The sequence below is a fragment of the Hippoglossus hippoglossus genome, chromosome 6, assembly GCF_009819705.1.
Source record: "Hippoglossus hippoglossus isolate fHipHip1 chromosome 6, fHipHip1.pri, whole genome shotgun sequence".
NCBI classification, from domain to species: domain Eukaryota; kingdom Metazoa; phylum Chordata; class Actinopteri; order Pleuronectiformes; family Pleuronectidae; genus Hippoglossus; species Hippoglossus hippoglossus.
This window is the reverse complement of record NC_047156.1, coordinates 15,452,446-15,666,260: the sequence shown is the minus strand read 5'-3', so window position 1 is coordinate 15,666,260 and position 213,815 is coordinate 15,452,446. Positions and strand designations below refer to the sequence as shown.

At 41.1% G+C, this 213,815-nt stretch overlaps 17 protein-coding genes across 31 annotated transcripts; 8 read left to right on the top strand and 9 right to left on the bottom strand.

Annotated features, from left to right (window-relative positions):
* Positions 1-2,857: 2,857 nt before the first annotated feature.
* On the top strand, positions 2,858-16,329 carry LOC117762597 (anoctamin-9). The gene is made up of 24 exons (XM_034587020.1): positions 2,858-3,164; positions 3,831-3,905; positions 3,997-4,119; positions 4,223-4,359; positions 4,646-4,695; positions 4,791-4,849; positions 5,840-5,919; positions 6,989-7,123; positions 7,422-7,515; positions 7,597-7,657; positions 9,783-9,865; positions 9,966-10,070; positions 10,595-10,759; positions 10,839-10,875; positions 11,910-12,021; positions 13,209-13,266; positions 13,390-13,487; positions 13,600-13,796; positions 13,877-14,029; positions 14,426-14,573; positions 14,666-14,788; positions 15,012-15,105; positions 15,329-15,441; positions 15,770-16,329. The coding sequence occupies exons 1-24, from the start codon at positions 3,144-3,146 to the stop codon at positions 15,783-15,785; spliced, it is 2,337 nt and encodes a 778-aa protein (XP_034442911.1). The 5' UTR covers positions 2,858-3,143; the 3' UTR covers positions 15,786-16,329.
* Positions 16,330-17,318: 989 nt separating this feature from the next.
* On the top strand, positions 17,319-25,769 carry sigirr (single immunoglobulin and toll-interleukin 1 receptor (TIR) domain). Its single transcript, XM_034587034.1, has 10 exons — positions 17,319-17,570; positions 19,362-19,622; positions 19,894-20,101; positions 20,185-20,312; positions 21,494-21,634; positions 21,724-21,867; positions 22,503-22,605; positions 22,765-22,915; positions 23,500-23,677; positions 24,644-25,769. Exons 1-10 carry the CDS (start codon positions 17,507-17,509, stop codon positions 24,811-24,813), a joined length of 1,548 nt encoding a protein of 515 aa, XP_034442925.1. The 5' UTR covers positions 17,319-17,506; the 3' UTR covers positions 24,814-25,769.
* pkp3a (plakophilin 3a) lies at positions 25,539-40,032 on the bottom strand. 2 transcript variants are annotated; one of them, XM_034587018.1, is made up of 13 exons: positions 39,718-40,032; positions 35,812-35,903; positions 34,577-35,325; positions 32,976-33,099; positions 31,881-32,085; positions 30,611-30,785; positions 29,998-30,115; positions 29,739-29,903; positions 29,465-29,647; positions 29,213-29,366; positions 28,205-28,400; positions 27,941-28,028; positions 25,539-26,613 (listed from the first exon to the last, which is right to left on the bottom strand). In XM_034587018.1, the coding sequence occupies exons 1-13, from the start codon at positions 39,938-39,940 to the stop codon at positions 26,572-26,574; spliced, it is 2,514 nt and encodes an 837-aa protein (XP_034442909.1). In that variant the 5' UTR covers positions 39,941-40,032; the 3' UTR covers positions 25,539-26,571. The 2 variants fall into 2 exon arrangements, with proteins under 2 accessions (XP_034442909.1, XP_034442910.1); XM_034587019.1 differs by having other exon boundaries at positions 34,577-35,319.
* Positions 40,033-47,208: 7,176 nt separating this feature from the next.
* On the bottom strand, positions 47,209-58,226 carry LOC117762616 (CD81 antigen-like). Its single transcript, XM_034587049.1, has 8 exons — positions 57,958-58,226; positions 56,220-56,334; positions 50,412-50,509; positions 50,191-50,265; positions 49,820-49,933; positions 49,615-49,713; positions 48,200-48,283; positions 47,209-48,040 (listed from the first exon to the last, which is right to left on the bottom strand). The coding sequence occupies exons 1-8, from the start codon at positions 58,021-58,023 to the stop codon at positions 47,975-47,977; spliced, it is 717 nt and encodes a 238-aa protein (XP_034442940.1). The 5' UTR covers positions 58,024-58,226; the 3' UTR covers positions 47,209-47,974.
* A 765-nt stretch (positions 58,227-58,991) lies between these two features.
* kcnc1b (potassium voltage-gated channel, Shaw-related subfamily, member 1b) lies at positions 58,992-82,144 on the top strand. Of its 4 annotated transcripts, none has more exons than XM_034587028.1 (4): positions 58,992-60,489; positions 65,165-66,074; positions 66,638-66,811; positions 82,047-82,144. In XM_034587028.1, exons 1-4 carry the CDS (start codon positions 59,926-59,928, stop codon positions 82,136-82,138), a joined length of 1,740 nt encoding a protein of 579 aa, XP_034442919.1. In that variant the 5' UTR covers positions 58,992-59,925; the 3' UTR covers positions 82,139-82,144. The 4 variants fall into 4 exon arrangements, with proteins under 4 accessions (XP_034442919.1, XP_034442920.1, XP_034442918.1 ...); XM_034587029.1 differs by lacking the exon at positions 82,047-82,144 and adding an exon at positions 75,026-75,774; XM_034587027.1 differs by lacking the exon at positions 82,047-82,144 and adding an exon at positions 71,066-72,483.
* On the bottom strand, positions 72,779-82,581 carry sergef (secretion regulating guanine nucleotide exchange factor). 2 transcript variants are annotated; one of them, XM_034587041.1, is made up of 11 exons: positions 82,506-82,581; positions 82,119-82,257; positions 81,476-81,628; positions 80,478-80,572; positions 80,214-80,274; positions 80,021-80,134; positions 79,876-79,938; positions 78,511-78,669; positions 78,237-78,403; positions 76,407-76,443; positions 72,779-73,785 (listed from the first exon to the last, which is right to left on the bottom strand). In XM_034587041.1, the coding sequence occupies exons 1-11, from the start codon at positions 82,545-82,547 to the stop codon at positions 73,619-73,621; spliced, it is 1,197 nt and encodes a 398-aa protein (XP_034442932.1). In that variant the 5' UTR covers positions 82,548-82,581; the 3' UTR covers positions 72,779-73,618. The 2 variants fall into 2 exon arrangements, with proteins under 2 accessions (XP_034442932.1, XP_034442931.1); XM_034587040.1 differs by having other exon boundaries at positions 72,792-73,818; positions 82,506-82,574.
* A 1,085-nt stretch (positions 82,582-83,666) lies between these two features.
* On the bottom strand, positions 83,667-89,887 carry tph1a (tryptophan hydroxylase 1 (tryptophan 5-monooxygenase) a). The gene is made up of 11 exons (XM_034587038.1): positions 89,689-89,887; positions 87,235-87,369; positions 86,938-87,118; positions 86,746-86,846; positions 86,582-86,649; positions 86,245-86,441; positions 86,015-86,150; positions 85,796-85,922; positions 85,606-85,701; positions 84,737-84,870; positions 83,667-84,582 (listed from the first exon to the last, which is right to left on the bottom strand). Exons 1-11 carry the CDS (start codon positions 89,776-89,778, stop codon positions 84,408-84,410), a joined length of 1,440 nt encoding a protein of 479 aa, XP_034442929.1. The 5' UTR covers positions 89,779-89,887; the 3' UTR covers positions 83,667-84,407.
* A 9,295-nt stretch (positions 89,888-99,182) lies between these two features.
* saal1 (serum amyloid A-like 1) lies at positions 99,183-106,365 on the bottom strand. Its single transcript, XM_034587039.1, has 13 exons — positions 106,231-106,365; positions 104,351-104,574; positions 103,898-103,999; positions 103,137-103,220; positions 102,946-103,025; positions 102,318-102,377; positions 102,122-102,237; positions 101,784-101,946; positions 100,934-101,016; positions 100,652-100,843; positions 100,069-100,217; positions 99,862-99,954; positions 99,183-99,468 (listed from the first exon to the last, which is right to left on the bottom strand). The coding sequence occupies exons 1-13, from the start codon at positions 106,232-106,234 to the stop codon at positions 99,391-99,393; spliced, it is 1,428 nt and encodes a 475-aa protein (XP_034442930.1). The 5' UTR covers positions 106,235-106,365; the 3' UTR covers positions 99,183-99,390.
* Positions 106,366-108,365: 2,000 nt separating this feature from the next.
* LOC117763211 (mucin-5B-like) lies at positions 108,366-132,703 on the top strand. Its single transcript, XM_034588172.1, has 47 exons — positions 108,366-108,456; positions 108,653-108,691; positions 108,830-109,091; positions 109,184-109,298; positions 109,935-110,025; positions 110,112-110,194; positions 110,279-110,492; positions 110,588-110,713; positions 111,406-111,523; positions 111,611-111,749; positions 111,865-111,969; positions 112,055-112,127; positions 112,203-112,340; positions 112,455-112,619; positions 112,703-112,797; positions 112,941-113,067; positions 113,153-113,408; positions 114,373-114,422; positions 114,522-114,622; positions 114,720-114,871; positions 114,965-115,103; positions 115,176-115,283; positions 115,379-115,558; positions 115,635-115,874; positions 117,862-118,018; positions 118,164-118,292; positions 118,532-118,682; positions 119,888-119,931; positions 120,280-120,462; positions 120,564-120,601; positions 122,096-122,110; positions 122,453-122,767; positions 122,828-122,869; positions 123,212-123,568; positions 126,740-126,824; positions 127,372-127,601; positions 128,438-128,612; positions 128,723-128,967; positions 129,089-129,272; positions 129,385-129,577; positions 129,659-129,837; positions 129,921-129,990; positions 130,652-130,791; positions 130,880-130,911; positions 131,001-131,163; positions 132,266-132,389; positions 132,495-132,703. Exons 1-47 carry the CDS (start codon positions 108,378-108,380, stop codon positions 132,670-132,672), a joined length of 6,624 nt encoding a protein of 2,207 aa, XP_034444063.1. The 5' UTR covers positions 108,366-108,377; the 3' UTR covers positions 132,673-132,703.
* Positions 132,704-135,901: 3,198 nt separating this feature from the next.
* On the top strand, positions 135,902-141,631 carry gtf2h1 (general transcription factor IIH, polypeptide 1). 2 transcript variants are annotated; one of them, XM_034587033.1, is made up of 15 exons: positions 135,902-136,099; positions 136,487-136,655; positions 136,751-136,943; positions 137,402-137,567; positions 137,696-137,789; positions 138,017-138,166; positions 138,266-138,345; positions 138,456-138,589; positions 138,689-138,776; positions 138,866-138,954; positions 139,411-139,528; positions 139,736-139,826; positions 140,128-140,243; positions 140,610-140,702; positions 140,789-141,631. In XM_034587033.1, the coding sequence occupies exons 2-15, from the start codon at positions 136,502-136,504 to the stop codon at positions 140,873-140,875; spliced, it is 1,653 nt and encodes a 550-aa protein (XP_034442924.1). In that variant the 5' UTR covers positions 135,902-136,099; positions 136,487-136,501; the 3' UTR covers positions 140,876-141,631. The 2 variants fall into 2 exon arrangements, with proteins under 2 accessions (XP_034442924.1, XP_034442922.1); XM_034587031.1 differs by having other exon boundaries at positions 135,903-136,094.
* Positions 141,632-142,305: 674 nt separating this feature from the next.
* Positions 142,306-154,719, top strand: hps5 (HPS5 biogenesis of lysosomal organelles complex 2 subunit 2). Its single transcript, XM_034587006.1, has 23 exons — positions 142,306-142,530; positions 144,375-144,504; positions 145,417-145,527; positions 145,649-145,713; positions 145,844-146,036; positions 146,861-146,991; positions 147,353-147,571; positions 147,653-147,724; positions 147,863-147,951; positions 148,195-148,373; positions 149,094-149,252; positions 149,770-149,929; positions 150,356-150,473; positions 150,737-150,883; positions 151,055-151,123; positions 151,231-151,793; positions 151,995-152,115; positions 152,201-152,350; positions 152,439-152,558; positions 152,873-152,986; positions 153,084-153,190; positions 153,407-153,698; positions 154,377-154,719. The coding sequence occupies exons 2-23, from the start codon at positions 144,397-144,399 to the stop codon at positions 154,435-154,437; spliced, it is 3,348 nt and encodes a 1,115-aa protein (XP_034442897.1). The 5' UTR covers positions 142,306-142,530; positions 144,375-144,396; the 3' UTR covers positions 154,438-154,719.
* Positions 154,720-156,657: 1,938 nt separating this feature from the next.
* On the top strand, positions 156,658-163,467 carry epx (eosinophil peroxidase). Its single transcript, XM_034587056.1, has 15 exons — positions 156,658-156,732; positions 156,811-156,986; positions 157,773-157,908; positions 158,087-158,216; positions 158,296-158,502; positions 158,848-159,214; positions 159,289-159,449; positions 159,525-159,783; positions 159,862-160,032; positions 161,344-161,581; positions 161,666-161,877; positions 161,948-162,112; positions 162,681-162,764; positions 162,974-163,070; positions 163,363-163,467. Exons 1-15 carry the CDS (start codon positions 156,692-156,694, stop codon positions 163,418-163,420), a joined length of 2,502 nt encoding a protein of 833 aa, XP_034442947.1. The 5' UTR covers positions 156,658-156,691; the 3' UTR covers positions 163,421-163,467.
* An 899-nt stretch (positions 163,468-164,366) lies between these two features.
* Positions 164,367-180,515, bottom strand: rab3il1 (RAB3A interacting protein (rabin3)-like 1). Its single transcript, XM_034587670.1, has 13 exons — positions 180,504-180,515; positions 176,965-177,202; positions 169,995-170,178; positions 169,774-169,869; positions 169,085-169,162; positions 168,613-168,834; positions 168,274-168,393; positions 166,853-166,981; positions 166,635-166,747; positions 166,410-166,433; positions 165,969-166,068; positions 165,817-165,883; positions 164,367-165,689 (listed from the first exon to the last, which is right to left on the bottom strand). The coding sequence occupies exons 2-13, from the start codon at positions 177,177-177,179 to the stop codon at positions 165,604-165,606; spliced, it is 1,434 nt and encodes a 477-aa protein (XP_034443561.1). The 5' UTR covers positions 177,180-177,202; positions 180,504-180,515; the 3' UTR covers positions 164,367-165,603.
* On the top strand, positions 178,464-184,324 carry best1 (bestrophin 1). The gene is made up of 10 exons (XM_034587666.1): positions 178,464-178,526; positions 178,860-179,113; positions 179,996-180,090; positions 180,196-180,429; positions 180,993-181,147; positions 181,275-181,352; positions 181,838-181,990; positions 182,090-182,170; positions 182,714-182,865; positions 182,947-184,324. The coding sequence occupies exons 2-10, from the start codon at positions 178,962-178,964 to the stop codon at positions 184,016-184,018; spliced, it is 2,172 nt and encodes a 723-aa protein (XP_034443557.1). The 5' UTR covers positions 178,464-178,526; positions 178,860-178,961; the 3' UTR covers positions 184,019-184,324.
* A 778-nt stretch (positions 184,325-185,102) lies between these two features.
* fth1b (ferritin, heavy polypeptide 1b) lies at positions 185,103-188,253 on the bottom strand. The gene is made up of 5 exons (XM_034587669.1): positions 188,122-188,253; positions 186,934-187,037; positions 186,582-186,728; positions 186,205-186,330; positions 185,103-185,474 (listed from the first exon to the last, which is right to left on the bottom strand). The coding sequence occupies exons 2-5, from the start codon at positions 187,033-187,035 to the stop codon at positions 185,316-185,318; spliced, it is 534 nt and encodes a 177-aa protein (XP_034443560.1). The 5' UTR covers positions 187,036-187,037; positions 188,122-188,253; the 3' UTR covers positions 185,103-185,315.
* A 2,484-nt stretch (positions 188,254-190,737) lies between these two features.
* incenp (inner centromere protein) lies at positions 190,738-202,943 on the bottom strand. Of its 8 annotated transcripts, none has more exons than XM_034587657.1 (21): positions 202,754-202,943; positions 201,169-201,317; positions 200,913-201,023; positions 200,209-200,828; positions 200,064-200,106; positions 199,837-199,906; positions 199,611-199,737; positions 199,423-199,462; positions 199,178-199,265; positions 198,923-199,063; positions 198,067-198,084; positions 196,763-196,872; positions 196,509-196,632; positions 196,292-196,402; positions 195,453-195,610; positions 195,147-195,267; positions 194,409-194,507; positions 192,509-192,550; positions 192,176-192,238; positions 191,923-192,076; positions 190,738-191,287 (listed from the first exon to the last, which is right to left on the bottom strand). In XM_034587657.1, exons 2-21 carry the CDS (start codon positions 201,306-201,308, stop codon positions 191,115-191,117), a joined length of 2,553 nt encoding a protein of 850 aa, XP_034443548.1. In that variant the 5' UTR covers positions 201,309-201,317; positions 202,754-202,943; the 3' UTR covers positions 190,738-191,114. The 8 variants fall into 8 exon arrangements, 7 of the variants coding, with proteins under 7 accessions (XP_034443548.1, XP_034443549.1, XP_034443552.1 ...); XM_034587658.1 differs by having other exon boundaries at positions 199,611-199,734; XM_034587661.1 differs by having other exon boundaries at positions 199,611-199,728.
* A 2,033-nt stretch (positions 202,944-204,976) lies between these two features.
* Positions 204,977-211,591, bottom strand: pgghg (protein-glucosylgalactosylhydroxylysine glucosidase). Of its 2 annotated transcripts, XM_034587668.1 has the most exons (14): positions 211,385-211,591; positions 210,558-210,897; positions 210,255-210,465; positions 209,728-210,163; positions 209,520-209,639; positions 208,432-208,563; positions 208,243-208,354; positions 207,756-207,828; positions 207,540-207,676; positions 207,314-207,447; positions 206,515-206,610; positions 206,309-206,406; positions 206,004-206,227; positions 205,090-205,166 (listed from the first exon to the last, which is right to left on the bottom strand). In XM_034587668.1, exons 2-14 carry the CDS (start codon positions 210,799-210,801, stop codon positions 205,090-205,092), a joined length of 2,094 nt encoding a protein of 697 aa, XP_034443559.1. In that variant the 5' UTR covers positions 210,802-210,897; positions 211,385-211,591. The 2 variants fall into 2 exon arrangements, with proteins under 2 accessions (XP_034443558.1, XP_034443559.1); XM_034587667.1 differs by lacking the exon at positions 211,385-211,591 and having other exon boundaries at positions 204,977-205,166; positions 210,558-210,801.
* Positions 211,592-213,815: the final 2,224 nt, after the last annotated feature.

Here is a 213,815-nt window from a genome sequence, read left to right as displayed (position 1 = left end):
CTCTCAAGGCCGCAAACTGTGTGACTCTACTGTATCTCTCAGTAATCTTGGTTTTGAAGATCGGTGTTTCGCTTTGTTCAAGCCAACTTGTTACTTTTAGTGTCGTTCATTCACACATCTGTACGCCTGTTCCTCCATGACAGGGAGTCTTCTAACAGAAGCTTTTCCTTGCTCCTCCCAACCACCTCCTCTACTCTGTACTTCCATGGCAGCAGCGGCCCCCTCTGTCGCCCTTCATGTGGTTTACGCAGTCCTGCACTGGTGTAATTATGATGACCTCCTCTGTGGGGTGTGGCCATGTACAGAAATACAGGCGCTTATTTTCGCGACCACTTTTTTGTCAGTCTCATATCGCCTCTTCTCCCTGACATGTGGGTCTTCCTGGGTGTGCACTCCTTTCCAAGGTTCCTCTGGCTAATGGTAGAAATCAGGTTTAATAACAGGGCAGGGTGGGCCACCCGCTTGACATGTTAGTTTTTCTTTTCTCTACTGTCAATGAGAAAGGATGAGTAACAGAAATAGGTCTGCAATGGGTTTCACATGTTAGTTATTCTTTAAATAAATCTAATCACAAGCTCACAAAAGAAGAAAGTATCGGCCTAATTTATAGAGATGGCTCCTACAGCAAGTGTCAGTATCACTGAGAGGATTAGAGGTATGAGTTGGAAATCAGATAAAGTAGCCTACATTAAGAATACAGCTCTCAATGAATGTTTAAATGATTTTTAATTGATTGAGCATGTTTTCTGGTCAGTTTTGGTGCTTAGCAACCGGAGTATAGCAGCAGACAGTATTTCATTTCTAAACCCCTAAAGAATGAAGAGTTGTTCTGTTAATGAAGTACAATTAGTCATGCTTATTCTAAACTTGACTAAAAGGAACTTGACAGTTGAACTGAAGGAAGTAAAACTGCTGAAGGTGCATTTTTATAAAGCTATGTGTAACACCAACACCAAATGTTTATAATGTGGTCTGTCTATTTTCAGCTTGTATAGATATTGATTGAATTATAATTGTGGTATAAGCTATTTGCATCTATTTTTTATTAATTTTCTTTTACAATGTATGCTTTCATTTTGTTTATGTTTATGTTGAATTGTTCACTCAAGAATAATCCCATCAATGACCAATGATCACATTTTGTGGCTAAGTTAAAGTGTTTGATTTCACATATTTTTCATGATCTATTCAATAGAAACATTTTAGTTTTTATAAAAACTTATAAAAAAGAGTTAAAAAAAATATAATTTATCATGCCTAATGTCAAATGTATTCTAGAAACTCCTTGACAGTCAACCACATTAGCTTATCACCTCAACTGTGTCATACGTAGGATTCCACAATAATGATTTAACAAAACGCAATTGGAAATATTTGTTCCAATAATAACATTAAACACTTATGCACTTAGTAACCGGATATGTAGTAAAAATGTATTATTTAAATAAATCATTGCACTTTGAGGGGGAATGTAGCTTCATTACCATGAATTTATTTTAAGACTGTAATCTGATTCACTAATGACCTCATGACCACCCCCCCCCCCCCCCCCCCCCACACACACACACACACACACTCATTGATATTAGCATTCCCATGTCCCATAACCTAAAAACGATTCTAACCTGAACTCTCAAACAGGTAGTTGATTTGAAGTTGTGAAGATCAGCCACACAGTCTCCACTTCCTCCAAATATCCTCACTCCAGAGGCTTTGTTCAGACTGCAGGCCAAACTGATTTGTTTCTCAAAGCAGATCTCTCTGACTGACTTTCTGACTGTTATTTCCAAGTGAGCAGATTGGAATTGTGAGTCCAGACAACCAATCTACATGGGTTGCTGTAGTAACGATGTAGGCATCAGTAGCGTAGCAACCGTCACTCTGGATTTGACTTTGTTGTTTTCTGAGTGACACTCAAAAGACACTCGAAATCTAAGCATTGAAGCAGCCAGAGCATATACAGCCTGACAAATGTCTGTAGAGATTAATTTCGATTTGCATTCTTAACCGCCGACAAACCTCCATATCCTCTTTTTGTCAATACTTTCTAAAATCAACCTGGATACAATCTGGATATGCCAAAAACTGATCTGGACTGGCAATCTGAACAAGGCCCTAAACTCAAATTGGTCCTCACAAAGATTGAATTATAAAATACCTTTGGATATTTAAGTCAGATATTTATAAACCCCAAAAGAAATGCATTGAGACTTATGCCTATCCGTCCATCTATGCATCTATCTATCTATCTATCTATCTATACACCCATCACCCATATAAAAAAGGACTGTAAACCCATACTTTGACTGATTATAAAAAAATCTATGAATTTATTTTGAACAAATGTTTTCACTTTACGAGCAGTGAGGGGAATAAATTAATAATGACATACCTAATAATTACAATAATAACAACAATGATAAGAATAACAATAAGAAGAAATGAAATAAAACCTCAAAATATATATATTCTTCTATAAAACAGATGTCACGTGTATCTGATGTGACTGGTGTGTGTGTGTGTGTGTGTGTGTGTGTGTGTGTGTGTGCGTGTGCGTGTGCGTGTATGTGTGTGTGTGTGTGTGTGTGTGTGTGTGCGGGATGATACAGTGCATGAGGAGGATTCAGTCCCACAGCGCAGGGGCTGAAATCAGAGAGTTTGCTGCCACCTAGGGGCGGACGGCTGTCACTCCTCACCAGTGAGGAGGAGGAGGAGGAGGAGGAGCAGGAGGCAGCATGTTGGAGAACATGTCAATCCACTGCACCTGACACACCATCTCTATGTTGTCCCTGTCTGCACACAGCTGCTGAAACCCACCACGCACACACTGTCTGTGTGTGCGTGTGTTCACCGCATCGCTTAGATAGGTGGGGGCTGCAGGTGGAGCCTCACACACACACACACACACACACACACGCACACACGCTGACACCAGCAACAGGTGGAGTCGCTTTCACATTCCTCAGCTTGTGAAACGACAACACGCTCGTGCCCGGAGGAAGTGCGGAAGTCCACCAGAGCCATCATGTCATTTTACAGTGTGGCACATCGCTGACCTGACAGTGAATGGTTGGCTGAAGCTTCTCTCTTTCATTTTCCTTTCCTCTTTCTCCGAGAAGTGGCCTCTATCTGCATTTCTCGCCATGCCCACCCACAAGAGGCAGGTAGGTGATCGCACTCACACACAACATACAACAGGTGTCGGTCACATACGTGGAGCTGCTCTGAGGCCAGCTACCTGTGGAGCTGCTGTGTTAAGTTGCTTGTCATGTTTTCACATGAGCTGCCAAACCCCCCCCCCCCTCCACAAAGCAGAACTGCATGTTTCCATCTGATCTGTGGGATTGAATGTGATGTTTAGGATGAGTGAGGCTCCTTCACTGTCTGGGTTTCTACATGTGTGCCACACCTTCAGTGTTTGGGGCCTACATGTAACAATGTGCCGACTCTTCTGCATGTGAGAATAACAGGGCTCATTGTTTCAGTCAGGTTAGATCGAAGCCTCCTCGCTGCCAGTGAGTCAGGATCACCACAGGTTTCTCTCTCCTGTCAGCACTGTGGCATTCATCGACACACCCCCCATGTCATAGCTGCTCAGCATTCTTTCTGGAGATAATAACCTTTAGGCACACGTTCACGAGTGGGTGATTCCAAACTGATGTAACCTAATTGTTTTGTTTTTTTAATGATGATCATGTAAGTTATGCGTCAGCCAGGCTGTGACTATTTCAATTTTAAACATTTAGTCATGACGTAGGCGCTTTCTAGCATTGTGTGATTTCCTCCTTGTATTTTTCTGAACATTATTATGATTTTATCTTATTATACAGCCCAGTATTGAACTACTGGAACTAATGGGAGTGGTGAAAGAGAATGGCAGCGAACAGACTTCACTCCCTCCGGTGGTAAGTTGACTTCATGTGTCCACTGTGAGTCTGTGCTTTGCCCACTCTGATTTATAGAAGTCCATAAAATCATATCGTCTGTGTCTCTAAGCACACCCCACTGTCCTACGATTACGTCCTGGTTGCCAAGACGATTGAAAACCAGGAGAGAGCGGTTTTCAAGAAGCAAACTGAATTCATTGAAGAATTGAAAAAAAAGAAGATGAGAGTCACAGTGAGTCTTTGTCAACGAGGAGAAAAGTATATATAGTAGAGTATTTTTCCTCTTGCAAATGTGACATGATTCGTTCATTCATCCCGTTTGTGTTTTCTGTCAGAAAATCGTAGACGACGATCGCGTCTTCTACGGGATTCAAGCGCCAAAAGAGATTTTTGAGAAGTACCGGTACCTGCTCAAAGTGTCGGACGCTTGTAACTGGAGCTCGGGTCAGAGCATTGTGCCTCTGAGCACCAGGTGAAATATGTTGCTGTTGCTATTTCTGGCATTTCAAACAATCACATAGGCTATTTAAAGCATTCGTTATTGTTTATGTTTCATTTGATCCTGTCATCACAAAGGACAATACACCTCTGTTTTATAACTATGTGGAGCGAGCCTCCCCAGCGTAAGAACTGTATAGGCCTCTATGAACTCTCAGCCAACCTGTTCTCGCTCAAATGACTGAGTAACTCTTTGTTTTTTTTACTGTCTCTTGCTACAAGTAAAACTTAATTTTGTGATGCTTATGTCCTATTTTCAGGATAAGGATCGTCCACTTCATTTTGAATCACACCCCTATCCGTTCCGGAGGTGAGAAAGACTTATCCGATGTATTTGTAAGAGGCTTTGCTTTGAACCGGGCTCCTAACGTTGTATATCATTCTTCTTGTCTATTAATCTTCCAGAGTGTCTGCATCAGCTCATGAAGACGAAGGTTTTTGAGGCGAAGTTCTGCTTACATGAGGTAAAACTTATTGAACTTTTTATTATCTCAACCTTTTACAGGTGCGGTACTGTCACTATATCTTTTTACATCAAGTTAATAAACATAGTCACTCAATGAGACTTGAATAATAGTTACTTCAACATGAATAATTCAATTAAACCAGTGTCTGCCTTTATTTTCTCCCCTGGGATCCACATACTCTTTTGTTAAAGCAACTTTATGTAACTTGTCTATGTGTAGATAAATCTACAATTGCATACATATATCTGTGAATGTATAAATATATATATAAATGCCTACATGTAGATTAGTGGACTAAAAACATTGTTTTGCTCTAAAAAGCTGGAAATTACGATTATTAGTTATTAGTCACAACTCAAATGAAACTCACGTTTGTCGTTATACGCGTAATCTTTCCTGCATTTCAGCCATGTCAGATCAGCAAATGCGTTAATGTCGTTAATGTGTTAATTTTTCCGTATCCACAAAGTCATTACTCTTGAATTAGCTGGGCCTGATTCTGGGACTTCAAGCTGCGACTATCTATCAGTTAGACGATTCCTACAGGAGATCATCCCCTCACCAGAGTTACATAAAGCCAGAACAGACGTTCGGGGCGAGAAGTGGGAATAAAAGCCATTCTCTCTATTCTAAGTCAGCGAACCATCAAACTAACGTTGAAGCTTCTATTGTTTCACATGTTGCTGAAGTGTTTTGCTGCCCTGAGAAGCTTCTAAAATCATGAAGTCAAACTTGGCAGGGTCCTTCCAAAACAATACGGTGCTGCCAAAAAAGTATTTATTGACGGAGATCTTATGCGAGACATATTAATGCAGTGACTCATCTGCTGCTGGGAATGAGTGGACATACGTGTGTGTGTGTGTGTGAATATAATGCTACATGTGCACTCATGTAAACACTGTGTTTACTGTATGTTATGTTTACCAGTTTGTACACAGCTCCTCATGTTTGTGTTTTTCTTTCATTTCTCTGTGCTCCTGCTTCCAGAAAAAGAAACAGAAAGAGCTGAAGGAGAACTGGGCACGATGGACAGCCTGTATCCAAGGGCAACCCATAACTGCTGTCAGGTTTGGACTGCAACACAACAGCCTATTCATTATCCTGCTTTGTATACAGTTGCGGATATTGCAGCTTTATTGTTTTCCATGTCATCTTACTGAGAAGCAGGTTCAAGGATTAGAAAGGCAACAACAAACATGTCAAAGCCACCCCCTCCACACACACACACACACACACACACACACACACACACTATGCAGCCATTGTGTGGACTCATAATTCAGAAATATGTTCAGTCGAATACTGAGTAAACAGCAGGACACAATGCTAACATGCTCTAGTCTTTAGGTAAAACAATGAATATATGTAACCATTCGCGTCAGTGTGCTATCTGTGAGACAGAGACACGATTAGAGCTAATAACACATTTGTGACCAGATACATAATCACTTCACCAGTCAGGTTTTGTCAAAATCAGTCCAGTAGTTGTTGCCCCCACGTGTTATTGTTTTAAAAAGGCGACCAGAACATGGCCTTATTAAATACAATCTATTACATTTATGTTCTAAAATTCTAAATGTACAAAGACATTATTTTTGTTTGTGTGTTTTGTGACAAAAAGCTATTTCATACATTAACATTGATAGTATGATTTTACCAACATTGGTATAGTATCACATTCTGTGCTTGAACTTATTACATATAAAGCATGACATACTCTACATCATGTATGCCAGACGTGCTAAAATATATGGATACATTATGTAAAAATGTAAATTTTCAAGAATAAAGTCATAATATTACAAGAATAAAGTTGTAATTTAAGGCTATGTGTCATGTTAGAGAGGGAATATTTTTAAAATGAGGAATGTGGAGCATCTTGTTAAGTTATACTTAAAAGTATACGTTTTACAAATAACAAAGCACTTTATATTTTGGCTCATCAGCACCACTTTAGGACAAGGACTTTGAAAAGATTGTACAAGTAACTGAGTCTGTTCTGAAGAAAAAACTCGGTCAAGCTCTGGTTCTCCTTTCTCCTTATTTCCTGCAATATTATGATGAATATCATTCATGTTCATTTACAATTTCGTGAGTGCATGTGTGTGTCTCTGTGTGTGTCCGTGCTCATGTCAGGAACTACTTTGGGGAGAAGGTGGCCCTGTACTACCTGTGGTTGGGCTGGTACACGTACCTGCTCATCCCTCCTGCCATCATTGGGGTGATCGTCTTCCTCTATGGCCTCGCCTACTTCAACAGCTCCCCCCTCATGTAAGTTTCTTCACACCCCCACGGTATCTGTGTTAATAAAGAGGGTTTGGAGGCGGTTGTGGCCCAGAATGTGGAGCGGGTCGTCCAATAACCTATAGGCCGGTGGTTAGATCTCCTCCAGTCTGCATGCTGAAGGGGCGAGACATTGAAGTGACACCTTAATTGTATGAATGTGAACATGTGATAGAAAAGCGCAGCATATATTTGCGCTGTGTGAATGTGTGTGTAATAATAGTGGTCGCTAAGACTAGAAAAGTGCTATAAATGCAGTTTATTTACCGTTTACACTGTGTTGTAGAAAAGAGGTGTGCGAGGCTGACACCATCATGTGTCCACTTTGTGACAAGAGATGCCAAGTTTGGCTGCTCTCCGACACCTGCACATACGCCAAGGTACATCAGTGCATTTCCAGTAAGACAGCTGAATGGTGCACGTGTCTGTCGGTGCTCACTGCTTCTCACGTTTCTCTGCAGGTGAGCCAGCTCTTCGATAATAACGGCACCGTGCTCTTTGCGATGTTCATGGCTGTGTGGGGTGAGTTTTGTGTTTCTGTATTTCTGTACTTTATGTTTGTATTTTTATACTGTATTGTCTGCATCCAGATCCTTGCTGAAAAGAGTATAATGGATTTCATCTCAGCCTTTAAAATCTGTGTGAAGGGCACATTTGACAAAGATAACAGAAAATCAGGCTGCAGAACTCCTCTCTAATACAGATTTTTGGCTACACAGGACAACTTGCACAAATAAGTCTATTATCTGCCTTAAATGTATCTTATCCAACTGCCTGGATTTTTTCTGATCACTGAGGAAAGTGCTGCCAAGGAGATGCCACATCACTGACAGCACCTACTTGTCCTGGCCACTCATATATTAATCAGCCATGGCCATCTGGCGGTGGGTGGGGGTGGCTGAGCAGTCGTCAATAAGAACACATTATAATAATAATATTAATAATATTAATAATAATAATAATAATAACTTTATTTGTATAGCACTTATCTAAACAAGGTTACAAAGTGCTTCACAAAAAAAATCTAATATTACCTCTATGCCTTTTTTTTTAAACTTAACTAAATACCTAATGTCATAGGCAGCAGAGTCAAAAGCTGTACTATTTAAGAAACTACATAAAATGTGGTTGCAATAAAAGTAAGATGAGGAATAAAAGGAGTAATAATACAATAGTACCAGAGTTACAAATCACATGTTAACCCTTTAACTGAAGGAAGTTGAGTATCATCCATTCCTTAATGGCAGTTAGGCACTCTTGTTAGGACACTCACGCCGCTGACTGGCTTAAAAGACAGGTAGATTTGGGTGTCATCGGCATAGGAATGATAGGATATCCCATTTAAATGGCTGGGGACCTTTCCTTATGGGAGCATGTGCAGCGAAAATAGGATGGGACCAAGAATCAAACCTTGTGGCACCCCGCACATTAGTGGAGCCAAGGATGAGATTTTATTTCCAATGAAAACAGAAATTTCTCTTTCCGAGAGATAAAACTTGAACCAGCTAAGGGCAATTCCAGATATGCTGACGCAATGTGTTAGTCTATTGATGAGAATGTTATGATCAATGGCGTCACATTACTCCCCTGAGCGTTTGGTGGAGTTTGAAATGTTAACGGCCTGTTTTCAGACGTATTCTCATGAAAATTCATGAAAAAAAAGGGATTTAGGCAATGATGATTTACTTGAGCAGAGTGGATTTGCATTGGAGGAGTACAGCCCCTGGCACATTCAAAGAAAAGTGATGAAGAAGAAAAGAGATTAGATTAGAATTTGTGAGACATAAAAAAAAAAAGAGAGAGAATTCACCAGGGACAGAAATGTGGAACATTTATATTACAGGAAAGAATGTGGGCAACTAAATAGAAGCCCCCTGAAATATATGAGGTGTTTCTGATATTGAACTTACCCTCACTCGGTGGTGGAGGAAGTAAATGTACAAATAAAAGACAAAAGTGTACTCAAGTACCACATTTACTAAGTATTTGCTTTTTAATATACTAAAGTATGAACAGTAAAAGTACTTGCTCAGTGTTTCCTAGTCCCTAGTGCTGCAGCATAATACTTCCCTGTGGCTGAGGCTGGCCTCTTCTGAATCCATTTCATGTGTTTCTTCACCACTAAGTGCTGCTCCTGCAGGCGTTGAAGGGGGCGGAGTCTAAAGTTACCTGCCTGCTCTGAGTGAATCAGTGAACCAATTCCCCTCTCGTTATTAATTACTTTCAAAAACATAAAAAACAACGTGAACATGTAGCGCAATGCTTTGTATACATGTAATGGAGTAGAAAGTACAGTGGAGTTAAACTAAAAGGTACCAGCAAATAAATCTACTTAGGTTTAGATACATGGAAAATGTACTTAAGTACAGTAACAGAGTAAATTAATTTATATACATTCCCATCATTCCCCTCACTGATGTAAATGGGGTGTGTATCCTAATGTAATACAATTCAACATCACCAACTAAATGACCATAAAGTTAAAATTTATAACTTTCTAAAGCAACAAATAAAACCGGAACATTATAGACTTTATGTAGGTTATTGAGGAGCTGCTGTGTTAAACTGTATTAGTTTTATCTTGGTGTAGCCTATAATCTGGTAACTCAGTGTACATTTTGTTATTTTGTTTTAATGTTTTTCACAGCAACACTGTTTTTGGAATTTTGGAAGAGACATCGAGCTTCCTATGTGTGTGAATGGAAAGTGTCTGACTGGTGTGAGGAGGAGGTATGATCACTTTAATATATTAAGCTCATTTCAGTAAATCCTGGTCAGTACTCACTCTGGAATTCAAGGCGTGTTTCTTCTCTGTTGATTTAAATTATAGGAGGAACTAATCCTGGAAATTTTGAACAACGCAACCTGTGAACCCAAGAAGTACAAGCACTCCTACCTGCGCACCACCTTGGTTTTGATCTGTGTCACAGCCATGGTGGGTGACTTGTCGTTTTGACTTTGACGCTCTTCACATATTTTATGCTGGCACAGTGTCAGAACCCTTGTTTTTTACTAAGTTTATGATAACATTTAACTGATGTTAAGATAAGAATCAGGTTACAGTATGGTTCAAGTTTCAGGTAAAACAAGATTGGCTGTAGTTTAACTCTGCCAAGGCCCTACAGTCCTTTTTAAATTCAATCAAGCTGCACCAAGTTTCACCCACTCTGTCCTCTAAATAAACCAAATTTCTGTCATCAAGATCCATAAATTATTCAGTAGGAAAACAATGAAAATGTTGAAAAATCTTGCAAAGTTAACGTTAGCAATTTAATGGTTTCTTCCTCGGCCAATGCCACATCTTTCCACCAAGTTTCATACAAATCCGTTTGGTTGTTTTAATGCAATCTTGCTCACAAATAAATAAATATACAAACCAACTAACACACAAATGCATTGTTGTTAATGGAAGCCAACACAAGTATAGTACGACCAATGCGTGTTACTGTGTTTCCACAGATACTGGTGATCATTGGCCTGACACACGCCTTGGTGGTGTTCAGGGTGATTGCAGCCGTACTCTTGGCTGAGGGATCATGGGAGTTCCTGAGCACCCACTCCAACAGTGGAGCGATGATGCTGGGCGCCGTCCTCCATTACCTCATCATCACCGTCATGACTCGGGTACACAGGTCTCTTAATGTGCGTTTGTGCCGTAGCGGTAACACTCGCTCTGACTCTGACCTCGTCTTTGTCTTTGCAGATAAACAGGATTGTGGCCATGAAGCTGTGTGAAATAGGTTTGTTCACGTTTATTTTCATATTTCAAATGGATGCTGATGAACTGTGCTGTGAATGTTTAAACATTAGCTCTAAAACATCCTGTGTCGTACAGCTTTTAATATAGAAGGATGTTAAACGTTAAATGAGAAATTCAACACCAGTAACAGTTGTCAGTGGGTGGGGATTGAAAATATGAAAACAAATATTAGAGTGCTGCAGCAGTACGGCAGGTAATCAGGCTGAAAGCAGGTCTGACAAAGATAACACACAGCCTAGCAACAGGTTTACACAGGAAAATATCTTCCAGCACACGGCAGCAGCTTGACAACATAAATGATGAGGCTGAGAGAGACTGAAAGCTGTTGTCTGTTCAGTCCCTCAACTCAAAATCCTTGAAATATACACTCAAGAAAGAGCTGCAGGTAACAAGTTAACATACACAGTGACTTTATTGTGCATTATGAAGGCGTGGTTCATGGCGTAGGGTGGACATTGGAACTGGGCCCCCATATCAGAGTAGTTGTAAAGATGCATAATAGGTCAGGTGATAGTCAGAGCAGGGAAACGGACTTAGGACAGCTACAGGTCAGACGATGCATGAGAGGACAAAAGTCATTCCAGATATACATCTGAAGAAAGAGTCTGAGTCAAAAGACCATAGAAGCCCAGGGCTCTGTATTATTTTACAGAGCCCACATACACTGTGCTGTACCTTCTATAACATGGCAGTTCAAGCTCTTATATTTTTATTATATGGCTTTATTATATATGTATTTTTAAATAACCTCAGATTTTACTTTTTATTTCTTAAAAAGATCATTAGATTTGAAAACTCAAACATCTTATCATATTACAATAATGTATTCACCAAATATGGGTGGGTAAATATTTAAGATAAATAAGATGTTAACTGAGGAACGAACATGATTTAGGTGAGTTTGAAACTCTTTGTAATAGGGTTTCTGTTTAGTATGTGATATTGTGCCCTCTACTGGACAAATAGTGAAATGCAGGCATGCTAACACACTGACCTGAGGTCTGTCTTCACCAGAGGAAACCAGATCATTCACTACCACAGAGAAGAGTTTCACTGTCAAGATGTTCACCTTCCAGTTCTTCACCTACTTCTCCTCGCTCTTCTACGTGGCCTTTTTCCTCGGCAGGTGAGAACTTCAATACTTCACTATCAGTGTTTGTTGACTGTAAGAGGTTGAAATGCACACATCAGCCACAACATTAAAACAACTGACCAATGGCATCATCTATATGTTAGGCATCAAGTGAACAATCAGTTTTAGAAGTTGATATGTCGAGAAAAATGTGTAGTCATGAGGAACTGAGTGACCTTGAAAGGGGCTAAATGGAACAACTGGGTCAGAGCATTTCTGAAACAGCAGGTCTTGAGGAATGTTCCTGGTATGCAGTGGTCAGTACCAACCAGTAATCACAACCGATGAATGGGCAACATCAAGGTATGCCCAAGGCTTGTTGACTCGTGTGGGAACATGAGCATCAGAACAAGATAATGGAGCATTGGTAGAAGGTGTGGAAACAGGATGCACTACAGCAAGGTGGAGGCAGTGTGATGCTTGGGAAACCTAAAGATTATTACAGACTCCCATCTTGAATCCTTGACGGCAGTGGCCTCTCTCAGCAGGATAACGTGCCCTCCCACACTACAGGTAGCGGCTGTCTACTATGATCCAAGCTCCTGAAGGCCACTTAAAACTGCAGAGTATCTTGTTTTGTCTTGTGTTCCAATAAACTTAAGTGGACCTTAATGTGAAAACCCAATGTAGTCACACAAGGAAAACTTGAGAAGGGTTTATTTGAACATATACCTCCAGCTCATCCAACGTAACATTACATTTCAGCACGGCCCATTACCGACTAAATGCTCCACGACCTGGTGCTATAAAATTGTGTCGAGCCACACCTCTGCTTTCCACTAAACGTTTTCCGCACCAAACTACATTGCGGCCCATCATCTGTCATAAGCTATAACATTATAAATGTATTTTAACACATTAAAACAACAATAGAAACGTAACTCTGTTTTCCTCTATTCAAACACTAAGATTGTCATAGAAACACATTTTACCAAACAACTGAACTCTTACATTGTTTAAGGAACATGACTAAAAGTCTAAATTCCTCAGATTTCAGTCCAATTGAGCATCTGTAGGAGAAACAGGTCTTATCCATGGAGGCCCCACCTGCCACTTACAGGAGTTAAAGGATCTGATGCTCACATCTTGGTGCCTGCAGGTTTCAATGTCGTGGTTCATACTGTGTCACTGTGTTACAAGAGCAGCATAATAATCACTTGTTTTTGTGACTCCCGTGACAGGATCAATGGTCATCCTGGTGGTTATGTACGAATCGCAGGGCAATGGAGACTTGAGGAAGTGAGCGAACGTCTCTATCGCACTTAAAAACTGCATTTCATGACTAAAATGTTCACGTGCACCTTTAGACCCAATGATTTTGCATCTGATTTAATTCCAAACATTTCACTCTCTTTTGTGCAGTGTCACCCGAGTGGGTGTCTCACGGACTTGTTCATCCAAATGGCAATTATAATGGTACTCAAGCAAACCATTAGCAACGTGTTCGAGTTCACTGGCCCGTGAGTATAAAGCATATTTTTGATAAATAATGTACTGTACATGTCCAATGTAAGATTTACTTTCCTAATGTTACGTTCCACGCTGGTGACAGTTGTCTGTTTTGTGTATCAGCTGGTTCTGCAGGTGGTTCAAAAGGAGAAGAACCCGGAAGCTGCAGAGGACATGTGCTCACTGTTACCTGAAGAGCGAATTGGAGGACAGCCACGGAGCTGAGCTGTGTGATAATTGCAAGCTTCGAGACTGGGTCAGCAACTACCGCCTCAATGATGTCGACTCCTTCAGTCTGTTCGACGAGTTCCTGGAAATAGGTCTGTACTCTGCAGAAAGCTTTAACCACAAAAACCGTAGATGTACTAAACAATAATATTTACTTTTGCTCTCTCCTCAGTGATCCAGTTCAGCTTTACCACCATATTTGTGGCAGCGTTTCCTCTCGCTCCTCTTCTAGCCCTGATTAATAATGTCATTGAGATACGCTTGGACGCCATTAAGATGGTCACTCTGGAGCGGAGACTGGTCCCCAAGAAAACCAACGATATTGGTGAGGATATAATATATAATATAATAACAATATTTCAATCATGTTGAATTGAAGCATATCTGTAAAAGTTGTTGAAATCCATCTTCCAATGTTCTCCAGAGTCTTTCTAAATTTCTCACAATACCAAAAGTGTGAGTGCCACATTTTAAACCTCAACCTGTATCTTTGTAAGTCCTGAATTACAAAGATACAGGACTTAGTATCTTTGTAATTCAACTACACTAATATAGCAACCAAGGTATTTAATATTCCTTGTTTATACTTTTAGATTTTGCAATATGTAGATCACGTCAGTTTTTCCTAAATTCATCGTACAACGTGAAAGCTTCAGAACGTCTGATAATGTCAATAACCTTAATGTTTCCATGTTCACATATGAATATTGTTTTCCCTCAGGTGTGTGGATAGACGTGTTGGAGGCTATCGGTGTCTTAGCCGTCATTGCTAATGGGTTGGTCATCGGCGTGTCCTCGAACTTCGTCCCTCGACTGGTGTACCGTTACTACTTTGGCCCATGTGCTAATAGCACAGCGACAGATATTGAGTGAGATATGTGTATTCTTATAGAAGATGTTTGTTTTCTCATTTTGTGAGCAACACATTCTTTAAATACACTCTTCTTGTCTTCTTTTCAAGCTGCATGGCTGGCTACATCAACAACACTCTCTCCATTGCACGAATGGATGACCAGATCATACGCAATGAGTTTTCACCCTATCAGATGACCACTCCTGATGGTTTAAATGTCTCCTCCTGCAGGTTCGTTCTGTTTTAATTGTATTTGTTAGTTTGCAAAAAGCCAAAGTCAAAACATATAACTTATAACTAACAAAAGATTTGAAAGCAGTGATTCTTCTCACCTCCAGTGTTACCTGTCCACTCTCTCTGGATGGCCATCACTGCATCTTGTCCACACTGTGTGTGTTAATATTTTAAAGAAGGTGGAGATAACATCAGCTTTCTTGTCTTTTTCTCTTCACAGCTATAAAGACTACAGGAGTAACGAGGACTACAGTTTAACCCCACAGTTCTGGCTAATACTAGCCGTGCGCTTTGCATTTGTCATCCTCTTTGAAGTAAGCCACTTTCCATTGAGATAATTAGTAAAGAACTGATGATTTTCTTTTTTAAATGTTTTTATGACACCAAACGAAACCCCCACAATAGACCAGCTTTGTCTTATTTCAAACTCAGATGGTCAGAGTTGAGTTTCAAATATGTCAAAACCGTGAGACGGACCATAACAGTGTTACCTTTAATGAAAGACTACATGTCTAACCTTTACGTCTCTGCTTGCAGCATGTTGTCGTCATATGCAAGTTCATTGCAGCCTGGTTTGTGCCGAGCGCTCCCATTCAGGTCAAGAACGACAGACTCTTTGATAAACTCAACAGACTGAAGGAGGAACTCAGGTTAGTGTCACGTAGTATGTGGTTGGACTGCCGTGGCAGCCGTTTGCCACTGGTTATCAAACTGACGTCACGTAATGTAACATGTGCTTCTTGTGATTTTGCTAAAATGGTACAATCCTCTACTAAGGCCGAACAGTCCCGTTAAATTTTACTATGCTGCACAACATTGCACAAACATAAGTATTAGTCCCCTAAATATGCCGCATTTTTTCATTAACATCCATGAATTATTCTCCTCAATTCTGAAAATTCTGTTTGCTTTTATTGGGTCTTGGGTTCTTTGACAAAGATGGTACAACTAACCAATGTTTGTGTTTGTTCCTTGCAGGTCATTTGTAGTGTGACGGCATGCAGCAACTTAAATGGACCATGTTTTTCCTTGAGAACAGGAATCCAGTGTTGCCTCGTGCATTAAAGTGTCCAGACTATCAGTGTTGAGTCAATTTCAAAGCCATTTATCATCTCTGTGAAGAGTTCAGACGGAGGCCTCTCTCTTTCCCTTATCGTTTGCATTGAGATGTTAAGCTGCTGGGTTTCTCATCCATGAAATGGACTTTGAATGGAGACAAATTTTTGTGTACAGAAGGAAACAGATTTTACTGACCTTACGTGAGATTATTCCTATTCTAGGAATGTACTGACAGCTTTCTGTTGGATCGCTATATCTGTGAGTTGTATGTCAGTGTTTTTATTGAAAGCCTACAGATAATTTATACTGCTACTGTGAATACAGTACCGATCGTGTGTTAACATGTTGCCTTATATTGTAAGAAGCGCTGTGATGATTGTTGCATTACTGCAGATCTGATGGTGTCTTTTGTAAATCAAACATGACAATGTTTGCCTTATAATATTTTTTATTAACCAATAAAGGAAACGTTTGTCCTTTAAAAATTGCTAATATACATATTTTCTCCTGGCAGTGTGGAAATACACGCACACACACACACACACACATTTATACACATATATGCATGTGTATAAAGAGTAAAGTATAGTGTGTATATATATTTACATATAAAATAAATACATACACACATTTATATATACATACATATATGATATATATAATGTATGTGTATTAATGTATATATGTATATACAATATATAAACATATACACATATAAATACACTACATTGTACTGTAAAGTATAGTCTGTGTATATATACAATTTGTACAGGTAACACTACCATTTAAGAAGGGCTTGTAACAAATGTCTTTATTAATGGTAAATAACTTACTAATACTTCATAGATAAGTTCATAGATCATTCATAATGCTACTATTTATCAACAAGTTAAGACTTAGTGATTAAACCCCTTTATTAATGACTTATACCTGCATTATTGATTAGTTAGTAAAACAAAGTGAGAAACTCATGAAGAGGCCATTAACTACAATTAATCCAAAGTTAAATATAAAATGTCGCCAGCTTCCCTCGCCTCATTTGGTGTGGTAACATGGAGATCCTTGACATTGTGTTGACATTTTCCAGGGACCCTCTTGTACTTGTACTTATCTTTGTGTACAGTATATCAGTCCCGTGGATAATAGCGTATAATGTTAAAGAACCCGAACAATTTATTATCACATACCCGTTTATAACCACTTTTTTTCTTTCTCTTAACTTATGATTATGATTATGATTATTTATTGATCTACTTTTTTGTGCCCTCTGGTTGTTGTTGTGAGTGGGGGCAGGGGGGGGGGGGGAGATTTCCATTTGGTCAAGCGTGTAGATAAACAGTGAATTTACAGAGTTTTGTAACTAAAATCCATAAATAAACCTCGTTCAGGATAAAGTGAAATCTTTAAAACGTTACAGGAGAAAAGTTTCACCGCAGCGCAGGTGGAAGTCAGCGCTGACGCCACGTGGCCACGGGGGAGCCAATGGGAGGCTGAGTTTCAGGTCCGTCCAGGTGCAGCTCAGCTCTGCTCCATGTCACTAAACTGTCAGTAACTATCACTGGGTCTCAGAGGATGTGATGTAGAGACAAGAAACACACACACGTGTCGGTTCATCTCTCAGCGGAGGACGGAGCTGGAGGAGCAGAGCTGCGGCTCATGGCGGCGATTGTAGCCGCTCTCCTGTTGCTGAGCACCGGCTCATGGAGCCTCCTCAGTCAGGGTGAGTTCACTTTATTTTTATTCCATCAGACAGGACAGGTGTAGTTAAATATCTATAATGTGAATGTGTTCATAGCTGTAAACTATATTCTGGGCATAAATATCTGTTATTACCTTTATTTATATTATAGTGAGTGAGTCCGCCTGGGTGAATAAACAGAAGGGTCACATGCTGTCGCTTGGCAACACGAGGACCTGACCTGTCCTTTGGACCCGGAAGTGTCCGTGTGTTTAGGAAACTGCTTTAAAAAGTCAAAAGTCAAAAGTAAAGGCAGAGAAAACCAGAGAGAGCAGTTGTGCAGGTTGTGGGTTTTGGTCACGTGATTCACGAGGTGCGCATGCGCTGAATATATGTCGAAGAACAGGTCCATATTTATTGGGGCGTTAGTTTGATGCATAACTTTCTATTGTGTCCTGTTGTTTGCAGTGAACGTGACTTTCCAACTGATAAGATTTTGGTTTTTTTTGTCTAACTCAGCTAAACACACATTAGCTCAGAGGGTGAGAGAGTAAACAAGATCACCTGCATGCTCCATTACCCACTCACTGTGTCCTTAGCTGCACTGAAGCTAAACACAGTCTGATGTAGAGTCTGTGCAAAATGTTTATCTCCACAGGCGGTTGTGTTTTCTCTGAAAGAAACAAAGCCATTCACAGGAATTTGAACATTGCAAGTATTTATTCGCGTAAAGTAGAAGTGCATTTGCCTCAATACTTTCCTTAAAGGGATAGTTCACCAAAAAATGCAAATTCACGCATTATCCACTCACCACTGTGACGGTGGAGGGGTGGGTGAAGTGTTTGAGCCCACGAAACACTTTTGGAGTTTCAGGGGTAAACAGCGTTGGAGCCAAATCCAATACAAGTCAAGTAACGGGTGACTACTTCTTCAAACATAAAAAAAACCTAAACGGCCTCCATACTGCTCCTGTGGTGTCATCCAAGTGTCCATTATCCCCGACATTTAAATATGACTCGAAACGGCGTCATTTACACTGTGTTTGTCTGCTACCAGAAGTAGTGATGCAGCCGTGCACCCTTGGGCAGAAGCGTGTGTGCGAACATGAGCGTGGTTCCAGAGGAGGACGTCAGAGGACAGAATCAGGTTCTAATTGTATTGGATTTGGCCGCATCGCTGTTTACCCCTGAATCTCCAGGGTTAGTGTTTTAGTGGACTTGTGAACACTTCACCCCCCCCTCCATCGGCATTGTGGTGGGAAAATAATCAGTGATTTTATATTTGTCAGTGAACTATCCATTTATACTTAGATCGAGTATTGGCCATGTTGCAGCTCCATCCATCCATCCATCCATTATCTTTACCACTTAGCGTCTCGAGGGCCGTGGGGGGAGCTGCAGCCAATCCCAGCCGATGTTGGGCGAGAGGCGGGATTCACCCTGGACCAGAGTCAATTTAGAGTCTCCAATCAACCTAACCCCCAATCTGCATGTCTTTAGACTGTGGGAGGAAGCCACACCCACAAAAAAACCACGCAGACACAGGAAGAACATGCAAACTCCTCAAAGAAAGATCCCCACCAAACTTGGATTAGAACTGTGCTGCAACTGGTCCATATTCAATATAGTTAAAAAATGTGTTTTCTATCTATTAGTTGCATTTATTTTGAAACAGTGGGTCGCTGACACAGTTCTGGTTCTGGGAATAAGGGAGCACTGGTGCGGGGTTGATACTTATTTCCCTGGGTAGAGGGATGAGAATCCTTTTCGGAACAGAAAACCTTGCATTGTTTCATCCCTAACATAAAGACCCCCTCTGTTTTTGTATTTGTAGCTCAGACGTGTGTGGATGAGAGCAGGTTTAAGGAACAGGTGATGTACACGGGGCAGCAGGGGCCTCCATATCGGCTGAACTGCCCCCTGGAGCCTCCTCAGCCGCGGCTCACCTGGCAGAAGGACTGTCAGCAGCTCCACCATCAGGAGGGGAACGCCTACCTGGAGTTTACCCACCTCTCCTTGGAAGACCAAGGGAATTACACGTGTATGCAACAGGGCAACAGCACAGCCTCATTCACCGTGCGTCTCGTAGTTAAGGGTAAGTATTGCTTATAGTTTCATGAAGTCACCAAAAACCCTGATACTGTAATTGTGCTGCTCTCCTGCTAAGCTATTATTTGTCTCTGCAGTAAACTTAGAGTTCATATGGAGAGTACAGGGCCTACTTAAATCCACTGTCTGCACCTGCATGGCGGCATTTTGTTTCAGCGAGCCCTGCAGCAGCAGTCTTATTAGGCTGTGTGATGAAGGCCTCTATTGTTTGCAGCTCCAGCAGTGAACACAGATAACAGTGGTATGTCTTTACACAGAGCCGCAGTGTTCCAGAGCACCTGCATTTGAACCTAATGGAGGCCTGAACAGACTGTGGGGGAATGTGGGAACCTCTGTGACACTGAACTGCACTGCTCTCCTCCTCTGGGACCAAAGTGCGGAGCAATGTGACAACTCGCTGCAGTGGAGTAAAGATGGTCGATCGCTCTCCAACCTCACTCGTTACACCCAGAACACCTCCTCATGGTGGTTTTAAGAGTTTTACAGCATTGTTATCATGATGTGTTTGAGGGTGATGGTAAAACTGAGTTGTCTGTCCTGCTTATCAGGTCTCCTGCTGCCGGCCAGCTGATGGTGAACAGTGTGTTGGTGATAACCATCAAGGAGCTGGAGGATTTTGGGCTCTACAGCTGCACAGTGAGGAATGTCTCGTCTGATTTCAGCCTGCAAAATACAAGTAAGAAAACCCAGGTCACAGTAAAAGCTGGGTTTCTAATGTTTTGCATCTTGTGTCATAATTGTGTAAAAATGTACACACCAATAAAATAAAATAAAAATGAAAAACAAACAAACAAAAAGACACACACAAACTTGACAAAGCAGATCAGAGAGATTGTGGGGACAGAAGATTCCATAGATAGAATGTGGCACAGAATATGTCCTGTAGTTTATCTATGACAAAAATCATATGAAACTGTACTTTTTATCAGTGTATTTAAAGTATAGTCTGTATGTAAAAATGGACGACAGGTCTACACTTCCTCACGCTATCCAGAAATGAAGCCATAATGTACTGGGTATAAACACTGCCATCTTGTGCATTTGGAGCCAGAGTCTGCGATTGGGGATGGAGCAGCGATATGGAGGCACACACTGTCAATCATGAGGTCACACCCTGTTTTCAAATTCAAAACAACTTGATTCGTCCCCGGAGTCCGAGGGCAATTCTAAGGCACATAGAGCCATGTGAAGACAACAAGTAACAAGTGCAGTATACTAAAATTATATAGTTGGAGAAGTGTATATGAATGTAAAAAGACGGTAAACAGGATAACGGCTGCCAAAACTGATTGTAAGAACGTAGATAAACACTGAATGATGAAAGTGGTTGAGGTAAGTAATAAAGACATAAATTATGTACAGTATGTTCATAGCATCAAAAAACAAATACAAAAAAATTTAAACCAAGAAAAATGAACACTCGAACAAACACCAGTGTCGTAAAAACTAAGTTTGTTTGTTTGGTTCATGTCTTATCAATTAACATGGGGGAGGGAATTAGGACCTATACTGCAGCCAGCCACCAGGGGGCAATCGAAACGTTCACTTTTGGGAAGCTGACATGTTGCACATCTTTATGCAGTCTATGATTTAAACCGGCCAGCTCCACACAAGGCACCTACTGTCTCACAGCATATAAACCTCTCGCAAGGACCCTGGCCCAGCATTTAATATGTCAGCACCAGTGTTACCAGTTCAATATCCTTGTGATTTTCAACATGGATTCATTTGAAATAATATCACTCATCTGTGAATCGATTATGCATCAATAATGTGACTATTCAGTTACACTCTACAAACAGAACTCATCTATTCTTTGCTTATTTTATTCCTATTATTATTTGTGTTTGTGTTCAGACAGACCCAGCCACACAGCTGCTGTTATTGCAGCCGTCTTCCTCCTCCTCCTCCTGGCTGTAGCTGCTGTCGTGTACTCCAGGTGTCACCTGAACATCAAGCTGTGGTACAGGAACTCCTACGGAGACTATGAGCTCAATGGTGAGACTGATGCTGAGGTGCCATTAAATACCAAAGATGATGCAGCAGTAAAGTCACACTTCTATGTTTGTGTTTCTCTGTGTCATCAGACGGGAAATTATATGATGCCTACATCTCCTATGTGAGCAACGACTATGACAGGAAGTTTGTCAACTTTATTCTCAAACCTCACCTGGAAAAAAAAAGTGGCTACAAAGTGCACCTCAATGACAATGACATCCTACCTGGTGGAGGTCAGTTTAAACTGCATAAATATCCTGTCTTGCAACTTTCTGGCTGTTATTTTTCTCTTGTTTTTAACTGTTACGGCAACATTTAGCAAAATATGAACTCTCAGGAGTCTCATATCATAGCAGCATGATCCAACCACATGACTGTCCCAGCATATAGAACAAAGCCACATGCAGTACTCTTCTCAACTCCAGTCAAAAGTGCTGACTTGAAACTCTATGCTAGTTTTTTTATGGTGTTTATAGGCCAAGTAAAAATGGAAATATGATGAAATAGATTTGATATGAATATTTATACGTGCCTACAAGTATCCAAGATTGAGCAGGTGTCATTTTTCATCATATTGAGAAACACTTGATGATGCTCTATCAGTTTTACAATTATATCTTCGCATTTGCAACTTTGAAAGTGCTTTATTCTAGTCATCATAGGAACAATTTAGCTGAAAAAAGATTACAATGAATTTAGAGGCAAAATGAAAAGTGTTAAACTGCCAAAATGGTCCAGGACTCTTAAGGGTTAATGCGTGTTTTCATCTTTTTTATGTTGCTTAATGATCCAAGATACTGGATTCTGGGTTGATGTGGTTTGCCACTTGAAGATTTGCTTCTTTAAACAATACACATTGTGTCTCCAGAACCTTCTGCAGAGCTGTTGATGAACGTGAGTCGTTCTCGGCGTCTCATCGTGTTGCTCTCTCATGCTTACCTTGAGCAGGACTGGTGCTACAGTAACTTCAGGTCAGACTCACAAACAGCACACACACACACACACACACACACACGCCCGAGTTCAATTAATATGGTGTCATTACAATGTACTGCTCAACGTAAGTGTTGTTGTGTTGTACCTCAGTGTCTATGTATACGTGACACTGTTGCTGTGTGTGTGTTTTTTAGACAGGGCCTTCTGCACTTGTTGGAGATATGTCAGCGGCCCGTCTTCATCATGTTGGAGGGTCAGTCCAAACGCATGAGGCCTGAGGTGAAGGAGCAGCTGAGTGAGCAGCAGCACCGCATCACTGTCCTCACCTGGAGACACAACTCTGTGGTGAGATCCACTGTAAAAATGCAACTGGGGGGGGTTTTAAACACCGTTATTATGATTCTGTATTGAGTAGTATTTACTGTAAGTCAACTCGTGGACAGAATATATTACTCTTCACGCAGAATACCTTATAAATGTTATATCTGACATCTAGGTTTTGCCCTGCGTCTCTCTGCCCTTCGTTTGAAGGGATTAATAGGATAAGATGATATTGAATGATTTGAGTATTAAACAACAGTTTTGTAGATGCCTTAAATCTCCTGAAAACTTGGTTTTAATTTCCTCCAAAACATTAAATATTAATGATTAAATAAGTAAATAAGTCTACACTGCAAATCAGAATAAAAACAGACAAGGCAGTCTGGACAGTACTGATACTGTTAAATCATTTACCAACAACATATTATGCTATTTTAATTTAATTTTAGTCAAATGTGTCATTGTAATGGATATGAATACATATGCACAGTATATACAGTACTATATAATATGATATAAGCGAGCAAGGCTATTTATGGTTCAAGAATAATTAATGTCACAGTCTGACTCTAACAGCACGGTGTTATGTTTGGTCCCTGTGTTCACAGACTCCTTCCTCAGTCTTCTGGAAGGAGCTGGACTTATCGATGCCTCGCCAGGTCCCCTTCCACGCTGAGTACGCAGGCGACCCACAGACTATGCTTCAAGACGACAAAGACCCCATGCTGACCCTCGAACCCGACTACCTAAACTGCAACTCAGATATTGACCCGGCTGGAGATCTGGGTAAGAGCAGCAGTCACTAATATAACATTCACTCCTGACTCTTAATATGACAATGCAAATACCTTTGCATATACTAAAAAAAACAAATTCTTTTTACATATGCAAATGAAAGAAACATATTATAAAGTTGCTATGTAAAAGTTTAAAATTCAATACCATTCATTTTAAACAACCTGACCATGACTCATCCATAGAAGTAAATGTTTGTCAGCGGAGTGACTTTTATTCTACTTTCAACCACATGAGGATTAGAATATAAAAGTTACAACCTTTTTATACAAGTTTCAACAGAGTGAACCTGGACCTGCATTTACTTGACTTAGTCTGAATCAACACAGATTTGACTCTAGTTAATCTTTTACTTCAATACTAGGCAATCACATCACTTGATCAACTTGTACATATCTGCTGTATTGGCTTGTCTGTGATGGTAATACGTGTATTTACTTTGTTGGAACAAGTTGGTCTGACTTCTTCCAAAGATAAATCATCCTATCAACCCCTATAGAGTTGCCCAGCATAAAACAGCAGGTTGTTTGTATGGGATTTGGTGCTGGCATTTAAAAAAATACACCGTTTTGAAACCTTGTGTCAAGGTGAGGTCGATCAGAGACAAGTTATTGTTCATCAGTGAGCGTCAGATGTGCCAGTAGGTGGACTTTATAACTTATTTTATTACCAGACTAGCTCTCTATCTGTTTATATTGAGCTAATATCAGTGTATCGTGGCGGCCGTTGGCACGTTATCAAACTTCTCAGCAGGAAATGCTATAATCATATGACATGTTATCTCAATTAGTCAAGCTCTGTATGAAGGAGTGGTGTCATGTCGCTGAACAATAAGTTTGAGTGAGTTACATAAAAATAACGACACAGCTTAAGCACCACAAAAAGGTAGAAAACCCCCCCACATTTTCATTGATTTTTGAATTTGGATTTTCCCACCTTTTTCTCTTTCCGTTGCAGGGCTCCGCCTCCCCGTATACAAGGCTCTGGCCGGGAAAGCTCCCGTCCTCCCTGCTGCCCCCATCCCAGCCACCGAGCCCAGACCCTCGGACATCGACGTGTCCGACTTGGGCTCTCGCAACTACGGAGCCCGCTCAGACTTCTACTGCCTGGTCTCTGAGGACATATGAGCCGCACCACCCTCATCTCTGAAACTGACCACCTATATGAAGATCTCCATCAGCGTGACTTTATATTTATCCCTGTTATGTAGCTAAATCTTTTACTTTTCTGTATGATGTGTTGTTAAAAATCTAAATATAACCGTTTTATATTTCCTTTCACCAATGACTGATCTTTGATGTTTTTGTATTTTGTACTGTTGGGAAAAAATATTTGAGGATCTGAAGTTTGTGTCAATCAGGGAAAGAATCAGCTTAATGCAAACACTTAGAAATTGTTTTAATCCATGAGGTTTGATATAGTCGTCCAGCAGAGGGCAGAGTAGTGTGTGTGTTTGTGTGTGTATATGTGTGTGTACCTGCAGTGAAAAAAACGAGCTGAAATAAGGGTGCGGCAGGGGAAGGTCTGGTATTGTTCCTGTCTGAGCAGGATCAAATATGTAAACAGGGAGTGGCCAACATTTCACCATGTTAATGTCGGGACTTTTACAGCTACACAGCAACAAACGCTGCGGCGCTCACAAGCATGAAAAAATGCTGACAAGACATTTCATTTCCATGTTTCTTTATTAGCTGAAAAAGATCCAGATGATACACATGCCTGAATACAACACAAAAGCAAATATGAGAACTGTGTTTTTTTTCAAAACGCCAACACAGAAACATACACACTTTAGTTAAGATTATTTTCTTTAAATGACCTTGCACAAGTCAATTCATATAAATTCAACTTGCCATTCTAAATAAATTCAATCTGAAAAGTGTTACATTTTGCAATTGGTCTCATACACTAAACAAATATGGTATTTGTTCTGTCAACAAAGGTAAGACTGTATCCTTCCACCCCTGTGATTCACACTCACACCATTTATTACATTAGACAAACAGCAGTTATATAAAACAAGAAGACAGATTTAATGTTACCTTATGAGTTATCTTTAAAACTGATCACACAGCATTTTATACGACAAGACAGATTTTGCAACTTGAAAAAGCCCACAGCTAAATACAAAGGTCCACTTAGGAGGCACAATCTTTATCCCCAGATTTCTGAATCAAATCTATTTACATCTCTGCAAACTGTATATCTAAATATCTCTTCTGACATACATTCACTTATAACTACACGTTATAATTTTGACACTAATACACACATTTGTCCAAAAAAACAAAGTACAAGGCTACACTTATTCAAACATGTGATTTCTGTGTAAAAGAGGAAGCATTATTTACAAGAAGAATGCCACGTTAGTACCGACTGTTGCATTTAATGCTGTGAATTAAGTGCAATGAGAAGAAAAAGGCACAAGTGTCCAGCATGTTGTCATTTAAGAGTTTGACAAAAGTTTTAAAAAAGCGCAGATACACAAACAGCTGTTTGCATTTTATCTGGATACACGTAGCCCTTTAAAAAAAAAAAAAAAAATCCCTGATTCTGCACTAAACACACACACACAAACACACACACACACACAGCTCCAACAAAGAGAGTTTAAGGTGCACACATTTGTATCAGAGTCCATCGATAGTCCGTCATAGCTGGACCACATTTCTTACAAAAGTCCAGTGACTTTTAAAAGAGACAGAAACTCTTTTCTTCCAGCGGGTAGATCCTCTATCACCGGTGTGTTCTTATTATAAAAAAATCTGTTATCTTTGGATTGGATGAAGAGTTTATTTACTGCTCTCCCATAGGGTGCTGGTAGAGTGCAGGACTGGTGGGTGGTTTAGAAGTGGACGTGCACCACATCACCTGTCGGACTTGTTTTAATTCAGCAAATCAGCAAAATCCGTCCGTGTGAACCCTTTCTGTAAAGCAAAGAAGAAAAACAGACATGAAACACAAAGAGATGATTGTGTAGGATTGTTTTAAATATTTCTCCAAGTAGTTATTATACTTCACACCACAGTGTTGTGGTGTGAACTACAGCTCATTGGAATGTTGGAAGTTGACCTGGATTGATCTCTGAGCTGGCAATGCAGTGTAATCCAGGGTCCAATAATTCAATGTTTAAATATAAACATACATTTTGGCAAGTGTACATATATTGTTTTGTTAAAGTATATATAATATTATAAAAATATATATATACAAAGTGCGAAACGAACATTAACGATTTTTTTGTTCTGTCGTGACTTGTTCATTAGGAAACTCAGCACCGCACCCTTGGGTGGGGCAAGTTGTGATCTGCAGAAGGCAGTAAACCTGGACCTGCCTTACTGGGTGTGAGTGTGAGTGTGAGTGTGTGTGTGTGTGTGTGTGTGTGTGTGTGTGTGTGTGTGTGTGTGTGTGTGTGTGTGTGTGTGTGTGTGCATTTTGAAAGAGCAGCAGTTGTGAAGGGAAAGATACAAGTTTTGAACATGTGCTACCCAAATGATACGGGAATCGCAGAGAGTGAGGAATGTCGTCCAGCTCGTAAACACACACACACACACACACACACACACAAAATCTCTTCGACTTTCACTCGTTTTCATGCTTCAACACACAAGGCAAACAAGCTCACACCACACACACAGATATCGGAATGAGGGTGGGGCCCTGTACATAGAAAATGTTCTACTGATCATTGTCAACACACACACTGTTCCTGCCAGTGTTTTGTACTAAACTGAAAACGTTGTGCACAAAAGTCACAAAATACACTAATGATAAAAAAGTACTTGTGTAATTTTAAATGTTCAATATGTTTTTCTTTTTGTCTGCATTTATAAAGCACTTTTCAAGACTTGATGACCACTCAAAGCGCTTTACTGTACAGTTTTCCATTCACACACACATTCATACAGTGCATCTATAAGCAGCTCTTCCTCGACGTGAAGGGGGCAATTTTGGGGTTCGGTATCTTGCCCAAGGACACTTCGGCATGCGGAATGGGGAAGACTGGGATCGAACCGCCAACCTTATAATATATTCTATCTGAGCAATCACTGAGTTTAAACAGATATTTATGACCTATATCATGGTTCAGTAATACTCAATACTTGTACATTCATAATTTGAGATCTTCTGTGTGGATGTGATCAGTAAGTGAGTCACTCCTTTCATCAGACTTGTGAAAAATGATTCAGAAAAAAGAACTATTAATTTTGGATTTTTCTGGCGGGCGATATTGTCATTTCCACGTTGTCTCACGTTTTTGTAATCTTTATGCAGTTTCTTGTACTGGAACATGTTGCTGAGGACTGTGGCTGCTGCTTTGGCTGATTTCATCTTCCCAGTGCTGGAAAAAAACAAAGGTTCGTCAGAAATGACCTCGTGTGAGACGACAGGCTGCAACATTCTGTGCAACATTCGGTATCAAATGTCATGTAAATGTTTAGATATGTGTAACAGGACTCGTGTTAACTCTTGACTAATACAGAATGTTTTAACGATCGCCACGTTAAGACCACTCACCTGCTGCCAGTTGAGTTCTTGAGGGCGACCAGTTTGGGCAGGCCGTCGAAGAAGGCGATGTCTCTGGCTGCTAAATTGCTGCCCGTCACCAGGTTGTTGAGAATACCACAGATGTTCACCACTACATCGCTGGACGGCTCCTTCTGGTGCCCATCGTCCGGCAGCTTGGTCACCAGGTGGTTTACAACCTTCGTTGCTGAATATTAAAATATGTATTGTTAGGATAACACTGCATTTCTTAAGACCTCGAAAACCATCAGCTATTTACTATTTCCAATGATATCCTCTATGAACATGTACAGGTTCCTGCCAAAAAGTTGACATGCTGCTTATCTACAGACTGCTGTCAATCAACTCCTACACTGTCCTGATTGAACAGAACAACTGAATTTCTGATTGACAGATGCTTAAATCTTGATTGCTGCACCTCCAGTATTAAATATTTTAGATAATTATTAATGAATGATTAATTCCATTATTCTTGGTATCCTGGATGTTCTAGTTTGAATTTCTCATCCTTAACGTTTCAGAATCTAGTTTGAGCTAAACAGATTTCAATTATTCATCCAGAAATTATCCACACAATAATTTGTAATTTGAATTTATACAACTCAAAAAATTGGAGATTCCTCAGAGGGGAATGTAATAACACAAACAAAATAAAATACAACATTTCAATGCCATGAATTGGGTGCAATTTTAAATATGATTTATAAAATGTGTGTAAAATTTCACAATTAGATTATCAGTAGCTTTGAAGGTTCAAATGATCAGAGCTAATTTTGCTTCCCGACAAAAAAGTGAGGGGAATCACACAGACAAGCTACAAGGGGCTAAACACATGTGAATTTAACACATGGTGAAGTTTGCCTTCATCCAATGTGCCAAACTTGTCTCACATGTGATACAACAAATACTTTAAAATGGATAATACTGTTTTGAATGAGCCTTTATCTCTAGGCATCATTTTTTTAATTTGTAACATGAAGGAAAAAATGGAAGACTAACCCATGTCGCCCTTGTCCCTGGCATGGCGGGACAGATTTCGGAGGAGGCCTGTGAGGGAACGCAGCTCCAGGTCCTTGTTGGTACGTAGCAGGTCCATCAGCATTGGCAGCATGCGCTCCTGCTCCAGAGCCCACCGGCTCATTACTGACGCCCACTGCAGGACAAAGAGGAAAATAACTCATGAATGAGACAAACTAACATTATAGCATTCGAGTCTCCTCACAGGTGAACTGACAAAGATATGCTTCTTACCCTCTTGTCTCCGGCTGTGATGTTCTGCAGAGCTCCGGCAGCTGCCTCGCGGGTGGTGGAGTTGATCTCGCACTGATGCAGCACGCGGTTGTACACCCCAACTATCTGAGGGTGCCACAGCCACTCCACGCCCTTGGGCACCCGTGCCACCTCGGTGAAAGTGGAGAGATCCTGGTGCTTGCTCTGTTGGAGGAAGGAACACATAAGGAGACAGAGTTGAGATGGAGGGTCTGGTTCCTGGACACAAAAAGCCACAAGTCCAACATGTACGTACGTCTTTAGCTTTCCTGCTCTGAGGTGTAAAGCAACCAATGGCCTCGCCCTTCGCTGAGTCCTGATCCCTGGTTGGTCCTTCCAGTCGAAACATGGCAGATGGAGGCATCTCACTGTAGAGCTGGTAGGAGAGGTTCCGCAGGACACACACTGCGTTTTCCACCCCCTAAGAACACACACGCAAAGATACACACAGTAAAGGTAAGACGTGGGTTGAAGAGACGCTGTTTAGATGAGGCCCAGTCTCCAAGTGGTCTCACCTTGTCTTCTGCCTTGTTCTGATCAAGGGAGGACTTGATGTAGCCGACCAAAGAGTCCACCAGTCCGTGGGTCTCTCTCATCTGCTGACGGGTCTTCTCGTTCACAGAGCTCAGATTCCTGGGTTAGGGTTACAGATAAAAGTCAGTCAGGACTCATGTGTTTCATTAGATGCAAATGGGGCACAGCACAGTTTGGCTTGGGTGGGTTTTTCCACTTTTGGCACAATGCTTCAGCTTTCAATTTTTTTTAAATTAAATCAATAATTTAATTTAAGAGTAGATACATATTTTGCAGAAAGCTTTGCAGATATTCCCCACATGCAAAGGTATTCATCAAAGCCCTCAGGTGTGCACACAAACAGAGCAGGACAAAAGCGACTGGAGGCTGGAGCGGTGCAGGCTTCTGCAAACAACAGTGAAGAGTAATGGGTGTGGTAAAAGCTCCAGTGGCTTTCAGCTGACACACAAGATCGAGCGGCCTGACGGAACTGGTTTGCCCACACAAGTGTGGTCATGGGAGAAGGAGCAGGCGCAGAGGAAGCCAGAACAAAAAACCCTAGTTCAGTGACACTTTGCAGCTGCAGGGATGGGACGCAAAAAAATCGAGGCGCACCTGAGGCAACCCGTGGTGTTGTAGTAGATGTCGGCCTCGGAGGAGGACTGATAGATGTCCTCAGAGTCTCCCCCACCGGACAGAGGGATGAGGATCTTCTCGGTCAACTCAGGAAGCGCCTCCCGGGCCAGTTTCTCCTTCAGGTTGTCTTTGGATGAAAGGTTCCACAGAATACCTGCATACACACACACACACACCAGGGACAGGTCAGCAACAAATTCAGGCATGATTGTCCATTTTCCACATTACTGCCGATTTTTTTACATTTTATTTCTCATGTAGGATGTCAGAAGTCTTTAAATTTTCATTTGAATCATGGTGATTTGTATCCTTTGCCGTTTAAAAACACACTTATTGTCTTTCTTGTCGAGAGTTAGGTGAGAAGATGGATGTAGCTTCATGTTCATAAAAATCGAATTGGTCCTGAACTCCTTATTTCAGGATGACCTGTCTTTATACGAGACAGTTAAACCTACAAATCTGGAAAAGGCACATCTGCTTTGTTATTTATCACTTTCCCAAAGATTCTTCTTTCTTTACAAGCGCCATCGACACAAGCTATAGCAGTCCAGTAGATATAAATCACTGTGGCTCAAAGGTCACAGAGACAGGGCCTCAGCTCATCAAGGGCAGGAGCAGATACACTGTTAGTTATCCTCCTCTTCACACACCCTATAGAAAAGATAGCAGCTCCACCTCCTGCTCTTTGAGTGCTCAATACACACTGCATTCCTCTTACATCTCCACCCTGGAGTCGGGGTTTGAACATCCTTCTTTTTCTTTAATTTTCAAGAAGTCATTGAGTGAGAAAGTGCGATCGCTTCTGCTGACAACAGACGATGATGGCATTTGGAGACCAGACAAGAGGAAACTAAACTTGTTCAGACTCGGGCTGTTATTGGCCCGACAGACGTAAATGTCAAATAAAGAGGAAATGAAAGCACAACCACTGAAAGAAAGAATGCTGATATAATGAAAAGAGTGTCCACTCCCTCTTTAAAAAAATAAAACGAACTGAGACTTTATTTACAGTAAATACAGACTATCTGGATTCTCCTGCCATCCTTCCTGGGTGTGATATAATATCACTTTCAAACGCTAGTCTTTGCTCAAAGTATTTCAAGGACACCACAGCCAAGATCACGTTGCATCCAAACACCAACTAATCAGCATTCAAGTCTGCTGGAGGCGAATGTCCACGGCAAGCTGTGAGAATTCTGCTCCTCTCGTCATGTCTTACTTTTGTCTGAAATCTTTTTTTTTTTCCTACCTGTGATGTTTTTGTGGAGCTCGTCGTCGTTCTCCTTGAGCGCCTCGACCAGCTGCGGGATGCCGCCCTCATCGATCAGCGCCACTTTATTTTCCATGCTCTCGTAGATGAGGTTGCGCGCGGCGCCAGTGGCGTAGCGCTGCACTTCCTGGTTGTCACTGTTGAAGAGCCTCACCAGCTCAGTGATGCCCTTCAAACGACGCACCTGGAGAAACAAGATCATTTTGCTTAGGATTTTACATTTAATGCTTTTTTTTATACTTTCTCCTATTATTTGGTGGGTTTTTTTGTTTGCTTTTAAGAGAAACTAAGCATAAAGAGTGTTCTGATGGATTTAAATCTTGATAACAGCCTCTTTCACATTCAGTTTCATCTCATGCAATGTATCATTGTGTCTGGACTGTATCCATGGCAGTGATTAAGAGTTGCCAAATTCTTTGAACTATTCCGCAAACAGTTAGACAAAAAGATTCAGAAATTATGCATGTTTCTGTTAATAAATATTTTTGAGCTGCTGAGATGATTTTGCCACATTTAGCTCTCCCCCCCCGTTTTTAAATTGCAAATAAAATCCAGATCTTGTGAATTTAACTGTGGTTTCATGAGGGGACTGTTGTGTTTATGCGAAGCTAAGATAGCTTTAGCTGCTGGCTGAACCTTCATATTTACTGTACAGATATGAGAGTAGATAATCTTCATTCTCTAACTCTGAGTAAGAGACTGAATATGTTAAATGTATTCCCAGACTGTCCGACCATTCTTTTTAAATATAAAAGAACATTTCTTTTTTAGAGGAATAGTTACACACTGACCACAAGTGTCTGCCTGTCCTCAACAGGCTAAAAGCACTGAGGCCACAGCAGATAAGAGGTGTAACCTTTACTATATATCTGCCAATCAACATGTTTCAGGGCAGAGTCCACATTAGTTTACTGCATGTTTTTAAAAAAAACAGAAGCAAAGCTGTCACTGCCTCCTGTCACCAGATCATCCATCATGACGCCTACAGAGTATATAACGGAGAGTCTCAGTGCGGATTGCAGAGAGGAGAGACCTGGAGGAATTGGAACCACAAGTTTAAATTGTTTTAAGTACCTCGTGTTTGGCGTCGCTGTCGTTGTAACACTCATGTTGAATGTAGGCGGCACCCAGGACCTGTAAATCATGGTCGGGCTCCCTCAGGTGTTGCACAGCTGTGGCCATGTCCAAGGAGGTGATCCTAGCAAAGAAGCAAAAAACACATTCAAACCAAGAATGTAAAACATTTTAGTGATGTCGTTACGCTGCTGTACTGCAAGATAGCACAAATTCTGCATGACCTCTGGATGTTTGAGTGAAAACCAACAGAGTGGCCGCAATAATTACTGCAATCAATCATGGATGATTTGTGTCATGTCTGAAAAACTGTTGTATTTCTTCCAAATCAGACACTGGCCTGTGAATCGACTCGGCTAACCACTCGCTGCGGGATGTGTGAAATGCAAGGACAGAAACTCAGCTGCCACACCCAAAACCAGTTCCACCGCCATGGCGCCACCTCCCGATCCACAGCTCTGAGTAAATACACACACACATACACACACATGCACACACTCCCTCACTAAGACCTCCTGACACATGATGGTTGTGACACCATCATACTGGTGCATATAGCTTCACTCTGCTGCCGCTGACGTCTCAGACACATTCAACAAGCTGAGTCACCAGAATGAGTCCAGCCGTCATTTCTGTCATCGAGTATTATGAACTAATTAAAGGATACAGGATGATTATATTGGCGTTTACTGACAAAACATATAGAATAATAATGTTCTTACAATCAATAACTCCCAATTAAAATAATTTATTAGTCCATAGCTCTCTAATCTAAACCCCATTCCCAAGTTTCATTTACAAAAAAGTTAAATAAACACCATGGCATTGTGGGTTTATCAATCGAACTGAAGCAAATGGAGCCTTCACTGGGAACTATTTTCAGCAGTGGAGTAATACACATATGGTGCGTTAATGTTTGCACCATCAGGCTGGTGCTGGGTGGTGATCAGGATGTGGCCCAGACAAAGATAAACCCAAATGGCCCGTGTTTGTCATAATAAAGGAACATGTTGTGAGTGGTTTTAGGGCAATAGAGGCACAGAGGTTTAAGGTACAGTAAATAAACATTTGGCTGCACAGACAATATGAGTTAGTCGCCGCTTCACTCTTGGTTCTGGCCTTTTCTTACGACTTGATCAGACGTGTGGGGCAAAGTGCCAGAGAACTATTATTACTGATGTAGTAGGTTTTAATTAAGCAAAAAAGGTGAATGAACACAAGTAAATTGTGTTTTATAGGATTTCATTTGACCCTACATGTCAATTTGGAAACTTCGACATTCCATTTGTTTTATTCTATTTCCGTACTTTGATGAAAGCGTCTTCACGCTGCACTACACCTATGGACGTGATTACGGAATGAAAATCATAGAATATTTATTCATGATACCAGATTTTAAACCTCCTCATATGAGTCAGCATCAGCGTGTTGGTCATTAGGCGGATGCAGTTGGTGAAATCTAACCAGTCGAATGTGGACCTTTTGCTGACACTGATATGTTCAACCTACCATTACACACGCAGGGTCTGTCAATAATAGTGTGAGAACATGAAATGCACCGTCTGTTTCAAATGGAAACACTGAACGTGTGAGTGTCTCACCCGCTGAGGTTGCCCATGCTGGCTCCCATCTCCATCTGCCCATTGAAGATGTCCATGCCCCGGCCAACACTCTGAATGCTCTTGGTTGACATGGCGCGGGACAGGGTGCCCTGACGCTGCATCATCAGGCTCCCCTGGGAAGCCGAGCCCACTCCAGAAGCGATGTAGCCCCTGTCCACCACGTCCCCTCCTCTACCGTAGGTGCTCCCAGACATGGAGCCCATGCTCAAGCGGTTTCGGTTTGTAATCCTGCTGATGGTACGGTGGGCGGGGCCTTTGAAAGACTGCTGGTGGACGATCTCCGCCTCCCCTCCTGTCATCCCTCCGCCACGTTGAAGAGTGCCACTGAGGGATCGCTGCATGCTTGGCATGCAGGTCATGGTGCCTCCTCCTTGCCTCTTCTGGCTGCTATAGCCGTTTACCGTGCCCTGGCTGTACTGGCGGTTGAAGGTGGCATCCCGGTCCGAGACTATGCTTCCGGCATCGCTGGCATCGACCATCCAGGGATTTATAGGCAGGGATTGCTGCCGCATTGTGTGCATAGAGAGGGTCTCTGAGTCCATTCGGGGCTGGGGTCTGGTGTTGCCGTGGTAGCTGCTGCCCATGCGCATGTCCTCTCTGTAAAAACCACCACCACCACCAGCTCCAGCTCCACCACCTCCAACACTGATCCTGTGGAACTGGGCCAGATCTGGGCCGGCGGACTGGCAGCTGAAGCCCGGCTTCTGGGATACACGAGGGCCCTGAGGATGAAAAGAGGAGTAACTGTTACTATCAAATGTGAGCAGAGTTATTCTCTGTGTTGTATTGAACTGTATGTGTGGGTGAATTTGCGATGAGTCACCGGTTTCTAAATGTGATCACCAACATGTCAGGAAACAAAGGTCATGGCTTCAGCATTCACCGTTTAGGCGTGGAGGTTTTTTAAACTAATTAAAATGTGACGTATCAGAGAGCTATTAGAAATCTACAAGTTAACACAAGGTCACGCTTAGGTTCAGAGCTCAAACATTAGTGGAATAACGCCAGCGTTTTCCTGTTGAATCCCAAAAATAGAGGAATCTAGAGGGTGGACATGAAAACCCTGAGCTGATCTCATCACAGCCTCCTGTGAAATACCACACGTGCTGAGCGCTGTTCATGACCCGCTGTGACACCAGCAGAGGGCCGGAACTGGTGATGTTTGATATGTGTGAAGAAATGTTTGAGCAGTGAGATAATCTGGCCGCACTCACCATCGTTCTGGAGCCGGAGTGCATGTAGGAGGACTTTGAGCTGAAGCTTGGGTTGTAGGTGTGATATTTCACTGATGAAGAGCCACCGTATTCTGAAATAAAGCAACAAAATGGAAAAACACATGATTACTAAATATAATACATACATTTACAAAAGTCGAGAAACATTTTCTGAAAAGACGAAAAACCAGTTACAATCCTCTTACTTTTACAAGCTCATGTTTTAACATGGATATCTAATTGGTTGTTATTATAACATTATACATGAACATAACAGACTTTGAAATTTCAATTGAAAAAAAAAAGATCAAATAAAACAGGCAAAACTTTCAATGATCAAATGAAGTGAAGATTGAACCACGTGTAGGTGTCTCGCCTCTTTAATTTGCAACAATGATTTGCATGATGAATAGCAGGTGTTGTGTTGCAGTTGGAGACTGAGGACGAGACTGTAACAGGAGGAGGAGGAGTCCAGTCACCAGGTCTCTGGTTACCGTTCACCTGGGAGAATACTTCTCGACTGACACACACAATCATCTCTCAGCACGTAGAGCGTGTGAATGTTTCGCTCTCATCTACAGATCAGTGTGACTCGACAGGAGAGCGGTGAGGCTGACGGCGGCAAAACGTTCACTACGGTCCGAGCCTCGAGAGGCTGATCGCTGAGTCAAATATCTGGGTCAACTGAAACCAGAAAAGTTCAGTGACAACACCCAGTTTATTATACTCAGTGTGTGTACATGTCAACTAATAATTCTGTCAAGATTATTATTGAAAACTTCTGAGAATGAATCTGTTGTTCCAGGTATGATACAGTCGTCATTCAAACAGCCGTGCAGCTGTGTGAGCCTGTACTAACTATAACTGTACTAAAATAGTGTACTAATGATACAGTACTAATGATAAGTAATGATGTACTAATGATAACATTAGCTAAGTAGAGGGGCCCTCAGTACATACCTCCACCAAGACTGATTGGCCTCTTTATCTCCATATTGCACACACATTGAGATCAGACATCTTCTACAAACTGCTTATGATATCACCTGTTCATAGATATGAGCTTTCTACACAAGCCTGGTTTCTTTTGATTAAGATCGCTGGATTATCTTCTTCTTCTTCCCAAACCTGTCAAATCTTGCCCTGTTACAGAAAGTGAAATAAAAAAATTGCTAGATCTGTTTCCTTAAATCAAATCTGCTCTGAAAGGGAATATGTTCTTTCTTGGCCCATGTCCCAATTTCCCACGTCTCAATAACATCTGTTCAGTAGTTTATTGCGTAACCCTGACAACAGACAGACAAACAGTAATGAGAAGGTGTCAGCTGAGGTAGAGTGCCATTAGATTTTCAGGTAGACTATTTGAATTTGATTTACAGTTGACCAACATTGTGCCACACTGTTACTAACAAGTTACCTGTAGCCAGTGTCTGATAGTCTTTAGCATCATCTCACAGATTATGATTCAAAACTAACTGATCTCTTGACTTGAGGAAACATGTCTGTGCGTTGAGCCTGAACAGATTTCCCACTTGTGAGCAGAGTGGAGATTTGCCGACACTCTTGACTTCTACTGAGCACGAATACACACCGGCACAGTTGGTGTTGTGGAGAGTGGCCGACATCTCTTGGCCTGGATTCAACACAACCCTGGCAACGCCCGACACACCTGAGAGCAGTTTTTACAACACGCAGCAAACACACCCTGAAAACTCCTTCATCGGGAAACTTTTTTTTCTCCTTCCTATTGTTTTTTAAAAACTTCGGTCACTGAATCAACAAACACACAAAGGTTTGCACAGTTAACCATTTGCATTGACTTCCATTCATTGTGGACCAGAACTTTATTGCTAACCTAATCCATGACCATTTCATACGTAACCCTAACCTTAACTTAACCATATTGCATATCTTACAACTGGAATTACATTTTTGCCTCATTGGGACGGGGCTTTGGTTCCCATGAGGTCTCCTGGTCCTGATAAGGTAAGAGTTTATGCTGGAAAACATCCTAAAGAGGTAACAAAAATGAGTACACGCACGCACAATTGCGAGCACACACACACACTTTTCCCACTCGTACTTTCTGCTGAGGCTTGTCCACATATGAACAGCAGTTATTGTCATAGAGAGAAACTTGTTGCAGGGTGAACATTTAGATTCAGAGGAAGGGGCGATCCATGCCGAACCATCAGCATGTTTTCCTCATGTGTAAACACATCCGTTCACAATGAACCTCTCTAGAGCCACACAACCACTGAAATGGCAGCCTTCCCTGCTGTGTCATTATGTATTCTTCCTCTCCTTCTTGAACAGGTTTCAAGACATGATAGAGATGACGTGACAGTATTTTATGTTTGCCTCTGTAAAGCCGCTAGCGTTGGCACCTCGAGGGGAAAGAGCGGAAAACTAGTAGGGTGAGAAAAAGATTCTGCCTCAGCCACAGCCCAGAATTTTAGATGTTGATTACGGAAGGCTCTGACGTGGACCTGCTTGGCATGCTCACTGGGTTTTGACAGATCCAATCATGGGAAGAGAAGGAATGTCCTTACGCTTTAGGGGACAGGTAAACAAGTTTTAGCCTCCATGACTTCTACATCAACTCAACCTGCATCCACGACTCATTTAGCTCTTACTGCATGAAATGTGTCGCAACACCAGAGTACACTGCAGGAAACCTTTCATACACCCTGATGCTTACACAACAATCCCACCTCCACTTTGTCTGACGACGCAGACACCTTTTTACAACTTCAAGTCTCTGAACAGAAGACGACGACACTCCAGTCTTCTTCCAGGTATCTCTTGAACTGTCGGCCCCTTTCAGCTGAGCAAGGCCTGAAACCCAATCCCACAGAGGGAGGCTTTCACTTTACTCTGCTATCAGGGAGGATCATGAAAGCAGCTCTTGTTTGGACCTGTTACACATTAACCCTTTCTCATGCCATTTGCAGGTACACACACACACACACACACACACACACACACACACACACACACACACACACACACACACACACACACACACACAGAACACTGTACGATCGCTGCTGCGTTCAGTGCAGAGCAGCTGAATGGACAGATTTCCCCTGATGAGAAACAAACCCACAGGAATGCAGCAGCAACGACACACACACACACACACACACACACACACACACACACACACACACACACACACACACACACACACACACACACACACACACACACACACACACACACATTCATACATGTATAAACTGGAAGTTAAATTAAAAGCTTCCAATGATATGAGTCATAGCCTACTGGAGAAATGTGAATAATGTTACTTTTGGTAAATTATTAAGCTTATAATCAATGAATCAACCAACAGAAAACATATTAATCAAACTAAATTAGGTGGTTTGATTCTTTTTTACAAGAAAAACTGGAAACAATCCACAGATTCAACCCTCTTAAATGAGAATATGTCTGGTTTTCTTATACACAGATATTGAAAAGAATCAATAATCGTCCATTTTCACAAATGAATGAATATGGTGGAGAAGCAAAGACAATTTTTGAAAATATAAACTAGATGCAAGCACATTTGCCACATGTGGTGTCCGGTATCACACGTCCTCACTGGGGTCCCATCCAAATAAAAGAGTCAGAGTCATTTCAGCTCTTTGGAGTAAAGCAGAAGGAAACACGGTCATAAGAGTGACTGGTCAGACTGTCACACGAAGCCACCTGCACCTCCTCGTGAACCTGGGTGGACACTGAGTGCTTCTGCCCTGAATTCCCAGACTGCTCTAAACTGAACCTAGATCCGCTCAGCGCGCGCAGCCTAGCGGAATCATCCAGAGACACATAGAGGAACATGCATCCAGGGCAGATCCAGAGCAGTTCCCCTGTGAAAGGTGAGTTAAGAGACCTCTTTACCTGACGTGGCGTAATGCGAGGCGGATCCATTCTGACGCGGAAGTGTGGACTTCTCCGCCAGTCTCATCTGGACCTGCTGCTGGACCCGCCGCGATCTGGACACCTCGTCCGACGCGGAGCTCCCATTCCCGAGGCGGACCTCAGACGGGAGCCCGTAGGTGGTCACCGATTTGTTGGGCTGCAGGGCGGACATAAAGACGTTCTCAGTGCCCATGATACTCATGGTGGAAAGGTTCAGAGGAGAGACGCTGGCGTCCGGTCAGAGCGCAGCTGCGAACAGGTTGTTGTGCGTCCGCTGAACGTGGAGGAGGCGACTGAGAGGCGCACCAGCAGGGGGCGGGGCCTCGGGGGGCAGAGGACACCTGACGTACAGGTGAGTGAGCTGCGTGTGTGTGTGCGTGTGTGTGTCTGCGATACACACTGCTGTGTTAGTACTGCCATTATTAACAGACTGATCCAAATTCACTGAATAAACCATTAAACTGTTCAAACCAAATCATGTGCTATGCTATGCTATGCTATGCTATGCTATGTCATGTAATTTTATGTTTTGTTGTTTTATGTTGTGTTGTATTGTTTTTTATTGTGTTGTGTGTGCTATGCTATGCTATGTTATGTTATGTTATGTAATTTTTGTGTTGTGTTGTATTGTTTTATATTGTGTTGTGCTATGCTATGCTATGCTATGCTATGCTATGCTATGTAATTTTATGTTGTGTTGTGCTATGCTTTACTACGGTATGTTATGTAATGTTATGTTGTGTTAAGACCAGGCAGTTTAATGTATGACAATATAATATTAAACTGATTGTATGTTTTATAAAGACAATACTTTTGCATTTGATACGTTACCCATTTTCAAAGCAGGAGTATTTGAATATTGCAGTATTACCACTTTTAATTGAGTAAAGGATCTGTGTATTTTTGTAACACATCTTTAAGATTATGTTAATTGTTATTTGAAAAGTTCCCAAGAGAAACTCCACATTTCTTTTTAGTTGTACTGTGTTCTGATCACGATCACAGCTACATTTCTGTTCTGTTACAAAGAGTGGATTCGGTGGACTGTTTATTCACTCCATCGAATTATATTTTAATATATTAAAATATAATATATATATATATATAAACAAAGTGAAAAAACCAGGTTAAACAACAGATGATTGTTAAACAACAACGACAGTCCTGTCTAGCAGCCCCTAACCCCTAATCCTTAAATGAACACTGGGGGTAAATGTGATGGCGTTGAAGAATTAAGACAAAAAGCTCTAATTCATTAACATTACCACACTCCATGCTGGATGTGTTGCACAAGTGGATGATTTATCATATATGTATATGCAGGTCCAAATATATATTTTAACTATACTTCAAGTTGGAATTTAAAGTAGAATTTTCATCGAGATCACATGCATTAACGTCTATCCTGCTCCAATTTTGCATTGTCTTGTAAAAACATCTACATTTATCGAAAATGTGCTGTATGTGAATTATTAAATTTTGTTAAATTATTCTTAGTTTTATTAGTCTGTATGATTTAAGGTTCAGTGTGTAGAATTTAGTGGCATCTAGTGGTGAAGTTGCATGTTGCAGCTGAATACCCCTCCCCTCACCCTCTCCCTCCAAACATGATAGAGAACCTGTGGCATCCTTCAGTCGTCTAAAAACTCAAAAGGTGTTTAGTTTGTCCAGTTTGGGCTTCCATAAAAAAAAAAAACTCCATACAGAGGACCCACTCCCGATGTAAATATAAAGTATTTAAATATAAAGGGCCCATTCTGGGGTAAAGAAAACAATTCGTACAATTTAGATGAAACACACTAGTGAAAACAACACTTGGATTATTGTATGTTCAATTTCTGCCAATAGATCAATTTCACCTAAAGACTGGACCTTTAATTCATTATACATCTGTTCGTTTTGTATGTGTAATGATTAGTTGACTTTTTGTCAGAACAGTGTAAGAGCTCTGTGTAGGGGATGCATCAAATCAAGTTGAGTCTTGTAAAGGAGCCTCAGCGTGACTGCAGGTCTGTTACAAGGTGTGGCTCACTCTCACTCTGTTACGTCAGAGACACACCTGTTCCATCTGGTTTGTTTTATTTCAGCCTAGCAACCGTGAGTCACCATGGCCATAGATACAAAGGTGATATTAAGCGTGGGAGTGACGCATGCTACATGCGGTACAGCTGTAGTATCTACCTGTCTGGAGGTGAAGTGAAGTGAAGTGAAGTATTGAAAAATTCACATCCGGTGCAGAACAAACATGTTAAATTAAACTGGTTTAAATAATTTTAAACAAATATCTAGTGCAATCATTTGTTTTCTGGATTCTTTTCTTCCTTGGGATATAAGAAAACAAGAAAAACAGAAGATGAATTTAATCCTGTCTTAAGGTTTTTCAATTAGCCAATCATTTCCCTTATTGAAAGCCCAATATTTTATTTCTCCGTAGATGATTGAAGTAAATAGATTTACACAATGAACCAGATTTAGTAAAAGATCTATAGAGATATAACCTCCTTCCTGAGTTTATAACAAAAACTTAATGTTTTACCATATGTACTATGTATATATATCATATATTTCTTGTCTATTTTTTAATTATCAATAATCTTTTCTATTTATTATATTTATTGCAATGCTTTGGAGATTCGCAGCAAAATGTTTTGGTACGTGCAATGACAAAAGGGCATTCTATTCTATTCTATTCTATTCGATCCTATTTCGTCAGAGAATATTTGTGCTTAGAAATAATCCCTCACAGCTTTTACACATTTCAGTAAATGCATCTATACAATTGAGGTAAAATTGAATGTTCTCAGTGGAAATTAGTTTCCCTCCATAACATAAACCGCAGTGGAATTAATTAAATCTTGTTTAAATGTCTTTTTAAAAATAAGTTGACACTTACCATAACCATTGAGTTGATGGTGGATGCGCTTTCTCTCTCTGAAGTGTTGAACCTGCTCGTTAGGGCGTCTGATCTGCTGAGGTATTAGACGGCATTGGAGCTTATAGAGTATTTCTATAGCCACCACCCTAATAATTACCATCGTCTCTTTTTCAGTGTAGGTACACGTGGGGCCTCCGCCAAACAAAAGAGATGTGTCATAGCGTTGGGTGTGTTACAGGAGGGGGGACAGTTTATTAACTCTTCACTACACGCCAAGTGATTTGATGATGTTGGGTCAGATTTTTTTCTTTTTAAGATGTTGCAACATTTCATTGTTGAATCAGTCAGCACAGCAGATTATCAGAGCAGGTGTTTTCACTGGATTCTCAGACTGCTTTCGGAGAACTGAATGACAAGAACGGTTACTGACTCAGAGCAGTGTGTGTGTGTGTCAGAGAAAGTTGCGCATGAGAGAGTGACACCCATGTTCTGTCTGCCGCCTGATGCGTCACACGTTTCGTCTGTCTTTGCACTGCACTACATGGCCAAAAATATGTCAAACATTATGAGAACATGAAACCTGATGTTGGTTTAGTATTCAGTCATCAGATGAAAATTAGTTATCTAACTAATTAATTTTTAAGCCAAAATGTCAAAAATATGTTAGTTGCAATTTTTCGCTTGTGACAACTTGCTGCTCTTTTTCAATGTTATCTGATTGTGAACTAAACATCTGTTTGATATTTGAATATGTTACTTTGGGCTTAAAGAAACTGTGATGAGTATCTTTAAAAAAACATTGATTTGACATTTACAGACCAAATAATTCATTGATTTATCAAGTAAATAATCTTTAGATTAATCAAAAAAAATGTATCTTCAGATTAATCAATAATGACAATTATTGTAAGTAGTGTTGTGATAAAATAATACGTTGTATCAGACAATGGCAGAAGAAACTTTGACTTTTCCCACTCTGACTGCATTTAGGCTAACTTCATTTCTGTTCTTTTACTGAAGTAGGATTTTAAAAGCAAACCATTAGCTTGTAATGGAGTATTTTACACTGTGGTATTATTCCTTCACTGCACGATTGGTTTGGATTTCAGATATCGGATCAGGAGTTCTCTTAAAAAAAAAGACATTTAACACACCATAAACAAACAGCAGGATGATAAAACAAATTCTATGATTTATAATAATAAAATGAATGTGTTAGGTTACAGTGATAATTATAAGGAGGGAAGAATAAGAGAAATGAGGTTCCTGCTCTCTGACATTCTTAACCTGCCACTTTCTTCACATTTACTTTCCTTCCTTATTACCTGGGATCTGCCAGCCCCACTGCTCATGCTTTGTAAACATTTAATAAAGTGGTAACCCTCCACAACCTGGTCCTGCATATTTCACAAAAGTGACAAAATATAGAACTGACCATAAAGCATCATTTTAACATCAAGAGACTCATGTTTCATATTTGATATACAGTACAGGCTACACATGAGCTAATATGCTCCTTTTGTAAAGTAATTCATTAACACAGAAATGTAAAAATATAATCATTTTGGATCCAAACTTATATTTGGACTTATGAAATGACAAAAATAGCCATTAAGTATCAACCTGATAAAACCAGGCTATGTATTTTTTTTTATACTTTTAACCGGGGCCGGGAGTCTCCAGCTCACCAAACAGAACATGTGGGTGAAGAGCTCGCTGCAGAACTCATGACGAGTTGGAGACAAGATTTTAAAAAGTGTGACTAATGCCTAAATATAAATAGGTGAATCAATCTAAGCAGGTGGATGTGAAGGTGTGAAGCTGGAGACTGAATCGGGATCTGAGGATTTATGTGTTTGCCGAACTTCAGCGCCGAATCGAACTCGACTCCAAGATTCTCAGCCCATGTGTGACCGATGATTGTTGATTACACTCATATGTCAGTGTGGGACATTTCATGGGTATTAATACGCTGCTATTACAGTCGGCACTCGTGTGGGAAGACGCCGCACCAGATCTTCCTTTCAGCCTCATGAGTGTTTAGGTTGAACACTGATGTCAGCTGATTAAACCACTGGTTCTTCCAGTTCATCACAGAGATGTCTGACCGGGCTGAGGTCACGATTCTGAGCAGGGAACCGGTGAGAAAACCTTTAACATTAACACAGGACAGGGGCTTATTTATTGTCTGTGCATGACTCCACGGTTACATTTCCCTTAACTGGAGATTAGAGGAAAAACTGAATTAATCGTCCTTTATTTTAACATGTGAATACATTGAGGAGGCGACCTCATTTACACTACAGCCAAGTAAACACGAAACATTCCAAGACCCCAAGAAAACATTAAAAAAAAACTGCCAAATAGCAGAAACAAGGGCAATAGTTACAACATGAATTTGAATTTGAAGCAGTTTAAACAATAACAACTAGAGGTAAAATGGCGTGAGGTTAAATACTTATATTGCCCTGAGGATATAAACCTGTTGAGCTTTAGGTTGTTCTGTATGTTGTTCCAGGTTGTAGGTGCATGAGGAGAAAAACTGGATTCAGTCATGCAGTCATTTGAGTGTGTTCAATGGGAGCTCACATTAACAGACAGAGGTGATGCAACACATTCAACTGGTGCCTTTTAAACCAACCAATCTTTAGCGATGAGATGGTTTCGGGTTTAAAAAAAATAGCTTCACCACTTATACACGCAAGCACCACTAGAAAAACTATACAAACTATAATGCTGTTTATTTACTTACCGTGGTGTAAAACATCTCCTTTCTGTGCCAATTTTTGAAAAGAACATCTGTAAATCTGCAACAATATTAATGATTGAAAACAGGTTTAAAAATAAGTTTCGAAAATCTTTCGACATGAATGAGATGCTGAGTGGGAGCGCCACATCAGCACTTTCTCTGCGTGTCTCTACATGATGTAGAAACCTAATTAATGAACCACTGTTTGTTTGTCCTTAGAAGGTTCCACCACATAAAGTAAACTCTACTCAAAACTCAGATTCACATCTGCACTCAGTTATTGAAAAGGCTACACCGAACTAAAACTAGTCCAACAGCCCTATGAATGTCAACCTCATGTAAAAGGTTGTATTGTTCAGTTTTTTAAGGTGTTGATTGAGTTGCATGGCGGTTTTTTGGAGGCTACTGAGTTTCACTGCATTAGACTGAGAGGTGTTTTCTGTTTGGATACAAGAATGGAAGACAAAGAGATCACCATGTGAAAGAGAAAAGGCCTCGTGTGTGTGTGTGTGTGTGTGTGTGTGTGTGTGTGTGTGTGTGTGTGTGTGTGTGTGTGTGTGTGTGTGTGTGTGTGTGTGTGTGTGTGTGTGTGTGTGTGTGTGTGTGTGTCGTGTGGCATTTGGTTTGTTGTCTCACACGATCACTGTGCTGGAGTTTGATTTAACACATCTTTTTTTTCTGAACATCTGTCCAGTAGACAGGGATCATAAAACATGTCAGCGAATGTGTCTGAGCTTGTGGGGCACCGTGAACGAAACCTGCACCCTGACGTCGTTAAAGAGGAGACGATGTGTCCTGTGATGAGGAGATGAACGCCAGGGCGGTTCAAACACGTGTGTGCCGGGTGTGTCTGCTGCCACTGTGCCAGAAATACAAGTCAGTTCAGTTTTTAATGTGTTCAGCTGAGCTTTTCGAATAGATGGCGCTGATTGGGCAAGAGAGGCGCTGATGTCACACTGCCCCCCTGTGGGGACACGAGCTACATACTGCAGCTTTGATTCTGTTTAAAATGAGTGAAGCTGAAGGAGGTTGACAAAACACATGACACTAATACTGTACTGTACAGATCAAGTAGCTCAAAGGGATAGTTCACCCAGAAATGAAAATTCACTCATTATATACTCACTACTATGCTGATGGAGGGGCGGATGAAGTGTTTGAGTCCACAAAACACTTCACCCACCCCTCCATCTACATAGTGGTGAGTATATAATGAGTGATTTTTTTCTTTTTGGGTGAACTATCCCTTTAATTTTAAACAGAGTACTGATAAAGTTTGTGTGTCAGATCCACACACGCTCCCCTCTGGTGACATGAGGCAAATACTGCAGGTTTGATTCTGTTTGGAATAAGTAAACTGAGGTAGAGTGATAAACAGATAACTGAACCTCGTCGTGATTCTCAAACAATCTCCCCGCGAAACTTTGCAATCAAGATTTGCACATTTACCTCAGGGGCCTACAAGGGATCACAGGATGAAGCTAATGCAGAGCTTCTCAAACTTGTTCTAGCGTGTCCCCCCTTTAGAAGCCCAAACAAGTTTAAACCTCCAACCACACAAATCTTTTGACAGGGAAGGTAATTAAAAAAGAATGATCTAAATTGAGTTGTAGTGAGGTAAAGGTGAACACGACAGCCTCAATAAACCTTTTTTTTAATTTATTTTTCCTACATTAATATAAATAATGCAGCTTGGTGACACTATATATTTTCTTTGTTCATCCATGACCCCCATGCAATGGACCCATGGCCCCTCAGAGGGGCCCGTCCCCCAGTTTGAGAAGCAGTGAGCTGGTGAGACATGAAATAATCGTCTCGGTAACAAATACAAAAACTAAACAATGTATTGATACTCAAAACATCTTTATTTTCCAGACTTATCTCTGTTATTTGCTACTCTTTTACAAAATACTGTAGTTTTGCCTCTTCAGGCCTCTAGAAATAATCAACTGAAAAGTCAGAATTCCTCTACTACTCAAAACTTATAGACATGATACTTATGATAAGAAATTACTTAATCTGAATGGATCAGGAGAGAAAAGGGTGGAAAATCAATAGTACAAAGGAGGTGACATCATTTCTTAGCATTACTAAAACAGGATAAGTAACTTGTTTTGTGCTAATAAAGACAAAACACACATAGCAGAAACATAAAGCTGACTAAAGGACATACAGGCGAGAGTAGGACAGAAGCTTAGTCCATGAAACCCTGCTAAATCATATCGTTACACTAACACTGCAGCCACAAACAACCAGGGAATACATGGACTCTCCTAAGTGTTATTAACATATACAAAGTTTATGTATATATATACAATTTATACATCCAACAGCAATAAGTTTAATGACTTGAGAGAAACCTTTCACAAAAATACTGTAAATAATATAAAAGATTCATATGAAGTGTTGTATGATAAATAATAAAGAACATTCGACACACAGAAGCTAAAATAACAGCAATGATAGATGAGCAGTATCAAAATCAATTCATTGTTTCTAATCTAAAATAAAAAGGGGAGATATCCATCTAGTGTTATAATCAAAAGGAAAAGGAGCTGAAACATAATAAAAATAATCCCATTATACACTGATGCTGCCTGTTGGCTGGAGTCCTAATACGCTCCAGGGCTGTTGCGGATCCCACAGCAGAGCACCATGGTGAAGATCATCTCAAAGATCTAAACGGGAAGAACAACAGAGCAGTTTAATTCAATATGTCTCGAATCCAGCCTCTGCGTTCTTATCACAGCTGATAAAAGCTGGAGTTCGGAAAAAACTGCAGAGAGCCTTGTCCACGCCGCCGCTGTGGGAAAGATACGTCTTTAATCTAAACTCACCATGATGACAGCCACCACCAGCGCGGCCAGACCAATCAGGTGGAGCTTCTCGGAGAACAGCTCGATCAGTTTCTGGTGACAGCTCTGCTAGGAGACAGGAGAGAAGATGTTGTTCACACACTGCTGCTGAAACAAGAGGCTGAATCTCAGCTGTTCCTGTCCCACACTTCTGGATTATTAATGATGTTATACGTTATCACATCATTATATCGTTATGACTTGTTGAAGTAGTTTGGGTCGTGATGGTATTATACACAAGAGTATGTGAACTGAACCCAGCAGCCACGGGTTATAAAACCTTATAGACAATGTTGTGTTATTTCTTTTGCCTCAGCGACAGCCAGTGGCCGGAGGTATTTTGTTTTCAGGTTGTTTGTCCGTCCCATCACAAGAACGCTATGAGGACATTTCTTCAGATATGGTACAAACATTCAGTCAGACACAGGGATGACCTGGTTAGATTCTCAAGGTCACAGTGACCTTACAGATCATGTCTTTGGTCTCTTGAAAACAATACCTCAAGTATGTCTGTCTTTCAGGAATTTTTAGAATGAAATTCCTGGATGTTATTAAATTGCTTAAATTCAAGGCCTTCACCACATATATCAGGTCATATGAGTCTAGACAGACGGGGATGTAAACTAACAACTTAACTGGTTGTCTTAACGGAGGCATAAAGCCACTAGTTGCATTACTGTCAGGTTTATTAATTAATTATTGTATTACAGTTTGTCATACGCACAGTGTTTTGGATTTCTGATAGTGACCTTTTGACTGTTCAATGGTCAAATTTCAGGATTGACCCTAATTGGCTCAGTTTTAAGTGATTTTTAGAGTTTAGTTACATTTTTAAAAAAGGATTGAGAAATTAATTAAATTATTGGACAGGAATGACATTTCTAGGGAATTAATAATCATACAAATAACGTCACATTAGCATATTTATGTAAAAAAAATTATATATCGTAAGATATACATAGCCTACACGTCATCTAATAATGAACATTTTTTCTTTAAAGTCCCCTCTCTTAACAGCACTGTTGAATTAGTTTCACATTCAGCTGTGTTTGTTAAATATTACTGTTTGTAGTGAGTGTGTTTAATCACTGCAACTACTTCTAAAAGGATAAGACTGATGCTCATTACAATTTTTAATTTTGTAAAAACTGTCATTTATGTGTCCATTTTTCTAAAGAAGCAAATTAAAAGTCTCAGCTCCTGAAATATATTGAAAGTTATATAGCAGCAGTTTTATACAAGAAATCAACCAGTGTATTCAAGAATTTCCAAAAAACGTGACACAGTTGTCGCTGCACTTCTTCAGGTCCTCGGGAAAGAATCTCACTAAGTTTGAAGACAATTCAGACAAGTGGTTGTTTTTGATTTGTGGATTTATTAGTAGGATTAATGTTTACCTGAGATTTCAGAAATTCCACTGCAGACTGCCTTGGACACAAGGTGCTGGACACTTGTTTGAAGAGCGCTGTGTCATCACCTTTACCACAGCAGTCGAGCTGAAGAGGAAAGAAGAAGAGGTCACTCACTCAATAAAAAAGATCACTCAGGTATATTATCACTTATATGGACACAAAAAAGTGAAGGTTTCCCATGGTGACGTACCGTAGTGTGGAAAACATCCAGGACCTTGATGGCAGCGTCTTTACTGGGAGACCCGGAGACGTCCACAGCTTTGATGTATGCAGAGTCGTAGAAGTTGATCAGCTCTTTGGAGATCTGTGGACGGCAGGGAGTCAGAGACACAAATACAAACAGACAGAGTCGGTGCACTGGAGCAGAGGAGGAAAATCAATACAAGGATCAAACAACAGGCAGGGCTGCTGCTGCTGTGTGTGTGTGTGTGTGTGTGTGTGTGTGTGTGTGTGTGTGTGTGTGTGTGTGTGTGTGTGTGTGTGTGTGTGTGTGTGTGTGTGTGTGTGTGTGTGTGTGTGTGTGTGTGTGTGTGTGTGTGTGTGTGTGCTTGCATCACTTACTGTGTCCCTGTTCATGAAACCCCAGATTGCTGCAGCCACTTCACAGGCAAACAGGATGACCAAGAAGAAGAAGAACTTAAGAGAGAGGAGAAATACGTGTTTGAATCTGAACGTCTGTCACAGATTAAAATACATGATGTCATTCTAATTCAAGAAAAGAGCTCCTGCTGGATAAAGTTCGAAGGTGGGAGCTGCAAAGTCAAAAGAGATGTGACACTCACTGTGCCCAGCAGACACTGAGACTCCTGAATGGCACCGTAACATCCCAGGAAGCCAACGAGCATCATCACCGCTCCCACAGCGATCAGTATGTACACGCCTGTAAACACAGAGACAGCACAAAAGTGAACGATCAAGTTTTCAAGAGGATGCGGTCTACCCTGTGCACCACTAGAGAGCAGCAGTGTCAGAGCGGCCTGTGCCCGCTGCACATTCATCAATCCACACATTGTTTGGAAAAGAGCCTTGATGTTTCTCCAGCCTTCCCTGATGGATGACACAACATTATTGACATCCTGAACAGCGCCCAGATCATGTGAGAGAGAGAGAGAGAGAGAGAGAGAGAGAGAGAGAGAGAGAGAGAGAGAGAGGGAGGTGGGGCAGACCCTGGGCAGCTGCCAGGCCAGGAAATGCCTTCCAGACACTCCCAACCCCCCACAAACCCCCCTGCACTGACCTCTGACCCCGAGCATTATCCTTCCCCAGGAAACAGGTAACCATGTGAATACACAAACACACACACACAGACACACACTGTTTTGTGTCATTTGAAGAAAAGATAAGACTTGTTTATATTGAAAAAGCTCAAGTAATATATATACTTGAGAAAAGTAATTTTGGCCCGGTATCCATGGTGATGACAAAATACACAGTTTCACAAGAGTTTCAGTGGGAGTGAGCAACAGGCGCCTGAAGAGCAGTGAAGCTCCACGCACAGAAGAAGTCTGGATTAGGTTTTATTCATCTCAAAAGAAAAGCACTGAGCACAGTAGAAATATAAAAAGTTATATAGACTACATGTAAATGTCTGTTGCACGAGTTGTATGGTGAGTTGGGTTTAGAAGACAAAGAGGAAGCTGTTGTCATAAAGACCTTCATTCATAGATTATAAAAAGTATTGTAACATGCCACCGATCTGCTGGAGCCTCTTCTTAATGAGTCTGTTTAATGGCCTTAAAACATGAAACTGTTACAGCTGAGACAGCATAGTTTGAATTATTTTTTGATTAGTAGTGGAGGAAGAAATTATAAGGTACTTAAAAACTAAAAAGGGCAAATCTGCAAAGTCCTGCATTCAAACTTCTAGTTATGTTAAAGTATAAACACATAATCATTATCAGAAGAAATGTGGTATAAAAGTAAAATGGATTGTATCTTATTCTGTTTACTATTATATTATTCAGTTACTGATAAGTGATAATAATATAGTAAAATAACCTCTAAACTGTAGTTAAGTACAGCAACTGCGTGAGCAAATTTACTGTCTAGCACTAATTAGAAACATAAAAAAATTGGAAACCTATAGAACATATGACAAACTTGTTTCTTTTCTTTTTAATTGATCTTTTTACTTTGACTATTTTAGGGATCTCCCTAATGGCAGTCGAAACGACATCACAATTGCATACACTGGCAGAGGAAATGAAGGAACACACAACAGGAAATAATAAGCAGGTCTCCTCAAGTTTAGTCTATTTATATACGTGTATTTGAGTCGGCTGTTGTTTTCAGGTCTAAAGTTGAACACCGAAACTCATCAGAGTGATGACTTGAGATATTTTGGGCAGACAAGTTTGGGGCTCAGCTTTAAAAGAATCATTTAAAATAAAAAAATAGTTTGAGATGAATCTCTTGACATCATTCAATCCCTCAAACAGTCCAACTTTCTCTAAAGAAGTATTTATACTTTGATGCTACATTTGAAAGGGAAATATACTTTTTTACTGCACTAGAATTATCTAACAGCTGTGTAGACATTTCCCTCTCAACCTCTCATATGGTTTCTTTCAAACAACTTTTTCATGCCCAAAGAGGTAAAATTTGTTGTTTTTCCACCTCAGATGTATCTCACGATCCTTTGCAGGGGTGGTACTTATACATAAATAAAGGATGTGAATACTTCGAACCGCTGCTTTTAGCGAGAAGGTCTGGGAGCAGTCTGTTTCTGGGTTTTTTCTATTCTTACACACACGCAAACACAAGCCTCTAATCTGGGCTGACAGCGCGGACTGAGACGGACAGACAGTGGGAAACCTTGCTGCTGTAGCGGCTGCAGGTCTCTAAAACCTCACACCCTGAATCAAACATCACGCACAACCCTTCCTAATACTTACATCTACACCCTCTTTTCTCTCTCTCTGTTTCTACTCAACTCCCTCCTCCTTTACCCCCCCCCCCCCCCCCCCCCCCCCTCCCCCCCAGCTCTGTCTCTCTCTTTTCTTTTAGCCCTTTTTGTTGTAGTGAGAAACGGCTACCAGTGCCAGTAACCCGGCAATGCAGCAAGGCAGGCATTACTTCCACTGCCTTCCATTACTATGACAACACCCTTTAAGCTTTGAAGGCTATTGAGACTTTCAGGGTGACAGGCAATTTTATGCCACCGGGGAAGTTCATTTATTTCTTGTCTGGCTGTGTAATCTCCAGAGGGGCAAAAAGAGGGAGGTGAAGAGCAGTTAAAAGCCCCACTTGGACTTCTTGCTCTCCTCATCCATTATTAATAAACAAGCCCCAAACAGGCAGGAGCTGTGAAGCCATGTCCACACAGCCAGAGCCTGACACCAATAAACTCAGATGAACCTGTATATGTCAGTCAGGATAAAGGATCATAAAATAACTCGATAGCAGTTTTACACAATTGTTTGATATGATGGTGGAATACACTTTTTTCAATCTCACCAAATGTTAGACGAGAGGGTTGATACCACTTTAATTTCTGAACACTTAAAACCTCCACTCACAGTAATTGGACAGAACTGTGTTTGACACATTTAATGACATAAGTGCTAAAAAAATGTCACTACTGCTGATATACGGAGGGGCCATCTTGGACTTGGAAGTCGGGGGTTGGTGAGGTTCCTCCCACCTTCTGAAACTCTGACTTGAGGGGGCGTTCCAGTTGCAACTTCCAGCTCTTGGGTCAGGAATTCTGTGCTCTGAGGTTTAATGGAACTCGGCACAAGCTAACCTAACCAGCAGCTCCCATCTTAATACTACTTTGGTAAATAAAAAGCTGGATTCTGCTCAGCTCAGCAATAAATAGAGAAGCAGACATAATATATTATTTCGTGAGCTTTAAGGTGATGGTGGGCAGGTTTTATAAACTTTGTACAGAGGCAGGACAGCATTTACCTGGGTTACAGTCTTAAAGGTTGAGTGTGTAAGATTTAGGTGAAAGGGATCTATTGGCAGAAATTGAATATTAAATAATCCTAGAGATGTTTTCACTCATGTATAATCATCGAATTGTTGTTTTCTTTACCCTAGAATTGGCCCTTTATATTTAAATACTTTATATTTACATCGGAAGCAGGTCCTCTCTATGGAGGACGCCATGTTTTTGACAGTAGTCCAAACTGGGCATAATTGAGTCTGAGGTGAGGGGTATTCAGCTGCAACATCCAACTTCACCACTAGATGTCACTAAATTCTACACACTGAACCCTACTGTTGAGCTAAGCTAAACTAAGCTAAGCTAACCCTCTCTGTTGGTGTTATCATAGCAGTGGCAGTGACAACTCTATTATTTACACACAGTCATTAAGAAATAATTAGAGTGGCTGGTGTCCCAATGTAAGATTTTGGTTTGCACTTCCGTATAAAGCTTTAGAACTAAATATCACAGCAAATTGAGATAAATATTAGACTTTAAACCCAGGAGATCTTTGTTTGTTGCCATTTTCATGAGGACGATGTTAGAAAATGTCCTGTTTAGACAAACTAGTGAAAGTCAGACCAGGTTTCAGTAGCTGGGAGGCTTCAGATAATGATTTTCCAGTTGTGTACAGTGATGAAAGCATGCAATTTCATATCAACATTGATTTTGCCTGCGTTCCCAGAGTGCAACCTTTTTTTTTCAGTAATGAAACAGTGCAAAAAAAGCTCCAGTATTCAGGCTGGGACTTTTGCATTAATCATACAGTGTAAAGCAGCAGAAATGTCCTGTCTACTTGTGTAATGAATTCTGTCACACTTACTGTATGTCCTACAGAGAGCATGCAGCACTTACCAAACCAGACTGCCGACAACTGCCGACAACTGCCACCAGTGATGATTTCAGGCCCTGGGTAAGAGGCAGGAGACTGCGTATTTCCAGCCTTACATAAATACCACTTTGGTGTGCCAGCATGCTAAAAACATCCACTCTAAACTCTAATTTGTAGGGGTAATGTGCACATGTAAAAGGTTATTTGCATTATGCAAGGGCGTATGTTCAAGGCAGGGTAAAAAAAAAAGATACATTCCCCTTGATCTTGCCTGGGTGGGCCTATCCGCCCTGCCTTTAAAATCACAAGTGAGCCTATCCTCTATAAAAAGCATGAGCCTGCCATCGCTCTGTATACTTACAGAGGAGTAAGTATGGGAGAGGATCAGGAGCCCAGATCTAAATTAATGGGCTCACTGGAGTTCACCACCACAACACACCGAGATGATGGACCTTTGAAAAGTTTCAAACATATCATGTATTGTAGGTTTTTGTGCCAATCTCAGGACGTCTGAGGGCAGAAACATGATGATGATTTATGACCCAAGTTCATGCAGTGAACACAACCTGAGCTACATACTCCCCATTCTGGGATTCAGTTTAAGCTTCAAGACTTTGGTAAATGTACAGAACATGATGTGCTGCATTCACACAAAACCAAAGATTCCTGAGGATCGAATGCTTTAAAGCGACATAAGGCACATGGTGGCTTTACTTTTTCTCACAGCCCATTAGTTTGCTCAGAGCCCACAACATCTGCCTGCAGCATCTGTTCTCTCCCTCTTGAAAGCACCTCAGGGCTGAAGGCTGGGACTAAAGTTCATCAACGTATTTTTATGATATAGAGATATCATCAGCTGTGTGTTGCAGAATGACTGAGGTGCAGACGCTGGCTGTGGCGCTCTTAAGTCATGCTGCGGATTTACGTGCGTCCTGTTTCCTGCTCTTTTCTTAGAGGTCACGCCGCTCCTACTATTTCTGGACGCTGAGTGTGAAAGACAGGTATTTCTGTGAGTTAGTTCACTTCCAGCGATGTGTTAACTGTGAGTTTCCTGTCATGTGTTCACCAGAAGAACTGAAGTGTATGTTTAGAAGTGGACAACTTAACAAGAACATGTATATACAACCTAAATAAATAGTTTTAGTGAGGGTTCCCTTGTCAGACTTTAATGTTATTTATCTTTGTTGCTTACGCCAAGGAGGTTATGTTTCCACCCCTTTGTTTGTTGGTCTGCATGTTTGCTTGTTTGTAAGCAAGATTAAGGCAAAAACTAGAGGAGGGATTTCAATGAAACTTGGTGGAAGGATGTCTTATGAGTCAGGGAAGAAGCCTTTAAAGTTTGGTGCGAGGTGCAGGTCAGGGGGCAGGTCCAGGAATTTTTCTCATCACTTTCTTTAACATTTTTTAAATATTTTTACTGACACTCCAGAGCGCATACCTCCTTGACGAAGGTATGCGCTCTCAAGTGCCATTCTAGTTGAGACTGTGACAGTGAGGAGGTGATTCACTTTCATGGCATGCGTCCAAAGTTTACTGTATTGTTTTAGTTGACTGATTGTTTTAGTTTATTGTAAGTTAGTGCACTCAGTGGACATGTAGCGTGTTGTGTGAAATGGCATTCCCATCCTGTCATGCAATGATTCAAATATTCCCGAATTGTTTTTGAGACCAATTTTAGGTTTTATATATCTAAACCTTATCACAGAGTGATGATGAACCACAGAAACGCTTATATTTTTAATTGACCGACTCAGAGGGCATTATTTACATCATCTGCATCAGTTTTAGTGCGATTGGGAAGCTGTAATGGTAAAGGTGTATACTCACTGATATAGAAAGTGCCCGGTGCCTGGTGGCCCTCAAACTGCAGTATGAGGAGGTTGCTGGTTTGACTGTCATGGCGCAGCCACAGGGCCACTCCTAAGATCACACCTCCGGCCAGCTGTGCAAAGAGAAAAAGGTTTTAATTATTCTCTCTCATGTGTTTCTACTTTGGTTAAACCTTGAGGAGGGTCAGAGCTTTTTTAAAATGTTTGATAGTCAAGAGAGATGTTGTCATGAATATTAAAACAAAACTGTAGTTATCAATTTTTAAGATTTTTTTAACAACCCATAACAGTGTCGTCAGAGGGTCGTGACATCGTGGAGACAGCTCAAAGCTCGACTCTGCAAAGATCTTATCAGTGTCCAAACCTTCCTGCTAATATTTCTTGACCTGTGTCCTCAGCTCTGCCGCGAGGCAGCGAACTGTCCGCTGCGATGAGAGGATATCCTGACACCTCAGTGACCTACGGCACGGTGTCCTCACAGCATTGTTTCAAGCCAACTCAACAACTTTGTTTATCAACTTTATCTCCCTGGATCTCTACTGTGTTCTATATCTAACAACACAGAAATAACATAATGAAAGTGATAAAACATAAATACTGAAGAATCCCACCCACAGCAGTATTTTGCTCCACTTGCTGACTCACTATCTCTTTAGGCCAATGTTTAAATCGAGATATTTGCACATTTATGACTGAACCCCATTGTTCTCCAAGAAACAGGAAACGGGATTCTCCACATGAAAGATAGCTAAAAGAGGAAGAGAGGGCTCAGAGTTTTCACAACGATAGGCACAGCAGCATAACCAACAGAGGAAACACTCCATCAAGTGCAGAGGCCGCAGGATATGGTGACTGTGCTTACTTTAACAAAAGAGCGATGGCTGTTCTGTACAGACAAACCAACCGACAATTCACAAACAAGTGAACTCAGTCCTCATTGTGTGCAAGGCCATGACATAAAATAGAAGACACATCTGGAGGAAGTGTGATGTGATGTAATAAAGCATAAAAAGTCAGACAGCTGCATGAGGCTATACAGTGGCAAGTCCCTTATTAATGAAATAACCTTCCAGAAAAACAAAATGCACTGGAGGAGAGTTTTCATGGGGAAATGGACTATAAATGATGAATGAAACTGCACCATCTCACAAGGTGTTTGCTGAACTCTTGCAGCCTGGTGCTACAGTGCGGTGACCAGGTAAGAACAAAGAAAACCCCAGGGGGAAACGTCTCCCCCCTCCCCCAGATGTTCAATTGCTCCCTTTATGTGTTTTTAATTTGGGGGGGCCCAGACTCCCCTACAACAGCAAGAAACCCCCCAGAGCTCAACTACATTTTCAGAGTTCTCTCCAAAACCAGCTGCAGGGCTCAGACTTTCCTGTTTATCATTAGTAAGTAGATTCAGTGAAATGATCTGAGGCAGAGTTAATGTGACGCATGAAGAAGCTCGGCCATGCATTTAAAAAATACTGTTGATGTAACAGCAGATCTAACTCGGGCCTGGACAAGGTTTAGTGTGATGTGTCCCCTGCACTGATGATGCTCTCCTCTCTGGCACAGAACAGCATCTCCTCCAGGATTGATCATCAGTGAATCTAAAGCCCTGAGCTACACAGATGTGGACATGGAAAGCTGTTAGGCAAGTGAAAGAGAGAAAGTTCTAGGAAAACAGAGGTAACAACGAAAGGATGAAAAAAATGAAAAGCTACTTAAAATGTAAAATGTCTTCAACTCACCCAGAAAATAAAATTAAAGAAGAATAACATATATTTTATGCATTTCGTGCAGCCCGCCACAGCCATGATGCCAGTGTGTTTATCAGCTCCTTCTTGTGTTGGACAAAAAAAACAAACACTGTGTGAGCCCAGTCCACGGTCCGGTAACAGGCACGTCTCTGCCACAGGACTCAGGTTTATTCAGGCTTCAACGCTGGAAACTCCTCCTTTATAATCCAGAGTGAAAACCGAGACGAGGAACTGCCCACCACAGTGGAGAGGAGAGGACAGGAGGAGAGAGAGGGAGAGGACAGGAGGAGAGAGAGGGAGAGGACAGAAGGAGAGAGAGGGAGACGACAAGATATGCATCAGCAAGAGGGGAAGGAAGACAGAAAGAAGGAAGATAGAAAGAAAGAAAGAAAGAAAGAAAGAAAGAATATATAAACAATGTAAAACATATAAAAAAATGTAAATGCATCACTGTGTTAAAACATCATGGTTTAGGTCTACATGTTTGGTATTGGCTCATCTGTTGTTATTCCGTGTTTCATTGGAAAATGTATTAAATTAACCACAGAAGTGTTAATGTAAAGGGATCCTTTATTATCCGCCCCAAAGCTGCACTTGTTCTTTTAGTTTATGGCTTGAATGTCATTGTTTAGTTTACTTTTATTGTTTTTGAAATGTCAGGATAATTAACAAACTTGATCAAACACATAAGAAGACCCAAAAGTTGTTTTTTGTTTATTTTGCTGTGAACAATGGCGCCCTCTGCTGACATGTTAAACACAGGCAGGGGACCTATTGGCTAATTATTACACAGCTCAAGTGCAGCACATTGAGTTGCACAACAAATGAAATGATCTCAGCCCTTTCTAAGTTTTAAGTTTAAGTTTTAAATATGCTGTGTGTCTGTGCAGTGACAGGTGCAGACTGTCACATTGGCCTATAGATCACAGGCTGACGTCTCCCACCCATAAATCCCGAAGCTGTCTGTGTGATCACACTCTTTGTGATGTTATGGGCGGATCTTTTCACGGCTCCAGGGTCACACCTTCTCCTCCAGCTGCGCCTCCTCTCGCTGTGACTGAGGGATGACCATTACAACAACAGCCGTAATTGGAGAAGTTGCCAGATGCAGCCTCCTCCACTGGGCATGCTCACCGTGATGTGATGAGACTGAGAGAGAAGGAGATGGTGTGAATAACGGGCAGTTTTTGGCGTTTTTTTTAGGAGGATCTCATCTTTGATTGTGTTCGTTTGGATCAGAGAGAGCAACATTTTCCTCCTGCAAGAGGAGGTGGAGGTTTTTCTGCACGGTGCGTGACAGGGAGTGGGCAGGGGAGCAGCCTGCAGACAAAGACCTGCTGTGAGGTGGTGGTGGCGGGTGTCGGTGAGCTTGAGCGTCGGTGTGAAAGGAGGTGAGTCTGTGGGCAGCAGCAGCGGAGGAGGAGGAGGAGAAGGAGGAGGAGAGTCTCCATCGCAGCGCCCAGTCTCCAGCAGGAGCAGCCGGACAGGCGCTGTCCGCTCAGCACCACCACCGCAGTCACCTTGAAAGTCACAAAGCTGCTGTGTGACCGATCCGATCCATCACTGCAACCCAAAGAGCCGGATCTACTCTGCTAACAGGCGGAGACATCACCAGCGTCTGTGCTGCTATCACGACATCTTGGAATACTGACGATGTGACGTCCCTTCTTAATGTGATGCCATTGGCTGCCATCGTTTTTTGGGATCTTGATTCTGCCCCCTCCAGTGAGCCCGAGCCCCTCTGAGTCCCCAGCTGCCTGGCAGGTGTGAGGAGCATGAAGCCTGGTCCAGCATCAGCCCTGATTCCTGTCTCATAGCTGGTGAGAAACGACCGGTTGCTCTGCGCGCTGCCTCCCTCCTGTCAACACTTTCAGTTTGATCCCCGGTGTGCACGGTGGCACGGTGCGCGTGCACCTCTGCGATGAAGGGAACTTATTGGAGAAATGCCTAAGGGACGCAATGGGCCTGAGCGACGACAAGGATCGCATTGTGATAAACGTGGGAGGGATCAGACATCAGACATACCGCAGCACTCTGCGCACCCTGCCCGGAACCCGCTTGTCCTGGCTGGCCGAGCCTGATGCGGCCAACCACTTTGACTATGATGCCAAGATCGAGGAGTTTTTCTTCGACCGCCACCCTGGCGTGTTTGCGCACATCCTCAACTACTACAGGACAGGTAAGCTGCACTGCCCCGCTGATGTCTGCGGGCCCCTCTACGAGGAGGAGCTGGCCTTCTGGGGCATCGACGAGACGGACGTGGAGCCATGCTGCTGGATGACATATCGCCAGCACCGGGAGGCAGAGGAGGCCCTTGATAGTTTCGGCGGGGGTGGGCTGTTGGACCTGGGGAGCGAAGATCCTGAGCCGGAGCAGGAGCACGCTGAGGATGATGTGGATGAGATGACAAGGAGGCTGGCGCAGGGGGACACTCATCACACCAGGAGTGGGAGCCTATGGAGCCGGTGGCAGAAACACGTCTGGGCCCTGTTTGAGGACCCTTACTCCTCTAAATATGCAAGGGTGAGTATCCCATTCAGATGTTTGCCTGTGCCGAGCCATCGCTGTGTTCTTACTATTCCCATAATGAGTTATTATGAACTCAAATGTGGGTAATTTGTTTGAAACTGTCAGAGCTGCATGAGGAGGGCTGAATAGGGAATTTGTCAATGTGCCTTGATGGAGAGTCAATGACTGATGGAGCTGACAGGCTTTAGAGAGGCTTTTGATGACCTTGAAATTACTCTCTCAGGGATTTCCACAGGATGTGATTGTTCAGAGGAAGGAGGAGGGACACAAATCAACCAAAGACCCCATCCATCAAAATCCTTTACATGCAAATCATTTCTCCCTACCTCCCCTGTCTCTGAGAGGAAGATAAAGAAAGTCATTTGGACTCACACAGGTCTTTGGGTTGATATTTCCATGACACGAGGATCCCTGGGCAGGCCGCGGCTGGCTCTGTGGTTAAATAGGTCAGCGGCACATTAGGAAACCAGATCTTTGGCACCACCAGAAATGCCGCGGCACACCTCCACATGAACCAAAAGGGTTTTTGTGAGAGGTGACACTTTTGGTTTTGGTCATGGGCACTTCTCCATCTGGGCACCATGCCTCTCAATGGTGAGATGATCATTCTTTCTCTTGGGTTTTTTGACCTGTCTGCAACAAAGACCGCTGCACTGCACGCTGCTTTAACAGCCTCTGCAGCCTGATTGGTATAATTAGTTGCCATGCCACATCCAGCAAGTGTAAACTGTATTGACATGTCCTCATTCTTAACACCTAGCATCGGTGAAAGTGGTTTAACCTATAATATGCAGACACTTCTCTCAGATTCCCCCTTTTGCATGCAGGAAGTTTCCCAAAGCATAAAACTCCTTATACGTGTCCGACAGTTACACAACGAGTGAGACGAAAAGCCGAGCGAGGACCGACAGAGCTCCACCAAGAGGCTGCCGAGAAGATTAATTAGAAGTGAGCCTCAGAGTTAATAACAGACTCTATTCACAGTGGATACATCAGTGGAAAACCCACCGCATATCACTGCAGGCCCTGTGGTTTGCCGGCAACAGTGAGAATTAGGCAATAAGGAGCAAACAATGGTCACCCTCCCCTCCAGGCCACACTGTTCCTATCGGACACAAACACACACAATTTAGGAGGCAGGGTGATGAGAGGCAGCGTTTGTTTAACTGTGTGGAGGCTTGGATGCTCCGAGGGCCGAGCGATCGAGATGTCAGGAGGCACTAGCGCTGGACATGAATGTAGCTTATAACAATGAGGGGTTTGTGAGTTTGGAGGATGCTGGCAGTGCTGGTGATGTTGGTTTTTCATCTCTCTGGCTAAAATGATGCACAAGAGCAGAAAAAGAAATAACAAGAGAATCTGCCACTTAGAGCTGCAACTATAAGCTAATTCTTTTGGCATCCAGTGGTAATTATTTTGATTAATAGAATAATAATTTTGGCCATAAAAATGTGTCATATTCGAAGAGTTTTTTTTTCTCCACCCGAGGGTCCAGAGAGATAAATCATGTGGAAGAATAATCAAACTGGCAATAATTTTCAGTTTAGAAAAAAGAGAAACAGCATTTTTTTCTGCTTCAAACACCTCAGTCCCTTTATGAAACCACATTTAGATTTACTAGATCTGGATTTTTATTTGGATTTGCACCAAATTGCACCCACTCCTAAACATGCCAGATTTCTTTCATCAAGATCCATGAATTATTCTCTGAGAAATGTTGAAAGACTCTTAAATGCCAAAAATGTAACTGGTTCTTCAATGAACCGTAACACATCCTTCCAACAAGTCTCCTTCTAATCCGTCCAGTCGTTTTTGTGTAATCCTGCCAGCTAACAGACGGACAAACAAAGAGCTGAGACGAAAACATATCCCCCTTGAAGAAGATAATAACACCAGGATCTGTTAGAGCTGCAACTCAGGATCTTTTTTCTTGCCTCATGTGGTTATTTTTGGGACTGACTGAATAATAATGGGGCCCAATTATGGCCACCACCATTTCCTAAAGTCGTGGTTGCCATAGAGCCTTGATGTCCAACCAGGAGTTCAAAAGTGGAGAATAAGAAAAGCAGCAATAATGATCATTTTCATAAAATGTTTTGCTATTTTCTGTTGACCAACTTGTTGATGTAGTTTAGAACCTTGGCTATAAACATGTCAGTTTACACTGCATCTGTGATGTGTAGACAGTGACAGATACAGTCACCAGGGTTCCCCGGGCAAACATAAACCTTTTTCTGTGACAATTTAGTTCAATCTGAACACATAATGAATCAAAATTGTCCGTAGGTGTGAATGTGAGCATGAATGGTTGTTTGTCTCTGTCTGTTGCCCTGGTGATGGCCTGGCAACCTGTCCAGCCTGTGCCCCACCTTTTCCCCAATGGCAGCTGGGATTGGCTTCAGCTCCCCTGCCACCCTTATAGCATACGTGAATGGATAATGGATAGATGGAGGAACTTATAAATCAAAGCATTGTGTAAATTTAGACACAGGTAGACCGGAGATTCTCATCTGCATTTATAACCCAATCAAACCCACTGATAATGAATCTATACCTTTTTTTTTGTCCCTGAAAGTCTGGGACCCCCAGTTTGGGGGTAATCCAGTTTGTGCTGTTGATTCCATCCAGTGTTATTTATGTAGGTCACGGTTTGTAGTGCAGATTTATTGGTCTGTATTAAAGCGTAGGGCGTACTTGTTATTTTGCACCTAACATACTGTGGAGGGGGTGGACAAAACAACATTATGCAATGGGATAAAACACCACCACATACTACTGACTGAAGAACTGGATCAGCGCACACTGAACAAGCTGCATTTTTAATGTCCGTTTCTATTTGGTTGTATTAAAATGTCAAGTTTCCTCTTGTCTAGACTCTTTTGTAGTCTATTGAAAACCCCCCAAAACCTTGACAAGTTATATTAGTGTGTAAATTGTAGTAACAATTGAGCTCTCATATTCATCTCTGTGAATGTAGAGCGGAGGACGTCAATGTGCTGGAGAGTCACTACTGAGACAGTTTCCCTCTGTGCCATCATACGAACATTGGAAGCGAAGCAGCAGCACAGTGCAATGAATTGCGAGTGATGAGATGTTACGATGGAGGAGCCTGTTTTCCATCTCATGCAGGGCGCTCGCCTCCCTGACACACTGTGAAGGGAAGTGACCGGCTGAGTTTCCTTTGCTCAGTGGAATATATGTGGCTTCCTCGTGCCCAGACATGTCCCACTCTAACTTACCGTCTCCCTCATGTCATGTCTACTGTCATGTCCCAGCTACTTAACAATACTATGCATTAATGCATTAGCATCTATTGCACTTCTGTCCATCCTGGGAGAAGGATCCCTCACATGTGGCTCTCTGAGGTTTCTACGTTTTATTCCCCCTGTTAAAAGGGTTTTTGATAGTTTTCCCTGACTCTTGTTGAGGGTTAAAGACAGAGGATGTCGCACCTTGTTAAGCCCTATGAGACAAATTGTGATTATGAGCTGTACAAATATAATTTGATTTGATTGACTGATTAGTCGTGAGAAGTGTTACAGAGCCCAGATCACTATCATAAAGCAGTGGCGGGTCGAGGATATTTCTAAATCGGGCGCCATAAAGGGGCCACAATTTACACAGAGGGGCCGATTATACGTCCAACATCCATGCACACATTCATAATTCCTGATTCAGTAAGGTCAAACATTTAGGTCATTCCTGGTTCACTGTTAGCTCTATAGCTTTGATATTATATATAATATATATTTTTGTCAAGACTACTGACAGGACAGGGGTACTTCAGGAGCCCATCAGATTTCAGCTGGGCCCAGTGCCCCGCCCCTTGATCCGCCCATGTCATAAAGACATCTTCATGCATGAACAGATTTCTATTGATCTAATTTTTCCAAGTCATGGGATGATTGAGTAGATATCCGCTTTCATTGAAGATACAGCTGTTTTTTATATATTCAAACTACAGTAAGTCACACGAGGGGTAACACATGCTGTAAATCAGTGATCGGAGGATAACAGGAGCACAGCACTGCAATCAATACCCGGGAGAGGAAACTGGATCTGTTACACCCATGTAGTATGAACCAGAAATATCAGGACCTAAATGTGATGAAATGTGATCATCTGATCGATCCATGATGAAGGCCAAGGTATTCTTTTCTCATACAACTCTGTGAGCAGCTCGGCTCCGAACGATTCCCAGGAGCTGATCATCTGGAGAGTCTGACCTTGTGTTGGGAAAATCTACTGTACCAGTGCAGCTGAAGGGAAGAGCCCAAGTTAATTTTAGTCATGGGGGTTGATTCCAACGTTCCCTCTGCTGTCTCTTTGTAATTCAGCATGTAGCTTACCCTTGAGAAATCCCATGACCTTGAGATACAGCAGAGGGAAGGGAAGGAAGAGCGGCATTGATTGTCCCTTTTTACAATGAATCAGGATGCACAGGGAGCCAGGGAGCAGGGTGGGGGTGTGGGGAGCGGTAGGAGCGAGTGTCTCAATGCCACTGTCACTGTCAGAGCAGTTGCCTTTGTCTGAGATTGAACTGTTGTGCTAAGAATGGCTGCTGAGCTGTCAAGCTTTATTATATTGCCTGTGTTACTGTGCTCATTATCCTCTCTGTCCTTCTTCCTTCCAATTCTTCTCCTTCACCCTGCACACGTTTCCTGCCCAGTGGGTAGCTCTGGCCTCGCTGTTCTTTATCCTGGTGTCCATCACCACCTTCTGTCTGGAGACCCACGAGGCCTTCAACCCCATTATCAACCGCACTGAGCTGGAGCTGGTGAACAACATCACCGTGGTGCACACCTACCAGGAGACGGAGACTGCCGCCTACCTCACCTACATAGAGGGTGTTTGTGTGGTGTGGTTCACTTTCGAGTTTCTAATGCGAATAACTTTCTGTCCAAATAAGTTTGATTTCATTCGGAACGCCCTGAACATCATCGACTTTGTGGCCATCCTGCCCTTCTACCTGGAGGTGGGCCTCAGCGGGCTCTCCTCCAAGGCAGCTAAGGACGTGTTGGGTTTCCTGAGAGTAGTCCGCTTCGTGCGGATCCTGCGTATCTTCAAGCTGACACGTCACTTTGTGGGGCTGAGGGTGCTGGGCCACACACTGAGAGCCAGCACCAACGAGTTCCTGCTCCTCATCATCTTCCTCGCCCTTGGTGTTCTCATCTTTGCGACCATGATCTACTACGCTGAACGGATAGGAGCCAACCCCAACGACCCTCGAGCCAGTGACCACACACACTTCAAGAACATCCCAATTGGATTCTGGTGGGCTGTGGTGACCATGACGACCCTCGGCTACGGAGACATGTTCCCTCAGACGACCTCCGGTATGCTGGTGGGAGCCCTGTGTGCCCTGGCGGGCGTGCTGACCATCGCCATGCCCGTCCCTGTGATTGTCAACAACTTTGGAATGTATTACTCGCTGGCCATGGCAAAACAGAAACTACCAAAGAAAAAAAATAGGCATATCCCACGAGCTCCCCAACCAGGTTCTCCTAACTTCTGTAAGTCAAGCATCAGCTCCCAGCCCCAGAGCCCCATCGCCCATGACGACGATTTCAAGTTTCAAGGTAAGAAACAAAGACGATACATATTCTCCTCACTTCTCTGTGCTCAAGACCCAGACACACCACTGTTCAGCTGCTTCACTCTTTGTCTGTTTTCACACTTCAATCAGCCGATGAGTTCCCACAGAAAGTAATCAATAAAATATGTAATGAAAGGCACATTTGACTCTTGATAGAAGAAAATAGAGGCTGAGGCAGACCGTGAGCAATCTTGCTATTGATTTAGCAGTTAATAATGCAGTAATTCAGACTTCCTCTGTGTATTTGTAATATTAAGAACATATAAATACAGGCTTTAGTCAGTTGATCCCTCTGGTTGCCGACGTGTTGACCTTTGATCAAGTTTGTGCTCAAAAACATGGGAGGAACAAGGGACGGTCCAAGGCAAATATTGACAGCAGCTATACATACAGTGGTTATAAAAGAGAATCCCAATGTGCTTTCAGCATATAGAGCGTGGAAATAGCAGATAAATGAAAAGGCATTGTACCGTGCTGGTGTATGAAACCAGATTTGTTTTGTTTGTGTGTGTTTTGCTTTCCTTTTCTTTATTGTTTTCTTATTAGACTCCAAGCTGAACGGTGAGGCGGCTAACGCAGCGCTGGCCAACGAAGACTGCCCCCACATTGACCAGGCGATATCTCCGGAGGAAATCTTCAGCCCCAGCGAGCGAGAGCGGCCCTGCTTCCTGGTCACGACTGCTGAACGCCCCAACCACACAGGGGGCAGAGTGAGGAGGGGTACGTACAGTAACAGCCAATCACAGGCCCCCGTAAGACACTGACACACCGTAGACCCTAGACAGGACACGCTCCTTTATCCCTCTCTGCTGAGTGTATTAAACACACACGTCAACACACACACACACACACAACAACAAACCTCTTATTGCAACCTCCACACACTTTCACAGTAGCTGCTTCGTCCCGATGGGAATTGTACATATTCATATATATGTATATAGAGTCACAATAGCATTTGTTAAGGCCAAGCACAAGCACCGAAAATGTCAATAATACATGTCCGCATCTACATAATATATTTTTTGATACCATTCATAATGTAATACCCCTATTTATTTAGAAGAAGAAAGCTATTTTCGAGATTTATATGATCTAGAATGTGTTGTCTTACAAAGAAAGTATTATGTGCTATGCGTGTACCATGTATGTATATGTGCTTTAATGGTAAATACCACCCGGGTTCCTGACTTTTCTAGTCCATTGACCATAACGGTGCATGAAGTGTCTTGCCGATGGGTGCTATCAGTATGGTGAAGGAGCACAACACAAATGGAGGAAGGCTAATGTCAATTATTGTTATTATAAGAGCCAAATTCAACCGTAGTAATTTTTACACTTTAATACCAGGGTTAAGCCCTTTTAATTTATTTCAATTAAATCTAATAATAATGTGCGAAACATTCCTGAGAAGATCAAGTTAGACTTCAGCTGTGTGTGCAGCCAGCACATCCACAGGAAAAATGGCGAACAGCATGAAATTCTACCTGTAGCTGAGAGAAACATTCCCTGCCTGAGGTGCCTGCCTTTTTCTTTTCCGAGTCTCGTACAGTGTTATACTCCGAAACCATTCCAGTACCACCCGGTGCATGCTGTTGTACTCCTGATGCACTCAATGCATGGAGAAGAAAAAATCTGTCTCAAGTCTGTGTTGACCTGTTTCTTGGGAGACAAAAACAAGAAAGCAACAGGTGTAGTATTTACCAGTTGAGGAACGGCAAAAAAAAAACAAAACCCAACAACGTTTTGTCGTGGATTCAGTGCTGCAGTGTACTCAGAACGTTCTCTGTTTTTCAACTGAAGGTTATGAAAAGCCTTGGAGCCTTAACAGCATGTCTGGCATGAGCGGGGATGCCTCTGGAGTGTCCTCAGTGTCTGCCCTGCCCTGCAGCCCACCCTGTCTAATGCAGCACTCACATTCTCCCATCCCATCCATTATGTAGCATGGTTGAGTAGCAGACACAATGCCATTGGAAGGCCAGTCCACACTCCTCCTTCTTATCCTTCCTGTTTTTGGTTTTGTTTTTACACTTGGCTTTGCGCCTGCTTTCTTTCATTTATTTTATAATTTCTTTTATTTTCCTGGAAAACTGTATCTTACCTGTGCTAGTACTCAAGCTTCCCAAGTGTTCTCCTTGGGTGTGTCATCATATCCTAGACTAGACAACATTGGCACATGCCACTCTGCATGGGTCACCTCAGTTGCAGACAAAGCACTGTTCTACTTCTACCACAGGCTAACCCCACTCTCTCCCTGTGTGTACATCATTGCCTGTTGCTCTGTTGCTTTTGATCTCGCATACTCTCCTGCCAGCAACTTTTCTTATCTCATCTGCTTTTACAATTTTGTGAAAGAAATTTTCATAAGATGTAACCCCTGCTAACGGCCCAATATGCTGGATATTGACAACATATGGCTTTGAAACATATCCAAATGGTACCATTGCCAGCTGTTAAGGGAACTCCTCTAAAGTGCTTTGTGACGTTGCAAAGTAGAGACGTTACCTTTCTGAAAGTACAATCCAGGCGAGGCTTTATGTTATCTGAGTGGCCATTAGAAAAAATATTATTATAAGATGATGTTCATGATGTCCAATGCAACATGGAGATGGTGACAATTCACATACGAGTGATGATTACATCCAATGTCAAAAGAACTAAAACTGTTTGTTCATTTGCATGAACTGCATGAGAAATTATGTTCAACGAGAAGCTAACTGTATCGTAGTACCTGTAAGAAAAAAAACTAACTTTTTTCTTTCAAAAGCTTCTAAAGCTTTGTCATGTTTTTATGCATTTTGAGACAGCTTTACAAGAGACTCAGTCATAGCAGAGGTTTTATGTAGCTGCCATTCTTTGCCTTTCCCCAAATTCATACATTCATTTGATTTATTCGACAGGGGCCTCCAGCTAAAATAGTGTGATTTGACTTGAACAATCTGCCATAAAGCCAACTAATGCTGTTATGAGCATAGCCAGTTTTTATACTAATAGTTACGTAGTTACGAGTTTTTAAAGTGCCGTTAGTCTGCAGCAATTTCAGTGACTGCTGTGATGCCTAAAATTAATGCGAGACTCATGAATTATTAAACAACGGTGCCTTCGTACCTGGTGAGGCAAAAGCTGTGTCTCAATTCAGGGTCTGCATCCCTCGGAGGATGCTTTTAAAGGCCACTTTAAACTGGCTTGACTAGGCTGTCACGTTTCAAAGGCTCATTCAAAAGCTGACGCCAATGCACTCTGCCATCCCCGAGAAACGTTGGCTCCAACCAATAGATCCTTCTCGTCCCAACCTATCCCAGGATTCATTGCGCTTTGGTGACGAATGGTCTTTCAAAGAGGTGATAATGCCAGCAAGCAACGAGACATTCAGCGCTTCAACTCAACCGAACAGCTAACTATGCACACGTTAAAAAAAAAACTAAGGGGGATTAAAAATGTCTCGGCGAGCCCAACCTCAGCTCCGGTGACACTCGTGACACCGAATCACGGAAAACCTCTGTAGACCAGACCGTCTAATTTCATTTCGGCCCTCGCGGTCTACGCAGCCCACGAAGGAGGCGCTCTCCGTGGATGGGGTAGATAGTGTCAGTGACAGTGATGCAGCCCCTGAATTAAGAGACAGGTAAAGCAAAAGAGAGAATAAATTGAAATGATATTACATAAGTGCTCCCGGTGTAGCATTGACTCACTTTATATACCATGCTCATAACAGTGTGACGAAAAGCTTTATATTACATGGTGCACCTTGTACTTTTTGCACCTCCCTACGTATCCTTCACCATAGTAATAGAACGTGTATTGTTACACCACACAATCCACAGTAGAACTTAACCTCTAGTGAGACACATAACTCCAGCAAAAAACACCAGAAAATACTTTCTTAATAGTCCCTAACTCAAGAAAGATTTTTGTATTGTAAAGCACAAAATGTTATTAAAGGGGACCAGGTAGGTTATGATGACTCCTGCAGTATATACGTCTATTGATTTAAAAGCATCAATACTGATACTGGTACATGTATTGATACTGGCCCAATACTTATGCACAATTCTTTCAGGGCACTTTAACAAATTTTATGTTGATCAATCGATAAAAAGAAAAAAGAAGATACCTTTTTAGAAGAAGATATTAAGTACAGCATCTCATCTAAGTTTTGTTCTTATTCTGAATGAGCAGAGTTTTACTTTTCCAGTCTTGTCTCTTGTGGTAATTAATGGGCGTTATATTTATTTCAAAAGAGAAAAAAAAAACTTGTGAAGATTTGATGTGAAGAGATGCAGGTGAATTATATGCTCATGCAATTCAAGTGAAAAGAAAAAAAAGAACACAACACGTTATGTGGGTCTATACTTGGGGAAAGGTAAATGCATGTATTTTACATTTATGCAACAGAAAAGTATTCAAATAAAAGATGTAAATACGAGTCCTTGCATGAAATAAATTTTATACACAACGAGCGTTTAGACTCCGTTTTTATTCAGCAGCACACGCATACATACAACCTTGTTTGACCGCTAGCATACGGCTAGTGGTACCTACTGCTGTTTGACCCTCGGCCCACCTGTGTTCGGGTCAAAGAGAGGACTTTAAAAAAAGGAAAAACGAGGTGACTGAGAGAGCATGATGAGAAGTATACAAACGCATGACAGTGACTGATCTACTGTTCATAAACCCGTAAGGCGCCGCATGATCGGGCATGTTTATTAACCGACTCAGCGTCCAACCTCTGCACACAGACACGACACCGTTGTCTGATGCCTTGGCTACGCATGGGAAACACATGGTAAACCTGTCGTTTACCATGAAAAAACTAACGGAGCACATTTTCTTTACTCTCCAAGCTAGTGTCATTTCTTCACCTCTGTCGCCCGCACCTCAGACCTCTCCATCACCGCCATCATTTCCACCATTATACATAATTTGTGTAATAATTTATTTTTGTTATTGTTGTTTTTTTTTATATGTTTATAGAGACCCAGCGACAGCACCGGAGCAGACAACCAACAGAGTCAGTTTGTGTTATGAACCATGGTGTACCAACCACTATGTGTATGACCCATAACGGCCCATCACCCACCTGATAGTGCTGTAGCTATGTTGTGTGTATTACTTAGTATTTTTAAATGGGTGTGACAGTGACAACCTGTACATCACAAACTCAGCATAGATGTAGCACTGAGGAAAGTTTTGTTGTCAAGCCTTATATAGCTCAGTATCTGGTTACTGTGTTGTAATTTTGTGTGCCTAATTTGTTTGTGCCAGTGCTGTAAATACGCTTTTTTTGTGTGCTGAAGCTGTGTGTACCAATGTTTTTGAGTGATCATCCGATATCTGTGTGCTTCTTCTTCTGTTGAAAGAAAAAAAAATGTTGCTCCGATTCAAACCCCACCCTCTCCCTCACCACACAAACACAAACACAAACACCAACACACACACACACACACACACACGCACACTGTCCCAAACAACCTGTCACTTGTCACGTCAGCCAGACTAAACTGCTGAGAAAATATTAACTTTGCACTGTCATGGTCATGATCTTTGTAGACTTTTTTGACTGTTTTGCACCAGTGACCTTTTCTTAACAGTCCTTTTCTAAGTTTTCAGGCATCAGAGAGATAACTTCCACAAAACAAATGTAAAGAATAACATCATATTTTCAACAACAACAAAAATCCCCTCTCTTACATTGTATTAATGAGGCGTTTATACGACGGAGTGCCGTTAAGAATTGGTTAAGACTTTTGTTGGCTAAGCAAATGACCAATACATATTCAGCTTTCATTGCATGTTGAAGAATGTCCGTTTATTGCTGTACTACAATTAACAAAGCCATTTCACAGCTCACAATTATTCTGCAGTACGTTTTAATTGACAATCATGCAGAATTGGACTTTTATTCTTTTTCTGCACACATGCAAATTGGTGTATTAGTGTGTAACTAATGCCAACACCTCATACGCCTCTCACCCTGGACAAGTGCCTCTGTTATGCAAATGTTTCTCACCATTCAGGAGTTACTCCACCAACATGATGAACCTAAATGTGCGTTTTATTTCAAACTAACCATACTGTCACCAGCCATTCAAACCAGTTCAGTACTCAAAAAGTACACGGGATATAATGGGAGTCCCCGTGTGGATCAGTTTCTAAAGGCAAAGCAGTGAGCATACCCAAATAAAAGAATCGGGTACAGATTCATTGTCTGTGTGGAAAAGTTGAGAGTGATGAGGGACCAACTTTTTACCAAACCACTGCGGAAACACTGCCAACTATTTGCTGAGACCTGCGTGCAGTCAGGTTACAGCAGATCTGGAGCTGAACACAAATGGGAGGGGGGGGGGGGCAGTGTGCTGATTATTGTCCAACAGAATAAAAAAAAGAAAGAAAAGAAAACAGCAGCTGTTGTCATTAATGGAATTAATCACTCAACTAAGAGGCAACTAATGAGTGCCGTTTAGTGAGACTTCAGAGTGTGTGTTTTGAACACCATGCATTTTGTGGTTGGTTATTTCGAGAAGGTGTTCATTGATCGTTTGGATTGGTTTGCTGTTGACGGATTTTTTTTTTTGTGTGTGTGTTTTTTTTTTTAAACAGTTCAGGCTTGTACAATAAATAGTGATAAATAAAAAAAACACAGAATGATATTTTTCAGCGAGTGTTGATTATTTTTTTCTAACCAACTCAGCTAAATTTAATTTTCATTGATGCATGAGGTCAGTGACAGCGATGGTTTCCACATTTAATTTCCATAAACGCTCATTCTAAAGTGGAACCGTTAAAATTCAATAGTAAATACATGTAAGCATGTCATCCCTGAGCCACGCGGAGTGCTGCTGCCCTTGAAGGAGGCACCGGCTTAAGACCAGCAGCTGATCCACAGGTGCTGCATTGCGGTCGCCCACAGCTTATAAATATGTAGGTTGGGTTAAATGTTTCTCCCACGAGAGATGACTGAAGGATACAAGTGGTGCAAATTAGACAATCATAACTGACAAAGATAATAAATGAATGATGCACAGTTGGAAAAGGAAAAAAAAGCCTACGTATGAGCAGTAAATCATGTGATATTCACTATGAACTGCCGAGATTGACGACCTCCTGACAATCAAGATGACTGCAATAAACCCACTGACATGGGAAGATGGAGGTATAGCAGCAGTGTAGCCCATTCCTCACACGATCCGTAACGGCAGGAGGACCAGGAGCCACAGACACGCCCATGTCCTGCAGAGCCGTCCCGGTCATGTCAATCAAAGTGACAGGTTGGCCTCTGTCCACATAAAACATACCTCAGCCCACCTACGTCCACATGAAGGTGTTAATGACGACATTCTAAAGTATGACCTGCTCAGGTAGCTTTTGAAAGGTGGAGGTTAATTAACCTTTGAGGGCTCTGCAAAGCACCAATGCATCACTAAATCAGTCAGAAATGAGTTAATTCACAAAGTCCCTCTGTTTTTCTCATCTGTGATTGTCACATGCTGAATGAATGAATGTCCCTGATGGAGTCGGTGCAGAGTTTTATCTCGAGCCAGTCGTCGTGGCGCACACAGCCATTGAGTGTCCAGCTCCGCAGCCGATGAGAAGAGGTCGGAGACCAGATATGAGCTGAGGCTCAGAGACGTCCGTCTGTGAGCCGTCGCCGCACATTCCGTGTTCGTTCCAGCCCCAGGAAAGGAGACATCCCCCTGGAAGGGAGAGGGGGTCATGGGTCAGTGGAGCTGACAGGGGAGAGACAGGGATGTAGCACAGTAGCATGTAGGATAAAATTAGCAGCCTGGTGTGCAAAAAACTAAAAAGAGTGAACGTGATCTTTCACTTACACACACTGAACGTGACTTCAGAGGACATTGCATTGATTTCCTTTAACTACCTGGAAACCCTGGAGACCCTCCCCCCTAACCTTCACCCTGACCTTAACCTACCACTAACCTTAAAACATGTCTTCCCCTTACAATCTAAGGATTTACATTACGAGGACTTGCTTCTTGTCCACATAAGGAAGGCAAGTCTCCATAATGTGACTGTGTAAACACATCAAGGTCCCCACAACATGAGCAATAACTAGACCACGCGCGCGGTCTCGGTTCCCAGCGCTGACACTCGGACAGTAATGAAGCCTCCCTGCTCTTCACAGCTGGTGAGCTTGTTGGTGGGTGTGGTCAGGTCTGTATCACAGAGGAGACACGTGCCATGGCAACATAGTTACCTAATAGGCTCCATTGCCATGGCAACAGAAGCGAGCTTGCTTTCTCAAGGGTAACACATCGTCAAGCTTTCCCCGTCCTGCAGTTGTGTGTCTCTCATGCCATTTACTTCATCAAGAGTCTTTGTCTTTCTGCATTTTTATCTCCCTCTGAAAATTAGGAGCGTCGAAGATTTGGATTTCTCAACAGACATCTATGTTTTTGCCAGTTTTCGGAGCACAATCTCATGCCAGCAGCTTATGTCAGTGTGGCAGTCTGCCAGGCATGGCTCATGCATTACAAAGGTGCATGTAGCCACGTCTTTGAGACACGTTTATAACTGCACTGCATCGTGGTTGTCATCTATCAGTGAAGTTAATGTGTCGAAACGTTTTGTTCTTTGGAGGAAATAAAAAGCGATATTTTGGCGCTGCGCTTAATTCATGAACTCACTGACGGGAATACAGCACATCAGTGTTTCCATGGCAACAAAGTGCCTGCACAATATCCTGCACAACAAAAGGATAAAAATCAAGAAACTCGAACCAAAAAGCCATTTCCTTGTACGCAAGTCCACGCCTTCAGTTTTATATTCAACAGTTTAAATTAACACCACTGACACAATCTGCTGGCGGTGCATTCTTTTTTATGGCTCGATACTTCAGATACACACGTGGAAGCAGATGTTTGCCCTTCCTCATTCATGCGAAGTTCAACATGTTTAACAAAGATCTTTCCTCAGATTGGATGAGCCTGACCCACAGTGACTTCAGCCCGTCTCCCTCCTCTGAACACCGCTGATGAGTTTCATACATGACGAGCACTTCCTCAGGTGCAAACGGGCGAGGGCTGAGCAGGCAACAGATATCATGAGCAGCATGCAGTGCTCTCCGTTCCTTTCTGCCTGACCTACTTCAGCACCAGAAATAGCAGCACTCAGGTCTCTGCTTCCAATCCTGTTTTTTGCTATTTCATGGCTCCTGCCACCGCGCTGGACACAGGAGGAGAAAAAGAAAGACAAGGGGAGAGCGCGGCAGAGGAGCGAAGTGCAGGAGGTTCACATGAGCTCACCCTGCACCTCTTCTGCTTTCTCATCACATAACTGACCTTCTGAGAGCGGTGCTCTATGAGAACTGTCATTATGACTAACAGTCTACATTAAAACTCTCCTAATTCTAATGGCACATCCAGTTAACAGGTTGAATTGGTCTGAACATTAATAGCGGAAGGCTATTTGCTATTTAGCATTTCCTCTCTAATGGAAGGCTCGGCTTGTGTTTCAGTGTTCTTCTGCAGTATTTATATTCATGCTGATATAAAAAAAAAAAAATGGGTCAGTGTTCAAATTTTAATGTACAAGATTTTACTTCCAAAATGTTTTATAGTGCACGGTGGTGAATACAGGAAAGCCGGCATGGAATTAATAAAGTACAGTGCATTTTGTAAGACAAGTACTGTATGTTTACTGTGTGTGATTGCAGTGTCTGTATTCTCTTCTTATGCAGATAAAGGGAGATTGCTCTCCAAACGCTCGACTGGAAAAACATACCTGTAAATGTGCGTGTGTGGTTAATTCAGCTCCTTTACAGGCCTGTTGGGGTAATTGCTCCTGTCAGTGATGCCCATGTATCCATGCTGTAATTACTTCCTGATGTAAAAGTCACAGAGCAACGAGCCGACCTCAGAAATCCTCTGCAGCATTACCGGAAGGATAATTATAATGTTTCATACTGATGTTCCAATTGTAACATATTAGACAGTTCTCTTACTAATGCTTTGGTCCAGAGAAGAGGATTATCTGAAATAGTTCCTCCTCACCTGTGTGTGTATTCTGTGTTCTTTTATGTGGTAGGAGCATGAGTAGGAGTAGGAGTCGTGTCAGGTCAGGAATTACGTCTCTTGTTTCAGCTTCTTGCACTTACTGAACAAAAATCCGGTTTCTGCTCAAGTTCTCAGACACCTGTCTTCTTGCATGTACATTTCTAGTGCAGTTGTGTAAGGCTGTCGGATGTTTATGCCCTTCCGTTTTTCTGCAATATATTATACTGGCAGAAGTGGAAGTTTAAGACAACTATATGGTAAAAAGAAAATCGGTAGAGCGTGTGAGGACTAAATTCACTCACCGACAATGGCGAGGTTATGTTCAGATCCACACGCAATCTGTAGAGAGAAAGACAAAAAGAGGTGAAAGGGTTTTTCTGCTTACAATGCATATTTGCATGTTGAAAGCAGACAAGACAGTTTTAGGACTGTTATATCAGAGAATTGTTATGCCAACATGGACATAAAGATTACAGCCGGACCGATATTCATTTTTGGGGGGCCCGAGGCCGATATTAAGGAGTGAAGAAATGGGGGGTGATTTAATTTCAGTATAAAATCACCAAGTAAACAATGTATCATCAGAAAGCAGAGTAGACAAATGCAATAGAAATGGCAGCTCATTCATAAAAGCTAAAGCCCAGAGGAGTTAATGCCACAGTTTCAGGATGGCTTCCTCTGCAGATTTTTTAATTTTATTAAGTCAATCTGTATTTCCACTTCACAACTACAGGAATTGAGAAGACCGAGTGAAATGCTGATCATATCATCGGGAACACATACTACAGTTCAACTGCTTTGATGAAGTCATGTTTTTGATGAAGCATACAGCCTGTGTCACATCTTAAATAGAAGCTCCCACAATGATTCCTGAAGCATTGACAGATTGTAATTTGTTACTGCAGTAGCGTTCATAGGCCTCATAAAGATATGACAGTTTACTAAATATTGACTGAGTGGGTGTACAGTTATAGCCGGACTAACGTGGTCGGGTAGGCTGAGAGATTCATAGTCCACTCAGCAAATTCATCTCACTTTTAGCTTTACACACATGAGGTGACTACACTTTGACATACGCCAGTGCGGCCGCAATGATCTACGCGTGGAGAGGGAGCGATCCGGAGCTTGGCCTTGTCGGTCCGTGACATCCACTTAACTGGCAACACTCTCCTAACATATAGCTGCCATTCAGAGGGCAGGTTAACTGCTGCAATCCCATGATCCTCACACATAACTGGCCTTATGGGAGAAGGGACCTCTGCCTTGGCTAAATGTGAAAGGTTGGCTCCCATGTGGAAGATAATGGATGTGAGTGAGTGGGAGTGAGTAAGTGTGTGTGTGTGTGTGTGTGTGTGTGTGTGTGTGTGTGTGTGTGTGTGTGTGTGTGTGTGTGTGTGTGTGTGGTCTTTACTGGATAAATATTATGAAGCCAATCATTAAGAGGTTTCTCTCTCTGGACCTGCCTCTCATGCAGTAGCACTGGCTTCCACCAAACAGTAAATCATCTTCAGATGCCTGTATTGTTAGTTGGGGTCTGCTGCCCCCTTCTGGATTGACACAGACATTTTTAGAAAACATGAGGTCGACAACCACTATAGTTTAGTTTTTAAATGGGCCTGTGTTTTAATCATGGGGTTGTTGTAGTTTGGATGATATGCATCATGCACATTAATTATCTATATTGCAACTATACAAGATAGTAGAAACTTGGCCTATACAGCTAACTCTGGCTCAAGACACATCAATGAGAACTGTCCCTATTAAATAAATAAATAAAATAAAATAATGAGTCAATTTAATATATCATCAATAATTACTATTTATCTAAAGCCTTGTTCTCAAGACCATTCAGTCAGCAGAAGTGCCCAACACCGACATGTTTACCCAATTTTTTTAAAACTTGGGTAAACGCGGTTAAAAAAGGCAATAGACTCCTTTACCGTTGCCAGTAGAGGAGTTTGCCTTTCTGTTTTTTTTTCCCCCGAGCCACTCTTTCAACTCGTCTTGCCAAATTACCATATTTACCCAGTTGTCTCATTTCTATTGCTGCCGATCAGAGCAAGAGCGAATAAAAATCTGTGTCTACGAATGATAATGGGTGTTAGTGAGTTTTTGACAGATGGATGCCTCACCTGTGTTGCTCCCCTGAGGTCTTTAACCTCTGTAGGGAGGCAAACCTCCTGGTTTTCACTTCCTGTTGAAGGACCAGCTGACTGCTGCTCTGCGTTCTGAGTGGTTGATGCTTGTCGGCCCAGCTGTCCATAATCTCCTCTGCCCCACGTGAACACTCTTCCACTCTCTGAAATGAAGTAAGGCCTGATTCAGATATGGCAAATGTCTGTAAAATCCTGTTAAAACTGTTGAGTACCATAGATGCAATATGCTGTATAAGTGACTTTGTTTCACCTGTTTGAGCAACAATGTGAGTCCAGCCGCTCCACACATTGATTACTTTCTCTCCACCCAGCAGCGAGCGCTTCAGAGGAGTTGGAGAGGACAGGAAGGGCTCAGAGGTGGTCAGCTGACCGTGCTTGTTGCTTCCCCACAGGAACAAATCACCGTCTCCTGCACACGAGACAGAAGCAACATCACTCGTCATCCAGAAGAGGCAGCAGCACACAGGCAGAGCAGTGATTACGTGGAACTGGTCAACAAATTACAAGACAGCAGGGAGCCCTGTCATAATGATGTATGGACATTTAGTGGAAGACAACCCAAGGGTCCAACCTGGATGCATAAATGCTCCCTGAGGAGGACCAGCATGAAAGTCAAGACATATCTGCTTTTAAATGATGTCTTATGTTTGTATTCTGCTCCTTACTTTGTGAAATCAGGTGACTTTACACATTTCTAAGGATTCAATGAAAATGTCTATTTTTACAAAGCAAGAACCTTTACAACATTTCCTGTTTCTGCAAATAACTTGCTTGAATGCTTACATCTGAACATACGTCTACCAAGACTCAACAATCCTGTATGTTTAGTTCTTATAGCAGAAATATAAAAGAAAAAGAAGTGGTCTGATATCCTGAAAGATTTATTTGTCATAGAAAAAACACCATCCTGGATTCGCCCCTTAATCTTCATCTACACCAAAATTGTATGGGTTCTCCCAGACCCTATTGCTCCACCAGGTTTTGGTAGTTTTTGTTTATTCCTGCTAACTAATAAACAACAAACCAACTTGAGGGGTGCTCAGAGAGCTCATACTTCAGCCAAGCTAATGCCCAATCACGCTTTGTTAAACAAAAGTGGAAAAGAAATCCTGGATCCACCGTCCAGATCTACTAAAACATTTAATGGGTTTTTCCTTGGTTCATGCCCCACCCCCGCCCACAAAAATGTAAGCAGTTTTTGCTTAATACTGCAAACTAACTAAAAAACAGACAAATAAATGGTGATGAAAACCTAATCTCGATGGTGGAGATATAAAGCATAAGGAATTTGGAATTTATAAACTGAACCTTCCAAATCTAACACAGTGACTGGTATTTAAAACTTGAAGGGCAATCGCAGAGCACATGCCCACTTTATGAACATTTTACATGGACATGTATTGGGACCAGATACATATAACATGCACACACATTTTATATGCAAACTGTTTACATTAAACATCTGATATGGCTGCCAGGATATCCATGCAGTAGTTTGTATGCAATGCTGCTAACTATCAGACAAACAACTGCAGATGAAAACATAACCATATTGGGGGAGGGGATAAACAAACCAAACACAGGGTAACAGCTGATATTTATGCTGTTGTCATACCTGTGAGGCACACAGAGTGCGCTGAGCCCGCAGCTACCAGGTGTGATATTTTCTGATCCAGACCTGCAACATGAATATCTGGTGACATTTATCAACCATCAGTGAATCGGTAAATGTTTTCTGTGTTTGTGCTCAGTGCATGTACCTGGTACCAGACAGGGCAGCTGAGAGCAGAGGTGTGGTGGGACAGGGTGCGGATTGAGTGCTCTCTTGGCGTGACTGAAAAGGCCAGTTCCCCATTGATACACAGCACCCGAGCCTGACGGCCAAACACAATATTAGGATCTGTTGATTGACTTCTCAGGGAAAACATACTGAGGACTGTTTACAATTCTTACCAGTAACAGCGAGGGAGTGTCTCAGTCCTGCTGCTACACTCACTACTGGATCCTTCAGACACTGAGAACAAACAGCACAGTCACATGTGTCAATGAAACTGATCAAACCAACCATGACATGACGTTGGTTTGGAGCAGAAAATGATATATATATATATATATATATATATTACACAAAAGGTATGACAAGCATTACAGAGGCTTCCAAAGTTGTGGCTATGTTGTATTATTACAGTCAGTAAAACACACACGTGTTGTGCTCACCTTAACAAACAGTAAATCTGCAGAGTGTGTGACTTTCGGTCCAACACCCAGCTGTCCAAATGCATTGGAGCCACAGGCCATTACCTGACCACAATCTGTAGGTACAATATGAAAGAAAGATCTCACACTGAAATATTCAACTTCTGTAAAGGTGGGAGGTGGTTCAGGGACTTTTCTGTGATTTCCTTTATTCCTTTAGGTTTATTTTATAAATTGTATTGGTTTTATGCATCTTATTATCCTAGTGTTATTTTATTCAATCATACTTAATTTCTAACTTTTTTATTTGTGTGTTTACCTCTGTGTTTAATGTTTATCTTTCCACTTTCCACAGTTAAGTGTTCACAACTTTCACCGTATCTCATACTTTGTGCAGCCCATACTGCATCCACCTAGAAATGTTCTAGATATATAAAGGTTTGCTTGCTTGTTTGCTTGTTATGAATTTTGGGTAATTCCATCAGAGCAGAGTCTGTTTGCAGCCTCACAGGAAGTTGGAAAAGATTCTCACATGCAAGGGTTTGTGTCATTAGACTTTCTCACACAGGATTTTTCAGAAACTTCTGTATCATCAGAAATTTAGTTTACAGATGTATGTACGAAGTGGACATTGACACAAATACAATTTACAAGTCAGATCTGGTTATTACAGTAACCTACATATGACATGAATGTGGCATCTGTCTGTGAGGACTGCTCTTGTTGTTACTTCCTGTTATCTTATATGATGTGGTTGCAGCTAACCCTACCTTTCTTTTACTAACTTCTTACTAACTTAAAACTGTGTAGGCTGCATTTTCTTTTCTTCTATATTTCCATTCACGTTCTGTCTAATTTTAGGCTGCTGTGACATCCAAATTATTCCCTAATAACTAAATAAAAATAAATATTATTCTCCCTTTTCGATCATTCCTGCCAAGAACTACTTGAGATAAATGCTTATTCTAATCTCGTGAAAATGTCAGATCAAGTGTAAGTAAAAAAACAGTAGTGCTCACCGGTGAGAAGAAGAGTAAAATCCCAGCCACAAGCAACATTCTTGACAGTTTGTTTGAGGCTGGGACAGAGCTGAGGAGTTGGGATGTTCGCATGTTGCCCGAGTCCCAGCTGACCTCTGTGATTCTGTCCACACACAAACACTTCTCCATTCTCTGTCGGAGACAAAATACTAAATAAACACATGGAAACCAAGCAAGAGGTTACTGAGTTTAAAAACATAAGCGCACTAACTATATAAATTGAATTGCTGTTGATGTCCAGTAGTCTCACATACACATTACATAAGCATAACATTGCACATTGACTTGAAGAAAAAATCTTATTTGTCAGAATAAAAAATACTACAGATTATTTGGATTGTTATTTTGAATTTAGATATATTATGTATATTTTTATAATCTCACGGGAAACTGGCTACACCCCGGGTGGAGGTGGGAGGGGAGTGGGATCTAACGGGGTTTGGGGACAGAAGGAGAGGGAATGAATTACTTGTTTTAAAAGCCACAGGGCTGACAGGTGGAATTTGAGGATAGTTGTTAAGTGACACGATGTTACACACTCTTTGTGCAGAAAGTGGTTTGCACCCGAAGTTGTTTGCCAGTAAACCGAGAGAAGGAGAAGAAGGAACAGGGCGGGACGTACCGGTGACGAACACGGAGTGACCGCCGCCTCCACACACACACCGGAGCGCCTGGTCCTGGAGAGCCGCGGTGTCAGAGAGCCGGGGCTCGGACTGGTCCTCCGCATGTCCCTGTCCCAGCTGTCCGTGACTGTTGGCCCCCTGAGCCCAAACACATCCGTCCCTTACTGTGGTGTTCAGGACTGACACTTTTTTACAGCCGCTGGTTTTAGCTGCACTTGTAGTTTCATGGCTCCAATGCTAACGTTAGCCAAAGGTGCTACATTGAGGCTGCCGAGACAAGTGTGTCTCTGCCGGTGGTGAGTGTTTAAATCTGATAAACTCCATGACCACACACACACACACACAAGTTTAACACAAGCGTGAAACAGTGAAGACAACAAACTTACCCAAGACCGTAAACAAAACTCCAGCCGCGAGCTCGTTTCCATGGAGCACTCCAGCTGCCAGCGAGCGAGTCCAGATGGATTTGCGACACTGTCGTAAAGCCAACTATTATTCTGTTTGGCTGTCTCAAAGACTTTATATACACAATAAATATACTGTAGATATACAATGTCGTACTATGTTTTAAGTACTTATTATGTTCTCTGATTATATGTTTACACAGGGATCAGAGCGAAACAGCATTTCAATCCTGTCTACGTCCTGTACATATGGCAGAATAGACAATAAAGTTGACTTTGATTTATAAATGAGATTCTACTTGAAATAGAGTCAACTTTAAACAGAGCAAAATCCCAAATCACTTGGGTTTTACCATCTGCACAACATGCGCCACACTCTGTTTTAAGAACTTGTAATGAATACATTTATCAACCTTCTAATATTCACTTCAATCATTTACTAATGCTTAATACATAAATGACAATCCATTAAAACAGCTTTTGGGTTGCCAGGTTTTGGGGAATCCTCTATAAAAATGAGTTGCCAGTTTAGCACACTCACCTAACTTGCTAGAACAAAGTCTTCTCTGATAGACATGAATCAGAGTCAGTTAGTATAACACAACACAGCTCAACACCACAAACTACAACCCCCAGCCTTTGTGATTGGAAGATTTATTAAGACCAGATTACTTTTAGCTTGTTGACAAAGTTATAAACTAGCAATTTAGTGTATAAATAATTCATTTATATTAGTGACACAATGTGAGATATTGTTCTGGAGTTGGGACAGAGAGGATCCATGGACTGGACATTAAAGTTTTCTGACAGCCCTGCATTTAAATAAAACTATTTGGGATGACAAAAATTATATAAACTATATATAAACTCCATAAAAAGTCCACACAGCCAGCCAATAACTCAACAATGAACCAGCTTCAGGTGTCACCATTAGTCAAGTCTTTATGGTGGATTTAATTATGTGGCCCCCAGAACAAAGACATCATTATACTTACAGAATAGAATTACACAATCTCCAAACTCCCAACTTTTACCATAACTTTAAGGATCTTTGCTGTCATCATTCTCCATCTTTAGGATCATAACCAACATCTCTCTCAACAGGTAACAAACCACTGAGACACTGTGAAGACACAATGAGCTTTTCTCTTTATTATATTTTTTCAATAGTTTGATACATAGCCTATACTCATAATTTCTATATTTCTTTACAGTAGAAAAATAATGTTTTGATTTCAGGATCACTACAATTATATTCACTTGAGGAGAAGGTTCTCAAAATCAACACTGTAAAATAAAATGGGTCGGGGTACATGGGCCAAATTTGCCATAATCAGTCAGGAAAACATTCTTATAACACAGTGTTTTCGCTTTTATAATTTCCCTCAACAACGCACAGAAAAACCAGCATGATACATACACACCAAAATAATACAAACAAGGTACATTTGTATACATATCACTGGAGTGAGGAAGATTAAATGTGAAGAAGAGTTAGATTAATTACCAAAAAAAATCACATGATCATATACAACAGCAGAGTTAACAAAAGGGAGACCGAAACCACATCCGTGTATGCAACAGCTGAGGACGCTTTAAAATACCATGATGACGTATCAACTGTTTGTTATACAGAAGCCAAGCACACCTGAAGCACTACAGTTAAGCAGCTCTTTGGGTTTGGGTAAAGTACTGATATCAATGGCAGTATATTGTATTTGCCATACACCATGCAGTGGGGACAACAGAGCAGTTAGCCAACGGCAGTGCACACATTCCTGTACCGACAAAGTACAATTCACAACCAGTGTACAGCTGTACAGCGATGCTGAGGGGGGGGGGGGGGTGGACAGCGAGCACTGGTGTAAGGTGGTTATCTCGGACTCAGACACCCAGCTGCTTGTTGAGCCGGATGAGGGCGTCGCCCACGATGTCGAGCTCGTGTCGAAGCTCCTCCACGACGCTGTTGATGCTGGGCGTGTCTTTTAGCACGTCCACACTCTGGGTGTAAGGGTTGTATCGGACTGTGAAGGGACGCTTGATGGTCTTGGCGAACTCCCTGAAATGAAAATAATATCATCACTGAATAATACGCAGTAGAAATTTCATTACACGTAAAACAACAGTGTAGTTTGTGGATCATTTTGAATCTTGCCATGCAAGGTGTGTCATCATGGAGATATTATGTTAGATGACTGAGGAGCCAAGCTCACCTCATCTTGACTTTGGCCTCCTCGAAGCTGTCTGACACAAAGTACACATCCTGAAATGTTGTGATGATGCATTCTTGTTTGGACGTGACTTTGGGGTCAAAAGGCATAATCCTTGCATTACCAGAGAGTGCATGCTGAAAGAGAGAAACATGAGAAAGATGCTCATGTAAAGATATTTCATGTTTACATGAGCCCACGTCTGGATCAAGTAATTCAATGGGAATCAGTCTGTATTTTAAGTCTGTTTACAGAACAAATTTCAGTTGTCTTCCAATTAATTTATCACAACAAAGAAAATCTGAATAGTACAATTATCACCTAATAACAATAATATACAAAAATATGGTAATTATTTTTGTATTATTTGCAAAGCATTTTTTTCTAAACAACCTTTCTTGGTGCTTCACACATGGATAAAAGAACAATATAATTAAATTTAATAAGATTTAAAATAAACAAAACAATGAAATAAAGGTTTTTAAAAAAAACAAGAAATGAAAGCTTTGTTTTTCAAGAATCTTTTAAGAAGGGATTTAAAAGCATTAACAGATGTAACATTTCTGATCCCAGCGGATAAGTCCTTCCAGAGTTTGGGGGCCTGTTCTGCCAAAGTACAGTGGCCTTTAGACAACAATGTATTTAGCATCAACTCTGTCTGTTCAATAAAATGATTTGAACAAATGAACAGGTTTAATAAGAGGATTATTTTGGTTCCAGACAGCTCTTCAGATATTCTTTTAATATACACTGCACATATGCTTATATTTAATTTAATGTAGCTGTATATTTAATTTCATGTCAGGAAATAAGACTGTGTTAAAACGTCCCATGTACAGTGTGGACATCTCGCTCAATTACACTGCCTTTACCTTAAGCTCACTAATAGATGACAGCAGTCCTGCTCCATATGCTCGCAGCTGCCCTTCTTGTTTGCATAGGCCAAACTCCACTGTGAAGAAATAGCACTGTAACAGACAAAAGAGAAACTATTAATTACAGTTTTTCTGGCTTCACTCAAACTTTGCTTCGAGTCATTTGAACTGAATCAGTGTCACTCACTGTGGCCAGTTTCTGAACAGCATCATCTGAGGCCCCAAGTGAGGCGAGACCGATCTCCTGAGAGAACTGGGCAAAGCTGGGCTCAGCAAGCAGAGGCACGTGACCCAGCAGCTCATGGCATGTGTCCCTGGGAAATAGAAGACCACAGAATATTAGCTCCAGTGGCCTTATATGTGCATTAATGCCACTTTTCTTAATATAGCAGTGGGTATTACTCACGGCTCTGGGGTGTATAAGGGGTCGGAGCTGTGACGCACATACTGGGTACAATGGAAAACGCGGAAGGCCAAACCAGCAAGGAAGTCACGTGGGGACAGGTAGCCTGCCACAGGCCTGATGGTAAATCCAGTACGTTCTGAGGAGATGATTGCAGCATATGTGAGTAATTTACCAAACTGAAATTAAAAAAGGTTTTATTTCCAATTTTTAAGCAAAAGAATCCATCCTACCCCTGAGGAAGCGCGAGACGTCCTCCAGCTGAGGGATGTTGTCCTCCCGACATTCACAGTATTTGGACAGCAGCGGCAGGTTCTTCAAGTATTCGCGGCACGCGTGCGTCGGGTACAACTTGATGAGCTCCCTGTACACAACGCCCCAGGTCTTCACTTCCTCCTCTGTGAACTCAATACGAGGAATGGGATCCCCACTGGAAGAAGAAGTCATAACTTAACAGATTTCCACAGTCAATTCTCATTGTATTGCTTGAGTGCCGTGTTTCCACAGAGGCCTATCGTGGCTTTTAATGTCTAAAAACCAGATAAAGTGTTAATCATAAATATAACGTACTGTTTGTAGGCCATGGCGAGATCTGCAAAGTACTTTCTCCTTTTCCGGTAAACGTTGTCCTTAAAACCCTGATGGAGAAAAGGATGCAAAGATAAGAGAGTGCTTCACATTAAAGAAATGTATCATTTCAAATCAATCCTACAGGTGCATACGGGCAAACTTACAGGATGATCAGCATCCAGCTCAGAGCCGTACATCAGGACACGGTTGGCGCACTTGTCCAGGTCTGAAATTTTCTTTGGGAACCAGGGAACATTGTACATTTCTGACAAGTGAAGGAGAGAAAAACAGTTAAGTGTTATAATCAGGTTGAATTGGCTCCAGTATATGTCTGCATCATTTCAATACTGTCCCACCTTCTTGTAGACAGGAGTTATCTGGAGGCTCCATATCCACCACGTTCACATGCTTCCTCAGCAGCTGGATAATTTCATTCAGTTGCTCGTGGTTGCTGTCGCAGTCCACGAATATCTCGAACTCAGAGTTGCGTCTTTTAGACTTTCTGGACTCTATATGTACGAGGTTGACGTGGTTTTCCTGCAACAAAGGATGCGAATAATTCTGTTATCCCCTGAGATTTAAGACATGAAGAAAAACGTATATGGATCGATAATGATAGATAGATTGTGTTAACATTATAAGTTTGAGCATACTTGGAACAGTTTGAGTGCCTTTACAAGTCCCCCCACTTCATTCTTCAGGGAAAAGATGATAGTTGCTCTCCCTTTCTCTGATGTATTCTTCTTTTCAGTGTTTTCTTCGATTTTGGTGAAGGTTGATTTGTTTATCTGTAAATAGCAAGAAAAGATAGATGGAGGTAAACTTGTGTAACAGCAGGAAATCATCATCATCATCATCATCATCATACAACACCCAACAGTGGTTCTCTTCTGATAGTCATTTAAAGCAATATATAACTTTGATTAACTTTTTTTTAAATATGTGATGATTTAATTTCACTTGAGTATATGTGTACAGATTCTATCACTGTTGTTGTTCTATCAATCCTAAAAGTAAATGTGATGCAAACAGAGAAATAAACGAATTCTAAGATTGTCGCACCTACATGTACAGTATGTTGGACGTTTCTATTCTATTGACAATAGTGGGGAGACAGCACTTAATTGAAATGTGTCATGTTCTGTTGTCTTAGTTAGGCCTCAACTATCTAAGTTCCCCCTTATAATAATATTACTAATAATAATGTATTTATATAGCACTTCCGATAAATTAAATACACAGTGATAAAGAATAAAAACACTAAAGGTATGACAGAAAGTTAAGCATCCATAATAATAATAAAAACTAGAACTTGGTCAAATTGGAGGAATGCTCTTAATCACTGAAGAGCATCGTTCAAAGCAGCTTCTCCTATGAACCTGCATCACTCCAAACAACTCCTGCAAACCCTGACAGCGTGTAGCCAACATTACACCCTGAAAATAAAAAAACAACAACGCAGTGTCGATGCTGGGATTAGTGCGCGCCAGCCCGCTTGTCCATTTCAGCACATTGGACAGCGCTCTCGCGGCGTGTGCGCGCTGCTGCGCACGCCCGGGGAAAGATCCAGGCAGCTAATCCTGCATCAGATTTGACATGTATGGCAATAACATGCACACACCACAGAATAACTAATCTCCTTACAATCACTGTAACGTTTTCTCCTTCACTATAGTTGCATTCCTGTCACACGAGGTTATACTTCACTACTGAACAAGGTGATTTATGGAGGGGGGGGGGGGGGGGTCTCACAAGCGTCAGTTAAAGTCAGCTCAGTTGCTTTCCTACCCTGTTCAGACCCTCCAGCATTGTGTACACCGCGCGACAGACCAGGTTTCGGTGGAGCCGTGTCGGTAGTATCCCTGACAGCATTAGTGCATGGATGGAGACTGGATCAGCACGGCTCCCCAGGGTCAACTCTTTGCGTCTCGGTTTAACGAAGATGAACTCGTGTCTGTGTCGAAGAATCGCCTTAATGCAATCCCATTTAGATCGCAGGGAAGCCTATTATTAGCTCCGTGCGTGTGGAGGTGTGAGCCTTCGGTCTGTGCAGCGCGCAGGTTGAGGTCTGCAGGGCGCACGGGACGGTTTCACGCATCAGACCTGACCCTCATCAGATTGCGTGTTTTTTCTTCCTTTATGTCATTAATGCAACATGCACTGCTATTATTGTCTGTTTATATACATATTAAAAACTTAGCTCTAGCTGTGAGATCATTTACCATTAAGCATGATTAAATCATTTATTTGTTCTTTTCTTTGGTGATAAAAATCATTTTCAGTTTTCTGCATTTGTGCAACAATTATTTTGTGTGTCCTCATTAGAAAATGCCTAAAATATTTTGTTCAAAGCTCACAGACACATTGGCTCCTAAAGTCACACGAATGTAGTCACATCTTATTTCACATTTTCCTCCTCCATATGTGGTTTATTTCTTATTTCTTATTCTTTTGTCGTTTTTCTGCTTGTTTGAGCCACATTTAGATGGATCCATGCAGAGAAAACTTGCAAAAATGATATATTGATGCAAACTTTGTCTAAATTTCTTAATTAAAAATACATTAGATTAATAACGTGTGCTATTATATCATCACCCTCAGATCACCCTCTCTCCTGTCAGTGTGCTTTTAATGGAGACATCACAGACTCTGCAGGTCCATCGGTTTATCTTTTATCTTCTATGTAAATCAGGATGTGCATGCACAAACAGCACCCACGCAAGCATTTTGGTGAATTCACATTCAACTTCTCCTAATTAATAGAAATAATATTATTCTAAAATAATGAGTTGCTTATGAGTTGAAATTGGGAGGTATGCTAATTTAAATCTCTTAACCCTTTGACGTAAATTACACTATAACAGAACGGCTTAAATGAATCTGCGCTGACAGTGAGGTAAAGGCTTATTCATTAGGATAACTGCACCGATCCCACATAACCACTGTCAAAAAATGAAGCATAGTCTTAAAATATCACATAAAAGAAAACCTCTGCACATCAGCCAACACTCATGATCTTTCCACAGTAGGAAAAAACGCGGAGGGACAGGACAAAACAAACCTGAAGGTGAAAACAGTCATAAAGATTATTTGTTCGGATTTCTTACCTCATTATTTAGAAGCTTTTCTTCAAAACCGATGTTCATGGAGTCAAAAGATCTTCCTCTACGTGGTCCTTCGATTTTGTTTGAGTACATGTTAAAGTTCAATTGTGTTGTTTTTTTGTTTTTTTTATGTAGCCTATGTATACAATAGCTCTTTACAGGTGATTTGTCTCAATAACCTCCTCTATGTAAAGTAGGCTGTCTACCCCAGGAGGCAGCGCGCTTTGCTATTTAACCACAGTGAGAAATAGGAGGGGGCAATAATCTGAGCCACAGCAGCAAATGGAAAAAGAGCAGCACCGCCCACGTCATTAGGGAAAAAAGGGGGGAGATCTTTTATTTAATTATTTCACCTATAAGGTCCCGAAACAGCATGAATGACATCAATCACAAAGTCGGATTTTACAGAGAGAATAAAACCAATGATTAAACCCTTCCTAAGGTCATGTAAACTACTTCGGTGCATTTCTGAAAACCCTAAATGCTGCAGGATAAAGATATGAGCAGGAATTATTGCTTTACTTCTTTTAGTTTTTTGCAATAAACTGTTGAAATATGGAAAATATTCTACGTTTAACCTGTTTTGTTTAACCACAGTGGACCCAGGGCCACTCGTGTTTGCACAAACAACTAATTCTCCTTGTTTTTTGACACCTTGAAGAGGTCAGGCAGTAAGAGGTCAGGCAGTAAGAGGATTCAGGCGTAGCCCACCAGCCCTCATTGTACAGTGATCCCAGCATACCCCCCCTTTTCGAAATCCATTCCCCTGCACGGTAAGCACCTCTGGGTTCTCGTGCACATAACAGAAATAATCTGCTTGTTTTCTTTCTGTAAGCCTTTTAATAAGATCAAGACAATCAGTGGGAAAGGCCTGAGAGGCCTCGGCGGGCAGAATCAAGACGATGTGGCACTAGAACCTGAGAGGCCTCATTACTTTAGAGAGATAACGCCGCTGTTCTCTCTAAGCTGCCTCAGAAAATAGGAAAGTCTGAAGTGTCTTTGTCTGGTCGGCCATCACTTTTAGCTCCATTCACATGGCTCTTATGCAGCGGTACATGTGGCCGGTGCACATGCAGCTTGTCTCAGGTGGTCCTGGCCTGTGTTACCCGTGACATGGGCGGATGCTTTACACAACCCTGAGAAGGCAGCGAGGGGAACTTCCGCCTGCCAGGAGCTGAACCCAGGTCTGCCCCAAGATATTGTGTTAGGCAGAGCAGTTAGCAAGGGTCAAGCTTTCATTATACATGCATGTTTTATTCTAAATGGCAAAGCATTGCCAGAGGAGATCAGCTTAAACGTAATTCAGTCATTATATAGGCGCCGGTCTGTTCTGTCTCTTCTGGTTCTGGTTCTGTGAAACGCATCTGGCAACATATTCATATTGACAGAGGAGTCAGTGATGACATGAGCCCCTGTGTATTACTCATAAAGTTTTAAGCTACACACACACACACACACACGTACATACACACACACATACACACACACACACGAACACACACACACACACACACACACACACACACACCTTAAGATCAGTGATGATGTTTACTTGCCTGTTAGCTTAAGCTCCTTATCACCTCCACATAGAGGGCAACCGTTTCTGCTTTAATGCACTAACACAATACAACACATCGCCAGAGCAACAACACAAAACATTTGCACACCCCCGCATGTTACATCTGCATACAGTTATTGTAAGTCTCAATTAGAAATAATAACCACAGCAGACAGAGTGTAGCCTTATATCATCCTGAAGCTGCTCATAGAAAGACATTTATTTATTTTAAATTACAGCTGAAATGATTTGTCGATTACTGGATGAATCAATTTACACCACACCAATTCAATTACTTCTTAAGCCCCAACATCAAATATTTCCTATTTCCTTTTTTAATGTGTTTTTTGTTTTTGCTGTATTTTTGTAAATTAAATATGAATATGTTTTAGACTGTTGATCATATAAATCGAGCAGTCACCACTCAGGAAACTTAAACCATCTGATATTATGTTGGCTAATGACGATAACACAGTTATAAATAACACAGCCAAAGAGGAAATGCCTGAGAAATAAAAGTGAATACAATCATTTAAACAGTGTAAAGGACAAACCGAACAGAGGCAAGTACAACATAATGTTATTATTATTTTTATCTCCACCAAGGAGGTTATATTTTCACCCCTGTACGTGTGTTTGTTCGTAAGCAGATTACACAAAAATTGTGGTGTGGTGTGGATCAGGGAGTGGATCCAGGAATAGTGTTTTCCTTTTTTTTTTTTACCATTGTGACATTTTTCAACATTTTCACTGATTTTACAGAGAATAATTCCTGGACCTTGATGAAAATATTCAGGGAACTGAGATTTATGAGTGTGTGAAATCGGGTGCAGCTTGATTGAATACAAGGGGACTGTTGGGCCTTGGCTTTAGTTAAAAATGTTATAATACCGCAATTGTGAGGAAATGGAAAGCATATTTATAAAAGAGATTCGAATGAGGCTATAGAGCTGACAGATCTGAACTTATGAGATCTGACATATAGTTGTCAGTCTGCATTTACACATAATTTCTGTCTCTGTGGTAGCACTGGTTGCAGCAATCATACTGATGGGGAGCATCACAGCATCAATTGCTGCCTAAACCTCAGATTTTCTGAGTGTGGTGGACTCTGGATAAAACAATCATGCAAGGATTTTAACATCTTATAAAATATGCGGTTGTATTTCTTATTATCTTCAGTCTCTATAAAAGAAAATGGGAGGAGAAAATTTGATTTCTGTCGAATAAACTCATGAGGTTCTGCGTCCGTCCATTGACACCAGCGTACGTCAGTGAACGTCACAAGGAGTTAACCAGGCTGCAGCTGCCTAAAGCAAAACAAACAGTGATGTGGACCTTATAGACAAACTCTGTGACTAATACTCTGAAAAGGCTTGATTTTTTTCCTTTTCCGAGAATAGGTATTCTAGGCTTGTGTCTCCCTAAAGAATGAGCAGGAAAAGGACAAAGCTCCTGAATGGCATGAGTGCGTCATTGTTCAGGACTCAGTAATGAACTGTTCTTTTCACAAAGCCCAAACACTGAGCTGAGCTGCCACTGAGCAGGATCAAGCTCGTCCAAATCCACTTACAAATACATTTTCAGCACATCACTGTAAGGCTGCGGTCGCTCCGGTCCTGTGTTTGATCTCTTCATGTCTTGACAGCTCCTGGATCAGATCTCCGTCGTTTAATGTCATTTTCAGAGGCCCGTTAGATTTCACACAGTTTGCAAATCACAACTTTTTCATTCAAACTGCTTTCATTTCAGTATTTATTATGAATACACCATCTCTAATGTTATCTGTATTGAATTATATGTTTCAATAGTTACCGACTGTAATAAATAATATGATGTTGCTCGTGCTGCTTTCCCCTTCACAGGGTGACACAGTTGCTCTGAGATGCTTTAAAGCCAACAAGTACTTTGACAAGGCAGAGAGAGTGTGGCCTGAATAAAAGGCTTATTGTGGTCCACCGTCCTGGTGAAGCAGCTACCTTGCGTCACTGTAATAATTAGCTTCAAGGATGAGATAATATGATGCAACGATTCAGCCATTCACAACCATTTTCCAAGCAGAACATTTGAAGTTCCCACCCTCGATGGTCATGGAGACATTCTTCCACATTCAGGTTTACAAATGTATTGATGTTCAAAAAGCACAAGGTAAAAAGGTTATTCAATCCCTCTTTATATTCATCAACATACATATGTATGTACTGTAAAAAAAAAATGCCCTCAGTTATACCTAAACTCAAATATTGAATCATACTAATATTGATCTGCTGCAGGAGCAGATAAGGCTCTTCATGCTCTACTGCACTCAGATCATGTGAGCGCTCAATAAATACATTCACACGTCTCAGTGCTGAAACAAAACCTACTTTTATGGAAACCAGCCGTGGAAACTCTGTTGTTGTTCCCCGAACATTTCTTTATATAAAGTTTTAGTCTTCTGTGTTAATTACTCTGTCGAGGTGAGTGAGAAGGAGATGCTGTGTTACAGATGTGTCTGAGTGTGTGTATGTGTATGTGTGTGTATGTGTATGTGTGTGTATGTGTGTGTGTGTGTGTGTGTGTGTGTGTGTGTGTGTGTGTGTGTGTGTGTGTGTGTGTGTGTGTGTGTGTGTGACAGCTGCACTGCGACCTCTCTGTCCCAGATCTGTTCACTTCAATCAGAGGGATTTATTCACAGTGTCTGAGCACCCAGAGATCTCTGTGGCTAATCTCACCCCTGGTGCTAAGAATCTGCCCAGCATGAGCATTAGAATGTGTTAGAACTGCTCTACATCCCACTGGAGACGTGGGAGAAAAGTTTCTCTAATATCCGTCAATAACTTATTGGGTTTTCCACAGGGAGGTCAGAGGTCACAGTGCCTTTGATAGATATTCAGTGTCTTGCTCATAGATGCCTCAGCAGGGCAGATGCCAGCTGAAGTATTTACATTCACACGTTACTGTAATATTGTTTTCAACTCTGTAATTTGACTTGTTTTAAAAAAGAGCAACACTTATTTTTGTATTTGTTTTATATGCTACACAAAGACTGAGATAGATTTTGCACAAACCCTCAGTCAGTTACTTGGAGAAAAACAGGAAAATAATGGGAAAAAAACCTTAACTTTAGCTTTATAGTTTTCCTTCATGTCTTCTGCTATTCAGTGCACGATTCATTCAATCATTTTCACAAAAACATGTTATTTCAAAAATATTGGCGAACTGGTAATTATGCAACTAGTGTGTTTACTTATCGTTATGTATATGTGTAACCCAAAAAAATTCATGTCTCTATAAATTGCAGCTTCTTGAAATCTCATGTGGGATGTGCCAGAGATTTGAATGACAGCAAAATACAAACTATATGAACAAACAAAGAAATAGATGCAGTCAATATATAAACAATGGCTTCAGTATGCTACTATAATTAATTATTTTCTCATCTATTGCAGAGTACAGATTGATTGAAGATCAAAGTCGAGTTGAGGATCAAAACCAAAAATAGAACAATTGTAAATTCTTTCAGCATCAAATGCAAACACTACAGTGAACATACTGTACCATGAATGCTCAAACCAATCTGTGATTGTAAGTCAGACAACATCTGTTTAGTTGCACTTGTTTTAATTGTTGTGGCAACAGACACCAAAAACAGTTCTTTTTAATAAACAGATTGAATGTTTTCTATGATAGATAACAGTATATTCAGAGTAAAGACTTATTTTTGTTGCATTGGAAAGATCATGTTTAACAGAATACTGAGTATACAGTGTATTTCATATCATTTCAAGTCCCTGTGGTTCTACCTCTGTAGAATGGTCATGTAGCTCTTTCACTCCTGAGTAGTGTTGTTTGAATTTCCAGAAAAGCCAAGGTCTTCTAATGACACTTCATCACCAGAATTCCACTCTTTCACCTGATCCCGAGCCTTGTTTGAACAACTAACTAATCAGAACAGTGAATGGTCGTCCTGCGTGTGCTTCCTGTGACAGGGCTACGGCTCTTTAATTAGCTCCGATTCTTTCATTGCAGAGCAAACAGCAACATATGCCACTTGGTGACAGGCGTCCGTGTGCACAAGGACAGGACAGGATAGAACTGTGCCCATAAACACCTGCCGCATTCAAAATAGAAACGTCACAATGCAAAAAAAAAGAAAAAGAAAACGATAGTAAACTTTAAGATTCACTAAAAGTATCATGCAACTATTCCGGAATTCTATTTGAATATGTTTTAATTACTAATGAATTTAGCTGATAATACAACCTCATTTCTCTAGTACAATCAATTAAAAATTTTGAGAAAACTAATTGTATTCACTTTTTATTTGCATTTAGTAAAAAGGTCTTCATCAAATTCCAAGCCTTCCTCCATATTTTGCTGAAGATCTCTTACCAACTAAAGCAAATATTCTAATGCTTTCATTTTCAAGATATCATCTTACTATCGAAATACTCAAAAACTATTACATTTACTACAATATGAATTTAACCAGCCTTCATCATGTTGTGGGTGAGATTATCTGACACAGACCTCGACTCAGACCATAATTTCGGAAGCAGGATCTTTTTTTGCCATTGCAGATTAGAAATCTGAGCGGATCAGCAGTTGAAATATATGGAGTCCCCCAGGGCTCATTTCTTGGACCACTGTTATTCAACCTGTCGGGCTAAATTAACCATTTGCAAGTCAAATCACAAGTGTCATTTACACGGATTAAGCTGGAGAAAAATGTCCCCACCACTTTTATTGAAGTGGCAGATTTAGTCTCAATTACTTTTAATATAATCTATCAAAAATGTTTATAAAATCAAATCCCTGCTTCAGTTTAAATTATGTATTTAGTTGCCCCGTTTAAGGACAAAGGCCTTGTGGGTAACCTGTGTGGGTTGGATGTAGTTCAGCGGGTGTGTGGGTAGTAAATCTCACTCGAGTGTAGGAGTGAGGAGTATCTGCATGTAATGGCTGCCAGCCACATTAATGTACTGTACATCCTACAGGTAGTGAGTTATAGTAGTTCACTGCTGCAGAGGAAAGTTCCTGATTATGAACGTCACAACATCTCACCACCATACCTCAGTGGAGTGATCTGGACTGTCAAGACTAGTTACCAGCTTTATGAGCCAGGTTAAAAATAGAACGAGTGTGTGATACATGGCAATAATATTGCTTATCACACCTGACCGAGTGACTATGGTTTAGAGCAATGCTGGATGCAATTAAACTTCCATCAGACAAATAAAGACAGGGTGGAAATACAGAAATAAAGTCAGCCCACTTCATGACGAGGAGGAAGAAAGAAAATCATTCACACACAGGCAGGCACGGAGAGAAGTGGCATCAGACAGGGGAGAAAGAAAACAGCATTTGCAACACGACTTACCCTCAAAAACATTAAAATATTACAACAAATAACTCAAGAAGGTGATATAATTAATCATAGATTATATCCCAGGTTAATGCTCACCACAGATAGTAAAATTTCAGGATGCATTTCTCACAACAAACTAAATATAGTTATAGCATTAAAGCTACTTTCTAACAGTGTCTCAAAATATTGTTGTCCTTTATAATAATTTTAAGCTTATGCTTATATTGTTAATTTTCAATCAATTCCTTAAACTATCAGTTTTCAGTTGTAGGCAAAAACTAAATTTGACATGTCAGTGTTGTGTAAAGAAAATAACCAGATCAGAATTTGATCATCTCAAAACAAACAGTAAGAATTAGAGGTCTCATGTCCAGAAAAGATGTACCTCATATTTTCTTTTACTTTATCTATTTTGAAGACATGTGCATTACATTGTGTTGATGACACATATAAAAAATATTATTGCTGTGCCACTGACACACAGTATAGCATCCATGCTGTCTGGTTTTGTCTTTCCATATCCTGACAGATAAGCTGGTCTAAGCAGCCGAAAATGCAGTTAAATGCAAACACAGACGTCACCTCATCACTTTTTTGCGAGCAGGAAACGTCAGTGTCTTTGATATTTGAGGATCACAAAGAGGAAAGTTTCATTGTGATTCTGTTGACAAGAGATAGAAAGCCAGGGAACTCAGGAAATGAGCTGAAGGGGGCTTTGATTGCACCCAACAGCATCATGTGTCTTTATTAACAGGCCTTGACCAGGTGGTTGTGAATAGGCCAGGCCTTAGAATCAAAGGAGAGGGGAACGTGGAGCTGCTCACGCATTCTTCCTCCCTTCATTATCCCTCCTGCTCGCCCAGCAACAGGTACTACACCAGTGTGAGGGGTTTTACACACACACTTAGGACGGCTTATATCAGAAGGGTTATTTTTTTCATCAAGGGCGAATCAGTCTGAGTGTCAGGGCATGACACAAATTTATTCTCGGAAAATATATGATCATGAGAGATCAGTTTAAATCTTCGAATCTATAGAAGTAATATAGAAGAGCTTTTTAAAAGCCTGGGAATAAACCTTCATAAAATATCTTAAATCAACATATTCATGGGTATGTATGTGAAAGGTAGTGTTCTATTCTTTCCAGGCTACATCAGGACGTTGAACACGTGTGAATTTTCACACAAATGTGGGACCAAAATAGAACAGTTTTGACTGTAAGGCAAATGTCAGCTCATTTAAAAGAACAGGAAGTTAGTTGTGTGGGCAGAGGTAAACACAACAAGAATAAACTGACATCCAGCATCAGCATCAGACAGGCCTGACATGCCTCATCTCTCTGATGTGTACAAAGCTCCAGTCGCACGAGGAGCGGCCTGCTGCGTTGTGTTCACGGAGTCAGATCATATCAAGCCCCTGTGAAGACCGGCAGACTGACAATGAAGTTTGGCAGGGCAGCAGGAAGCATCTGGGCTTCACCCTCATCTCTGTGACATGACGCGCCTGCGAGCGAGGCCCGGAGTCAGAGCAGCCCGCAAAGAGCAAGTCACTGGCCACAAGCAATCTTGAAAGGCCAAGCACGATTACATCCACATCATTCTAGCCAATTACAACACAAACAGAACATGACTCGCAGATCAAGGCGCCAGCCACGTATGAACATCATGGGTCCATCAAGGTTCAGACCTCGTCGACAGGCAGCAGCATTAAAAAGACAGGGGGGGGGGGGTTCCCATAGGGTGATCTCTGCCTCGCGTGCACTCAGACCATCTCAGGATTTCCATTAGAAAGAGTGTTCTCCATATCAATCCAAGCTTTAATTAAAAAGCTGCTATATTCACAGAGCCTTCGTACGCTCGCTGGAAATGCGCAGGCCGTCCCGCTCTTCTCCGTGAGTGGGCGAAATGGGGCTTTTGGAAACCAAATGAGTTCATTGTGGCCGGGCTGGAGCCTTTCATCTAATTTTATTGTCCTTACAGAGTGACTGTCACCCTCTGGTAAACACTTGATGTTGTCATCAGAATCAGCACAATTACTCATATGCTTGAAAAGGTGACTCAATAGACACTCAATGCAATTTAATCTATAGAAATATATATAGTTAAATAGTTTTAGAATTACTCAAATCATTAATTGTGACAAATGTATTTCATGTTTAATAATTAAACATATAAACTTATAAACATTTTTCGTATTTAAAATAGACTCTTTGGCCAAACTGCAGAGGACTTGTGACTATTTAATTTTCTGGATGCATGTTTTACAGAGACACTTGTTGACATGTGCCAAATAGACAAGGATAATTAAATCATAAAATGGGGTGTATATTTCCAGTTGTAAAATGTATAATACTACAGCAGTTTATTTTAAATAAAGAAAAAACATCGCAGAATTTTTTAGGCCAATTAACTGTCCTGTATTGCCCTGTAAATTTACAGAGACCTTTAATGAGTCCAAACATAGTCGCACAAAGACAATTTGAGGATTGTTTTTACCATTATTGGACGACTGTATTATTCCTCTAAGCCTCTCTTGGTTTGCATGAGGTTTGTTCATTCAGCCACATAATGATGCTTCAGTAAACGCTGATAAACAAAAAAAGGTTTTATTAACAGATCAAATGAAATCAATACAAAAATATCCCTCTCAAAACAATTTAAAAAACATCAGAACAACTTGTACTACTCTTACAGACTGATCTGAGCCTTCCCAGTGGAAATGTAAATAATCTGACTTGAAGTAGGATCCAGTACAAAGAGCAGTGGTGAGGGTCTGGATGAGCGTGTTGCTGGTCGTCTCATTCAGGAAACTGGCTCCTCATCGTGTCTGCCAGCTGCGGATCAGTCTCTGACAACATGAGCTGCAGGTGCTGAAACTACACAAGAGGAAGAAGGGTGGGGTGGAAACATGGTGTTTATTTTCCACAGAAGCCGGTGGTGTGTGGCAGCGGTCCATCACACGTCCTGGACTGAAACCAGCTCCAAAAATAAATCCCTTTATGTGAACCAATGACATTTAGCTGAAGTGGTGACCGCTCCTCGAGAAAAAAATGCGAGCAAAAAATATTTGTAGAAAGTTAATTTAACTCGATGAATAAATTGATTACTTTATTAATAAATTGCTCATTTTGTCTCGCCAACACTAGAGAAACTTAAAAGTTATTCCATTTAAAACCATGAGAAACTGAGATAAAAACAAGGAGCTCTAACCAACCAACTGAATGTAATGCAAGATTTAAACTAATCAAGCATTTGGAGGCAGCACTTACTGAAGCTTTAAACTTGGGAAACAAACTGCCTGCAGCTGTGAGACACATCTTCTCTGTCAGAAAACCTTTCTTCACCAGATCTGCAACGGTGTCCTATGAAGAACAAAGAACAGACCTGTCAGTGGCCTTTCACAGAGAACAGGAAGTTCTGGTTCATATTATTTTATGATTCTTCAACAGTTGCATTTGAACAGAGTGCTCCTCGACCTTGGGAATCTGACTGCAGATATCAGCAAGAAACTCAGTCGTGATCTCTGCCAGAGTGTTGAGCTGTTCATCTTCCTTACTGCCTTCATTATCTTTGCATTCACTGTGGAACTGAAGCACCCGCAGAATGGTCTCCACAAGGGTCAGACCTAGAAACAAAACACAGAAGATATTTGCACAAAAACATTCATCTTTTCTATTTTGAATTAGAACTAGGCACATTCGAAAAAGGAAAATGAGGGAGGAGGAAGTGCTGAACCTCCAAACGGGCAATATTTAGCACACTTGATATATGTTTTTCAATGTTATTCCTTATTATGCAAAAACACTAAAGGACCTACTAGTGTTTTGCCTTATATCCACATTGAGAAGAGTGTGGGTAACTGTTTTGGAAAGTCTCTCTTCTCACCATGAGCAAGATACAGAAGCTCAAAGCAGATTTCAGTGAAATGCACAAAACAATTCTTTCCCTTTGCATTTGGATGTTTTTCATTTAGCCAGGTAACTTCTTTAGACAAGAAAGCAATCAGGGGGATTTATGTGTAAATTTAGAAAGAACAGTGAAGCAGTTCGACTAACTCACTTGTGTCACTTTTGCTGGGCCACTGATCCTGGCATCTATAAAGAGCCTGGAGAACAGAAAGCGACTGAACCAAAATGCTCTTCTTCTTCTCCTCCTGCAGGACAACGGGAAGATCTTCGGGCCGGCAAAGGTCTTCACATACAATCTCACAGACAAAGTCCCATACTGCTTTGCCAGGCCCATCGGGGGACGCTAGAGGAAACAGTCAAGCATAATATTACCACATAAACGTGACTCGTTAACTTGTGAGATGGTGGGACGGCAGCTGAAGATGAGTCTTACCAAAACCCTGAATGCCCTCATCTACGGTGGTGAGGAGTTGGAGGGCATGAAGGTAAACCTCTAAGCCAGTAGAACTCTCTGGTCTGTGAAAACAAGTTAATCCTGTTGAATGCTGAGGCTCAGCTACATTATCAACATTGTGTGTAACTGTTATACTCTGTTGTATCAGAACAACAATAAAATATACACATATTTTACGACACAATGTCAATAACAGCAAATCACCAATGCATTGGAGAAGCTAAATATAAATATACAAAAGGAAAAGGAGAGTCTGAGAGCGTCTTATCACACTAAAATTATTGTTAATCTAAGTAAAACTACCTGAGGATCTATCTAAAATGAAAGAAAATATCACTTCATATTTCGCAAATTCCCATAAATTTATACATCTGAACTAGAACCCAAGCGATTTATGGTTTGGCTGATAAAAATCTGTCACTATGAGCCTTTCACAGACGTATAAATAAACGCTGCAGTAAGGAAACGCATGTATGTTTATATTCTATGTTATAAAGAAAATGTGTATTTTCTTAATTCAAGTTCTATATATTTGGTTGTATTTGTGTTTTCCTTTTATCTAGAGTAGTAGTATTTAGAATAAAATGTATGCTCAACTAAAAATATTAAGCCTCAGTTACATTTCTTTGTCATAAGGGTTTGATAGCAACATCATGGGAAACGTTGCCAATATATCATCATCAGGCGCCATAACTCAACCCTCATTAAAATGGTTCATTTTTAAAAACTGTATTTTCAAAGCTTTCCTTGTAGATTTTCATATTCCTATTGAAAATTAACGTAATCATGAAAATACAACTACCATTCTCCTGAATTAAAACATTCCCACCTAAGCTGCTTGGCTGCTTCGAGAAGGCATGAGGCCACATCCAGACGGCTTTCAGCATCATCCCCCTCCTCACTAGGCTGAGCTGTGATCCAACTCTTCATCAGCTCTTCGTCAAGGTCAAACAGTTTGTCAACCAGCTCTCCCACCTTCTCGAGCAGGTCCTCTATAAAACAGAGAATAATCTTTTTAGGAAGCACACAAAGGTTACAAATAGTAACCATCAAACTTATTGTGACTTTGAGACACTGCAATTCATCTCATACCAAACTGATTATAATTATACAAAAGTAAAACTTCTTTAGCTAATGATAAAAAAGAAATGAGCAAAAACAAAGTACTGTTGGTGGAGCTGCACATGATGAAGCAGAGGTTGGATTGCACAGATGTCTGCTGTCGTATTCGCTGAAGCCAGAGGGAACAAACATCTTTCTGAGAGAGACCAGTCAGCAGAAACCTGCAAACATCATCAGAGAGAGTTAACACTTCTCCCTCAGTCCCTACATCTCAGATGTCGACAGGAAATGGAAACCTCACCTGCTTGTTTCCAGAAGGGTTGGAGGATCTGCGTCTGCAAGAAGAAGCAACAGCACAGCTCTGTGGACACACAGGGAGTTGCATTATATAGCGTGAATCCCAGTAGTGTACAAAAAAACGTAGACTGTATATAAAGATGGATAACATGACTGCTGCCCAATAGTGAAGCCAAAGTGGTTCAATTGCAACCTGGTCCAGGTCATAAATGTCGCCTCCTACATGTTAATGGATGGGACATGGACCATACAAAATAAATATATATCACATCAAAAGAAATTTCTCAAAGGAGGTTTTCTTCATTTTTGGTAGTTTTTAATCACACTAATGTTTGTTCAAGTTAGATTTTTCTGGTAAGTTTGGTTTCAATTAGTTATTTGATGCTATAAAAATATGGTGAAAGGTCAAGATTGACAGCTAAAACTGGCACGTGATATGTCAAGCATGTGTATCAACAGGACCTCGCTACTGCAGAGACTCTGGCTCCAAATGTGCAAGCTGGCAGCATTCATATCCAGGATATTTTAGCTTAATTCATGGAAAGTGGGAGGAAGACACGTCGTCCATCTCTATATACAGTCTATGTCTAGTATCTATGAAACAACGATGACAGATGATGACTTCTACCCACACTAAGTCTTCATTTTGGCTGAGAGTCAGACACGTGTCTGGAAAACAAGCCATGTTCCCGAGGATTCCCACACAAATTTCCTAGAGAAGCACAGGAAAAATCTTTTACAAGTGATGGAACTCTCACAGCTCAGAAATAGACATTGGATTATATTTGAGACTGTGCAAAAACCGGAATGGAATTTTACTCACTGTGAGTCGTGGACATTTAGATTTGACGATCATCCCAAGAAGGATATCAGGGGCTTTAAATTCCAGCATAAAACCAGCAACGTCCTATAGATGTAAGGTAGATAAATAGTAAATATCGAAACTTCTACAATTGTTCACCTCTCACCTCATTGTTATCAATGAAGTTGGGCTAAAAACAAAAACAGTTGTCAGTATAATCCAATACAGTTCAAGGGTAAGACAAACAACAAAGCCTCAAATCCTCTAATACAGTTTTATTCAGGCAATAGAAATGTTTTAGGTTGTAATTATAAATTATTTAAATTATTATTCGTAAAAACATCGTCGTTTTAGAAACTAAACATTATAAGCTTACAGAAGGGATGATTTATTGCAGAGCTATTATATGAGCTAGTATTAGCTAGGTACCTAATTAACTGTCATCTAAGTATATGTTTAAAATCATTGTTAATGCTTTATGAACGACACAAAGATACCAGCTGCATATTTCAATCATTTGATTCACAGTATGTGGTACAACTTCTAGTGCATAGATCATTTAACTTAATTTCAAATGAGCTTTTTGTGTAAATGTTTACCACTGCAACTTGTTTTTTTTAATTATCTAATTTACTACATTAATGTCTGATCAATTATCACCTATACTGTCCACGACATGAGTGATATATTTACACAACACAACTTAACGTCCCGTGGTAAAGAAAAGCGTTTGTAAACAAAGACTGTGAAGCATATGGGACAAAGGTTAATGGGAACTTGACCTTGTCCATCGTCATATCCCAAACTCTAGATAGATCTTCCTCATCATCATCCTCGAGCTGCATTGGACCTTCAGATTCTTCCTCTGAATGATCTTTGATCATCTGTAAGACATTTAACAAACATGTTGTGATGTTATGATGTACAGTTTGCAGCAGAGAGCAACTGCACAAAGGACATACAGTGGAGATGCTGCTATCAATATCAACTGTAATTGAAAGATTTATCATCGCTTCTGATTTGATTTGTCATCTCTAAATTGGCTGATGAGGAAAGTACATTGTTCAATAGCTCTAGAAAACAAATACAACTCAGGATTAAGTTGTCACTACTAGACAAGTTCAGATTAGTTGCTGCTGTGATTTCCATTGAAGATATGAACTATTAAATTAATACATTTTTATGTAAGAAATCATTATGTATTTTATGAAATTCTCAACAAACAGCCTGCCTACACGGATGAGACGATTCAGGGTGGTGAAAAGCCAGAGCTTGCTGTACACAGTGTTTCCAATTGCATCCGCATTTTCATCCTCCTCTCCATCAGCTGTCTCTCGGGGTGGTGATGGGTTACGGTCCATTACAGGGGACTGTGCAATTAGAGATGTCGATCTCCATTTCTCCATCTCCTCTGTATCGTTAGAGTCACCAGACTCGATAGTAGAGTCATCACTCAACTCTGGGGAAACAACAACAAAAGATGGTGGCACAAATTAGATTTGGGGACTGATTATATAACGTAAGGAGATTTATCAGCAATACATGTTTTGGTTTTTACTAAGGCAGCTAACGCTCAATACGTGCTGGAGTGTCACTGAGCAGGACTGCTTTATATAAGAACTGGATTTACAGGATTTAGGCAACAATGTCTTGACATATATTTGACAGGTATTTAATGAACAGGAAAAGCAAAAACATCCAGACTAGTCCTGTTATCTTTGGAATCAAAATATTCCCAGAATTTTAAGAATATACATTTATATGTTCTAGTCACATAGAAAAAAAACCAATGCTGCCTAATATTAATGATATTAAGCTTTATTTAAATAGCAATGACCGATATTTTGATGCTTGAACACATGCCCCCACCAACAGAATGCCAGGTGTAGTGTTGACAAATGAAACTGTCGCACACTCATTGTGGGTGCGTTAGCTAAGTGTGTAAATAAAGCCATGGAGGGCAGGAGTGCATTAACCCAGTTAAAGTAACCATGAAACCTTATAGAAGTAAAGCTAAGGCACTCACAATGGGGCAGGACAATATCATTTGTCAACACTACACATGTCATTCTATTAGTTGAGGAATTTTGATGGATGAGCACAGAAGAATAAATCCAAGAGCAGAGGAGAAATGCGAGAGCAGCCGTTTGTACGCAGGTACAGAGTCGGTGTGAGGAGAAGAGCTGAAGCGCAGGAAATCTGTTAAAGCAACAAAAATATTGTGCAAGTTTGAGCACGAGCAGAGCAAATCCAAGCACAAGCAGGGACTATTAGAGTGAGAGCGCAGGGTTTTTCAGTAGTGAAACGATTACAAAATATGAATGGGAATTGAGTGAGTCCTGCTCTGAAACTGAAAGACCAGGCAGTTGGATAAAGAAAAAACACATAAGGTGACACCACAGTTTTGACATTTGAATTAGATGTTTCAGACAGAGAACCTCAGTACTCTATATGTAGCGGTGTCAAGGCCGATAGTCATTACCTCGGGCTTGTCAATACAGTATTTACCTCCAAGAAATGTTGACAGATAGAAATGCCCTGCAATAAATCAAAACCTCCTTAAGGCTGTGATACTGAAGTTATATAGTAGCTCTTTTATTGCAGTTTTGATTCAGTCAAAGTCAAAGTGATTCAATTTCACAGTGATTTCTGAGGTTGCACTTTGTGGTGCTGTTTAACTATATATGTTAAGCAGAGAGCTATTTACAGAATATACTCAGTGAACACCAACACTGAAGGAACGGAGTGTAAACAATTATCATTATGCAAAGTTATACATGTTATGCAGGCTAATTTGATCGAGTATCTCAGATTTATTTATAAATTAAATGATGCATCTGATTTTACTTAGTAACTAGCTCTCAAACAAATGAGTGTTGAATACAATATTTCATTTTATTAAACGTAGTGGAGTGGACGCATACAGTGGTATAGATAAAGAAAACTTTTAAATACGTTACTGCCTCCAGTACCTTACAGTACTGCAGTAAATACACACGATCATTTTAGTATTGAAGAACTTCCGATTAGCAGTTTAGCTAGCAGCTGCACATATCGCAGCTAGCGGTGTGTTGTTTTTAAAACGGCCTCACTCATGAACTTCTTGTAAACTCACCCATAGTGTTCGCTCTCTGCAGACGAAGTTAGCTGCTGAATAATGACGTAAGTATTCGTGAGTTTCTGTTTCTAAACATTACAAACAGCCTCCATTTATCAAGTCACTGGCTGCGCATGCGCGGAAGCGGTACACTTCTTCTTGTACTGGTCGACCACCTTAGAGCAAATTAATCTGCTTCCCCCTGCAGGACGAACGGGGAATGACAGTGTACCTGTAGGGAACATTTACTCCTTTTCAGCCCTTCTGGAAACAAGCCCAGTAGATGTGGATAACTTACAAGTTTACAATTATAAAGTGTCGATACAGTAAATGTGAAATGTTAATATAAGAGCTGTTGTTTTATGATGTTCTTTTTTTATATTTAACAAGTAAGTACACAACACAACAAATATGCACCCAACCCTCCCCAACATCCTCTCATGATTACAAAGAAACGAGAGAAAGAAACAAATAAATTGATAAGTAAAGAAATACAAAATTTAAGACAATTAAACAAATAATAAATAAATCATACAGTACAATTTACGGTAACAATCCTAATATACAGAGAGAAGACTGGACTAGTCCAGAGGTGTGGCCTAATCTCTAGGAGTGGTTGTCTCAGTCCTTTATATCTTTAAACTTATAAAGTACTGTAAGAAAAAGGTGATCACTTCCCCGCAGGTTGCATTATATTTTAACTAAACTATAGGTGAAACAGTTCATCTTTCAGCCATGGCTGTGTTTCTGTTTAGTAATGATGCAGATGTAAATGTTGGTAAAACATGAATAAGTGCTTTGTGGTTTGTGGATGTGGATGTTAGTGTGACATCAATAAAATATCTTCCACAGTTTCTAATGAACCATACACAGAAATTAGACTGACCTGCAGTTATAAATAGTAATAACTTGTGTGTTCTACAGTCCATAATGTTTGCAGTACTACTGTTTTTACATTTTGTCATAGGTGATAACACAAGTAAAATATCAACTCACCTGCTGGAGCAAATAATTACCTCTTGTCTAAAAAGCATTTACACCATCATACGTCAAATTTAACCCGTGTTTGAATTCATTACTTTTTCTACTTGCAGTGACACATATATTCTGATGGTTGGTGCACTACAGAGCTCTGGGTTAAACCAGTAATGCAGTTTAGTTGGGATCAATGTTGGGACCATGTAGCCAGTTTACCGACCCGCTGCCTTTAGCTTTGTACAACTTAGAATCTGAGGTTACTTTCCATGTTCTCAAATATTTACTGCGTTGTGAGCTCCTCCAATGTCAAATATTATCACCTCAAGAGGTGGACAAATGTATAAGGAGGAAGTAAAATGTATTTGTAGCAGCATGTGAGTATTGATTCAGGGAAGGCTGTCCAATTCAACAAATTCCCCTGGAGAGTTTTGATTAGAAGCAGGACTGTTCCGCATGTATAACAGTCCTGCCCCAAACTCACACAGGTGAAAAGATGACAAGAAAGATGACAAGGAATTATTAACAGGAATTACACTTGGGAACAGGAATTGTTATCATTTCGCAAACTAACTGAAATGATCACTGAGGTGTGTCAGAGTGGTGCACAGGCATTAACAGGAGCAGAACAGGTCGATGGAACAGGCAGACAACCAGAGCAGAGGATTGTGAACAGACGTGTGGCTGAGAGTGGCACGTATTATCTGAGACGCAGGTGATACTCAGTCCATAGCATGTATACCACTTAGTGAGTTTTATTACATTACATTACATTTCATTTAGCTGAGTCTTATAAAGGCCACTGCTTCTGGCTTGTTGTGCTGGTCAAAGAAATGATGGAAGAAAGAAATTACAAAGCACATACACAAAAAACCTGTCATTACACATTTCATATGCCTGCATCATAAGTCACCTCCTCGTGCGTGACTAAACATCTGACTTATGAGTTTACTTAACAGATAAGAAGGAACAAACTAGAGATATGACGCTTGAGAGGAGGCAGATGCAGCTGAAGTGTTGTTATAAGCAGCGTCTTCACGGACAAATGGAAACAATAGCAGCATGGGTTGACACTCCAAATGTTCCTGTTACCCCTCCTAAACTGCAAATACACAGACAAGTATATAACATGACAGGGTCGTACCGATTGGCACAACCTTCCCTCTCAGGACGAGGACCAGTCACGCATCATGAGGGGAACCAGGGAGCAACTGGAATGGGTGACACTATGGGTCGCCGTCTGCTTTGGACTGTCTGCAGCCAACTCTGGTATGATCTGTAGATTCAATAGGACACAGAGAGAGATGAAAACAAGGAAGTTGAAATCCTGAGAGGAAATTAACCCAAAGTGTTGTTGGATTCATTTACATGCGCATACTAGATAATGCAAAAATAAATACAGTCAGCTTTTGTCTAAAATATGATGATTTGCAATGATGGTAAAATGTCTTTCTTCTCTTTTCAGGCATGCATGGGACAGAAGCTAAAACGGCAGTAATCCCAGGTAATTGTTTTTAAGATGACATAACAAACCAAAACATTTTGAATATTCATAATTTGAACTGCAGTACAATAAATACTGTTTTCTCTTTTTATGATTAGTAATTTAGTGTCACTAAATTCTGTTTTATTCACAAACTAGAGGTGAAATCCTTCCACGATGACGGGGTCTGCAGCACATGGGGAAACTACCACTTCAAAACCTTCGATGGAGATTTCTTCCAGCTTCCTTTCACCTGCAACTACATCCTTGCGTCCCAGTGTAAAGGCAGCTATGAAGATTTCAATGTTCAACTCCAGCGACAGGTGACGAATGGGGTTGTCTCCATTAAGAGGGTCACTATGAGACTGGACGGGGTTGAGGTGGAATTAGCCAACACTTCCATCAAAGTCAACAATGAACCGTGAGTCTGTTTTAATGATGTGAGTTTTCATCAACAGCTGATGTGCAGATTACTGAGATGTTTAACTGTGATGATGTTTTCGTCCCCTCTAGTGTCTCTATACCTTTCACTCATGCTGGCATTTCAATTGAAAGAACCGTTTCATATGTCAAACTCGAGGCAAAGCTGGGTTTGGTCCTCATGTGGAATCAAGATGACGTCCTCTGGGTACGTTCATTCAAATTCACTTTCATGGTATATGACCTGATTGCACTTATGCATGATTGATATCTGACTCAAGTCAGGTCGATACAATACAATACAATAGAGAAACACTTGGTTTACCTGAGCCAGCCCATCTGACACTGGCTCATATTATTTTCACAGTTTTTTTACAGATTAGCACATACATTGAGAGAACCGAGTATAAAGGGAGCAACTGTGACACATTGCGTCAGGCTCATGAGAATAAAAAAACACAAATACTCAAAGTACTGGCAAAGAACAGAGTTATAAAAAAACACATTAAATTAAAATGTTAAAGAGAGACATCCACAACCAGTGGCTCCCGAGGGGAATGGACAGAAGCAGAAACTTATATATTTAGTTTTAAAAGGCAATATTCATTTTTGGAGACAGAATTTGTCAATCTCCACTCAAGGTCCACTTACTCCGTCATCAAACAAATGGCCAGATGCTATTAGTCAAGGTGTAATGTGGGTGTTCTAACCTTCCATTCTCGTCTAATGTGGTTGAACAAAATCAAGTGCAGCTTCATCAGACCTTCATTGGGCAAACATTTAGTTGAAGTTAAATGATTTCTTGTTCATTACTGCAATTTATAAATTTCCCCCTGGTATAAAGATTGAGCTGGAACCAAGATACAGGAAACAGACATGTGGCCTGTGTGGTGACTTCAATGGAGTCCAGGTTGATGAAAATTTCAGCGCAACAGGTAAATACTAAGTAATAGAGTTTAGAAACAAGATTGCACAAAAATAATCCTTGCGTTTGTTAAAAATCTTTTTTCTTCTAATGAAGATTACGGGGAGGACTGGAAAGTCAATGAACTCGAGAAGTGTGAAGAAATCTCCTCTTCAGCTACGCAGACCTGTGAAAAACAGGTATGTGAAAATGTATTTGCTTTAAAGGATTTTATATGCCACATTTAGGTACAATTAAAACACATCACATACTGTGACACACAGACGGACCTCTGTGAAAACCTGCTGTCAGGACCTGCCTTCCTCGGCTGTCAAAACCTGGTCGACACCAATTCCTTTATCAGAGCGTGTGTGAAGGACCTGTGCAGCTGTAACAGCAACAGCAGCTCCTGTTTGTGTTCCACCATCTCAGAGTTCTCCCGTCAGTGCGCTCATGCAGGTGGGACACCTCAGCAATGGAAGACCGCTCAGCTCTGTGGTAAGGAAATGCTTATGTTCAAGATTTAACTGTTTCACTAAAGTTATTTATCGAACTCCCTGGATTCTAAATTCGCTAATTCTTGTGTTTAATAGCAAAAACGTGTCCGTTCAACATGGAGTACAGAGAATGTGGTAGTCCCTGCACTGACACCTGCAGCGACTTTCAGAGAAGCCAAGTGTGTGACGATCACTGCACCGATGGATGCTTCTGTCCACCTGGTGAGTTCCCTGATTTTAAAAACGGCACAATTTATGTTAACTCTTTTTTTTTAGTTCTCTCAAATTATTAAATCTTGACTTTGAAATACTTGACTTGAGCTCCTCAAGAATATGTAATTCATCCTCATGAACAACTGACAAGTTACTGTAAGTTAGATTTTCTTATTCTTCGGAAAAACTTTTTCTAGTGAAAACAAACAAATGAATTTAATGACTATCATTAGATTTGGCAATCATTTACACCCATGTATTGACTTTGTGACTGATGTTTTTTTTTGTTGCCATAAAGCACCCTGTGACAAATAACACAACATTTCATACTCTCATATGAGTCCCCCGAATGTGCCAGATTTTTTTCATCGAGATCCATGAATTACTCCCTGTAAATTGGTGATAACAATGCCGCAGTGTTCAAGAAATGAAAAAAAAATGCATGATCATCTAGATCCACACAAAATTTTGATTTAATGGGTTCTTCCCTGACCCATACCGCATCCTTCCACCAAGTTTCATGGTAATCTGTCCGTTAGTTTTTGTGTAATGCTGCTAACAGTCAAACAAACCAATCAAAAAATTGCCTCCTTGGCAGTGCTGAACAATATTCACTCTAATACCTACACACATATGACTTTTGCAGAGTTTACATTGTTTTACTGCTCTAAAACTAACGCTGTCACCATGTTTCTCTCAAGGGACCATCTTTGATGACATCACACAGAGTGGGTGTATTGCCATTAACCAGTGCTCCTGTTTGCACAACGGCAAGCCTTACGGTCCAGGGAAATCATACTCAAGGCCATGTGGTGAATGGTAATTACTTCCTAATCTTCATTATATTCACAACATGTGTATTTAAGCTGGTCTGCCCAATTGATTTAACCATATCTCTGTTGGCAGCACCTGTACTCGGGGTGAATGGAGCTGTCAGGACGATGACTGTCCCGGTATCTGCTCCGTACTGGGAGGCTCTCACATCTCCACCTATGATGACAAAACTTACACATTCCATGGAGAATGCTCTTACGTTTTCTCCAAAGTGAGGAATCAAAGCTCAAATAAATGTATTCATTTACAAAGATAATCAAAGCAGGGGTAAATGAGAGTTAGAGAGCAGGTTGTAATCAAATGTATTTTTATTTTCTTGACTGTAGGAAACTAATGGGACTTTCAGTGTCCTCGGTGACCTGGTCAGATGTGAAAAATCGGATAAATCAACGTGCCTGAATGAAGTCACCATAATGCTGGCAAAACAAAAGGTAAAAAGTAGCCTATATTATGGTTCACTCTTATTAACCGTAAATATGTTTCTTGGTGATTAAACAATTCCTTTTTACCACACAGCAGAAGATTAGAGTTAAAGCCGACGGACAGGTCTCATATAACAAGCAGATCTCTCACCTGCCTCTTTTCACAGGTGAGTGACTTGTTCATGTGTTCAAATGCTCAGAGTCAAATAGTCTATTTAATGAAAATGTTTATTCCTCCACAGACGACGTAACAGTCTTCAGTCCATCAACATTTTTTATTGTGGTCCACACCACCTTCGGGCTCGATGTTGAGATTCAGCTCACGCCGGTTATGCAGGTCTACATCAAAGCCAGTGTGTCCAACAAGGGAAAACTTAGAGGTAGGTTTTAATTCTTGAGAACTGTTGACAGACATGACCACCTTGGCGGAGGTAAATATCAACCTTTTGCAGGGAGCAATTTATTTAGTATTCAGACAAACTACCTTTATCCAGGTCTTTGCGGAGATTTCAATGACATTCAAGCTGACGACTTCAGAACCACAAACGGACTGATCGAGGGAACGGCTGAGACATACGCCAACACATGGAAGACCAAATCAGGCTGCCCTGATGTGACAACCACATTCACGGATCCCTGCACCTATAGCATGGGCAAGGGTATGTCACCAAAGACATGTTCATATTTAAACATCATTCATCAAAACTCTCCACGCAATCCACATGTTTATTTGCTTTTGTAGAGAGATATGCCAAACAATGGTGTTCCCTGCTGTCACGGCAAGGAGGGATTTTTGCCAAATGCCATTCTGACATAAACCCAGACATCTATGAAGATGTAAGCAGTCATTTCTCTTTGTACACAATCTAATGCATTAGTGTGTGTTAATACATTTGTGTTATTTCACTTTTTAAACAACAACACGTTTCAACAATTCATGCAGCTCATTGCTCTCTCTCTCTCTCTTTCTCTCTCTGCAGTCTTGTATCTACGATACATGCGCCTGTAAAAACAGTGAGGAATGCATGTGTGCTGCCCTGTCCTCCTATGTGCGAGCATGCGCTGCTGCAGGTGTCTTACTGAACGGATGGAGGGACACTGCATGCAGTGAGTTTAGCTCAAACAATACAAAATGTTAAATAAGTGATATTTATAGTACTCAGAGCTTAAGTGACCTATTTCCTTTCAACAGATAAGTACACAAGCAGCTGCCCCTCTACTTTAGTATATGCCTACCAGATGAAAAGCTGCGTCCGCACCTGTCGCTCTCTCAGTCAGTCAGACTTAACATGTGAGGTTGAGTTTACTCCTCTTGATGGCTGCGGCTGTGCTGAAGGAAAGTACCTCAATGAGAAGAGGGAGTGTGTGTCGGCCTCACAATGCTCCTGTCATATGGGGGACACAGTGGTGAGGCCCAGGCAGACTGTTACAGTCAATGGAGAGACTTGGTGAGAATTTCACATTTTGCAGAAAAATTTAAATCTAGCGTTTCTTTACATTTTCGGGTGCTTTCTTGCAGGAAATAAGAAAAATGGTCCGCTGCAGAGGGTGACCCACGCATAACAGGGTCACTATCTCCTGAGTGAACTTAAGTGTCTTTATAATCTGTTAAAGTATTTATACCTTGTGTGTAACAGAAACAGTGTTTTATTTTTATTTTGCAGTCATTCTCACTGTAGTGTAAGTTGCAGCGTTACAAAACAAGTAGCCTACCAATGACTGGCCTTCATGTTGTCACAGACCAGCTTGGATCTTCACTGCGAACTGCAGGGATGGAAGCTGATATCTCTCACATCTTGGTGCAGTGATCAGCACTGTTGCCTCACAGACAGTTTTCTCCAACAGTCAAAAAACATGCAGATGGGGTTTGGTTGAATTGAGACTTTTAAATTGACTATAGGCCAAATTCAATTCAGCTTAGAGATTTTGTTTTTGGAAGCACCGAATGCTCAAAGTGGGGAAATGTATTAGGAATTCGAATTTATAAGCTTTAAATGAACAATTTCTTTCTTATTCCTTATCTTAAACAGCAAATGGTCTTTTCATTTAACACAGTATTCTTTACAATCTTTGCATGACACACTTGTGTAAGCGCCAGCACTTTACTGCTTGTCCAAGGACGGGACAAGATAAGATCCCCTGTGGTGCTTGCCACCACCAAAATATTGTTTTATGTACGTAAAGTATAGACAGTGTATGACTCAGTGTTAGATCATGTGTGACCCATATAATAGCTATAAATAACGGTTGTTCCTTCTTCCTGACTTTGTTCTTTATTCAACAGAAATTGCCACCATAATACAGTCTATAGTTGGCAACACCTCTGCATAATGGATTGTGTTTGGTCAAATAAATCGCAGGGAAGGATTTATAACAACATTCATTTCTCCTCTCTTCTGTGTTTTCTTTCAGCTCCTGCCACGATGGAAAATTGAGGTGTAAAGGAAGTCCAAAAAATAAATGTATGTACCCAGAAGTCATCTCATTATAAAGTAATATTCCTTCTGCAGCAAAGCAAAATATGAACAACACCAGGCATTCACTTTTATCACTGTCACCAGCTTGCACCGATCCAATGGTTTTCTTCAACTGCTCCAATGCAAAGCCAGGTGAAAAGGGAACTGAGTGCCAGAAAAGCTGCCAGACTCTGGACATAGACTGTGTAAGAATAAGACACATGTTCATGACTGCTGTTGAGTATTCTATACATGTACAATGAAGAAGTGGATTCAAATGGTAAATACTGTTACACGCTATAGGTCAGTACACAGTGTATCTCAGGCTGCGTGTGTCCTGCTGGTCTGCTTTCTGACGGTAAAGGAGCCTGTGTAGAGGAGGAGGACTGTCCCTGTCCCTATAACGGACAGTACTACAATTCTGGACAGACTGTCACTGTAGACTGCAATACCTGGTGAGCCCTCTCATCTCACTGTGAAGTGTCTGTTCACTGTTGTTCTGTCTTTCATTAACATGTTGATATTATTAAATCTTTTTGATTTTATAGCACTTGCAGAAGCAGAACATGGAATTGCACACATCATGAATGTGGTGGGACCTGTTCCATGTATGGAGAAGGGCATTACATGACGTTTGATGAAAGGAGATTCTCTTTTAATGGGGAATGTGGTTATGTCTTCACTCAGGTAAAGTATGTTCCTCTGTTTAGTGTTTGTGATTTTGATTTTGATTTAAAAACTAATATCAGTATCTGGCAGGATTACTGTGGGGACGATAGGACGGGCACCTTCAGGGTCCTGACTGAGAGCATCCCATGTGGAACATCTGAAAGCATCTGCTCTACTAAAATCAAGCTCTACTTAGGGGTACATCACTCTTTGCACAACACCTAACACTATTATATGTAATTAAAATGATTCCAACTTTGTGGAAATTAGAGTGTTTTGAGGTTTTTTTTCAGAACAAAGAAATTATTCTAACAGAAGAAAATGTCCAAGTTGTCAACCAAAGCACAGGGGTGGACATACCCTATCACATCAACACTATGGGTCTATATCTTGTCATTGAGGCGAAGAATGGTCTTGTTCTCATGTGGAATAAGAAGACAATGTTGATGATCAAACTCAGCTCAGCATTTAAGGTGAGTGAGCAGATGTGCAGATAAATGTTAACACAGTTGCCATTTTACAAATTTACCCGATCTCATTCCATCCCAGGGCAGAGTCTGTGGCCTGTGTGGAAATTACGATGGGAATACCAAGAACGACTTCACCACCAGAAACAAAGAAGTTGTGGTCAACGACCTTGAGTTTGGAAACAGCTGGAAAGTATCGCCTGCCTGCTCCAATGCAAATATATCAACAAATCCCTGCAGTCTGTACTCACACAGGAAGGCATGGGCATTAAAACACTGCAACATTATCTACAGTGAAGTATTTGCTGTCTGCCGTGAAAAGGTAAGATTAGAATTACCGCTCTGTGGTTGTATGCCTCAGCCAAACGGTGCAGTTTCAGTGTAAATGCATTTTTATTCAGACTCATATGAGCTCACCATGACTTTTACCTATAAAAATTGTAGCTCTGACATCTAAACAATTCATCTTTGAGTCTAAGTGACAAGTGGTCAAAATTTAGGGAAACTCCCTAAATATAATGTTCAGAAACATGTTTTGTGAGGCCACTGTGACCCTGACCTCTGACTTTTGACCACATAGATCTAATCAGTTAATCTGTGAGTCTAAATTAACATTTGTGTCAAATTTGAAAGGATTCTCTCAAAGCGTTCCTAAGATAATGCATACACAAGGTGTATGTGAGATCACAGTGACCTTGACCATTTTCATCCAGATCCCAGTCAGGTCATTCTTAAGTCCAAGTGAATGTTTTTACCAAATGTAATGAAATTCCTTATTGGTGCTCCTCATATATCACCTTTACAAGAACATGAGGTCACCATGACCTTGACGTTTGATCTTCAACTGCCCAAATTCTAATTAGTTCATCTTTGAGTCGAGTTGAACATTTGTACTAAATTTGAAGAAATCCCCTCAAGGTGCTCCTGTGATTTTGCGTTAACAACACTTGTTTTGCAAGGTCACAGTAACCTTGCCTATTAACCACCAAATCCTAATCGGGTTATCCCTGAATCCAAGTTAATATTTGTGCAAAATGTGAAAGGATTCCATCGGAGTGTTCCTGAAGTATCGCGTTCACCTGTTTGTGAGGTCATATCAACCTTGACCTTTGACCATCAAAATTGAATCAGTTTATCCTTGAATCAAACTTCTTGGGACAACCAGAAAACATAATGCCTCCACTGCCTGGCGCAGACGCATAACTACTGTTGTGCATATGATACCTTAAGTGTGACACCATTAAATGGTGTGCCTTTGGGCATTCAATAAATTTGCTTATCAGAAAAAATATTTTATATAAATATAAAAAATATTTAGATTAAATAATATCTTTAATTGATTAAAGTTGTCTCGTTGCAAAAATAGCCAATTTATCGCTTACGTCTCATGAAAGTAGTAACTACAAATTTGGAACTCTGATTAATAATTAAATTAATAACTATAACCAAAATTACCATATAGGTAGTTTGTGTGTGTGTGTGTGTGTGTGTGTGTGTGTGTGTGTGTGTGTGTGTGTGTGTGTGTGTGTGTGTGTTGGTGCCAGGTTAGAGAAGGTAGTTAATTGCATGCAAAGAAAGACTGTGAAGAGCATAACATAACTAACATTAACTTTCAAATAACTTATTACCAAATATCACAAGAACACAAATCAAACGCATTAACATCACATGAATAGAATTGAACAGTCTCTGCTTAGCCTAGTGTAATTATTAAGCCCAGTTGTGTTAACCGTCCATGAAAAGGTGAAAAAGGTTGATGTGCTGTTTGAAGTCCAGTGAAGTGGTCTTGCTGGTTTGTGGCTCCTGTTGCTGTGGTTCTGCTGTGCGAGGCAGCTCTTGTGCTGAAGTTCTTAGGGTAGGGAGGAAGTTTCCCTGGCTAGGTGAGCTGGAGAGCTACACCTCTCCTCCAGGAGAATTGAGTAGAAAAGAGGGTGAGCTGGAGAGCTACACCTCTCCTCCAGGAGAATTGAGTAGAGAGAAAGAAGAGAGAGGGAACTGGGCTTATATTGGCCTGGTGACCTCATGGGTGATGGGGCCCAGAGTGACCAATAGTGGTTGAAAGTTGTATCCAGGGGCAGTTTTAACACCTAGGTGTGAAGTTGAAGCACCCAGGAAGACTGAGTTCTGGAGGCTCTCCTTTGTCCCCAGAACAAAGAAACACGTGGTCAGGGTTTTGCTAAACATGTAGGCCGGACTATAGTTCCCAAATACTAGGTCCCAACACTACTCACGTACGTCACATGAAATATGTCAAACCAAGTCATTGTAAAGTTACACTTTTGCAGAATAACTTCATTCATTTTTTAAAGGTGGATGCCAGAAACTACCATGATGCCTGTGTGAGAGACACATGTGCCTGCAACACAGGAGGAGACTGTGAGTGTTTCTGCTCGGCTGTGGCGGCCTACGCAGCCGCCTGCAATAAGGCTGGAGCCTGCGTGAAGTGGAGAACTCCCACAATCTGCCGTGAGTGTTTTATGTGTGTTAACTTAACTAATGCATACGTTTACGAGTAACAAGTTACAAATAAAGTAAATTTAATATAAAGGTTTCATAGTTGGTATTAGTTAACTCAGATTACAAGATTAAATATTCTCTCCTGTTTCATTAGCTCTGTTCTGTGATTTTTACAACGCTGATGGGGAGTGTGAGTGGCACTACAGCCCATGTGGAAAACCTTGTATGAAGACATGCAGGAACCCCTCAGGAAAATGTTACAACCACATTCCAGCATTAGAAGGTACAAATGGCATTAATGTGACAGACTATGTTTTTTAAGTGTATTACTCAGAGAGAACGGATCGATCATGCATGCTCTTTTCTACTAAATCCCCAACATTTCAATTTTTTAACAATTATTTTGTGCCTATTGATGTATATGGATACTTTCATTCACTTTCAGTTGTTTAGTTCAGACTTCTTGTCACCATCAATTCTTTCCTAGCACCCCCGATTTACAATGTCATTTTACTTTCTGAGGCTGCTATCCACAATGCCCACTTGAACGACCTTATTTGGAGGAAAATACCATGAAGTGTGTGCCACAGGAGGAATGTGGCTGCTACGATGATGAAGGGAAGCATTATGAAGAAGGGCAGGACATGCCTACAAAAGAAAACTGTCAACGCTGGTAGGACGCTTTTGATCTTAGTAATGCATTAGTTTAAGATAATGAGTAAGTTTAAAACATTTATTATGATAACTCTTAAAACAGAAGGAATTCGATACAAAGCACATTCTCAAAGCCCCAGGTTCTGATAGATTAGTGTTTGTGGAGTGCATAGAGTATTAGTGTAGAATGAATGCAGTTTGTTTGATGTTTGTATTATTAACATACAATATGACATGTAACAATTCTTCAAAAACACATTTCTAGCCAATTAGCTAGTCAGCTGTTTTTTCCTTCCAATGCTTGTAATGAATCATGATTATTCATGATTGCACCTGAGTCACGTGAGGTACATTTTCATCTGCAATAGTGGTGAAGTTATCAATTCCCATGATTCCACACTGCTTGGAGGAGTCATCAGACTTAGTCTTTTGTGCTCATTGAGAGACCCCTAGCGGCCGAAGTTACAAACCATATATTTAAATTTCCATGAAAAACAACTTACATTTGTTTAGAAGAAGCTGGTAGTACTATTTACCGTATTTACAGGTTGATATATTTACACTATCTAATCAAATAACTGCTTAAAGTGTATATATGGATACATTTTAAATGTATAAAATCTCATCTATAATACATTTGTTTGATTTGGGAGTATGTTACTTCCTTGTAACTGTGCAACTTTAATTTGGTATTTTTATATTCTTTAGTCGATGTGGTTACTTTGTTTTGAAAACTCTGGAAATGTATAATCGTTAGTGTGTGAAGTATAACTTTACTGAGTTGTCCTGTGGATTTTTGAGTGTGCATTAAGAGGTGGGGAACTGTTAGAACATCTAACTATGGCTACTTCTATTATTGAGAAGAGTGAGTGTGCTGACAGGGAGGTAGGCAGAGGTCAAGACGTAAACTCATGCCAGTGGTAAGGGGCTGAGGGTGGCAGGTTATGGCAAAGGCATAGATTTATAGTACAGGCTAAAAAACAGATTAACAGAGCCAAAGGGTTTCTAGCCCTGGGTGATTTATGATTTGGCTGAGTCTTGTTGATGGGACTAGACCTTATGTAGTGCAGGGTCTTGTGGTCTTGATTAGGAGACAAGGCAGGAACTGCAAAAACAAGTCCACATTCTTCACAGTTGGTGCTGTAACATAAGGCAATAAATATACGTACAAAAAGGTTATGAACATTTTCCAGATTAACTTGTCTTCTTTCGTTTACCTTTCAGTAATTGTTCTTCAACAAAGAGGAAGTGCAGCTATGATGACCACGGTGAGTAGATATTAATATGTGATAGTGTTAAGTTAATGATATGTTAATATTATGAAATACTAACATTATTATGAACTTAACATTATCATTATACATTTTTACATGTGGAAAAGCTCTGTCTGTTTCTTTTATTGTTTAACTTTAACAATTGTACTGTTGTGAAGCACTTTGTGACTGGCTCTGTGAAAGGTGCTATATTAAATAAAGTTGAAATACATTACTTATGAGGGTTGTAGTTATTAATGATGACCTCAGTTGCCAATGAGCGAGCTACTGACTAATTGAAAGGACAACGGTATAAATCAATGGAAACAATAAAGATTTAAATATTACCTTATCTTTTTTCAGCTTGCACATGCTTATATAAAGGCAAAGAATACAAGTTTGGAGATAAGTTCTACGACACAGAAGATGGAGATGGACACTGTATCACTGCTTTCTGTGGAACAGATGGAAATATTACTAGAATATTTGAATATTGCACAACAACCACCAAGACACCAACAACAACTTTTAATTTTACCACAACAGGTAAGAAAAACAGACTGTAAAAATGCACAGCAGACACATGAGAGATTTCTACTTTGTGTATTTTGAGAGAATTCTGTCTTTTCCTTTCTTGTTAATCACAGTAAAACCCACAACCACTACAACCACAACCACAGAGAAACCCACCACCACTACAACCACAACCACCATGAACCCCACAACCACTACAACCACTACCACAGAAAAACCCACCACCACTACCAAAGAAATATCCACAACTACTGAAAAACCCACAACAACCACAATCTCAACAACAACCACCACAACCACTACCACAGAAAAACCCACTACCACTACAACCACAACCACAGAGAAACCCACTACCACTACAACCACAACCACCGAGAACCCCACAACCACTACAACCACTACCACAGAAAAACCCACCCCCACTACCAAAGAAATATCCACAACTACTGAAAAACCCACAACAACCACAATCTCAACAACAACCACCCCAACCATCATCACTGTCTGCTTTGTTTGTAATTGGTCTCGTTGGATCAACAATCATTACCCTGACAACACCCTAGATGGTGGAGATTATGAAACTTTAGACAATGTTACTGATCCAGATCTAAAAGATTGTCATGAACCTATGGAGGTAAAATGTAGAGCAAAAGAATATAAATATACACCTCTGAATGAGCTAAATCAAAAAGTAACATGCAACACAACAGACGGACTCATCTGTCATCACAAAGACCAAGGTCCACCTCCTCGTTGTTTGGACTATGAAATACAAGTCAAATGTTGTACTAACAACTGTAGTTCTACAACCCAAGTAACAACAACAACAACAACCACAATCTCAACAACAACCACCACACCCCCTACAACCACTACCACAGAAAAACCCACTACCACTACAACCACAACCACAGAGAAACCCACTACCCCTACAACCACTACCACAGAAAAACCCACCAACACTACCATAGAAAAATCCACTACCACTACCAAAGAAATATCCACAACTACTGAAAAACCCACAACAACCACAATCTCAACAACAACCACCACAACCCCTACAATCACTACCACAGAAAAACCCACTACCACTACAACCACAACCACAGAGAAACCCACAACCCCTACAACCACTACCACAGAAAAACCCACCACCACTACCACAGAAAAATCCACTACCACTACCAAAGAAATATCCACCACTACTGAAAAACCCACAACAACCACAATCTCAACAACAACCACCCCAACCATCATCACTGTCTGCTTTGTTTGTAATTGGTCTCGTTGGATCAACAATCATTACCCTGACAACACCCTAGATGGTGGAGATTATGAAACTTTAGACAATGTTACTGATCCAGATCTAAAAGATTGTCATGAACCTATGGAGGTAAAATGTAGAGCAAAAGAATATAAATATACACCTCTGAATGAGCTAAATCAAAAAGTAACATGCAACACAACAGACGGACTCATCTGTCATCACAAAGACCAAGGTCCACCTCCTCGTTGTTTGGACTATGAAATACAAGTCAAATGTTGTACTAACAACTGTAGTTCTACAACCCAAGTAACAACAACAACAACAACCACAATCTCAACAACAACCACCACACCCCCTACAACCACTACCACAGAAAAACCCACTACCACTACAACCACAACCACAGAGAAACCCACTACCCCTACAACCACTACCACAGAAAAACCCACAACCACTACCACAGAAAAACCCACCACCACTACCAAAGAAATATCCACAACTACTGAAAAACCCACAACAACCACAATCTCAACAACAACCACCACAACCCCTACAATCACTACCACAGAAAAACCCACTACCACTACAACCACAACCACAGAGAAACCCACAACCCCTACAACCACTACCACAGAAAAACCCACCACCACTACCACAGAAAAATCCACTACCACTACCAAAGAAATATCCACCACTACTGAAAAACCCACAACAACCACAATCTCAACAACAACCACCCCAACCATCATCACTGTCTGCTTTGTTTGTAATTGGTCTCGTTGGATCAACAATCATTACCCTGACAACACCCTAGATGGTGGAGATTATGAAACTTTAGACAATGTTACTGATCCAGATCTAAAAGATTGTCATGAACCTATGGAGGTAAAATGTAGAGCAAAAGAATATAAATATACACCTCTGAATGAGCTAAATCAAAAAGTAACATGCAACACAACAGACGGACTCATCTGTCATCACAAAGACCAAGGTCCACCTCCTCGTTGTTTGGACTATGAAATACAAGTCAAATGTTGTACTAACAACTGTAGTTCTACAACCCAAGTAACAACAACAACAACAACCACAATCTCAACAACAACCACCACACCCCCTACAACCACTACCACAGAAAAACCCACTACCACTACAACCACAACCACAGAGAAACCCACTACCCCTACAACCACTACCACAGAAAAACCCACCAACACTACCATAGAAAAATCCACTACCACTACCAAAGAAATATCCACAACTACTGAAAAACCCACAACAACCACAATCTCAACAACAACCACCACAACCCCTACAATCACTACCACAGAAAAACCCACTACCACTACAACCACAACCACAGAGAAACCCACAACCCCTACAACCACTACCACAGAAAAACCCACCACCACTACCACAGAAAAATCCACTACCACTACCAAAGAAATATCCACCACTACTGAAAAACCCACAACAACCACAATCTCAACAACAACCACCCCAACCATCATCACTGTCTGCTTTGTTTGTAATTGGTCTCGTTGGATCAACAATCATTACCCTGACAACACCCTAGATGGTGGAGATTATGAAACTTTAGACAATGTTACTGATCCAGATCTAAAAGATTGTCATGAACCTATGGAGGTAAAATGTAGAGCAAAAGAATATAAATATACACCTCTGAATGAGCTAAATCAAAAAGTAACATGCAACACAACAGACGGACTCATCTGTCATCACAAAGACCAAGGTCAACCTCCTCGTTGTTTGGACTATGAAATACAAGTCAAATGTTGTACTAACAACTGTAGTTCTACAACCCAAGTAACAACAACAACAACAACCACAATCTCAACAACAACCACCACACCCCCTACAACCACTACCACAGAAAAACCCACTACCACTACAACCACAACCACAGAGAAACCCACTACCCCTACAACCACTACCACAGAAAAACCCACCAACACTACCATAGAAAAATCCACTACCACTACCAAAGAAATATCCACAACTACTGAAAAACCCACAACAACCACAATCTCAACAACAACCACCACAACCCCTACAATCACTACCACAGAAAAACCCACTACCACTACAACCACAACCACAGAGAAACCCACAACCCCTACAACCACTACCACAGAAAAACCCACCACCACTACCACAGAAAAATCCACTACCACTACCAAAGAAATATCCACCACTACTGAAAAACCCACAACAACCACAATCTCAACAACAACCACCACAACCCCTACAACCACTACCACAGAAAAACCCACCACCACTACAACCACAACCACAGAGAAACCCACCACCACTACAACCACAACCACAGAGAAACCCACCACCACTACAACCACAACCACTGAGAAACCCACCACCACTACAACTACAACCACAGAGAAACCCACAACCACAACAATATCAACAAACACTACTTCAGCCAGAGAAAAATCAACCACATCAATTAGTGTGGCCACAAACGAAATTGTTACAACTCAACAATTAACAAAACCCCAGGTTGCAATCTCAACAACAACCACAACCCCTACAACCACTACCACAGAAAAACCCACCACCACTACAACCACAACCACAGAGAAACCCACCACCACTACAACCACAACCACAGAGAAACCCACAACCACTACAACCACAACCACAGAGAAACCCACTACCACTACAACCACAACCACAGAGAAACCCACTACCACTACAACCACTACCACAGAAAAACCCACCCCCACTACCAACGAAATATCCACAACTACTGAAAAACCCACAACAACCACAATCTCAACAACAACCACCACAACCCCTACAACCACTACCACAGAAAAACCCACTACCACTACAACCACAACCACAGAGAAGCCCACTACCCCTACAACCACTACCACAGAAAAACCCACCACCACTACCACAGAAAAATCCACTACCACTACCAAAGAAATATCCACAACTACTGAAAAACCCACAACAACCACAATCTCAACAACAACCACCACAACCCCTACAATCACTACCACAGAAAAACCCACTACCACTACAACCACAACCACAGAGAAACCCACTACCCCTACAACCACTACCACAGAAAAACCCACCAACACTACCACAGAAAAATCCACTACCACTACCAAAGAAATATCCACAACTACTGAAAAACCCACAACAACCACAATCTCAACAACAACCACCACAACCCCTACAACCACTACCACAGAAAAACCCACTACCACTACAACCACAACCACAGAGAAACCCACTACCCCTACAACCACTACCACAGAACAACCCACCACCACTACCAAAGAAATATCCACAACTACTGAAAAACCCACAACAACCACAATCTCAACAACAACCACCACAACCCCTACAACCACTACCGCAGAAAAACCCACTACAACCACAACCACAGAGAAACCCACTACCCCTACAACCACTACCACAGAAAAATCCACTACCACTACCAAAGAAATATCCACAACTACTGAAAAACCCACAACAACCACATCCTCAACAACAACCACCACAACCACTACCACAGAAAAACCCACCCCCACTACCAAAGAAATATCCACAACTACTGAAAAACCCACAACAACCACAATCTCAACAACTACCACCACAACCCCTACAACCACTACCACAGAAAAACCCACTACCACTACAACCACAACCACAGAGAAACCCACTACCCCTACAACCACTACCACAGAAAGACCCACCAACACTACCACAGAAAAATCCACTACCACTACCAAAGAAATATCCACAACTACTGAAAAACCCACAACAACCACAATCTCAACAACAACCACCACAACCCCTACAACCACTACCACAGAAAAACCCACTACCACTACAACCACAACCACAGAGAAACCCACTACCCCTACAACCACTACCACAGAAAAACCCACCACCACTACCACAGAAAAATCCACTACCACTACCAAAGAAATATCCACAACTACTGAAAAACCCACAACAACCACAATCTCAACAACAACCACCATAACCCCTACAACCACTACCACAGAAAAACCCACTACCCCTACAACCACTACCACAGAAAAACCCACCACCACTACCAAAGAAATATCCACAACTACTGAAAAACCCACAACAACCACAATCTCAACAACAACCACCACAACCCCTACAATCACTACCACAGAAAAACCCACTACCACTACAACCACAACCACAGAGAAACCCACTACCCCTACAACCACTACCACAGAAAAACCCACCAACACTACCACAGAAAAATCCACTACCACTACCAAAGAAATATCCACAACTACTGAAAAACCCACAACAACCACAATCTCAACAACAACCACCACAACCCCTACAACCACTACCACAGAAAAACCCACTACCACTACAACCACAACCACAGAGAAACCCACTACCCCTACATCCACTACCACAGAAAAACCCACCACCACTACCAAAGAAATATCCACAACTACTGAAAAACCCACAACAACCACAATCTCAACAACAACCACCACAACCCCTACAACCACTACCACAGAAAAACCCACTACAACCACAACCACAGAGAAACCCACTACCACTACAACCACTACCACAGAAAAATCCACTACCACTACCAAAGAAATATCCACAACTACTGAAAAACCCACAACAACCACATCCTCAACAACAACCACCACAACCACTACCACAGAAAAACCCACCCCCACTACCAAAGAAATATCCACAACTACTGAAAAACCCACAACAACCACAATCTCAACAACAACCACCACAACCCCTACAACCACTACCACAGAAAAACCCACTACCACTACAACCACAACCACAGAGAAACCCACTACCCCTACAACCACTACCACAGAAAAACCCACCACCACTACCACAGAAAAATCCACTACCACTACCAAAGAAATATCCACAACTACGGAAAAACCCACAACAACCACAATCTCAACAACAACCACCACAACCCCTACAACCACTACCACAGAAAAATCCACAACCACAGAGAAACCCACAACCACAAGCAGATCTACAACATGCTTCTGCAACTACCAGAATCAGATTTTCTCCCCAGGTAAGCAATGAGCCATTGCTATCCATTGTTGTTCATATTACACCTGCACTTTGAGGTGTTTATGCTTTGAGGTCAAAAACTGCATTAACACTTGTTATCAGAGTTTCTGCACTTGGACAGAACTATAAGGATTTGATGTGCATACAGGCAAGACCATGCATGCCAATTAAAACAATTAGCTCAATTGGGTCAAGGAATTTTCTTTCAATCCTTTTCTGTATGACAGGAACTCTTAACGATTTGTTTGCACAGTGGAGGGATACGTCTACAGATAGCAAGTTTGGTCAATACCTCACCTCTGCTGGTGTAGTGGTAAAAAACAAAACAGCTATTGGAGTAATATTTATTAAGCGTTTAATTATAATTTTGACGAACAAGGTATTTTTCAACATTTTCATAATTTTCCTTTATGCATGAATCTGGATCTTAAGGGAACCAATATCTAGAGTGTGAAATTGTATGCGGCTTGATTAAATTTAAGGCGACCGTTGGGCCTTGGGGGGGTCATTTGTCAATTCATCATGCTTCATTGTCTTTGTCCCTATAGGGAGCTTCATGTACAATAAAACTGATGGTGCAGGCTGGTGTTTCACTGCATATTGCAATTTAACATGCAACGTTGAGAAGCTTGCCAGACCATGTCACTCCACCACTCCACAAGCACCGACCAGCACCACGTCAAGCTCTGGCACTACAACACAAACTGGCTCAACGAAAGTTACAGGATCCACAGTGAAGCCTTTCAACGACTGCTCATATCTGGAGCCACCCAGAAAGGTATTTGAATTATATTCTGAACACAAAATCAGTCAAAACTGCTGAAGATTAATCTCTATGAAAATCTGAAAACAAGATCTTTGATTACTTTGGATAAAGTGAAGATGCTCATGACACATATTTTGCATACGCTCATTGGTTTTTCAAATAGTCAATGAAATATTCAAACAAAACAATATTACAGGACAACAGTTCTAACATCACATCGGACAATGAGTATGAAAATAAATTCAATTATATGCTGTGATCCACACATTCACCAGAGCTCAATTTAATTGAAAACCTATATATTGGATTTATTTGGTGGCTTTTCACCTTTTCACCTTTCACATATTTTGATGTTCACCCGTCCAACAGAATCCAGAGACCAACACGTTGCTAAGACCTTTCATGTTCGTTTTTTTTTCCTTCATGTGTCATCTCTGTCACGTCTGTTGCTTCTTATTCTTCTCCTTATATCTTCATTAGAACCAATTGTTATTTTTTTAAGTTTGATTTCATTTGTTAAGGTCTTAGTTACCTTAACCAAAGCTGAGGATATTCTTCCACAGATCCAGTCAAACAATTAACGTACATAAAACATAAAAAACGCATTCACATACAGTACACCATGACGACTCACGACATACAAAATCACACAATGAGAGACATTAAACATATAAACATACAACAAAACAAATGCTGCATTTCAACTAAGCATTATTTCTGTGTGAAATTCTTTCCTCATTCCCTCAATGGCATCAATTATAGATTTATATTTTATTTTACAAAATGCTCCTGGGATATTTTTATTTTGTTTAAGTGGATTGGTAAAAGTATTGGTTTTCCATTAACAGCATGGAGAGACGTGGAAGACAGACAACTGCACCACAACAACATGTTATAATGGATCAAAAAAATCAGACCGTACTGTAACATGTGATTCAGTGACCAAGCCTGTCTGTGAAAATAAGATCGAGCCAATCAAGGTCTATGATGAAACGGGTTGCTGTTATCACTACGACTGCAAATGTAAGCGCAAATCAAATTTAAAAAGAAAAATCAAGCAGCAACTTATAATACATCAGCAAAATATAATCTCTGCAGTTTTCCGAGCAGTGTTTTTTGTTCTATACTTGCAGGTGTCTGCAGTGGCTGGGGAGATCCTCATTATACGACATTTGATGGTCAATATTACAGCTTCCAGAAAAACTGCACATACGTCCTGGTCAAAGAGATCATTCCCAGATACGGTTTTAAGATTATTATTGACAATGAAAACTGTGGCGCCTCTGGAACTGTGACCTGCACTAAAGCCCTGAGGGTGTATTACAAAGAGTATGACATTATTCTCACACAGGAGAGGATTCCCAAGACTGTAAACAAGGTAATCATCACAGCAATCAAATGATCAGAGTTTTTCTAATTATATAATTATAATGATATACAGTGATGATCTGTAGAAAATGTTATTAATGCTGACTCTTACAAATGTTGATATTGTGTAGGTCATCATCAACAACAAGCGGGTTTTCCCAACCTACTCTAATAAGGACCTCAGAATTACAAGTACAGGGATCGAGCTGCATTTGAGAATCCCAGCAATTGAAGCATTTGTGATGTTCAAAGGACTTTCATTCAACGTTGAATTGCCATTTGCGCTGTTCCACGGTAACACAGAGGGACAATGTGGTAAGTTAATTATTGGATTGTTGTTAGAATAAATGAATTGAAAACATTGCTTTACAAATTAAGAAAATGCCAATGTAATATCTGTCATGTTAATATTTACTTTCACAATAAGGTACCTGTGACGATAACAGGACAAATGACTGCAGATTACCAAATGCCACGATTCATGCCTCGTGCCCTGAGATGGCAAATCACTGGCGTGTAAACGATACGACAAAGGAATATTGCGAGCCACCTACTACTACTACAACAGCAGAACCACCAGTTGATTGCAATACTGATATCTGCAACATTTTGATCAGCACGTAAGAATTTACTCAATTAACTTGTCATTCTGCAATGTCACCCAGAGTAACACTCTGCTTTCTTTTGATTTGTGCATTAAGGGTGTTTGAGAAATGCCACAAACTAGTCTCACCACATTCCTATTACGAGGCCTGTAAATTCGATGTTTGCCACATGCCAAATTCCACCTGGGGTTGTTCCAGTCTGGAGACTTATGCCACGATGTGTGCCGATGTTTCTGTCTGTGTAGCCTGGAGGAACGCTACGAATGGACAGTGTGGTAGGAAGCAAATGCTGTTCAAATTCTCAGATGTCCACATTACCTTGTTCGATCCTGTTTGAATCTACATTCTCTTATTGTAGAGTTTACATGTCCAGAAAATAAAATCTACAAGCCTTGTGGACCAACTGTTGTGCCAACATGCAATGCAAGGTAATCACTCGGGTCAATATCACAAATAAGAAAATTCTCTCAATGGCCATGCTGCCAGATCTGTCCACAATCATAAGAATGCTAACATTCTCAATGACAATGCTGACATGCTGATATTAAGCAAAAAATTGTGCGCTAGCTAACATGTAATAATTATGTTAGTGCTGAGCACAAAGTACAGCTATAGGAGTGTAATGTACTTGATATGCAAGTATTGGACGTATTGGAAGTATTGGAAGTATTTTGCAAGTATTGGACCAAGTATTGAACAATTGCAAAATGTAAAACTAAATGTTTCAGAAAATCAAAGTGATGCATGAATTTCTGTACCAAAGGTTGTGGTCTTCTATCAAATAATTGTTTAGGCATTTCACTTGAAAACACAAATGTGACCCTCATGGTGGCGCTAGAGACAAAATGTCACAGGCTCACTAAAGTCATTAGGATTCACTCACTGGGGACCATGAACATTGTTACAAAATTTTATGGCAATCAATCAAATAGATGTTGAGATTCTTTTGTCTGGACCAAAGTTCTGGACCGACTGATGTCATAGACCCCCACTATGGCTATGACTAAAAAACCAATACTTGACGTCTACACTGATTTATACATACACGTACATTTGTGATTTTTCACCATCAATTATCTCCACATTTAGGTACAATGACAAGTATATAGAACAATGCCCAGGAGAAACACCTCCACACAACAATGAATTTAATGGATTCATGGAGGGATGCTTTTGTCCAGAGGGGACAACGCTGTTCAGTTCAAAATCGGACTTCTGTGTCGACGCCTGTAAGAGCATTTTATATGGAGAAGAGAAATCGAAATCTTTGTGTGTGTGTGACTGAAGATACAGATTAATTTTTTTTTATTGTTCCAGGTTGTACTGGACCTGATGGCCAACCTAAACGCGTAAAATGCCACATCACACAAACAATTTTCATAATTCACAGCGAGTTCTAAAAAATCTAAAAAATGATTCTGTTCCGTCTCTTGACCAGCTTGGTGAGTCTTGGCAGGTTGGCTGTCATCAGTGTGTGTGCACTGAGGAAATTGTTCAGTGTGAGCCGCGAGCTTGTCCCACTCAAGAACCAGTGACCTGTACTGAGAAAGGTGCGGTGTTGGTGAACCGCACAGTGGACTGCTGTGAGATTCTGACATGTGGTGAGTGATTTAAGATTCCTCTCCCACCACCTATAATTAATCAAATCATCAATTCAATTTAATTTGTACATCCCATATTTACAAATCACAATTTTTCCTCATAGGGCTTAAAAAGGTGCAACATCTTCTTCCCTTGATTCTCAAAGAGAATGAGGAAAAACGACCCCAAAAAACTTTTAGCAGGAAGAAAAACATTTTGAAGCAGAAGCACATCAACAAAATAGCAATATTTACAGCAACAGAGATAAAGGGAGCAGCAATGGAAATTGTAATTATAGCAGTATTGCTTATATGGGTAGTATATGTGAGGCGGCATATTGTATAGTTGAATTGTAACTATAGTTGTAATCATAATCCATGATTAGCTGCCACTATGATCGACAATCACAATCACAATCACAATCACAATCACAATCACAATCCCTGATCCCTGATCCACGATCCACATATATAATGTGGACCACTGCCCTGGTACCATAGGTGAAGTAGAATCCAGCATTCTTGGGGTCTGATCCAGTCTAAGAACAGGAACAACGATATATTTGCCTCTGCTACATAATTTCCAAGCTATTTTGGTTGTACGTACAGTATCTGAAATGACTGGCAGGGACTACATATAGCAATGCACTGTAAGATTTTATGTGGTTGTAACTGCTGAACCCTAAAATGAACCAGTTTAGTCACTGAAACATTCTGTTCTTTGATAGTTTAATGCCGCTGGTGATGCATGGGCCCTTTTTTCTACCTCTGTTATTTGTAGCATGTGGCAAAACCATGATGATATGATGATTAGTTTTATTAGTCCAGACCCCCTTATTGGATGACTGTAAAGACCCAACAATCAGCTGATTAGAAGAGGTGGGGAGAGTGAAAGAGAATTGGGAAGGAATGGGAAATACAAAAAGTTGTACGTTAAGCTTCATTATGCTGTTGTTACTGACCTGAATACATTTGTAATGGTTGTAAACCATCAAATTCCTGTCAACATATTACATGATTGATTTATTTTGTATTATTATTTTATCCGTGAATGATAATGTACCTGCAGTTGTGTGTCTTTTTATTTAAAGATATGAAAAAACAATCCACATGTCATTCACAGACACTCCTGGCCACAGCTGTCAAATGAACAGGACCTCCACCTACCTGAAGTCAAAGAATTGCACGTCAGTTGTGCCGGTGGAAATGACAGCCTGTGAAGGATCCTGTGGAGCCTCCTCGTCAATGTGAGATTCATTAGAAAGGATAGGAATTTCATTGGCAGGACAAGTGTTTGTTAATATTGAACAGCAGCTGACTGACACTGAGCTTGTCTGACACTTTATTTGCAGGTACTCTGCAGAGCTCAACAGTATGACACATGCATGCTCATGCTGTAAAGAAATGGCCACCAGCAAGAAGGAAGTGGAGATGAGCTGCTCTGATGGAAGCAGTCTGAAGCACTCCTACATTTCAGTTGACAAGTGCGGCTGTCAAGTCGCTGAATGTACTAAAAACAGCACAGACTAGTGGAAAATGTTTGAAACTGGAAACCAATCTCACTCAAATATTTTTTAACTTGATTTCGAAAAACTCTAGAAAAGTTTTTCATCCAAAAAGAGATTTACTTCGAGCTGTTACACCTTCATGTTTAATGTCTTCCTGGGATGATTCAAATGTTTCCTACGTATGTAGACACTTGGTCTTTGAACCTTTAGAGTACCTGCATTTATTTACAGTGAGGCCGCTCTGGCGTCATGACGATAGCACAGGCTGGTATCATGTTCTCTTTTAACTTTTTCCAAACATCATGGGATGTTTTCTGTCTAAGAGGGTCTTTCTTTCAATACCTTAAGATATACAACACATATCTTCAGATATACTGTATACTGCATAATGTTTTGCAGTTTTTATGTTTTTGGTGAAAGGATCTTCCAACATCTGATGTGTCACATACACTTCTGTCAAATATGAAAACCTTCAGTGCTATTAAAACTACTAATGATCATGCATTCTATATTTGTTCAGATCTTGTGTATTTCTTATGAATTGACTTGATGTGGCTGAATGACACATTGCTGGTATCAAGAAAAAATATATTTAGTTTTTCTATGACAGTGCACCATCATATATAATAAAGTCTGAGAGCATCTTCCCATTCACTTGAATAGGAAAGTGGTATCGGGGTTTTGGACCCTACTGCGTAACTCACACATATTTGATTATTAGATATGTAGATATATACAGTCAGTCATATTTAAATGGCCTCTAATCAATTCCCACCTCTAAAATATTTGTTTCAGTAATTGAGTAAATAAGAATTATTTTCTGTTGTGTCGATGAGTGACCGACAGGATCTTCTGCAGGAAAATATTCAGTTCACTTGATATTTAACTTTGGGCATCTGTGAAATAGCAAAGGGACCAAAGAAAATAATAAAACTGGGAGGAGTTGAGATCATAAGATAAACTGGAATTGCACTCATAAACATCCGCCAAGGCCCAACAGTCACCTTAAATTCAATCGAGCGCAAAGTTAATTTCACTCACGCATATAGTTAATATTATTCTCCTAAATTTCCTCAATGTGCCTGATTTCTTAATGTTGAAAAACGCTCTATCTCACAATGTCTAATGCAGATCTGGATTCACAAACCCACAAACAAACAATTGAACAGGGGTGAAATAACCAAATCCTTGATAGAAGTAATAAAAGTCCCACTTGTATAGCCTGTCCTGTATTATATGATTGGAAAAAACGTCCAAACTTTCACCCATAGTCATAATAAATAAATAAAAATGTCTAATTATGAAATAAATTAGTAAAACAAAAAGACACTTCATTACATATATATTGAGGTTTGATTTTTTTTTAATTCTTAAAAGGATGGTTCACACAAAAAAGAAAAATTCACTCATTAAGTGTTCAATCCAATCCAAATACAATACAGTGGTGACCTCTTCTAAAACGTAAAGAAACAACAGAACAATTTGAATGTCTGGGATTATCGACACTTGGATGGCACCACAGGAGCAGTATAGAGGCATTTTATGTTTTTGTTCTGCTGTTTTTTTTACATTTGAAGAAGTTGTCACCATTTACTTTAATTGTATTGGATTTGGCTGCCACACTGTTTACCCCTGAGACTCTTAAAGTGTTTTGTGGACTCGGACACTTCACCCACCCCTCCATCGGCAGAGTGGCGAGTACATAATGAGTGAATTTTCATTTTTTGATGAACTCTACCTTAAAATAATGGGTTATACACTGCAGAATCATGACATGGCATAAAAATGATCTTGAGTTAGTAGCAGAGAAAGGATCATACATTTTCATACACTTTGGATTACACTTCTAAAAGTAAAATCACTTCGAACAGTTTGCCTACAGGCCAAATAGGTCGACTGCAGATGCCATCTCCCTCACCCTTCACACTGCCCTCTCCCGCCTGGACCAGAGGGACACATATGTGAGAATGCTGTTCATTGACTACAGTTCAGCATTCAACACCATCGTTCCCCTGAAGCTCGTCACCAAGCTCAGAGACCTTGGGTTCAACATCGCCCTCCGTGATTGGATTCTGAACTTCCTGACGGGCAGACCACAGGCGGTGCGGATAGGCAGCACCATATCCTCCACCCTGACTCTAAACACCGGTGCCCCCCAGGGCTGAGTGCTCAGTCCTCTCCTGTACTCCCTGTTCACGCATGATGATACGACTGTCATAGGCCTGATCACCTGCGACAATGAGAAGGCCTACAGAGAGGAGGTTGGAGCCCTGACATCTTGGTGCCAGGACAACAACCTCCATCTCAACGTCAGCAAAACGAAGGAGCTGATCGTGGACTACAGGAAGAGACAAGGAGTAGAACACGCCCCCCTCTCCATCAACGGGACTACGGTGGAGCGAGTCAGCAGCTTCAGGTTCCTTGGGGTCCACATCAGTGATGACCTGACCTGGACCCACCACACAGACTCCATCAGGAAGACGGCCAGACAGCGGCTCTTCTTCCTCCGCAGGAAGGCTCAACATGGATGCCAGGATTCTCTGCAATTTCTACAGGTGCACCATAGAGAGCATCCTGACTGGCTGCATCACCGCCTGATATGGCAGCTGCACCGCCCTGAACCGTAAGGCTTTACAGAGGGTGGTGAAGTCTGCACAGCACATCACCAGGACGGAGCTACCATCCATGGAGGACCTCTACAACCAGCGGTGTAGGAAGAAGACCAACCGGATCATCAAAGACCCCTATCACCCCAGCCATAAACTGTTTTGCCTGCTGCCGTCTGGCAGACGGTACCGCAGCATCCGGGCCCGCACCACCAGGCTCAGAGACAGTTTCATCCCCCAGGACATAAGACTTTTAAACTCCTCCAAACCAGCACCTTAGCATATTTGCACTATTGCACATAATTGCACCATTGTTTTTCTTTTTTTTTCTTTAGGTGTATATATATATATTTAGATATATATATTTTATTTTCTATTTTAAACTTTTGATATTCTATTTTATATTATTTTATTCAATATTGTTTTTGCTTGTAAATATTCGGAGCATTGCAATAAGAGAGCCTGTGACCCAAGCATTTCATTGCCAGAGACTGCTTAATGTAATTGTTGTGCATTTGACATTAAACTCTTGAATCCTGAATCTTGAATTCTATTCTCTGCCTGAGAGGGGCAGCAATGCGCCGCAAACAGCCTATCTGATGTCAGCTCTCACCGGAACCCATTGTCCTCACCGCTGTACCCCGCCGGAACGTTTAGAGTGTGGCGCTCAGCATGGCAGTCATGTCGGCGCTGGGCTCTTGGCTTCCAGTGTTCATGTAGTGAGGATTCGGTCAGAGATAAGACACTCTGTCATTTTTATACTCTGGTGTACATCGGTTAAAGATTATGTGTTGAGGACGGACGGAGGTTGTTCGCTGCTGTGTTGGTTTATTCGGAGGTAAAGTAAGTTTTCTGGCCACTTCTCCCTCAGGCATTTTCTCCTCTTCACTGTGAGCTGCGGCTAACTGGTTAGCTAAGTTCATGTGATGAAACCACAGCAGGCTCCTACAGTCATATTGTATTATCTATCACAGCATAGAGGCTTTGTGGGAAACAGCACATGAACTTGCTATTAGCTGAATTTGTGCTTTTATCTTAGACAAAGTGCTTCTTGCATCACTATAATATTCCTCATTGTTGTTTCTGCACCTGTCAAGAAACGATTGTGTGGTTTTGCCATAGCCTCAAAAACATTTTCTTTAAGGAATAACGTTATTCTTTGTAATCTCCTGTTCGCTCTTTCATCTGTGACACAGTGTTAAGTACATAAGACATCTTTTGTTCTCTCAGGTGTCATTTGGGACGATGGCATCACTGTCAGAAGAAGTGCTGCTGGTACTGAAGAAGGTTCGCCAGAGGAAGCAGGATGGAACACTGTATCTGATGGCTGAACGTATAGCCTGGGGTCCGGAGGGCAAGGACCGCTTCACAGTCAGCCACCTGTATGCAGATATCCGCTGTGAGTGTTGGACACCACCAGCTCACACCCAGTGCTGTGATAATGATGTGTGTTTGGTGGTGGTGTTCTTAAGCTATCATTCCTTCTCTGCACAGGCCAGAAGATCAGCCCGGATGGTAAAGCCAAAGTTCAGCTCCAGCTGGTGCTTCACACCGGCGAGAGCACCACATTCCACTTTTCTAATGAGAGCAGTGCGATCAAAGACAGAGACGCTGCGAAGGAGCTGCTGCAGCAGCTGCTGCCCAAGTTCAAGAAGAAAGCCAACAAGGAGCTGGAGGAGAAAAACAGGTGAAACAATGTTGTTTGTCCTCAGGGGATTAGGCTGGTAATATTCAGAATTTTTTTTTTTTTAACAAATTGCACAAAAAGATGAAAACCATCTGACTTAATGATACTAACAGACGTTGCCTGTGTAACATGGTACATATCCCCGTAGTGGAACTAATAAAGGACAATCTTATCATATCTTGGATGCAATATTGATTTTATGATATAAGACAAGAAACTATCTAAAACCTCATATAATTTCATGATATAGATTACATATTTTCTTGTCTGAAAGGAAGGATTACAAGCAATTAACAACGTTCTTTGAACTTAATATGAAGAAAAAAAAAACAATTAGAGTCTTCAAGTTAACTTTACTAAAGAGGTTTAAGCAAATCATCAGAAATTTTCTTGTCCTATTTTTGAATGAAAGGAGCAATAATCATCTCTCAAATGTTATTGCTTTATTTTTCCTGCAGGATGCTTCAAGAGGATCCTGTGCTTTTCCAGTTATATAAAGATCTAGTGGTGAGCCAGGTGATCAGTGCGGAGGAATTCTGGGCCAACAGGTTAGGGGGCGTAAACAACGCAGACCCAGCACTGTTCAACAACAAACAGGAAGTCGGTATATCTGGAGCCTTTCTGGTGAGTTCACATCAGAGTGAGACCATACAGAATGAAAACAACCTAACCTTAAATTTCATAACTTTATTCTTTGAGAATTTAAGTTTTAATAACTGAATTTGAACAGATGTCCTTTTCATGTATTACAGGCAGACATAAGACCTCAGACAGATGGCTGCAATGGCTTGAGATATAATCTAACTGCTGACATTATTGAATCCATCTTCAGAACATACCCTGCAGGTAAACAGTTACTTCTCCACTTTGGAGTCAGATACAGTAATGATAGATCAAGAAAAGTCTACTTCCATGTCAGCTATTAATTTCAACTACAAACTATGACACTGATTTTACAGATTCACACACTGTCAGCCATCAAGTAACTGATATTAACTGTGCTTCTGCTTATCCTGATCTGAATCATAAAAGACGGGATTAAATGTCTCTATCAACTTGGATTGTGCTTGCAGTGAAACAGAAGTATAGTGAGAATGTGCCTCATAACCTGACGGAGAAGGAGTTCTGGACCAGCTTTTTCCAGTCCCATTATTTTCACAGAGACCGCATCAACACAGGAACACAGGATATTTTCTCTGAGTGTGCCAAGCAGGATGAGATGGGTAGGAGCATTTTTGTACTGGTGTCAGTACATGTCGTTTCATTACTGCAAAGTGAAAGTCAGCTTTCATGTATTAACGTTTTAAATCTGTCTCTCGCAGGGTTAAAGTTGATGGTGACTCAAGGAGTGAAGAATCCTCTGGTCGACCTCCTGTCGTTAGAGGATAAATCATTAGATGAGGTGAGATAATTGGCCAGCGGCAGCCACGTTATGCTATTCACTAGCCATTAACTTTCTTCTTCTACCTCCTCCGTCAAACTCAAAAACTTGACTTTTTTCCTGTGGCACAGGGTTATGGAGTTAGCACAACACTACCCTCAACTTCCAATGCAAACCGGACGGTGAAGGAGAGCAGCAACTCTGCCATTATAAAGCGCTTCAACCACCACAGTGCCATGGTGCTGGCAGCAGGCTCGCGAAAGGGGTGAAGACAAGTTTCAGACTCTTGGATTCCTACTTTACTTTTTAAAGAACTTCACAATAACCTGTGTTCCTCTTTTTTCTAACTGTCGTGTTTGTATAGGGAAACACCAACAGACCAAGCGAGTGAGACAAGCAGCACGGATGGAAACTCCAGGGATTCAGACTTCTTTCAACCTCCTGTAAAGAAGGTATGAGGGTTCTGTAGCTACATAAACATTTTTCAAAATTCATAAGTTCTGCTTTAACAGACTTTTTTTCTGTCTGCAAACTTTTTTAGGTTAAATTACAAGAAGCGATAGAATATGATGATCTCCAAGGGGAGAACAGACCAAAAACAGTCCCGCTGAACCTTAAGAAGTCTGACAGGTACAGTTTGTCCACGTGTATTGTTATATTTTCTTTGTTCTTGACTGGGTAAGGTAGCTGTTGTTTGCTCCAAACGGCAGGGATTAATAACACAATTGTGAATGTGAAATTAATACTTAATAAATCTGTGAAAATCTAACCTTATCCGGTCGATGATGTCTTGAAATTTCTTATTAGGAAGTCTCACTTCCTCTGGAAAGAGTGCAACATTTGTATTGTTTCATAATAGATTTGATATTGGATTTAAAGGTCAGTCATGGTTTCTCTATGCTAACTATCTGTAGTTCAAGTGAATGGGAAAGTGTTCTCAGACTCTCAGACCCCACTGTAAGTTTCGGGTAGAGGGGATTGGATGTGCTTCTGTTTTGCAGATTCATGTTTAAAGCTGCTAAAACGGACACATTTTCCCCCTCTGGACATGTTTTGATATGTTTTCTCTATCCTTCTCCTTATAAGGTACGCTCATGGTCCAGTGCCACTTCAGTCCCAACAATATACAACTAGCCAGGAAATCATCAACTCTGTCAACTACATCCGCCATGAAATGGCCAATTACAAACCCAACCTCACTCAGGTTAGATCATTCACCGTCTCGACAATCTTATAAAAGACGAAAATCAAACCTGAAAATGTGATTTAAGTTCATTTATTTATGATTGTGCTGTTTTCTTGTGATTTTAAGAAATAATCTACAGTTTCAGGTTTTGCTGTAAAGTTAGGAATATGTAAACTGTTACGAACATGCCACCACAATGTTTCACATCAGTTAAACTCCTCACAGGTGTTGTCCAGCACAGCAGCGACTTCAGCCATCACTGCACTTTCTCCAGGTGGCGTCCTCATGCAGGCAGGAACACAGCAAGCCATAAATCGTAAGTTATCATTGAATTACATTAATATTACTTACTGGGAAAGTTGGTGACCGTGAGAGCCTGTAGCACTTCTGACATGTGTGAGGCAGCTGAACTGCTGTTGAGCAACACATCTATCGTAACATGGAAGTAGGAATTATTTATGGCAAAAAAGACACTCATTTCATTCATTTACTCTAAAGTTTGTGAAGTTTCCACTGAACCATTGATCTGATGTTGTATTCACCTGAATCTTGTAAATATCATTGTCTCATCTGAGAGCTTTATCTGAATATTTGGTCTTGCTCTCATTTTTTTTCAGAGATGATACCCACTGATGTTCAAGGAGAGTTGAAGCATCTCTACGTAGCTGCTGGAGAGCTATTAAGACACTTCTGGTCCTGTTTTCCTGTAAACACTCCATTTTTGGAAGAGAAGGTAATGCATTTTTAACCCTATTCAAAGGAAGTAGAATTGATATTGTCACCCAGGTTGTTCCTTATTACCTTTCTTGACGCAGCAAAAAAGTAAATTGCCACTTCTAATAATTTGTCTAATAGTGCAAACAGATGAATCATTAAAATTCCTTCATGGTTTTATAAAATATAAACCACACTTTTGCATAACTGTAGGCAACAGCGGGTAAATTTAACACAAAGCCAATCATAGATATTCATGCCCTTTGGACTTTTTGTTTTATTGTTTCACAACATTGTTTACCATTTCTTTTAGCATAATCACATTTATAGTTTTTTTGTATATTATAGTTGTAGATACTAAACTCATTATGTTCTTTTCACAAAGGTGACAAAAATGAAGACAAACCTGGAGAGATTTCAGATGACCAAGCTTCGACCTTTTCAGGAGAAGATTCAGCGCCAGTACTTAAGTACAAATGTGAGTCTCTAAGGTATTACTGTTTACACAGTGGTTTTCACCAGGTAGCACTTCCCGGATATTAAATCTCTTAAATGTTCCCTCAGCTCACAGGGCACTTGGAGGAGATGCTGCAGACGGCCTACAACAAGTTCCACGCCTGGCAAACCCGTCGGATGATGAGGAAAACCTGAGGTCTGACGGCTTGTCAACAAAGAGGACAAGAAAGTCATTAAAGTGTACGGACATATGACCTGTGAAGGTCCCGCAGACTGCTGTGAAGAGCGCAGTCTGATGGGACACAGTCCACTGGGATTTAATGATGGGGATGTAGATGGACGCTGCCACATCCCCAGATGCTCAACAGACTAATTGCATCTCAGTCACAAAAAACTGTAATTAGTTACTTTCTCCTTAGTTTGTTTCCTCAGTGTTTGAGAGACTGGTGGTTGAACAGGACTTTTTAAATGGTGTAACATGACCAAACTGCAGATGGAAATGGTTAAAAAAGGCTCTCAGGACAACAAGCTGAGGTGTGAGATGCAAGCGGAGGACTGCCAACAGAGACAGAGAGGAGGGCTTGGACATGACGAGGAGCCCCTCTGAACGCCGGCTCGCTTTGTGGAAGAAATTCTGAAGCAAAAAACAGGGGGAAGTTAATATAGCAATACTGTAAAGACGTTTCACACTTGAGTGCATTAATGTGTGTAAGTGAACTCACACTGTCACTGGTTTGTAATGTCTGCACCTTCTGTCTGCACTGGACACCAAAATGTAAGTGAATTAAAGTGAAGCTTTTGTTTATGTCCACATGTCTGATCAAACTGCAATATTTCATCAATCCCCTGCACCTCCACTCATTCATGTTTCTGGTCATTTGTCTCTGTTTTTATAAGATGGATTGTTTTTAATACCATGCTACATTTTAAAATACAGCATATGGAGCTGTGTATTGTTGTCTTCTTACATTAATTTAATGGTTTTGGTTTTTTTAAGACTTGTCTGCACATCCAGTGCAGCCACTGGGGAAAGCTACTAATTCATGTTTTTTTTAACAACTTTAATTAGAAAATTTGTATATATATATATATATATACATATATACAAATTTATACATAAAAGAAAAGTGACAGACAAGGCAGGAAGCTGTGTTAATGCCAAAGTGTATATATACATATATGTATATATACAAATTTTCTAATTAAAGTTGTTAAAAACAAGTCACCTGGATAAATAAATATTTATTAGGAAAGGAATGAAAATTATGCCAAACGATTAACTTAATACAAAAGAGGGGAAACAAGAAAAGTTTCTTAATGCTCATTAAAATATTTATAATTACATGTGAACAGTTTTGTAACTATTTTAGGGTCTGTAAGTTACATATATTTTTTGAATTCACAAAGAAATCCTGTGAAAAGTATTGTTTGCCATTTTGCATTTATGGATGGGAAATGTATTCACCACACAGAATCACTAAGTTTATAATGATCTTTAAAATATGCAATAAATTGTTTGAATTTTTTCTTTGTCACTCTAAGATTAGATTTAAACACTATATATAAACTTTAGATCGAGTCTAACAAGTGATCGAATGGGTACGATGGCAAAATAAGTGTGAAGGGGCAGAGTTCGTGTGCTTTCGCCTCCAGGAAGTGAAGAGGTGTCCCCACAGCAGCGGAGAGAGGAGCCGTGACAGCTCGACTCTCTGCCGCCACAGAGCCGTCACACCCACCGCTGACTCCCCCCAACAACACCACCCAAACTAACCTTAGCCCGGGTTGTGACACGGCGATGTGCTGCTGGTTTATATGAGATAAACAGGCCGGAGTGTCACGAGCACCACCAGGTGAGATCATATCTGTCGGAGCTAGCATGCTTGTTGCTAAAGTGTCACCGCTAATATCACGACACCGGAGCGAGAAGGCGTTTAACCGGAGTGTTAAACATGTATTTACCTTCACACACGTGTACTTCAGCAGTGTTGAGCTAATTCATTACTTTTCTTCAAGCCTTGGCTGTGCGCGGCAGTTTTGACAGAAACGTTAGCATCAGTGTCAGCAGACTGGTCTCGTGATGCAGGGAGTCGGTCCATCCCGCTGCCGCAGCCCCGCGGTGCTGCTGCTGCTGCTGTGGGCGGCGGTGGGGTGTGTTTACCGGGTCACACCGCCACGACAGGAGCAGTCACTTTAATGCTAGCTCGGCCGAAGTGTAAATGAGCTGTCCAGCTAACTAACGGTGTAAACGGTGGACATGGAGCTCCGTGAGGACGACTGATTTCTGTACAGCTATGGTTATTTGCCATGTCTGGTACCGGTGCCCTGGTGTCATCACGGTCATTCAGCTCCACTGCTGCGCTCGTGCAGGCTCAACATCTGGGATACTGGGGTATTTCCAGCTCATTCCACCACTCACGTTATCACCTCACACGTCAGATGAGACCTTTCTGCTCCAGTTACTGAACAAATCAACATTTTACATTCAGACAACGAGCTTACTTGATTTACTTATTTATTATCAGTTTTTAAAACAAGACGATACACGTTGTTTAAGTCACCTCAACCTCCACCGACAGCAACAACAACATGTTATTTACACAGTATCGCTGCAACGATTAGTCGATCTACAAAATGATTGCACAAGATGATTTTGTTTTATGTTTTATGTAAAATGGCAGCTGTATATGGAGGGTTGATGCCTGTTTGCTGTGTCTAGCTCCACAAATATGGGGATTCAATGCTTTTCTTTGTCACACACTTGTAATGTTGAAGTAAAGTTTGCATTCTGAGCATTTGGGATCGTTGGCCAGACAAAGGACATCTGAGTATATTATCACCTTGATCAGTGGGAATTTATTATTGGCATTTTTCACTCTTTTCTCCCATTTTCTGACAAATAACAGCAAAACAAAAGAGCCCAACCACTGGATTTTTGGGGCCATTATCGATACCAGGGAGTTAAGCTTTGGTTTTAATCAAAATATATATATATTCTTTTAAATCAGTAAATATTCCTAAAATGTCATCATCAAACCCTTACAACAAAGAAATATTATTTAGAGTTGATATTTAAATATAAATATAAGTATAATTTAATTTAATCGCTGATAAAAGTCATTGTTAGTTGTAAACACAAGTTAAAATACTCCATGGAGTTGTGTAACGAAGATACATTTTCCACATTAAAGATTATTGTCACAGCAGAGTGATAACAAATAGAAGGTCAGAGGTCAGACTTGACTGTTTCTTCTCACCTTCTTCTGAGGTTCTTGTGTCAACTACATTATTGCTGAGAAACAATTATCTACCCACATTTTGTTTTAGTAGTTTTTCGGGCATTCCTAACTAGTATATGGTTGATCTGATATAATAATCTTTGGTCTAAATCAGAATCTTGTGAATTAAAGAATTAATTTAGCGACAATGTTCCTCATGTTGATAATAACTAGAAACATCAGTAAACTTTGCTAAATGAAAACCGATCCTGTAAGTGAGGTTTACTTTAACACCCACAAGTTATAAATGAATTAAAGTGTGTTGAGGAGGCTGTAAACAGTGTAAGTGGAGTCATGACTGGTCAGTTTACTGAAAGTCATGTGATGCCACATGGCTGAAAGCTGTGGTATGCAGGCTAGTCACTCTTGAAGTCACACACCTTTCTTTATTCTCTCCTGACCGTCTCATTCTCTCTCAGTTGTGGAGGATCACCAGTGAAGATGTCTCTGATACCAGTCGTACCAGAGAACTACGGTCATGTGCTGGCAGAGTTTGACTGTCTCGATCCACTTCTGTCTGCGCTACGTTTAGACTCGGGCAGGCTCAAGGTAGGTTTCACCATCATGCCTCTGAATCAGTCTTTTAATAAAATCACACAGGGATAATTTATTGTAGCTTCTTATTTAGTGTCATTATTGTATTGGAGAGTGATAAATTACCTTATTGACCATAGTTAGATTATTGGACAAGTACCATGGCAAACAGAGATTAAAATCCAACAACAAGCTACAATCAGGCTGTAAATAATAATGATAACTTTATTTGCATAGCACTTATCTAAACAAGGTTACAAAGTGCTTCACAAAATCCATGGCAAAAAGTGAATGACTTAAAATAAAAGGTATTCAATTCAGTTCAATCTTAAGTGCCAAATCATAAAATAATAGAGAAACCCAACAATTCACAGTGTAAAGGCAGAGATAAGTCGAGTCAATACAAACCATAGACTGTAAGTAAAGATTTGAACGACATCACAGCTCCCAAAAGTGAAGCCAAAACGTCTCGATCGCCCCCTAGTTGCTGGCTGCAGTATAGGTCCCAAACCCTGCCTCCTCCATGTTAGTTGATTGGACATGGACCAAAGTAAAAAGTACACATCAAATACATTTTTCCCAAAGATGGGTCTCTGTCATTTTAGGTAGTTATTATCACTCTGATGTTTGTTCAAGTGTACATTTTTCGAGTAAGTTTGGTTTTAATAAGTCAATTGATGCTATAGAAATGGGGAGATTGCATCTATCAACGGGACCCCAATAACACAACGCCATCCCCCCATCACTGCCTCGCCAAGTCAGGCTCTGAAAGTGCAAGATGGCTGCGTTCCCATCCAGGATATTTGGGCTTTATTTCTGGATAGTGGGAGGAATTGATGATTAAAACATAAAACACTGTCCAGTGTATGTTTATCGAACAACATATGTCCAGATGAAGCCACTAGATGTGACTCTGTTGTGTTACAGTGTACCTGCCTGGCTGTGTCGAGGAAGTGGTTGGCATTGGGAACATCAGCAGGAGGGTTGCACCTGATCCAGAAGGAGGGTTGGAAACAAAGGATCATCCTCTCTCACAAGGTAATATGTGACCTGAGTACCTATTGTGCAGATACAGAGCTGACTGTTGTTCTGCTGTTAACTAATACAGCTGCACTTTACAGGGAATGCAGTCAGTTTTATAAGAGTGTGCTCTTTTCAGGAGGGATCCATCTCTCAGGTGGCGTGTTGCCCTCACGATGAAGATTTCATTGCCGTTGCGACAAGGTAAGAGCCTGTCGAATAATTTCCCTCGTTGTCATCTTCCTCTTCTTTGCTTATATGACACATATCTCTGTGTTAGTCGGGCTGCCCGTATGGTTCTTAATGTGTGTGTTGTGTAATGTCTCTGGTCCAGTCAGGGTCTGGTGGTGGTGTGGGAGCTGCAGCTGGAGCGGCGAGGTCGACCAGAGAGAGTCAGCGTGTCCTGGGAGCACAGAGGTCAGGCCATCACTGCGCTCTGCTGGGACACAAGCGCACTCAGAGTTTTTGTCGGGGACTCGGGAGGCAAGGTGTCCTTTCTGCGTGCAGGATCCTCCAAGCTGGGAAAGGTATTGGATTCTGATTCACAGTTAAAGTTGTCTTGTTTCCTCAATACTAATGTATGGAGAGCAAATATGATTTTTGAAAGGATTCTGGTTTGGTTTGGTTCCAAAACACAATTAAGTCAGCAGGCCTTAATTTAAGCCAGATGACAGATATTAATGAAGTCCCTGCCTCATCTAACTTCTCAGGGTTTTGTGCTTTCAGTCAGCAATCAGAGAGGCCTCCAAGCAGCAGACTAAGAACCTAAAAGTAGAGATTATTGATTCTTACTTGGCGTGTTCATCAAAGTGAAGTTGTGACACTAAAAGTACTCTGAGAGGAAGAGAGGGGCAATAGAAAAGACATTTGACTACAAGAAACCTTTGGACGGTCAAATATCTGTACCATTTAGTTCTGACTGATTAGCTGCTCACTCAGTAACCTTGCTTGTCACATTCAGCAAAGTAGTCTCAGACCTTTGGACACCACTGTGTTGGACATTTGCATCTTTTATGTTAATTTTCATCAAAAACTGAAATACACCTCCTTTAATGAAATGACAGGTATGTAGTAAGTATGTGCTGTTGCAATACTAGTCAAAAGCAGGTTAACCAACTAGGTTGTGTACTGGCAACACTAGTAAAGTCTGGCTGGAAGACTATTTCAAATTGTCTTTTTTTATTTAAATCCTACCGGAATTGTACCTTGGCTTATATTTTTGTTTTCCACATTTCTGTGGTCCAGCAAATGAAACATTGTCCCTCCTGCTAGCTGTGCCCCAGTCCTCTATAATTAAAATGTTTAGATTTTCCTATCAAAGACTTATGTGATTGTTTTTCTCTGTGTCCAGGGGTCAGCATTTGTTATCTTCCCTGTTCAGACCGTCACCACGGTCGACTCCAGAGTGGTTCAGCTTGGGTACCAAGATGGCCGACTGCTTGTGTCTTCTCTCAGCCGCTGCTACCTCTGCGACACAGAGAGGTGAGAAACAATATGTTTGCATCTCTAATGTGACTTTGATACTTTATAGAGAGTGACATAAAAAAAATTTTAATTCAAAACTAAGCTAATTCTCTGATCATGTAAGTTACGGAATCTCCAGGATGAGCAGGTACAGTAGTCGGATGAGAGTAACATCTTTATTTTTTAAACAGTTTTTCTTTAAATGAATAATGCAACTATATCTCTATTAATATGGGTAATTACTGACTGAAGAAAAAGATGATTGAATTGGGCTCTCAAAGAAAATCAAAGGAACATTTTGATCACTGACGAAAATCTCCTTTCTTTATGTTTGGATGTTTCTCACTGGTAATGTTTTACCGTCTCGACCTATCGTCAGGGAGAAGTTCTGGCGTGTGGGAAACAAGGAGCGTGATGGGGAGTATGGAGCTTGCTTTTTCCCCCAGAATAGGGGACTATTAGTTGGTCAGCCACCCCTGCTCTACTGCGCCCGGCCAGGCTCTCGAATATGGGAGGCCAGTTTTCATGGCGAGGTTCTGAGCACCCATCAGTTCAAACAGCCACTGGCCTGCCCCCCTCTACCTCTCATCACTTACAGGTACTGATTCTTCCTGCTGTTATGTTGTCGTCTGTAAAATAGCAAACTTCTTACTTGTCCTCTTCAACTTGTATTCTGCAGAAATGAGCCACATTACAGCCCAGTGCAGAAGAGCCCCCAGTCGATTGCTTTTCCTAAACTGCTTTATTTGGGGTAAAGTATCATATCCTTTATATATATTTTATCACCTCCCTTCTAAGACTTATCAATCCCTTTTGTATCATATCTACAGTAAATCAACTCAGACAAACATCAGTTAAAACCTACCTGTTACTTCTTCTACTTGTGTAGAGATCAAAATCTACTGACCTGGACCGATTCAGCTATTTATATCTTCACCCCTCAGAATGGACAAGTGCTTCTGTGGACTGAAGTCAAAGGTACATTTCCTGCTTTGTCTCTTAAAATGTTAACTGTAAGGACTGAACAGTCAAACCATTTTGCTCATGAACTCACACTTAAATGCTTTTCTTCAAAAATGTTATTGTTTGTGCTGCACCGTTGTAATCATGTGATCGTCATTGTTATTCGAATGATCTAGCAGAGCTATATACTCATTTCTTTCTGTTCCTATGTTTTTTTTTTACTTCAAACTGATTCAAACCTGTTTTCTGGTTCTGTAGACCTGATTGATATGGCAGTCTACCGCAGCGAGCTCTTCTGCCTCCATGGCAGTGGGCGTCTGTCCCACCTCTCCCTGTTGTCTGCAGAGCGCTGTGTCGAGCGTCTGCTACGTAGGGAGTCCTGGCCGCTTGCTGCTGCCGTCTGCTGTATGTTTCAGCACGCAATCACTACCAGCAAGGTGAGATGGCTGCTACTGTCATGCTACCTGACCTCGTCTCCGTGCACAGTGGAACCTAGATTCCAGTCTTCTCTCAGCTAAGCTGTTCTTTTGAATTGTTGACTTTCTGTTTACTAAGACTAAAGAGATCATAGCTGTTCACCTGAAGGGTCTCACCGATGTTCCAAACAATTTTGAAACATCGGTAACAAGGTATTATCTCCATGGTTAACATTATAATTTTCTCGACACAGCACAATTAACTTGACTTTACAGACCATAGTAGTTTGTATTTAAAGTTTCAAAATATATAGTAGACCTCATTAAGTCTGGGTTTATGCAGATGTTAAAAGACATACGTGAAAAAACGTTCACAGGTTTTAACTAAAACATTTTGAAAACTAACTGGATTTTTATTTAGATACATTTTTGTTAACATCTATTCACAACTCCCTTGGAAATCAGTGAAAATATCACCTTGGGTTCACATTCGAATTTCATGGGTTATTTCTTGTCCCATCCCTCCACCAAGTTTCATGGAAATACGTTCAGTAGTTTTTACGTAGTAATGCTAACAAACAAACAGACAGGACTGAGAATGGAACCTTCTAGGCAAAGGCAGAAAGCAGCATCTTAACCACATTTCTTTTAATCAGAGTAAATGTTTGTGTGTGTTCCTTACTTGTGTTGAACTTCTGTGTTGGCTGGATTCATAAAGTAAAGTCGTAACTCTTAATTCAGGCCAGGAAATCCATTCCCATCGACCGCCTTGAACATCTCAGGTCCCAGCTCAATGCCACCACTCACCTGGAGCTCAGTGGCCAGCTGGAGGAAGTCATCACGAAGCTGGAGCCTCTGGACTCCGCCTCCAGCAGCCGCAGAAGCAGCATCTCCTCACATGTGAGTTCAACTTTAACTTATGCCTATGTGCAGTATAAGCTGTTTGTCTCATAAGCACCATCGCTGTAAATAATTAGCAACACACTTCCCCGTCAGTTACATTGAACCCAGTGAATCTTTTTTGCTATGGAAACCATCCTGTTAATGAAGGACAAGCATCTCCATGGAATCACATTAACAGGCTGTTAGGTGAGGATTAGCAGCCTCCAGTACTGGAATTAATCTCACATGTCTAAAGTAAGTCAACATTAGGCAGTTAAATATCTCCACCATGACTTGACATGACTCATGACTCATCATGAGGTTCAGAGAGCTGCATGATGTGCACAATAATTCAACAACAAACAGATTATTTCCTGTCTGGTTGACGCACAAGCAGAGTGCTCATGTGATCAAGCATATCCATCCCATACATTTTTATTCCTGTGGGGTTATTTTTACTAAAGAATGCTGCTTCTAGTAATCTGAATACACATGTAATGGTGAATGTACTAATCTGAGATACATCACTATCCAGGAGAGCTTCAACGTTCTCGACTGTGGAATCTATCGCGTGATTAGCCGCAGAGGAAGTCAGTCAGACGAGGAGACGAGCTCACTCATCAATCAGTCCATGTCGGAGGAGGAGAGACTCAAAGAGTTCAGCTTTGTCCAGGAAGACGATCAAGTGGATCAAGGTGAGAGGCAGATGTTGCTCTCTAACGTTAAAACAAGTTGATCACGTAAAAATCCCTGCTCTCCTAAAACATACAGAACATAGATCTGTGTTTTTCATTTGATATGAACCACACATGAAATCATATATTCCATAATCTAGTTTTCTGTAAGAGCTGAGTGATCTATGATGACTGACATTCTCTGTGAATATGTTCTTCACTCTGCCCGATTGGTAATTCTGAGTTTCTTGTCTGTGTCATATTTATCATATTTTGGTTTTGCATTTTTTGCATCGTGCAGCATTTGATTTACATAAAGTTGCCAGTAGTGTACTGGCGACTTTACACCATCCACTTCTGCATTTCCCACTCTCCCTGTCATCATTCCACTCCAGTGCTCCATCCATCTGTGTTTTTCCTCTGGCTCTTGCGCCCGTCTATATTCAGATCCACAGAGCGGCGAGCGTCCGGAGGCTGAGCGATCTGACCAAGGCATGCAGTTCCATCTCCCCCTTTCATTCCGCCCCAAACCACCTCGCATTGCACTGCAGGCCGTCAAAGACAGGTGAACATCCCGAGAAACATGCATGCTTTACAGGGCTTTAGAATGTGGCATGATATTTGATTTGTTGTTGTACTTGTTAGGATTGAAACTCCTACAACATCCTATCATTCAAATTCAGCTGTGCCTACAGACGGCTCACTTCCTCTTTCCATTGAACACCCAAGTCTTTTCTTTTTTTAAACTCACATTGTTCATCATTTGACATCACTATGAAGAGGTTCAGGTTTCGTAGCTCTGTTCGACTTCAATTTTCTTTCCCGCAGTGTTTCTAGTTTTGTCAAGAAGACGACAGAGAAGATCAACACCCTCCAGATGAACTCTGAACTCTGGCAGCGACCTGAGTTCAGAGAGGGAGGACAGTCTGATGTGTCCGCCACCGCAGCTCTATACTCAGAAGAAACAGAAAATGAGTGAGTACAGAGAACTGATGTTTCTGTTGTTGCTATATTCATAAAAAACAAAGGAATTAGCCCTCTATAAAAATATATCTTTCTGACTTTAAGGCACATTTTTACATCTTTCCCTTTACGTTTGTTGTGAATAGTGAAAAGTTATATTTTCAGTTTCATTTGTCTTCTCAGACTTTATGATGAAATGCCTAATACAGAGACAGACATGCAGGAACTTCGATCAGCAACAGAGCGAACTATGTGAGTACTGCCCAACATTATGTTAAAATTCCCACTGCAGGATTTCACTACCATTTTTCCACCTGCACTCTGGTATTCAAATGTTACAAATATTTTCCAAACATCAGCTCCCAGATCCAAGATCCCTTGGTGCTGCTAGATCCAGTCTGCCTGGGTGAAACGCTGCTGGAGTGGCTGCCGGTGCTGGAGCGAATACTCGGACCTGCAGAGCTCGGGTCGTCTGCTGTCAGTGGTTCAAACACGGATGGAGCGGGACCGGAGAGATGGGAGAGGGATTATCTGAATTCAGAGGAGTCGTGCTGCTCTTCAGGAGAAGCACCAGATTCTGGCACACAGGAAAATAATGAGGAGTCACCTGAGGTCGGAGAGCGGGAGAACCAGTGTGACTCCACTGAGAAAGTGTCTGAGGTTCCTAACCTCTCAGAGCCTGTGCGAGTGGTGTCCCCCAAACCTGTGCCGCCTGAACTCCTGGTTAATCTCACTCAGCTGGCCACATTATACACAGAGCTGAGCTGCTTTAGAAATCAGGAGAAAGAGCGAGCACCGGGATGCACAGCGTTCCTGCGCAGTTACTTCTTTCTGCTGGATCAAGAGCGCATCAGAAGAATGTGTCTGTTATGTTACCAGGAGCGGCCGGAGGTGCAGCGCTCCTTCACTGAGGCCATGTTAGGTCAGAATCTTCTCCTTACAACCTTGCTCTCTTTTCATGATACTGACTTTATACTGATACAGGTTTTGCTAATTTTAGCTTTAGAGCTCAGTAAAAACTTTGAATTATGTTCATTTGCAGCTATGATCCATAAACACACCAGGCCTTGGTATTGTTAATCTTTAGTGATTTTGAAAATTAACTTTTTGTCTTCCTCCGTAGATCTCACTAGGTCTTGTAAGGTGGTGGAGGTTATTCAGAGAGGGGATTTACTGCGATCACTGCGCAGTCTGAGAGAGCTGCAGCCCTGGAGCGCACCGGTTCTCCTCGCTCACCTGCACAGGTCAGTACCTGCACTTTTGTCATCGACACATAGTCTTTAAATTGCGATGGACCAAGTGAAGTCAGTTTACGCTTTTATTCTCCAGGTTATATGAGAAGCACGGGGAGGCGGCTGTACGATCGTTTTCTCAGTTCTACCCTACAATAACTCCTGCTGACGTAATGGCATTGGCTCAGCAAAGCCACTTCCTGGCCTACCTGGATAATCTGGTCCAATCACGAACTGAGGAGCACAGGTAGATCTTTGAATCACATTTTCTGTCAAACAAAAACAAAGACATTGAATTCAATTGCTGACTCTTATACTTTCAATTCTTTCTTTAGGTTGTCGTTTTTGCAGTCCCTTCTTGAACCAGAATCGCTGAGGCAGGATTGGCTTGAACTTGCACTTACCCATGATGCAATTCAACGCTGCGATACCCTAACTCCTGATGGACAGCCCAGGTCTGGTTCTGTTATTGTGTGAAAATGCAAAATAATATCCCTGTTTCTTTAAGTATCATTTTTAACTGTCAAAATTAAATGAATTATATTTTACTCATTTTACTCAATGGCCTGGAAAGTTCACTTCCCAATTCTAAAACCAGATATCAAATTAAAACAATTATAAAAATCTATATATCTGAACGGATCTGAACTAATCTGCTTTCATGGGTTTCATGTTTCACTTCTGGATTCTATTTATTCACAACACAATAACATACTGAAGTGAAAGTAGAGAGTAACCATCACTGTGAATCACATGACCTCTGTCGCAGGTGGCATTCACATTGTTTCAGCTGGGGTTACGGACGCCTCCTGTCTCTGCTGATTCGTCTTCCTGCAGACCTGTCCTCAAAGCAGAAGATGGCAGAGACATGCCGCAGTCACGGGTACTTCGGAGTTACTCAGCATATAGATAACTAGTCATCTTTCTTAGTGAGATGACAGTGTTATATTCAACATTTTGTATAATATTCCCATGTGCAGGTACTGGACGGGCTACCTCTACCTCTGCTGTGAGCTGCAGCGTCGCGCAGAAGCCTTCTCCACAATCTGTCAGCTGGATGACATCAGCCTGCTGGAGGAACCTGAGGGTAAAACTGCTTTTCAAAAACATTTCACGCCTTCAGCCTTAAAGGAGATTTTTAATCTCTAATCGGCCGAGAGGAAAAATCGATGCCTGTTAAGAGCCATCATTTAACACTCGTGGTTGAAACCCTCTCTAAGTGCAGGGGGAAGTTTGGACTAAAACTAGGGAAACAAAACATTTCAGTAGACTAATCTCTGTACTGGCTCCTGTTATTTTCCAGGCGTTGAGCCGCAGACATTGGACGAGTGGAAGCTCTTGATCCGGTTGTCTCAGCAGTGCAGAAGCGCGGAAGAGTCAGAGCAGGTCACAGGTGTGAACGGGAACAGTTGGTCCAACGGCTCGGCAGACTGCGGAGGAAAGACCAGCCTGGAGAACCTGACCCTGATGCTGGCTCGGAAAGCCGGACCTGACCGAGCTCTGACTGTCCTGGAAGAATGTGGCGTGCAGCTGGTCCTGTCCCCTCAATCCAAACTGGTCTGTGAGCTGCTGAGGGTCACCGAGAAGAGGCAGAGGTGGGTCAGGGCGCATGAAAGAACAGGTTGCTGATCTATAATAGTTTCTTTCAGGCATTTATTTAAAAAGCAGACGACAACAAAATTTAAATAAACCAAACATAAATGCGTAAACCTTCATTAGGCATTAGTGATTATTCTTGGGATTTTCTGACATCGATTTTTATCTTTCCAAGCCTAGAAATGATACCCTTAATACAAACGGCATCAAAACAGATGACTTCAATGAAACAGATGTGTCAGGAGAGGGTCAAGAAGCAGCAGAAGTGGACTTTCCCCCAATTTATTATACAAAACAACATAATTGAACATTAATATTAAAGGAAAACATTGATGATGATCAACTCTGTTCTTTTTTATTAACAGGAGTAAAACAACTAACATGTCACCTCCGCCAAGGCCCAACAGTCTCCTATGAAACCACATTTATATTCACTAGATCTGTTTTTTTTATTATTTGGGTCTGCACCATATTGCAGACACCCATAAATATCAGTCCCCTTAACCTGATTTATTTTTTTCAAGATCCAAGAAAATGTTGAAAAAGGCCTCGCAATGTGAAAGAAGAAAGAATCACATCAACATTAACAACTCAAGAGTCTCTGAGACGACTGTAATTACTGAATAAACTTTGTCTTGCTGATCGTACAGCTCAGTTTCTTGTGATTTTCATTTCAGGGCGATGATCCAGACGATGCTGGAGCGCTGCGATCGCTTCCTGTGGTCTCAGCATGCCTGACTCTAGATCCTGTGTGGAACCAAACAATGTAACTAACACTGTATGTAAGTCTTCCCACTAACTGCTGCTTAATGAATGCACTGTGATATTTGCCATTTTGTTCTAACTTAATTTAACTGAAGACACTCGCAGCCAAAAGCAGTATTATCTTTTTAACATCAAATCACTGTTTCTTTAATGCTTCAGATTAATTAGCATGTACAGGAAAGAAAAAAAGAATTGTAAATAATGAAATGTTCTAAACAAGTAATTTAATGTGAATAAAAGTGTCTGAATGAAACATATAATCTTTTGTTTTTTATTGTTACACAGTCCTGTCAATTGTTTGTGTCTCCAAAGTGTAGAAGTAAAATAGCACAGTGGAGCTCACACCTCCACCAATACCCAACAGTCCCCTTGAGTTCTGCACCAAATCCATATTGATCTGTTGATTTCTTCCTGAATCCACATTATCTCAGCTTTACGTTTGTAGCTGCTTTTCTTACAATACAGGGGCTGAAGAAATCCGGCCCCTGAATGGAACCACAGTGAAATCCAGTGATTTGGTTCTGTAAACACTCATAGATATCTCCTAACTGTGCCTGCTTTTTTCCATCAACTTCCATTAATTGGTTGAGAAATCAGTGTCAAACAAAAAGTGAGTTAGTAAAATAGTATAAAAGTGATTTTTAAAAAATCGTGAATCTACCTCTCTATCCAGATCTCCACCAACATGTTATGTCTTTCTATTTCTTGGCAGATGTTTCATCTTTCCACCAAATTTTGTGGAAATCTGTTCTATAGTTACTGTGTAAAGGCTGCGGACAAACAAACAAACAGAGACAAAAGGTTCACATGAAAAGTGACTAATGTTGCTGCTTCCCTACATGCATAATTTGCAAAAAAATTTGATTATGCAACTCACATGGCTTGAAACCATTAGGATTTAGTGGAGAGATGCTTTTGAAAGTGAGTCCGGTGAAATGACCCATTTTAAGGAGAGTATTTAATTTGACGGTTTCAGGTTCAACAAGACATTTTTTGAGAACAAAAGATTTCTACATTTCAGATCTGGACCATCAGCAGCAGAGCAGAAGATGGGTAATGTGGGTCAGCAGAGATAATACTAATACCAACCTAATGAAATGGGACCGATGACTCACTTGATGCTATCACACACCTGGAGCATCAAAGGCAGGAGAGTGGGCAGAGGGTCGACCTGTTGCTTCACGTCTGAGTTTTAAAGGCTCATTCTGGAGTCATGCTTCACGAGTCGTGATTTAACAGAGACTTTCCTGTCTGAGCCTTTTTTTTTATTTTCAATCTCATTCCTTGTTCTGTATCATTTCCCAGAATCCTCGTTTCCTCAGACACACGTCTGTGTCTCAGATTGAACTGGTATGAGGACACAGACACACTTGACATGAATCCCAGAAAACTGAACTTTAATGTGTCGTTGTTAAATTTGGCTTCTTAAAAATAACGAAGGAACATGTGTCTCCTCCAGCTGTGGCACGCTGCTCGGACATCCAATATTTCAACGGCCTGAACTTGGTCGGTGTCCGCCGCTGTATTCCCTGTCCTCCTGGTTAGAAGTGTTTCATTTATTTGAAATGATCCAGATATGACAGGAGGTTTTCATCGTGGGTGAAAGGACAGAAATAAATTTGATTTGAGAGGTTATTAGGTCGAGGCAGTGAGTCCAGTGTTTGATGTTCCCCTGCTGTCACCATGAGGACAGATAAGGGGATTCTGCACATACCTGTTGGCCCTGCTGCCAGTGTATAAATGGCAACCTCAACGCTCGGGACGCACACGGACACACACACACACACACACACACACCTGCTGGCTCTGAAGATGAGTCACAGTCAGAGCAGCAGTGAGCTACTATGAGCGTGTTTGATGCGTACACCTGAAGTTAATCCTCTCTACACAGGCTGACCTGTTTTAAATGGATAGAGCACTCATGGTGAGTTTCTCTTTTCTTTGTTATTATTTGATTGGACTAAAGAACCAGATAAGTTGAGACGTGTCAGATGTGTCCTCTGGTTTCAGGTGTCCCTCTCCCTACTTGGACTGGTCCTCCTCTCCTTCCCTGGGCATGCTTCGCTGAGCCGAGCGTCTGGAAACACCTCAGGTAGGATTTCTCTTTGGTTATGACTTTAAAGGGCAGGTACCTAGGAGTTTTTAAAAGTGCATGTTCTCCTCCGTGGTGAACACAGGGACTGTGTATCTGGGGTCAACGTTTGTGAAGGAGGCTCTTCAGAGGGCGATGGAGCTGACTGATGCTGCTTACGCCCGCACAAGTGAAAGGTAAAACATCCCGGGCCTCTATAGAAATAGTTCCGAAAAAGCTGTTGCAACTAATAATGAATCTCTTGACTTTTCCAGGGGGAAGAAATCCCTGTCTGAGGGCACTCTGAGACCCAGTGACCTGCTGGCTCAGTTCAAACACACTGAAGCCAGAACCAGGACTCAAATCTGGGCTGCAGAGCTGCTGGACAACACGGTGGAGCTGATCAGAGAGATGGTCTACACTCACACTATGGTGCAGCCCACCTCTCATGGTACTGAACAGCAGCACTTCACAACATTTAAAAAAAAAACTCATCTAATATGAAAGACCCTCCTTACGATAAGATGGATAAGATAAGATAAGATAAGATGGGAAATTCACAACTGAGACACCAGCCAAAGGAGAGTAGCAGCGCAATGGGAAAAATGTAAGTAAAAATTCAAATAAGAAAGAAAATAGGATTATACAATAAAAATGGAAATAGTACAAACAAGGTTTTTTTAATTATAGTGACTGTGTGTTTTTTACATAATAGATGCAGGTTCAGAATAAAGAGGGATCACACTCCAGCTGTGGTCACAGAAACAAAACACCTGCAACATACATGCACACATGTCAGGAGCGTGTCACTCTTCAAACCTTTGACTCGTCATACCAGCATCACCTGTTTTTAAATCATTGTATAACATGTTTTTTATAGGAAAGCATTTTAATGTCTGATTTTGAACCGGTTTTAATGGATGTTGTTTGTTTGTTATATTATAATATTAATAATAGAAATATTTAATAACTTTTATGTTATATTTCTTATTTTTTCTGTTGTTTTATTCCTGTGTATTGTGTTAAGCACTTTGGAAACCTTGTTTAGATAAGTGCTACAGAAATACATATACAAATTATTATAATATAAGAAGAAAAGGTTTTCTGACGTAAGACAAGAGCAAATGATCTGTATAAACCACCAATAGCAAGTTCGAGGATATTAATATTATTTTTTGTATTATATAAGTTATCATTTGTATCATTAGTGTCTTGTGTTATTTACTGTGTTTTCCAGAAGAGCTGCTGAGTGACAAAGATGTGGAGAATCTGCTGCAGGCGACTGGCTGCTCCGCTGAGCTGCAGAGACCCAGCTGTCAGAGCGACTGTGTGTCCGAGCGCTACAGATCCATCACAGGAGAGTGCAACAACAGGTCAGAGCTGACACACACACACACACACACACACACACACACACACACACACACACACACACACACACACACACACACACACACACACACACACACACGCGCGCGCACAAGACAAACATGTAGTAATCCAGCAGTGTTGTTCTGAACAGAATGGATATGTCTGTCATGTCCTGTACAGAGATCATCCCAGATGGGGCGCTGCAAACATCCCATATTCCCGCTGGCTGCCCCCTGAGTACGAGGACCTGTGGGGGACGCCCAGAGGTTGGGACCCAGATCACACCTACCACAACGTCAGCCTGCCTCCAGTAAGAGTCCTGCAGCAGCACACTGTCCTCCTCTGTCAGCTGCTGTACCTCCATCCCTCCCCTCATGTTTGTTGTTCAGGTGCGGCTGGTTTCTCAAGAGGTGCTGTTCACTCACAACGACAACATCTCTCTGGACTCCACCCTGTCCCACCTGCTGGTGGAGTGGGGTCAGTGGATCGACCACGACGTGGTGCTGACGCCTCAGAGCCCCAGTACGGCTGCTTTCAGGACCGGAGCGGACTGCACACACACCTGCAGCCGGGACACGCCCTGCTTCCCCATACAGGTACACACCAACTATCAGCTGATTCTCAAAGGGCCTCGTTTGGGTTTTTGTTCCCCTGTTCAGTTTAAATAAATTAAAAAAAAGAAAAGAGGTAAAGTTATTGTTTTATTAATAAGTAATGTGAAAGAATTAGTATGATTTAAAACAAGAAAACAGAAACTGTCAATGAAGAGAAGCTGAAATAATAGTGATATGATCAAGCAGATGAAAAGTCCAAGAGTACCAAGAATTAAAAAAAACTGCAAGTAATGTAGAAATGTCACAATGTACTACATAACTATGAAAAAAATGATATATATATATATATATATATATATATAAATAAATAAAACTTTATTTCCCCAGATCCCTCCGTCAGATCGCCGTAATGGCGTCCAGAAGTGTATGCCTTTCTTCCGATCTGCTCCCAGCTGCAGCGCAGGAGTCCTCCCTCATCGCCACAGAGAGCAGCTGAACGCCATCACCTCCTTTGTGGATGCCAGCATGGTGTACGGCAGCTCCACCAGTGTGGCCTCGTCTCTGAGGAACAACTCCTCTCCTCTGGGCTCCATGACCCTCAACCCCCAGCACTCAGACCAGGGGCTGCCCTACATGCCCTTCCTGCCTCGACAGCAGGCGCACCTGGACCCCTGTGGTCCTCGAAACTCCACCACCTCGGGGACGTCGGACAGGTCCGAGCACCGGGAGAACTCCACGTCCTGCTTTCAAGCTGGTGAGTGAATGTAGAGATCCATCCGTCCTCCGCAGGCTTCAGTGGAGACGCTGTTCATCATTCATGTCTCTCAGGTGATTCAAGAGCCAATGAGCATCTGGGAATGATCGCGCTGCACACGCTCTTTCTGAGAGAGCACAACCGGCTGGTCAAAGAGCTGCACCTGCTCAACCCTCACTGGAGCCCCGACGCCCTGTATCAGGAGGCCCGCAAGATCATGGGAGCCATTCATCAGGTACAGTTTCAGCTCCACATCCATCCTCCATAAGCACTTCCAGCCCTCTGACCAGCCTCCTGGTTCTTCTTCCAGATCCTCACATGGGAGCACTACCTGCCACAGGTCCTGGGGGACACTACCACGTCCCGCCTGATGCCTCCTTACGAGGGTTATAATCCTGAAGTGGATCCCAGCATCGCCAACGTCTTTGCAGCGGCTGCGTTTCGTTTTGCCCACGTCACGGTGCAGCCAGTGGTGAGCAGGCTGGGGCCAGGATACACCACAAACTCCCAGCATCCCCCACTGCCTCTGCACCACTCTCTGTTCGCCTCTTGGAGGGTTGTGCAGGAAGGTAAAGAACAAAAAATTTGATTGGCTGTGCTTTAATCACACGTGGTTTACTCAGCAGTTCTGTCTCCTGGTGTTTCAGGGGGTATCGACCCTGTGCTGCGTGGCCTGTTGCTGTCTCCCGCCAAACTGCAGACTCCAGATCAGATGATGGTGGAGGAGCTGACTGAGAGGCTGTTTCAGGCACAGGGGGGGATGCCCCTGGACCTCGGGGCCCTCAACCTCCAGAGGGGCCGAGACCACGGCTTACCTGGTACTTTCTGAAATCTGCCACACAGCAGAGAGTCACTTTATACTGAAAGTCTGCCGATGACTGTCAATGAGGACTGTTTCAACAGATAGACTATGTTTGTTAAGTAATGCTCAAATCAGTATTAATAAAGATAATTTGGTTGAAATTTAGGAACACACAGAAATGACAAGGAGCCTGGATTTGTTTTAACAGAACAAACTCAGTGGTGTTATAGATTTGATAAAAGAAACAAATAATGTCAGCAGCTGTATGTGAGGTTTGAGTCTGTTGTATGTTCACAGTGGAGATCTGCTGCAGGAGGAGGAGCTTATCATGGCTGCAGCTGCTTTAGATTTACATTTCAGGTGGTGGTGAAACGTGAACATACAATTCTTGAAAACAAAAAGTTCATAATATATATTTAAATATCTATTTTTTTATATCTTTTGATAGTGAAATAGTGAAATAGTTTAATTTGCAGTGAAATTCTGAATTGGCCATTTGATTGACCTCTTTGTATTATTTCCTGTTGATATAAAACTGTAAAGTATGCTGGTGAAAGTAACAGTAAAATAATTTGATATATAAAACAAACTGTATTACTATAACCTCTACAGGCCTCTGGAGCTTGACCAGCTAAATGAAAAGCAGCCATCATAGTAACATCTGTGGTTTTTTATATTCCAGATGTTGGAATGTGTCAGCACTGCAGAATTCCAACAGACATTACTTATCGTTTGAGGCAGAAATGTGTCTTCAAATCTCAGGATTTCTCACAGGAAGTTATCATGTGATCAGTTTACAGACAACGCCATAATCTCTGAAACTGCCTAAAATCTCAGGAGTTGCCAAAATCCCCCATTTGTTTTCTTTGGTCTTTCATGAATTATTCTATTACTTTTTACTTTACATTATAAGTTGCAAAGTTATGTCACAATGATGAGTCAAGGCTTTGCAGTTAGTGATGAGGCGAAGGGCTGCCATGGTCGGCTGTATCAATCTAATGCAATGAGCAGGGGCATTCATATAAGATCCCATAGTCCAACACAGGTAAAAACGTAGCAGCAACAAGTCTCTTTTTCACATTGAAAGAAAAACCTGTTTCTAAAGTAGAACCGTAGTTGGCCTCAGTTCTTTTACCAAGCTCTGAGCATGTGGCCTAAAGGAAAGAGAATCCTACCCAAGTATTTAAAGGTGTTAACCCTCTGAATGAGTTTTCCCTCAAGAGTGACCACTGAAGGGATGTGTACATTTAAATGCAGTTCTCTCGGTGTCTCACATCTTGTACTAGACCTTTAAACTCCATCTCTCTGTCTCACCTCGTCTCCCCAGGATACGGCTCGTGGCGAAGCTCCTGCGGCCTCTCTGTTCCCGACTCGGCGTCCGACCTGGCTGAAATCCTGGGAAACTTCACTTTGGCTCAGAAACTCCAGCTCCTGTACGGGACGCCCCACAACGTGGACGTGTGGGTGGGGGCCATCTCCGAGCCCCCTCTGCCCGGAGGCCGAGTCGGGCCACTCCTGGCCTGCCTGCTGTCCAGACAGTTCAGAGCCCTGAGAGATGGAGACAGGTAGAATCCGCAGCTCATCATCTACTGATCTCACGACATGAGTTAACGCCACAAGCTAAAACCATCTGTGTTTTGTCCTGTGAGGTTCTGGTGGGAGAAGGAGGGAGTGTTCACCAGCACCCAGAGGAGACACCTCCACGCCGTCTCTCTGTCCCGCATCATTTGTGATAACAGCCACATCGCCCTCGTCCCTAAGGACCCGTTCTCACGCACTGAGAGCGCCCGGGACATGCTGGCCTGTTCCCACCCGCTCATCCCCCACATCGATCTCAGTCCCTGGAAAGAACCAGACACAGGTGACGACACAGAAATATGTTGTTGGTGATATTCCACTTGTGCTATTTCTTTCACTGACGTCTCTCCCAGATCCCGGCTGTGGTCCGATACCCAGGATTCAATCTGGCTACTCTCTCCTCTGTGACTCTGTGATTCTGTATGAGTGTCACTCGGGCTTCAAGCTGCTGGGATCTTCATCTGTCAGCTGTGATACAAACAAGAACCAGTGGAGCCCCGCCCCTCCAACATGTCAAGGTACAAAGACTAAACAGAGGCTGGTGACACACCTACAGAAGATAGCACATTTTAAATCAGCAATATAGTTTATGTGTCACATGTAACAAAACCGGTGTTCATCTTGATGGTAATATTCTTTAATATCTGCAGCAAAACTTAAAAAATGTTGATTATTCTTAGAATTTTAGACAGAAAGTTTATTGTTCACATGGAAACAATCACCTGGCTAAGTCCATTTAGTATCTGTTCTGGAGCTTTCAGTACCATCACATTCTTTTCCCGATGTTGTCATGTATGTCATGTGTTTTTTTCCACGTAAGCACAACACATGGCATTGGAGGCATTAGTCAAATCAAGTCTCCTGTTTTATTTAAAGTCAAGAATGAACATGCAGTCTTGGCTCAAATGAAGAACCTGTTCAGGAAGTGTTCCAAAACGGGGGAATGAAAAAATGAATTGAATTTGAAAAGACATTTTTGATATGCTTAGACAACTGCATTTTATCAAACCAAAATATTTCCATATAATACAGTTTTAATAAAATAAATAATCATGTTTCTTATTAATTTGTTTTTGACCGACACAGATATTAATGAGTGTGAAGAACAGATTTCTCCATGTCCACAAAGCCTGGAGTGTTTCAACAGACCAGGTTCCTTCATGTGCTCAGGTTGGTTCAGATGCTCCCTGAGTTTCTGCCTGTTTGAGATTTTGTGATAAATGTACAATTCTTGAGAAGCACTTTTTTAACCTTTGGAAAGTATAACATAAGTAAATCTTGACTTACAACAACACATACAACATGTCAGAATCTGTCACTTCTGATACTGAACATTTCTGTGTTTGTGTTTGTGTGTGTGCGTTTGTGCAACGATCCAGAGCCTTCGTCACTCTCTGCCATCTCTGTGGTCACTGCGGTGATAGTAGTGATCGGTGGTGTGGCCGTACTGGTGATGATAATGATCTGTTATCAAAGGTAAGGAACTGAAAGAATTGAATGAACCTGATTAAACTATTTTAAACAAATATTTAGAAATCATATTGATAGGAGCATCGATTCCGTGTTTGCACCCTATTTTCTTGAGATGACATATTATAACACTGTTGACTCTAAGTTTCCCAAATCAGAAACATTAAACCATTATTTAAGTCGGTGTACGCAAGTACACGTTAGACTAATATTTGGGGAAAAATTAATTTATTCCTGAAATAAATAATATATAGCAGCAGTTGAAATATAAATAATATTTGTTGACTCTTTCTTGCAGATATTTCCCAAAGAAACAGGAGTTGGTCGCTGCAGCTTGTTGCCAAGGGAACCGTTAATCCAACATTTGTGAGAGTTTGGTTCATTTTTATTTTATTGTCTCTACATGTTAAAGTTATTGTGATGTCCTCAATGTTTTTGCAAATTAAAATAATTATTTGTGGAATCATTTTATGTATTTGTGTTTATAACATTAAAACATTTTGTCTTGTTAATTTATAATCTCACTAAAACTTAACAAATTAAAGTTTTACATATTTAAGTATCCCTGCATTGACCAGACCGTTTATGATATATGAGATATATATATATATATATATATATGATGCTAAGATTTGTCCACTGACAGTGTTGGAGGAAGTACTTAAACATTTTACTTAAGTAATTAAATAAATAGACAAAGAATGTACTCAAGTAAAAGTACCACATTAACTTTTCTACTTGAGTAAAGGTAAGTACTCTTTTTAAATATACATTTCAAATTTTAAAAGTATTTTCATGTGACAATATGTGAAAGTACAGATATATGCTGTTTATATATGTAGGGGAGTAAAAGCAAAAAGTGGCCAACTTAAGTACATATTCATAAGAAAGTAATTTTTGGCATCCCACCACTGTCCACTGACTTCACTCTGACCTTCACAACAGTAAAACTCTTTATTAGGTTCTGTGGTAATCTGTGTGATGAGGCCAGGCAAACAGAATAACAAGCTTACAAAAGTCTTTTTCAATCCGGAAATTCAAATCTTTCAGGAATGTCTGCACCAAAAACAGATTTTCCGACCATAAAGCCCCTCTGAGTGGGATACGGTCTCAGCGTTTCCTCTGTATCCATGTGCCTGATTCCTGCTTACAAACCTGTTGGGCAACTCTGGGTGTGTGTCTGGGCGTATGAGCTTAATTTAAAACAAAACCAATGACGTGCTGAGAAAAAACAGGTCTCTGTGTCATGTATGGTCTTGTATGAATGAATGAACTATACAACAATGAGTCATGACCTGAAACCAAAGTCAAACTGATCCATTTTACTGCCATCAGACTTTATACAAACAAGAGCTGTAAATCACACAAGGTACAAAGGTGACACTGCCTTTGTTTTTACACTGGAGAACACAGGTAATTACCAGGATAAGATAAGCAGTTATTGCACTTTCTGACACAATATTCTTCATTTTTCATTCAACAGATTGTCTTCCGTAAAAACTGATCTAAATCTTTACTACGAGGTACAACCAATATACAATATAATTATGCATAATATGGCTATGTGCTGCAAAGTCCTTTATGGCTTATACTGAATGTACATACTGTTCATTGTAGACGTGCAAAACTACAGTTCCAACAGTTGAGCATGTTGAGATAAAATGTATTAAAGCTTGTTTATTGTCTGTTTATACTGTAAAGCTGTCTATGTTGAATGGGATAACAACTCATTAATAATATATCTGATTATTAAGTTCAGGCTAATGGGAAACTGATTTTCAAGTTTCATCTATGTTTTTTTTAAAGAAGGCCTCTAAAACAAGTAATGTGGTGAGAGTGAATTAACATCCCGAGATAAAACATCTTGTTTGTGGTGTTTAACTTCATAACTGAAAGCAACTAGGAGACGCTTAGAAAGCGTCACACTAATGTAAAAATAAAGCAAAAAACCGAAATCCTTGTTCTATGGAAAGTACACAGATAATATCAAACTCACACATCTTACATGTGACATGTAGTTGTCTAAGTCTGTAAAACTTGAGGTAAGAGACCGACCAAACCTTTTCGACTGCTTCCATCCTGAGCTCATCTTTCTAACAGACTTATGCCAGAAGCCTGATACATACAATCTATTGTGTTCACATGAGACGATGTGTTCACTCCACCTGGGAGGTTCAGAGCTTACATGATCAAAAATAAACGGAAACAAATCTCTTGTGTCCTGCACTGTAATGGAGGAATATATTTTACATATCTGGAAGTAACACAATCTTATTTAAAATCGTGCTAGTTTTATTTATTTATTGCTGTGCTGGTTTAATTAAAAATCTCTTATTGCATAATGCAGAAGTGGCACTAGAACATGTTCCTGCTTCCCTTGTTGGTTGACCTCTGCTGCAGTACGAACGCTGTACAAGCTCTGCTACCAAAAAATGATCCAAGGCCTTTTGTTACCACAGTTTAACTCAGCGTGTCTGAATAATAAAAGTCCTGGGATCATGCATGTTACGTCGGGTGTTCCCATGTCCTGTCAGATCCTCTAACCCAGGTCCGTGAGGTAGAAACCTAACTTGGCCACAGTCATTTCTCTGCGGAAACTCATCACCTCCCAGAACATCTGCTCGGCTGGAAAACAGCAGAGAGACAACGACAAGTCAATCGGCTAAATCAGACATACTGTATGTTGGCAAAGGAATAGGAAAACAGGCCCCTGATTATTTATTATTTCAAATGTAAACAGACTTTAACTTACCATTGTGTCTCACCAGGCCCTGCTGAATGTAGCGGATATAAGTAAAAAAGTTGCAAACTGCTGTGATCTAGAGGAGAAATAAGGACAAGGTTACAAGTAGGAAAACTCAGCAGCAGTGTGTCTAGTCAAGGTGACAGAGATGTGATAGTTACCCGCGCTCGGCTGGAAGGAGAGATGTAATAGTAGCTCCCCTTGTCACCGAGTTTAATGCGATGTCGACAGAGCCGTGAAACGCCACTCAATGCACATTTTCTACAAGTGGAGAGAGATCAGCTGTCAAGAAAATCACAGCCACAAGACACTGACACACACGGTCCTAGCAGACACTTAACATTGCTCACAGAGAGGCCACATTTATAGAAGACAGCACAAGTAAAGAGGTGCACAATCAAAGATAGTTAGTCACTGTGAAGAGCAAGAGGTTATAGGTCACATGAACGTAAACTCAGACACGTGCACAACCCATCTGGGTCATTTATTTACAGATATGTTTACAACTTTTCAGTTGTCTGGACAGGCAGGTTTCATGTCATGCTCCAGTAGTTTGTGTTAGTGCAAAGCTCAACAGTTTATTACATCTTTGGAGGACTTACGTCTCTATTGCTGCCCTAAACCCACTGGAAAAAAAGATGTTTAAGTCAGACAGTGATTTCAACTGTGCCCACGGTAAGACAGTGAAAAGCTTATAACCATAAATCACCAGTGAAGAAATCAAAACCAAATCCAAGTGAATTTTAGAATTGACTTGGCCGTTGTTTAGCAGTGAATGGTGACAGAGAGGAGAGGATGATAGTTAATGTTTAGACGTGACAACTCACTTGGGGCCTCCACACTCTACAGCTGAGGCCTTAACCATCGGTAACGCTGACATGGCCACGGGCTCAATGGTCAGAGAGTTGTTTTCCACGGCACTCTGCACCAGCTGGGACAGCTGTGGGGAGCAGGAATTACAAATAATGTTAACGTGACTTCACACACTGAAATGTGACAAATACAGCAACATAATATTCCTGCCGAGAAGCAGTGGGATCGTGACCTCGGATCTTGTGAAGGAGAGACAGGGTCCGATGTCTTCTCTGTAGATTCGTCTCAGGAAGGCGGAGGAGCGGTCGAAACTCGGATGTTCCCTCCACATCAAAAACTCTGCATAAAGAACTGAGTCCATCTGCAAACAGAAATGTGGAATGTGTCGACCACAGAATCTTTTAACTTTCAAAAAGATGATGCTCTGTACATTAATGCAGCAGCTAATTAATGTTAACATGCTGATGTTGACTAGTTCTGTTTACCGAGTTCACAGTCTGAGAATGTTTGCAGGGAGAAATTCGCTGATTGAATGTGTGTGATAAAAACATAATAGCCATCTCTCAAGTAGATGATATATTTCACAGATTAATTGAAAACTTAAAGCGCATTGGAGAGAAAGTCAGCAAAACCTTTATGGACTCACCCTGTGGAAACTGGTTTCTATTTAATCTAAATGAGCTGCACTGAAATGATATAATGGACAAAGCACTTTACAATTTGCCTCTACGTTTACACGGACAGAAAACATTGACCTTATTCAAGACATCTTCTTGATTATGGTGTTTACATGAGTTGCTATTAGAGTATTCCATTCATGTTCCTGTTGACATGTTACAGAGCAAAATCTGATTATGATCCACATCAACATCACATCCTATTTGTAACTTGTCTACACGCAGCAGTGTGTTATTCAGACTATTCTCTTAATCGGGTTAATATCAGAATATTGCTGTCCATGTAAACATAGTCAGTGATGGTGCTGTGCACAACTCAGGGTTCAGTGTCTTGCTCAAGGACACTCCGATATGTGGACAAGAGTAGCACAGGATCAAACTGCGTGCAGTTAGTGGACGCCCCCTCTACCCCCTGAACCACAGGGCTGGTATTTGTACCAAATCTCATTGCAGTGGTAGACTGATAAACCGACACTGTCATCCTCAGACCGATGGAGCTTGTCAAAAATATAAAATACAGAGAGGAGGGTTCCTTATTTAGTTAGTGAATAAAACATTATGAGGCTATGATTCTCTTTTGAACTTGCATGTAACAGGAATGACGTCCCTTTCCACATAACTAGTGGCTCTTAATTGTTTACAACACCTTCAATATTCAAAATGAAAATTCTGTCTCTGCTGAATATTTCAGCTCCTTAAAGAGCACAACAGACATGTTCTTATAGTAAAGCAGCTCTCCAGTGAAAACAGTCTCATTAGAAAGACCAACTCATTCTGCCACTGCACTGCCTTTCAAAGGAGATAATGACCAATTAAAACATTAAAATCCTAACTGACTGTAGACTGTAAAAAATGCTGACTCACTCTGTACAGGAAAAACTTGCTCACTGTCCTTGTCAATTCAGATAATTACAGAATACAGATCCAGCAGCTAAAGCTAAAACTCCATGGAGCCTGGCTGAAGGGATGCAGTTACCTGTCTGCTGCCAGTGTCTAAACCTGCTCCCCGCTGCCGCCAGTAAGAGCCATAGGTCAGACTGACAGACTGTCCGGGAACCAGGCAGAGAATCAGAGAGAGGAGAGCAGGAACAGCAGGCTGAGAGAGGAAGAGACACCAGAGACAGAGAGGAAGAACAAGTCAGGCAGAGGTTAGTAGTGAGAGAAAAAGAAAAGAAATCCAAGAGCAAAAGAACAAGATAAGAGAAAAGGAAGCAAGAATAATTGATGGGAAAAGAGAACGCACAAGTCCAAAGATGCAGAAATGTATTTTAAGGAGAAGAAGAGAGGAAAGTGTACAACAATTTATGAAGGTCACCTCTCGGTCCTCTTTGGCCACAGAAGAAGGTTCATGTTTTCCAGGTGAGGATGTAAAAATACCGCTCGCACTCTTGTTGCGGACATGTCCCCCGACGTGTTTGTACGCCCCCCTGGCTCCCGAAGGCTGCAGCTGTGGATGCAGCTGGCGGTTCGGTGAGGAAGGTGTGGATGTCAACACCAGAGTCTTCAGCGCCGTGACCTCTGCTTGCAGGACGTCAATCTGGGAGTCAGACACAGAACATATAGAGGGAAAGAAAGAAAAATTATGATGGGCGAAAAATCAGTGGCATCAACACTATTTATGTCCTCTTGTTAATAAAATATGTCTTTACTGCAGCCTATTTTAAGACTAATCAGAGATGGATTCATGAGTAGTTTAGGAGAGTCTGAGGAATTTTTACAGGACAAAAGTTCAATTCATCAGACATCTCATTTTCAGGTTTGGACAGAAACAAAGGAACAACACACACCTTCCCTTGAGCCTCCTTGAGTTGTTTCTCTGCTGCTGCTTGTTTGACGTTTGCTTCATTCACCATCTTGTGAGCTTCCTGTACACAAGTAGATGACTTCAACACAGGCTTAAAGCAATGCAAGTTGAACACATCTGTATTAACGTCTGAGACATCTGGTTGTGAGGTTGTTATTAATTCTTCACTCGTGCTAAAAGTTAAATCAGTTAAATGTTAAAGCTGCAACATTTTATCTTATTGGTCGCCTGGGAGCAGCAGCTGAGGACACAACTGTGAGTGTGTTCACAAGACAATATCCTGATTGTGAGCATTATTCTGGCTAAGATCATATTCTGGAACAGACGTTTACATAGAGACATCATTACTCATACACATATAGCACTGATTCTTACATTAACCCAGTTTCTTATAATCTGTGTGGAGTTCTGTCTCTCTCAAAAAATCTGATCATTACCAGGGCACTAATGTTAGTCCAACATGAAGCTGAGGAACCCAGAGAACAATCATCTGACTCTGCAGGTTTATTGTTTTATATGCCGTGTTTCACCATAACTTTTCACCCTCTCTATTAATGTTAATGTTTTGACTACAATGAAAACTGTAATTATTAGGACTTTAGCATCACTCATCAGCAGGGCCTGAGACTCAGGTCAAAGTGCACTCAGCATGGAGCAATGATAACTGCTCACCTCAAACAGACTGGCTGTGAGCTCCTCCAGCTCCTGCTCCAGCTGATTCCTGACTTGAGACAGACGCTCGCACTCCTTATCCTTCAGTTTCAGTTCCTGATATTTGTGGGAGAAAAGTGTCACAACCACACATTGAACAAGGAAGAAGAATTGCATTGTCGACTCTTTTTTTCAGGTCAAACTATGCTTCTGTGTGTTTGAAATGAAGTGGGTTACAACACCCTCTTTGCAGCGTCCAGCTGTTCCCTGAGGATCTCTGAGCCCTTCTCTCTGATTTCTTTTTCTCTGATTTCCAGTGAGGGGCTGCGGAGCCGACAGAGGTTGTCATGGTCTCTGCCGGAGGTGGGCCCAGCCTGGCCTCCTCCCTCCACTCTGGACTCTGGCCCTGGATCCAGATCTACCAACCTGCACAACGGACAAACAAAATAATGAACATGGTTATTAAGTGAACATGAAGTTCTTCAAGTTACAACTGGGTCCATTATCTAAACCATTTATCCTCTTGGGGGGTGCGGGGGAGATGGAGCTAGTCCCAGCTGACAGTGGGCGAGAGGCGGGGTAGAGTCTGGACAGGCCGCCAGCGTATCACAGGCCCAACATACAGAGGAAGTCAGAGTACATGGAGAAACCCAGGCATACACAGGGAGAACATGCAGACTTCAATCATTCCCTGGACCTTGCTGTGAGGCAACAGTGCTAACCACCGTACAACAATGCCACCCATTTTATATATTAAATATATATATTCTTTTTTTTATTTTTAAATAGCAAAGATTCGTAAGATGTTGACAAAAAAAATGTAATTGAGGCTTGAACAAATACAACCAAATATACAGAACTTTAATTAAGAAAATAAAGATTTTTAATGTTGCACATCTTCTCTGCATTGTTCATTCTTTTCAAACCCGTGAATATCAGCAAACAGACACTGGTAAGTCTGTTTGAGGCTCATGTCAGCTGATACTATATATCGGCCAAGTATCGGTCGGACACCAACTTAAATGATAATGTCTGATTACTCCACAATTATATTGGTATTTACGTCCTGCCCTGTTTGTTAGTGGCGTACAACATTGTGTTTGTGTATTAACTTTAAGATAACTCTGATACGATACATTCAAATGCAGTGTTAATGTTTAAAGTTTATAGGTTTAAGGTACAAGACGCAGATCCCCCACAGTCCTTCGAGTCAATGATTGACAGATGGACGGACACAGATGCAGTTGATGTGGAACGTGACACCATCATTTCATCTGTAAGACTGGATCTGCCATTAGCTTTTATTGACTGATACATTGAACCAGATAAGTTATTGATCAAGCTGTGCCTTCATTCCAGGGCTGCATTAGTCTTAGCTAGGTGTTCCTAATAAACGGACAACTGCAGAAATGTCAGGTCAGCTCGTGTTTCAAACATTAAGCTAAAGTACTGCATCACAGGAGTCCCAGACCCCTGCGGGACCCGGACCACCGCCTCGGACCCCCTGCTACTGTCTGGCAACGTTTCATTTGAAAGACTTTAGCTTGTTGGTCACTGCTGTTGTTGTTGTTTGTGAAGTTTAAGGTGAAAGCAAATGCTAACAGTCATTTAGCAGCACTGTTAGCCTGCTAGTTAGCTTCAACTTTTTTTTTTTTTCTTTTTTTTTTTAAATACGGAGAGGTTTCCCCTCAGTGTCCGCCCTTACCCCGTCAGTGTCCGGGACAGCAGACCGACACAGCTCCCTCCTCTGTGTCCCCTGTGTCCTCTGTGTCCTCTGTCCTCCAGCTGTCCTCCTCTGCGGCTCAATGATGGACAAACACTGCAGAAAAGTGAAGCTTCGCTGCTTTCACCGAAACTAATCGCAGCTGTTTTAAATCTCAGCAGCCAGCGGAGGAATGCGGACGCTGACGTAGACACCGACAACAGCGACGGTCACAAAGACACGAGCAAGTTTGAATATAAAGAGCCGAATGAAGAAGTCAGACAGAGACAGGGGCTGGTGCTGCTCCTGACATGTCTCTCATTGATTTACTCTCATCTCCGCGTTGTTGATCCCAGTGAAGAGAGGGAGCGTCTCTGCGCGTCCGCCTCCACACACACGTCACATGACCGCGCATCCACTCCCAGAGGCCTGTCCGGAGACCCCCATCCAAAAATTCATATACCCACATACCCCCATCCAAAAACTCATATACCCACAAACCCATAAACCCATAAACACATTCATGACTAAATGTCGACTTGGTAGTCAGAACGCCACTAGAATTTTTGGCCAAAAATGAAGAAAAAAAAACACAACTTTATTTAATTTATAACTTGTTAAGAGATTCTTCACAAAAACGTCTAGTTCATTATAAAACAAATCGTGTTATTATACTCATAATAAATGCTAATGCTCATAAAAGTGTTGCTGTTAGAGTGAGACTTTCATTCATCTTTGGTGCATTCATCTTTATTAAAGGTCCAGTGTGTAAGATTTAGGTGAAAGGGATCTATTGGCAGAAAATAATCCTAGTGATGTTTTCAATTATCTAAATTGTATGAATTGTTGTTTTCTTTACCCCAGAGTGGACCATTTATATTTAAATACTTTATATTTACATCGAAAGCAGGTCCTCTCTATGGAGGATGCCATGTTTTACAGTAGCCCAGACTGGGCAAACTAAACACCTTTTGAGTTTTTATACCAACTTTCAGTTATGTAGATTGATCAAAGACCAATGTCTGTGGTCCAAAGGAACTTCACTAGAAGTTCATTTTTGAACCACAGACCAATGCCTGTGGTTCAAAGGAACTTCTAGTGAAGTTCCTTTGGACCACAGACATTGGAATTCTACAATTCCTGAACCCTATAAAGGGGTCTGTCACTTAATTTGATCATTTCACTTCTGCTGCAGGAGAGAGTGAGACGTGCTTTCACGACCGCTGTGCTTTTGGAAAAACTTTGGAGAAATACCTAAACTGATTTCCGTTGTTGTCTGACTGAGGCAAAGAAGTGGGTCATGGATCGCAGGTCCAGAAAAAGATCCTTCTCTGAATTCCTGCAGTTGGGCCTCCGTAAGAGAAGACCAGGAACCTTCTCCCCAGAGAGAAAGAGGTTCAAATTCTGCAGAGAGGAGGGAAGTCCATGTCCTGAGCGCATCCAGAGGCTATGCTCAAGACCCTTAAAAAGGCCCTTCACTGAGGTTGCTGAGGACAATGAAAGTCCTCAAGAGATCCCTTCCAAAAGGATGAGGATGACCACTGATGAAGATGCTCCTCGCACCTCTGCAGTGGATCCTGCACCTGTGGTCACTGTCACCATTGGCATAGTGGCGAGTAGATAATGAGATCATTTTCTTTGAAAAGTCAAAGAAACAAGGGGATTTATATGGAATTTACAGCAGAATTAACAGTCAACACCAGGCAAAATGTTTTTGTTGTATAGTAACTACAGCATTGTTTTTTCTTGTTACAAAGAACAACAGTGATTGCAACTTATTTAACATAATTTATTTATCTTTATTTCTATTCCATTTATTTATTATTCAACATTATCTTGTTTTCTATTCAAATTCCAGGCGGTCCCTGTCACTGAAGAGGTCACAGAGACAGAAAAGGTCTCGCTCAGTAAAACCTGGATCATTGGATCCAACTACATCCGCCGTAAACGTGAGATTACTGAGGACATCGAGGCTCCTCGCACCTCTGCAGTGGATCCTGCACCTGTGGTCACTGTCACCATTAACATAGTGGCAAGTAGATAATGAGAGAATTTTCTTTGAAAAGCCAAAGAAACAAGGGGATTTATATGGAATTTACAGCAGAATTAACAGTCAACACCAGGCAAAATGTTTTTGTTGTATAGTAACTACAGCATTGTTTTTTCTTGTTACAAAGAACAACAGTGATTGCAACTTATTTAACATAATTTATTTATCTTTATTTCTATTTCATTTATTTATTATTCAACATTATCTTGTTTTCTATTCAAATTCCAGGCGGTCCCTGTCACTGAAGAGGTCACAGAGACAGAAAAGGTCTCGCTCAGTAAAACCTGGATCATTGGATCCAACTACATCCGCCGTAAACGTGAGATTACTGAGGACATCGAGGCTCCTCGCACCTCTGCAGTGGATCCTGCACCTGTGGTCAGGGTCCAGAGGAAGAGAAGCCTCGATGTCCTCAGTAATCGCAGGTCCAGAAAAAGTTCCTTCTCTAAACTCCTGCAGTTGGCCCTCCGCAAGAGAAGACTAGAAACCTTCTCCAGAGAGAGAAAGAGGTTAAGAGTCTGCAGAGAGGAGGGAAGTCCATGTCCTGAGCACATCCAGAGGCTATGCTCAAGACACATAAAAAGGCCCTCCACTGAGATTGCTGAGGACATTGAAAGTCCTCAAGAGATCTCTTCCAAAAGGATGAGGATGACCACTGATGAAGAGGCTCCTCGCACCTCTGCAGTGGATCCTGCAACTGTGGTCAGGTTCCAGAGGAAGAGAAGCCTCGATGTCCTCAGTAACCGTGAGATTACTGAGGACATCGAGGCTCCTTGCACCTTTGCAGTGCATCCTGCACCTGTGGTCAGGGTCCAGAGGAAGAGAAGCCTCGATGTCTTCAGTAACCGTGAGATTACTGAGGACATCGAGGCTCCTTGCACCTCTGCAGTGCATCCTGCACCTGTGGTCAGGGTCCAGAGGAAGAGAAGCCTCGATGTCCTCCGTAACTGTGAGATTACTGAGGACATTGAGGCTCCTTGCACCTCTGCAGTGGATCCTGCACCTGTGGTCAGGGTCCAGAGGAAGTTATGGAACAACTCCTATTCAAAGGTAACTTGTATTTAGTTATTTGTTCCTCTTAAGTCAAAGAAAAAAGGTGAATTGTAAAGAATTTACAGCAGAATTAACAGTCAATACCAGGCAAAAGGTTTTTGTTGTATATGAACTACAGCATTGTATTTTCTTGTTACAAAGAAACATTGATTGCAACTTATTTAACATTATTTATTAATCATTTATTTTAATTTTAACATTATCTTGTTTTCTATTCAAATCAAAGATGTTCCCTGTCGCTGAAAAGGAGGTCAGAGAGACAGAAAAAGTCTTGCTCAAAAAGATCTGGATCATCGGATCCAGCTACATCCACCGTGGGGAGAAAGCTGCCTTTGACTGTTTCGGCGAGAACTTTGGACTCAAGGCCATAGTGCAATGGTTTGGCAAAGGAGGCCTGCGGTGGACTGGTGTCCTTCCTCGCTTTTACAGCGAACTGTCCACGCAGGGTCCCCCAGATATCTTGGTCATCCACGCCGGGGGCAACGATCTGGGACTCACGCCAGCCCAGCAACTTGCAGCTGCAATGAGAGGGGGCTTGATAAAGCTCCACAAAAAGTTCCCCAACATGAAAATCCTGTTCTCCTGCATCAATGAGCGGCAAGCGTGGCGCTACGGTGAAGCAAGGATCATCGAGAGGGACAGGAGGACTGTCAACCAGATGATGACCGAGGCTGTTCACCAGTTTGGAGGTGAAGTGATACATCATCCACTCCTGAGGTTTTTCAAGAAAAAACTCTATCTACCTGACGGAGTGCACTTCACCCCGGAAGGAAACCATGTCTTTCTGTCAGCGATGCATGGAGTCCTGAGGAAGATGCTTCTCCTACAAAGACTCTCACTGACTCCTCCTCCCTGTGAGAAAGTTGTTCAATGTGAAAAGAGAGTTCGAATATTCATATGACTTGTAACCTGGATCACAGGATAATGGCCGCCATGTCAATAAGCTGAATTGTATTTAATTATTTTATTTGGGTTATTGGTAAATTGTAAATGGACTGTAATTATTTAGCACTTTTCCAGTCTTAGAGACCACTCAAATATTTACAGTACAAGTTACTTTCATCCATTCACACACACTCATTCATCACTTTACAAAGACAAAACAGCTAAATAACTATATTTACAACATTGATGAGAAAAGGTGGTGCCTTACATGACCGGAGAGGTGTATCAATGTTACACCTCTCAGACAGGATCCGACACCATTGATTAATAACTAAATACATGATCGTAAGTTTGCCACCTAAATCCTCCCAATAAAAAACGGAACAAATGAATGTGAACGAGTTCAGTTTTGGAACTCTGAACTTACTTCCAATTTTTTTAAATTGAACTATGAACTAGTTCTTTTTAAGTGTGAACTGGCACAGCACTGCCCACCACATATCCAGCCAGCACCCACCCACACACAGTACCTAGCCACATTCCACACCAAAATTGAATGGGTTCTTCCCTAACCTATACCACATCCTTCCACAGGGGAAATCTGTTCATTTGTTTTTGTGTATTCTTGCTTACAAACCAACCAATAAACCATCAAACAAAGAGACAGGGGTGAAAACATAACCTCCTTGGGTAAGCGTTTCAACACCTGTCCCACAGTGATCCAATCTCCTCCACTCTGAGTTAAACACCAAAGAATGAAACAAACCCGTGAGTCGACAAGCAAATCATGGGGCACAGTGGTAACTGAGCGGTTTAAGACACTGACCCCACTGTGTAATCTCTTTATCCCTGGTTTGAGTTCAGCCATGGACCTGAGTTGCCCTCATCCCCTCCATCAGTCTCTGTTCATTTCCTGTCAGCGCTCTACTCCTGCAACTCTAATAAAGGAAAATAATAAAATCAAAACAAGCCCTGATCTGATTGCAGAGAACCCACAGATTGAAAAATGGCTCCTGTTCGCTCTTTATTTTCGTCTCGATAAGATTTTACATGAAAACACAGGTCAAATCTGCTGGCTTGCACTTTGCTCACAGAGAGTAGATGTTGTGACAGAGAAGTGCGTTACTCACTCACATGTCTGGTTAACTTTCCATGGTTGAACATGTTGTCGAGCGGAAAATATAAAATGTATTAACTGTCTCTACTAGAGGTGGTGGAAGGTCCTTATTGTCACACCCCAAAGGAGCATAATTATATGAACACATCCATTTTATTTCATCTACCTGCTTTATTTTATTTCTCATTATATTGCTGTATTGTTGCATTTTATTCATATTTTGACTGCATTGTTAAGCACCTTGTATTTGCAACTACTAGTGCAACTATATGAATAAACCCTGATTTGATTTGAATGAATCTATCCTTATCCAGTGCAGCAGACAACCACCAAGTTTATGTCATTCTCTATGGAGAGTAGGGAACCAATAAAACCTTTTGTATTTAGCCCAGATTCAACACTCACCGACCAACCACACAACCCTGCTCAGGTTTTCTGCTGCTCCTTTGTCTGGTCGCTGTGTGTCCCAGCACATCAGGTGTCCCAAAGAAGACAGCAGAGGAGTACACTGCTATTCCGGACCTCCCCACCTTGAGGACTTCATATCCGCGGCTGGACGAAGCTGAGGACGGTGGAGAGGAAGAAATCTGGACACTGTGAAGTCCTTCCAAAGCATCCATGTGTCTCTTTCAGGCAAAGACGTCTGTCTGGACCTCAAATACAGAAAGGAAAAAGTTACATACTGCAGCTTAAAATCACATGAAAAAAAGCTTAACAAACCTCCAGAGGACAGAATGTGACATTGAGCCTGGGTATTTCAAGTAATGAATTGAGTTTTAAAATGTTGTTGCCATTGTCATGTGAAATTAATAAGTGAAAGAAATGCTTTTGAACTGTATTGGTTGTCCTATCTCAAATTTACTCAAAAATACAAAGGTACCTTTCCTTATTGTTACAACTCGATCCTTATTGTCAGGTATTGTTTTGTTATTTTGTTATTAAGTTTTCTATTTTTATTATATCTGTAAAATATGAGAGGGATCATGAGAAAGATCAAATCTGTGAAGAATAATCTTTGAATGATGAAAAGATAAAAGTTTCTCTTAACAAACTTGCACAGGGGACAACAAAAGACTTCCAGAGGAAAATATGTGACCTCCACACTGTTTAAACTGTATCACACACTTGAATTGAATTCTTTGCAGGCTTTGCCCTGCTTAAGGAATTTGTGTCTTTGAGATATGCAGTGTAAACATAAGTTAAATGGTACCTTGCAAGTATCACACATGTGGACTTGGAAAGAGTTAAAAAAAAAAAAACATGATAAACTCACCACAGTTTTCACAGCAGATCCCCAATTGTCTCCAGAGCATCCAGAATCTGAAAGGCACAGTTTTTAATAATCTCTACATGCAGAGTTGAGCTGAGTCCGCACTTCGCCCTGCTGCTGATGGTCTGGTTCCACAGTAAGGGTTAATCACTAACACTTTCTGACCAGTAACAACTCAGCTGTGCACATTTCTACCAGCAGGGGGGCGGAAGTCCCCCCCCCCCACACACGCACGGTTTCACCTGATCAAAAGTTCAATATCGTCAAATACTGAAAGAAGTTTCAAATGGAAAATAATCAGGTTTTAGTGAAATCCAAAAATTACAAAATGCTCAAAAGTGTCATTAAGCAGCTGAGAGAGATTACATCTGTGTCAAACTCACTGAAGTGAGGTTTTTATAAAGTCATACTTCCTAAATCTGAACACAACTCTGCAGTAATGCCTTTCACCAACCTATTTGTGGCCGTGAGGCCGCTGTGCTGTCCTCAGATTTGTTCAGATTACCAGGACCTGGCCTCACAATGCATCTTTGTTGCAGAAACAGATTAACACATCAAGTGACCGGAGGTGTAGGAGTCCCCCGCTCTCTTTTTTTCTCTCCTGTTTTCCCTTCTCAAACATTCTCCCCCGGGAACGCTGCCGACACACATCTCAAGCCCCGGCGAGCACGATGGCCAGACGTTTTCATATGCAGTGGTATGTAACCACAACTGTCTTCTGTTTGAGTCAGTACATTTGACCTTTTGTGACCCTGGAATATTGTGTTTGTCTGTTGTAACCCTGAAAACACTTCTTCAGACGTAGCGGTGTTTCATAGATGTATAAAATATTAGGACAATTGTCCTTTTGAATGATTATTTGATTGTGGAGAAATTGAAAGGTCAATTTCAGTCGATTTAATATAGGTTAATAAAAACTGAACTCAGTGTCAATCCAGATGTGTGGATCCAAATATATTGATAACAGCATAAGTAGAAAACACATGTGAAATAACTGACCCTCCTGTTTTTGTTTTCTTAATCATTTTAGATATCTGACCACACTGGCCTCCAGGTTGATCGCTGACATTGCTGGTGGTTTCCTTCATGTCAGGCCTCAGTCAGCCAGCAGGCCGGCCAGCGAGCAGCAGCGATGACAGTCACGTACTCCCGCAGGGTTGCTGATGCAGGTCTGGGAACCTTCTTTCACCTGCTCCTGCGATGGAAAGGCAGCATCTACAAACTGCTCTACAGAGAGCTGATCATCTTCACACTGCTCTACTACTTCTTCAGTGTTGTTTATAGGTACTCACTCGAGAGAAAAATACAAATGTAATATTTCATGTCTGCGGGGAGAGTGAATATTATTCAGATATCAACATATCAACATATTTGATATTGATATTTAATAGCTGAGTTGAAAAATGCTCTTTGTCAGTGCTCTCTGGTGGACAAACAATGTAAAACTGTTTTTCTATTCATCTTGAACAATTTCTGTTCTGTAATTTAACGCTACTTATTGGCTGATGGACTCACGCAATATACTATTGATAAGCCAATATCTGCTATATATATATTTATGCCTGGGCTGATTTGTCAGATTTAATTTTGATATTGTTTAACAGTATTCATACAACATGAAAGGTTTTAGAGCTGTGTTATGGCAGTGTGACAGCCATGGCAAGTGGATTCGAACTGGACAAAATGTAGAGTAAATCTTAGGATAACAGCATACTGCTGCCCTAATGACAAAAATATATTTAGAAATAAAAATGTATATATTAAAATTATTTAGAAAATTCTATTGATTTACAATGTTTTTAATCATTGTAACATTTTAATGAAATTAATTTCTATTATGAAGAGAGGAAACGTTTTCTTGTTTTAATGAGATGTGTTGATAAATGATGTTATACAAGAAATTAAATTAAATTTGGTATTTTGTATCAACAAGAAATATATGTCAGATAAATACAAAAATATGATATAACATGAAAAGGATCTTGTTAAAACAAGAACAAGTTGAACGTTATTTGGAGAAACAGGGATTTTTTTTACCATGGTTGGTTGCTTCTGTACCTTATGAAGAAAAGGTGTATTAGACCATAAAGTGTGGCACTAGTTCTGTTTACAGGTCTCTCAGTTATTTAATCTGTCACAGACTCATGCAGATGTTTTGTTCTCCAGGTTTGTGTTGAGTGATGAGCAGAAGAGGCTGTTTGAGAAGCTGGCGATATACTGTGACCGCTACGCAGAGCTCATTCCTGTCTCCTTTGTGCTGGGTGAGTCGGAGCTGAGTGGTTTTTCTCTCTCAAATTTGAATGCTAATCCAAACCATCACAATGCAGGCCGTCATTAATTCCATCATTTTTAAATTCCTTATCCAGGCTTCTATGTGACCTTGGTCGTGTCCCGTTGGTGGGGCCAGTTTGAAAACGTCCCCTGGCCGGACCGCCTGACAGCATTGGTGGGTGGTCATGTTCGTGGAGCCGATGAGGCCTCCAGGCTGACCCGCCGGACTCTGATGCGATACGCCAACCTGTCCGGTGTCCTCATCTACCGCTCTGTCAGCACAGCCGTCTACAAGAGGTTTCCCACCGTGCAGCACCTGGTGCAGGCAGGTACGACTTGCTGATGAAACACTGAAACTCACTGTTCAATTCCTCCCTAGTCTCATCCTATACAACACAAACACATCACAAAGCTGCTGGCCCTGCTCCTACGGAGTCTTGAAGCCACTAAGGTTCTAAAACTCATCACTGCTGCGCAACCAAGACAGTCCAAGAAAATAAAATCCTTATCTTAGTCTTTCTCATTGGAAGTATTTTCTGTAACTAAGAGACCAGAGTCAACAATCTGCTTTCCAGTGTGTGTGAAAAGTTACATGATATATGCTTTCAGATGTGTGAGTATGGACAGGGATAGTTAGGATGCAGAGCTGCAATGCTTGTGTGGATGTGGTCGTTTTAGTTAAAAACACTGTTTTAAAACGCAGGCATAGTAATATGGATGTCGCCTCAGTTGCCCTCTAATGTGGTTGAACTGTTTGTGTGATACAAAGTAATATATGGTGGTGCAACAGCTGAGAATAAGAAGTGAGGAAACACACAGAAAGCCACTTCTTTTATGCTTTCTCTGCTGATATCATCTTGGCCTTTATCTCCACACTGCGTCTGTCTTTCAGGATTGATGACGCCCGAGGAGCTGAGGCACCTGGAGGACTTGCCCTCTCCTCATAACAAGTTCTGGGTTCCCTGTATGTGGTTCGTCAGTCTGGCTCTGAGAGCTCGGTCTGAGGGTCGCATCAACAACGACGTGGCGCTCACAGCCATCCTCACTGTAGGTGTCCGTGTCAGTCTCTCCACAGGCCTAAGGAGCCTGAATGTCTTCGTTTGTGAGAAAATATTGACTCAGAAACATTTGTCTTTAAATCACTTCTGTATGTCCTGTTTTCTCCTCTGTGCAGGAATTGAATAGTTTACGGGCAAAGTGTATGAAGCTGTACGGTTATGACTGGATCAGCCTGCCTCTCGTCTATACTCAGGTTCTGTTGATACTGTGTGCTGCAACTACACAAATAGATTTAGGAGTTTTCATTTTGTGCAATGATTATGTACCAGAGCAATAAATGACTGTGATGCAGAGCCAGAAATAGACCACTGGTTTCTGCTACACAATATGATTGTGTTCTTACAGTTCTTACATCATCATGTACATTGAATTATTAACTCTGTTTAATCGAATTCGATGTTTAACCAAAAAAGCTATAAAATTATGAAGGACAAAACAGACATAAGTAAGTATAAATAAATACATAAATGAAGAAATACAGAAATAGCATTTTTCTTGACAAACTGTTTTTATTTCATTATATTTCATGAATTTAATTATTTACAAATTTGTGAATTTATTTATACTTTACGTCATTTTTTTCCCCTTCATATAAAACAACTCTTCGAGAGTTTTCATCACACAGACCAAAACCAAACATCACCACACTTCCAGAACTGACATGAGTTGTTTAATTAGGTGGCGACAGTGGCCGTCTACAGTTTCTTCCTGGCTTGTCTGATTGGTCGTCAGTTCCTGGACCCAGCTCAGGGTTACCCGGGTCACGATCTGGACTTCTACCTGCCTGTGTTCACCCTGCTGCAGTTTTTCTTCTACGTTGGTTGGCTGAAGGTGAAGACTGTTTGCGTGATCCCATCACAGTGAAACGTTATCAATCTTTTCCACCACTGAGCTGTGTCATTGAGGTCTTTTTTCTTCTCGTCGTCTCAGGTGGCGGAGCAGCTCATAAATCCTTTTGGTGAAGACGACGATGACTTTGAAACCAACTGGCTTGTTGATCGCAATTTACAGGTTTGGATCTAAAACATAGACTGTATACAAAGATGGATGATCCAAAGGTTTTCCAAAAGTGAAGCCAAAGTGTCCCCCCTGGTGGCTGGTCGCAGTGTAGGCCATAAATCCTGCTTCCTCCATGTTAGTGGACGGGACCTGGGCCAAACTGAAACATCTAAATACATGTCAATGACATTTTCTCAAAGATGGTTTCTGTCATTTTAGTTCTTATCACACTGATGTATGTCCAATTTTAGTACATTTGCTTTATTATTCGTTAACTTAGACTTAATTAAACTGACTCATGATTGATCACACACCTGTATCGGCGGGACCATGATACCACGGCTCCACCCCCCTGATCACAACTGCGCAGACTCTGGCTTCAAATCAGATCTTTAACACAAGATGGCGGCATTTATATCCAGATCTTTTGGCTCCATAGGAGAAGTGGAGATGTGTCGTTTATCTTCATTTAGTCAAAACACAACTATTTGATATTTGCTTTCCATCGATTGTAGACAGTGTTTGTCTTATTCTACCTGCCGTGGTTTTTCCCAGGTGTCCTTGCTGTCTGTGGATGAGATGTACGACAGCTTGCCGCTAGTTGAGAGGGACATGTACTGGAATGAGTCTGAGCCTCAGCCTCCCTACACCACTGCCAGTGCTGAACACCGCAAACCCTCATTCATGGGCTCGGCTCTGGATATCAGGTTCAGTAACGTTTTTATTTCCTGTCAGATTAAAAATACTGAAATACTCTGTCATGTAACCATGTGTGTAATCTGAACCAGTGTTCCCAAGGAGGAGATGGAGTTTCAGTCCAATCTGGAGCAGATCAAGGAACATGAAGAAGCCAACTACTCCACCCCACTGCTCGGAGGGTTGGGTCGTCTCCTCGGCGTCCAGTCCCCTAACTTTCCTCGCTCCACTCGGGTGTCTTTACTCCGCCGCCGCCCTGGAGCTCCGCTGAGCCGCTTCCCTCTTTACCTACAGCCAGAAGCTCCATCAACACCAGGTCAAGTCCGCCAGCCTTTGAACCAAGAGCGAGATCCGGACTATGCCTTCTCCAGCATGCCCCTGTATGAGAGACCAGGTTTCTACAGCTGCCCACAAACACCCATCCACTGCGTCCCCCCTGCTGTGCCTCGCCCTCGACCTGCCCGGAGAGCCCAAAACGAGTGGGATCGCAGCTGCAGCTCCCTGGCCCATCCAATGGCGGGCTCACAGATGCTGCCCCCTGACACCCCCGGCCATGTCCCCCAACCTCCGTCCTCTGCTTTCCCCTGGTTGAGTGAAGACGGCGAGAGTGCCCCGACCTTCTCCTTCCCCGACTCTCCACCTGAACTCTGCCCAATATCTAAACTCAGACCAGGACACGGCCTGCTGTCTCGCCGGCCTCCCCCTCCTCGCCTTAATCTGGAATACCTCCCCATGTCCGACAGCCAGCCTGGACCCGCGAGTGCTCGGGCTGCAGGAAGCGGAGGAGAACGGGTGTTCTCGTTCAATTCTCCCCCTCGAACAGCCGCGATAAACCCCAGTAATCCCAACAGCAGCTCTGGCAGCATTAATGCAACAAGCACCAACAGCGCTGGCACGACGGGAAGTCTCTGCAACGGTACAAGTCACACTAATTTTAGTAACCATGGGAACTTCAGCGCCAGCACGAGGGCAAGCAATGGAGGCAACAATGGTGGGCTCAGCAGCAACATGAGCCCTGTCTCCACATCAGCGTCATCGCAGCAAGAAACCAACCAGCAACACTCGCCCAATGATTCAGGAATCTCACTGGCTGAAGGGGACCTGCTGGGCGTTCTGGTGGATGGCGGCGTGAAAAAGGCGGCAGGAGGGCGGGAACAGGACTGAGAAAAGACGGTGTGACGGTGTTTCTGTATCACATGTGGGATTTAAAATATTTCACCCACATGCACACACACAGGTCCTGACCTATGTTCCGTCTGAAATCTTGAGCCCCACACAAAACTGGAAAGCATTTGTCGAGTTAACACTGGGTTAATCTCTACTTCCGGACAAACTGTTACAGAACAATTAACTTGCTTGTGATGCAAATAGCACCGTCCACATGTGAAGGAAAAATAAGAAGTACTTTGCAGTTTTCAGGCAGGAAACCAATGTGTGTGTATACTCTTTAACTCTTGTAGTCATATTAATGTTCCCATCAGTGTACTCTTTAAATATTCCTTTTCATGTTTATTCTTTTGTCATTTTTCAATAAAAGAATAAAACCTTACTTTTTTTGCAAACTCTATTATCCTATTATTCGAAGAGTGTATGTTTACAACTCATATTATATATTATATAAAGCGCCTGCAGAGAGAAGCAGTCTGTCCAACTAAGAGAAAACAGAGAAAATATTTACATTGATTTAACCCGTTTTGCCAAATCAGAGCCTCCAGATAACATTTTATATAATTCAAATAATTAATGTGTTAACAGTATTTGCAGTAAGGATGTGGTGAACATAATGTGACAGGAGTGAGTAACGTTTCCAAGGTTCATAAAATAAGAGGCACAGTCTTTGTCAGGACATGAGCTGTGAACAGTTAAACCAACTGTTCTATCTGAACTCAGCCATTTCAAGGAAGGTGTATGTATCAAGTGTTTCAAATACAAAAAAACAAATAAGCAAATTTCCATCTTCTAGAGTGGCTTAGACTGATATCTACACAGGGACCAGCTCCTTTGCCACTGTGCCCTCCATGTTGCATCTCCATGTTTATCATTAGCCCAGAACAGACAAACCAAACACTGGCTCCAGAGAAGCTGGATTCTCCAACTCTTTGAGGACATGAGGAACACAGGGGAGGGGTGTTCAGTTGATTGCAATCTGCAGCTTCACCACTAGCAGCCACTAATCCTACACACTGGTCCTTTAAATTGTTGTTATGGCCACAACATGTTGGATGCAAAATATATAAATAGAACACACAAATGCATAAAGCTTGTTCAGTCTTTATTCTTACAAAACACTCCTGGACTAGTTTGTAATCTGGAATGTAACAGGGAGTGAGGGAAGCAGCAGTCCAGGTTACACAGAGATCTATGGCTTTTCCAAACATACATTATGTAGTACATTTCAGGGTTTGGGGCAGGTTGGCATGCAGAGGTGAGCAGGACGATCAGTGTAGTGTAGCATTGTGGTTTAGGTGCTTTCTTCAGCCATGGTGTGTTTGTCAAAGAGGTACTCGGCCATGCCATTCTGAGGGGCTCCCATGCGGCGCAGATTTGAGATCCAGTCGGCAAGCTGTTTGATGGATTTCACCTGCTCGTCCAGAAAATGGGTTTCTATGAAGTCACACATCTGTGGGAAATACATGACAGAACATTCACGTCAGAAGCAGAGAATCGGCTCTTCTGGAGACATCACATTTTGTGTTTTCCAAAATTTAATTTGGCTTTTATGTCTTTTCAGTATTTAACCGTTAATAGCATCTGTCATCGCTCATTTTAAATGTCTCCATATCTCATAGTACAGCTGCTCACATAACCACATACCTGGTGTGGGGGGGGGGGGGGGGGGGGGGTTTGATGAATGAAAAACAAAAAGAAAAGAAATATCTCCCAGTGAAAAAGCAGTGTCACAAACGTAGAAGACACCGACGGGGATGTTAGGAGAGTTTCTGGTGATTTCGTCTGTGTGGCACCACTTTTTCATCGTAAAATTAGGTGTTTTTTTTTACTTTTGCGTCTGTCGCGTGTTACAAACCTCATCAACACCCCCACTTGCTCACAGTGAAACCTGCAGTGGATTTCCTGCTGTGTTCTCACATCAGCTCCTTCGGACATTCTGCTGACTTCATACTAGGGGGCCACAAGTCTGCAGAAAGTGTGGAGGCTCTAACTCAGACATTTACGCTCTCACATACAGCCCCTGCAGAGAATGTCCGCTCACACTCACTCTCATATTTAGGTCCCCACAACATGAGGAACACACACACACACACACACACACACACACACACACACACACACACAACGGGAACATGACGCAGCTGCATCCTCTATCCTTTCGACCTTAGTCTGCTGCTTACATGAGGATCATTGTGTTCCGACGCCATTTTCTGCAGGTCCAGGAGAGATTGGTTTACACTTTTCTCCAGCTGCAGGGCGCAATCCAAAGCCTCCATGCCGCTCCCCCACTCATCTCTATCAGGTTTCTGAGACACACATAAATAATTCAAGACAAATCAATAATCGTGATGTGTATTTTTATTTTATTTTTTACAAAACAACTAACTAATGAATAACTTTTTCATATACTGGCACTTGCAGCTTATTAAACAAACACTAAGAAACAGTGACACTAAAAGGCCTTTGTGGTGAAAGATTGACCTTGTGAATCTAACTACCCTGCTGTGAAAAAAAAAAAAAGTAATTACGGTGCAGTTTAAGTAGAAAAGAATCCAACCTTGACGTCCTGCAGAAAGATCCTGCCTCCCCTCTTGTTCTGCAAACTCATCAGCTTCTCTGCGTGCTCACGCTCTTCTGTGGACTGTGTGCGGAAGAACGTGGCAAAGTTTGGCAGGGATTTATCATCCCTATCAAAGTAATACGCCTATGGATCAACACAGGGAAAGACGAGAGAACTTAGTTTTCATCACAAACGTCACCGAGCAGAATTGATGCGCATTCAATTCCTTGCTTGAACACATTTCTTTTGAAAAAGAGAAAATCTGCACAACTAAAGCTCCCATTACCATCAAAAGATTTTTTTACTGGATATGCGTGTTGTTTCCATTTTTTGTATTATAATTTCTTACCATTGAGAGGTAAACATAGGAGGCATACATCTCCAGGTTTATCTGTCTGTTAATGGCTGCCTCGCAGTCCTGGTGGAAGTTTTGTCGGATTTGCGAACTCATTTCTGTAAAAATAACAACAACGAATAAATGGGTCAGGTCAAATTTAGGGCAGATCATAATTGGACAGGTACATTTTGCAAGTAAAACAAGCAAAGACCAGGACAGGTACTAGAAACCCAGCTGCTGCAGAATGAGTTTTATCATGAACTACAGAAAGCTGACACTGCCTGATGATGCTGTTCTCCTGCACCATCGCTGCCAACATCACCGGACACGTTTCACTTCTCACCAAACTTCAGCACGTTAATGGAAACATGCACATTGGTGAATTCACTTGTGGTGTGGTAACTGTGGTGCAATATTTAAACAGTCAGCTCACCTTAAATATAAAAGAGGACAGTTTATTCCTCACTTTCACATGCCCTTGGGATTTCTGCCCAGACTCTGATGCAGTGAGTGCAATTACAGAACATTTGTTACATTAAAATGATGTAGTTCACATGCAGCAGTATCTCAGGGGAGTTCACCTCAGTGAAAGAAAGTGATACTCCAGGGTAACTGCAATGGGACACTGCCCAGTTCTGGAGCATTGGCCACTTTAAGGGAGACATACTGTCTTCATGTCAAGGTGAGTATGCAATGACTGAAAATAACACTAGTTATAATTATGAGACACTGCTACCTCTCTAAATATTCATAATAATATTAGTACTATATTATTTAGCACCTTTCAAAAAACACAGTTACAAATGAAAACTTTAAGAGAAACAATTAAAAAGAGTCAAAAAGCAAACAATGAGAAACAATTAAAACCAATTTGAAGATTACACCGCAATAGAGCAGATGCAGAAATAAACCAAAATAAAATGAATGAAGAAGGAAATAATACAAATGAACTCTGTTTCACTGTTGTCTTCTATATACATCTGACACATGTTTCTCATCTTACTAAAGGAGACGTGATGGCGGCTAACTCAGCACAAGCTAACAGATTAGCTTTTACCAGTGATGAGACCGATTAGCTGAGCATGTATTGTACACAGCACAGCTAGCTAACTGCTAACTCCATCAACACATCAACACAACCTGCAGCAGCTCATTCATCCACACAACACAACACAACACAACACGAGCAGAGGATCCTACCTGGTGTGTTGATCGGGGGCTGCTCACACAAACACGTGTAGAAATGTGATGTGTTCGATGCTCCACAGACATGAGCGGACCTGTGGACCAGCGGGGTGTCATGAACGTGTGTAAACGGTGGATGAAGCCACGCCCTCACATTTCACTGATGCCCGCGTTGCCAGGTTTGACTAAAACAGGGAACAAGAGTCTAGAAAACTCAGTTATTGTATAAACCTTATGTGTTTGGGATTCTGTCAAATTAATCTTTAATAAAAAGTAAAAGATGCAAACTTTTGAAAGAAACGAGATTCCTAACGTGAGCTACAAATTCAGCCTCATTAGGGCCCGGGCACCTCCGGTGGGAGGCCCTATTGTATTTCGAAGGATTTGTATTTCCCTTTTGGGGGTTTTTCAGGGCCTAGACATGCTCAACTTGTTACCAAAGTTTGCAGGGAATTCAAAACCCCAAAAAGTAATTGTATTCTGGAGTAATTTGAAATGGGCGTGGAAAAATGGCTCAACAGCGCCATCTAAGGAAAAGCCCCTCAGTTAGCTTTCACCGATCTTCACAAAAATCGTAGCCCATGTGTATCATGACAAGACAAACCAAAAAGGTCAGAGGTGCAATTGGAAAAAAGCAACAGGAAGCCCGCCATTTTGACTTTAGTGGCCATATTGGCCATTTTCCACATTTTTACTTTGATGTACTTGTCCCAGGGCTTTCATCAGATCAACTTCATATGGAGATGCGTGTCATCACAACAAGATGGAGATGAAAACTAACTCAAAGATCGATTTTTCGTCACACGGTGTGACCGTGGCGTGGCGTCAAAGTTTGATTACACGCCATCAAAACACGAGGTTCTGTATCTCGGACATATTTGGTCGAATCGAGTCCAAACTAGACATGTAAGACAAGAGTCCCGGCCTGATGACATCTACACAGAAATCTTGACTTAAAATCACAGCGCCACCTGCTGGCTACAGGAAGTGACATGTTTTTACTTTGATGAACTGCTCCTGGCTGCTTTACAATATACAGCTCAAAAGAGCTCAGTCAAGTCATAGGATCATGGTCAGAATTGTGACATTTCCTCAAACCGTGTAAACATTGAGGTGCGGCGAAGGTTCATCCTTCGCCAAAGCAGACAATGTTGTCATAACTCCAGTGTGCATTGTCCTATCACCGCCAAACTGATGTCTCATGATCAGAGACCAAACCTGAACAGCTCTATGTGTCAATATTTCCTCAGTGTCATAGCGCCACCTACTGATTCGCCATGAAACAGGAAGTACTTTGTAAATCCACTCTGCATTATCCAACCGGCTCCGAACTACTGACCTATGATCACAATCCTGACCTGAACACATCCATATATTAATATTAGTTCAGGGTCATAGCGCCACCTACTTTACATAAGTTTTCGTTACTTTTAGTTACTTTTCGTTACTGTTAGTTACTTTTCGTTACTTTGTTACTTTTCGTTACTTTTAGTTACATTTCATTACTTTTGTTACTTTCGAACTTTTAGTTACTTTCGTACTTTTAGTTATTTAGTTACTTTCGTACTTTTAGTTACTTTTTAGTTACCTTTGTACTTTTAGTTACTTTTTAGTTACTTTCGTACTTTTAGTTACTTTTTAGTTACTTTAACCCCTAACCCTAAAAGTACAAAAGTAACAAAGTATCTGTGGGTTTTCTCCAGCTTCCTCCTGCAGTTCAAAGATGGGGGGGTTAAAGTTCTCTGGAGACTTCACGTTGACCTTAAATGTTCAATGTTTTTTCTAATTTCGGTGATTCTCAGACAAGCTCAGCAGTTATGGTTAGTATTGTATTTCCCCTGGTTTCTTGGAGATTATATTTATATAAAAAAATATGAACACCAATTTCTGTATGATGTCTCATTTTAGAGTTATGACTCAAACTGCATAAAACCTGCTGCTGGTCTTTGGGACCGTTGTGTATATAGGACCCCTGTATATTGCACCTCCCAGTCACATCTTTGACTTGTGTCTTTACCATACTCCTCCCTCAGAATCTAAGAACACTTAATATTTAAACTTTTTGTAGGAACATTTGGTCCTAGTGGTAGAAAAAGTAGGTCACGTTATACCAGCCCACACAATTCAGTTTACACTCGCCCACTTTAGGAAAGGTATCTCAACCGAGTGGAAAACCAAACCTGGCAGCATAATTAGCATTTAAAGGGGCAGGATGCTGATGAAAATCCCTCTGAACATCCATTATTATTATCATCATGATAATCAGTTCATCAATGAAAGCTTCACTATGAAAAAGACTTTCATCAACACAAGCTGGTTGAAATAAATTGCTGGACATCGATGGTATATTTCCATAACCAACCTTACTTTGACAGATTAGCTGTTTTCTCTAGACTGACTGGGTGAGTACTTGTGTTTGACATCTCTCCATCTTACTTGTTAGCTCTCAGCACCTGGTGGGTCCAACAGATTAAATGTATCACTTAAACCTCACCAAGTCTAATCAACCAAAATGACAGAAAACTAAACTACACATTTTCAGCAGTAGAACAAATTATTTACTGATGAATCCCAACCCATGACAAACATTTCTCTGTGCATCATCAACCCATTTAAAGCTGAAATCTGAACAATATTTTTGCACCAACAACCATTTTAATACATTTAATAAATCCCAAATCAGGGAATTCTACTATCATTTACATTCAGTACACAAATTATATACATGAACATTTTTTTGATTAGGCAAAAACTTTCAAGCAGTCAGATCCCACTGGGTTATAAGAGTGGGAAGTTCCTCCCACATGTATCACTTAAATACATGATATTTTATAAATGAGTACTTATGTTCCTAAAATGCTGAAACCTAAAACCTTTAACCTTTAAATTCAATAATGGAAAAACATTCAGAGAAAAAAAACATGTTACTTTATTGGAAACAGACTATGGCAACAAAAAAAAAAATCTAACTTTATACAGCAGTGTAGATCTGTATTAGCGTACAGACATTACTCCCCAACGGGAGGAGAGTGCCACACAGCAGAGCTGGTGCGTTTAAAATAACGAGGCTTGCTCTTGTAAAAGATGTTTTCCAGTTTCGGTGGTTCAATTTTCCCAAAGAAAGAGTCTAAGTCAGGAGGGTTGAAGTACTGCTTCATGATGATCTGCTGCAGGTTGGGACCTGGGAGGAGAAAACATGACACTGAAATTAGAACCATACAACAAACGGGTCTGTAAACATTAAAACCTTTTAGGTGTGTTATAATATTACAACAGACTCATTTCAGCAGGTTGTCAATTGCAGCCTGTGATCCCTCAGGTTTAATGTGAAATGATCGAGGTTGCCGAATTTATCAAGTCCTGGTTAACTAATTACTTTACATAGCTCCACAAGTGGGTTGAAAATGCTGCCCTAGTAATATTTGCCACTGGCTCATTCTCAAACATCTTGGAAAAGGGTGAGTTGGGTGCAACTAAATTATGTGCTGGTGCACCTAAATGGAAAAAGTGAGGCACATCTCAGCAACCAATGTAAAAAGTGGGTCTGGAGCCCTGGTATAGATCGTGTGTAGATAATTGGTGACCCATCTGTTTGCGAAAATGACACCATCTGTGATCAACAAAGCAGGAGACAGGTCATCCTCTGCCCAGATATAGTTGCTAAGCTGTGACTGGACAGTCGTTGAGTGAACCATGACTGACATGAAACTCACATCACTAAACTGGATTAATGAACAACACTACAGCAGATTGTGAAACCGGAACAACTGAACATAATGAATCTTAATAATTGACAATCAAACTAATTCAGCATACCCTCAGCCCAGGACGGAATAGGTTTCCTCGGGGCAGACTCATCATCAGTAGAGTCGTCACTGTTTTGGTCCATCCCATAATCCTCAGCAGTTTTGGACAATGTCAGAGGTTTGTTGCCGCCCTTTGGAGTGATGGAGTACGACTGTGGTGATTGCTGCCGAGAAGGATATCACACACATTGATGAGGAAGAAAGTTGCATCATGTTTTAAGATAGAAATCAACGAAATGCTAGAATATAATAGAAAAATGTACCTCAACATCCATGGTCACATTGAGGCCACCACCTTTTCCCACCGGTGTTCTCATTACAGAGTTCTGAAGAGTCAAGAGAGAAGTGGTAAATATGTTTTCAGCACGGTTCAACATGCAGAGACAAAGCCCACACAGATCTTTAAACACTCAGGTAAATCATTCATGTGCATTTACACAGTCACCAAATGACGATAGAAATGGCCCAATTATACTTCAGTTCATAGAAACCAAATCCAACCAGTTTCCCTTACATGCAAAGAACTAGACTTTTTGTTATTTTAATTCCTTCGTAACAATTTGTTTATCAAAGGCTAAAATTGAAACTTGTCTCACCTCGATATCCACAGTCACATTTAGGCCAGAAGCAGCAGTAGCCTTCATTACAGAGAGCAGAGACAAATGTTTAGTAATTACATCATTATTCAGGTTTCCCACAATGATGAAAAAAATGTCATGTGTGATTATTTCTGTATGTATCGAAATATTTGGAGCATTAGTTAAAGAATATCAAGATAAATATGAAAAAGTTAATTTTATACGATGCCGTTTCTTAGGTTACTGGAAGAATGTTTATACAACCAAATTATATTGGACAGTCCACAAAACACACATTCTGCATTAAGGGTGCTCTGATTGATCGGCCACCGATCGGTATCAGCCGATCTTCCCCGAAATTAGTTTGATCGGCGATCTCAAAACAAACAGCTGTCACTCATGAAGTGCAACTCTCAACAGAGATGAGAAGGAATTGTATTGGTATTAACATCCGTCCCGAGAGATCGATCACAAGTGGCCAGTGTTTAAGTGCGCGTGTTCACAACTGGCAATAAAATGCGCCCTGAATGTGTCTCCTGTGACCGGATCTCACTTCTCCACTCTTCATGTGAGTTAACACGTACATCATTGGTGTTAGCTAAGACCAAATGATGTTGATTTGGGCCAGTCTGAGATTACAGATGTGACTGATGTCACTGCAGTACGTGTGTGTCGGCACGAGCGTGCAAAGAGAGGTAGAGAGACGAGTCAGGAGAGTCTGAATGAATCTTGTGCAGCTGTGAAGAAAGATTTTACCAAGTCAATGAAAGTATCGATCTTTATGTAGTGATCAATGTTGATATTATGTTGGTGGTTACAAACAAATCAACGAGAAGAGAAAAAATACGTTCGATTCAGCTGAGTAGGAGATCCTCCATATGTGGCCCAGGACGGATTTGTGTTCACTGCTAAAGAATGTGGACATGTGGCCCAGACCACCTCCGAATGTGGTCCAAGTGCGTTCACACCTGTACTTAGAGCTTTCCACTTGTGATTGGATCACAAAGACCTCATGTTAATGCCAGGTGTGTACGGGGCCTGAGATGGCTCCCTCGTCATTTTTTCTAGTAAATATTTTTGTACTTCTAACAGTTTTCTCCCCAGGGCTGATGGTGGAAATAGCCAACAAGTGAGGCATCTTACTTCTCTTCTCATCTCTGTTGAGAGTTGCACATGCCCAGTATTGATTAAACATGACTGCGTCATGGGATTCGCTGGTCTTGCAGTTTTACCAGGTTTCTGACCACCATTTGCTTCTCTGTGATGCAAATGACGGGTCTGTGCTCTTGTATAAGCAGCAGATGTTTGTGGTCCGCAATATCACCAGACTCCCGTTGAAAACGTGCACTTTTGAGAGTTGTTGAGTGAAGAAAAACGTTATAAACTTTGTGAAGCACTGTCTATGACTAATTCCTAATTATGTTAGCCTTAAATAATAGTGGTGAGTAGATAATGACTGAAAATTTTAATTTTTCTGTGAACTATCCCTTTAATGTTGAGCAGAATTGAAAGGAAAAAAAGAGGAAAAACTTGACAGCAATAATGGACATTTACTGACCAAATTCTGAGTATGATTCAGCCCTGTAGTGTTTATATGCATATAAAGCGGGGAAGAGGAATCCGATCAGGTGTAAACAGAGCCATAGACCCTGTGATCAGTGATTGGTCGATACTACTTCAAACGATTGGTGATCGGTCCCACAAAAATTCTGATGGGAGCACCCTTATTCAGCATCTTTAAACAATGAACTTACTATTACAATAAATAAAACCTAAAATATCTGCATTGGATAATGAATTTCCATTTGGATAATGAGCCTCTTTAAATTAAAGATAATTAGCATTTCTGTCAGCTCCTGCTTATGTTTCACTTCAGTAGTTTACATAAACAAAGTATTTTTGTCCGGGGCTGGTTTACCTGTACTTTAGCAGCCTGTTTAGCAGCAGCCTCCCTCTGTTTAGCAGCTTCTCTCTCTTTAGCAGCTTTCTGCTCTGCAGCCAACCTCTGCTCCTCTTCCTGCAGGAACAAAACACACATCAACATCCAGACAATAAACAGCAGAAATAAACCAGCTGCTGAACATCTCAATGTTTTAACTTAAAATGGCCGTTGCTGTTTCGTTGAGGTAAAGATTGACATGAAATCTTTATGGAAGTTGAAATTTAGTCAGCCAAAAATTGATTTCCTGATATTGTGCGATTAATTAGCAATAACTAACAACTAAACAGGATAAAGTTTAACTAATTTTAAAATGTATGAGACCTGGATGAGTGGCAGAAAATATATATTCAAGGTTTAACCAATTATAACCCTAACCCATTTCAGTTTATTTAAGTTTTGCTATAATCATAACTGGCTACTATTTACCATTTTTTAATTGTTGCTATAAATACATCATGTGAGCTCAAGTTTCCATGAAACAATGAAGGTTAAGGTGATAATCTGTTATATTAAAGCTTAGAAGCAGACTCTCCTGATCTGTATTCAGTGTTTTGACATCTTGTTGCCTGACTGATCAGTTTTATTTATTTGAGTAACTGCTTTATCTTAATGCCACATTCTGTGTTTTTTGACCATGTACCTGCTCAAACAAGCAGGTTTTGGACCGTTAAAACGTCACCATTCAGTTAGACATTGTAAATTTTAACTTCTTACCCGTTTTCTTTTTTCCTCAAGAGCCTTCCTTTTCTCATCCAGTTCTCTCCTCTCCTTCTCTCTCGCTGCTCTCTCCAGTTCACGTTGCAGAGCGAGAGCCTTTTCTTTTTCCGCTCGCTCCCTGGGGAAGAAAATAAATAAATAAATTAAGTCAGTGGAATAAACTCTAGAGAAAAACTAAACCTTTTCTTGGCATTTTCACAAGAGCAAATTTCAGCTTAATACACCGACACCATGTTCAAAAGATAATTTGGCAGCTCAGTTAATTAAGTAGCTGACAGTAGTGTGAGGACAATAGAGACAAACCTTTCAGTAGCAGCTTGTCGTTCTCGCTCCAGCTCTCTCTCTCGCTCCTGTTCCCTCTTCAGCTCCAGTGCTTTGCGAGCTTCAGCCAGCTTACGAACTCGCTGTTCCTCCTCCTCTGCCTTCTTTTTGGCCAGCTCCTGCTGACGCTTCTCTTCCTCCTGAAGTTTTAAGAAACACATACAGCATATGAGAAGCCTGCTCACTTTGTGTCATTGTAGGGGAAGTTCACAACAGCAAAGTCATTTTTAACCCTAATATAAATATAATTAAGTTTACAGCGAATGAAGAACACAGACCTCCCTCCTGTCCTCCTCTCTTTGTCGTTGACAAGTTTAAGAGATTCATGGAAATGTAACACGATAACTTTGACAAACAGCTTTCACTTTAGGTTCTCCATTAGTTTAACCAGGGCAGGCACTGTGGTTATTTTGGAGAAATCGATGAAAATGTTGAAAAACACCCTCTGGCAATGATAAAGAAGAAAAAATTGGGATCTGCACCCACATTTAAATGTGCACAGTCCAGCCAAGTCCCTCAACAAAATTTTATTGAAGGCGGTTACGTAATCCTGCTTAATACCTAACAGACCAAAACATAACCTCCTAGGTTAATATCTCTTTCCTTCGTTTGTTTAACAGCTGGTTTGATACAGTACTTTAACAAGCATAGCTGTTGGCAACTCCAATTATGTTACCTTCTGCAGTTCAGGTAAATCAAGGCCCTGGCCTCTGTTTGAGGACATATGGTAAAAGGTTGGCAGCTAGACTTCAATGTGTAGTCGACTATTCTACTGACAGCCGGCGAGCGCACCCAGCTACAAAAAAAAAGCTTTGTCTCACTGCTTGTTGAATCTTCTTCCTCCGAGCCTCTTCCTCCAACTTCTTCTTCTGCTCCACTTCCTCTTGTCGTTTCAGGACCACCTTCTTCTTGGCCTTCTCATCTGCCACACGCTGCATGAAGAGAACAAATGTGAGACAATGAGATGGATGAGACCAAAAGGTGCCTTGTATTTGGCGTGAAGATATAGATTCAATCATCATGAAATGTGTTGCACACCTTATCATTTTTCATTTCATCAATCTGAGCCATTTTCTGCTCAAATTTCTTTTTCTTTTCTTCCTCCCTCTGCTCTTCTTTGACTTTGGCATCAAACACCCTCCTCAGCCTCTCATCCCTCTTCCTGCAACACAAATTGTAAAAGTTATGATATGCTATAGGATCATAAGATGAAAGTAATAATAAATAAATTAAAAAAACTATACTATATGTCCAGTCAGAGTATAAACTCTGGAAGAATTTGGAACACTAACCTTTTGAGTTCATCCAGTTTCCTTCTCTTATCCTCCTCCATTTTTTTCATCCTCTCCTCCTCTTGCTCCTGCTTCTTTTTAAGTGCTTCCAGTTTGTGACGTTCTTTTGCCTGAAAAGAGACAAGGAGAGAATTTAATGAGCATTTAGAAAACTAATGTCAGAAAACACTTAACTTGGATAACAAACTAATACGTGACCAAATAAAATCCAAACTGGAAAGTGAAGTGCAGTAGTGTGGAAAACGATCACCTCCCAGAATAAACACCAAAAGAAAAAATCCATCCAAACAGACTTTGTGCTACTCTCATGTTCTTCACCAAATTGAAATGTAAGACATTTTAATACCAAATCTCAGAGTCATACCGCTCGAAGAATGGTGGAAAACAAAAAACAAGGTTTACAATTATATATGACATACTATATTGATATCCCTTCCCTGCCAAAACTTCTCAGCTGTGTGCAATAATACTTCCTACTCATATAATAAATGTATGGATCAGTTAACAGGTCAGATGGCCAAGTGTCTTGTATGAAAGTAAGAGTTCAGTTAAAAGACAAAAGTAAAGACACAAATAGACAAAACTGCTGTACTAATACCTGTAGTAAGGAGGTAATGACATTACCTTCAGTTTTAACTGAGTTTATAACCTCATCTGAATCCACTGACACACAGGGAACAGTTTTATAAACAACCCAAAGTACTCCTTGGAACTTTGGGAGTTTACATTAAACGCAAGATCGTTGTAATATGACTTGTGGTTAAGATGGATTTTTACTTTTCCTCTGATCTTCTGATCAAATTGTGTTTCAAAGTCCACAAACAGTGAGATCACTCAAGTTATTTAAGGTGGTTTGACGGTGGACTGTTAGACGGCAAAAAAAGAGCATTGGTGACCCATGGAATCAGAGACACCATCAACTGGAAGATTGCAGTTAGGGGTGTAAATGTATATCTAGCAGGTTCTTTCACACATTGATGGTGTAAAATTGTGTGAATGTAGTTACTGTGTTTATATAGCATAGGCCTGTCTCCTGTACATAAAATGGGAAGCATAGAGTCTAATTCTACACGACATTTCACTTTGAGGGATATGTCCAGGAAAGTTCCCGCTCATGCTTTCACTAAATCTAAAATTCTCTCAATCTTGAAACATTAACTGCCAGAATATTTATAACTGATGAATAGAAATGCAGAGGTGGGAAAGGGGCTTCTCTAAAGACTGGTGTTAAATGAGGAGATACAATGGGATATTAGACACCATCAAGTACCCACAAACATACAGTGCTTCAACATTACACTTACCACTAAACCAACACTCAACTGAGGAGGGGAGAAAAAAAAAAAACAACCACAGTTTCAAAGCTCAACAAAAAAGTGAAACATTAATATTCTAAAATGTAAGAACACGCACTTTTGCAGATGGAACAATTGTATATTTTATAAGTGAGATTTCTTGTATATTTGTTACAGATAGACAAAGCGGAGATTATAAGGTATCTGATAAGCAGTCATATCTGTCGTTATTCACACGCACAATACTACTTCAAATTCACTGAAATACCACATCTGCTTTTGGCCAAATATCTTCTGCTATGTAATCAACACCAATTATAAGATGAAAGTTCAACAACAAACAATACAATCAGAGATAAAGGATGCAGTTTTATCATATACAAGGTTTTCCCTATAATTATATGCATTTTTGCACCGACTAAACCAAATGAACAGAAAAAAAATGCTGATATCTCTACCACACTGGATAGAAAAATACCATATTAGCCCCAAAAACTGCAGAAAGTCAAACTGTAAAAAATTGTAGAACAAATCTCTTCAAAACAAGTCTTGTTTTATAATTCTTCTTCTATTTGGGGCACAGTGCAACAACTAAATGTGAAATACTAATTTTATTAGATTTGATAGAGCAGATTTGTTTTGCTCGTCTTCTTGCTAATGTGTGACTGTACTGTGAAAAGCATCAACCTGTGTTGTGTTTTTATAAATATGACTAATGAGAAAAAAATCCATATTTTCAAAAAGCCCTTCATCCTCCACCCCAGCCACCACTGCACCTAAGCCCACCAGGACCCCTTGGAAAACCTTGCCTAGTTGAGGACAGTTCAAATGTGTAGTTTTGCTTTGGGTTAAACTGTGAACTTACCTTGGGATCAGCCCTCATTGGAGTGGTGTGTTTGATGAAGGACTTGATAACAGCAGTGCGGCCGAGGGAATTTGGAGTCATCATCAGCATCTGATTCTTCTGCACAGTGTGGAGAAAAGATCTCATGTTGGGCCTCACTGCCTAAGTATTCAAACAATGGAGAATACGTTCAAAACCTTACTAGTTAATAAAGAAATTCAAATATTTTCTGTACAAAGATTTGTGTATTTTTCATTTAGAAACATCAACACTTACACTCTGACTTTTCTTGGGGGGAGAAAACCTCTTTGTTGGACTTTCCTCCACAGTATCTGGTGCTTTACGTTTTATACTCAGACGTGACCTGGACGCAGAGAAATATATTTTAGAGGACACAACACAGATATTTTTCAAGAACCTCAACAAGCTGATTCAACTTTTAATATCATTGCAAATATCAAAAATACTCCCCCCTCTGTCGTTGAGGACAACAGATAAATGCTGACACACAGAGCACTCACCTTCGGGCTGACTGGGGGGTCCGGTGTTTCTCAGCAATAACTGAAACATAAATGCAAAGATGTATTTAATACACGTTACATTTTGGTACAAAACTGCCCAACATCCATTCACATATACACATCAACAATAAATATGAACTAAAATCTAACTTAACAAAAGCCAATTAAAAAATGGAGAGTTCTCCTACCTGTCCTCTTTTCAGGGGTGGTCACTTTGTGCTCAGAGGTAAACAATGCTGGGGGCGCCAGAGTGGGAGAGTGTGCAGCCACAGAACGAGTAATGCGTGCAACAGATGGATATAAGGTCTGGTTAGCCTGGGTAAAAATTTGTTGGATACAAAAACATCAGCTTGTCAATAAACGTAGGATCATTTCTGTTTGACACCTTGTAGACAAATACATTTACACACATACCTGAGGAGCTTCCTTAGCTCCCTCTGCTGCAGCATTGTCCACTGTGTCTGCAGTAACGGCCTCCAACATGCTGTAGTAAAGATTAAATTAATATGGTCCAGAAATACTTAAAAATAAAAGAATTTATGACCAGTCACACGTAATTAACACAGTGCTACAGTCACAAGTCGCTCAAATTCTAGATCAAAACAATGACAATTAACACATTTTTTCACCGCTTTACTTACGCCTCCTTATCCTCTTCTTTATCAGAGTCCATGCAAGAGTCCTCTACAATTAAACAAAAATAACCAGATATAACACTTATCTTTGCAAAGTGCTGGTGAATTTGCATTTTATGTATTTATGAACCAAGTGTGGCTAATTTCTCACCACTAATATCGCTGCTACATGTGGAGTTGCCCTGGTGAGCAGCCTTCCTCTTAAGCATAGAGCGGCGAGAGGCACGGCGAATAGACTCCTGCGTCAAACTGTGCCGCAGACCAGCCAGCGAGTGACGTAGCTTAAGAGAGCACCGCACCGAGCTCCGGCGTGAGCTCTGAGCAGCTCCAGCTATTTCAATCTTAGCAGCTGTACGGCCGGGTGAGCGCTCGGGATTTTTAGCGAGCTCAGCAGACAAGCGCTCGGCTGAAGAGATGTTGACAACAACCTCAGGTAAGGGTATCTTAGGTGGAGACTGGGCAATGCTACACATGTCTTCAGGCTCCACTTCTGCATTGTTCCCCTTGTTGTGTGTGTCCACATCTTCCTCCCCCAACAGCTCTGGCTTCTTGTTCTGCACCTCTTCTGTTTTGTCGCTTCCACTGGGTGAATGGCTCACATCCTCTGCCACCTCTGGCTTACTCTGTTTGTTTTTGCGGGTGGTGCGTTTAGGCTGTGCGGATGTGCTGGCTTCAGAGGTGGAAGGACCGGGGATGGGTTCTTCTTCTACAATGAAGTTCAGGGATTTTACAGAGGATCCACGGAGGTTACTGCGTTTTCCCTTTGAAAACCTGGACAGGAAAGGAATATTTATAATTAAAAAGGCGCATGTGTAAAATGTAGCTCCGACTAAAACCATAATGAAAGAAACAAACCTTCGCTTAGCTTGATTTTCTTCCTGGCGTCCCAAAGATACACGCTTCCTGCGACTGTTCTTTTTCTGTGATGGTGTTTTTGGCATCAATTCTGGTTCAGCATTAAAATCTCTGAAATAAAAAGAAATACCTTTGTTAGTTAAATATTAAATATAACAAAGATAACGATACGGACATGCAAATTTATGATGATGTAAACCTATAAAAGAAGGAGGATTTTATTAAAGTGATTTGTAAGACATTACGTCAAGCCTACCTTGAGAACATGCGCTTGGCTTCTTGTTGGATCTCCTCAAGCCAAACCACGTGGACATTATCAATGTCATTGATAAATTCTTGTTTTTTGCCATCGAACATTTGCATGAGAGATCTCACAGATGTTAGTAAGGTGTTCATGGTGATGACCTGGGGAAAAGATAGAGCGATTAAAATCTGACTGGAGATGGCTAGTAAGAGGAAAGTCATTTAATGCATCATCTAGACAGCAAAACAACAACTCACCTGTATTAACGCCTCTCAATAACATCCATTATTATTTTTAAATGAAAAATGTATCTCCCATAACAGTTTCACAGTAAATAAATAAAACATCACTGTGTCTTTTGTGCTCATGTATGAAAAGAGATCTTGAAATATTAGGCAGACAACTACAGGTCCTTTAAAGGTTAACACTGTTACAAGGTTTAACATCCCTCACACAGAGTAAGCAACAAAATTAAATAATACAAATCTGAGCAAATTCTGCCTAAAAACTTTTATATAATATCTCGACTTTACAGAGTTGGACAGTTGCTCGAAAATGAACAAGTTAACAAATGGTTGGGTTTTGAATAATGTGATGTCATATCTGTTGACAACACTGATGTAATCACTTAACATACTGGGCTGACATAACATGTCCCAATTCCATGTCTATTAATAACAATATAACGTAATCATATATTCTCCTCACTTTACAACACATGTATGGAAATCTATCTACCAGTTGATGTTGCTGTGCAGTTTTTTTTTTTAAATTGCCATCTTTACTTTATATACAAAAAACACCTGTATGTGAGAAAGGCCTGCTTAACCCGAAGTTAAAATAAATAACAGTATAATTTTATTAAACTTAACGCGCTTAGTAAAGTGTACCGTTTGGTTTAATACGGTGTCGTGTGGCCAACATAATAACTTAAACACTCGTGTTTTTAAGAAGATGTTCAAATTCAGGTATTGTCCAATCAGAAGTCGGATCGGAACTAACAATGAAGTGGGTGGGTCATTCTCTGAGAGCAATACTTTGACAATACATGACTCTATAAACAAACTAGTTGACAAATAATGATAATCTGCAGTTTAAACTAATGCGGTTATTTCTGCAGATGAGGTGTGCCAGTCTTTCATCGACATCTAATCTGCACTGCTCTCGTCTCTGATGTGTGCGCGGTGCATGCGCACTGACGCCTGTTAACCCGGAGGGACATTTGAAAACAATGTGGTCGACATTGACAGAACAGTCTTCAACGCGGACACACATCGTGTCACAACAAAAACAGAGATCACTCCCCGAACAGATCGTCCCCGCGTTTTATCTACACAGTGTTAATTTAATAACTTAACGTCACCGGAGTAACATGTTAGCTTAGCTTGCTTAGACCTAAACGAGATCGGCAGGAAACACAAAAACCTCAGATCCTGTTAAAAGCCATCAGATACTGTGACACGCTAAGGGACACGCTGAGAGTTAATTCAACCGAGTTTGATTTATACGTGTTGATTGGTTTACAACTGCTCTGCTGCTTAGATGTTGTTGCTACGATGCTAGCTAGCTAACGCTAACGTCGTGTTTGAACAGTTACCTTTGATGTTCGCGCTCCTGGAGGAAGAAACCCGATGCTCGCTGCTCCGCTAAGTTAAAAACCAGAACTATCGCATACTGACGTAAAAATGCGCGCGTTGAATTGAAGCTGAATCCACTTTGCGTTACAGCTCGTGTGTAAACTCTCCACAACACGAACAGCAGCACTGCTCCCACTGACCCGCTGAAACCGTTTAACTGATTCAAAACCTCAGCAGCCAATCGCCTGGCTCTGCAACCAGGAAGTCGTTCGATTTTCGGATGGGGATTGTCTGAAGAGGCGGAGCTCGCCGTTTGGATGCATAGGGAGGAGTGGTGCGGAGTCTACAGCGGTCTACGCGTGAGCACAAAACGTGCAAACCCAACAGAAGTCCTGGGCGGAGTTAAAGCGCTGCCATGATTTAAATCGACCACTCGATGTGTGGCAGGATTTCCTCCGCCCCGCCCACCACACTCAAACCATAGACAAAAAGATCACACACACCCATACACGCACACACACACACACACCCACCCGCGCGCACACGCACTTACAGAAAATCTAAAGCTGAACAATGTCACGGTTCTTGCGGTGAGTATAAATGTGATGACCTCTGTCTGTGCTTTGTCCCACTGTCTTTCTCCAGGGAATCAAACAAACAGGATGTCTGATGACAACATCAATAAGTGGTGGTCCAGCTCACCAATGTAAATTAAACACTCTTTGTGTCCTTAGGGCTGCATACACTGACAGTTAAGAAAATACACACAAATAGACCAAAAACAAGGACTTTGTAAGAACATCACCAATATGACCACACAAGCACTAGGCTGCCAGACTGTCACCATTATGGTTTATCTTTATTTGATATTATATTCTTTTACATCTTATATTTCAAGTTATATTCTTGCACTGTTTTCAACTTAAAAATCAGACAAACACTTACATCTGCTGTACCAGAATTTCAAAGGCTTTGTTAGTCTAATGCACAACTTTGTATAGCTTCAGTTATTTATCTTAAAATCTGAATTTATAATTGGCTTCAATAGTCTTACCTTGGTTACGTGTGTATTTCAATCACCCAATGCTTAAAATATTTGTATTGTCAAATACCACATTAGCACATACTTATTTACAGTGAGAGCTTTGTAGTAGTTCTGGTGGCCAGACTTTCATCTCACTGCAGTGAACTTATTCTTGACCTATTTTGACCTTTTGTTATTCTTATGCTCTTGTGTTTGACTGTTTTGTGTGCTGCTGGATGCCTTAATTTCCCTCGGGATCAATAAAGTCTGTCTGTCTATCTATCTATCTATCTATCTACCTACCTATCTATCCTTTTATCTATCTATCTATCCTTCTATCTATCCTTCTATCTATCTATCCTTTTATCCTTCTATCTATCCTTCTATCTATCTATCTATCTACCTACCTACCTATCTATCCTTTTATCTATCTATCTATCCTTCTATCTATCTATCTATCTACCTATCTATCCTTTTATCTATCTATCTATCCTTCTATCTATCTATCTATCCTTTTATCCTTCTATCTATCCTTCTATCTATCTATCTATCCTTTTATCCTTCTATCTATCCTTCTATCTATCTATCTATCTATCTATCTATCTATCTACCTACCTACCTACCTATCTATCCATCTATCCATCTATACATCTATCTATCTATCTAGGAAAATGCTTTAGTGAGAGAACATGATCAAACTATGCTGTTTTTTTCTCGAAATTCTATATATACCCTGTGAAATAGTTTAAATTTTATCTACTTGAGTGTTTTCTTGAGATGCAGTGTGTTTAGCTCTCAGGGCCACCATATAATTGTTTGCATGCTTGTAGCTTGTAAAACCACAAAAGCTGGAAACAATATGAATATATTTCATTAACAATTGGTTCATAGTTTTGTCACATGGCATATTATAGAAATAAGTAGCGTATTCTAAGAGTTCTATAGATGATGCAAATAAATTGCAATAAATGTTTGTAGACCACTGTGTTGTGAATTTAATGAGTCTCAAACATTTGCCTTTTATTACAATAAACAAGCAGTAAAAAAATTAAGAAATGAGCCGGTCCTACATCCCCACCACCGACCAGACGGAACATCCACTACCTTTCATTTCGCATATTTCTCTTTATTAAATCTAAAATCCATGTGCATACTGCTCTGTGACAGAGCTATAGTCAGAAAAACACACAGAATTCACATCACCCTTTATTCAATTGCATACATTTGGTTGGTCAAGTTAATGTCAGCATACAGCACAACAGCAGCGTAGATATAAAATAGCTTTTTATTTATGCACAATTGAAATGATGAGGAGGAGCAGGGATTCCTGTTTTACAAAGGCCAGCAGGAAGACACCGAAGGAAGTTTACAAACGCAGCCAGGTTCTCGAGGAAAAGTTACTGGCAGCCCTGAAAATAGAGTGAATTCATATCAACCTGTTCACTTTAACAAAACTATTTAGTAAATATGACACATATACATTTCTAGGGGTGGAAAATATTATACACATGCAGTTTAGGACCTAGCCTATTATTACTTTTCTCATCATTGGGCTAATATCCAAATTTACCTCCTGTGAGGGGCCTGGGGTAAACATTTTATCACCAGTCCCCTAGACGCAAACCAGTAATCTAGAGCTGGAGACAATTTTGGCACGTTTGCCAAAGTTTTAGTATCACCTTCTTAAGTATGAATATTTTTTAGTTTTGACCTATTCTGAGATATAGCCTCAACATTTTGGAGTTTTTTAAAGTTGGTCAAACAAATATGGGTATAGTTTACTATTTCACTGATAGTTTAAACACTGAGCAAGCAATCCATTATTAAAGAAATAACTTCACAGCCATATAGTATACTATACTATATAGTAGACCATGATGGAATAAAGTGACCTTACACCAAGGTTTTCTGTCGATTTGGGGACGGGGTCCTTCTTAAAGACCAGAGCCCACAAGATGGAGAATTGTACTTTAGTGCTGTATATTTTAAATATATTTGCAATTAATTGAATTATGAAGACAGTAATAGAATAGAGTAAACATGGGGCCTGTGGGAACTTTCCACGTTGGAGTAATCCAGTCTTGATTGAACTGTTTCTTGTGTTGTCAATCAAATACAATATCCTTCTAGGCCTTGTGTCCTATAGTCATTGAGTTTATGAATATATTGTTTGGTTCAGGAGGTTAAATGTGTTGCTCTATATTATGAGTATACAAACAGAAACAGTTTCTTGGTTTGTGTGTCACCTGGTGTGAGAGGGATCTTTTCTCCTGATGCCTTCAGGACCACCTGTAGATCTTGGGGCTTAGCGCTGCCATCTCTCCTGGTCTGTTTCCTCACTATGATACAAACTTCATCTTTCCTCAGCAGCCAGTCCATCTGATTCCCAAGGTAGTTCACACCCCGAAGACAGAGCTCAGAAATGTCATTGGGAAGAATTGGGGAAAAGGCCAAACATTCCTTCTGAACTCTGGTAAAAAAAAACACAGACAAACTGTATCACTGTGTACGTGCTGTGTTCGTTCTGAGGTGTTTTTTCATAGTGTGTTACCTGAAGCCAGTGTAACCAAACAGCACAGCTTGGAGGAATCCTCCCATACCCGTGAGAAAGTTGACTGTACCAGAGCCATCTGTGGATTCACTCCACACCTGAGAGGAGAGGTAATCACACAATCACTCAGTATTCAGATCAGAGTTTAACTATTAGTACTAGTATTAGTATAAGTATACTGTGGGTGTCAGAGTCAAAGGGGATACCTGGAACGGGCCCTGAATGTTGCTGAAGCACTTTTCAAGTAAACGTTGAGCTCTCTCAGCCTCCCCCAGCTCCAGCCAGCCGATTGCAAACATCCCCTTAGATGTAAGAAAAACAAAAATAAATTTACATGAACCGAAAGCAATGATGAACCCTGTATTTTTAATCATTAAGTGACCTACCTATAATAAGGACAGTAAACCAGTACATTCAATTTCATGTCACATTATGCTACTACACTACATTTCAGAGCGGTATATTGAAGTATTACGACATTTATCAGTCGGTAGTTAGTCTACAAATAAAGAATTGACACAAAATATGTCAAAATAAATTCATAAAATAAAAATGTATTATAGAATAAAAAATAAACGTCCCCTCACATCACATAGATCAGTAATAATAACCAGACAATACAAGATACCACACTCACCGCAACCATAAAATAAGTGTGTTTACCTTTGGTAGTTTAAAGTAAAACCAATGTATGTTTCTATAAATTGCACACAGGTGTCAGTTATGGTATAATGGTTTATCCCAAATATATGTAAAACATTAACACAAGCAGAAATTACTCATTAAATGTGTTAACTAACACAGTAATATCGTCACATATACCTAGTTTGCCTCAGTATTGAGTTGAGATTGTGTGTCACTGCGCACATTTGAAAGAGGAAACAATTAAATTTAAGTTAAAAGTTCTATAGCATCACTTTAAGTGCATATTGCTGTTGATATATAATTGTAATATCTAATAAAGTTAACCACAATAAGATCAACATACTACACACTGTGTCTTACCCATGTCATCGCTGGACCTTCAGGGTCTGTCACTGGCTCGTACGCCTCAAGATCATTCCTTCTGATCTCGGCAGACATTGGCAAACCAAGAGGATAACCCAGCATCACCGTGTCTGCCTGCTTCACTGGTTGACCTGTGAGAGGTACAACAGACAGTCTGATGTGAAGTCACGAGCACTCGGTATATTCTGAAGTGGGTAAGAGCCAGAAAGGTGCAAAAACGAACCTTTAACGTAGCCATCGAACTCAGGATGGTACTGGGATTCTGTGTCAAACGGTATCTTGATGTGTTCGGCCACTTCTTTCCATTCCTTCGGTGCAGGGTGTTGGAGGAGATCAGCCAACTCTACAGCAAACTGCAGACTGACACATGACAAACGTTTTGTATTATTGGTATTAACAAGTTCATATGCAAAGCAAGGAAATACTCATATACCAGTACCTGAATTTGGCCACCGTGTTTGTGAACACAGAGTTGTCGACATTGTAGTAATACTCATCAGGCGGCATTACACCTAAAGAGGGCATCAAAAAGAAATGCTTCATTAAATTTTAAAAAACATATTCAGTGACATTTACATGATTATTAAACAGTTAAGTTAGACACAAGGTATATCATCTATTTAGGTATTCAAAATTTACCATTTAAAAATCCACGATTACAGAGGGAAATAAAACAAGTTAATCAACACAAATAGAAATTAAAAAAAATCCGATATTGCAAAATTAAAAAAGCAAACAAAGCAAATTAAATAAAAAGTTGTCAACACTTAAAAACCCATTTAAAAATGACGTTCTGCTTCATTGTAGACGTCTTTTGGTGAGATAGTGAGTTTTTGCGCTGGTGAATAAGTTGCATTTTGCTATTATAGCAGTGTCAAAGTAAATACATTCTCTCCATTTATTATCTTTCTACTAATGCTCTTTACCTAGGAGATGGTATTTCTGGTCCTCAGGGTTCCAGGTTACTCTAGAAACCCAGTAATCAGCCACACCATATATCACCTCACTGCCCTGGGCCTCTCTGAACATGGACAGATCCTGTAACAAAGAGCTCAGTTAATACTTTCACTACGGGGTGAGACGACGTGATGATGCGAGGGGATGAAGGAGTTTACCTCACTGAGGTAGAGATAGTGTTGGAAGGCCAGGGTGACGTCTCCATTGATGTGAATCTCTTGGTTTCCATAGATGTCATCTGGACACACCTCCCGCCCTGACACAGCACTCTCCCATGGGAACTTTATTCCCTGTAATGATGGCATCTCCGTAAGACTCCGATAGTTTCATTCTAATTAATAAAATGTACAATAACAACACACACACACACACACACACACACACAAACAGTATTTGTATGTTAAGATATTACATTCTTTTTTCTGTGCTAGCCTAAATATTTGATGCTTATGTGTTGTTATTACAGCTCTGTAGGTTACTGTTTATTATCTCTGTTATTTCATGGACTCTGTTTATAGCATATACTGTATTCAAAGATGGACGCCATGACAGGGCCCCAAAAGTGAAACCAAAACCTTTTGATCGCCCCCCTACTGGCTGGCTGTAGTATCATAAATCCTGCCTCCTCTATGTTAATGTAAATGGCATAAAACATATTTTTAAAAAATCAAAGTAAATGTCAAATGAAAGATGGTTTATTTTAGGAAGTTCTTATCACACTGATGTTTGTTCAAGTGATACTTATTTGATGCTATAAAAACAGGGTAAAATGTCTTGATTGACAGCTGTGACTGATCGGTGGGACCTGGATAAATCAGGTCCACGTCATGATCACTACTACGCAGATTCGGGCTCCAAAATGACATCATCAGCGCAAGATGGCAGCTCTCATCTTAAATATTTTGGCTTCACTTTTGTACAGTGGGAGGAAGAGGAAACACATTATACATCTTTAGATAGTCGTTTGTTTTTATCATAATTGGTACTTGGAATATAGTTATTAATATGCTTATATGGGGAAATATTCTAGTTTGCTTTTTTTGCCATGAACACTGTCCTCAGACTTTCAGAACTGCTCCCAGTATAAAACTACAAAGACCAACTCCTCTTTTTTCCTTCACTGAACATATGTTAAGCTCTGTGTGTATGTGTGTGTGTGTGTGTGTGTTTATCTAGTGAGAGCACAGTGAGCTTTTAGTGAAGGCAGAAGAGCTGCGTTGTGTGATACTGATCATCGTCATCATACCTTGTAGCCTTGCTTTTGGGCATTGTCTTTAGCGCCATCTATAGTCCTCACCCTGTACTCCAGCACAGATCGGGCTAACTGTGGGTAGAAAAGGGCGATCCCAGGATACATCCAGATGTCCTGTCACATCAGAGTCATTGTGTGATACATTAATCATACGATAAATCTAAATAACATGTATGTAAGCATAAACTGCCACCAGCCTTACCTGGTCCCAGAAAACATGGCCCCAGTAGTCCTGACCATCCCCACCATTAGACAGCCCGCCTGGACTGACTCCCCCAAAAGAGCTGGAGGTGTCGTGTAGGGAGGGGAAGGCGCTGAGGAGGTAAAACATGCAGCCAATCAGAGCCTTGCAGAGGCTCTCTGACCCTGACACCTCCACCTTGCTCTGGAGCCACAGCTCTTTCCAGGCCTTCTCGTGAGACGGACGCAGCTCACCAGTCGCAATCAGATTTAGGCCCTCGTCAAAGTTGGCCTGAGCAGAGTCTAAATCATTGGCCACCACCAGGATGAAACCCCAGCGGGCCTTGCTCTGCTCTGGAAGCAGCGTCAGGGTCTCAGGTATGGAGCTCCAAATAAGGTGAACTGTGGCACAGGAGCCTCCAGGGAACTCAGCAGTGGACGTCTGTCCATGGATGTGCCTGGAAGAGGGGAAAATAGACCCCATATAAGATCACACTCGTACTAAAACAGAAAAATAAAAGTATTTTACATGTATTTTGTAAACCGTACCTCCCTCCTTTATAATCAGGGCCAGACTCAAAAACAATGTCTTTGCTCTGAGGTGTGAACGAGCTGACTAGCTTGACAGTAACCGGCTCCTCTGTCGTCACCTGCCGCACCAATATAACCTCCATCACCATCAGGTTGGGGTAGTATCGATGTGAATATAGAGACTGTGAGGCAGTTACTCTGGCTGAGCTCAGAGTGTGAGTGAAAATGCCTGAACGAGAAAACGAGACAGTTAACAGTGATGCATCTTCTCAACTTGAGATCAGCAGGGACACAGATGTTTTTCCAACTAGAGATCCTCACCCGTGTTTGTGTCCAAACTGTATGTGTGCTGGGCAGGTTCCTCTGTCTCAGCTTTAATGGCCAAAGGGCAGGGGACATCTGCCCGGTGACAACGCCCGCCCTCCCCGTTGTACACGCCGCCCATGTGCATGATGTTGTTGTACACCCTCCAGCCCAGGAGCCCGTTGGCCAGGGGAGGGAGGAAGCGCCGGTCACTGGGCAGATCGTCAGTGGAGAAGATGTAAGGGTCTGAATGGCTGGACATGACGAGGAGGGGGTTTCTGATCGGAGTCTTTACCAGGGCAGTCAGGGGTCGATGAGAGGGTCCCAGGAGATGATGAATGTGCAGTTATTTTACTCACTGTGGGGCATGAGAACATTTCTATTTTGACAGCAGTTTTCCATTTGCACTATTATTCTCCTTTACTCAGATTACATACTCTTTTCTTGCACATGCCAGGTGACACTAGATCATTTCTTTGAATTCTTGCAGCTGGACAACATTCAGACGGACACACACACACACTTTTAACAGGTTTCTGCTGGTAAAGTCTATTTGTAGATTGTGTACTTTGACACTTGTGTGTCACACAACGTGTCTAAATGTCACAGTGAGACACTGTGCAGAAAGCTGGAGTGAAAAATTTGCCACCCAAATCCAATCACTGCATTCATTTTTCCTTCTTATTTAACCATATCTGAAATGTGGGTTACTTTGAAGACATGAATTGGCCAAAATAAAAATAAATACACAGTTAAGAGTCAGTCTAAACAGTTGCATGCCTCTACACACATCCGTACAGAATCCCCTCAACCACACTCCTACAGTGGGGATGTGTCAGTCTCACATGAGCAGGAAGAAGCATCTGATCCTGCAACAAAGACAAAAAAAAAGAGAGAGAAAAACTAATCTGCAGGAGTTCCCAAACCGCTTGTTCTTGACACTTTAACCTTCAAAACACAGCTGATGTGCTGTATTTACTTTTGTTACAGTTCATATTTAGACAAAGCAAAGAAAATCAACTTCCAAGTTGGTCGAGTATCATGAGTGTGGGAGGTCCTGAAGCTCAGGGGCTGCACGGAAAACCTGGACCTGACCCTTGGTCTGCTGGAAAACATGGAATGGAAGAATGTGAGGGATGAGGCACAGGCTGTGCAAAGGACAAATCACATTATGTATGGTCACCGTTTTGTGTGTGTGTGTGTGTGTGTGTGTGTGTTTTTGTTGGCTAGTTGGTTTAAACAGCCATGTCTTGTTCCAGGTGGAAATATCTGCCACCTCATACTTACTTACTTACTTACATATTCATAATGAAAACAGCCACTTGGCGGAGACAGGAGAAATAGTCTCCAGGTCACAGTGAGTGTTTACATGTTCATCCCTTCTTTCCAAGAATCACCACGTCACTTTCTCCAAACTAAATCATGTCATCTCTCTCCCGCTCACCGCTCGCTCCATAAATTCTCCCTCATGGTTTTTTATATTAGATATTAGATTATTATTTTACTCCTCTTAAAAGAGATCTAGTCCCAGAGCCTCTGAAGAAGCAGAGTTCTTATCCACACTGATGTCTCCTTCTTGCTGCCAGACAATTAATGACTTGCTTCCATTGTAAAGAATCAATTTTTATGATTTATTCTCTTCTTAAACATTTTTTAAAACTCAGTTTTACCTGATAAGTACTTCTGAGTTAACTCCAGAAAACTGTTTTTAATTTACATTTCTGTTTACTTTTGGTGGTTGGTTGGTTTCTTGTTTGTTCAATGTATAATCCGTTTTTTGTGTCTCTTTTATTAGAACACGTGCAATAGATATGTTATTGATGTCCCATTGTTACTGCAAATGGGGTTGAAGACAGGCTGTCCGTGTCCTAATAATTCATATGGGTGGAGGCTGAAACTATGTAATTTAATCTACTCATCTCTTCTAAAAGTCATGCATTCCCTCGTGTCCTATCATTTCTCTACTGTTGCCGACCACTAACACTGTAAAATGTCAAAGAATGAATGCTTTTTCAAAAATGGGATTAAACAAGGCTTTCTTAGAGAGACTGGGTCCAGTGGTCTACAGGGCTGTTACTGAGGGTCCCCACCTACAAAACATTTTGTCCAGACCCCTGAAACCAACCACTATTCATGTGTTGGTACCATATACAGATTTAAAATGTGTTAAAGGTGCGCTCCAACCATTTTAGTCATACAAGTATTATCATAGGAGATACATTGTGTTCTTTCAGATCTTTCAGGCCAGAGAACCCAAATCTGTTTCCCATTTGGTGCAGGAGTCTCTACAATGATCTATGGTATCAAAAGCTGCGGCGAGATGCAGTAAAGAGGAGCACTGAGGTGGAGTCTGGATCCAAAGAAAGCAGAAGATCATTTACCACTTTAGTACGTGTTATTTCAGTGGAGTGACAGGCCCTGGGGCGGACTGCTGAGGTTCAGAAAGATTACTGTTAGACCAGAGGCCTGAAAGCTGCTGAGTCCCAACTCTCTCCAGAAGTTCTGAAAACAATGGAGGGTCTGAGTCTGGATATTATCTAGAGACTCGGGATTAAGGTGTGATTTCTTCATGACAGGTTTAACCATGACAACCTTAAAGCTGGTGCATACGGATCATCACTGATAAACCAACAATATTCAGCAAGGTACAGTAGCCAGAGATCTTAGGTGAGAGGAGGCAGGTATAGTTGCTTTAATATGTCTGGGACTCAACGTAATGTTCACCTAGTTCTGCTGTAGAAGCCTGAGGAGCTGATTTAGTATCCGACTCAATACTAAATCACTGGAGTACTTCATTAAATGTGTGGTCAAAACATGAACTGAAATAATACAATCAAATTTACAAAACAGGGCCAGAAGATTAGGGAAAATCAGTCACTTTAATGCTGTGATAAAGTCAGTACTTTTAGTGCTACAGTGAATATTAAACTAATTTCTCATCAATCAATACACCAAGTTATTACACACAAAAAACCTGGAGCCTGACAGGCAACTGAGGATTCGGGTCTTTGAGGCAGTTGCCCACCATTTTCTTTTGGTAAGCCAGCCTTAGTTAGAGTATTGTCTGAGGTTTAAGTTATTCTAAAGTTGTCAAAAAGAAAAAAAAAACTGTAATGCTGCAATGGAGAAGTCCGATTTGTCTCTTCAGCTGTAGCATTGTACGAGTTGCACCTCTTGGTGGTGCTGAGGAGCCGTTTGTGCAGCGTCTGGCATCATGCCGGGGGTCAGAGCCACAAACCTTGGGAAAAGCAGTGCTTTGTCCATATAAGGCTGCAA

Coding starts and splice junctions, on each gene's coding strand:
- epx (XM_034587056.1), top strand. CDS start 156,692: ATGGAGCTGACTGATGCTGCTTACGCCCGCACAAGTGAAAG. Junction 158,503..158,847: donor CGCCCTGCTTCCCCATACAG/GTACACACCAAC, acceptor TTATTTCCCCAG/ATCCCTCCGTCAGATCGCCG. Junction 160,033..161,343: donor CCGAGACCACGGCTTACCTG/GTACTTTCTGAA, acceptor TCGTCTCCCCAG/GATACGGCTCGTGGCGAAGC.
- LOC117762597 (XM_034587020.1), top strand. CDS start 3,144: ATGCCCACCCACAAGAGGCAG. Junction 10,876..11,909: donor CATGAAGCTGTGTGAAATAG/GTTTGTTCACGT, acceptor TGTCTTCACCAG/AGGAAACCAGATCATTCACT. Junction 13,797..13,876: donor CGACGAGTTCCTGGAAATAG/GTCTGTACTCTG, acceptor CTCTCTCCTCAG/TGATCCAGTTCAGCTTTACC.
- LOC117763211 (XM_034588172.1), top strand. CDS start 108,378: ATGAGGGGAACCAGGGAGCAACTGGAATGGGTGACACTATGGGTCGCC. Junction 109,299..109,934: donor ATCAAGATGACGTCCTCTGG/GTACGTTCATTC, acceptor CCTGGTATAAAG/ATTGAGCTGGAACCAAGATA. Junction 129,273..129,384: donor TAACACAGAGGGACAATGTG/GTAAGTTAATTA, acceptor TTTCACAATAAG/GTACCTGTGACGATAACAGG.
- hps5 (XM_034587006.1), top strand. CDS start 144,397: ATGTCTCTGATACCAGTCGTACCAGAGAACTACGGTCATGTGCTGGCA. Junction 147,572..147,652: donor CTACCTCTCATCACTTACAG/GTACTGATTCTT, acceptor TGTATTCTGCAG/AAATGAGCCACATTACAGCC. Junction 150,884..151,054: donor TCAGAAGAAACAGAAAATGA/GTGAGTACAGAG, acceptor TTGTCTTCTCAG/ACTTTATGATGAAATGCCTA.
- incenp (XM_034587657.1), bottom strand. CDS start 201,308: ATGAACACCTTACTAACATCTGTGAGATCTCTCATGCAAATGTTCGAT. Junction 200,829..200,912: donor GAAAATCAAGCTAAGCGAAG/GTTTGTTTCTTT, acceptor TTTCCTGTCCAG/GTTTTCAAAGGGAAAACGCA. Junction 195,268..195,452: donor CGACAAGCTGCTACTGAAAG/GTTTGTCTCTAT, acceptor TTTCTTCCCCAG/GGAGCGAGCGGAAAAAGAAA.
- tph1a (XM_034587038.1), bottom strand. CDS start 89,778: ATGTACTCAAACAAAATCGAAGGACCACGTAGAGGAAGATCTTTTGAC. Junction 87,370..89,688: donor AAAAGCTTCTAAATAATGAG/GTAAGAAATCCG, acceptor TGCTATTTACAG/ATAAACAAATCAACCTTCAC. Junction 86,650..86,745: donor AGCTGGATGCTGATCATCCT/GTAAGTTTGCCC, acceptor TTTCTCCATCAG/GGTTTTAAGGACAACGTTTA.
- best1 (XM_034587666.1), top strand. CDS start 178,962: ATGACAGTCACGTACTCCCGCAGGGTTGCTGATGCAGGTCTGGGAACC. Junction 179,114..179,995: donor TTCTTCAGTGTTGTTTATAG/GTACTCACTCGA, acceptor TTTGTTCTCCAG/GTTTGTGTTGAGTGATGAGC. Junction 181,148..181,274: donor CGCTCACAGCCATCCTCACT/GTAGGTGTCCGT, acceptor TCCTCTGTGCAG/GAATTGAATAGTTTACGGGC.
- pkp3a (XM_034587018.1), bottom strand. CDS start 39,940: ATGAGTATCATGGGCACTGAGAACGTCTTTATGTCCGCCCTGCAGCCC. Junction 33,100..34,576: donor AGCATGGGCAACCTCAGCGG/GTGAGACACTCA, acceptor CTTCTTTGCTAG/GATCACCTCCTTGGACATGG. Junction 32,086..32,975: donor ACAGCGACGCCAAACACGAG/GTACTTAAAACA, acceptor TTGTTTCTCCAG/GTGCGTCGTTTGAAGGGCAT.
- rab3il1 (XM_034587670.1), bottom strand. CDS start 177,179: ATGGATGCTTTGGAAGGACTTCACAGTGTCCAGATTTCTTCCTCTCCA. Junction 168,835..169,084: donor TCAAGGAGGCTCAAGGGAAG/GTGTGTGTTGTT, acceptor TCTGACTCCCAG/ATTGACGTCCTGCAAGCAGA. Junction 168,394..168,612: donor TGGCCAAAGAGGACCGAGAG/GTGACCTTCATA, acceptor TTCCTCTCTCAG/CCTGCTGTTCCTGCTCTCCT.
- sergef (XM_034587040.1), bottom strand. CDS start 82,547: ATGGAAACGAGCTCGCGGCTGGAGTTTTGTTTACGGTCTTGG. Junction 82,258..82,505: donor AGTTTTGTTTACGGTCTTGG/GTAAGTTTGTTG, acceptor GTTTGGGCTCAG/GGGGCCAACAGTCACGGACA. Junction 79,939..80,020: donor GCTGCCCTGTCTGGTACCAG/GTACATGCACTG, acceptor TTCATGTTGCAG/GTCTGGATCAGAAAATATCA.
- sigirr (XM_034587034.1), top strand. CDS start 17,507: ATGGCGGCGATTGTAGCCGCTCTCCTGTTGCTGAGCACCGGCTCATGG. Junction 19,623..19,893: donor CGTGCGTCTCGTAGTTAAGG/GTAAGTATTGCT, acceptor GTCTTTACACAG/AGCCGCAGTGTTCCAGAGCA. Junction 21,868..22,502: donor TGACATCCTACCTGGTGGAG/GTCAGTTTAAAC, acceptor TTGTGTCTCCAG/AACCTTCTGCAGAGCTGTTG.
- kcnc1b (XM_034587026.1), top strand. CDS start 59,926: ATGGGCCTGAGCGACGACAAGGATCGCATTGTGATAAACGTGGGAGGG. Junction 66,075..66,637: donor CGACGATTTCAAGTTTCAAG/GTAAGAAACAAA, acceptor TTTTCTTATTAG/ACTCCAAGCTGAACGGTGAG. Junction 66,812..67,894: donor AGGGGGCAGAGTGAGGAGGG/GTACGTACAGTA, acceptor TTTCAACTGAAG/GTTATGAAAAGCCTTGGAGC.
- pgghg (XM_034587668.1), bottom strand. CDS start 210,801: ATGTCCAGCCATTCAGACCCTTACATCTTCTCCACTGACGATCTGCCC. Junction 206,407..206,514: donor ACATTCAGGGCCCGTTCCAG/GTATCCCCTTTG, acceptor CTCTCCTCTCAG/GTGTGGAGTGAATCCACAGA. Junction 205,167..206,003: donor AAAGATCCCTCTCACACCAG/GTGACACACAAA, acceptor CTCTATTTTCAG/GGCTGCCAGTAACTTTTCCT.
- fth1b (XM_034587669.1), bottom strand. CDS start 187,035: ATGAGTTCGCAAATCCGACAAAACTTCCACCAGGACTGCGAGGCAGCC. Junction 186,729..186,933: donor CCTATGTTTACCTCTCAATG/GTAAGAAATTAT, acceptor GTTGATCCATAG/GCGTATTACTTTGATAGGGA. Junction 185,475..186,204: donor CGGAACACAATGATCCTCAT/GTAAGCAGCAGA, acceptor TATTTCCCACAG/ATGTGTGACTTCATAGAAAC.
- LOC117762616 (XM_034587049.1), bottom strand. CDS start 58,023: ATGGCTGTGGCGGGCTGCACGAAATGCATAAAATATATGTTATTCTTC. Junction 50,510..56,219: donor ACCGGGCACTTTCTATATCA/GTGAGTATACAC, acceptor CTGTGTTTACAG/GCGTGTACATACTGATCGCT. Junction 48,041..48,199: donor TGGTGGTGGCTGTCATCATG/GTGAGTTTAGAT, acceptor CTTCCCGTTTAG/ATCTTTGAGATGATCTTCAC.
- saal1 (XM_034587039.1), bottom strand. Junction 103,026..103,136: donor CTAAATGTCCACGACTCACA/GTGAGTAAAATT, acceptor GTGCTTCTCTAG/GAAATTTGTGTGGGAATCCT. Junction 100,218..100,651: donor GCCCAGCAAAAGTGACACAA/GTGAGTTAGTCG, acceptor TTTTGTTTCTAG/GTCTGACCCTTGTGGAGACC.
- gtf2h1 (XM_034587033.1), top strand. CDS start 136,502: ATGGCATCACTGTCAGAAGAAGTGCTGCTGGTACTGAAGAAGGTTCGC. Junction 137,568..137,695: donor GTATATCTGGAGCCTTTCTG/GTGAGTTCACAT, acceptor CATGTATTACAG/GCAGACATAAGACCTCAGAC. Junction 139,529..139,735: donor ACAAACCCAACCTCACTCAG/GTTAGATCATTC, acceptor AACTCCTCACAG/GTGTTGTCCAGCACAGCAGC.